General features: G+C 41.8%; 4 protein-coding genes across 10 annotated transcripts; all 4 read left to right on the top strand.

Moving 5' to 3' along the window:
* Window positions 1–6165: 6165 nt before the first annotated feature.
* Window positions 6166–86486, top strand: rasa4 (RAS p21 protein activator 4). Of its 2 annotated transcripts, XM_064982133.1 has the most exons (21): window positions 6166–6505; window positions 20513–20569; window positions 22958–23071; window positions 29587–29648; window positions 43378–43504; window positions 47246–47327; window positions 47467–47601; window positions 48236–48327; window positions 54292–54409; window positions 56268–56421; window positions 58051–58115; window positions 67856–67968; window positions 68371–68563; window positions 77656–77793; window positions 77983–78127; window positions 81777–81949; window positions 82500–82637; window positions 83204–83339; window positions 83978–84098; window positions 84406–84464; window positions 85109–86486. In XM_064982133.1, exons 1-21 carry the CDS (start codon window positions 6441–6443, stop codon window positions 85234–85236), a joined length of 2415 nt encoding a protein of 804 aa, XP_064838205.1. In that variant the 5' UTR covers window positions 6166–6440; the 3' UTR covers window positions 85237–86486. The 2 variants fall into 2 exon arrangements, with proteins under 2 accessions (XP_064838205.1, XP_064838206.1); XM_064982134.1 differs by lacking the exons at window positions 83978–84098; window positions 84406–84464; window positions 85109–86486 and having other exon boundaries at window positions 82500–82632; window positions 83204–83288.
* Window positions 86487–91947: 5461 nt separating this feature from the next.
* On the top strand, window positions 91948–157572 carry clip2 (CAP-GLY domain containing linker protein 2). Of its 5 annotated transcripts, XM_064982129.1 has the most exons (19): window positions 91949–92404; window positions 100928–101132; window positions 117603–118144; window positions 133371–133495; window positions 136947–137160; window positions 138677–138874; window positions 140850–140953; window positions 143294–143354; window positions 143781–143876; window positions 146505–146555; window positions 147342–147725; window positions 147892–148479; window positions 148826–148883; window positions 149101–149184; window positions 149776–149932; window positions 153000–153159; window positions 153706–153897; window positions 155066–155128; window positions 155945–157572. In XM_064982129.1, exons 2-19 carry the CDS (start codon window positions 101009–101011, stop codon window positions 155954–155956), a joined length of 3213 nt encoding a protein of 1070 aa, XP_064838201.1. In that variant the 5' UTR covers window positions 91949–92404; window positions 100928–101008; the 3' UTR covers window positions 155957–157572. The 5 variants fall into 5 exon arrangements, with proteins under 5 accessions (XP_064838200.1, XP_064838201.1, XP_064838203.1 ...); XM_064982128.1 differs by having other exon boundaries at window positions 91948–92404; window positions 155066–157572; XM_064982131.1 differs by lacking the exon at window positions 143781–143876 and having other exon boundaries at window positions 155066–157572.
* Window positions 157573–158443: 871 nt separating this feature from the next.
* Window positions 158444–205158, top strand: gtf2ird1 (GTF2I repeat domain containing 1). 2 transcript variants are annotated; one of them, XM_064982126.1, is made up of 27 exons: window positions 158444–158753; window positions 169058–169190; window positions 170209–170350; window positions 170687–170863; window positions 171106–171289; window positions 173276–173607; window positions 173938–174033; window positions 175208–175291; window positions 175639–175822; window positions 176872–176897; window positions 177360–177486; window positions 177829–177872; window positions 178284–178364; window positions 178967–179083; window positions 181188–181235; window positions 184584–184661; window positions 184935–185118; window positions 185708–185769; window positions 189445–189510; window positions 195703–195970; window positions 196129–196157; window positions 196313–196360; window positions 201948–202025; window positions 202279–202471; window positions 202687–202724; window positions 202841–202947; window positions 203702–205158. In XM_064982126.1, the coding sequence occupies exons 2-27, from the start codon at window positions 169065–169067 to the stop codon at window positions 203768–203770; spliced, it is 2988 nt and encodes a 995-aa protein (XP_064838198.1). In that variant the 5' UTR covers window positions 158444–158753; window positions 169058–169064; the 3' UTR covers window positions 203771–205158. The 2 variants fall into 2 exon arrangements, with proteins under 2 accessions (XP_064838198.1, XP_064838197.1); XM_064982125.1 differs by having other exon boundaries at window positions 202838–202947.
* Window positions 205159–205693: 535 nt separating this feature from the next.
* dtx2 (deltex 2, E3 ubiquitin ligase) lies at window positions 205694–225636 on the top strand. The gene is given in 10 exon segments (XM_064982124.1): window positions 205694–206569; window positions 207166–207751; window positions 214624–214682; window positions 216409–216479; window positions 216482–216581; window positions 218090–218151; window positions 219372–219533; window positions 220723–220884; window positions 222268–222357; window positions 223518–225636. Coding segments are annotated over 10 exon segments (1869 nt in total). The 5' UTR covers window positions 205694–206259; the 3' UTR covers window positions 223785–225636.
* The last annotated feature ends 60305 nt before the right edge of the window (window positions 225637–285941 follow it).

Here is a 285941-nt window from a genome sequence, read left to right as displayed (position 1 = left end):
TCACATAATTAGTTAAATACAAATTAATCTGTGTGCAATCTAAGTGTCACATGATCTGTCACATAATATCAGTATATATACACCTGTTCTGAAAGGCCCCAGAGTCTGCAACACCACCAAGCAAGTGGCACCATGAAGACAAAGGAGCACTACAAACAGGTCAGGGGCAAAGTTGTGGAGAAGTACAGATCAGGGTTGGGTTATTAAAAAATACCAGAAATTTTGAGCATCCCACGAAGCACCATTAAATCCATTATTAAAAAAGGGAAAGAATATGGCACCACAACAAACCTGTCAAGAGGGCGGCCACCAAAACTCACAGACCAGGCATGGAGGGCATTAATCAGAGAGGCAACTAAAAGACCCTGAAGGAGCTGCAAAGCTCCACAGCGGAGATTGGAGTATCTGTCCATAGGATCACTTTAAGCCATACACTCCACAGAGCTGGGCTTTACGGAAGAGTGGCCAGAAAAAAAGCCATTGCTTAAAGAAAAAAATAAGCAAGCATGTTTGGTGTTCGTCAAAAGGCATGTGGGAGACTCCCCAAACATATGGAAGAAAGTACTCTGGTCAGATGAGACTAAAATTGAGCTTTTTGGCATCAAGGAAAACGCTATGTCTAGCGCAAACCCGACACCTCTCATCACCCCGAGAACATGCTGTGGGGATGTTTTTCATCGGCAGGAACTGGGAAACTGGTCAGAATTGAAGGAATGATGGATGGCACTTAATAGAGGGAAATTATTGAGGGAAACCTGCTTCAGTCTTCCAGAGATTTGAGACTGGGATGGAGGTTCACCTTGCAGCAGGACAATGACACTAAGCATACTGCTAAAGCAACACTCAAATGGTTTAAGGGGAAACATTTAAATGTCTTGGAATGGCCTAGTCAAAGCCCAGACCTCAATCCAATTGAGAATCTGTGGTATGACTTAAAGATTGCTGTACACCAGCGAAACCCATCCAATTTGAATTGCTGTAATTGCTCCAAAAGGTGGCTCTACAAAGTATTGACTTTGGGGGGTGAATAGTTATGCACGCTCAAGTTGTCTGTTTTTTTTGTTGGTCTCATTTCTTGTTTGTTTCACAAAAACACACATTTTGCACTTCAAAGTGGTAGGCATTTTGTGTAAATCAAATGATACAAACCCCCCCAAAATCCATTTTAATTCCAGGTTGTAAGGCAACAAAATAGGAAAAATGTCAAGGGGGTGAATACTTTCGCAAGCCACTGTATAGAATGACATTAAAAGGGTGTCCCTGACACCACTTACAATATAAACTATAAAGGCATTACTATAAGTTTACTACACATAAAGGGCCTGATCTAAATGTAAATGATCTAAAGCACCACTAGGTGTCAGTGGTAACACATTAATGACTAGTGCATCACTTCATAACTGAATGGTGGAATCTCTCTGGTGTCTTGTGGGATTCAGTAAGAGTGGGGCATAATACTGAAGTAACATGCACTGGCGCCATTTTAGGCTTAACTAACTAATAACCAACTCTCATAACAGGACTAATATACTGAAAAGGCACACTTAAGTGCTATAACAACCTAAATAGTATACATAGGCATACACAAACATAATACATTGGGTGTATAATAACTCCTTTATGTAGCTAAATAAGTAAAATATCCTATGACTGCGACCCGTTGTCCACTAATAACAGACTATGACAGACGGGTCGCGGTTGTTGTTTTTTCAGTCACACTGTGGCAGGAAAATAGATCCATGAAGTGAACATGGATCACTCTCAGCTTGAGTTCTGGTTAAGTAAATGTGAGGATGGCTCACCTAGGGAGCTCTACACCCACAATTACACTTAGTTCAGGACCTCAATGGGCATTCTTATGGAGAACTGAAATGTCTTAGTCAACTAAATTGAGATCAAATTCATCTGAAACTCTTGACTTGCTCTGGCTACTCCCAGGGTTGGACGGGGCAGTGCATTTCCTCAAATGGTGTCCCTGACAATTGGAAGATGAGCGAGATTTGAGAATCATCCTGCAGGAGCGACGAGGAGGACACGGAAGGAAAGGAGAGTGTGGTGTTCTACCTCTTTGACTACCCCAGCAACATCTTGTCAGTCCCCGTGCCAGACCTGTCTCAGCTCACCCCCTCATGACACCTCTCAGGTAGGGTTAGCTGGTTTACTAATAGACAAACAACTACTATACTTCTACAAGCATGTTTGTTTATTTGTCTGGATGGAGTTGTAGTGATAGCAACTTGATACCAAATATTGATATCAAATATACTTTTGCAATATCTTACCTAAAGCCCAATCAGGCTCCATGAGTTCCATTTGAAGTCCTGGCCATGATGGTGCCTCCCCAAAAGCTAGACAGAGTACCCTCCAATATCACAACAACTCCACCAGTCACCACAAAAAGTCAGTCCAACAGTAAATATAGGTCTAACTTTGTTAATTCCCTGACTAGAAGATAACTAGACACCAGTTGACTTCACAAACCCTCAAAGCGTTAAAGGTAATTATTACTGTAATATTGTATGGTACAACCTTGTAGCTAACTGGTTGTGTTGTCATGTGTGGCTGTCTCAGGCAGAGACTGAGCCATCTACAGGATAACCCCGTTGCTGTAGACGGTCCAGACAGGCCTTCTGGCCCTGACAGGCCCATTCACCCATACCAGCCCATGGAGTGGTTTGTGAAAGAGATGGAGGGCAAGCTGAACGAGCTGGGCCATAGCATCTCAGCCATAGAGAAGGCCCAGCTGCAGAAAAAGAAGATGATCTTCAAGGAGAAGTTCATCAAAGAGTAAATGAAGGCCAAAGGCCTGAAGGATAACCTATGGCAGCCCCTGCAGACCAGCTTTGTACCTTGGCCACTCAGCAATCCAGAATTTAGTATGGCAGACTACCCTGACAGCTCCAGGCCTGACCTTCCGAGGCTGATGGTGGGCCAGCAGCAGATGTTGTGGCAGCAGTTGACAGGCTTGGGACCGGGCATTCTCACTCAGGCCCCCGACTGACTCATAGTGGCCTTCCCTGCTCAGGACGACATCATGACAGGTATGTGAGCATTTACAGTAGAAGCTGGTTCCTTAATTATTTTAATAACAAAACAATAGAGACAGTGTTCCATCCCCCATCCTTTTCGTAATAATGGTTTCAATACATTTTCAACATAATTCACAGCTGGTATTAAATTAAATCTCAAATTCTAGTGTAATATGATGTAGTTATAATTTGAAGGTAGACTCTTATTAACAGTTCTATCGCCCCTGTGACAGTAGTGGTGAGCAGTGTCTATGTTGAACATTACAACCTTGCCCATACCTACAGCACAGTAGCCCATTACCACAGTGGCCCCACCCTCCATATACATCACACAACGTAGCTACATTTTTATGTTTATATGTCCATCTTTCAGGGAACTTGATAATTTGTGTGTAGAAGTGGAAGTGTATGATGGTGTTAAAGAGTCATCTAACTGTCTGTCCCCAGGTTTCAATCCTCTAATCCTGGTTGCTACAGCGGGTCGTGTTGAGGTGATGATCCTGCTGGATAAAGGAGGGGACATCGAAGCCCAGTCTGCGAGAATCCAGTCTGAGACAACCAAAAACACAATATTGTTTATCTGGACAATATTGCAAAACATGTTGATACTCTCAGTATTACTGAATGTCTTACATGTGTTGACTTACACTGCTTTTTAAATTCCTTTGCATGGATGGGTGAGCTGGATGGATGCCACCCCATTAACTCTAGCTGAACTGCTGCAGGTGGCTGCAGCTATGGTCCATGTTATGTCTACAACCATCTCCACACTGACAGGAAAAGATACAAAGGGCTGTGAAGGGTCCTGCCCAACCCAAATGTTTCAAATGGCATAATTACATAAGAGGCTGTCTGTTTGAACCGGTGTTTATCAAACAGAAACCATCAGAACGCTATCACTCACAAGATAGACTAAAAACAGTGAATAAAGTGATTGTTTGATTGAAACTGTTTTATCATAAATTAATTATTAATTACATGTTGACTACATATTTTGTTACCCTTTCCTGATATGATTTTATAAATCCTGACTGCAGTCTCTAGGTTAGTCTTGTCTGGCACAAACACTTGTAGCTGAATGCATTGCTAAGACTGCCCCAAAAACATTGCCATTCCCATGCTGTTTCATTATGTGTATCTCAATAATTATTTACAGAAATGTCTGTATGCTGCATTGTGGTATTTGTTTCTGTGTTGACAGTGGCAATGGTCAAAATAACAAGCATTACAAATGTATTTATACATTTGATTTCTTTGATTTTGGAGTAGGTACCAGTTCCCACATCATACTGTAAGTTGTGTACTCTGCAGGGTTCTCTCTGTATAATATTACTTGTTGATGAAGAGGAAATCATATGATGTATAATATATATACAGTGGCAAGAAAAATTATGTGTACCCTTTGGAATTACCTGGATTTCTCCATAAATTGGTCATAACGTTTCATCTGATTTTCATCTAAATCACAACAATAGACAAACACATTCTGCTTAAACTAATAACAAACAAACAATTATATGTTTTCATGTCTTTATTGAACACACCGGGTAAACATTCACAGAGAACGGTGAAAAAAGAACGTGAACACTTGAATTTAATAACGGGCAGCGATAACCTCAACCAAACTTTTTCTGTAGTTTCATATCAGACCTGCACAACGGTCAGGAGGAATTTTGGACCATTCCTCTTTACAAACTGTTTCAGTTCAGCAATATTCTTGGGATGTCTGGTGTGAACCGCTCTCGGGGTCATGCCACAACATCTCAATCGGTTTGAGGTCAGGACTCTGACTGGGCCACTCCAGAAGGCGTATTTTCTTCTGTTGAAGCCATTCTGTTATTGATTTACTTCGGTGTTTTGGGTCGTTATCCTGTTGCATCACCTAACTTCTGTTGAGCTTCAATTAGCGGACAGATAGCCTTACATTCTCCTACAAAATGTCTTGATAAACATGGGAATTCATTTTCCCATCGCCTATAGCAAGCTGTCCAGGCCCTAAGGCATCCAAGCAGCCCCAAACCATGATGCTCCCTCCACCATATTTTACAGTTGGGGTGAGGTCTTGATGTTGGTGTGCTGTGCCTTTTTTCTCCACACATGGGGTTGTGTGTTCCTTGCAAACAACTCAACTATAGTTTCATCCGTCCACAGAATATTTAGCCAGGTGCTGTTTTGCGAACTTTTTTTGGACAACAGTGGCGTCCAATTTTGCACGCCCAATTTTTCAGTTTTTGATTTGTTAAAAAAGTTTGAAATATCCAATAACTGTTGTTCCACTTCATGATTGTGTCCCACTTGTTGTTGATTCTTCACAAAAAAATACAGTTTTATATCTTTATGTTTGAAGCCTGAAATGTGGCAAAAGGTCGCAAAGTTCAAGGGGGCCGAATACTTTCGCAAGGCACTGTATCTGATATTGGCAGAGAGCTTAAATTCTTGTTAATCTAACTGCACTGTCCAATTTACAGTAGCTATTACAATGAAAGAATACCATGCTATTGTTTGAAGAGAGTACACAGTTTTGAAAATGAAGTTATTAATCAACAAATTAGGCACATCTTGATACATTTGAACAGAAATGCAATGGTTCATTGGATCAGTCTAAAACTTTACACATACACTACTGCCATCTAGTGGCCAAAATCTAATTTGCAGCTGGAATAAGACACGGCCTTTCTCTTACATTTCAAATATGATTGTACAAAAAAATATTTGTTTTCTTTGTATTATCTTTAACCAGATCTAATGTGTTATATTCTCCTATGTTCCTTTCACATTTCCACAAACTTCAGTGTTTCCTTTCAAATGGTACCAAGAAAAATGCATATCCTTGCTTCACGGCCTGAGCAACAGGCAGTTAGATTTGAGTATGTCATTTTAGGCGAAAATGGGGGGAAAAAGGGTCTGATCCATAAGAGGTTATTAATTAACTGTGCCAGTTGCTGGATGCAACTCTGTATTGGATGTAACTCTGAGCTGGATGCTATACAGGATGTCGTATCCAGCTCAGGGTTTCAGCTACTACTGTATTTTTAGCCACATAATTGTCTTTCGGTTTCTTTAATTTTCATTCCGCACAGTAGGTGGCGGCATAAATAACTTTTGGATGTAGTCTTTCCGTACAACACCAACGAAGAAGACCGTAGTCTACTATCAAGTACTCACAATCGCTCTCTTTCCAACAACGAGCGAGTGGGTCACAAGTACCTTGATATATACAAACCGCCGAGTTGCAGACAGATATATGATACGCGGCAAAAATAATATTGACGACGTTTGTCTGTGTGTTCAATATACTGCTGTCAGGCGCGAAACCCCCAAATTCTGTTTGACAGCTGTTTTTGAGGAGGAACAATCTGCGCGTAATATCACAGCGGAGTCATCACGGTCTGGACGCTGGGACTTGGAGAAATGGCAAAACGAAACACTTTATTTATCAGAATTGTGGAGGGGAAAAATTTGCCAATTAAGGACATGTAAGTACTGTTACTGTACATGTTTTACTCTTCGTTTTTTGTTCACCGATTTACCAGACTTTGCTTGTCACTTTGCTTAGGATAGGACTTAATTGATAGGCTTTTGCTCCTCATTTGTATTTGATATTTAAATGTGAATTGAATCAACTACTTTAGGGTATTTCAATGATAGACCGAACCAACCTTTTGATGCTGTAAAGAAAACGCTGGTATATTTTCATTATTGGCAAATGGGTTCATTGTGTAGTTATTTCCTCAAACACGTATCATTGATTTTTGTAAACATATGATTATAATACAAAACACATCATCGTAAACATCCCTGGATAATGAATATGAGCTATGCGGTATGTCAATCAACAATCACATCAAACAGAGCCTACTCTACCATGAAAACATTACTTCAAAGGAAAGCCATTCTTAGAAAAATACATTTTATATAGATAATGGGCAATAATATGGAGTTGGTCCCCCCCTTTGCTGCTATGACAGCGTCCACTCTTCTGGGGAGGCTTTCCACTAGATGTTGGAACATTGCTGCAGGGACTTGCTTCCATTCAGCTACAAGAGCATTAGTGAGGTTGGGCACTGATGTTGGGCGATTAGGCATGGCTTGCAGTCGGTGTTCCAATTCATTCCAAAGGTGTTCGATGGGATTGAAACAGGAAAGGGCCTTCCACAAACTGTTGCCACAAAGTTGTAAGTACAGAATCGTCTAGAATGTCATTGTATGCTGTAGTGTAAATATTTCCCTTCACTGGAACTAAGGGGCCTAGCCCGACTCATGAAATCCGCTCCAGACCATTGTTCCTCCTCCACCAAACTTGACAGTTGGCACTATGCATTCGGGCAGGTAGCTTTCTCCTGGCATCCGCCAAACCCAGATTTGTCCATCTGACTGCGAGATGGTGAAGTGTGGTTCATCACTGCAGAGAACGTGTTTCCACTTCTCCAGAGTCCAATAGTGTAGTGTATCATCTCTCATCACTCTCCACATCTCTTATCTGTTTACAGAATTCCATGCTTTGGATAGAAACAAGCAGACTCTGAAGCTGAACTAAACATAGGTTGACAGTGCATTGGACAATTGAAAAAACAGAAGCATCTCCCACTCAGCTCACTGCTAATTGGCAAACGAAGCTGTTGCTCTGTGCTCCCCCGATTTACAATACTTTGCTCCACATCTTCCTTTACTCTTATATATATATATCTCAATGTGTATATGTATATTGAGCCAAGTTATCATCACTCATTATGTATTTATTATTACATGTTTTACTTTTCTATTATTTCTCTATTTACTTTTTCTCTCTGCATTGTTGGGATTTGATATCAACTCTGCTTTTCCATTGCAAGTATTCTAAACATTCTTGCCGCCTCTGAAAATCCTCCAAACTGTCATTAATTTATACTCCAATATGACCTGTTCCAAATGCTACCCTATTCCCTATGTTGTGCACTACTTTTGAATGGAGCTCTAGTAAAAAAGTGGTGCACTACATAGAGAATAGTGCCATTTGGGACAGAACCATGGTTGTGGTCTGACCCAATAATGGACTAAAGAAGCCTAACGTTGCTCCTTACATGTTCTGTTTAAAGGTAAATTGTCTTTGGAAGCCGAAACAGCCAAATAATCTAAACTTGAATCGATTATCAAATGCGGTATGATTCTAGAAACATGAATCCCTCTACTTTATCACATCAGAGAAATAATTAAAAAAAATACAAAATATACAGTCTCTGATTTAAAACACTTACAGCCGACAGTATTTTTCAGTGACAACACGTTTGTGGCGCCCGTCTTACGTTTACACACAGTTGTTCGGAGACGCAGATAGCTAATTAGCACAGGTAGTCGACTCTGTCTTCCGTCTATTTTACTTAAACGCGCAGTAACATGGAGATATGGCCGTGTGGGAACACTAACCCTATAAAGGTGTGTATCATATAAGGGATGCATGATATCAGTGAATCTATCAGAATCGGCCAATATTAGCTTAAAATGCCAACATCGGTATCAGCCCGATATCTGTCTAGTTTAACGCCGATGTGCAAAACCGATGTCAAAGCTGACGTGCATACTTATATGACGCCATGTAAAAGTTTGCGCTACACTGGCAACACCGCATTTCTAACCTAGCCCACAATGTCTGCTGTGTGGATCGAGCAGCCATCTGAAAGAGTAAGAGAATTTCAGCGAGACAACTCAGGCGAAATCGATTTAAAGCCAAGATAATGGAATTATTATTGCAAATAAATTCATTAAATCCTACAATGTGATTTTCTGGATTTTTTTTCCCTCATTTTGTCTGTCATAGTTTAAGTGTACCTATGATGAAAATTACAGGCCTCATCTTTTTCAGTGGGAGAACTTGCACAATTGGTGGCTGACTAAATACTTTTTTGCCCCACTGTATTTAGCTAGCTAACTAGCTAAATACAGAGGCTACTATAGCTACTGAAACAGATTGTCGTTCTATGTTTTTGAGGAAGAACATTGTTTGCATCCATGAGTTAGGTAGCTTTTTTTAATGACCAGCACTGCAGCTGCTCAAGACAACTTTACCAGCATCATAGCATGCATATCGTTGTAACATATGAAATACGAGTGATAATGTAATCAATGTGTAATAACTAGGTAAAAAAATGTATGAACGTGTAAAATTATTATGTGACGTGCAGTCATATTCAGGTCCTGATTGGTCAACAAGCTTATTTGACACGTCAAATAGTGTTATTTGTTTATTTTTTTACATGGAAGGACCCAAACGGCGTTCCATAGCAATCCTGGTTGAGAATGAAATGACGGAACCAATGAACAACGAAACAGCACAGCAAAATAACTTTTTGGTGTGTGTGTGTGACCTTTATTTAACTAGGCAAGTCAGTTGACAACAAATTCTTATTACAATGACGGCCAAACCTGGACAACGCTGGACCAATTGTGCGCCACCCTATGGGACTCTAATCATGGCTGGATGTGATACAGCCTGGATTCGAACCAGGGACTTTAGTTTCGCCTCTTACACGGAGATGCAGTGCCTTAGACCGCTGCGTCCATGTGTGTGTTAACTATTTAACTGTACTAGAATGCGTAAAAGGACGCTAAAATGTTAATTATTGGTATCATGTTTTTTTTTTTGCAAGGAAAATTTTGGATATCGGTATTGGCCAAAAATGTCATCGGTACATCACTATTATCAATTTGAACCTTTTTTGTTTAAAAAAAAAACACATTCTTGCTGATATGAAAGATAAGGTCCTTTTGCTTCCAAAACTGTACTGCAAGTGATGTGTGTTAAAGTTCAGACCTAGCGTTGGGGCACTTAACAAAACTCCCCCATACAAAGAGACCTTCGTCCAATGTCTCGTGTAATGTAACTGAACTGAGAGCCATGATAAAGGGCTAGGTTTATGATGGAAAGACTGGTAATCATGATGCAGGAATGTGAGAAAATATATGTGAGTGATTTATCCAGGTATTCCACAGGAGATTTTTTTGCTTTGTTATAGTGTGACCTTTCTGGTGCTGTGTTGATGGAAAGACTGGTATTTCATACTAATTAATTGTGAAATCGGCCAACCGGAATTCTTTCAGAATGACACTTTAATATGCTAATTATGTCCTTTTCTTCACTGGTGGTAAGCACCGGTTCACTAGCTGCTGTGTCTAGTATGTACACTAAATTAACTTTATTGTTAACACCTTCCCAGAGGATTGGAGACTTGCATTAGCTCTGCTTAGACAGCTGTGGTGTCAAGTATGTACACTGATGAACAACACTTGTGGAATGAGTAACATTCCCCTGAGACCTGGAGACATGCATTAGCTCCCTGAACTAATGCCCAGGCTTTAACTCTGAGGGCGAACAGTCTTGTGGTTTACAGGAGATCCGGGTAAAAAGTCGAACCCTGGTCTGTCACATACAGACTTGTGGGACAGTGAAAACCAAGAGCTGCGTCCACGTCCTGGATTTAATGTGTTTATTGACATATTCATTGGCTGGGCATTGTGTAAAGTGTTGACGGCTTGTTTGCACCCTTTTCACATGATTTGAGGTCAACTCCTTTTTAAGACGGTCAACCTGAATAACAAAATGACTGTCTTAAAGGTCTGTGTCTCAAATGCCCCAATTTGATTAGACTAAGTGTGTCATGAGAAATGTCATTCCAATTTTACTTAAACTTTTCAGTATTTGGCAGAGGGATCAGGCAGAATTTCTCTTTGGACATGCATGTTTTCCATTGGGTTTTAAGTGCTGCTACAGTAAAGTAGACGGAGGTAGAGAATATTCACTCCTTCACTCTACATAAACAGACGGGGAGTGGATTTACACTGCTTGTCTGTCAAATGATACATGAAATTACTTTGAACCTCATCTATTTCTCATCTAAACACACAGATCCTCTTCCTATCAATACCCACTATTTTTGTGTATGTGACTAATGTCGTCTGTGTGTGACCATGGTTAGCAACTATCTTGTCCACATTTACCCACGACACATCCCCTAAATACACAAGTGTCAACCTCACAATGGAAGAAGCTATTTGTAAGAGGCTCATGGGTAAAAAAACAACAACCAACAAACGTTTCCTTAGCACCAGTGACTATCACGGTACTGCAGGTGGTTCACACTAAACGTTGCCTATGTGGTTAAACTGACAAAAGTAGAGCCATGTTTTAATGCAACACCTGATTCTGACAGTCCCCAGTTTCCCCATCACTGTACGTAGCTCATGCTTCCTTTGAATTGTTCAATCAGAATTTTTTTTTATAGACAAAGGTGTGAAATAATTACATTTGCATACTAAATAAAACAAAGCAATCCACGTGGTGGTTCCTGAGCTCTATCTAGTTAATTATATTGATTAAATTGTTATTTTGGGTAGATATAACCTTTTTTTGTGTGTTTAACACACATTACTGTACAACTGTTTCCGCGCAAATGTTTGCATTTGCATGCGCTTTGGAGTAGCTGCGGTGAGAGAGCGCCGTAGTGGAAGCGTTTGAGCAAAAATGTCTCACTTGACGACACTGCTTCGCTCCATCAGAGAGATGAAGGCGTGCTGAAATAAATCACCCGCAGCAGTATTCAGCGCTCAACGATGCCGCAGCCCGATAATTGCAGTACTACAAGTCACTAATCCTGCATCTGACATATAATTAAATTCCCTCAACTAAACAATCTACTCTTTTAAAACAATTTTTATGTAAACTCTACCCTGACTAGGCTATATCGCCTCGTTGGCGCTTAGCGCCGATTGTCTCTTGTTCAAGGTGAGAAACTGTTCTGTCACGGTGTCTTAGATAAACCATTTTCCTCTGGATGGTGTGATACAAGAGCCAAATGGCACAAAACATAATGGAAAGATCAGGAGAATAAAATAGTTTATTTGATTAGCGTTGTTTACCTGAGCAGGAGAGTCCAATTTGTTTTGTTACACTTTTGGCCGCAAGCCAAAACTAATGTTTCCAAATGGCACACAGGAGACAATGGCAAGGGAAAAATTCCTTCAGTAGGAAGAAACCTTGAACACCAGTTGGACAAATAGATATGCAAAAATTTCAGCGATTTTATTTTTTACTTTTTGTATGTAAATATTTTTTTACTGCATTGCAGTTCATATAAAGAAATCAGTCAAATTAATAAATTAATAAGGACCTAATCTATGGATTTCAAATGACTGGGCAGGGGCACAGCCATGGGTGGGCCTGAGAGGGCATGTGCACACCCACTGGGGAGGAGGCCCAGCCAATCAGAATGAGTTTCCCCACAAAAGGGCTTTATTAGAGATAGAAATACTCCTCAGTTTCATCAGTTGTCCGGGTGGCTGGTCTCAGGTGAAGAAGCCAGATGTGGAGGTCCATGGCTGGTGTGGACGGCGGTTGTGAGGCCGGTTGGACGGTTGCCAAATTCTCTAAAACAATGTTGGAGGTGGCTTATGGTAGAGAAATTAACATTCAATTCTCTGGCAACATTCCAGCTGTCGGCATATTAATTGCACGCTCCCTCAACTTGAGACATCTGTGGCATTGTGTTGTGACAACTGCACATTTTAGAGTGCAGTTTTATTGCCCCCCAGCACAAGGTGCACCTGTGTAAGGATCATGCTGTTTAATCAACTTCTTGATAACCCATCCACCTGACAGGGGTGGCATATCTTGGCAAGGAGAAATGCTCACAAACAGGGATGCAAACATATTTGTGCACAACATTTGAGAAAAATAAACTTTTTGTGCTTATGGACATTTTCTGAGCTCTTATTTCTGCTCTTGAAACATGGGACCAGCACTTTCCATGTTGCGTTTTTATATTTTTGTTCAGTATAGCTTAAGAGTATAGCCTGTCCTCCAGTCATATAGCTGGCTTGGTAGAAATTTGCAGTACCTTTTTATATCATATCACCATTTTGGCCAAAGTGTTATCCGACCTAACATTCTTGATACCAAGATGGCGTAGCAGTGAAGACGTGTTTGTTTTGTCCTCTTGTGTACTTTTTTGTATATATATTTCAATTTATTTTCAATCTCTTTTCGATTTTTAATTCGATTATACCTTCCAGTAACCTGCCTCACCCAATGTGATACGGAATCGCTATTATTTTCAATTTTAGAACACATTCAAGAACTTCCAGAAGCTAACCAGGTAATTAAATACAAGCTATTTAGTCATTGTTAGCTACTGCTAGCGGATTTTACCTTCTGCACAGATACCAGCCCTGTTTTTGCCTGGATAATACTCGCTAGTCTACCAGTATCGGACTGTCTCTCCACAACAACGCCAGATTCCTGCTGTAATCCCTGGACCACTACTTCTGCTCTTCACAGCTAGCTCGCTAGCTAGCTCATAGCTAGCTTGCACTCACCGTGGCACCCAGTACCGACGCTATCCCTGAGGCCCGCCTACTCAGCTGTTCACCCGAACCCCACTCATACACGGCTAGAGCCCAAAACACCACCGGATCCTTGCTGTAAACTCTGGACCTTGGCACCGCTGCTACCGATTGGATATAGTGGCTAACTCCACTGCCACGAAGCTAGCACCAGTTAGCCGTGAGCCAGGCACATCTCCCGGCAAGCAAACTAAATTCCACAATACCTCGCTAGCGTAGTGGCGGCTCCCCTGTTCCATCTACTGCTGCCCCGTGGACACTATGATCACTTGGCTACATAGCTGATGCCTGCTGGACTGTCCATTAATCACGGTACTCCATTCTGTTTCTACATTTTTTTATCTGTCGGCCCCAGCCGCGAACTCAGGTTCTGTGTGTGGTTAATTCGACCCTCTCTGCCTAGTCATCGCCATTTTACCTGCTGTTGTTGTGTTAGCTGATTAGCTGTTGTTGTCTCACCTGTTGTTTTAGCTAGCTCTCCCAATCAACACCTGCGATTACTTTATGCCTCGCTGTATGTCTCTCTCAAATGTCAATATGCCTTGTATACTGTTCAGGTTAGTTATTGTTTTAGTTTACAATGGAGCCCCTAGTTCCACTCTTCATACCTCTGATACCTCCTTTGTCCCACCTCCCACACATACGGTGACCTCACCCATTACAACCAGCATGTCCAGTGCCTGGGCTTACCTCCGCTGTACCAGCACCCCACCATACCCCTGTCTGCGCATTATGCCCTGAATATATTCTACCATGCCCATAAATCTGCTCCTTTTATTCTTTGTCCCCAACGCTCTAGGTGACCAGTTTTGATAGCCTTTAGCCGCACCCTCATCCTACTCCTCCTCTGTTCCGCGGGTGATGTGGAGGTAAACCCAGGCCCTGCATGTCCCCAGGCACCCTCATTTGTTTACTTCTGGGATCCAAAAAGCCTTGGTTTCATGCATGTCAACATCAGAAGCCTCCTCCCTAAGTTTGTTTTACTCAATGCTTTAGCACACTCTGCCAACCCTGATGTCCTTGCTGTGTCTGAATCCTGGCTTAGGAAGGCCACAAAAAATTCTGAGATTTCCATACCCAACTATAACATTTTCTGTCAAGATAGAACTGCCAAAGGGGGAGGAGTTAGCCTGCAAAGTTCTGTCATACTTTCCAGGTCTATGCCCAAACAGTCCAAGCTTCTAATTTTAAAAATGAATCTCTCCAGAAATAAATCTCACTGTTGCCGCCTGCTACCAACCCCCCTCAGCTCCCAGCTGTGCCCTGGACACCATTTGTGAATTGATCGCCCCCCCCCCCCATCTAGCTTCAGAGTTTGTTCTGTTAGGTGACCTAAACTGGGACATGCTTAACATCCCGGCAGTCCTACAATCTAAGCTAGATGCCCTCAATCTCACACAAATCATCAAGGAACCCACCAGGTACAACCCTAAATCTGTAAACAAGGGCACCCTCATAGACGTTATCCTGACCAACTTGCCCTCCAAATACACCTCCGCCTCCCCAGCTTCTCCTTTACCCAAATCCAGTTCAACCTCTTTCATATCGTCTGAGATCCCCAAGGACTGGAAAGCTGCTGCAGTCATCCCCCTCTTCAAAGGGGGAGACTCCCTGGACCCAAACGGTTACAGACCTATATCCATCCTGCCCTGCCTATCTAAGGTCTTTGAAAGCCAAGTCAACAAACAGATCACTGACCATCTCGAATCACACCATACCATCTCCGCTGTTCAATCTGGTTTCCGAGCCGGTCACGGGTGCACCTCAGCCACTCTCAAGGTACTAAACGATATCATAACCGCCATCGATAAAAGACAGTAGTGTGCAGCCGTCTTCATTGTCCTGGCCAAGGCTTTCGACTCTGTCAATCACCATATTCTTATCGGCAGACTCAGTAGCTTCTGTTTTTCTAATGACTGCCTTGCCTGGTTCACCAACTACTATGCAGACAGAGTTCAGTGTATCAAATCGGAGGGCATGTTGTTCGGTCCTCTGGCAGTCTCTATGGGGGTGCCACAGGGTTCAATTCTCGGGCCGACTCTTTTCTCTGTATATATCAATGATGTTGCTCTTGCTGCGGGCGATTCCCTGATCCACCCCTACGCAAACGACATCATTCTGTATACTTCTGGCCCTTCCTTGGACACTGCTATCAAACCTCCAAACGAGCTTCAATGCCATACAACACGCCTTCCGTGGCCTCCAACTGCTCTTAAACGCTAGTAAAACAAAATGCATGCTTTTCAACCGTTCGCTGCCTGCACCCGCACGCCCGACTAGCATCACCACCCTGGATGGTTCCGACTTAGAATATGTGGACATCTATAAGTACCTAGGTGTCTGGCTAGACTGTAAACTCTCCTTCCAGACTCATATCAAACATCTCCAATCCAAAATCAAATCTAGAATCGGCTTTCTATTTCGCAACAAAGCCTCCTTCACTCACACCGCCAAACTTACCCTAGTAAAACTGACTATCCTACCGATCCTCGACTTCGGTGACGTCATCTACAAAATAGCTTCCAATACTCTACTCAGCAAACTGGATGCAGTTTATCACAGTGCCAGCCGCTTTGTTACTAAAGCACCTTATACCACCCACCACTGCGACCTGTATGCTCTAGTCGGCTGGCCCTCGCGACATATTCATCGCCAGACCCACTGGCTCCAGGTAATCTACAAGTCCATGCTAGGTAAAGCTCCACCTCATCTCAGTTCACTGGTCACGATGGCAACACCCACCCGTAGCACGCGCTCCAGCAGGTGTATCTCACTGATCATCCCTAAAGCCAACACCTCATTTGGCCGCCTTTCCTTCCAGTTCTCTGCTGCCTGTGACTGGAACAAATTGCAAAAATCGTTGAAGTTGGAGACCTTTTATCTCCCTCACCAACTTTAAACATCTGCTATCTGAACAGCTAACCGGTCGCTGCAGCTGTACATAGTCCATCTGTAAATAGCCCACCCAATTTACCTACCTCATCCCCATACTATTTTTATTTATTTACTTTTCTGCTCTTTTGCACACCAGTATCTCTACCTGCACATGACCATCTGATCATTTATCACTCCAGTGTTAATCTGCTAAATTGTAATTATTTGCCTACCTCCTCATGCCTTTTGCACACAATGTATAGACTCCTTTTTTTCTACTGAGTTATTGACTTGTTAATTGTTTACTCCATGTGTAACTCTGTTGTCTGTTCACACTGCTATGCTTTATCTTGGCCAGGTCGCAGTTGTAAATGAGAACTTGTTCTCAACTAGCCTACCTGGTTAAATAAAGGTGAAATAAAAAAAACATCTAAAACAATGCCCACCCTGGCTCCTACAGCCTCTTGTTGACACTGTTTGGCATGCGTACTAACTAGTCCAAACATTTTAATCAGATCATCTACCATATTAGAAATACACACACTGGTTTTTCAAAATGGCACCCTATTTTCTATACCGTGCATTACTTTTGACCAGAGTGCTCTATATTTGTGACTTGCACATTTTCCATCCAGCCACGACCCCTTAGATAACATAGGCTCTTAGAAGACTGACTGAATGTTCCTTCCTTGGCAAAATGAGAAGGATCTGATCTGACTCACAGAGAAACAAAGGCAGTGTCCAGAATATTGGAGGAAGGAGGGATATCTCTCCTTCCTCCAAGAATGTGTACTTGTTCATTTCCCTTCACTGATTGGAAGGGAAATTACTGATATTAGAAATATGATAAACTCTCACTAGAACATGCCTCTCCTTCCACCAATCCAATACTTTTATATTTGTGGGAAGTAGTAAACTACTTTTTCGGCATGTATAATACAGCTGTACACTTATGTTATTGGGAAGCACCCACTGATACCCACAAACTGGCATGGCCCGGCTGCTAGTGCTAAGGGGTGGTGAGCTGAGCTGTAGAGAGCCGATAACTTTGCAATTTTTTAAAATGTATTTTACCTTTATTTAACCAGGCAAGTCAGTTAAGAACAAATTCTTATTTTCAATGACGGCGTGGGAACAGTGGGTTAACTGCCCGTTCAGGGGCAGAACGACAGATTTGTACCTTGTCAGCTCGGGGGTTTGAACTCGCAACCTTCCGGTTACCAGTCCAACGCTCTAACGCTCTAACCACTAGGCTACACTGCCTTCTGGCTTCAGAAGATGCCTTCTCAAACCACACACTCTGAATCTAGATCTGAAAAGCAAGGAATGTGATTTCCCCCCCAAAATGTAGCATACAATATGGCTCAGTGTTTGTTATTTGTTTTGTGCAGTCATTTTTTTAATGCTTGGTCACAAATGGGTCTTCCAAATGGGTAATGACCCCAAGCATACTTCCAACATTGTGGCAAAATGGCTTAAGGACAGCAAAGACAAGGTATGAGTGGCCATCACAAAGCCCTGACCACAGTCACATAGAAAATGTGAGGGCAGAACTGAAAAAGCGTGTGCGAGCAAGGAGGCCTACAAACCTGACTCAGTTACACCAGCTCTGTCAGGAGGAATGGGCCAAAATTCACCCAACTTATTGTGGGAAGCCTGTGGAATGCTACCCAAAACATTTGGCCAAAGTTAAACAATTTAAAGGCAATGCTACCAAATACTAATTGAGTGTATGTAAACTTCTGACCCACTGGGAATGTGATGAAATAAATAAATGCTGAAATAAATAATTATTTCTACTATTATTCTGACATTTCACATTTCTTAAAATAAAGTGTTGATCCTAACTGACCTAAGACAGGGAATATTCACTAGGATTAAATGTCAGGAATTGTGAACCTGAGTTTCAACTGTACATAAGTATTGAGCCAATACATGTTAGTCATATTTGGCAGTGATTACAGCTGTGAGTCTTTCTGGGTAAGTCTCTTAAGCGCTTTGCACACATGGATTGTACAATATTTGCACATTATTCTATGAGTTAGTTGGTTGATCATTGCTAGACAGTCATTTGCAAGTCTTGCCATAGATTTTCAAGACGATTTTTAGGTCAAAACTGTAACTAGGCCACTCGGGAACATTCAATGTCATCTTGGTAAGCAACTCCAGTGTATATTTGGCCTTGTTTCAGGTAATTGTCCTGCTGAAAGGTGAATTTGTGTCTGTTAATTGGAAATCAGACTGAAACAGGTTTTCCTCTAGGATTTTGCCTGTGCTTGTCTCTATTCCGTTTCCTTTTATCCCCCCAAAAAACTCCCAAGTCCTTGCCGATGACAAGCATTCCCATAACGTGATGTATCCACCACCATGCTTGAGAATATGAAGTGGTACTCAGTGATGTTTGGGGCAAATCCAAAACACAACGCTTTGTATTCAGGACATAAAGTACATTTCTTTGCCACATTTTTTTGTGGGTTTACTTTAGTGCCTTAATTCAAACAGGATGCATGTTTTGAAACATTTATATTTTGTGCAGGCTTCCTTTTCACTTTCATTTGGTTAGTATTTTAGAGTAACTTCAATATTGTTGATCCTTCCTCAGTTTTCTCCTATCGCAGACATTAACTCTGTAACTGTTTTAAAGTCACCATTGGCCTCATGGTAAAATCTCTTAGCGGTTTCGTTCCTCTCTGGCAAATGAGTTAAGAAGGATGCCTGTATCTTTGTAGTGACTGCGTGTACTGATACACTTTGGATGGTGTAATTAATAACTTCACCATGCTCAAAGGCATATTCAATGTCTGTCTGCACCCCCAATCTACCAATAGGTGGCCTTCTTTGCGAGGTATTGGACAACCTCCCTGGTCTTTGTGGTTGAATCTGTTTGAAATTCAATGCTCAACTGAGGTACCTTAAAGATAATTGTGAGGTAGTCATTAAAAAATCATATCAAACACTTATTGTCCATTTAGTCAATTCAACTTATTATGTGACTTGTAGTTCTTTACTCCTGAACTTAGTTAGGCTTCCCATAACAAAGTAGTTGAATACTTATTGACTCAAATGTCACCTTTTCATTTTTTTTATTAATTCGTAACAATCTTCACTTTGTCTCATCAGCCCACACACACAATGTCAATCTCCAGTTTAATCCATTTTAAATTCATGCTGTAACCCAACAAAATGTGGAAAAAGTCAAGGGTTAAATGTCAGGAATTGTGAATTCTTTCTGAAGGCACTGTATATTCGCATAGATTGCATTTAGAATACTGATGGTGTTTATTTGGATTCTTGACTTCGTCCTAGCTTTTGATGTCTTGCTGCAATTATTTAATAATTATTTTGTTTGACATTTTTTACTACACTGTTAGGATCTAGTAACACAAACATTTCGTTGTAGCTACTATAACATCTGCTAAACTGTGTACGTGACCAATAAACTTTGATTAGATTTTTTTATTTGATTTGGGACGCAGCCTGAGGCTTTAAAGGCCAGCAGCAGACCCGGACCGGTTGTGATGTCTGCCGGTACCCGGGATGGCTCTTTTGAACTGGGAAGCTGCAAAGGCTAGACTAGAGAGGCTGTTTGCGCATCTGGTGCCCTTTCGCCGTAGGCTTTGACTCACACCAAAGGAAATGCACGTGAACACAGAAGCGCGCGTGCACACACACACACACACACACACACACACACACACACACACACACACACACACACACACACACAAAAAAAAGCATGCTAAATGTTTCTATACTGGCTCAATCCTTTGTTTTAATATTTCCTCACACCTTGTGGTTGTAGAGCTTAGCATCAGTACAATTAGGCTTATCCATCCATCCGCAATGTTTTTTTATTTTTGTTAGAATTAAACATTTATAAAATTTATAGGTAACCTCTGCCTCGGGTAGACCATTGAGTGTCTATGGACATTTGGGTAACACTTTTTATTTGAAGGGTACCTACATAAGGATGCCATTCTACATTCATTACTACTAACAAACATATCAGTACATAAGCATTAATATATTATGTCCGCATTATAAGTGACATTACTGACACAGGCGATGAAATTTCAACATGTGGTTGTTGGCATAAGCATTATTACTGCTTATAAATGCGTTTTGGTACAGTAATAATGTTTTATGAAGTCTTTATGTAGGTATGCCTTACCGTGTAACTGTCATCTTCTCCGAGTTTCATCAGTGAATGTGTTTATGCCCTCTGATTTCCATTGCAGAACTGGAAGCAGTGATCCATATTGCATCGTGAGGATTGACAATGAGGCCATCATTAGGTATGTGTTTGTGTCCTGTCTCTGGCAGACCTATTAAGCCGGCTGAAGATCCTCTCTGCCGCCCTGCTTTGTTTGCGCTAAGGCGATTATCATACATTTTTACCGCTTTTGATTAATTAGATCATTTCCATAGCGCACCGCTTACTTTCAATTAGTTTGACACATCTCAGCTGGCTAAAGCTTTGTATTTAGATCCACCTGGGTGTGTTTTGATGAAAGCCAAGAGTGTGTTTTAATCCACGTATTATATCTAGAATTACAATGTCTTGTTTGTCGATTGTGATGGAATAAAATCATTTGTAGCTGAGGTTTGTCTGCATAGAATAGAAATGCCTTTAATTTAGGACCGTGCTATCCAAAAGGATTAGGACAATATGGCCATTATCTTTAACCAAGCGTTTGCTGTTACGAGCAATCTGCTGTTTAAGTCAGTTGGTTGCCTCAGTCTGACAATCTGCTGTAGACTGAACAGTAAAGTAAGAAAAGGCCAGCTTTGCTTGTTAATGTTTAACTGTTTGACCTCTCGTCTGGCTCGCTGAATGGGGGCTGACTGCAAAAAGCTGAAGTCAATGGCTGTATGCTCTCTCGCTAGTAAATCCTTAATTGTGGAATTTGAGCCTGCCTGTCTCCATAGTGGGATTCAGTGGGAGGTGGAGGGGTAATGGGGAAATTACTTAGGAGAGTTAAGTAAATGTCTTGTCAAAATCACACTTTAAAAAAACATTTTTTTACTTTTTCGTTTACTCAAACCCAAATGTTGTTGACTTGTCCTATACTAGGATTTGCAGAATGAATTGCAGAAAAATCCTACCCATAGAGAATGATCGAGGCCTGTTTTATTTTTTACATTTTTTTAAGGGGTGGAACAGCTTAATATTGCGGAATGATTGTTGCTTCCATCAATGTAATTGTCTGCATCATTTCCAATCCCCGTATATTTTGGGGGGTAAATATATGTATCCATATACATGCACATACCTATATAGATATAGACACTCTTTTTTTAGAATATAACTTTTATTATTCCCCACAAACCCTACCTACCACCCTTCCGCCAATTGGAGTAAACTATTAAACATTAACACTAGGCTTCTACCTTCAGTTTATACATCTTATACACATTTTACAGACTGTCTTTTTTACAATAGTTATATTTTGTTTGTTTTTAGTCCTTCCTCTTTTTCTGATGTCCATCCATTTTGATTTCTATTTGTAACTGTGCTATTTCACAAAAGTTCTGAACCTATATACATTTTACAGACCCCGTATGTTTTACATTGGTTATCTTGTTGTTAGTCCCACCCTTCATCTCCATTCAACCCCTCCCATCTATCTGTCAACACCATACATATTGAATTTCTATTTGACGTATATTTTTCAACTGTGCTGGGATGCTTCACAAAGTACTGAACCTTTCTAATCTCATAGCTTCTACAGATTGTAATTTAAAAATACATTTTTTTTAGCAAAATAATTATTATATTATTAATTGATTGACTATGGATTTTCAAATCACCCAGAATTGCTATCTGCAGCATTAGTTCTTGGCAAATGTTGCAATTCTTCAGCCACTCCTGGACCTGTGACCAAAAATCAGCTACATATGGACAATACCAAAATAAATACTCTAATGACTCTGCATCCTCACAGCAAAAGCCTGTTTAAATATGGGCAGCACCATTGAGCACTTTCACCATTTTGGAGTAGTCAACTGGGTGGGACTTCCTATTGGTTAAGGAAGGATCATGTTAAGGAAGGATCATTAAAAAATGCTTTCTCTTTCCTCATAGAACATGTCAATGACCGGTGTATATACCCATACCATTCCAAAACAGAAAAGCTGATTTTAACATTCTTAATTCAATTTTTGGGGGATTTTGGAAGGAAAACTATTTCACTCAGTGTAATTCATTACTGGGTCATATGTTATAGATATCTGGAAATGCGGGACAGTTATTTTAAAGATTTATGTAATGCCTTTTCCTTTGGAAATAAATGAATACCTCAGCCATTCTTAATGTTGGATGGTCCTGTTGTTTTTTTTAAAGACATTGAGCAGGAATATAAATCCTTGGCTAGCCAGCAGAATGTATGACAGGCAAATTACTTGATGGATACCTATTAGCAACAAACAATCAAGGTTTATTGTGTTTGGTCAATGACGCAAACGAAGATAAATCTCTGTCATTGGAAAACACATCGTAACTCAAATTCAGGGCTCCTGAATGACTCAGATGTGCTACTAGATCAATACGGGGACTAGTATAGATTATTGTGTATTTATGCCTGCATCACGTTATTAATATGCCTTTATGGTGTTGTCTTATGACCTTATCTCAATATGCCTTTCAATGTTGATAATAGTATGACCTTATCTATCTCTCCCAGGACGGCTACGATATGGAAGACGCTCTCTCCCTTCTGGGGGGAGGAGTATAACGTTCACCTGCCTCCGTCCTTCCATACCATCTCCTTCCATGTGCTGGATGAGGACTCACTGAGGTAATGAGGAGGTTGTATCTTCTCAAAGTCAACTTTTATATCATTGCCACACAAGGTTTTTACTACAGCAATAGTAAACAATCCTTTCAAGTCCTATGCCGTACTGTATTTTGATATTATTTATATCCATTATGGACCCTATTCAAATATATTTAAGTCCTTTTTTAAATACTAAATTCAAAACACTACAGTACATTAACCCTTTACACTCATGGGAATTGGTCTATATGGATAGGACTCAATTTAAATGTTTCTTACAGAGGAAATATGAAAAGCATAAGCATGGTGGAAATTGAAAAACAGTTTTGAGATTATGGGAACATTATTAGACAGGTTGAGGACAACAGTTCACCTGACAAAATACTGGACATAAACATTACGCTGTTGATTTTTACTTTTATTTATTTTACCTTTATTTAACTAGGCAAGTCAGTTAAGAACAAATTCTTATTTTCAATGACTGCCTAGGAACAGTGGGGTTAACTGCCTGTTCAGGGGCAGAACGACAGATTTGTACCTTGTCAGCTCGGGGATTTGAACTTGCAACCTTCCGGTTACTAGTCCAATGCTCTAACCACTAGGCTACCCTGCTGCCCCTTATTGCCACATTTGTTAATCTAAAAGTATTGTGCTTGGTGTTTGGCTTGCTTGTATGACATTTGATCTTGCAAAATACATTGAGTCCTCTTAATTTACAGCATTTCCCTCACTCAGACAACAAAACATTTGCATAAGTTGCCCAATTAGCAGGAGAGATGGGGGCGGCAACTTGTCGTGTGCGGTGCTGAAGTTCAGAACGGCTGTCAATCAAAACCCATGCAGAACTGTGAAGCGCAGTGCTTGAACTTTGACTTTGTTTTATAAAATGTTATTGTAAAGCCACTCCGTTCCAATTTAGGCGCTTATCAGTGTCAAAATCTGCCAGTTTCAACCAGTATACAGGTATGAGTCCAAAAGGTCAAAGAATAAGTTACATGAAGAAGTTGTCTTCTTCTTTTTTCAAGGAGGTACAGTACCAGTCAAAAGGTTAGAAACACCTACTCATTCTAGGGTTTCTTTATTTTTTACTCTTTTCTACATTGTAGAATAATAGTGAAGACATCAAAACTATTAAATAACACATGGAATCATGTGGTAACCAAAACAGTGTTAAACAAATCTAAATATATTTGAGATTCTTCAAAGTAGCCACCCTTTGCCTTAATGACAGCTTTGCACACTCTTGGCATTCTCTCAACCAGCTTCATGAGGTAGTCACCTGGAATGCATTACGGTGAACAGGTGTGCATTGTTAGAAGTTAATTTGTGGAATTACTTTCCTTAATACGTTTGAGCCAATAAGTTGTTGTGACAAAGTAGAGGTGGTTTACAGAATATAGCCGTATTTGGTAAAAAAAACAAGTCCTTAATATGGAAAGAACAGCTCAAATAAACAAAGAGAAACAACAGTCCATTACTTTAGGACATGAGCGTCAGTCAGTCAATCCGAAAAATTTGAAGTTTCTTGAAGTGCAGTTACAAAAACCATCTAGCGCTATGAATCCAACTGGCTCCCATGAGGACCGCCACAGGAATGGATGATTGTGTTACCGCTGCTGCAGATGATAAGTTCATTAGTTACCAACCTCAGAAATGGTAGCCCAAATAAATGCTTCAGAGTTAAAGTAACAGACCCATCTCAGCATCAACTGTTAAGAGGAGACTTTGTGAGTCAAGCGTTCATGGTTGAAGTGCTGCAAAGAAACCACTACAAAAGGACACCAATAAGAAGAAGAGACTTGCTTTGGCCAAGAAACACGAGCAATGGACCGGTGGAAATCTGTCCTTTGGCCTGAGTACAAATTTGAGATGTTTTGTTCCAACCGCCATGTCTTTGTGAGACCCATAATAGGTGAATGATTATCTCCGCATGTATGGTTCCCACGTGACGCATGGAGGAGGAGGTGTTATGATGTGGGGGTGCTTTGCTGGTGACACTGTCAGTGATTTATTTAGAATTCAATGCACACTTAACCAACATGGCTACCATAACATTCTGCAGCAATACACAATCCCATCTGGTTTGGGATTAATGGGACTAAGACCCAATACACCTCAAGGCTGTGTAAGGGCTATATGACCAAGAAGAAGAGTGATGATGGAGTGCGGCATCAGATGACCTGGCCTCCACAATCATCCGACCTCAACCGAATTGAGATGGTTTGGGATGACTTGGACCGCAGAGTGAAGGAAAGCAGCCAACAAGTGCTCAGCATATGTGGGAACTCCTTGAAGACCGTTGGAAAAAACATTCCTCATTAAGCTGGTTGAGAGATGTCGTGGAAATTTCCTCTTATTTATTTATTTATTTAACCAAATCATGAGAGCAAACCACACACAAGTCAGAGTTAGTTATCAAAGTCCATCTTTAATTATATGAGCTCTATCACAACCCTGTGACTCAGATCAATTCAGTGAATTCTCTGAGAGTCCCTTCTACATTGCAACTGAGATCCTTTTAATAGTAAAAGACACACATGATGAGACAGCATAGGCATAATTTATCGTTCAGCTATGCTCTCTTCTCAAACTCAGAACCATAAACAAATCCTCCATATCAACAGGCATATATCAAATCCATCCTATCTTGACAAGATCACAGAGACACACTGACTGGCACACAGACATTGTGGAGCCAAGATATACACGCTTGACCTCTCCCCTCTCTCCGGCCCAAGCAAGTTAGTCTTGACATAGAACAGATACTGCAACCCCGCCACAGTATTATACAAAAAAACATTCTGATGAGAAGTAACTTACAAACATATGATGAATATAAAACATCTTACCTATGTTACCAACTAATTCTGATTATTCCCCAACAGAGAATGCCAAGAGTGCGCAAAGCTGTCAAGGCAAAGGGTGGCTACTTTGAAGTATCTAAAATAAGATGTTTTTTTTGGTTACTACGTGTTATTTCATAGTTTTGATGTCTTCACTATTATTCTACAATGTAGAAAAGAGTAAAAATTAAGGGAACCCCTTGAATGAGTAGGTGTATCCATGTCATATCTGCTACGTGGAAACATGCAGTGTATTCGGAAAGTATTCAGACCCCTTCCCTTTTTCCACATTTTGTTAAGTTACAGCCCGATTCTAAAATGGATTTAAAAAGAATGTACCCCTCATCAATCTACACACAATATCCCATAATGACAAAGTGAAATCAGGTTTTTAGAAATGTTTGCAAATTTATTATTTTAAAAAATGAAACCTTTCTTTCCATAAGTATTCAGACCCTTTGCTATGAGACTCTAAATGGAGCTCAGGTGCCATCTGTGGTATATTCAACTGATTTGGAAGGCACACACCTGTCTATATATAAGGTCCCACAGTTTACAGTGCATTTCAGAGCAAAAATCAAGCCACGAGGTTGAAGTATTTGTCTGTAGAGCCCTGAGACATGATTGTGTCAGCATAGATCTGAGTAAGGATACCAAAAAATTGTAGCGTTGAAGGTCCCCAAGAACAGTGGCCTCCATCATTCTTAAATGGAAAAAGTTTGGAATCACCAAGACTCTGGCCAGGCGTCCAGCTCTAGGAAATCTGTGCAATCGGGGGAGAAGGGCAATGGTCAAGGAGGTGACCAAGAACCCAATGGTCACTCTGACAGCGCTCCAGAGTTCCTCTGTGGAAATGTGAGAACCTTCCAGAAGACAACCATCTCTGTAGCACTCTACCAATCAGGCCTTTATGGTAGAGTGGCCAGACTGAAGCCACTCCTCATTAAAGACACATGACAGCTCGCTTGGATTTTGCCAAAAGACACCTAAAGGATTCTGACCATGAGAAACAAGGTTATCTGGTCTGATGAAACCAAGATCGAACTCTTTGGCCTGAGTGCCAAGCGTCATGTCTGGAGGAAACTGGCACCAGCTGCAGGGACTGGGAGCCAGGATCGAGACAAAGATGAACGGAGCCAAGTACAGAGATCCTAGATGAAAACCTGCTCAGGACCTCTGGGGCAAAAGCTGGGGTAAAAGTTCACCTTCCAACAAGAAATTGACCTTAAGCACACAGACAATGCAGGAGTGGCTTTGCGACAAGTCTCTGAATGTCCTTAAGTGGCCCAGCCAGAGCCCGAACCCGATTTGAACATCTCTGGAGAGACCTGAAAATACAGTGCCTTGCGAAAGTATTCGGCCCCCTTGAACTTTGCGACCTTTTGCCACATTTCAGGCTTCAAACATAAAGATATGAAACTGTATTTTTTTGTGAAGAATCAACAACAAGTGGGACACAATCATGAAGTGGAACGACATTTATCGGATATTTCAAACTTTTTTAACAAATCAAAAACTGAAAAATTGGGCATGCAAAATTATTCAGCCCCTTTACTTTCAGTGCAGCAAACTCTCTCCAGAAGTTCAGTGAGGATCTCTGAATGAACCAATGTTGACCTAAATGACTAATGATGATAAATACAATCCACCTGTGTGTAATCAAGTCTCCGTATAAATGCACCTGCACTGTGAAAGTCTCAGAGGTCCGTTAAAAGCGCAGAGAGCATCATGAAGAACAAGGAACACACCAGGCAGGTCCGAGATACTGTTGTGAAGAAGTTTAAAGCCGGATTTGGATACAAAAGATTTCCCAAGCTTTAAACATCCCAAGGAGCACTGTGCAAGCGATAATATTGAAATGGAAGGAGTATCAGACCACTGCAAATCTACCAAGACCTGGCCGTCCCTCTAAACTTTCAGCTCATACAAGGAGAAGACTGATCAAAGATGCAGCCAAGAGGCCCATGATCACTCTGGATGAACTGTAGAGATCTACAGCTGAGGTGGGAGACTCTGTCCATAGGACAACAATCAGTCGTATATTGCACAAATCTGGCCTTTATGGAAGAGTGGCAAGAAGAAAGCCATTTCTTAAAGATATCCATAAAAAGTGTTGTTTATTAAAGTTTGCCACAAGCCACCTGGGAGACGCACCAAACATGTGGAAGAAGGTACTCTGGTCAGATGAAACCAAAATTGAACTTTTTGGCAACAATGCAAAATGTTATGTTTGGCGTAAAAGCAACACAGCGCATCACCCTGAACACACCATACCCACTGTCAAACATGGTGGTGGCAGCATCATGGTTTGGGCCTGCTTTTCTTCAGCAGGGACAGGGAAGATGGTTAAAATTGATGGGAAGATGGATGGAGCCAAATACAGGACCATTCTGGAAGAAAACCTGATGGAGTCTGCAAAAGACCTGAGACTGGGACGGAGATTTGTCTTCCAACAAGACAATGATCCAAAACATAGAGCAAAATCTACAATGGAATGGTTCAAAAATAAACATATCCAGGTGTTAGAATGGCCAAGTCAAAGTCCAGACCTGAATCCAATCGAGAATCTGTGGAAAGAACTGAAAACTGCTGTTCACAAATGCTCTCCATCCAACCTCACTGAGCTCGAGCTGTTTTGCAAGGAGGAATGGGGAAAAAATGTCAGTCTCTCAATGTGCAACACTGATAGAGACATACCCCAAGCGACTTACAGCTGTAATCGCAGCAAAAGGTGGCGCTACAAAGTATTAACTTAAGGGGGCTGAATAATTTTGCACGCCCAATTGTTTAGTTTTTGATTTGTTAAAAAAGTTTGAAATATCCAATAAATGTCGTTCCACTTCATGATTGTGTCCCACTTGTTGTTGATTCTTCACAAAAAATACAGTTTTATATCTTTATGTTTGAAGCCTGAAATGTGGCAAAAGGTCGCAAAGTTCAAGGGGGCCGAATACTTTCGCAAGGCACTGTAGCTGTGCAGCAACGCTCCCCATCCAACCTGACAGAGCTTGAGGATCTGCAGAGAAGAAGGGAGAAACTCTCAAAATATAGGTGTGTCAAGCTTGTAGTGTCATACCCAAGAAGACGCAAGGCTTTAATTGCTGCCAATGATGCTTCAACAAATTACTGAGTAAAGGGTCTGCATGCTTATGTAAAAGTGATATTTCAGTTGTTGTTTTTTTATATATATTTGCAAAAATGTCTAAACATGTTTTTGCGTTGTCATTACCGGGTATTGTGTGTAGATTTGAGGGGAAAACAATTGAAAACATTTTAGAACAAGGATGTAACGTAACAAAATGTGATACGAGTCAAGCAGTCTGAATACTTTCCGGATGCACTGTAGACCTATTTTTTTTATTTATTATAATTTAGTTTTCTCAACAAATTTCAGGGGTATTTTAGCGTCCTCTTTTCCCTGGGCTTGCAATCAGCTGCGGTGTGCAAAAAACTGCTGCACCAGTAAGCTGATTGAGCTAGCATATACAAGTGACCCATTGACTTATCATAAGACCTTTGGACATGAGAAGTTGCTAAAACTACACTATTGTGCAAGAAAAACCTGTGACTGCTAGCCTGCATTGTGGTAAACATACACACTGCAGACTCATGAATTTATTATTGACAGTGGTACACACTTGAAGAGCAAGTTCAGTGGAATCTACCTAACCTGTAGCCCTTGTGTCGTTCCAGCCGTGATGACGTCATCGGGAAGGTATCGATCAATAAGGAAGCCTTGGCTGCCAAACCACAAGGTGAGACCTCGCTGTGGCTGTGTTTTCCTCAAATCATGGCCTGAGGCAATATAAAGCGATGTTTTGGCACAAAACATGTCCAATTATTTAGTCGTGCACTTTCCTTTATGCTAACACTGACCAATTTCTTTGGGTTTTAGCAACTTCCATGTTCTCAGAAATGACGACAGAGAGGAGACTGGAGTAAGCTAGTTGATCTTAGCATGTTGTCGGGTCAAATGAACCCATATTGTTGAACTACGGTACACTACCGGTCAAAAGTTTTAGCACACTCACTAAATTGTAGAATAATAGTGAAGACATCAAACTATGAAATAACACATGGAATCATGTAGAAACCCAAAAAGTGTTAAATCAAAATATATTTCAAATAGCCACCCTTTGCCTTGATGACAACTTTGCACACTCTTGGAATTCTTTACCTGAAATGCTTTTTCAACAGTATTGAAGGAGTTTCCACATATGCTGAGCACTTGTTGACTGCTTTTCCTTCACTCTGCGGTCTGACTCATCCCAAACCATCTCAATTTGTTTGGGGGATTGTGGAGGCCAGGTCATCTGATGCAGCACCCATCACTCTCCTTCTTGGTAAAATAGCCCTTCCACAGCCTGGTGGTGTGTTGGGTCATTGTCCTGTTGAAAAACAAATGATAGTCCCACTAAGCCCAAGCCAGATGTGATGGCGTATCGCTGCAGAATGCTGTGGTAGCCATGCTGGTTAAGTGTGCCTTGAATTCTAAATAAATCACTGACAGTGTCACCAGCCAAATCACCCCCACACAATAACACCACCTCCTCCATGCTTTACGGTGGGAAATACACATGTGGAGATCATCGTTCCCCCACACCACTTCTCACAAAGACATGGCGGTTGGAACCAATAATCTCCAATTTGGAATCCAGACCAAAGTACAAATTTCCACCAGACATTTCATCTTCACTCTACTGTTTTTCCACGGTAAGCTCTACACACTTTTGCAAAGTGATTCCATTTACCACATTTAGTACACTGTTTGACTCTTAAAACGCCCCAAAACATGTGTGGATACAAAGTGCATGGCGAACAAGGAAATTGCCCAGCTAAAGGCAAACAGTGTACTAAATGTGGAAAATGGAATCACTTTGCAAATGTGTGCAGAGCTTACCGTGGAAAAACAGTACACACAGTGAGTGAAGATGAAATGTCAATCGAAATGTCAAACGCTGATGAACTGTTTATTGATTAAGTGACACAGAAAAGTCAAATATCAGAGACAGAGCAAGCCTTCACTGATATTGAGATAGGAACACAAGGCAAAGAGCTAAAGTTCAAACTAGACACTGCTGCACAAGTAAACATTATTCCTCTGAATAAGTACCGCAGCTTGACATCTGAATGCGAGCTACAGCCCACCACATGCAGACTGACTGGTTATGGTGGTGAACAGCTCCCAGTAAAAGGCACATGCACTTTCAAATGCAAATACAAGGAAAGTGACATGATGTTGGACTTTTATGTTGTTGACACTGGAGCACCTGCAGTGCTAGGTCTTAAAGCATGTTTAGACATGGACCTCATCAGGATAGTTGTTTCAGTGACAGCACCAGTAGAGACAAAATGTACTGGAGGAGTTTGCTGATGTTTTTACAGGAATAGGATTATTCCCAGGAGAATATACCATTCATCTTGACCCAGATGCAACCCCTGTGGTCTACCCACTGAGAAATATTCCCCTTGCTCTCCGTGCCCGTCTGAAGAAAGAGTGCTCCATGCTCTCCAAATCTGACAGTCACCAAGGTTACAGAACCGACTGACTGGGTAAACACGTTAGTGGTGGTGGAGAAACCACGCACAGGGAAGCTCCGGGTATGCCTCGACCCAAGAGACTTGAACAAGGCTATCAAACGTCCCCATTATCCTTCACCGACGCTAGTTGGCATCGCACACAAGCTAGCGGGAGCACACTACTTCAGTGTCATGGACGCTAGATCAGGCTACTGGGCTATCAAGCTCACGGAAGAGTCATCTAAGCTCACAACATTCAACACACCGTTTGGACGCTACAGGTTCCGTCGCCTGCCTTTTGGGTTTTATCTCAGCCCAAGACGAGTTTCAGCAAAAGATCGATGAAGTGTATGAAGGCCTCGACTGAGTTGTGACAATTGTGGACGACATCCTTGTCTTTGGTCGAACTAAAGAGGAGTCCGGCTCAAACCCGAGAAGAGCACAGTCAGCGCTACAGAGGTCAGCTACTTCGGGCATCTTCTCAGAGCGACTGGAATCAAGCCAGATCCACAGAAGATCTTAGCTATAAAATAAATGGTGCCACCAAAGAACCGTGCAGAGCTGGAAACAGTGCTTGGCATGGTCAACTACTTAGCATTGGAGAGCCTGGGTGCGAACTTGGCTAATGCACCCCTGCGTCTACTGCTAAAGCAGTCCAGTGAGTTTCTCTGGGACAAGCAACACGACATTGCTTTCCAGAATGTGAAAGACTTGATCACGAGAGAACCAGGACCAATCCTTTCCTACTATGACCCCAACAAAGAGCTCAGACTCAAAAGTGGATGCATTGAAGTATGGACTAGGTGCAGTGCTACTGCCAGAAGGAAAGCCCATTGGTTACGCTTCCCAATCTCTCGGACTGTGAAATCAACTACGCTCAAATCGAACAGGAGCTCTACGCCATTCTGTTTGGATGTAAATGTTTCCATCAGTACGTATATGGACGACAAGTCATTGTGGAATCCGACCACAAGCCCCTTGAGTCAATTATGAGGAAACCACTAGCCGCAGCCCCGCCAAGGCTACAGAAATACGACTTCACAATTCCTCACCATCCAGGCAAAGACATCCCTGTCGCAGACACGCTCTCCAGGGAGTTTCTTACCTATAAGGACAGCAGCCTCAGTGAAGGCATGGACATGCAAGTGCACACTGTGTACAGCAACTTACCAGTTAGTGACACAAAACTGAAGGAGATCCAAGCAGAAACAGAAAAGGACTCACAACTCGCACAGCTGAGGAAAGTCATACAGGATGGATGGCCTGAGGAGAGGAGAAAATGCCCACGGAGCATCTCAGAATTCTGGAACCATAGTTCATCACAATCACAGATCAACGGAATAATTTTCTAAGGAGAGAAAATCATTATTCCTACAAGTCTCAGGGAAGAGATTTTGACAAAGATCCATGCTGGACACATGGGCATGGAAAACAGAGCACAGGACATTTTGTTTTGGCCCGGAATGTGCAAACAAATAGAGGACATTGTTGGTAAATGCGCCATATGTCTTGAATGACGCCCCTCAAACACCAAAGAGCCAATGTTACCTCACTGTATCCCAGACCGACCCTAGCAGGTCGTGACAACCGATCTGTTCACCTGGATCAACGAGGACTACATTGTAACAGTGGACTACTACAGCAGATACTTCTAACTCGACAAGCTTCACAGCACCACATCTGCAGCTGTGATACACAAGCTGAAAGCATCCTTTGCCAGGCATGGTATTGTAGAGACTTTAATATCTGACAATGGGCCCTGTTACAAATCAAATGAGTTTGAATCCTTCACAAAAGCATGGGAGTTCACACATGTCATCACAAGCCCACATTACCCTCAAAGTAATGGCCTTGCTGAAAAATCTGTGCAGATTGCTAAATCACTCATGGACAAAGCAAAAGCAGACAAGAGAGACCCCTAGCTCAGTCTCCTTGAATACCGCAACACTCCAGTTGACAACTTCTTATCACCAGCCCAGCTGTTGATGAGCCACAGACTTCGCTCCATCCTTCCCAGCACCAACCAGCAGCTGCAACCTGAGGTTGTCAGCTACAAGGAAATGCATGAATAACGTGCACAGAGACAACAACAAAAGTGATGCTACGACAGGTTAGCTAGACCACTGCCACCACTGATCGATGGAGAGTCAGTTAGAATGGCCCCTGGAAGCCAGCAGTTGCAATCGTCGTCACCTACTGAACACAAAAGAACAACACACTGATGAGATGAACTGTTCCCCTGAAAGAGAGTGTGATGAACTACACACACACACAGCACAACATACTTACCTGCACACCACAAGAGCTGTTGACTGACACACAAGCATGCTCAGCATCATATCGGTTAAGGTCAGGGAGAGAGGTCAAGCCCAGAGCTGTCCTAGACCTGTGAAATGTCAAAGGGTGTAGGTGGATCGCTGCCCTAGAAGAGTTTCAGACTGTAAACTTGTTATTGAAAGTTCACTTTAAATGCTTTGGTATTGTATTTGTTTGAAATGTTAAGATGGCATTTCTACTGTGAGAGCTGAGTTGCTGAGAATCCCTTGTTCGAAAAGTAACAGTATGTTGGATTATTGTTCAGAGTCTATGTTGATTCAGTTGGTCTAGTATGCAATATAAATGGTTACTTACCTTGAGTTCAAACTGCAGAGCATGTTTTCAAAAGAAACGCTTAGAATATAATATGTAAACATGTTTTTGTTTGTTTTAAAAGAAGGGGGATGTAATATTCATGTTGTTGATGTTGAGATGTGTCCGTTACTTGAACTCTAATTTAGGCTGGTATATCTGAGGCTGGTAACTCTAGTGAACTTATCCTCTGCAGCGGAGGTAACTCTGGGTCTTCCATTCCTGTGGCAGTCCCCTTGAGAGCCAGTTTCATCATAGCGCTTGATTGTTTTTGCAACTGCACTTGAAGAAACGTTCAAAGTTCTTGAAATTTTCCGTATTGATTGACCATGTCTTAAAGTAATGGACTGTCATTTCTTTTGCTTATTTGTGCTGTTCTTGCCATAATATGGACTTGGTCTTTAACCAAATAGGGCTATCTTCTGTATACCACCCCTGCCATGTCACAACACAACTTATTGGCTCAAACGCATTACGAAGGAAAGAAATTCCGCAAATGACCTTTTTAACAAGGCACACCTGTTAATTGAAATGTAATCCAGGTGACTACCTCGTGAAGCTGGTTGAGAGAATGCCAAGAGTGTGCAAAGCTGTCAAGGCAAAGGGTGGCTATTTAAAAAAAAAAAAGAAAAGAGATTCCTCAAATATGTGTTGATTTGTTTAACCCTTTTTTTAGTTACTACATGATTCTATATGTGTTATTTCATAGTTTTGATGTCTTCACTATTCTTCTACAATGTAGATCTTTTGACCAGTAGTGTATGTCTCAACTCGTCCTTCCAGTAAAGGAATTCCCTCTACCCTGTAAGAGTAAAAGGGATCAGATGAGTTCAGGAGTAAAGTCATCTTGTGTGCTTAGTCACTATCTGGACTATTGATTCAAGGATCCCCGCATTCCACTGTTGCCATGACGCTGGTGTGGTGAGTCATCACATAGCCCTAGAGCATACTTTTGTTTTCTAAATAACGGACACGACAATCGCATGATCACATAGGTTCACAAGTGGACACTCCTTGAATGAGCGCTTTAAACAAAGTCTTACTCACTTGTTTCATAAGTCTGGTTTTTCACTGAGAAAAGGCCCACTGGATTTGAATGGGTCATATGGTTAGAATAACACTTATCCCAGCAACGCTGCTTTGAGTCATTGTCTGATCGTCTCTACCTGCTGGCTTACCTTAGTGTTGGCAGGCTGACTCACTGGGCAAAACACAGGGGTCACTACTGAGCTTCGTGAAGAGAGTGACATGTGGGTGAGGGGCCTGAGTCACACTTCACAGTAGGGTTGTGACACCGATGCTGGTTGTGGGGGAGTAGTCTTACTCCGTTTTATCCCACGCAGGGATGATGGTGACTTTCTGCCACTCATGAAGACGAGGGCGGGATCACTCATTAGTCTTGGTGGCTGGAACTTGCCAAAGGTGTAGCTAATAACTCCAATGAGCATTGTGTATTTGTAAGATGTGGCAGCATGTTTAAATTCCCAAGATACTAGATAATTACGAGCTGATTGATCAACTCTGATATTCACATGGTAGCAAGCCAACTGGTATAATGGTTTATTACTTCCTATAATATGAATGATATGTTGTTTATACAGGATTTTTGTAGGGCATCATGAATGCTTAAGACAGGCCAATGATATACAGTGGGGAGAACAAGTATTTGATACACTGCCGATTTTGCAGGTTTTCCTACTTACAAAGCATGTAGAGGTCTGTAATTTATCAAAGGTACACTTCAACTGTGAGAGATGGAATCTAAAACAAAAATCCAGAAAATCACATGATTTTTAAGTAATTCATTTGCATTTTATTGCATTACAAGTATTTGATACATCAGAACAGCATAACTTATTATTTGGTACAGAAACCTTTGTTTGCAATTACAGAGATCATATGTTTCCTGTAGTTCTTGACCAGGTTTGCACACACTGCAGCAGGGATTTTGGCCCACTCCTCCATACAGACTTTCTCCAGATCCTTCAGGTTTCGGGGCTGTCACTGGGCAATACGGACTTTAAGCTCCCTCCAAAGATTTTCTATTGGGTTCAGGTCTGGAGACTGGCTAGGCCACTCCAGGACCTTGAGATGCTTCTTACGGAGCCACTCCTTAGTTGCCCTGGCTGTGTGTTTCGGGACGTTGTAATGTTGGAAGACCTAGCCACGACCCATCTTCAATGCTCTTACTGAGGGAAGGAGGTTGTTGGCCAAGATCTCGAGATACATGGCCACATCCATCCTCCCCTCAATACGGTGCAGTCATCCTGTCCCCTTTGCAGAAAAGTATCCCCAAAGAATGATGTTTCCACCTCCATGCTTCACAGTTGGGATGGTGTTCTTACTTCTTCCTCCAAACATGGCGAGTGGAGTTTAGACCAAATATATATATTTTTGTCTCATCAGACCACATGACCTTCTACCATTCCTCCTCTGGATCATCCAGATGGTCATTGGCAAACTTCAGACGGGCCTGGAGCAGGGAGACCTTGCGTGCGCTGAAGGATTTTTATCCATGACGGCATAGTGTGTTATTAATGTTTTTCTTTGAGACTGTGGTCCCAGCTCTCTTCAGGTCATTGACCAGGTCCTGCCGTGTAGTTCTGGGCTGATCCCTCACCTTCCTCATGATCATTGATTCCCCACGAGGTGAGATCTTGCATGAAGCCCCAGACCGATTATTCCATTTTCTAATAATTGCGCCAACAGTTGTTGCCTTCTCACCAAGCTGCTTGCCTATTGTCCTGTAGCCCATCCCAGCCTTGTGCAGGTCTACAATTCAATCCCTGATGTCCTTACACAGCTCCCTGGAATGGGCCATTGTGGAGAGGTTGGAGTCTGTTTGAGTGTGTGGATAGGTCTTTTATACAGGTAACGAGTTCAAAGGGGGGAGGAGTTGCAGTCTACTGCAGAGAGAGCCTGCAACGTAATGTCATACTTTCCAGGTCCATACCCAAACAGTTCGAACTACTAATCTTAAAAATTACTCTCTCCAGAAATAAGTCTCTCACTGTTGCCGCCTGCTACCGACCCCCCCTCAGCTCCCAGCTGTGCCCTGGACACCATTTGTGAATTGATCGCCCCCCATCTAGCTTCAGAGTTTGTTCTGTTAGGTGACCTAAACTGGGATATGCTTAACACCCCGGCAGTCCTACAATCTATGCTAGATGCCCTCAATCTCACACAAAGCATCAAGGAACCCACCAGATACAACCCTAAATCTGTAAACAAGGGCACCCTCATAGACGTCATCCTGACCAACTGGCCCTCCAAATACACCTCCGCCGTCTTCAACCAGAATCTCAGTGATCACTGCCTCATTGCCTGTATCCGCTACGGAGCCGCAGTCAAACAACCACCCCTCATCACTGTCAAACGCTCCCTAAAACACTTCTGTGAGCAGGCCTTTCTAATCGACCTGGCCCGGGTATCCTGGAAGGACATTGACCTCAACCCGTCAGTTGAGGATGCCTGGTCATTCTTTAAAAGTAACTACCTCACCATTTTAGATAAGCATGCTCCGTTCAAAAAATGCAGAACTAAGAACAGATATAGCCCTTGGTTCACTCCAGACTTGACTGCCCTCGACCAGCACAAAAACATCCTGTGGCGGACTGCAATAGCATCGAATAGTCCCCGCGATATGCAACTGTTCAGGGAAGTCAGGAACCAATACACTCAGTCAGTCAGGAAAGCTAAGGCCAGCTTCTTCAGGCAGAAATTTGCATCCTGTAGCTCCAACTCCAAAAGGTTCTGGGACACTGTGAAGTCCCTGGAGAACAAGAGCACCTCCTCCCAGCTGCCCACTGCACTGAGGCTAGGTAACACAGTCACCACCGATAAATCCATGATTATCGAAAACTTCAACAAGCATTTCTCAAAGGCTGGCCATGCCTTCCGACTGGCTACTCCAACCTCGGCCAACAGCTCCGCCCGCCCCCCGCAGCTACTCGCCCAAGCCTCTCCAGGTTCTCCTTTACCCAAATCCAGATAGCAGATGTTCTGAAAGAGCTGCAAAACCTGGACCCGTACAAATCAGCTAGGCTTGACAATCTGGACCCTCTATTTCTGAAACTATCCGCCGCCATTGTCGCAACCCCTATTACCAGCCTGTTCAACCTCTCTTTCATATTGTCTGAGATCCCAAAGGATTGGAAAGCTGCCGGAGTCATCCCCCTCTTCAAAGGGGGAGACACCCTGGACCCAAACTGTTACAGACCTATATCCATCCTGCCCTGCCTATCTAAGGTCTTCGAAAGCCAAGTCAACAAACAGGTCACTGACCATCTCGAATCACACCGTACCTTCTCCGCTGTGCAATCTGGTTTCCGAGCCGGTCACGGGTGCACCTCAGCCACGCTCAAGGTACTAAATGATATCATAACGGCCATCGATAAAAGACAGTACTGTGCAGCCGTCTTCATCGACCTTGCCAAGGCTTTCGACTCTGTCAATCACCATATTCTTATCGGCAGACTCAGTAGCCTTGGTTTTCCTGATGACTGCCTTGCCTGGTTCACCAACTACTTTGCAGACAGAGTGCAGTGTGTCAAATCGGAGGGCATGCTGTCCGGTCCTCTGGCAGTCTCTATGGGGGTGCCACAGGGTTCAATTCTCGGGCCGACTCTTTTCTCTGTATATATCAATGATGTTGCTCTTGCTGCAGGCGATTCCCTGATCCACCTCTACGCAGACTACACCATTCTATATACTTCCGGCCCGTCCTTGGACACTGTGCTATCTAACCTCCAAACGAGCTTCAATGCCATACAACACTCCTTCCGTGGCCTCCAACTGCTCTTAAACGCCAGTAAAACCAAATGTATGCTTTTCAACCGTTCGCTGCCTGCACCTGCACGCCTGACTAGTATCACCACCCTGGATGGTTCCGACCTTGAATATGTGGACATCTATAAGTACCTAGGTGTCTGGCTAGACTGTAAACTCTCCTTCCAGACTCATATCAAACATCTCCAATCGAAAATCAAATCTAGAGTCGGCTTTCTATTTCGCAACAAAGCCTCCTTCACTCACGCCGCCAAACTTACCCTAGTAAAACTGACTATCCTACCAATCCTCGACTTCGGCGACGTCATCTACAAAATAGCTTCCAACACTCTACTCAGCAAACTGGATGCAGTTTATCACAGTGCCATCCGTTTTGTCACTAAAGCACCTTATACCACCCACCACTGCGACTTGTATGCTCTAGTCGGCTGGCCCTCGCTACATATTCGTCGCCAGACCCCCTGGTTCCAGGTTATCTACAAGTCCATGCTTGGTAAAGCTCCGCCTTATCTCAGTTCACTGGTCACGATGGCAACACCCACCCGTAGCACGCGCTCCAGCAGGTGTATCTCACTGATCATCCCTAAAGCCAACACCTCATTTGGCCGCCTTTCGTTCCAGTTCTCTGCTGCCTGTGACTGGAACGAATTGCAGAAATCGTTGAAGTTGGAGACCTTTTATCTCCCTCACCAACTTCAAACATCTGCTATCTGAGCAGCTAACCGATCACTGCAGCTGTACATAGTCTTATTGGTAATAGCCCACCCAATTTTACCTACCTCATCTCCATACTGTTTTTATTTATTTACTTTTCTGCTCTTTTGCACATCTATATTTCTACCTGTACATGACCATCTGATCATTTATCACTCCAGTGTTAATCTGCAAAATTGTAATTATTTGCCTACCTCCTCATGCCTTTTGCACACAATGTATATAGACTCCCCTTTTTTTCTACTGTTTTATTGACTTGTTTATTGTTTACTCCATGTGTAACTCTGTGTTGTCTGTTCACACTGCTATGCTTTATCTTGGCCAGGTCGCAGTTGCAAATGAGAACTTGTTCTCAACTAGCCTACCTGGTTAAATAAAAATAAAATAAAAAAACAGGTGCAGTTAATACAGGTAATGAGTGGAGAACAGGTGGGCTTCTTAAAGAAAAACTAACAGGTCTGTGAGAGCCGGAATTCTTACTGGTTGGTAGGTGATCAAATACTTATGTCATGCAATAAAATGCAAATTAATTACTTAAATCATACAATGTGATTTTCTGGATTTTTGTTTTAGATTCTGTCTCTCACTGTTGAAGTGTACCTATGATAAAAAATTACAGACCTCTACATGCTTTGTAAGTAGGAAAACCTGCAAAATCAGCAGTGTATCAAATACTTCTTCTCCCCACTGTACCAGTTTGGGGTAGTCTGCGTTACGATCAAACATTTTTACCAAACACCGTACACTACAAGACAACAAAAAACGTTAGCTTCTTTATATTGCATCTCCTGTATACAGTGTCATTGGATCTCAGTTTTGTGGACTGGTAATCATTTACAAACAGCGAAAGAACATCTCTTACTCATAATCACAAAGGCTAGATGGAGCACTTGTCCAGGGGTCTATTGCTTTCTCATTGTTTTGATTAAGGGAAGTCCTTATACATAATGGGTCGGGCAAGCATATTCCTACCCTCTTGTCTCCGCATTGTAATCCATTGCAGATGCGTTGCTTTGGAAACAAAGGCTTCGCCTGGTTGGTCAGAGAAGTTTTAAAGGAGAGACCAAGGCTTAAATTAAAGGGGATGAACAGTGAAAAAAAGTGATCACGCCTCACCCTTTTATCTGCTACACCATCAGAGCCTTCAACATGTTACTTTTTTTTTCTGAAGACATAATTAAATGAGAATCATTCCAGTTTAAAAACCGTCACAAAAATAGATCCCTTTTGTGTGATGTCAGACCATGTTCTACTGCTTGACAGTGGGAATGTGCTTCTCTGCTAGGGGCCTCACACTTGAGGTGTCTGGGGGATTACTGTGGAAGTAACCTTGAGAGAAGCAGGCTGTATGGAGAGGGACCTCTGAGGAAGGGGGTGGGAAAGAGGACTGAGCGCAATGAATCACCTTTTGAAGCAGGCAGGTCAAGGCTTGAAAGGTTAGAGACCCCTAGTGTGTGTGTGTGTGTGTGTGTATTTGCCAGTCACGGTTTGAACACTTTCATGAATGAGACCTTTCACTGATGCCGACTGGCCTCTACCAAGGTTTAGTCAAGTGTATACTAATCCTAAACAGAATGCTGTGGAGAACATTTGTGCGTTTGAACGTCTTGGAAAAACTATCTGGCCTTTATGGCCACTGATATTCTTAAATCTCAACCAGGTACAGACCAAAGAGGACTAGCCACCCCTCAGAGCCTGATTCCTCTGGGTTTCTTCGTAGGTTTCTGCCTTCTGGGGATTTTTTTTCTAGCCACTGCTTCTGCATTGCTTGCTCTTTGGTGTGTTAGGCTGGGTATCTGTAAAGCACTGCTGACGTAAAAAGGGCTTTATAAAATGTGATTTGATTTTAAAATGTTTTAAGTCAACTCGTACTCATCCATATTTGATATAAAAATAAAAAAAACATTTTTTTTTTTTTAGTTCAGTTTCCCCGCAATGTACATGTTTGTGGAGATAGCATATACCACAGACAGGACGGCGACATTTCCTCAGAATGGTCTTCACATGGTTTCTGTCCCAAATGGCACCCTAATCCCTTTATAGTGCACTGCTTTTGACCAGGGTCCATATGGCTCTGGTAAAACGTAGTGCCCTATAAAGGGACGAGTGAGCCAGAGACTGTAGATGAACTATTCAGTGTTACTGGTGTATTTTTTTACTCTAAAACTACTGACATTACTTTTCATGCTGTGCTCTAAATGGAAACTGACCGACTCTCGTTTCAGTTCACTTTTTCTGAAATGACTTCATCAATGTTGTGCCCATTGTAGACAGGAGTCTCGCTTCCTCCAGTTTCTGTTCCCTGGCTGAATGCCAGCCAACATTTCACAATGTTCAGAGAAAAGCCTTTGTCATCAACACAACTTACTCCTCTCACTGTTTCTTCTGGAATAGATAGTTAATTGTACATTTTCAGGGCAACGGGAATTTGACTTCTAAGATGGAGACTGAAAAATAAATGATAATCAAGACAGCCCTCAAAATAAAGGTGATGAAACTACTGCTTTCAGTCTTAAATTTAAGGCCTCCATGGTTGTCCCAAATCGTACCCTTTCCCCTATATTGTGCACCTCTTAACAAAAATAGTGTAATATGTAGGGCATAGGGTCCCATATCGCCTCCATGGCCACAAGTAGCTATCAGCATAGACCATTGACCAATGTTCCATCTGTTTTGTAACCCATGCACAGTCCGCTGAACCAATGATCAGGCTGTTTGTAACCCACGCACAGTCCGCTGAACCAATGATCTGTGTCTGCATTAGAAACAAGACAGCCTAATAAAAAAAAAGCCTCATCTTTTTTTTCCGTCCTGCTTTGTGGAAACGTCTGTGGTTGTAGCCAGATTTATTTTTGTCCCACACTCAGCCGGCAATAAAGAATAATGTTGCTTGACTAGAGACATACTCTGGAATATCAATCAGGAGAAAAAGCACTTCTTTCAAGGGTAAACGCAGAACGATTCTGGGAAATCTTGCCGACTTGATAGGACACTTCATAAATCATTGGGAAGCTGGAAGAAATAGGCCTACTGGTTGAATGTAGTTGGAAATTATCTGGAGGGTTGAAGAGTCAATTCACTGGTTGTTTCATTCAGCTTCTGTATTCTATGCATTGACTTTATGATTAGCTGAATTCTGTCCAAATACATGAGTCGTATGTAAGAAATAAATGTGAAATAGCTACTGTACTCTGAAATGTCAGACCTGGAAAACCTCTGGATAATACCAATGACTGTAAGGATAATAACAGATTTAGTGAGACTGGCTGTCCTAATGTTTTCCTTTTAATCAAGGAACTTATTGCCTGTGGTTTATTTCCCGATAAGTCGTCAATTTATTGCTTGTGCTTGGTTGACTAAATCTGTTATTATCCTTCGTCATTGGTATTATCCAGAGGTTTTCCAGGTCTGATATTAATTCAGAGTACAAGTATATTGGAGTCCAAATTGCAGTGCATGTAGATCTGTTCCAGTTCGGAGGCTGTGGAATGCAGGTTTAAACTGGGTAGACGATCTACTCGCGCAGAAACGAATGCATCACAGGCATTAGGTCTTTTACATTAAGCCTCCAAAAGCCTGAGACACAGAGAAAGGATGTTATTGGTGGGATTTATTCACAGCATGTGTGTGTACGACATACTGTATTCCCCTCCATGAATTACCTTATCTCATCAGAGCAATGCACAAGCCATCCCAAACAGGAAAGTGTTTTTATGAGCATGTTTTCTTCTCTATATATTTTTATTTAACCTTTGGTTATGCGCGTGTAAAGTGCATTTGCTATAGGACCATATATCTCATGTGTCCCCACACTAATTTTCCTGTGTGTTGAAGGGCTGGACGGCTGGGTGAACCTAACTGAGATTGACCCAGATGAGGAGGTGCAAGGGGAGATTCACCTCCAGATATCAGTGTTAGGGGACATCCCCAGAATACTGCGCTGCCAAGTACTGGAGGCCAGGTAAGACATGGATGTTGGGCTCGTCCTGTATGGCTCATTTGTTGGGGCATAGCGCTTACAACGCCAGGATTGTGGGTTTAATTCTCGCGGTGGCCATCCATACCATAATGTATGCATCCACTACAGGAAGTTGGATAAAATTGCCTACTAAATGTCTTAGTACATACACATTCATTACCTAGGTGACAAATTACCTGTGGGATCTAGGGTGGACCTACTTCTCAGGTTTTACTCTATATACGCTGACGGCATCGCTTTGTACAGCAACTACATCACACAAGGCCAGTGCTGCTCATTGGTAGTGAATGAGGTGGGGTCTACCATCACTGTATACATTAAAAAAATGTTTTTAACACTTCTCTATGTATAACCAATTTTGGCAGCAACTACAGCTATGAGTCTTTGTAAGTCAAAGAGCTTTCCACACCTGGATTGTGCAACATTTGCTCACTTTTAAAAAAAACAATATTTTCAAAATTCAAATTGGTTGTTGATCATTGCTAGACAACCATTTTCCGTTATTGCCATAGATTTTCAATTAGATTTAAGTCAAAACTGTAACTCGGCCACTCAGGAATAGTCACTGTCTTCTTGGTTAGTAACTCCAGTGTAGATTTGCCCATGTGTTTTAGGTTATTGCCCTGCTGAAAGGTGAATTAATCTCCCAGTGTCTGGTGGAAAGCAGACTGAACCAGGTTTCCTCTCGGATTTTTCCTGTGCTTAACTCCGTTTTGTTTCTTTTTTATTCTGAGAAACTTCCCAGTCATTAACGATTACAGACATACCCATAACATGATACAGCCGCCACTATGCTTGAAATTATGCAGCGTGGTACTCAGTAACATATTGGATTTACCCCAAACAAAACACTTTCTATTCAGGACAGAAAGTGAATTGCTTTGCCAATTTTTTTGTTTATTGCTGTATTGTAAACAGGATGCATGTTTTGGAATATTTTCCTTCTGTGCAGGCTCCCTTCTCACTCTGTCAATAAGGTCATTATTGTGGAGTCACTACAATATTGCTCCATCCTTGTTTTTTTCTCTCCATCTCAGCCATTGATCTCTGAAGGTGTCTTAAAATCACCAGTGGCCTCATGTTGACATCCCTAAGCGGTTTCATTCCTGTCCTGCAGCTCAGTTCAGAAGGACGACTGCATCATCCACAACATAATTATGAACTTGGCCATGCTTAAAGATGTATGCAATGTCTGATTTGTTATTGTTACCCATCCACCAACCACTGCCCTTCTTTGAGGCTTTTGAAAAGCTCCCTGGTCTTTAGTTGAATCTGTGCTTGAAATTCAATACTTGACTGAGGGACCTTACAGATGTCATGTGTATGGTGGACAAAGAAAGGGGTAGTAATTTAAAAAATCATGTCAACCCCTATTATTTCACACAGTGATGTTACTTTTTAGACTATTTTAGTTATATATATATTAAATCTATTTAAATCCAACTTTAACACAACAACATGTGAAAAAAGTTCAAGGGGGTGTAAACTTTCTATATGCACTGTATAGTACACTGCTCAAAAAATAAAGGGAACACTAAAATAACACATCCTAGATTGAATGAATGAAATATTCTTAAATACTTTTTTCTTTACATAGTTGAATGTGCTGACAACAAAATCACACAAATTATCAATGGAAATCAAATTTATCAACCCATGGAGGTCTGGATTTGGAGTCACACTCAAAATTAAAGTTGAAAACCACACTACAGGCTGATCCACCTTTGATGTAATGTCCTTAAAACAAGTCAAAATGAGGCTCAGTAGTGTGTGTGGCCTCCACGTGCCTGTATGACCTCCCTACAACGCCTGGGCATGCTCCTGATGAGGTGGCGGATGGTCTCCTGAGGGATCTCCTCCCAGACCTGGACTAAAGCATCCGCCAACTCCTGCACAGTCTGTGGTGCAAAGTGGCGTTGGTGGATGGAGCGAGACATGATGTCCCAGATGTGCTCAATTGGATTCAGGTCTGGGGAACGGGCGGGCCAGTCCATAACATCAATGCCTTCCTCTTGCAGGAACTGCTGACACACTCCAGCCACATGAGGTCTAGCATTGTCTTGCATTAGGAGGAACCCAGTGCCAACCGCACCAGCATATGGTCTCACAAGGGGTCTGAGGATCTCATCTCTGTACCTAATGGCAGTCAGGCTACCTCTGGCGAGCACATGGAGGGCTGTGCGGGCCCCCCCCCCCCCAAAGAAATGCCACCCCACACCATGACTGACCCACCGCCAAACCGGTCATGCTGGAGGATGTTGCAGGCAGCAGAACGTTCTCCACGGCGTCTCCAGACTGTCACGTCTGTCACGTGCTCAGTGTGAACCTGCTTTCATCTGTGAAGAGCACAGGGCGCCAGTGGCGAATTTGCCAATCTTGGTGTTCTCTGGCAAATGCCAAACGTCCTGCACTCTGTTGGGCTGTAAGCACAACCCACACCTGTGGACGTCAGACGCTCATACCACCCTCATGGAGTCTGTTTCTGACCGTTTGTGCAGACACATGCACATTTGTGGCCTGCTGGAGGTCATTTTGCAGGGCTCTGGCAGTGCTCCTCCTGCTCCTCCTTGCACAAAGGCGGAGGTAGCGGTCCTGCTGCTGGGCCCTCCTACGGCCTCCTCCACGTCTCCTGATGTACTGGCCTGTCTCCTGGTAGCGCCTCCATGCTCTGGACACTACGCTGACAGACGCAGCAAACCTTCTTGCCACAGCTCGCATTGATGTGCCATCCTGGATGAGCTGCACTACCTGAGCCACTTGTGTGGGTTGTAGACTCCGTCTCATGCTACCACTAGAGTGAAAGCACCGCCAGCATTCAAAAGTGACCAAAACATCAGCCAGGAAGCATAGGAACTGAGAAGTGGTCTGTGGTCACCATCTGCAGAACCACTCCTTTATTGGGGGTGTCTTGGTAATTGCCTATAATTTCCACCTTTTGTCTATTCCATTTGCACAACAGCATGTGAAATGTATTGTCTATCACTGTTGTTTCCTAAGTGGACAGTTTGATTTCACAGAAGTGTGATTGACTTGGAGTTACATTGTGTTTAAGTGTTCCCTTTCACATTTTTGACTGCACTGGGCCTTTTTTTAAATGTTTTATTTTGAGTTTGCGCTGTAAACATAGCTTGATATATCAGTCTGGTTTAGGCTACTACAAACTTACAGTTCCATCTATGTATTGTTCACAGGTTTGAGCATTACGTGCACTGGGCACACTGCTTCCAAACTCTGTGAACTCATTCTTCATAAATACCTGGGGCATCGTCTGTGCTGTGGGTATTTCAGCCCATCTGCCAGAGCAGCTGGATTCACACAGACAGACATACGCCCGGCTGACTCTCCTCTACGATGCGTGTTGATTACTTTCTCTGAGCTCACCCCAATGATCTCATACTGACCTCATCTCAAATGGTGCGTGGGAGGGCATTTGTTTGTGATTGAGACTAGACTTGTGGTTATGGGTTAAAATATAACATTGGTTTTCTTATTACTTTAGGTGCGCTTGATTTTGCTTGCCTGGTGCGCAGGTTTGCACTTTTGGGACTATTCCTTTGATCCCATTGCACCGGAGAGAACTTAATCAAACTCCTTCTGTGTTTGAAAGAAGACATACTGTTTTAAGTGACCCAGATCTGATGGAGAGTGGAGATACAATGTGCTTCAATGTCAACTAATTTGTAAAATGCTCAACTTTCCTTTTTGTGTGGGTTTGTGCTTCAGAGACCTTGCAAAAAAGGATCGCAATGGAGCGTCGGACCCTTTTGTCAGAGTACGATACAACTGCAAAACCCACGAAAGTGCGGTAAGCCAAAGACCTGCCCACACCCATGGTCCTTACATTAAGATATTTAATACATTCATTGGAAAAAGGTTTTGAAACAGCCCTTTTGACTTGTGAATTGAATATAGGAATCTGCGAATGGATGTTTCTGTGGTTTCAGGTGATCAAGAAGTCCTGTTATCCGCGCTGGAACGAGAGCTTTGAGTTTGAGCTGGACGATGCACCCCTGGACACCCCTCTGAGTGTTGAGGTGTGGGATTGGGACTTGGTCAGCAAGAATGACTTCCTGGGAAAGGTGAGAAGTCCTGTTGAGGTAACTTTCCCAGGTTTCCCAGAAATCCCGTTTGGAAGATTCCCGGAATCAGAAAGGAATAAGCAGGATAACATTTGGAATGTTACTGGAATTTTGTAGCCCTAGTACCAAGTCTGAATAACAGTGGTGTGAAGCACTTACTTTTTAATGTAGGTGGTTTGGTCGTGTAACCTTAACGCAAGTCGTCAGCTCTTAGTCATCTCCCTAAGCTAATACCTAGGCTTTAACTCAGTTGCCATATTTTGTAAGGAATGGTATTATGTTGTGCAGGACACCTGGGGTTTGAAGTCCGGTCATTCACAGCTGAAAAGTGAAAAATATGTGGGCACCCCCCACAAGTGTTTTAAATATGAATGTTGAATGGATAATTGGAACCCTGGTTATGTCCATATTCAAAAAAAGAGTCTCAGAGTAGCAGTGCTGAGTTTACCCTGTTAGACAGGGGGGGGGGGGGGGACCTGACCTTAGATCAGCACTCTGGACCATGTTCTGTAGACGTCAGATTTAGACACACAGGATCACAACATGATAAACATTACTCTCCATATACATTGAATACAATTAGTTTACAATGTATTATAATCAAATGTGTTGATGTTTATTCTCCTCTGTTCAGGTTTTGTTCAACATCCACAGATTGCAGTCAGCCCACCAGGAGGAGGGCTGGTTTCGCCTCGTCCCTGATAAGCCCAAACATAGTCAGCATGAGTGAGTCAATGGGTTGCCACCATTATCATAAATGCAAACAAGTTTTTTGCACCAAGGAAACAACTGTTAGCTGACAATATAGAAACATGCAAACTCCTCTATCCAAGTTTTTTTGTTTTATTTTATACCCACATGGCCGTCATAGACATTGAAATCTAATAATAATAATAATTATTATTATTATTATTGGCATTGGCCAATGTAAATAAATATGTAATGAAACACACAGTGTAAAGAAGAGTGATATGTGCGTTGTATCCTCATAGAGTAGTGTTGTAAATTAGGTGGAGGAAGCAGGCTCCGGTCATTTTTGTATCTCACAGTCCAAAGGGGTATATTAAGATTGAAGCTAGATCTATTCAGGGTTTTCTGAAGCGAGCCAGCTTCAGCTTTTTATGCGCATGGGAGTGTGACTGCGCGTGCATATGTATGCATGTGTGTATGTGCATGCATGTGTGGGCGGGTGCGTCTGTTCCGGTCCATGTGCCGACAGGAAGTGCTAATCCTTTTCCCGGGCTAAATCCCTGGTTTATTTCTCCTCCATAAAGGATCATTTGGCCATGTGGACTCTGGGCAGGGATTAGAGAGAGAGAGATAGAGGGAGGGAAATTGTGAGGAGAGGAGGAGTGGGGCTTATGTAAAAGGAAGAGGGCTGTAGCAGGATATGCATCCTTTTTGGACAGGAGGGGACAAAAGCAGTATGCCCCCGCGGGAACCCAGATTAGTGCCAGAAACAAGGGCAATGTAGGGCGATTGGGCCGGCTACATGGCTCGCTGGCACTAGCGGCCATTGGATGTTGTTCTTTCAGCTGGTGGCTGGTATTGAGAGACAAGGAATCTCCGTTAACCTCTGAATGTGATCATGGTTGGGGAGGATTTGAGAGGGCATGCTCTTCCTGGTGCAGTACATAGCCATATAATTAGAACTGCTTTAGGTCATTTTGTGCAGCCATTCATCAAATATTTTTCGTGAACACCATATAGAATCACATTATGTATAACTAATGTCATGTCATCATGCTTCTCCATAAGCGTCTTTAATCATGATTACCAGCTTACAAGCATGCAGCTTATGATCTGGCCCTAATGTGTTTGTAAGCAAATGCTAATTGTTATGCATGTAAGTACTTCATAAGTGGTTGTATTATAGACCAGTGCATGACTGGTTGTGGATTGTGTGTGCTGCTTTCAATTCTCACCGTTTACTTGATGTTTCCCATTAATAAAGGGAAATCCAAAATATTGGTCTCTCTACCCTAACCCCTAACCAATAAGTGGCTTTCACTAGGAGAAGATTGGTCGACACTGTATAAACCTGTGGAAATAACTACCAAATAAGGACCTGAGGTGACCAGATGCGCTATTAGTCACAGGGACCATAGGTCAGTGTATTATATATTTAGTGCTGCATACTTCAGGAAGTGGTTGTAATTGTAAGATTAAAAAGCCAAACCTTTTACTGTATGAACATAGTGTATGCATCCCAAATGGTACCCAATTCCCTTTATAGTGCAGTACTTTTATGGGAACAGGGTGGCATTTAGAATGCAGACAGTGATTTCACCACCATCCCTTCCCCCCAATTAATCAGTATAACTCCACCAACTTAACGTTTCCCCAATGGCCTCATTCTAATGTCTTCTGTCTTCCTTTTATTTTTATGCTCATTCTATTTTGGATTCTATTTATCAAATTGGTTCTCGAAAGTAGTATAGTTGAATCTGTAGCGATGATGTAATGGCAAGTTGTTCAAAAGGAAAATAAAGGATTTAAATACATTCTGGGGATATTGAATTAGGTTTTCATATGAAAATATCCTACATTTCGTAACATTGTTGTGGCCGGTCACGATTATTGTTGGACATCTGTCTGTCACTGCTCTGTCTCACTTTCCATTTTCATAACCGGGAAAGAAGGGAGGGCTGTTAAAATGTCATGCCAATCCCAAACAAAGGATTATTCAGAGGTGTCTATGCTGCTCTCCAAGCAATAACAAGATTTACCTCCATATTCATGATGTCACCCTTAGTTATGAAATCACAACAATTGAAATCAAATGCCGTGATGAGTACTGGTGCTGTTGAGATGTCAAACCGTGGTTACACTATATAATAATGTTCATGAATAAGCCATTACATTCTTATACATGTTATAAAAGCTTTATCATTTTTTACCGATAATACTCTATTCCTAAATAGTTTATTAACGCTTATGAAAGTTATAAAAACATTTTTTTAACATTTTGGGCAGTGTCGGCATTGCAACCCAATGAAAGTCGGTTTTCACCAGAGGACTTTGATCAACTCTGTGGTAAAATTCTCAGATTAAGCCCACGTAATCCTTGTCTTCTCAAATTATCTTCTTTCTTCCCACTCTTTTCAGCCAGTCAAGCTGTTTATATTGTCTCTTTAAAAAAAACACCTCTGGACTTCTTCTTGATTAGATTTCTGACAGGCGGTTGCCATCTGGGGCCTGCAGTCTTGTTGACTAGTCGTGTGTGTTTTGTGCCAGGAAATGATGAGTGTCAAGTCTGGATCACTCCTCAGCTCCTCAGTAGAGGGTTGTGAATCCTCCAACCAGGATTTCTGGATAGTTACTGGAATTTTGAAACCCTAATGCAGTGCTGTGTGTGGGCTTGTGGATGTCTATAAAAAAATAAAAAAAAAATTTCCCCTGAACTTTACAAGCCATTATGTTCTTGATATTTTACCACTTTGTACGATTCCCTCAGCTTCACCAAACACCCTAGCTTTTATACAATTAAGCTGGTTTTGCTCACAGTGCTAGTAAGACTGTCAATTTTGTTCCATATGGCTTGATGAGTAAATTTCCCTAATTTAAATGATAAAGCCCGAGAAGCCGGTGTTTGGAGGATATATTAGCATGGGTCGTGTCCGTAGATACAGAACAAAAAGACTAAACGACTGGGTCGCGTCTCTGGCAACCGAAACAATAGAACGAACGACCGACCAGCCAGTTTGGGAGCAACCGTAGATTTGTTTCGGGACTATATCTTGTGAAAGGATGAAATAGTATGAGGGCTGACAAACCGTGCCAATATTTCCTCCAAACTCCAGCTTTGAGGGCATTATCACTTTTATACAACAGGTAACCAACATATTCAAATAATGATTTACATATTTATTTGAAAAAAAGTTATTTTGATGTAATTTATTCATGCTATTTCATCCTTCCACAAGCTATAGTCCCGAAAAAAATCTAAGGTTGCTCCCAAACCGGCTGTTCTTTCGTTCGTTCTATTGGTTCAGTTGCCAGAGACGCGACCCAGACGTTCAGTCTTTTTGTCCTGTATCTACGGACACGACCCGGTCGTTAGCATGGCAATGGAACATTTAGAACAGTCTGTCAACGTTCTTATCCCTTGCTTGCTAGCTAGCCAACTACAGCTAACTTAGTCACGTAAAACAGTGCAGACAGAATAACAACAGTATCTGCATTTGTTAAAGCTGCTTTCTAGAGACATTTATTTGGATACATCCATAACAATGAGCTAATGAGGCACGATTTCACCTGGCATAGAAAATGTGCTCTCTATTTAGGACACTGTTCAGAGGAGTAAGCCAACAACACAGCCAACACATCTTCAAACTGAAGCTGAAAAGACAGCACACTAGCTGCACTTCGTTTTTCAATTCACATTTCTTTGTAAATATCCATAAATTATGCCAGCTGATTTATGATTTTGACTGGCTGAGAAACACTGCCTGCCTCTCTCGCCCCAACACCCAACACGTTCCTTACTATGGGACAGTTGGAGATCGAATTTGAATATTGAAACAATGTTGCAAATGTCGGAAGGACAGACAGCAAGGCTTATACAAATCTCCGCTGTTGAAAAATAAAAGTTAGTTTAAAAGAAATGTGAGATAATGTCTCGATGCTTTTTATAGTGTTGATCAAGTTTATAACTTCCCTGCCTGGGCTGATGGGACAGTGGATTGTGCAGTCATATGGAACAGAGTAAATTGGAATTTTAACATCAAAGATTTAGCTGGTGGTAACTTGTGTAATATACACAGTCTGGAATGCGGTTTTAACCAATCCACATTCAGGATTAGACCCACCCATTGTATAAATAACCACATTCCACAGTCTGGGCCATTCTTACCACTATTGGAAAAGTGTTTTTCAGATCTTTTTTCCACTTCGTCTTTTGGACAGACATAAAGGTTGACTGTGTTGTAGTGCTGTATGTAGTCTGTAAAGTACCTGTATAGTAGGGTGTGTTCAAAACATTGTCTGACTGTCTTTTTAAAACACCCTGAAATTACAGCCCATACATTGTTTATATACAGTACCAGTGAAACTTTTGGACACCTACTCATTCAATTTTCTTTATTTTTACTATTTTCTACATTCTACAAGAGAGAAACTATGAAATAACACACATGGAATCATGTAGTAACCAGAAAAGTGTTAAACAAATCAAGATATAAATTATATTTGAGATTCTTCAAAGTAGCCACCCTTTGCCTTGATGACAGCTTTGCACACACTTGGCATTCTCTCAACCAGCTTTACCTGGAATGTTTTTCCACCCGTCTTGAAGGAGTTCCCACTTATGCTGAGCACTTGTTGGCTGCTTTTCCTGCACTCTGCGGTCCAACTCATCCCAAACCATCTCAATTGGGTTGAGGTTGGGTGATTGTGGAGGCCAGGTCATCTGATCCAGCACTCAATCATTCCATCACTCTCCTTCTTGGTCAAATAACCCTTACGCAGCCTGGAGGTGTGTGTTGGGTCATTGTCCTGTTGAAAAAAAAAACGATAGTCCCACTAAGCACCAACCAGCTGGGATGGCATATTGCTGCAGAATGCTGTGGTAGCCATGCTGGTTAAGTGTGCCTTGAATTTTGAATAAATCAGACAGTGTCACCAGCAAAGCACCCCCATACCATCACACCACCTCCTCCAAGCATTACAATAGGAACCACACTTGTGGAGATCATCTGTTCACTTACTCTGCGTCTCACAAAGACACGGTGGTTGGAACCAAAAATCTCCAATTTGGACTCCCACCGGTATATTTCTCATGTTTCTTGGCCCAAGCAAGTCTCTTCTTATTATTGGTGTCCATTAGTAGCGGTTTCTTTGCATCAACTTGACCATGAAGGCCTGACTCACGACATCTCCTCTGAACAGTTGATGCTGAGATGGGTCTGTTACTTGAACTCTGTGAAGCATTTTCTGAGGTTGATAACTCTAACTTATACTCTGCAGCAGAGGTAACTCTGGATCTTCCATTCCTGTGGTGGTCCTCATGAGACCGTTTTATCATAGCGCTTGATGGTTTCTGCGATTGCTCTTGAAGAAACTTTCAAGGTTCTTGAATTTTTCCGAATTGACTGTCCTTCATGTCTTTAAGTAATGATGGACTGTTTGCTTATTTGAGCTGTTCTTGCCATAATATGGACTTGGTCTTTTCTTCCAAAAAGGGTTATCTTCTGTATACCAACCCTACCTTGTCACAACACAACTTATTGTCTCAAATGCATTAAGAAAGAAAGAAATTCCACAAATGAACTTTGGCACACCTGTTAATTAGAATGCATTTCAGGTGACGACTTCATGAAGCTGGTTGAGAGAATCCCAAGAGGGTGCAAAGCTGTCATCAAGGCAAAGGGTGGCTATTTGAAGAATCTCAAATATAAAATATATTTTGATTTAACACTTTATTTGGTTACTAAATGATTCCATATGTGTTATTTCACAGTTTATGTCTTCCCTATTATTCTACAATGTAGAAAATAAAAAAACTAAAAAAAAACTTGAATGAGTAGGTCCAAACGTTTGACTGATACTGTATATATTTTTCAAGATATTTATTTTTGAAGATTTTTTTTTCTTCTTTTTTTTTGTATTTTCTGTAAGGGTTTGCTCCCAAAATATTTTTCATTTGTTTTGATATGACTTCCCGTTAAGTTCTTTTCTACTCTGCTCCAGGGGCACTCTAGGATCTCTGCGCCTGCAGCTGCGCCTGCGAGATGAGACGGTCCTGCCCTCCGGCCACTACCAACCACTTACGGAGCTGCTGTGCCAATCCGTGGGCCCCCATCTTAATGTGAGCACCAAGTCAATGCCACTCCTCAGTCTCTCAAGTGTCGCCTGGGTTGCATAAGATCAGGGGTATACAGCTCCGGTCCTCGAGAGCCACGGGCCATGTATGCTGGTTTTTATCCTTTGCATTTTAACCAGAGACTGAATTAAGTTTTTTTATATGCTATTTTAAGTACATTAAATAAACTCAGCAAAAAAAGAAACATCCTCTCACTGTCAACTGTTTATTTTCAGCAAACTTAACATTTGTAAATATTTGTATGAACATAACAAGATTCAACAACCGAGACAAACTGAACAAGTTCCACAGATGTGTGACTAACATAAATGGAATAATGTGTCCCTGAACAAAGGGGGGGTCTAAATCAAAAGTAGCAGTCAGTATCTGGTGTGGCCATCATCTGCTTTAAGTACTGCAGTGCATCTCCTCCTCATGGACTGCACCAGATTTGCCAGTTCTTGCTGTAAGATGTTCTTGCTGTTACCCCATTCTTCCACCAAGGCACCTGCAAGTTCCCAGACATTTCTGGGAGGGGTATGGCCCTAGCCCTCAACCTCCGATCCAACAGGTCCCAGACGTGCTCAATGGGATTGAGATCTGGGTTCTTCGTTGGCCATGGCAGAGCACTGACATACCTGTCTTGCAGGAAATCACACACAGAATGAGCAGTATGGCTGGTGGCATTGTCATGCTGGAGGGTCATGTCAGGATGAGCCTGCAGGAAGTGTACCACATGAGGGAGGAGGATGTCTTCCCTGTAACGAACAGTGTTGAGATTGCCTGCAATGACAACAAGCTCAGTCCGATGATGCTGTATCCACTTCCAAATCGATCCCGTTCCAGAGTACAGGCCTCGGTGTAATGCTCATTCCTTCGACGATAAACGCAAATCCGACAATCACCCCTGATGAGACAAAACCGCGACTCGTCAGTGAAGAGCACTTCTTGCCAGTCCTGTCTGGTCCAGCGACGGTGGGTTTGTGCCCATAGGTGATGTTTTTGCCGGTAAGGTCTGGTGAAGACCTGCCTTGCAACAGGATTATAAGCCCGCAGTCCAGCCTCTCTCAGCCTAATGCGGACAGTCTGAGCACTGATGGAGGGATTGTGCGTTCCTGGTGTAACTCGGGCAGTTGTTGTTCCCATCCTGTACCTGTCCCGCAGGTGCGATGTTCGGGTGTCCCGATCTTGTGCAGGTGTTACACATGGTCTGCCACTGCGAGGACGATCAGCTGTCCGTCCGGTCTCCCTGTGCTCTGTCTTAGGCATCTTACATTAGAAATTGCAATTTATTGCCCTGACCACATCTGCAGTTCTTATGCCTCTTTGCAGCATGCCTAAGGCACGTTCACGCAGATGAGCAAGGACCATGGGCATCTTTCTTTTTGTGTTTTTCATTGTCAGTAGAAAGGCCTCTTTAGTGTCCTGAGATTTTATAACTGTGACCTTAATTACCTACCGTCTATAAGCTGTTAATGTCTTAGCGACGGTTCCACAGGTGCATGTTAATTATTTGTTCATTGAACAGGCATGGGAAACGGTGTTTAACGAATTATCTTTGAAAGACAGGGTCTTGAAAAAGGGAAATTTCTTCTTTGCTGAGTTTAATATGCTTGGTGTTAATCATGATTCATTAAATCCAATATTGTGTTGATTTACTGCATGGTATGTGGCACAATAAATTTTGCCTCTTCGCAGACTGTTTAATCCATAGCAATTTACAGTACAGAATTCATTTTTAGTTGATGTACCTCTGTAGGAAATGAAAACCACAACCTTGGTGTTGCCAATGCCGTGCTCTTACCACCTGAGTCACTCAGGACCACAAGCGCTTGTGATGATAAATCTTTGCTTGGTATCATAGGGCAACTGGCCAGATTTGATCATGCTCGTCGATGAGACCACTACAGCTGAGAGTCGACAGGAAGTGGCCTCCAACCTAGTGAAGCTCTTCCTGGGTCAGGGATTGGCCAAGGAGTTCCTTGATGTTCTCTTCAAGCTGGAGTTGGACAAGACTAGTAAGTCAGACTTCACACACCTAAATTGGAGTTGGACAACTTGTGTTCAGCACAGCCCAATAATGTGGAATGTTTAGATTTAAATATATTGTGTCAAATGAGTCTTTCACTGTGGTATATTGGCCATATACCACACCCCCTCTGGCCTTATTGCTTAATAATACCACAGTGTTGGTGAATACTCTTTTCTGATTGCCTAGAAGGGCATTATAGAATTAACATTAAAACCAGATAACAGGACAGAAAAGGTAAACCAACAGCCACACAAACTGAAATTGGATACATTGTAAAAGCATGTTCAAAAAGGGAAAAAATGCTAGCTAGCATTACAAAACAAATCAGACACATTTTTTGGGAGCATTATCACTTTTATACAACGCGTTATGAACATATTCAAATAATGATTGACATTTTCATTTTAAAAACATTATTTTTATGGATTTATTCACACTATTTCATCCTTCCACGAGATATAGTCCCAAAAACACATCTAGGGTTGAGATCCAAGCCAGCTCATGCTATTGGTTCTATCTATTTTTTGTTCTAAACTGTGCCCATACATTTTTCTTTCTTAATGATCCGTTGCCATGATGGCTGGCAACGTTCCAACTTTGGCTAACAGTCACGTCAAACAGTGAAGCCATAATAACTGCAAAATAGCTGCATTTGCATTTGTTTAAGCTTTTTTCTAATTATTTTGTTTGGGATACATCATAACAATGAGCAAATGAGCGATTTCGCCTGGCATAGAACATTTTCTATCGCCAGACCACTGTTCAGAAGCGATCGCTAACTACACAACTAACACATTCACTTCAAACTGAAGCTGTAATGACGGCAAACTAGCTGCATTTCGTGATTTTTTAATTGACATCTTTGTATACATTATATCCATAAAAATTATGCTGATTAATGATTTCGACTGGCTGAGAAAAGCTGCCATCCTGTCTGTCTCAGAAAGCTGGAGATCAATTTTAAATATTGAAACAATGCTGCAAATGTAGGAGAGACAGACAGCAACGTTATTACAAATCTCCCCTGTTGAAAACCAATTGCTAGTCTTAAAGATACTCTCAAGATGCTTTTTACAGTGTAGATCTAGTATATAAATTGCCTGGCTGAGCTGATGAGACAGTAGATTGCTCAGTCAGATGGAACAGAGTAAATGGGCCTTTCAACGTCATAGATTTAGCTGGTGGTTATTTGTGGAATACACACGGGCTGGAATGTGGTTTTAACCAATCAGCATACAGGATTAGACCCATCTGTTGTATAATTCCCTATAATGCCCAGTATAATTCAATGACTATGAAGTTAATTATTTTGAGCTGCTTTTGATAGCAAAAGTCGAATTGAAAACATTGGCATTTTTGAATTAGATTTTCAAAATAGCAAGCAAGGAGGATGCTTTGGTTTACTGAACTAGCAATGTAGATTTATATCCATGGTATAAAGGGGATAATAAACTCAGGGCTCTATGCGTTGTCTGTAAGATAATGCAACTCCGTTGATGGTAAGTCCCACTCAGCATCCACGTCGTGCTATATTTTCCAGAGTACACCATAGCACCTCGTTGATTTTCCCTTACATATTTCATTGCTGGCTGTTCTCTTTGACTTCTTTCCTCAGGTGAACCCAACACCTTGTTTCGCAGCAACTCCTTGGCATCGAAGTCCATGGAGTCATTTTTAAAGGTAAACCCTCTTTCCGGCAACATCGCTACAGTGCCTTCAAAGTATTCAGACCCCTTTACTTTTTTTGTTGTTGTTAGGTTACATCCTTAGTCTAAAATGTATTCAATAGTTTTTTCCCCTCATCAATCTGCACACAATACACCATAATGACAAAGCAAAAACAGGTTTTTAGAAATTCTTGCTAATTTATTCAAAATAAAAAACGGAAATATTACATTTACATAAGTATTCAGAAACTTTACTCAGTACTTTGTTGGAGCACCTTTGGCAGTGATCACAGCCTCGTCTTCTTGGGTATGACGCTACAAGCTTGGCACACCTGTATTTCTCCCATTCCTCTCTGCAGATCCTCTCAAGCTCTGTTAGGTTTGATGGGGAGCATTGCTGCACAGCTATTTTCAGGTCTCTCCGGAGATGTTCGATCGGGTTCAAGTACGTGCTCTGGCTGGGCCACTTAACTTCTTGCGTCGAGCAATCCCGGATCCGGGATTCTATTTATAGCCTCAAGCTCATTAGCATAACGCAACGTTAACTATTCATGAAAATCGCAAATGAAATGAAATAAATATATTTGCTCTCAAGCTTAGACTTTTGTTAACAACACTGTAATCTCAGATTTTCAAAATATGCTTTTCAACCATAGCTAAACAAGCATTTGTGTAAGAGTGTTGATAGCTAGCATAGCTATAAGCCTAGAATTCAGCCAGCAACATTTTCACAAAAACAAGAAAATCATTCAAATAAAATCATTTACCTTTGAAGAACTTCAGATGTTTTCAATGAGACTCTCAGTTAGATAGCAAATGTTCAGTTTTTCAAAAAAATATAATTTGTGTAAGACAAATCGCTCCGTTTTGTTCACGTTTGGCTATGAAAAAAACCTGTATCCAGTTATAGCCTCAAGCTCATTAGCATAACGTAACGTTAAGTATTTATGAAAATCGCAAATGAAATAAAATGAATGTGCTAGCTCTCAAGCTTAGCCTTTTCTTAACAACACTGTCATCTCAGATTTTCAAAATATGCTTTTGAACCATAGCAAAACAAGCATTTGTGATAGCTAGCGTAGCATTTAGCGTAGCATTTAGCGGGCAACATTTGCACAAAAACCAGAAAAGGATTCAAATAAAATCATTTACCTTTGAAGAACTTCTGATGTTTTCAATGAGGAGACTCTCAGTTACATAGCAAATGTTCAGTTTTTCCTGAAAGATTCTTTGTGTAGGAGAAATCGCTCCGTTTTGTACATCACGTTTGGGTACCAAAAAAACCCGAAAATTCAGTCATCAAAACGGCGAACTGTTTTCCAAATTAACTCCATAATATCGACTGAAACACGGCAAACGCGGTTTAGAATCAATCCTCAATGTGTTTTTCACATATATCTTCATTGATATATCGTTCGTGGTAGTCTCCTTTCTCCGGTGAATCGCTTGGAAAAAGACGTGCAGTTGAAGATGACGCACCAATTTCGACGGGGGACACCGGGCGGACACCTGGCAAATGTAGTCTCTTATGGTCAATCTTCCAATGATATGCCTACAAATACGTCACAATGCTGCAGACACCTTGGGGAAACGATAGATCGGGCAGGCTCATTCCTTGCGCATTCACAGCCATATAAGGAGACAATGAAAAACAGAGCCTCAAAAATCCTACTCATTTCCGGGTTGAAGTTTCATCTTGGTTTTGCCTGTAGCATCTGTTCTGGGGCACTCACAGACAATATCTTTGCAGTTCTGGAAACGTCAAGAGCGTTTTCTTTCCAAAGCTATCAATTATATGCATAGTCAAGCATCTTTTTGTGACAAAATATTGCGCTTAAAACGGGCACGTCTTTTTATCCAAAATGAAATGGCGCCCCCATAGATGTAACAGGTTAAGAACATTCAGAGACTTGTCCCATAAACCTTGGCTGTGTGCTTAGGGTCGTTGTCCTGTTGGAAGGTGAACCTTTGCCCCAGTCTGAGGTCCCTAAGCAGGTTTTCATCAAGGAGCTCTCTGTACTTTGCTCTGTTCGTCTTTGCCTCGATCCTGACTAGTCTCCCAGTCCCTGCCACTGAAAAACATCCCCACAGCATGATGCTACTACCACCACCATGCTTCACCGTAGGGATGGTGCCAGGTGTCCTCTAGATGTGATGCTTGGCATTCAGGCCAAATAGTTCAATCTTGGTTTCATCAGACCAGAGGGTCTGAGGGTCTCTAGGTGCCTAGCGAACTCCAAGGCCTGATTGGTGGAGTGCTGCACAGAGGGTTGTCCTTCTGGAAGCTTCTCCCATCTCCAAAGAGGAACTCTAGAGCTCTGTCAGAGTGACCGTCAAGTTCTTGGTCCCCTCCCTGACCATTGTCCTTATCCCCCGATTGCTCCGTTTGATCGGGCGGCCAGCTCTAGGAAGAGCCTTGGCGGTCACAAACTTCTTCCATTTAAGAATTATGGCCACTGATCTTGGGACCTTCAATGCTGACAATTCCTTTGACCTCATGGCCTAGTTTTTGCACCTGAGCTCAATTTCAAGTCTCATAGCAAAGGGTTTGAATACTTATGTAAGGTATTTTTGTTTTTCACTTGGTCATTATTGGGTATTTTGTGTAAATTGCTGAGGCTTTAAAATGTAATCCATTTTACAATAATGCTCTAATGTAACAAAATGTGGAAGAAGTCTAGGGGTCTGAATACTTTCTGAAGGGGGGCGGTGTGCGTGCGTGTGGTACCAGTCAAAAGTTTGGACACCTACTCATTCCAGGGTTTATTTATTTTTACAATTTTCTACATTGTAGAATAATAGTGAATACATCAAACTATGAAATAACATGCATGGAATCATGTAGTAACCAAAAAAGTGTTAAACAAATCAAAATATATTTTATATTGGAGATGATTCAAAATAGCTACACTTTGCCTTGACAGCTTTGCACATTCTTGGCATTCTCTCAACCAGCTTCATGAGGTAACCTGAAATGCATTTCAATTAACAGGTGTGCACTGTTAAGTTAATTTGTGGAATTTCTTTCCTTCTTAATGCCTTTGAGCCAATCAGTTGTGTTGTGACAAGGTATGGGTGGTTTACAGAAGATATCCCTATCTGGTAAAAGACCAAGTCCATATTATGGCAAGAACAGCTCAAATCTAATTTTATTTCTTACATGTGCCGAATACAACAGGTGTAGACCGTACAGTGAAATGCTTACTTACAAGCCCTTAACCAACAATGCATTTTAAAGAAAAATAAATGTTAAAGTATGAAGTAAAAAAATAAAGAAAATACTAAGTTAAGGAACAACAATAAAATAGCAGTAGTGGGGCTTTATACAGGGGGTATTGGTACAGAGTCAATGAGCGGGGCAACAGGTTAGTCAAGGTAAGATGTACTTGTAGGTAGGGGTAAAGTGACTGTGTGGATAATAAACAGTGTAGCTGCAGTGTAAAAATGCGGGGGGGCAATGCAAATAGTCCGGGTAGCCTTTTGATTAGCTGTTCCGGAGTCTCACGGCTTGGGAGTAAAAGATGTTAAGAAGGCTTTTTGACCTATATTTGTCGTTCCGGTACTGCTTGCCGTGCGGTAGCAGAGAGAACAGTCTGTGACAAGGATGGCTGGAGTCTTTGGCAATTTTTAGGGCCTTCCCCTGACACAGCCTGGTATTTAGATCCTTGATGGCAGGTAGCTTGGACCCAGTGATGTACTGGGCCGTACGCACTACCCTCTGTCATGCCTTGCAGTCGGAGGCTGAGCAGTTGCCATACCAGGCGGTGATGTAACCAGTCATGATGCTCTCGATGGTGCAGCTGTAGAACGTTTTGAGGATCTTGGACTCATGACAAATCTTTCCAGTTTCCTGAGGGGGAATAGACATTGTTACGCCCTCTTCATGACTGTCGTGGTGTGCTTGGACCATGTGAGTTTGTTGGTGATGTGGACACCAAGGAACTTGAAGCTCTTAACCTGCTCCACTATAGCCTCGTCGATGAGAATGGGGGCGTGCTCAGTCCTCCTCATCCTGTAGTCCACAATCATCTCTTTTGTCTTGATCATGTTGAGGAAGAGGTTGTTATCCTGGCACCACACGTCCAGGTCTATGACCTTCTTCTAGGCTGTCTCATCATTGTCGTGATCAGGCATACCACTTGTGTCGTCGGCAAAACTTATGTTGGTGTTGGAGTCATGTGCGGCCACGCAGGCAAGGGTGAACAGGGAGTGCAGGATGGGACTGAGCATGCACCCCTGAGGTGGCCCTGTGTTGAGGATCAGCGTGGCAGATGTGTTGTTACCTACCCTTAACACCTGGGGGCAGCCCGTCGGGAAGTCCAGGATCCAGTTGCGGAGGGAGGTGTTTAGTCCTAGGGTCCTTAGCTTTGTGATGTGCTTTGAGGGCGCTATGGTGTTGAACGCTGAGCTGTAGTCAATGAATAGCATGGTAGGCTTGTCACTGGGCAGCTCGCGGCTGTGCTTCTCTTTGTAGTCCGTAATAGTTTGCAAAGCCTGCTACATCTGACGAGCATCGGATCCGGTGTAGTACAATTCGATCTTATTCCTGTATTGATGCTTTGCCTGTTTGATGGTTCGTCATAGGGCATAGAGGGATTTCTTGTAAGCGTCCGGGTTAGTCCCGCTCCTTGACCCAGCAGCTCTACCTTTTAGCTCAGGGTGGATGTTGTCTTTAATCCATGGCTTGTGGTTGGGGTATGTACATACAGTCACTGTGGGGACAACGTCATCAATGCACTTATTGATGAAGCCAGTGACTGATGTGGTGTACTCCTCAATGCCATCGGAAGAATCTCGGAACGTATTCCATTTTGTGCTAGCAAAACCATCCTGTAGCTTAGCATCTGACCACTTCCTTACTGAGCGTGTCACTGGTACTTTTAGTTCTTGCTTGTAAGCAGCAATCAGGATAGAGTTATGGTCAGATTTGCCAAACGGAGGGTGAGGGAGAGCTTTTTACGCATCTCTGTGTGTGGAGTAAAGGTGGTCGAGTTTTTTTTTTTTTACATGAGAAATTAGGTAAAACGGATTTAAGTTTGTCTGCATTAACGTCCCCGGCCTCTAGGAGCGGCGCCTCTGGATGAGCATTTTGTTGTTTGCTTAGGGCCGTATACAACACGTTGAGTGCGGTATTAGTGCCAGCATCGGTCTGTGGTGGTAAATAGTGTGGTCTACAGCTTATCAAGAGATGCTCTACCTCAGACGAGCAAAATCTGAATAGTTCCTTAAGGATTGGACCCATTTTGTTTTATATTTCCGCCTATAATGACATTGACACCCAAATCACCTTTTAAGTTTGTGGAAATGTGAAATTAATGTAGGAGAATATAACACAATAGATCTGGTAAAAGATAATGCAAAACAAAAACACGTGTTTTGTGTGTGTGTGTGTGTGTGTGTGTGTGTGTGGTTGAAGTCGGAAGTTTACATACTTAGGTTGGCGTCATTAAACTAGTTTTTCAACCACTCCACAAAATTCTTCTTAACCAACTATATTTTTGACAAGTTAAGTTAGGACATCTACTTTGTGCATAATAATACTGTGAAATTATGATTATGCCCTTTTAGTGTAAGAGCCTGTTTTGCTGGGATGGTGTTTTGGCCTGCTTGGTGACATCACCAGGTGGTAAATTAGTTGATAGACCAATAAGAAAACTTTCCAAACCTCTCTGATTTCAGTTTTCACCTCACCACTCAGATCACTGACTGTCCTTGCAAAATTCTTGCTTGAGAAATTGCTTTTAGCTAAGAAGCTGTTTGTTTTATGTTTGACCATTAAACAATCACAGTATCTAGTTTCCATCCAATTGGCAACAGATTTTCAGGCAAATTTTCAAAAATGTGCACATTTTTCCATCAGTGGTGTTTCCACTAAATTGACTAGTTACAAAAAATGTTAATTTTTCGCTGAAGTTTTCATGTACCGAATAAAAATATAAAGTTCAATGTGTTCCCATTGCATTTAACTGTACCGATAGTTGTCACAAACTTGTGTTAAATAGCAAATGTGCCTTCGCTGGTCTTGGCACGTGCACTCTAGCCAACTGCTCGCAGATAGTGTGGGTAGGCTGGGTAGGTTAGTCTACGCGTGAGATTATTACGGATAATAGCGAGAATATTTTTATTTGTCAAACGGCAGTCAAGCGTCGATCATCATGCCACCAGAATAAGAACCTCAATATTTATTGGAAAGGAGCATCAAGATCACTGTGCACTTTCACCACCCTGTGAAGTTCATCATCATTTATTTAATCTGTAGCCTAATAAACTGCATGGTTTTCCGTGTCATCGTGGAAGGACCAATTCAATATGATGGTTGTTATATCAATATTTGAGCTTAAAGGTGTTTACACCACAATTTCTCACATAATACATTTTACAGACAAACGATCCCACCATGTCCATGTCGGAATTTATAAAGTTGCACCAAAACTTTGTTTCCATCACAGATGTCGTGACTTTGTTCACATAACTGTGGATGGAAAGTGTACTTAATTGTTACCCGGAAATGATTTGCTAATGAGATAAAATGGCTGTATTTGACATTTAATGCAAGAAATATACTATATACAGTTGGAGTAATTGAAAATTGTTTTTCAACTCCTCCACAAATTTCTTGTTAACAAACTATAGTTTTTGGAAAGTAGGTTAGGACATCTACTTTGTGCATGACACACATCATTTTTCCAACAATTGTTTAGACAGATTATTTCACTTATAATTCACTGTATCACAATTCCAGTGGGTCATAAGTTTGCATACACTAAATTGACTGTGCCTTTAAACAGCCTAGAAAATTCCAGAAAATGATGTCATGGCTTTAGAAGCTTCTGATAGGCTAATTGACATAATTTGAGTCAATTCGAGGTGTACCTGTGGATGCATTTCAAGGCCTACCTTCAAACTCCGTGTCTCTGCTTGACATCATGGGAAAATCAAAAGAAATCAGCCAAGACATCAGAAAAGAAATTGTAGACCTCCACAAGTCTGGTTCGTCCTTGGGAGCAATTTCCAAACGCCTGAAGGTACCACGTTCATCTATACAGACAATAGTATGCAAGTATAAACACCATGGGACCACGCAGCTGTCATACCACTCAGGAAGGAGACGCATGCTGTCTCCTAGAGATGAATGTACTTTGGTGCGGAAAGTGCAAATCAATCCCAGAACAACGGCAAAGGACCTTGTGAAGATGCTCGAGGATACAGGTGCAAAAGTATCTATATCCACAGTAAAACGAGTCCTGTATCGACCTGAAAGGCCGCTCAGCAAGGGAGAAGCCACTGCTCCAAAACCACCATTAAAAAAGCCAGACTACGGTTTGCAACTGCACATGGGGACAAAAATCATACTTTTTGGAGAAGTGCCCTCTGGTCTGATGGAACAAAAATAGAACTGTTTGGCCATAATGACCATCGTTATTTTTGGAGGAAAAATGGTGAGGCTTGCAAGCCTAAGAACACCATCCCAACCGTGAAGCACGGGGGTGTCAGCATTATTTTGTGGGGGTGCTTTGCTGCAGGAGGGACTGGTGCACTTCACAAAATACGTGGCACCGTGAGGATGGAAAATGATGTTGCTTCAATATAAGCCACATCTCAAGACATCAGTCAGGAAGTTAAAGCTTGGTCGCAAATGGGTCTTCCAAATTGACAATGACCCCAAGCATACTTCCAAAGTTGTTGCAAAATGGCATAAGGACAACAAAGTCCAGGTATTGGAGTGGCCATCACAAAGCCCTGACCTCGATCCTATAGACAATTTGTGGGCAGAAGTGAAAAAGCATGTGCGAGCAAGGAGGCCTACCAGTTACACCAGCTCTGTCATGTGGATTGGGCCAAAATTCACCCAACTTATTGTGGGAAGCTTTTGGAAGGCTACTCGACACATTTGACCCAAGTTAAACCATTTAAAGGCAATGCTACCAAATACAAATTGAGTGTAAGTAATCTTCTGACCCACTGGGAATGTGATGAAATAAATAAAAGCTGAAATAAATAATTCTCTCTTCTATTATTCTGACATTTCACATTCTTAAAATCAAAGTGGTGATCCTAATGGACCTAAAACAGAGAATTTTTACTAGGATTAACTGTCAGGAATTGTGAAAAACTGAGTTTAATTGTGTGTGTGTGTGTACACTCAAAAAAAATGATTTGTCATCTTTGTATGATCTTTCTATTGCATGTCAATCAGATAGGTTTAGGTGTAATTTTTATTTCGACCACCAGGTGACAGCAGTGTGTGCAAACTGTAGAACCCAGTTCCTACATTTTGAATATAATTAAGAAACTATGCTACATTTTAACTCTGGGACCCGCAGGGGGACAAATCAGATCAAGATTACTGAAAATAAGTACATTATTTACCTTCAGAGGTGAACGTATCACACCAGTTGCTGTGATAAGTAGCATAGTGTTTTTTCACTGTAATAGCTACTGTAAATTAGACACTGCATTTGGTGAATGCTTTACGCTTTCTGCCCATATAAGACATGTCTATGTCCTGGAAAGTTGGCTGTTTATTTACAACGACATTCTAGTCACATTAGCGCACGTTAGCAACAACTATCCCAGTTTAGGGACACCGATCCCGTGGAGGTTTTAATATTAGATTTTGTTCACCAGCTGTTATTCACAAATAGACACAGACCTTTACCACTTGTCTTACCGGAGGCAGCTGTTCAATCTCAACATCAATTGTTCAGAGGAGATTGCATGAACCAGGCCTTCCTGGTTGCTGCAAAGAAACAACTACTAAAGGACACCAATAAGAAGAGACTTGCTTGGGCCAAGAAACACAAGTATTTATTTACATTAGACCAGTGGAAATGTGTACTTTGGTCTGGAGTCCAAATTGGAGATATTTGGTTTCAACCGCCGTGTCTTTGTGAGATGCGGTGTGGGTGAACTGATAATTTCCGCATGTGTATTTCCCACCGTAAAGCATGGAGGAGTAGGTGTTATGGTGTGGGGGTGCTTTGCTGGTGTCACTGTCTGTGATATATTTAAAATTAAAGGCACACTTAACCAGCATGACTTTCACAGCATTCTGCAGCGATACGCCATTCCATCTGGTTTGGGCTTAGTGGGACTACCATTTTGTTTTTCAACAGGACAATGACCTAACACACCTCCAGGCTGTGTAAGGGCTATTTTACCAAGAAGGAGAGTGATGGAGTGCGGCATCAGATGACCTGGCCTCCACAATCCCCAACCTCAATCAAATTGAGATGGTTTGGGATGAGTCAGACCGCAGAGTGAAGGAAAAGCAGCCAACTAGTGCTCAGCATATGTGGGTACTCCTTCAAGACTGTTGGAAAAACATTCCAGGTTAAGCTGGTTGAGAGAATGCCAAGAGTGTGCAAAGCTGTAGAAAACGTAATAGAATTCAAGGCAAAGGGTGGCTATTTGAATAATCTCAAATATAACATATATTTTGATTTGTTTGATACTTTGTTTTTTGGGGGGGGGTTAACACTTACTGAATCATGTCGTATTTCATTGTTTTGATGTCTTCTATTTTTCTACAATGTATAAAATAGTAAATAAATAAATAAAAAACCTTTGAATAAGTAGGTGTTCTAAAACTTTTGACCGGTGGTGTACATGTGTATTGAAGGATATCCATTTTACTATGATTTTAATTCATAAGCTATGTTTTCATTGAAAGTGGAGCATTGGACAGATGCTTAAAATGTTTTCCCACAAATACTGTAGCATGGTTGCCATTTTGCTATCTGACTACCACAGGTGGCAGGCATGCAGTATCTGCACAGGCTTCTGGGCCCCTTGATCAACAGGATCTTTGAGGAGAAGAAGTATGTAGAGCTGGACCCTAACAAAGTGGAGTTGAAGGAGGCTGGGTAAGATTTGAAGATGATGTAGGCAGAATCTACCTCACACCCAGTGTGGATTTAGTGAAGGTGCTGGAGGCAAAAGGCAACTGGAGAAATAGGAAATAGTCTTTGTATACTTCCCGTCAAATACAGATTGTTTAATTGTAGCTGAGCTTTCAGTCAGTCGATGCTCCGATGAAGGTCGACTGACCGAAAAGTTCAGGTAAAATTAAGAAATGTTCATCTGACTGGAAGTGTGCAGAGACTTTTTCCTAGTTGTCACAAGAAAAGATGCATCTTAATTTTTATACTTAGCCACACATGCTCCATCTCATTATTCAGTCTCTGACTACTGTAAATGGTGTGTGTGTGTATGCTTGTGTGTGTGTGTGTGCGTGCATGCCTGCGTGTGTGCCTGCCTGCGTGTAGGTGTACGGGCCTCCACCGGGTGCACACTGAGGCTGAGGTGATCCAGCAGAGCACCAGCCTCCTGAAGTCCTACCTTTCTGAGTTACTCCATGCGATCGTCCAGTCAGCCTCCTACTGCCCTGTTGCACTCTGCCAGGCCTTCCAACAGCTCTACCAGTGTGTCAACAAGCGCTTTCCTGAGCCTGAGTATAGGGTTAGTACAACAGCAGTGTTTCTCCTAGCATTGTATAGGTGGGGTCCTATATGAATCCCATCTAGGGCTATTATTGTCACCATATTACCGCCACACCGGAGGTCATGTGTCATGACCGCAGTCAGTCAAATTCAACGGTCACGGTAACTAGGCTCCAAAACGGCTTTGATGCCGCTGACGGTCATTAGTAGCCTACCAAACTTGCTAACTGCCAGTCGCTAATGGCCTGGTACTCAGCACTCTATTGTCCCTCTAATCACTCTGTCATCAATGCAAACTAAATCCAAAATCAAATGAAACACTTCATGAGAGCCCATGAGCTCCTTTTGCTCAGCATGTCTATAGTCTATGCAATTGTGACTCACCACCTGGATTCAGTCTTATGTAGCAACATTTTGAAATTGTTTTTTACATTGGATAAACGTAGAGACTCAGAGCTACAAAATGGTATATCATACACTGCATTTCAGGAACAATGTGAAAGTAATTCTGCTTTGAAAGTTGATCAACTTGTAAACTCACTTTTGAGAAAATGGCCTTTGAATGTTTTGGTATCTAGTGAAGAGCTATTCTTTGTCTACACCCATTCAGCATCGTTCACACCCTCTTAAGCTTTAGTTCCACACATCTCATTTCGCACTCGGAGTGCACACTTGACTCTGGCCGATGATTTGTTTATGTCAGCTAAGGAAGCTAGCTAGCTAACAGTACACTTTAGATAAAGACATATAGCTAGCTAGCTAGGTGAACAATGGTTGCAGTCCAAACACTTAAAAGACACACCCTATCCCCTCAGACCTCAAATTAAGTGGACACTACTGATGGTGTATGATGATGTCTGTTGAGTATACTTATGCAGGGCACTCGTTAATCCCGCGATGATTTGTTTTCAGCCGTGCATGTTCACACACGTCACGTTAGCTAACGAACCAGCCAGCTAACATTAGCTAGTTAAACATCAATGAATAGTGCCAACAATGCCACAGTGCTGTGAGCTAACCAACCAGGTAACATTAGACTCGAACATTAGGCTCTAACTAGAAAAGCAAATGGCTCTGGGATACAAATAATAACGTCAGCTAGGGAGCCAGCCAGCTTACGTTAGCTAGCTAACAGTATACTTTAGCTTAATAACCTCTTGAAGCTAGGGGCACTATTTTTATGTTTGGAAAAATAACGTTCCCAAAGTAAACAGCCTTTTTCTCAGGACCAGATGCTAGAATGTGCATATGATTGGGATAGGTAACACTCTCTAAAGTTTCCAAAACTAAAAATATTGTCTGTGAGTATAACACAACTGATATTGCAGGTGAAACCCTGAGAAAAATCAAACCAGGAAGTGGCTTCTATTTTGAATACTCCATGTTCCATAGCCTCCCATTTTATTGTACCTTTATTTAACCAGGCAAGTCAATTAAGAACAAATTCTTATTTTCAATGACGGCCTAGGAACAGTGGGTTAACTGCCTGTTCAGGGGCAGAACGACAGATTTGTACCTTGTCAGCTCGGGGGTTTGAACTTGCAACCTTCCGGTTACTAGTCCAACGCTCTAACCACTAGGCTACCCTGCCGCCCCATTGCTCCATTTAAAGGGATATCAACCAGATTCCTTTTCCTATCGCTTCCTCAACGTGTCAACAGTTTTCAGTCATAGTTTCAGGCTTTTATTTTGAAGAATGAGCGTGAACGGCCACATTGCGTAAGTAGATAGGTGGGGGCTCTGAGTGAATTGTGCACAAAAGAGAAAGGCGGTCATTGTTACTCCCGGTCCTAGTGAAAAGCCAACTGTCCCGGTTGATATGATCGAATAGATGTTTGAAAAACACCCTGAGGATTGATTATTAAAACACATCTGATATATTTCTGTGGACATTGGATATAATTTGGAATTTTTGTCTGCGTTGTCGTGACCACTCTTTCCGGTGGATTCCTGGGCATAACGCACCAAACTAACTGATGTATTTGGATATAAAAAATATCTTTATGGAACAAAAGGAACATTTGTTGTCTAACTGGGAGTCTTGTGAGTGAAAACATCCGAAGATCATCAAAGGTAAACGATTAATTTGATTGCTTTTCTGATTTTCGTGACCAAGTTACCTGATACTAATTGTACTTATTGTTTTGTCGAGCGATCAGTAAATTTACCCATACGCTTGTACTGCTTTCGCTGTAAAGCATAATTTCAAAATTTGAGACGACAGGTGGATTAACAAAAGGCTAAGCTGTGTTTTGCAATATTGCACTTGTGATTTCATGAATATTAATATTTTCTAGTAATACACTGCTCAAAAAATAAAGGGAACACTTAAACAACACAATGTAACTCCAAGTCAATCACACTTCTGTGAAATCAAACTGTCCACTTAGGAAGCAACACTGATTGACAATAAATTTCACATGCTGTTGTGCAAATGGAATAGACAACAGGTGGAAATTATAGGCAATTAGCAAGACACCCCCAATAAAGGAGTGGTTCTGCAGGTGGTGACCACAGACCACTTCTCAGTTTCTATGCTTCCTGGCTGATGTTTTGGTCACTTTTGAATGCTGGCGGTGCTTTCACTCTAGTGGTAGCATGAGATGGAGTCTTACAACCCACACAAGTTGCTCAGGTAGTGCAGCTCATCCAGGATGGCACATCAAAACCAAGAAGGTTTGCTGTGTCTGTCAGCATAGTGTCCAGAGCATGGAGGCGCTACCAGGAGACAGGCCAGTACATCAGGAGACGTGGAGGAAACCCTATTTTCTGTTACAATTGTAATCGACCAGGACATATTGCAGCCTACTGCCCTATTAAAGAAGAGTCAATGCAAAATAACCTCTGTGAAAAAGATGATATATGGTATGCATGTCCTGTGGTAGCCGCTTTACTTGAAAGATCAAGAAACAAACATATGTGCAGGTTGAAGGGAAAGAGTTTGAAGCACTGCTGGATTCCAGCAGTATGCTAACCCTGGTCGTTGCAAACCTAGTGCCGACTCATAAACTGGATACAAGTCAGGATATCAGTGTTACTTGCATTCATGGGGATACCCATCTGTACCCCACAGCCTTAGTGAGCATACAGAGGACGGTCTGCTGGATTATGAGGTCGGCGTGGACCCAAAGATGCCATATGATGTAATATTGGGTAGATACTTTCCTATGTTTGCGAAGTTAGGCCAAAAGAATGGCATATTTGAGAAGCCAACTACCCTGACCAACCAGGAAGAAGCATGGGGCCTTCAACCAAAGCCCAAATCCGCCAGAGGGCACCAATACATTCTGATCATTCTAGATTATGCCACTCGCTACCCAGAAGCCATTCCCCTTCGGAAGATGGCTTCCAAAAATATTGCCAAGGAATTTGTGCTCTTGTTCACCAGGGTAGGGGTTCCAAAGGAGATTCTTACTGACCAGGGGACCCCCTTTATATCCCGCATTATGGCAGACCTTGGGGCGGCAGGGTAGCCTAGTGGTTAGAGTGTTGGAGTAGTAATCGGAAGGTTGCAAGCTCAAATCCCCGAGCTGACAAGGTACAAATCTGTCGTTCTGTCCCTGAACAGGCAGTTAACCCGCTGTTCCTAGGCCGTCATTGAAAACTGACTTGCCTAGTTAAATAAAGGTAAAATAAAAAAAAGTTAAAACAATTGTGGCAGGTGAAACAGTTGAGGACATCGGTTTACCATCCTCAGACGGATGGGCTGGTTGAGAGATTCAACCGGACCCTGAAGTCAATGCTCAGGAAGATAATCGATAAGGATGGGAAAAACTGGGATTGCATGTTGCCGTATCTGATGTTTGACATTAGAGAGGTTCTTCAAGCCTTGCTGGGGTTTTCTCCCTTTTGAGCTGGTATATGGGAGGCACCCCTGGGGAATCTTAGACATCACCCGGGAAACCTGGGACCACCAATCCACCCCGTATACTAGTGTCATAGAGCACGTCACAGCAATGTAAGACAGGATAGCCACAGTCATGCCCATCATCAGAGAGCACATGAGACAAGCACAAGAGCACCAGCGGCACACTTATAACCGGCAGGCTACCCTGAGGGAATTTCAACCGGGAGATAAGGTGTTAGTGCTGATCCCCACAGTATAGTGCAAACTACTAGCAACATGGAAAGGACCATATGAAGTACTGGAGAGAATAGGAGAAGTTAATTATCGTATACGACAGCCAGGTCGACGGCCCCAGGAACAGATCTATCACATAAACCTGTTAAAAGCATGGAGAGGGAGAGAAACACTAATGGTCACGTACCCCACACACACTCAGGAGACAGCCAAAGTAAATATTTCACCTACTCTGTCCCCAGCACAAGTACAGGAAGTAAAGACCCTGACCCAGAAAACAGATGTGTTTTCAGAGGTACCCGGCCGAACTGAGGTTACGACTCATGATATCGTTTCCCTACCAGGGAGAAGTGAGCATGAGGCCATATCGGGAACCCGAAGCTCGACAGGCCGTGATTAGAGCAGAGACCGAGAAAATGTTGACAGCTGGAGTGATCGAAGAGTCACATAGTGAGTGGTCTAGCCCAATTGTGATGGTCTCCAAGCCCGATGGGAGGTTTTGCGGTTCTGTAATGACTTTTGGAAGGTAAATGAAATCTCCAAGTTTGATGCCTACCTCATGCCCCGAGTATTCGAACTACTGGAGAAAATTGGTAAAGCTTGGTACATTACGACCCTGGACCTAACAAAAGGGTACTGGCAAATTCCTCTGACCCCCAGGCCCAAAGAAAAGACAGCGTTTGCAACCCCTGACGGTTTGTTTTCAATTCACTGTCATGCCATTCGGCTTACACGGGGCCCCAGCCACCTTTCAACGGCTCATGGACAAGGTCCTAAAACCGCACCAAGCATACGCCACAGCTTATTTAGATGATGTGGGGATCTACAGCCCAGATTGGGAATCCCACTTACTCTGGGTACAGGCAGTGTTCGACGCCCTTAGAAAGGCAGGGCTGGGGGCCTCCCGGGTGGCACAGTGGCTAAGGGCGCTGTACTGCAGCGCCGGCTGTGCCACCAGAGACTCTGGGTTTGCGCCCAGTCTGTCGTAACCGGCCGCGACCGGGAGGTCCGTGGGGCGACGCACAATTGTCATTGCGTCGTCCGGGTTAGGGAGGGCTTGGCCGGGAGGGATATCCCTGTCTCATCGAGCACCAGCGATTTCTGTTGCGGGCTGGGCGCAGTGCACGCTAACCAAGGTTATCAGGTCCACGGTGTTTCCTCCGGCACATTGGTGCGGCTTGCTTCCTGGTTGGATGCGTGCTCTGTCAACCTCTTGATACTACCCATCCCGGGTCCGGGAGAGTAATCATCAACTGACACTAATTAGCATAACGCAACGGACCTAAATATTACTAGAAAATATTCCTATTTACGCTCTCCTGTGAAGTTGTGACTTGCGACATATGTCTAGTTTCCCGAATTGGGTCACAATTGTGTGGGAGAACAACGTTTTGATGGCCTCCATTGAAAGGAAGTGCATCCCATCAGCTTCCTCTATTTCTCAACTTTTCTAATATTAAGCACATTGCGTCGCTTGTACATTTTAACATATGCATGTTTTCCAGAGCGACTTAAAGTAGTGAGTGCATACATTTTTCATATTTTTTTCGTACTGGTCCCCCGTAGGAACTGTATCCGCAACCCTGGCATTGCAAGCACCATGCTCTACCAACTGAGCCACACAGGACCACCACAGGCTTTACAACATATCTACTCTACCTTGTTGGCATGAAAATTATGTATTTCTTTCTCCTGCCCCTGTTACGACATATTCATGATTATGGTCCATTCTAAATCAAAAACTAATTTCACACATACTGTATATATTATTTAGTATATGTAAAGACGATATTAAATTGAGAATAGTCTGATGGGTGACAGTATTATCACTTGTGAATGATGTATTATAATTTGTGCTCAGTGTGTGCAGTCTTAGGCAAGAAACAGCGCATGCCTTTTTTTATGACTTTTTCAAATCATAGTCGCACACATCATGTAGCCTAGCCCATAGCCCTATATGTTTTGATAAGGTTTGTATCACAACTAAAGTGACCCAATGACAAAAAACGTAGCCTATAGGCCTAGGCCTCCTGTAATACAAGTGGAGAGGTTTCACCAGGCTCTGCAGGCTACATCGTGTTCTTATAATCCATCATTGCACAATCGCGTGTGAGTTTTGACTGGACACTTAAAAAAATAAAATTAAAAAAAGGATCCCAGCTTGGTCGTGCTGCTATATTTATTGCTAAATTCTTAAAATTAAGCACATTAATCCACTTTACAACAGTGTAGCCTACCTGGGATACATAGGTAGTGCATAAATTAAGTTTGGGGAAGGTAATTTTCACCATTAAAAAAGCACCTTTTGTAATAAAGCATTCCATGAATCATTGCATTTTGCAGACTAATGTAAGAGAGCCTACTATTCTTAATGTGATGATTGGATAGTCATAATTTTAGGCTAATAATCTACTGAACAAAAATATAAGCTTAAAGTGTTGATCCGGACGTTGCTTCCAGATGCGGTTTGGAACTCCAGTAGTGAGTGTTGCAACCGAGGACAGACATGTTTAATGTGCAACGCGCTTCAGAACTCGGCGGTCCCATTCTGTGAGCTTGTGCGGCCACCACTTCACGGCTGAGCTGTTGTTGCTCCTAGACATATCCACTTCACAATAACAGCACTTTCAGTTGATTGGGGCAGCTATAGTAGGGCAGAAATTTGACGAACTGACTTCTTGTGTCATGTAAAAAGTCACTGAGCTCTTCAGTAAGGTCATTCTACTGCCAGTGTTTGTCTATGGAGATTGCATGGCGGTGTGCTCTATTTTATACACCTGTCAGCAACGGGTGTGGCTGAAATAGCCAAATCCACTAATATGAAGGGGTGTCCACATACTTTTGTGTGTGTATATATAGTGTAAGCTATATGTAGAGCACAGATTAAATTAAGAATGGTCTGATGGATGAGAGTATTATCAAGTGTTGGTCAAATTGTGAATGAGAGACTGAAGTGTGTAGCCTGAGCAAGAAATGGAGAAGAGCTTTTGCCTTTCATTCAACTTAAAAATCATCATTAGTTGCGTCATGTTTTGAATATTGATACATTCTAAGGTTTGTATCACATCTTAAATTGCATGAATACCTCTAAATGGAGCAAATAGGAGGACCTGTTCTTTTGTTAACCTGTTGCGTCGCGCAATCCCGGATCCGGGATTCTATTTATAGCCTCAAGCTCATTAGCATAACGCAACGTTAACTATTCATGAAAATCGCAAATGAAATGAAATAAATATATTTGCTCTCAAGCTTAGACTTTTGTTAACAACACTGTCATCTCAGATTTTCAAAATATGCTTTTCAACCATAGCTAAACAAGCATTTGTGTAAGAGTATTGATTGCTAACATAGCTATAAGCCTAGAATTCAGCCAGCAACATTTTCACAAAAACAAGAAAATCATTCAAATAAAATCATTTACCTTTGAAGAACTTCAGATGTTTTCAATGAGGAGACTCTGTTAGATGTTCAGTTTTTCAAAAAAATATTATTTGTGTAGGACAAATCGCTCCGTTTTGTTCACGTTTGGCTATGAAAAAAACCTGTATACAGTTATAGCCTCAAGCACATTAGCATAATGTAACGTTAACGATTTCTGAAAATCGCAAATAAAATGAATATAATGCGCCTGCTCTCAAGCTTAGCCTTTTCTTAACAACACTGTCATCTCAGATTTTCAAAATATGCTTTTGAACCATAGCAATTCACTAATTTGTGTAAGAGTATGCTAAGCTAGCTTAGCATTTTGAGTAGCATTTAGCACGCAACATTTTCACAAAAACCAGATAACCAAATAAATAAAATCATTTACCTTTGAAGAGCTTCGGATGTTTTCAATGAGGAGACTCTCAGTTACATAGCAAATGTTCAGTTTTTCCTGAAAGAATCTTTGTGTAGGAGAAATCGCTCCGTTTTGTACATCACATTTGGCTACCAAAAAACCGAAAATTCAGTCACCAACAACGTCAAACTTTTTCCGAATTAACTCCATAATATCGACCAAAACATGGCAAACGTTGTTTGGAATCAATCCTCAAGGTGTTTTTTCACATATCTCTTCATTGATATATCGTTCGTGGAAGCCTGCTTTCTTCTTTGAATTCCATAGAAAAATACTTGCAGCTGACTTTTGCGCACCAATTTCGGCGCAGGACACCGGGCGGACACCTGGTAAATGTGGTCTCTTATGGTCAATCTTCCAATGATATGCCTACAAATACGTCACAATGCTGCAGACACCTTGGGGAAACGACAGAAAGGGCAGGCTCATTCCTCTCGCATTCACAGCCATATAAGGAGACAATGGAAAACGGAGCCTCAAAAATCCTGCTGATTTCCTGGGTGCCGTTTCATCTTGGTTTTGCCTGTAGCTCACGTTCTAGGGCACGCACAGAGAATATCTTTGCAGTTCTGGAAACGTCAGAGTGTTTTCTTTCCAAAGCTATCAATTATATGCATAGTCGAGCATCTTTTTGTGACAAAATATTGCGCTTAAAATGGGCACGTCTTTTTATCCAAAAATGATATAGCGCCCCTAGAGTTTCAAGAGGTTAACTGCTCAACACAAAATAACCGCATGTGCGCAGTCCTCAGAAATAATTTGGGGAAAATGAGGACTATTATGCTGTAATGTTCTTCTGAAACAGACTACATTTCATGTTTCTTTAGACCTATCTAAAATATATAATGGATTTATTGTGATGGTGTAGGCTATATTAAATGGATTTGACTTATGAAAATGTAGATGTGCTGAAGGTTCAAATCAGTAGTTTGTAGGCAATGCGTGGAATCCAGGAGATGCTAAATGTGTTTGTTAATTACCTGCAAATTACAGTAAAACAGCCAGTTATTTGCATGACAATCACTGGTTGATTGCCACAGCCCTAATCCCATCCTTGAAGGGATTACTCATTTTTTTTAAATGTTGGTTTATTTTCGATACCTTGGATGTTGAAATCAAAATTAAGCTTAAATGATAATGATAACTCCCCCACTCAGTGTAATCTCTGTTGTGTGGCCTGTGTTTGCAGAAGGTCAAATTTATAGCCGTGACCAGTTTCCTGTGTCTGCGCTTCATCTCTCCGGCTATCATGTCCCCCAAGCTTTTCCACCTCCGGGAGAAACATGCGGACGCCCGCACCAGTCGCACACTGCTGCTACTGGCTAAGGTAGGCACAAAATGGTGGTGCGGCATACTGCTGCTACTCGCTAAGGTAGGCACAAAATGGTGGTGCTATGCACTGCTGCTACTGGCTACTGTAGGCACAAAATTGTGGATTTAGTTCCCGGTTGCCCTCTGTGTTAGAAATATACTTTGTGGTACAACTCTTCTTCTCCCATCGGCCATACCCCTACAGGCCATTCAGACCATTGGTAACCTGGACACTCTGACCTGCTGCTCCAAAGAGCCCTGGATGGTGCCACTGCAGCCAGCCATCCAGCTGGGTATCACCCAGCTCAAAGACTTCATCAGTAGACTGGTCAGCTGTGACAACTCTGAAGGTAAACACTATAACATACACTATATGACCAAAAGTATGTGGACACCTGCTCGTTGAACATCTCATTCCAAAATCATGGGCATTCATATGGAGTTGGTCCCCACTTTGCTGCAATAACAAGCATTTCACTACACACGCAATAACATCTGCTAAATATGTGTATGTGACCAATAACATTTTTTTATTTGATAAAAGACTCCACTCTTCTGGGAAGGTTTCCACTAGACATGGAACATTGCTGCAGGGACTTGCTTTCATTCAGCCACGAGCATTAGTGTGGTCGGGAACTGATGTTGGGCGATTAGGCCTGGCTTGCACTCCAATTCATCCCAAAGGTGTTCGTAGGGGTTGAGGTCAGGGCTCTGTGCAGGCCAGTCAAGTTCTTCCACACCAATCTCGACAAACAACTTCTGTATGTACCTCACTTTGTGCATGGGGGCATTGTCATGCTGAAACAGGAAATGGCATTCCCCAAACTGTTGCCACGAAGTTGGAAACATAGAATCATCTAGAATGTAATTGTATGCTGTAGCGATAAGTTTTCCCTTCACTGGAACTAAGGGGCCTAGCCCGAACCATAAAAACAGCCCCAGACCATTATTCCTCCTCCACCAAACTTTACAGTGGACACTATGCATTTGAGCACATAGCGCTCTCCTGGTCTGGCATCCGCCAAACCCAGAATTATGCCTGCCAGATGGTGAAGTGTGATTCATTACTCCAGAGAAGGCATTTCCACTGCTCCAGAGTCCAATGGCGGCGAGCGTTACACCACTCCAGCCAACGTTTGGCATTGCGCATGATGATCTTAGGCTTGTGTGCTGCTGCTCGGCCATGGAAACCCATTTCATGCAGCTCCTGACAAAACATTATTGCACTAATGTTGCTTCCAGAGGCAGTTTGGAACTCGGTAGTTAGTGTTGCAACCGAGGACAGACGATTTGTACGAGCTTCAGCACTCTGCTGTCCTGTTCTGTGAGCTTGTGTGGCCTACCACTTTGTGGCTGAGCCATTGTTGCTCCTAGACGTTTCCACTTCACAATAACAGCACTTAAGTTGACCGGGGCAACTCAAGCAGGGCAGAAATTTGACGAACTGACTTGTTGGAAAGGTGGCATTCTTTGATGGTGCCACGTTAAGTCACTGAGCTCTTCAGTAAGGCTGTTGTATTGCAAATGTTTGTCTATGGAGATTGCATGGCTGTGTGCTTGATTTTATACAGGTGTGGCTGAAATGGTCGAATCCACTAATTTGAAGGGATGTACATATGCAGGACCAGTCAAAAGTTTGAACACACCTACTCCTTCCAGGGTTTTTCTTTATTTGTAAGATTTTCTACATTGTAGAATAATAGTGAAGACATCAAAATTATAAAATAACGCCAAAAAAGTGTGAAACAAATCAAAATATATTTGAGATTCTTCAAGGTAGCCACCCCTTGCCTTGATGACAGCTTTGCGCACTCTTGGCATTCTCTCAACCAGCATCATGAGGTAGTCACCTGAAATGCATTTAAATTAACAGGTGTGCCTTGTTAAAAGTTAGTTTGTGGAATCAGTTGTTGTTACAAGGTAGGGGTGTTATACAGAAGATAGCCCTATTTGCTTAAAGACCAAGTCCAAATTATGGCAAGAACAGCTCAAATAAGCAAAAAGAAATGACAGTCCATCATTACTTTACTTTAAGACATGAAGGGCAGTCAATCCGGGAAAATTTCAAGAATTTTGAAAGTTTCTTCAAGTGCAGTCGCAAAAACCATCAAGCGCTATGATGAAACTGACTTTCATGAGGACTGCCTCAGGAAAGGAAGACCCAGAGTTACCTCTGCTGCAGAGGATAAGTTCATTAATTACCAGCCTCAAATTGCAGCCCAAATAAATGCTTCACAGAGTTCAAGTAACAGACACATCTCAACATCAACTGTTCAGAGGAGACTGCATGAATTAGGCCTTCATGGTCGTATTGCTGCAAAGAAACCACTAGTAAATGACACAAATAAGAAGAGACTTACTTGGGCCAAGAAACATGGGCAATGGGCATGAGACCGGTGGAAATCTGTCCTTTGGTCTGATTAGTCCAAATTTGAGATTTTTGGTTCCAACCACCGTATCTTTGTGCGATGCAGAGTCGGTGAATGGATGATCTCCACATATGTGGTTCCCACCATGAAGCATGGAGGAGGAGGTGCTATGGTGTGGGGGTGCTTTTCTGCAGCGATATGCCATTCCATCTGGTTTGGGCTGAGTGGGACTATCATTTTGTTTTTCAACAGGACAATGAACCAAAACACTTCCAGGGTGTGTAAGGGCTATTTGGCCAAGAAGGAGAGTGATGGATAAGATGACCTGGTCTCCACAATCACCTGACCTCAACCGAATTGAGATGGTTTGGGATGACTTGGACCGCAGAGTGAAGGAAAAGCAGCCAACATAAGCTCAGAATAAGTGGGAACTCCTTCAAGACTGTTGGAAAAGCATTCCAGGTGAAGCTGGTTGAAAGAAAGCCAAGTGTGCAAAGCTGTCAAGGCAAAGGGTGGCTTTTGAAGAATTTCAAATCTAAAATATATTTTGATTTAACACTTTTGTTTACTACATGATTTACTACTCCCTCAAAACTGACATCTGTGGCATTCTGTTGTGACAAAACTGCACATTTTAGAGTGCCCTTTTGTTGTCCCCAGCAGAAGGTGCACCTGTGTAATGATCATGTTGTTTAATCAGCTTGTTGATATACCACACCTGTCAGGTGGATGGATTACCTTGACAAATGAGAAATGCTCACTAACAGGGATGTAAATAAATTGGTTCAACATTTTAGAGAAATTAGCTTTTTGTGCATATGGAAAATATCTGGAATCTTTTATTTCAGGTCATGAAACATGTGACCAACACTACATGGTGTGTTTTTTTTTAAATATTTTTGTTCAGTATAATTCAGCTATCTTTTTAGATAGTAGAGATCAAATCAAACCGTATGTTACCTTTTAGGGTTGCTAAGATGTTAGCAATGCTAGCTGTGTGTGATTTCCTATGGACTGGCACTGCTGTGTGTTTAGGGATGCTAAATCAATCATTCAAATGTATTTATAAAGCCCTTCTTACATCAGTTGATGTCACAAAGTGCTGTACGGAAACCCAGCCTAAAACCCCAAACAGCAAGCAATGCAGGTGTAGAAGCACGGTGGCTAGGAAAAACTCCCTAGAAAGGCCAGAACCTAGGAAGTAGCTTAGAGAGGAACCAGGCTATGAGGGGTGGCTTTCCTCTACTGGCTGTGCTGGGTGGAGATTATAACAGAACACAAGTTCTGCTTACAAAGTAGTTTGCCTTATATGCTAGCTGTGATTCCCTATGAGCCACCCATGTGGGTGGGGCTTGGTCTACATAAATTTTAAAAAATTCACAAAATCTCTGACTGAGGCCGATACGTAAGCTTATTAAAGATCAGTGATACTATCAAGAGCAATGTGCTGTTTCCTTTTTAATTCATCTGATTCCCTATGGGCTGACATGACTCTGCTGTGTGTTCCAGACCTAGAGCTATAGTAGCGGTTATGTCAAACGCTACTGTTATGTTTAGGGATGCTAAGATTTTAGCCATGCTAGCTAGTTGTGAGTGTTTCCCTATGGCTTGACACTACTGTGTATTCCAGACCTGGGCCTGCAGCAGAGGATGAGTCTCCAGTGTGGCTCCATGGAGAAGGAGGGCTTCATTCTCCTACACAGGACCAAGGACAAGAGCATGCTGATGACATCACCTTTTAAGAAGTACTACGTCACCCTCAACAAAGACACCCTGTCCTACGCCCGGACCCAGCACTCCAAGGTGAGTGCCTTCTCAGCTTGAGAAGATCACCTGTTGTAGTTAAAGTCAATCATTGACATTTATTGATATTGTAGACTTTTTTTATTGGAGAATTTCTGTTTCAGCCTGTTATCGTCCTTTTGCTTTATAATGAACATTACCCAGGAATTTGTTTCCAGGCGTCCAATGGCAGCTAGTACAAGGCTCTTAAGTGAAAAACGCTACATGAAACACAATCTCTCCCACATCCCCTGTTGTCTTCCCACTATCATGGAGGAATTTATTTCATTACTGTATTCTTGTCTTATTGTCTATTTCTGTGCCTGTGTTGTATGTCTGAAACACCACTGTCGTATAGTCATTCTAGCCTTGTCCGAGATCTGTTTGTGCTCTTGCCAACTCCGTTGCTGTCTTTGTCCAGCCATACATGATATTTGTCATGGTTTGCATGAACATGAGTGACGAGGGGTTGGCATGATAGCACAAACAGACTGGAATTCGGGCAGTAGTAATTCTAAGGTAAGGTGACAGATGGTTAAATTGAATTAAATTGTTTTCCCTGCTATCCCAGAAGAGGTCCTTCATCTCCCTTCCCAGAATCCGAGCAGTGGAGAAGGTGGAGGAGAAGAGCTTTGGCAGTGCCAACGTCATGCAGATCATCTCCAGCCGAGACAACGGCCTGGTGGAGAAATTGTACCTGGACTGTAAGGTCAGCTTCTTCACAAGACCCCCAAAGCAGATAACACCCTATTCCCTATATTGAACACTACATTTGACCCAGGCCAGCATTGGGCTATGGTCAAAAGTAGTGCACTATATAGGGAATAGGGTAGCCATGCAGAGTTAAGAAACATCAATACAGTATACATAATGTAACACATGCAAGATGAACACTTAACTATCACACAACCCATACCACATAGCACTGGTGCCGGTCACTGTTAGTACAGTACCTGTATTCAACAAGAGTCTCAGAGTAGGAGTCCTGATCGAGGCTCAGGTCTGACCTATCCATGTAGTCTTATTCATTATGATTTAAAAGGCAGAAATTATCCTACTCTGAGGCACTTTATGAATACGGGCCGAGATTTGAGTTATGGGATTAATAAAAATTAATTGATGATGATGATGATAATAATTAGAAATGATTGGACTTTTTTTAGACACCCAAAGCACTTTACATATTGTAGTAAGCGGGATGCTCACCTCATCCACCACCAATGTGTAGCACCCAGTTGGGTCTCTACCCCCTCTCTTTATCTCTTTGCCCTGTAGAGTGTGAATGAGCTGAATCAGTGGCTCTCGGCCCTGAGAAAAGCTTGCAGCCACAACACAGACACTATGAGCTCCTACCACCCAGGGATATACAAAGGAGATCGATGGAGCTGCTGCCACCAGAAGGACAAAGCAGGTACCACAGGTTGGCGTGTCTGCCATGCAATGCTATACAATGCTATAATAGATCAGATAAGAGTGGGCTATAGATCCAGAATCTCCTCATTTGCAGCGCATCAAAATTAGCCTAAATATAGGCTACTATTCATGTGTATTTCACACTGTTTTGGTAAAATGCTTGGATGGGATGTCAACCCCAATATATGTTCATGTCACATTTGCATTTTACATTAAGTCATTTAGCAGATGCTGTTATTCAGAGTGAATTACAGGAGCAATTAGGGTTAAGTGCCTTGGTAAAGGGCATATTGACAGGGATTCAAACCAGCAACCTTTTGGTTACTGGCCAAACGCTCTTAACCACTAGGCTATCACCTCTTACCACCCACAGTGCAATCACCCATGGTCTGCGTTCCATTGATCTCTTACTGTATGAATACAGTACAAGGTTTTAGCCCTATTCTAACACACCTGGTTCAGAAAATCGAACTCCAGATGATAAGTTAAATCAGGTGTGTTGGAGTAGGTCTGGAACAAAATTCTGTGCACATAGTAGTGCTCACAGAGGTGGTTTGGCCACTCCAGTGGCAAGTGCTGGACAGGAGGTTAATAATGTTTATGGGGTTGAGTCAATAGCTGCTCTTGTCTGTCCAGACCCAGGATGTGACAAGACCAAACACGGGGTGACGTTACAGGAGTGGTACGATCCCCTCGACCCAGATCTGGAATCCCAGCTCATCTATCGACACCTTATTGGAGTCCGACAAGCTATGAGGTACAGTTCAAAACCTATTGGAGAAACCTATATCCCCCTTGTTTGTTCTCACAGACAGAACTGAGTTCAAATTGTATGTTTTCTTCCAAATACTTAGCTGCGCTTGATCAAGCTTGTCTCGCGCAATGGATCCAATGGAATAGTCCCAAAATTGCAATCCCCACCCATCTGGCTCAATCAATTGCTCAAAGTATTTGAAAGAAAGCAAATACTATTTGAACCCAAGTCTGTTCAGATGCATTGCAAGTTCCTGTGTTTTGGTACTGTAGGCTGATGCACATTTTACGTTTGATTGTTTTTCTTTCAGGAAAAAATACCAAGAGATGATCAAGCCAGAAGAAGAGGATGACAGGGAGACTTTGGAAGGTAGGGTTCTTGAAGCTTTTTTCTTTTCATAAAGATACTGTAACAATATACAATATATAATCAAGATAATGGTTATTATTCTTTTGAATGAATGTCATTTAAAAAAAAATATTGTAAAGAAAGACAAAAGCCTCTTCTATGGCTCGTCTTTCTTTACAATCAAAAAAATGTAATGATATGGCCTCTTATACCCTTGTATGCCTTCCTAGAAGAGGGCACACGATTGTCATGGTTAACTAGAATGTTTTATATACTGCACTGTTTTAACTTAGTAAAAAAAAAAGCCAAATTTATAACCTTGTCGCCGCGGGTATTTGAACCTAGCTAGGCTACCTACCACCCTATAGTTTAAAGGTAGAGTCAGCAATCGACAAAGTGAACAACAATATCGGGTTGATTTCTGCAACAACTAAGAGCATTGAAGTGTGAGGCTAAACATCTCTGCTGTTTCTGGTCCTGCAGATTTCAGGTAATAGCTTTTGAAGCTTACCCGTGCACATGTGTGTATACGAGTGCATCGTGTTCATTTGCGGTGATGCTCGTGCAACGTCATATCGCTGAGTCTAAAGTGTGTTTTGAAAGATGTGTGTCTGTATTTCTGTGCTGGTTGGTCCCATTCTGTTATCTGACCTCTCATGTCCCAGGTGAGAAGAAGCTGGACGGGGTCACAAGGTTGTTCAGTGTCCTACAGGACCTGCAGAACTCCCACACTGCAGTGGAGGAGGAGGAGAGGTTAAAGAATAGGAACTTTCTCCTGGAGCTGCAAACGTAACATAATGTCAATGCAACAGGCAGTTCTCAGGCCTAGTGTCCAAAATGGCACCCTAATTCCCTCTATAGTGCACTACTTGTGACAAGGGCACATAGGGTAATTGCGCTATAAAGGGACAAAGCCCTAGTCTCAATGTTATTATTTTTACTCAGCTCTTGACATTTAATTAATTTTGACTTCTTCTTGTCAAGAAAACTTGTATGGAACATCAGTGAAGACATTTTGGTCATTACACCATGTTCATCATAAACTTCTTCTTGTAGATGAGTTGTGTTGGGCGATGTTCTGCTCTTCATATTGACTTCATAGGTCTACTAGCAACATCCCTTTAAGAAGCACTGATGGGGACTGGATTTGATTATGTGTTTGAGGTTCAACCCCCCCATACATAGTGCAGATGTAAAGATTATGAATGTATGGTCAATATTACCATTGGAAATTTTAACATGATATGTTATCAAAGGGGTTTATACTGTACATGCATAATGCAGCGACACTAAAGAGTCGATTGAGACCAAGAGCAGTATCGCTGAAGTATTTGTAAAAGGATCAGCCTATTGAAAGCATATCAACTGATGGCAACAGTGACATTCTGAATATCAATAGAGGAGCTCTCTCTCCATGAGGGTGCATCTTCTTTTTCTGGGGTTGTTTATTAATTTCTTTGTTAAGAGTGATTGAATTGATCATACACCATTGTCACAGGAGTTTAATTTATTGTCAGAAAATTGAACGTTTTTTTTGTCTTTCTTGTGAAACTGTTCCCAAATCTTTCTTACAGGCTTTTAATGCCATGGGCTACATCTGTGTTTTGTTGTTGTGTGTTCTATGTGCCATTTCAAAGTGGCTATGTGCTTGAAATACTGTAAAGAACAAACTGGCGCAACAGTGTTAACGTTGTCAAGATCTAATGTAAACAGACTTTTGACATGCACAAATAATTTACAGACGAGGAGAGAAATGCATACCAAAATACATTGTTTATGTATAAAATATAATAATGCATGTGTTAAGTGAGAATGAATGGACAGACCCCTGAAAGATTAGTCTCATACGTTCTCAGAAATGTGTTGTGGAATATATTGTAAATCCTTTGTTGCCATTCAGTGTAAATTCTAACCTTTTTATGTGTGTGTGTTATTTTAAATATTGTAAATTTTTATATATTGAGCATTTGAGTTTGCATTTTCTGTCTGTTTTGCCATGTAAAATGTTCAACCATTAAAATAGGTTATTGTTATTAACCACTAGGTGGCTCAGTTTCATTTGTTTACTTGTGAAGTGCTATACAGCCATGTTAAACTGTAGGCTGACGTTGCCTCTAGACACTGATCGTGGGTCAGCTTAGCATTTTAACCAATAATGGTTAATGTTATGATTGGGGGAAGAGAAGCTGATCCTTGGTGAAACTTTAACCCGGAGCTGGACGGTACAGGGTACTTAATAATATATACCATTTAGCAGACACTTGATCCAACCAGCTTATTTATGAGTGCATACATCTTTTACGTATGGGTGGTCCAGGGAATCAAACCCACTATACTTGTGTTGCAAGCGCCATGCTCTACCAACTGTGCTACAGAGGACCGGAGGACTTTCTGCAGTATCTACCTCCCATGTGGCATATGAGTACATTTGTTTTCATATAGCACCTGCAAGTACAGTTTGAAATTGATAAATGTAATTCAAACCAGCTAGAAAAGTAGACCTAAACATTGAACACCAATATGGTGCTGGCTTGGATAGTGACTGTGTGGATATACTGTAGATAACCATATAGAATATTGTCTATTTACAAACCAAATGCATTAATTTAAGATTTAATCAAGTGCAATGTATATTAGATTCTAACAATTTCAAATGTTTTGCATGTGACCAGAGCACATGCTTAATTGTATTATTAACAGCAAGTGTATTATTTTTAGCCTTACTGCTATTAGCACATACAAATGCATAGGATCACTGATTCATTATGGAACTACATATGGTCCCCCCCAAAGAAAATCTAAAGGAAGTTTGTTCTGAAGTGTCTGTTCTATATATTCTTTTTGTACATAATTTAACCCCTTATTTTTCGCACTAAGTCTAAACCCTGTCAGTTAAGTATGTATGAGTATGTGAGAAGTCATAGAGTGTGCATAGAGTCAGTGCAACAAAACAGGAGTCGATGCAAATAGTTTGGGTAGCCTTTTGATTAGCCTTTTGATCAGCAGTCTTTTGGCTTGGAGATAAGCTGTTCAGGATATTTGTGTTGTCACAGACTTGGTGTACTGGTAATGATTGCCGTGCTCAAGCACAGTCTGACATTTTTTTAGGGCCTTCCTCTGACACCGCCTGGTATAGAGGTTCTGGATGGCAGGGAGTTCTTGAAGCTCTCGACCCGCTCCACTACAGCCCCGTTGATGTGAATGGAGGTGTGCCCAGCCAGTCCTTTTACCTGTACTCCATGATCAGATCATTTGTCTTGCTGACGTCGAGGGAGATGTTGTTGTCCTGGCACCACACTGCCATGTCTCTGACGACCTCCCTATAAGCTGTTTCATCGTCGTCAGTGATCAGGCCTGTTTCATCAGAAATCAAAACGATGGTGTTGGAGTCGTGCATGGCCACGCAGTCAAGGGTGAACAGGGAGTACGTGAGGGGACTAATTATGCACCCCTGATGGGCCCCCGTGTTGAGGGTCAGCGTGGTAGAAAATGTTGTTGCCTACCCTCACCACCTGGGGGTGGCCCATCAGGAAATCCAGGATCCGGTTGCAGAGGGAGGTGTGCAATCGCAGGGTCCTTGGCTTAGTGAAGAGCTTGGAGGGCACTATGCTGTTGAACGCTGAGCTATAATCAATGAACAGTATTCTCACTGTGTTCCTTTTGTCCAGGTGGGGAATTTCAATGTGGAGTGCAATAGAGTTTGCATCATCTGTGGATCTGTTGGGGTGGTATGCGAATCGGAGCGGGTTCAGGGTGTCTGAGATAATGGTGTTGATGTGAGCCATGACCAGCCTTTCAAAGGATTTCATGGCTAAAGATGTGAGTGCTATAGTCATTTAGACAGCTTACTTTGGCATTCTTGGACACAGGGACGATAGTGGTCTGCTTGAAACATGTAGGTATTAAAAACTGTGTCAGGGAGAGGTTGAAAATGTCAGTGAAGACACTTGCCAGTTGGTCAGTGCATGCTTTGTGTACACGTCTTGGTAATCCGTCTGGCCCTGCGGCCTTGTGAATGTTAACCTGTTTAAAAGTTTTACTCATATCGGCTATGGAGAGCATGGTAACACAGTCATCAGTAACAGCTGGTTCTTTCATGAATGGTTCAGAATTGCTTGCCTCGTAGAGAGCATAGAAGGAATTTAGATCCTCTGGTTGGCTCACGTCACTGGGCGGCTCGCGGCTGGGTTTCCCTTTATGATCCATGGTAGCTTGCAAGCCCTGCCACATCCAATGAGCGTCAGAGCCGGCACAGTAGGGCATAATCTTAGTCCTGTTTCGAAGCTTTGCCTGTTTGATGGCTCATCAGCGGGCATAGGGAATTTCTTATAAGAGTCCGGATTTGTGTCCCGCTCCTTGAAAGCAGCAGCTTTAGGTCAGTGTGGATGTTGCATGTATGCCATGGCTTCTGGTTGGGAAATAAGTACGGTCACTGTAGGGACGACGTCGTCAATGCACTATAGTCAAAGGCTTAAAAAAGCCATTGACTATTGTGGTAATGCCAACGGATGAATCCCGGGAACATATTCCAGTCTCTGCTAACGAAACAATCCTGTAGCTCAGCATCCACTTCATCAGACCACTTCCCTATTGAGCGCATCACTGGTACATCCTTTTTGAGTTTTTGCTTGTAAGCAGGAATCAGGAGGATAGAGTTATGGTCAGATTTTCCAAATTAATGGCAAGTGTGAGCTTTGTGTGAGTCTGTGTGTTGTATTTTTTTTGCATCTAGTGGAACAGGTGATATTCTGGTAGAGGATTTCAGTTTTCCTGCATTAAAATCACTGGACACCAGAAAAGCCACCTGCGTGAGCATTTTCTTGCTTGTTTATGGCCCTATACAGCTCATTGAGTGCGGTCTTAGTGCCAGCATGGGTTTGTGGTGGTAAATAGACAGCTACGAAAAATATAGATGAAAACCTTTGGTAAATAATATGTCCTACAGCTTATCCTGAGGTATTTTAACTCAGGCGAGCAGAACCTTGAGACTTTCTTAATATTAGAGATTGAGCACAAGCTGTTGTTAACAAAAGGACACACCACCCCTTGAGTTTACTCAACGCTGTTGTTCTGTCCTGCCGATGTATAGAAAATTCAGCTAGATTTATATTTTCCATGTCCTTGTTCAGCCACAACTTGGAGAAACATAGGATATTACAGTTCTTCAGATCACGTTGATGGGATAGTCTTGAACGGAGCCTGTCCAGTTCATTCTCCAGTGATTGCACTTTAGCCAATAGAATGGAGGACAGAGGTGGCCTATCCACTCGCCAACATTGTCTCATCCCGCACACCGGCCTCTATAAAGCTGACGCTTCATTTTTCGAGATCCGGGGATTTGGGCCTGGTCCGGGATGAACAGTATGTCCTTCGCCACCGACTCAATGAATTAGAAATCCTTATCCATATTGAGGTTAGTGATCGGTGTTCTGATGTCCAGAAGCTCTTTCCAGTCATAGGAAACGATGGCGGAAACATTATGTACAAAAAAAAGTTCAGATCCGTGAAAATAAATAAATAATAGCACAATTGGTCAGGAGACCACTGCAACTTCCTCCAGTGCTATTCTCATGATATGCAATGTGTAAACACAGTACCGAGCAGCCAACCTGCTTGCACCAACTCCATACAAACCCCATCTCCCCTCAATGAATTTCATTAATCAATTCATTACAAGTACAGTAGCAATACAATACAGTCAATTAAGGTATTTTACTAAATGTTATTTTACTGTGTCATTACACAGTACTTATTTTGATGTTGTGTACTGCAATATGAAATACAGTAACTTACCACTAGCTGCCTGTAAATTACTGTCAAATTCACAGAAACCCCTTCATATTGGAAGTCTTCAGCTCATACAGAAAGAATTCACTTCCTGTTGTGGCCTCAAACCTCTCAAGCAGAGGGAGGGTCTTGCCGGTGCTGACGCACCCTCAAGAATAGACCTAGCACACCCATGAAATAATGTATTAGTACATTCATATGTACACCATAGACGGCAAGCACCCCTACGCAACTACCAAGCAAAACTATTCCTGGTGACGTCACTGATTTTACAAAATATCACAATCGTTTATGCCACAACCAAACTTTGGATAGGTTATCCACTTTCTACTTTTGTAAATTTGTAGTGCATGTTCTATTCATTACAAAAAATATTTTCTATCAATAATGTAGCTTTATCAATGGGAAAATGTATTTGGATATTTTTATCCATAAGCTTTATTCATAATTTTGGTTATCAGCTATAAGTCAATTTGTTTTCACTCAGAACAGGGGTTTAAATTAGTCAGACATTTTCATATGCAAGAGTAATCTAGGTTGCAATTATTTCAATGTTTCCCAATTCTCATTAATTTGGAACTAAGACCTTTAGATTTTTCCACAGACAAGTATAGGGGAGTCTACACAATCAATGATATGGATTGGAATATGGATTTAGCTCAATTTACATCTGATAAACTTTGAATTTGAGGAGAACTACCCGTTTGACCTGCTACATTCATCATTCACCACCGCTAAGCCAAGGTTAATTTGTAGACCAAACATTACTAACCATGAGGCATCACTTCAACAAGATCTTTGGCCCATAATTGCACTACCAGCTTTGTCAATTGCATTTGTTATAAGCATGCAATAGGGCTAACCTCATCCTTGACATTCAGGGCAACTGTGAAGATTTGACGCTGACAAATTGCCTCAGTCTATCCAAAGTTGTGCCACAGGCAGCCATTGAGATGCCTGAGGGAATGATTGTTGTGTGCTTTAAGGGGTATTGTTGAAATTTGATGGACCAGTGCACATTACATTTATGACACAAAATCACGTTACATTAGTAACTTATTGAGAGTTGTTGAAATGTCTCTGAATATTATTTTTTTCTTTTACCATGAATATGACAAAATATAGGCAAGGGCAAGGTTTTCCTAATACAAATATGTGTATATACAGTCATTGGGTTTTAGCCTGCATGGTAGTATACCATTAGTTAGTGTTGTTACAATGTTATTACATCGTCAGTTTATTATCTCTGTTTATTTGAAAATCCTTTAACGTGTGCATTGCAAAAAAGTGAGAACTGTATGTAAGTCGTATTAGGGGCACTAAGCTATTGCAAAGTGGGAACTAATTTATGATGCGAGGGCATTCCATGGATTTCCAGGAATGATAACTCATTCGCAGTGATTCAGCACCGGATGCACATTAATTCCTGTGAGCAAATTGGAGATCTGGACCAGTGAATAATCTGGATAAATTCCTATAGTATACTACTTTCTCTTGCACCTTACATTTTTATACAACATATTTAACTATTTATGAATGCCTTTCAAACCAGAAAACACAATTGTATCTTCATAGCTTGGTTGGGTTAAATTTAGGCTTTGTAGCCTTCTCTCACAGCATTACCGTCCACTTCCTAAACTCTTTGTTTGGCTGAAGCCAGCGAAGGGGGAGGATCCTCTACAGAGGCGAAAAAAGAGACCGAACATCCATTGCGCCCCAAGCGAAACATTGAAAACCTCATCCCTCTGTGTTCAATACGCCACATGTGTGTACTGGTTAACGTTTTAAAGCGTACTGAACGGCGGATTGAAGCTGGTTGAAGTTGCTGATGCTGCTTTGCACCCCCAAACCGCTAACAAAAAGAGAGACCTAGGGATTTGCATATAGTTACATTGAATATTCACAGCAAACTGAAGCAACAATCTAATTTTATTTCTGAAAGTCGCATTCTCAAAATAAACCGATATCTTCGCCTGATTTAGCCTACTGCGGCTCGCATCCTGCCACACTCTCCCTTCCAGCTCTATCTAAGCATCCATATTTTTTGTTCATCCCTGTGTGGGGGTATAGGGAGTGGCAACCTGATAAATCAACCGATCCGCGGACCCCTCTCTAGGAAAAAAGCAAGTTCGCCGCTTTTTGGACACGTTTATGCGTAAATTGGATATAAAAAGGTAAGCGTTTCGTTCTTGCATTTTTATCGTTTAAGGGATTTGTTGAGCTCAAGTAGAAATACACACCGCGCTGCAGTGGGTATAACAATAGAAAAACATTTGCGTTGTATGTTATCGGGTGCACCTCATGTCACGGAAATATATAAATTCGCAATATAATTGTGTAAACAGCAACAATGTATTCAACAAGCTTAGCAGACAGCCATGTGTCATTTAACAGCCCAATGGTCCTATGTTTAGAGCATCAAATTGTAACATTGTAGCCTAGCTCTACTGCACTGTCATATAGCAGGCTACATGTAGCAACTTCGCATTGTCAAGTATATAGCCCCCTCGCAGAGCTGTCATAAAACTGCCCCGAGAAAATATTCTAAAAGGATTTAAGCCTTGCCCTATTGCGAAAAACCACATACAAATTGATGTCGATACATGAGTAAACTGAATGGTGCTGATACTGTGAAAGCACTATTGCATTTTTCAGACATCTCATCTCGATAACCAGCATAAATGCGAGATGTGGTGCTAGAATAGTGATGTAACGTTGTCATGAATTACATATTATAGTTGGAGAGATGTAAAATATTTGTCTTGAAGGCCATGCATGCAACTGAGAATACAGCTGATCAGGTCTCAGTGTTTCGGCAAGCAGCCTGGCCTCAACGACTAGATGTAACATAGTAAATGTAAATCTGTGAGTAGTATAATTTGTTATGTTTGGTATGGTTACATAAAACAGGTTACTTAAAAAGGATGCTTTAGGATTTTGGCGATGAGGCCTTTCCTCATAGTCATATTAACTCATGGATACCATTTTTATATCTCTGTGTCCAGTATGAAGGAAGTTAGTAGTTTCTTGAGCCGATGTTAACTACTGTTAGCGCAATGACTGGTAGCGCAGATACCCGTAGACTTCCAGTCATTGTGCTAACTGTGCTGAGCAATTGTGCTTGCACTTGTTAGGAACATCCTTTAAACGGCACACAGAGACATAAAAATGGTATCCACACGTTCATCTGACTCTGGGAAAGTAGGTAAAGGGCCTCATCGCCAAAATCTTGAAGTATCCCTTTAAGCCAGTATGAGAGGATGGATGGGCGTATAACATTTACATTACATTTAAGTCATTTAGCAGATGCTCTTATCCAGAGCGACTTACAAGTATAACCTGAACGTCTAGCAACCCAAAGGTTTTTATATTTTATTATTAACTTTTATTTATTCAGGGTAGCCCAAGTGAGACCAATGGTGCCCTGAATAACAAATTGTTCACACAAACAGGAAAATAAATTAAGTTTAAAATAAAACAACCTCAACACCACAATTTCAACAAATAAACCACTACAATCAATCAAAACACCTGCAATGCATAGTGAAGTCCTTCAATATCATAGTCCTAAACTGCCCTAGCGGTACCAGGGAATCGAGATGCAAGGAATTTTGTAGGTTACTCCAACAATGGGGGCATTAAAACTAAAGGAGTATTTACCAAAATTGGTCAAGACCACATGACCTCAAGAGTTCCTGCGAGCCAGTTTGGTAGCACATTCTTTTATGTTATCAACGAAGTTAGGTAAGTTAGAAGCTTGTGTAGTAGAGCTTTGTAAACAAAAAGGGAATAATGAAGTGATCTACAGGAATTTAATGAGGACAACCAACCTTTTGATACAGCATTCAGTATTGAGTATTAAAACTGTCACCTTTGATAAATCGAAAGGCGCTATAGTAGACAGCATCCAATGATTTAAGAGTAGTGGCTGCTGCAATCTGGTAAATGGTGTCACCATAATCAATAACTGTCAGGAAAGTTGACTGTACAATCTGCTTCCTGCTATTTAGAAAGAGGCCAGATCTATTTGTAAAAAAGAAGCCCACTTTAAATCATATCTTTTTAACTAGCTCATCCATACATTTTTTTAAACATCAAGTCTTTGTCAATCTAAATGCTCAGATATTTATAGGCGGGCCCCCAATCGATGAGGGAACCATCCAATTAGTAAATATGTAGTTCATCTGATTTTTAAAAATTTAATTGCGAGTATTAGAGAACAACATATACTGAGTCTTGCTTGCATTAAGTACACGTTTTAAACCAACCAGGGCTTTCCGTTTGCTATGTCTACCCTTGAGTCCAGGTTGCAGCAAGGCCTAGCTACTAGCCACCCTAATCCTTACAGTAGTCTAATAACCAACCAACACTATTTAATACATAAGCCTAGGTTATTCATTTAGAATGTATGCATAACCAAAGACAATACCAATGTTTCTTTCTGTCAGTGAATATTCTTGAAATACATATTTTAGCCTTGTGACACATTTAACTCCATGTGTATTTATTCACCATCAACACACTTGAAACAATAAACTGGACTTACTAAGTCCAGTAGACTCAGCAACATAGATGATTAACCCAAATCACAAATATTGTTTTCTGATCTATAGATAGGCTATTTGTTTGAACAGGGACCACTCAACTATTTCAATTTGTATACAGTAGTATAGTATAGGCTACACTAGGTACACCTTGACATGGCTTGACTTGTACACCGAAAGGGCATAGACCCTCTGCTTTTTAAAAGGGCTGGAGTGTTCAACAAGAAAACTCAGCTAGCACAGAATGTTCTGGGAACCAACATTTGTTAGCTGCGAAGCCTTTGCGATATCATAACCACCATCGATAAGAGACAATACTGTGCAGCTGTATTCATCGACCTGGCCAAGGCTTTCAACGATATCAATCACCACCATTCTTATCGGCAGACTCAACAGCCTTGGTTTCTCAAATGACTGCCTCGCCTGGTTCACCAACTACTTCTCAGACAGAGTTCAATGTGTCAAATCGGAAGGCCTGTTGTCCGGACCTCTGGCAGTCTATGGGGGTGCCACAGGGTTTAATTCTCGGGCCGACTCTTATCTCTGTATACATCAATGTCGCTCTTGCTGCTGGTGATTCTCTGATCCACCTCTACGCAGACCACACCATTCTGTATACTTCTGGCCCTTCTTTGGACACTGTGTTAACTAACCTCCAGACGAGCTTCAATGCCATACAACTCTCCTTCCGCAGCCTCCAACTGCTCTTAAATGCAAGTAAAACTAAATGCATGCCTAGGTGTCTGGTTAGACTGTAAACTCTCCTTCCCGACTCACATTAAGCATCTCCAATCCAAAATTAAATCTAGAACCTGCTTCCTATTTCACAACAAAGCATCCTTCACTCATGCTGCCAAACATACCCTCGTAAAACTGACCATCCTTAACTTCGGCGATGTCATTTACAAAATAGCCTCCCAACACTCTACTCAGCTAATTGGATGCAGTCTATCACAGTGCCATTCGTTTTGTCACCAAAGCCCCATATACTACCCACCACTGCGACCTGTATGCTCTCGTTGGCAGGCCCTCGATTCATATTCGTCGCCAAACCCACTGGCTCCGGGTCATTTACATTTACATTTACATTTAAGTCATTTAGCAGACGCTCTTATCCAGAGCGACTTACAAATTGGTGAATTCACCTTCTGACATCCAGTGGAACAGCCACTTTACAATAGTGCATCTAAATCATTAAGGGGGGGTGGTGAGAAGGATTACTTATCCTATCCTAGGTATTCCTTGAAGAGGTGGGGTTTCAGGTGTCTCCGGAAGGTGGTGATTGACTCCGCTGTCCTGGCGTCGTGAGGGAGTTTGTTCCACCATTGGGGGGCCAGAGCAGCGAACAGTTTTGACTGGGCTGAGCGGGAACTGTACTTCCTCAATGGTAGGGAGGCGAGCAGGCCAGAGGTGGATGAACGCAGTGCCCTTGCTTGGGTGTAGGGCCTGATCAGAGCCTGGAGGTACTGCGGTGCCGTTCCCCTCACAGCTCCGTAGGCAAGCACCATGGTCTTGTAGCGGATGCGAGCTTCAACTGGAAGCCAGTGGAGAGAGCGGAGGAGCGGGGTGACGTGAGAGACTTGGGAAGGTTGAACACCAGACGGGCTGCGGCGTTCTGGATGAGTTGTAGGGGTTTAATGGCACAGGCAGGGAGCCCAGCCAACAGCGAGTTGCAGTAATCCAGACGGGAGATGACAAGTGCCTGGATTAGGACCTGCGCCGCTTCCTGTGTGAGGCAGGGTCGTACTCTGCGGATGTTGTAGAGCATGAACCTACAGGAACGGGCCACCGCCATGATGTTGGTTGAGAACGACAGGGTGTTGTCCAGGATCACGCCAAGGTTCTTAGCGCTCTGGGAGGAGGACACAATGGAGTTGTCAACCGTGATGGCGAGATCATGGAACGGGCAGTCCTTCCCCGGGAGGAAGAGCAGCTCCGTCTTGCCGAGGTTCAGCTTGAGGTGGTGATCCGTCATCCACACTGATATGTCTGCCAGACATGCAGAGATGCGATCGCCACCTGGTCATCAGAAGGGGAAAGGAGAAGATTAATTGTGTGTCGTCTGCATAGCAATGATAGGAGAGACCATGTGAGGTTATGACAGAGCCAAGTGACTTGGTGTATAGCGAGAATAGGAGAGGGCCTAGAACAGAGCCCTGGGGGACACCAGTGGTGAGAGCGCGTGGCGAGGAGACAGATTCTCGCCACGCCACCTGGTAGGAGCGACCTGTCAGGTAGGACGCAATCCAAGCGTGGGCCGCGCCGGAGATGCCCAACTCGGAGAGGGTGGAGAGGAGGATCTGATGGTTCACAGTATCGAAGGCAGCCGATAGGTCTAGAAGGATGAGAGCAGAGGAGAGAGAGTTAGCTTTAGCAGTGCGGAGCGCCTCCGTGATGCAGAGAAGAGCAGTCTCAGTTGAATGACTAGTCTTGAAACCTGACTGATTTGGATCAAGAAGGTCATTCTGAGAGAGATAGCGGGAGAGCTGGCCAAGGACGGCACGTTCAAGAGTTTTGGAGAGAAAAGAAAGAAGGGATACTGGTCTGTAGTTGTTGACATCGGAGGGATCGAGTGTAGGTTTTTTCAGAAGGGGTGCAACTCTCGCTCTCTTGAAGACGGAAGGGACGTAGCCAGCGGTCAGGGATGAGTTGATGAGCGAGGTGAGGTAAGGGAGAAGGTCCCCGGAAATGGTCTGGAGAAGAGAGGAGGGGATAGGGTCGAGCGGGCAGGTTGTTGGGCGGCCGGCCGTCACAAGAAGCGAGATTTCATCTGGAGAGAGAGGGGAGAAAGAGGTCAGAGCACAGGGTAGGGCAGTGTGAGCAGAACCAGCGGTGTCGTTTGACTTAGCAAACGAGGATCGGATGTCGTCGACCTTCTTTTCAAAATGGTTGACGAAGTCATCTGCAGAGAGGGAGGAGGGGGAGGGGGAGGAGGATTCAGGAGGGAGGAGAAGGTGGCAAAGAGCTTCCTAGGGTTAGAGGCAGATGCTTGGAATTTAGAGTGGTAGAAAGTGGCTTTAGCAGCAGAGACAGAGGAGGAAAATGTAGAGAGGAGGGAGTGAAAGGATGCCAGGTCCGCAGGGAGGCGAGTTTTCCTCCATTTCCGCTCGGCTGCCCGGAGCTCTGTTCTGTGAGCTCGCAATGAGTCATCGAGCCACGGAGCGGGAGGGGAGGACCGAGCCGGCCTGGAGGATAGGGGACATAGAGAGTCAAAGGATGCAGAAAGGGAAGTGAGGAGGGTTGAGGAGGCAGAATCAGGAGAAAGGTTGGAGAAGGTATGAGCAGAGGGAAGAGATGATAGGATGGAAGAGGAAAGAGTAGCGGGGGAGAGAGAGCGAAGGTTGGGACGGCGCGATACCATCCGAGTAGGGGCAGTGTGGGAAGTGTTGGATGAGAGCGAGAGGGAAAAGGATACAAGGTAGTGGTCGGAGACTTGGAGGGGAGTTGCAGTGAGGTTAGTGGAAGAACAGCATCTAGTAAAGATGAGGTCGAGCGTATTGCCTGCCTTGTGAGTAGGGGGAAGGTGAGAGGGTGAGGTCAAAGAGGAGAGGAGTGGAAAGAAGGAGGCAGAGAGGAATGAGTCAAAGGTAGACGTGGGGAGGTTAAAGTCGCCCAGGACTGTGAGAGGTGAGCCGTCCTCAGGAAAGGAGCTTATCAAGGCATCAAGCTCATTGATGAACTCTCCGAGGGAACCTGGAGGGCGATAAATGATAAGGATGTTAAGCTTGAAAGGGCTGGTAACTGTGACAGCATGGAATTCAAAGGAGGCGATAGATAGATGGGTAAGGGGAGAGAGAGAGAATGACCACTTGGGAGAGATGAGGATCCCGGTGCCACCACCCCGCTGACCAGAAGCTCTCGGGGTGTGCGAGAACACGTGGGCGGACGAAGAGAGCAGTAGGAGTAGCAGTGTTATCTGTGGTGATCCATGTTTCCGTCAGTGCCAGGAAGTCGAGGGACTGGAGGGAGGCATAGGCTGAGATGAACTCTGCCTTGTTGGCCGCAGATCGGCAGTTCCAGAGGCTACCGGAGACCAGGAACTCCACGTGGGTCGTGCGCGCTGGGACCACCAGATTAGGGTGGCCGCGGCCACGCGGTGTGGAGCGTTTGTATGGTCTGTGCAGAGAGGAGAGAACAGGGATAGATAGACACATAGTTAACAGGGTACAGAAGAGGCTACGCTAATGCAAAGGAGATTGGAATGACAAGTGGACTACACGTCTCGAATGTTCAGAAAGTTAAGCTTACGTAGCAAGAATCTTATTGACTAAAATGATTGAAATGATACAGTACTGCTGGAGTAGGCTAGCTGGTAGTGGCTGCGATGTTGACACTACACTAATCAAGTCGTTCCGTCGAGTGTAATAGTTTCTACAGTGCTGCTATTCGGGGCTAGCTGGCTAGCTAGCAGGTTAATTGCGTTACGTTACTTTAAAAGAACGACAATAGCTGGCTAGCTAACCTAGAAAATCGCTCTAGGCTACACAATTGTCTTAGATACAAAGACGGCTATGTAGCTAGCTAGCTACGATCAAACAAAACAAACCGTTGTACTGTAATAGTTACTACAGTGCTGCTATTCGGGGGCTAGCTGGCTAGCTACGTTACAAGAACGACAATAGCTGGCCAGCTAACCTAGAAAATCGCTCTAGGCTACACAATTGTCTTAGATACAAAGACGGCTATGTAGCTAGCTAGCTACGATCAAACAAAACAAACCGTTGTACTGTAATAGTTACTACAGTGCTGCTATTCGGGGGCTAGCTGGCTAGCTACGTTAGAAGAACGACAATAGCTGGCCAGCTAACCTAGAAAATCGCTCTAGACTACACAATTGTCTTAGATACAAAGACGGCTATGTAGCTGGCTAGCTACGATCAAACAAATCAAACCGTTGTACTGTAATGAAGTGAAATGAAAATGTGATACTACCTGTGGAGTGACGCGGAATGTTGACCGGGTAGTTGGAGTTCAATTCGGTAGAGGTTGGCTAGCTGTTGGCTAGCTAGCTAGCAGCATTTCCTACGTTAAGGACGACAAATAGCTGGCTAGCTAACCTCGGTAAATTAAGATAATCACTCTAAGTCTACACACTCTAAACTGCACAATTATCTTGGATACGAAGACAGCGAAGACAACTATGTAGCTAGCTGACACTACGCTAATCGAGTCGTTCAGTTGAGTGTAATAGTTTCTACAGTGCTAGTGGACAGTGGATGTTAGCTAGCTGCTTAGCTAGCTGCTGGGCAGATACGTTAGGACGACGAAATACGATAATTATGCAATTGTCGTTGATACAAAGACGGCTATGTAGCTGGCTAAGAAGAAATTGCTAAGATTAGACAAATCAAACCGTTGTACTATAACGAAATGTAATGAAAAGTTATACTACCTGCGGACCGAAGTGTAGATGCGACCGCTCGCTCCAACCGGAACCGGATTACCGGATCTATAAGTCTTTGCTAGGTAAAGCCCCGCCTTATCCCAGCTCACTGGTCACCATAGCAGCACCCACCCATAGCACGCACTCCAGCAGGTATATTTCACTGGTCACCCCCAAAGCCAATTTCTCCTTTGGCCGCCTTTCCTTCCAGTTCTCTGCTGCCAATGATTGGAACGAATTGCAAAAATCACTGAAGCTGGAGACCCATATCTCCCTCACTAACATTAAGCACCAGCTGTCAGAGCAGCTCACAGATCACTGCACCTGTACATAGCCCATCTGTAAATAGCCCATCCAACTACCTCATCCCCATACTGTTCTTTTTTTTGCTCCTTTGCACACCAGTATCTCTACTTGCACATTCATCTTCTGCACATCTATCACTCCAGTGTTTAATTTCTAAATTGTAATTATTTCGCCACTATGGCCTATTTATTGCCTTACCTCCCTTATCTTACCTCATTTTTACACACTGAATATATACTTTTTTCCTCTATTGTTGTTATTGACTGTATGTTTGTTTATTCCATGTGTAACTCTGTTGTTGTTGTTTGTGTTGCACTGCTTTACTTTATCTTGGCCAGGTCACAGTTGCAAATGAGAACTTGTTCTCAACTAGCCTACCTGGTTAAATAAAGGTGAAAAATATATACAGACAGATGAAGCTATCATCATCACTAAGACATTGATTCCTCCACTCATCTCCACAGCTAAAATGGAGAGGTATTGCCACCATTCCGACTTCTAGTGCCTCAAACCGAAAGCCTTAATCCCTGCACTTCTCCCTGTACATGATGAACATGCTGAAGTCCAGTGGACTGAAGATCCCTGGCAGGGGCCCAAAGCACTCCCCTGGCCCTGTGGGACGAACCTCTGCTGGGGGGTCCGCTTCCGGCACTGTGGGCCAGAAAGACAGTAAGTCACTTCTTCATTCCTCAAGACTTCCTCTAGACTCTCAGGAAGAGATCTGATTTCCTATCGCTTAGCCTATCAATCTTTGTGGAATTTCATCATTGGAAATGACAAGAAATTCCTTGATTATTGTAATTGATTGTTTGTTAGTTTTCAGGGCCCTGAGTTGTTTCTGGTCAGCTGTGGTCAGTAAAAACTCAGGGCCCTAGGTACATTATTATGCTTTAGGTCAACAGTTTTCAAACTTCTTTGGTTAATGTAGCCCCAATCACATTTTGCTCTGCCCAAAGTACCCCCTAATGTGCAATTGATCTTTAGGCCTATATTCTTATGAGTCTTTCGAAGAACCCCTTGTGGATAGGCCCGGTACCAGTCAGAGTTTAAAAAAATATATATTTATTTTATCTTTTTTTTAGCAGGGAGTCACCATTGAGACCAATGTTTCTTTTTCAAGGGAGTCCTGCATATACAATTTCATAGAAATAAAACACAGACAAACATAAATGTACACAAAACACTATCACCTAAAACAAACAAATTCTTAATTATAAAATTCCTCTGTCCACTCTCTAAACTGCCACAGGGACACTAAGGCTTCTATGTGTACTGTTTTTTGGTGATTATTCCAAACATACGGAGCATAAAAACTAAAGGGCGATTTAGCTCACTTTGAAGACACCAAAGGAGTCTCCAGAGTTAACCAACCATTGTGACCAGGTTTGATAACTTCACTATTAAGATTTAAAATTACAAGTTAAGTCGGAAGCTTGTGGAGTAGGGCTTTGTAAAAAAAGAAGAAGAAGAGTGTAATGATGTGACTTCAAAGAGGTCCAGCCAAAGAATATAGTGACGAGTAATAAAACTACTGTGATAAAAACGAAAAGCGCTATTGAAGAAACGGGATCCAGCAGTTTAAGAGTAGAGGCAGTTGCACTTTGATAAATAGTATCACCAAAATCAAGAACAGGTAGACAGGTTTACTGCAAAATCTGCTTCCTGCTGACTAGAGAGAGACAAGATCTATTTCTGTAAAACAAATCCCACTTTAAATCTTAGTTTCTTAACAAGCTCATTTGTATGTTGTTTTAAACGATAAATCATTGTCAATCCAAATACCAAGGTATTTGTATGCAGAGACTCATTAGATTATAGAACCATCCAATGCATGAAGATGTAATCCATCTGAGACAATCTTAATGAGAACTTGAAAGCAACATTTATTTAGTTTTACCCGTATTAAGCATGAGTTTTAAATCAGTTAGGGTTTTCTGCACAGCTGCAACAATTGTACTGTAACCTTGTCACAGCAAGGTCAGTAGTCGGGACAATTGCGTGCACAATAGTATAATCTTTAAATAGATTAAATGTACAACTTGTGTTAAACATTTGTTCCCCCCTTTTTCTCCTCAATTTCGTGGTATTCTATTGGTAGTTAGTCTTGTCTCATCGCTGCAACTCCCATACGGACTCGGGAGAGGCGAAGGTCGAGAGCCGTGCGCCCTCCGAAACACAACCCAACCAAGCGGCACTGCTTCTTGACACAAAGCCAACTTAACCCGGAAACCAGCCCCACCAATGTGTCGGAGAAAACACGGTACACCTGGTGACCGTGTCAGCATGCAATGCGCCCAGCCCGCAACAGGAGTCGCTAGTGCGCGATGGGACAAGGACATCCCTGCCGGCCAAACCCTCCCCTAACCCGGACGATGATGGGCCAATTGTGAACCGCCCCAAGGGTCTTCCGGTCGCGGCAAGAAGCAGTGCCGCTTGGTTGGGTTGTGTTTCGGAGGACGCACGCCTCTCAACCTTCGCCTCTCCCTAGTCCGTACGGGAGTTGCAGCAATGAGACAAGAAAAAGGGGAAAAAATGTAGAGCAGGCGTCAGAGCCCAGGCCAAATGAGGACAACTTGTTCAGTAAAATAGCATGATCAACAGTATCAAACACTTTTGACAGGTCCACAAACAAGGCAGCGCAATTTATTTTAGCATCCAACTCATTGACAATATCATTAACAACTGATGTGGTTGCTGTGATAGCGCTGTGCCCTGACCTAAACCCAGATTGATTTATATTAAAAATACCATGCTCAGAAGAATAAGAGCGAAGTTGATTATTTACCAAAGATTCTAAATTCTTAGCTAGACATGGCAACCTGGAGATGGGACGATAATGATTAAGATCACTACTATCTCAGCTAGAGGTCGACCGATTAATCGTAATGGCCGATTAATTAGGGCCGATTTCAAGTTTTGATAACAATTGGAAATCTGTATTTTTGGACACCGATTTGGCCTATTTATTTATTTTTACACACCTTTATTTAACTAGGCAAGTCAGTTAGGAACACATTCTTATTTTCAATGACGGCCTAGGAACGGTGGGTTAACTGCCTCGTTCAGGGGCAGAACGACAGATTTTCACCTTGTCAGCTCGGGGGATTCAATCTTGCAACCTTACAGTTAACTAGTCCAACGCTCTAACCACCTGATTATATTGCACTCCACGAGGAGCTTGCCTGTTACGCAAATGCAGTAAGGTAAGTTGCTAGCTAGCATTAAACATATCTTATAAAAAACAATCAATCAATCATAATCACTAGTTAACTACACATGGTTGTTGATATTACTAGATTATCTAGCGTGTCCTGCATTGCAGATAATCGATGTGGTGCATATCGTTGCTCCAATGTGTATCTAACCATGAACATCAATGCCTTTCTTAAAATCAATACACAGAAGTATATACACCGCTCAAAAAAATAAAGAGAACACTAAAATAAAACAAATACTTTTTTAAAAATACTTTTTTCTTCACATAGTTGAATGTGCTGACAACAAAATCACATGAAAAATGATCAATGGAAATCAAATTTATCAATCCATGGAGGTCAGGATTTGGAGTCACACTCAAAATTAAAGTGGAAAACCACACTACAGGCGGATCCAATTTTGATGTAATGTCCTTAAAACAAGTCAAAATTAGGCTCAGTAGTGTGTGTGGCCTCCACGTGCCTGTATGACCTCCCTACAACGCCTGGGCATGCTCCTGGTGAGGTGGCGGATGGTCTCCTGAGGGATCTCCTCCCAGACCTGGACTAAAGCATCCGCCAACTCCTGGACAGTCTGTGGTGCAACGTGGAGTTGGTGGATGGAGCGAGACATGATGTCCCAGATGTGCTTAATTGGATTCAGGTCTGGGGAACGGGCGGGCCTGTCCATAGCATCAATGCCTTCCTCTTGCAGGAACTGCTGACACACTCCAGCCACATGAGGTCTAGCATTGTCTTGCATTAGGAGGAACCCAGGGCCAACCGCACCAGCATATGGTCTCACAAGGGGTCTGAGGATCTCATCTCGGTACCTAATGGCAGTCAGGCTACCTCTGGCGAGCACATGGAGGGCTGTGCGGCCCCCCAAAGAAATGCCATCCCTCACCATGACCCACCGCCAAACCGGTCATGCTGGAGGATGTTGCAGGCAGCAGGACTGCTGCGTCTCCAGACTCTGTCACGTCTGTCACGTCTGCTCAGTGTGAACCTGCTTTCATCTGTGAAGAGCACAGGGCGCTAGTTGCGAATTTGCCAATCTTGGTGTTCTCAGGCAAATGCCAAACGTCCTGCACGGTGTTGGGCTGTAAGCACAACACCCACCTGTGGACGTCGGGCCCTCATACCACCCTCATGGAGTCTGTTTCTGACCGTTTGAGCAGACACATGCACATTTGTGGCCAGCTGGAGGTCATTTTGCAGGGCTCTGGCAGTGCTCTTCCTGCTCCTCCATACACAAAGGCGGAGGTAGCGGTCCTGCTGCTGGGTTGTTGCCCTCCTACGGCCTCCTCCACGTCTCCTGATGTACTGGCCTGTCTCCTGGTAGCGCCTCCATGCTCTGGACACTATGCTGACAGACACAGCAAACCTTCTTGCCACAGCTCGCATTGATGTTCCATCCTGGATGAGCTGCACTACCTGAGCCACTTGTGTGGGTTGTAGACTCCTTCTCATGCTACCACTAGAGTGAAAGCACCGCCAGCATTCAAAAGTGTCCAAAACATCAGCCAGGAAGCATAGGAACTGAGAAGTGGTCTGTGGTCACCACCTGCAGAACCACTCCTTTATTGGGGGTGTCTTGCTAATTGCCTATAATTTCCACCTATTGCCTATTCCATTTGCACAACAGCATGTGAAATTTATTGTCAATCAGTGTTGCTTCCTAAGTGGACAGTTTGATTTTACAGAAGTGTGATTTACTTGGAGTTACATTGTGTTGTTTAAGTGTTCCCTTTATTTTTTTGAGCAGTGTATTTTTAAACCTGCATATTTAGCTAAAAGAAATCCAGGTTAGCAGGCAATGTTAACTAGGTGAAATTGTGTCACTTCTCTTGCGTTCATTGCACGCAGAGTCAGTGTATATTCAACAGTTTGGGCCGCCTAATTTGTCAGAATTTTACGTAATTATGACGTAAGGTTGTGCAATGTAACAGGAATAGTTAGACTAATGGATGCCACCCCTTAGATACAATATTAGATAAAATATTGAACGGTTCCGTATGTCACTGAAAGAATAAACGTCTTGTTTTCGAGATGATAGTTTCTGGATATGACCATATTAATGACCTAAGGCTCGTATTTCTGTGTGTTATTATGTTATAACTAAGTCTATGATTTGATAGAGCAGTCTGACTGAGCGGTGGTAGGCAGCGGCAGGCTCGTTAGCATTAATTCAAACAGCACTTTCGTGCGGTTTGCCAGCAGCTCTTCGTTGTGCGTCAAGCATTGTGCTGTTTATGACTTCAAGCCTATCAACTCCCGAGATTAGGCTGGTGTAATTGATGTGAAATGGCTAGCTGGTTAGCGGGTTGAGCGCTAATAGCGTTTCAAACGTCACTCGCTCTGAGACTTGGAGTAGTTGTTCCACTTGCTCTGCATGGGTAATGCTGCTTCGAGGGTGGCTGTTGTCGTTGTGTTCCTGGTTCGAGCCCAGGGAGGAGCGAGGAGAGGGACGGAAGCTATACTGTTACACTGGCAATACTAAAGTGCCTTATAAGAACATCCAATAGTCAAAGGTTAATGAAATACAAATGGTATAGAGAGAGAGTCCTATAATTCCTATAATAACGACAACCTAAAACTTCTTACCTGGGAATATTGGAAGACTCATGTTAAAAGGAACCACCAGCTTTCATATGTTCTCATGTTCTGAGCAAGAAACATTAGCTTTCTTACATAGCACATATTGCACTTTTACTTTCTTCTCCAACACTTTGTTTTTGCATTATTTAAACCAAATTGAACATGTTTAATTATTTATATGAGGTTAAATTGATTGTATTGATGTAATATATTAAGTTAAAATAAGTGTTAATTCAGTATTGTTGTAATTGTCATTATTACAAATAAATGTAAAAAAATTGGCCGATTTAATCGGTATCGGCTTTTTTTTGGCCCTCCTCCAATAATTGGTATCGGCGTTGAAAAATCATAATCGGTCGACCTCTAATCTCTGCCCTTATGGAGTGGCAGCACATAAACTGTTTTCCATACTTTTGAAATATTTCCTGATAACATTGTTTGATTTAAGATAAGGGTTACTGAGCCAGCAATGATGGGGGCAGCACACTTGAGCAAACCCTGCTCAAATTGGTCAGCCCCTAACCTATCTTTTTTTCTGTGAAATGTTAAAACTCGACTAACATATTCAGAGTCAATCTGTAACATTTCAGAATCAGAGATGAGCCCATTCTTAGCAATAGAAGGGTCAGACACTCTTCAAAAATATAGCTTGCTGAAATAAAATTACAATTAAATGCATCAATGATGTTTTTTTTGTCCGTAATGGGGCCAGAGTTTGAATTAATTTGTTGGGGCAGAGAGGAGGGAAACCCTTTAGAGATTTTACAGAATTTAGCCGGGTTCCCCTTACAATCAGAAAGAGTGGTTACATAATAATCAGATTTAGATTTTTTTTAATCAGTTTTACACATTCAGTTGCCTAAAAGATTGTCAATCTGGGCCTAAGCCTGTGTTCCTGGCCTTGACCCAGGCTACATTTCTCTCAATTAATGAGGAAACGATTATCAATGATAGTATTGAAGATATTTAGCAAAAAAAGCTTCACCAAGATCGTCTTAGTACTAAACCATATTCATGTACCATCATATATGCGGTAGAGAGGCCAATGGAACTCGACCAAAACAATAGCAATGCAAATGGAATGCGTGGGGGAAAGATGCCATGAGGGAAATATCTTGAATCTCTTCATTGCCCCCCAGCAAAATAAGCCAACATTTAGGTTATTGTTTATGTACAGTACTTCACACTATGTTGAGGTAAAAATCGGAGTATAATGCTTGTATGGATGTCAAACCCAACACATGTTCATGTCATCGTCACCAATCACTGCATTACTTAAAAAAGACTTTGACTACCACCACCGATTTATCTGTTAGCTATGCTACCAGCTAATAAGAATGGGAGTTACAATTTAGCAGTCACCTCTTCTAAACCTGAAAAGGGACTTCAAAATGTTATGCAGCGATAACAGACAAATATATCCGACTTTATGGGCCTCTTACAGTTCATCAATCATTACGGATTTTACGAAAAGCCAGTTTGGTGCACATTCAACAAATCTGATCTTACAATCTGGTGTCCATCTTCTGTGCCCCACTGTCTGCCTTCCATTGACCTGTATATCCCCCCTCAAGCCGATACCATGATGGCCCTCAAGGAACTACACTGGACTTTGTGCAACCTGGAAACCACATACAGTGGGGCAAAAAAGTATTTAGTCAGCCACCAATTGTGCAAGTTCTCCCACTTAAAAAGATGAGAGAGGCCTGTAATTTTCATCATAGGTACACTTCAACTATGACAGACAAAATGAGAAAAAAAATCCAGAAAATCACATTGTAGGATTTTTAATGAATTTATTTGCAAATTATGGTGGAAAATAAGTATTTGGTCAATAACAAAAGTTTATATCAATACTTTGTTATATACCCTTTGTTGGCAATGACAGAGGTCAAACTATTTCTGTAAGTCTTCACATGGTTTTCACACACTGTTGCTGGTATTTTGGCCCATTCCTCCATGCATATCTCCTCGAGAGCAGTGATGTTTTTGGGCTGTTGCTGGGCACCACGGACTTTCAACTCCCTCCAAAAATTTTCTATGGGGTTGAGATCTGGAAACTGGCTAGGCCACTCCAGGATCTTGAAATGCTTCTTACGAAGCCACTCCTTCGTTGCCCGGGCGGTGTGTTTGGGATCATTGTCATGCTGAAAGACCCAGCCACGTTTCATCTTCAATGCCCTTACTGATGGAAGGAGGTTTTCACTCAAAATCTCACGATACATGGTCCCATTCATTCTTTCCTTTACACGGATCAGTCATCCTGGTCCCTTTGCGCAGAAAAACAGCCCCAAAGCATGATGTTTCCACCCCCATGCTTAACAGTAGGTATGGTGTTCTTTGGATGCAACTCAGAGTTTTTACCAAAAAGTTCTATTTTGGTTTCATCTGACCATATGACATTCTCCTAATCTTCTTCTGGATCATCCAAATGCTCTCTAGCAAACTTCAGTCAGGCCTGGACATGTACTGGCTTAAGCAGGGGGACACGTCTGGCACTGCAGGATTTGAGTCCCTGGCGGCGTAGTGTGTTACTGATGGTAGGCTTTGTTACTTTGGTCCCAGCCCTCTGCAGGTCATTCACTAGGTCCCCCCGTGTGGTTCTGGGATTTTTGCTCACCGTTCTTGTGTTCATTTTGACCCCACGGGGTGAGATCTTGCGTGGAGCCCCAGATCGAGGGAGATTATCAGTGGTCTTGTATGTCTTCCATTCCCTAATAATTGCTCCCACAGTTGATTTCTTCAAACCAAGCTGCTTACCTATTGCAGATTCAGTCTTCCCAGCCTGGTGCAGGTCTACAATTTTGTTTCTGGTGTCCTTTGATAGTTCTTTGGTCTTGGTCATAGTGGAGTTTGGAGTGTGACTGTTTGAGGTTGTGGACAGGTGTCTTTTATACTGATAACAAGTTCAAACAGGTGCCATTAATACAGGTAACGAGTGGAGGACAGAGGAGCCTCTTAAAGTTACAGGTCTGTGAGAGCCAGAAATCTTGCTTGTTTGCAAATAAATTCATTCAAAATCCTACAATGTGATTTTCTGGATTTTTTTTCTTCTAATTTTTACTGTCATTGTTGAAGTGTACCTATGATGAAAATTACAGGCCTCATCTTTTTAAGTGGGAGAACTTGCACAATTGGTGGCTGACGAAATACTTTTTTGCCCCACTGTATGTACATATCTACCTCAATTACCTGGTACCCCGGCACATTAACTCAGTACTGGTACCCCGTGTATCTAGCCAAGTTATCAATACTCATCGTGTATTTATTATTTACTTTTATTATTATGTTTTTATACTTTTGTAATATTTCTATATTTGATTTCTCTCTACATTGTTGGGAAGTACCTATATGTTAGCATTTCACTGTTAGTCTATACCTGTTGTTTACGAAGCATGTGACAAATAAAATTAGATTTGAAATAATCTTAGTTATTTAATGTCAAGGCAGCACTTTTCTAGGAGGTAAGACATAAGACATTATAACATCAAAAACAGCTACATTAGACATAACATCTACAACAGCTACACAATACATTGTCTTTCAAATTATCTTTAAGAATGTTTTGAACATCTGGAACTATGGCCCTACTGCAAAAATTGCCAAACTTAACCTATATATACATTCATATACCTTTTATAACTGCTACATTCCATTATAACATGCGTCATAGGCAGCAATGTCATTGAATGATCTTTAAAACTGTTTTGAACATCTGGAACCATGCCCCCCCCCCCCCCCCTGCAAAAAAATCCAAACATAGCCTTTATAATTATTTTCTAGATTAGTGTCATTTCAGGAACAGCTGGTAGTCATAGTCATTTAGCTAATCCTACTAATTGACTGTCAGCATTTCCCACAGTGTTCATCAACCGCCTGCCTGTAGTGCACACCCACTGAATCAGGTTAGGGCTATAGTCCCATTGAGTGAATAGCTGTTTGGTCAGCACATTTCCACTTGTGTACTAAAAGCCCTGCTCTTTTTTTCCTTTTGGTTCAAGACCATTGCTGGGTTTTCTGTCGTTGATTGGTGGTATAATACAGTACATGGTCTTCCATTTATTGAGTTCCAATAGATTTTACAATAAGAAAGTAGGCCTAGATAATGTCCTGTTGTCCCTATGTTCATCCTCCTTGGAGTTCAATACCGATTTCAATTTAGAAATCCGTTGTGATTGTATATGATGGCGTACCAACATATTACGGACAACAAAATCAGGGGTGTGGTAAATTCAATTTATTTCAGTCAATTCAGGAAATAGACTGAAATTCAAATTATATTTTTTTCTCGTAAAGAAAAATTGGGGAAAATTGGCTTGAGAATTAAATTGACTAATTTAAATTGGTATGACCCCAACCCTGCTAAAATGTTTTTGTCAATCTCAGAAAAAAAATGATGTTATATTACCTCTGCTCCCAAAAGCTGCTCCCAAAATTTCTGACTTTAGAGGTCACGTCCCCGTGGACTGTCGAGAAACAAAGCATCGTTGCAGAGACAAAACTGTTCAGGAATGAGTCGCCCCTAAAGGCCTAGTTCTAGTATCTTCTTCTGTTGCCGTTTGGACTGTCCCTGAAATCTGAAGTGACAGCCCCAAAACAGTGAATGGATACCATGTTTCTTATTTTTATTTTCTTATTTTTATTTTTTCCCTTTTTTTCTCCCCGATTTCGTGGTATCTCTGGGGGCACAGAGCCACTGCGCCACCCGGGAGGCCCCCCACATGTCTTATTTTAATTAGGAAATAACATCAGTATATTATTAGGGAATCCAAAGTTATTTTCAACTTATTTGACATTATTGGACTTAAGTCTGAAAGAGTTTGGTTCTCAGAGAGATAGAAAGAGGAAAAGAGAGAGGCGGAGAGAGGGAGAAGAGAGAGGGAGTGTGAGGGGGTGTTCTAAGGAGTTGTGGTGGGGTCATTGTGTGAGGCTGGTGAATAGTGGGATTCAGATGGTTGTGGGAGGTAGCCAGGCACAATAGTGAAAGTGAGGCCTCTGTTCTTGCTCTTCCTGCTGCCTGCCTCATTTCCCCATCGATCTTCTGTTGCCACGGCAACCCAACCACTTGGACTTGCACTGCATCAGTCTTTTGGGTGCACGCTTGTTTGACTGGCTGGGACCTGGGTAGGGGGTGGGTAGGGGTCTTCTCTGTGTTGGACCAGGGCCATGCTGTTGACAAAGCTCACACATGTTACACACACATGCATGCACAAGCAGGAGTGTGCACACACACACATACAAACAACACGCACACACACTGCTACTGTAGATACTGCATTACCTCACAAATAACACCAGCACAAAAATACTGCATAGTACACATACATTACCTACACAAGCACACATTCCTGACATTGTACACATACACACATGACCTCACAGGGACATTGCCATCATAGGGAGATGTGTAAAGCTTTGTTTGGTTAAAAAAAGGTTTTGAAGGTATAATATATTTTTGTATCTATAGATTATACACTCCCTATGCCTAGTGGTTAGAGCGTTGGACTAGTAACCGGAAGGTTGCAAGTTCAAACCCCTGAGCTGACGAGGTACAAACCTGTCGTTCTGCCCCTGAACAGGCAGTTAACCCACTGTTCCTAGGCCGTCATTGAAAATAAGAATTTGTTCTTAACTGACTTGCCCAGTAAAATAAAGGTAAAATTAAAAAAAAAATGCAACATGCAACAATTTCAAAGATTTTACTGAGTTACAGTTCATATAAGGAAATCAGTCAATTGAAATAAATAAATTTGGCCATAATCTATGGATTTCACCTGACTGGGAATGCAGATATGCATCTGTTGGTCACCTTTAAAAAAAAAAAGTCTCAGAAAACCAGTCACTATCTGGTGTGACCACCATTTGCCTCATGCAGTGTGACACATCTCCTTAACATAGAGTTGATTGTGGCCTGTGGAATGTTGTCCCCCTCCTCTTCAATGGCTGTGCGAAGTTGCTGGATATTGGTGGGAACTGGAACACGCTGTCATACATGTAGATCCAGAGCATCCCAAACATGCTCAATGGGTGACATGTCTGAGTATGCAGGCCATGGAATAGCTGGGACATTTTCAGCTTCCAGGAATTCTATACAGATCTTTGTGACATTGGGCTGTGCATTATCGTGCTGAAACATGACATACTTCCGCGTTCCTAGGAAACTATGCAGTTTTTTGTTTTTTTCACGTGTTATTTCTTTCATTAGTACCCCAGGTCATCTTAGGTTTCATTACATACAGTCGAGAAGAACTACTGAATATAAGATCAGCGTCAACTCACTATCAGTACGACCAAGAATATGACTTTCGCGAAGCGGATCCTGTGTTCTGCCTTTCAACCAGGACAACGGAATGGATCCCAGCCGGCGATCCAAAAAAACGACTTCGTAAAAGAGGGAAACGAGGTGGTCTTCTGGTCAGACTACGGAGACGGGCACATCGTGCCCCACTTCCGAGCATTCTTCTCGCCAATGTCCAGTCTCTTGACAACAAGGTTGATGAAATCCAAGCAATGGTAGCATTCCAGAGGGACATCAGAGACTGTAACGTTCTTTGCGTCACGGAAACATGGCTCACTGGAGAGACGCTCTCGGATGCGGTGCAGCCAGCGGGTTTCTCCACACATCGCGCCGACAGAAACAAACACCTTTCTGGTAAGAAGAGGGGCGGGGGCGTATGCCTTATGGCTAACGAGACGTGGTGTGATCACAGAAACATACAGGAACTCAAATCCTTCTGTTCACCTGATTTAGAATTCCTCACAATCAAATGTAGACCGCATTATCTACCAAGATAATTCTCTTCGATTATAATCACAGCCGTATATATTTCCCCCCAAGCAGACACATCGATGGCTCTGAACAAACTTTATTTGGCTCTTTGCAAACTGGAATCCATACATCCTGAGGCTGCATTCATTGTTGCTGGGGATTTTAACAAGGCTAATCTGAAAACAAGACTCCCTAAAATGTATCAGCATATCGATTGCGCCACCAGGGCTGGCAAAACCTTGGATCACTGTTATTCTAACTTCCGCGACGCATACAAGGCACTGCCCCGCCCCCCTTTCGGAAAAGCTGACCACGACTCCATTTTGCTGATCCCTGTCTACAGACAGAAACTAAAACAAGAAGCTCCCACGCTGAGGTCTGTCCAACGTTGGTCCGACCAAGCTGATTCCACACTCCAAGACTGCTTCCATCACGTGGACTGGGACATGTTTCGTATTGCGTCAGGCAACAACATTGACGAATACGCTGATTCGGTGTGCGAGTTCATTAGAACGTGCGTTGAAGATATCGTTCCCATAGCAACGATTAAAACATTCCCTAACCAGAAACCGTGGACTGATGGCAGCATTCGCGTGAAACTGAAAGCGCGAACCACTGCTTTTAATCAGAGCAAGGTGACTGGTAACATGACCGACTACAAACAGTGTAGCTATTCCCTCCGTAAGGCTATCAAACAAGCTAAGCGTCAGTATAGAGACAAAGTAGAATCTCAATTCAACGGCTCAGACACAAGAGGTATGTGGCAGGGTCTACAGTCAATCACGGACTACAAGATGAAATCCAGCTCAGTCACGGACCAGGATGTCTTGCTCCCAGGCAGACTAAATAACTTTTTTGCCCGCTTTGAGGACAATACAGTGCCACTGACATGGCCTGCAACGGAAACATGCGGTCTCTCCTTCACTGCAGCCGAGGTGAGTAAAACATTTAAACGTGTTAACCCTCGCAAGGCTGCAGGCCCAGACGGCATCCCCAGCCGCGCCCTCAGAGCATGCGCAGACCAGCTGGCTGGTGTGTTTACGGACATATTCAATCAATCCCTATACCAGTCTGCTGTTCCCACATGCTTCAAGAGGGCCACCATTGTTCCTGTTCCCAAGAAAGCTAAGGTAACTGAGCTAAACGACTACCGCCCCGTAGCACTCACTTCGTCATCATGAAGTGCTTTGAGAGACTAGTCAAGGACCATATCACCTCCACCCTACCTGACACCCTAGACCCACTCCAATTTGCTTACCGCCCAAGTAGGTCCACAGACGACGCAATCTCAACCACACTGCACACTGCCCTAACCCATCTGGACAAGAGGAATACCTATGTGAGAATGCTGTTCATCGACTACAGCTCGGCATTTAACACCATAGTACCCTCCAAGCTCGTCATCAAGCTCGAGACCCTGGGTCTCGACCCCGCCCTGTGCAACTGGTTACTGGACTTCCTGACGGGCCACCCCCAGGTGGTGAGGGTAGGCAACAACATCTCCACCCCGCTGATCCTCAACACTGGGGCCCCACAAGGGTGCGTTCTGAGCCCTCTCCTGTACTCCCTGTTCACCCACGACTGCGCGGCAACACACGCCTCCAACTCAATCATCAAGTTTGCGGACGACACAACAGTGGTAGGCTTGATTACCAACAACGACGAGACGGCCTACAGGGAGAATATGTACATATTCTTTATCCCCTTACACTGTGTATAAGATATTAGTTTTGGAATTGTTAGTTAGATTACTTGTTGGTTATTACTGCATTGTCGGAACTGGAAGCACAAGCATTTCGCTACACTCGCATTAACATCTGCTAACCATGTGTATGTGACAAATAAAATTTGATTTTGATTTGATTTGATGGCGGTGGATGAATGGCACGACAATGGACCTCAGAATGTCATCGCGTTATCTGTGTGGATTCAAATTGCCATTGAAAAAATACAATTGTGTTTCTTGTCTATAGCTTATGCCTGCCCATACCATAACCCCACTGCCACCATGAGGCGCACTGTTCAAAACGTCGTGTGGCTGAGCAAACCGCTCACTCACACAACGCCATACATGTCTGATATCTGCCCAGGACGGTTGAAATCGGAATTCGTCTGTGAAGAACGCGCTTTTACAGCGTGCTCGTGGCCAACGAAGGTGAGCATTTGCCCACTGAAGTCGGTGATGTTGCCAAACGTTAGTCAGATCAAGACCCTGGTGAGGACGACGAGCATGCAGATAAGCTTCCCTGAGACGGTTTCTGACAGTGTGCAGAAATGATTTGGTTGTGCAAACCCACAGTTTCATTTGCAGTCCGAATGAATGGTATTAGACTATCCCGCAGATGAAGAAATGTGATGTGGAGGTCCTGGGATGGCGTGGTTACACGTGGTCTGCGGTTGTGAGGCCAGTTGGACTGAGAAATGATCTAAAACGATGTTGGAGGTGGCTTATGGTAGAGAAATTCACATAACATTATCTGGCAACAGCTCTGGTGGACATTACTGCAGTCATCAAAACTTGAGACATCTGTGGCATAGTGCCGTGTGACAAAACTGCACATTTTAGAGTGGCCTTTTATTGTCCCTAGCACAAGGTGCACCTGTGTAATGATCCTGCTTTTTATTCAGCTTCTTGATATACCACACCTGTCAGGTGGATGGATTATCTTGGCAAAGGAGAAATGCTCACTAACAAGGACATGAACAAATTTGTTCTGAGAATTTGAGAGACAAAAGCTTTTTGTGAGTATGGAACATTTCTGGGATCTTTTATTTCAGCTCATGAAACATTGGAACAACACTTTACATGTTGCCTTTATATTTTTGTTCAGTATAGTTATTTTAAATAAGAAGGGTACAAGTGCCGTTCGTCGTCTCATAAATCACAGTATTTGGGGTTAAAATATTATTTCAATGACATTAGCAACTGAAAATTGTATGCTATGCCCTTTTCTATAACAGGACCAAATATAGTGGAAGTTGAGATTTAATAAGCCTGTACAAATACACATTATTCATGGCCAGAGAGAGTAGCTGTTACAGGGATTGCGTCCCAAATGGCACCCTATTCCCTAAATAGTACCAGAGCCTTATGGGTCCTGGCAAAAATGATGTAGGCAGGGTTTCAGTCCAGTAATCACAATATTGACATGTGCAATATCCATATCACAAGAGATCCATATAACATGAAATATTTTCAAACGCCACTAAGCCGTGTGTAATGTCAATTTTTATAGTTTACTCTGTTTGTCGTCGCTCTCCCTCTTCTCTTGTGGCTGCTTCCCACACACCCGAGCCCCGCCCCCTATCAATCAAGCAGCACAGTTCCTCCTCGCTGTTAGATTCACGATAACTTTGCATGCTGTTCTGTTAGGTCAAATGCAGCCAACCGATTGTTTCAAACAAGAATGATGCTCCTTTCCACTTTGCTTATTAACATAAATCATTCTATTTCAATCATTCCAACAGTTCACCCAAGTGTTTTGATCTATAATACAGGTCAAATTGCAATATTTGGTCAAATAAATCACAATGAGATTTTTTGCCCATATCGTAGAACCCGATGTTACATTCCTGCAGGAAAACATACCTCCATAAATGGCATTGTAAGACCCCATCACGTTTAAAAACTAAATTATCATGCCTATTGGTAAAACTAAAAACACATTATTTTGTTCACTGTCGTACCCATTTTGCAACCATGTCTATCAGTCTCACAACATATGGGAGCAAGTGGGGCATAAAAGCACTCCTGGTGTGTCAGAGAGACAGTCCTGGCACCAACTGTACTCATACACACACACACATATTACAGTGCAGCCAGCGCAGCAGATCACATGCTCTCTGTGTCCTGCTACAGTTAACAGCTCCAGTGTCTCTCACCAGAATGGATAGTGCTCATCTAAACAGCATGTGCCAAACAGCAAAGCACCGCATCTGTGGTGCAGCATCACAACGTTAATCATCAGTGCATTAGAGTAAATCTCACTGACCCAGTTTTCAATAGGAAGTAGAGCAATGCCTAACCTCGCATAAACTCCACTGTTGTGTTGGATGCAGCACAGCCGATTCTTCGCCGATCCGTTTTGTGATGTGATCAAATTGGATAAATAAATACTGGAAAAGTGACTATTTCAGACTGAGAATGGTTTCAACTTCAGGTTTGGCTTGAACAAATATATTTGACATTAACAAAATGTGTAGAAGTATGTTGAGGATTAAGGTGAATAATGACAAGATGTATTTATGTTCCATTGTGTTTATAATGCCTGAATTTCTTATTTCAGCAGTTTACATTGCATGCATGAGAATACTGGACTGTAACCTGCATACAACACAAATATTGATCCTCTAGATGAGCTACATTGTTTTGTTTATTATTTTTCACATTATTTGTTTGTAGACCTGTATGTAATCGCCTTTTCTCTCCCCACTTCTGCACTGCTCTAGAGCATTGTAATCAAAGACCATACTGTAGATCCATGGCCATTTTGAATGAATATAGGAATTCTGTGATCTCTACCATAGAAATGGATGTAGATAGGAATTCCATAATCTCTCTTTCTACCTCCACAGACTCCCCACACAAGCAGACCTCCCCACTCCCCAGCAGCAATGCCTCAGACAAGTCAAGCTCTAAGACATCCGAGGTGGGAGACGACGTCCTTGGGGACTACGTGGTTGGCGAACGTGTCTGGGTCAACGGGGTCAAACCAGGCGTCATTGCCTACCTGGGTGAGACCCAGTTCGCCCCAGGACAGTGGGCTGGGGTGGTCCTCAATGACCTGTTGGGGAAAAATGACGGCTCTGTGGGCGGCGTGCGCTACTTTGAGTGCCAGCCCCACCAGGGCATCTTCACGCGCCCTTCCAAGCTCACCCGGCAACCGGTGGGCGACGGAAGCGAAGTCCACTCCACTGATTCGCTGACAGCTCAGAACCTGACACTCCATGGCGGCAATGGCACTTCGCCTGCTGGTCAGCGTGTGGCTATGCCACTCAGGGAGGGCATGCTCAACAGCTCTGTGAAGACAGGTAACGAGTCAGGTTCCAACATGTCCGACAGTGGCTCGGTCAAGAAAGGCGGGGATAAGGACCTTCGAGTGGGAGACCGTGTGCTGGTGAGTCCATGTCCCCACACATGCACACGTGCACACACACACACGCACACACACATAAAGAGCCTGTTTGCTTTGACCCTCACTCCCACAAAAGGTCAAGGACTGCCATTTACACAACGTTCTTTCAACCCAACCACAATCTCCAAACAACAATTGGGTCGAATTCCATTTACCGTTGGACTTAAAGCTTTCCCACTGGTCAATATTGCAAATCACATTGGATTACTGTCAGGAGATCCCACCGCTGACACCATTTTACCGTGCTTCTCCGCTCTGCTCTAACTCACAGCTATTCTGTGAGTGTGTTGGTCAATATGGATACTGGATAGGGAGCTGTGAAACTCGTCTCAAAACCGCCAGCCTCTCTTGCAATGTGAAATATGTATTTTGGTGCACTGCTTTGAATCTTGAAGCTTTGTGCTAAGCTCTGACTTGTTTTCCGATTTAGTACACATTACACATTGCACAATGGTAATCTAAAGACCTTGTTTTAGAGAAATCCTTAAAGGTTTATCAAAAGCATTCCATTTGCATGCATAAATGCAGGTCTAATTGATGTCTGACCACCTCATGTCTGACCACAGTTTTTAACCACTTGCCATGGCCTCCACCTTCAATGATCTCTATGTATATACACTGAACAAAAATATAAATGCAACACGTAAAGTGTTGGTACCATATTTCATGAGCTGAAATAAAAGATCCCAGAAATTGTCCATACACACAAAAAGCTTATTTCTCTCAAATTTTGTGCACATCCCTGTTAATGAGCATTTCTCCTTTGCCAAGATAATCCATCCACCTGACAGGTGTGGTATATCAAGAAGCAGTATGATCATCACACAGGTGCACCTTGTGCTGGGGACAATAAAAGGCCACTCTAAAATGTGCAGTTGTATTACACAACACGGTGCCACAGATGTCTCGAGTTTTGAGGGAACGTGCAATTGGCATGCTGACTGCAGGATTGTCCACCAGAGCTATTGGCAGATAATTGAATGTACATTTCTCTAGCATAAGCCGCCTCCAATGTCTTTTTAGAGAATTTTGGCAGTACATCCAACCGGCCTCACAACTGCAAGCTACGGACAACGAACACAGTTGCATTTTGTCAATGGCAATTTGAATGCACAGAGAGACCGTGATGATATCCTGAGGCCCTTTGTCATGCCACTCATCCTCTGCCATCACCTCATGTTTCAGCATGATAATGCACGGACCCATGTCGCATGGATCTGTATACAATTCCTGGAAGCTGAAAATGTCCCAGTTCTTCCATCACCAGACATGTCACCCATTGAGCGTGTTTGGAATTCTCTGGATCGACATGTTCCATTTCCCGCCAATATCCAGCAATTTCGGACAGCCATTGAAGAGGAGTGGGACAACATTCCACAGGCCACAATTAATAGCCTGAACAACTCTACAAAGGAGATGAGTCTCACTGCATGAGGAAAATGGTGGTCACACCAAATACTGACTGGTTTTATGATCCATGCCCCGACCTTTTTTTGGGGTATCTGTGACCAACAGATGCATATCTGATTTCCCAGTCATGTGAAATGCATAAATTAAAAAATCAAATCAAATCAAATTTTATTTGTCACATACACATGGTTAGCAGATGTTAATGTGAGTGTAGCGAAATGCTTGTGCTTCTAGTTCCGACAATGCAGTAATAACCAACAAGTAATCTAACTAACAATTCCTAATCTACTGTCTTATACACAGTGTAAGGGGATAAAGAATATGTACATAAGGATATATGAATGAGTGATGGTACAGAGCAGCATAGGCAAGATACAGTAGATGGTATCGAGTACAGTATATACATGTGAGATGAGTATGTAAACAAAGTGGCATAGTTAAAGTGGCTAGTGATACATGTATTACATAAGGGTGCAGTCGATGATATAGAGTACAGTATATACGTATGCATATGAGATGAATAATGTAGGGTAAGTAACATTATATAAGGTAGCATTGTTTAGTGGCTAGTGATATATTTACATCATTTCCCATCAATTCCCATTGTTAAAGTGGCTGGAGTTGAGTCAGTGTCAGTGTGTTGGCAGCAGCCACTCAATGCTAGTGGTGGCTGTTTAACAGTCTGATGGCCTTGAGATAGAAGCTGTTTTTCAGTCTCTCGGTCCCAGCTTTGATGCACCTGTACTGACCTCGCCTTCTGGATGATAGCGGGGTGAACAGGCAGTGGCTCGGGTGGTAGATGTCCTTGATGATCTTTATGGCCTTCCTGTAACATCGGGTGGTGTAGGTGTCCTGGAGGGCAGGTAGTTTTCCCCCGATGATGCGTTGTGCAGACCTCACTACCCTCTGGAGAGCCTTGCGGTTGAGGGCGGAGCAGTTGCCGTACCAGGCGGTGATATAGCCCGCCAGGATGCTCTCGATTGTGCATCTGTAGAAGTTTGTGAGTGCTTTTGGTGACAAGCCGAATTTCTTCAGCCTCCTGAGGTTGAAGAGGCGCTGCTGCGCCTTCTTCACGATGCTGTCTGTGTGAGTGGACCAATTCAGTTTGTCTGTGATGTGTATGCCGAGGAACTTAAAACTTGCTACTCTCTCCACTACTGTTCCATCGATGTGGATAGGGGGGTGTTCCCTCTGCTGTTTCCTGAAGTTCACAATCATCTCCTTAGTTTTGTTGACGTTGAGTGTGAGGTTATTTTCCTGACACCACACTCCGAGGGCCCTCACCTCCTCCCTGTAGGCCGTCTCGTCGTTGTTGGTAATCAAGCCTACCACTGTTGTGTCGTCCGCAAACTTGATGATTGAATTAAGTTTCAATTGACTGATTTCTTTATATGAACTGTAACTCAGTAAAATCTTTGAAATTGTTTCATGTTGTGTTTATTTTTTTGTTCCCAACATTCTCAACAGCCTTCACCCACTAAAACTACTCATCAACCATTAACAGCTTTCATGGACGTAAGCTGTGAGGTTGCACACAATGCTTAAACTCCATAGCATTCATAACTCGTCCTTGACACCCGGAGTAATCCGTCGTTACCGCTGGATGATGTCCCCTCAGCATTGACATTCAGCAGTACCTTAATGACAAGGTAGCACAAAATGAAAGCACACCAGGGCCTATTCCCTCAGGTTGTAGAGGGGATCTGAAGGCCTAATGGACACTCAGTCACTAACAATGGGCATTACCATCCCCTGGCTTGTTAGAAGGATCCCGTTATCAAGTGTTTTGGTCATAACAATGACTGCATCTCAAATGGCTCCCTAGGGCCACCCAGAGCCTGTATGGGATCGTTTTCTTGTAGTCGCCATGTTATGTTCAATTCACTGGAGCAAACTTCTGCAGATGTAGAATCATTTTTGATTAACTTCGTCCTGACAAGAGTTGTGTTTAACTTGTACTTCATACATATTTCAGCTCCATTCGCAACACAGTTGCAGGATTAGCGGGGTTGTACAATTTTTTTCTGACTGCTGTTTAAGACTAACCCCACTTCTAGAGGCATATGTCTATAGTCTCTTACTGTAATGAATGGCAGCTAATTTTATTTTATCAACATTCAGTCAAAAAGCTAGAGAAGCTGTCAATGTGAAGGGGACGTTTGAGGATCAATTGGCCAGGATGGAGCCCTCTTGAAACCCCATTAGAAAGAGATCTGTGGGGATGGCCTGCTGGTCACTGGGATGACAACCCAACTTGGGATGGAGAGGGGCTTTAGCGGGTGGAAGAGTGGAGAACAATTGGAGGGTTGCTTAGTAGCAATGCAAATATCATGGTACAGCTTAATGGACACTCAATCACTATGGTACACAAAGCCTATTGAATGATAAATTCCTGTCCTAGTTAAAAAAAAGTTATAACTGAATTTTTCCAACATAACGTACGTACGTCAGATCCCATTGTATGGGACACATTTAAATGTGCCTTTAGAGGCCATGCAATTCAGTACTCAGCTCTAAAACAAAAGCAATTTAGGTCAAAAGAGTCCATATTCACAAAGGAAACAGAAGGTCTAACAGAGGCTCAGAATAAGTTAGTGGGGGGTGAAAAAATGGAGGAACTTATTCAAGAAAGATCAAGTGTAATATATTATTTAAAAAATAAAGCAAACACTTCAGTGTTGTGATGCAAAAATTCTAGCAGAATGTATAGCACATAGAATTAAAAAGGTATTATAGGATATTATTAATTCTAATCAGAGAGGTTTTTTACATGGACAATACATTGGAGATAATATAAGACAAGTACTGGAAACAATAGAATACTATGAAATATCGGGGAAACCACACCTGCTATTCATAGCTGACTTTGAAACGGCTTTTGATAAAGTACGACTGGAGTTTATATATAAATGCCTGGAATATGTCAATTTTGGAGAATCCCTTATAAAATGGGTTAAAGTCATGTATATTAACCCTAGGTGTAAAATAGTAAATAATGGCTACTTCGCAAAGTTTTAAACTGTCAAGAGGAGTAAAACAAGATAAACAAAGATGTTATGGTACGCTGATGATTCATGTTTTCTTTTAAGTCCACTATGTGGATCCCTCCACAGCCTCGTAGAGGATCTAGATACTTTTTCTAACCTCTCTGGATTAAAACCAAATTATGTATTGGAACACTGAAAAATACAACTTTTACATTACTGTGTAGTTTACCAATAAAATGGTCTGATGGTGATGTGGACATACTCTGTATACAGATCCTGAAATAAATAAATGATCTCACTCCAATGCATTTTTATAGAAAGTTAACAAAAATGGATACAATATTGCTACCATGGAAAGGAAAATACCTGTCTATTTGTGGAAAAATCACCCTGATTAACTCTTTATTCCAGTTTACCTATTTGCTTACATTCTTGCCTACACCGAGCGAACAGTTATTTCAAAATATTCCCTTTTATTTGGAACGACAAACCAGACAAAATTAAACAGGCCTATTTATATAATCAATATTAATTTGGAGGGCAGACATGATTAATTATTAAAGCATTAGACCTCTCACTAAAGGCTTCAGTCATACAAAAGTTATACTTAAATTCAAACTGGTTCTCTAACAAATTAATAAGAATGTCTCACCCTATGTCCAAGAATGGCCCTTTTCTCTTTATTCAGATTACAACCTCACACTTTCAGTTATTTGAAAAGGAAATTATCTCAAATATTGCTATTTTTAAAACAAGCCATAGAAAGTTGGTTGCAATTTAAATTTAATCGACCAGAAAAAACAGAATAAATAATACAACAAATATTGTGGTTAAACTCAAATAAACTAATAGTGACTAATATAGTATACTAATAAACATTATTTTTAAACTAAAAAAAAATATATAATCTTTGTAAATTATATCATAAATAGGACTGGTGGAGTTATATCACACAACAAAAATATATGGAAATGTCTGCTCTACTCAAAATTACTACCAATTAATTGCAGCATTACAGCAAAAATGGAAGTGGAAGGGGGAAAAATAGGGAACTTGTCTGTCAGCCCTGCATTAAAGATCATAATTGGTTAAAGAAAATTGTGATAAATAAAGTATACCAGTTTCATTTAAGGACCAAAAAATTGACAACTGTGCCATGAAGATTGCAAAATAGTTGAGCAGAGATTTTCGAAGTACCGATTCCATGGTACATGAACTGATATGCAAAACGACACCGGATGCAAAACAATAAATGTTTAAATTAAAATTATTATACAAAATTTTTGCAACAAATAGACTGTTAGAAATATGGGGGATACAACCTTCCCAGCTCTGCAGATTTGCTGTGAAGAGACAGAATCATTTCATCATTTGTTTTAGTACTGTCCATATGTAGCTTGTTTTTTGTCACAGGTCCAGGACTGGCTGAAGAATTGCAACATTTACCTGGAGTTGACACTGCAGATAGCACTACTGGGTGATCTGAAAAGTCATAGTCAATCGATCAATAATATAATACTTTTACCAACAACTTTTTTTTTTTTTTTTTTAACAATCTGTAGAAATGATAGGAATAGAAAGGTTCAGAACTTTTGTGGAACAGCACGGCACAGTGGAAACATATATGTCAAATAGAAATCGAATATGGATGGTGTCAAGAGATAGATGGGAGGGGTTGAATGGAGCTGAAGGTTGGGAAAAATAACAACTAATAACAAGGTAACTAATGTAAAACATACTGTCTCTGTAAAATGTATATAGCTTCAGAACTTTTGTGAAAGAAATCAATGGGAGAGGTTGACGTTAGAGGAAGGACATGAGTAAAAACAAACAAAATATAACTATTGTAAAATAGACTGTGCCCGTAAAATGTATATAGTATGTATTAGCTGGAAGTAGAAGCCTAAGTGTTGTTCTTCACTAGTTTACTCCAATTAGGGGAGGGGTGGTAGTGTTAGAAAGTAATAAAGGAAAATATATTTTATAGGTATGCACTACACTACCTTTCAAAAGTTTGGGGTCACTTAGGAATATCCTTGTTTTTGAAAGAAAAGCACATTTTTTTATCCATTAAAATAACATCAAATCAATCAGAAATAGAGTGTATACATTGTTAATATTGTAAATGACTATTGTAGCCGGAAACAGCTGATTTTTAATGGAATATCTACACAGGTGTACAGAGGCCCATTATCAGCAACCATCACTCCTGTGTTCCAATGGCACGTTGTGTTAGCTAATCCAAGTTTATAATTTTAAAAGGCTAATTGATCATAGAAAACTATTTTGCAATTATGTTAGCACAGCTGAAAACTGTTGTTCTGATTAACGAAGGAATAAAACTGGCCTTTAGACTAGTTGAGTATCTGGAGCATCAGCATTTGTGGGTTCAATTACAGGCTCAAAATGGCCAGAAACGAATAACTTTCTTCAGAAACAAGTCAGTCTATCCTTATTCTGAGAAATTAAAGATACTCCATGCGAGAAATTGCCAAGAAACTGAAGATTTCGTACAATGCTGTGTACTTCTCCCTTCACAGAACAGCGCAAACTGGCTCTAACCAGACTAGACAGAGGAGTGGGAGGCCCCAGTGCACAACTGAGCAGTTATGTATGTATGTATGTATGTATGTATGTATGTATGTATGTATGTATGTATGTATGTATGTATGTATGTATGTATGTATGTATGTATGTATGTATTTACAGTATGTATGTATAAATATACAGTATATATATTTGCAAAAATATATATGGGGGATTGGAAGTGATGCAGACAATTACATTGATGGAAGCTACAATCTATCTGCAATATTAAAGCCGATCTACCCCCTTTTTGTTAAATAATATTTTTCCTGTAGAATTTCCAGGACTGCTCCCGGGTATCCTATTTCCATGACTGACTGTGCTGCTCTACACCAAGGACAACTCAATGTCATTTAAACTGGATGCAATCTAATTCCTCATATTGCTTTTTCCATCTGGACTCCAAACAATACATCCTTAAGGGCCTGCACTTCACTAGGATCCAAAAATGTCAAATTGACGTGGGGCGAAAATCTCACAGCCATACCCCACACATACAGTGCCTTCAAAAAGTATTCACATTCCTGACCTTTTCCATGTTTTGTGTTACAGCCTGATTTTAAAATTGATTACATTGAGATTTTGTAAACACAATATGTCAAAAAAAGAAAGTAATAATGTCAACGTTAAAAACCCTGAGCGGCTTCCTTCCTCTCCGGCAACTGAGTTAGGAAGGACGCCTATGTCTTTGTCACGACTGGGTGTATTGCTACACCATCCAAAGCTTGATTAATAACTTCACCATGCTCAAAGGGATATTCAATGTCTGCTTTAAAAAAAAACCTGTCTCCCAAATAGGTGCTCTTCTTTGCGAGGCGTTAGAACAACTCCGTGGTCTTTGTGGTTGAATTTATGTTAGAAACTTACTGCTCTACTGAGGGACCTTACAGATCATTGTACGTGTGGGGTACAGATCCATTTTTTTTATAAAGCCCTTCTTACATCAACTGATGTCACAAAGTGCTGTACAGAAACCCAGCCTAAAACCCCAAACAGCAAGCAATGCAGGTGTAGAAGCACGGTGGCTAGGAAAAACTCCCTAGAAAGGCCAGAACCTAGGAAGAAACCTAGAAAGGAACCAGTCTATGAGGGGTGGCCAGTCCTCTTCTGGCTGTGCCGGGTGGAGATTATAACAGAACATGGCCAAGATGTTCAAATGTTCACAGCAAGGCCAAATAATAATAATCAGTGGTTGTCGAGGATGCAACAGGTCAGCATCTCAGGAGTAAATGTCAGTTGGCTTTTCATAGCTGATCATTCAGAGTATCTTTACCACTCCTGCTGTCTCGAGAGAGAGTTGAAAAAAGCAGGTCTGGGTCAGGCAGCATGTCCGGTGAACAGATTAGGGTCCCATAGCCGCAGGCAGTACAGTTGAAACTGGAGCAGCAGCACGACCAGGTGGACTGGGGACAGCAAGGAGTCATCAGGCCAGGTAGTCCTGAGGCATCGTCCTAGGGTTCAGGTCCTCCGAGACAGAGCATACTTAAATTCACACAGGGCACCGGATAAGACAGGAGAAGTAGTCCAGATATAACAGACTGACCCTAGCCCCCCGACACATAAACTACTGCAGCATAAATACTGGAGGCTGAGACAGGAGGGGTCGGGAGACACTGTGGCCCCATCTGACGATACCCCCGGACAGTGCCAAACATGCAGGATATAACCCCACCCACTTTGCCAAAGCACAGCCCCCACACCACTAGAGGGATATCTTCAACCATCAACTTACCATCCTGAGACAAGGTCAAGTATAGCCCACAAAGATTTCCGCCACTGCACTACCCAAGGGGGGGCGCCAACCCGGACAGGAAGATCACGTCAGTGACTCAACCCACTCAAATGGCACACCCCTCCTAGGGACAGCATGGAAGAGCACCAGTAAGCCAGTGACTGTAATAGGGTGTGAGGCAGAGAATCCCAGTGGAGAGAGGGGAACCGGCCAGGCAGAGACAGCAAGGGTGGTTTGTTGCTCCAGTGCCTTTCTGTTCACCTTCACACTCCTGGGCCAGACTACACTCAATCATAGGACCTACTGAAGAGATGAGTTTTCAGTAAAGACTTAAAGGTTGAGACCGAGTCTGCGTCTCACATGGATAGGTAGACCATTCAATAAAAATTGAGCTCTATAGGAGAAAGCCCTGCCTCCAGCTGTTTGCTTAGAAATTCTAAGGACAGTAAGGAGGCCTGCGTCTTGTGACCGTAGAGTACGTCTAGGTATGTACGGCAGTACCAAATTGGTAATGCTTTGCAGGTTAGCAGTAAAACCTTGAAATCAGCCCTTGCCTTAACAGGAAGACAGTTTAGAGAGGTTAACACTGGAGTAATATTATCAATATTTTTGGTTCTTGTCAAGATTCTAGCCTCCGGTTTTAGCACTAACTGAAGTTTATTCAGGGCTTTATCCTGGTAGCCGGAAAGTAGAGCATTGCAGTAGTCTAACCTAGAAGTGACAAAAGCATGGATACATTTTTCTGCATCATTTTTGGACAGAACGTTTCTGATTTATGCAATGTTACGTAGATTACGTAGATCCTTGAATCAGTCTTGATATGTTTGTCAAAAGAGAAATCAGGGTACAGAGTAATGCTGAGGTCCTTCACAGTTTTATTTGAGACAACTGTACAACCATCAAGATTAATTGTCAGATTCAACAGAAGATCTCTTTGTTTCTTGGGACCTAGAACAAGCATTTTTGTTTTGTCTGAGTTTAAAAGGAGAACATCTTCCGCCATCCACTTCCTTATGTCTGAAACACAGGCTTCTAGCGAGGGCAATTTTGGGGCTTCACCATGTTTCATCCGCATAGCAGTAAAAGTTAACATTATGTTTCCGAATGACATCACCAAGAGGTAAAATATATAGTGAAAACAATAATAGTGGTCCTAAAACAGAGTCTTGAGGAACACTGACATTTACAGTTGATTTGTCAGAGGACAAACCATCCACAGAGACAAACTGATATCTTTCCGACAGATAAGATATAAACCAGGCCAGAACTTGTCCATGTAGACCAATTTGGGTTTCCAATCTCTCCAAAAGAATGTGGTGATCGATGGTATCAAATGCAGCACTAAGGTCTAGGAGCACAAGGACAGATGCAGAGCCTCGGTCTGACGCCATTAAAAGGTAATTTACCACCTTCACAAGTGCAGTCTCAGTGCTATGATGGGGTCTAAAACCAGACTGAAGCATTTCGTATAAATTGTTTGTCTTCAGGAAGGCAGTGAGCTGCTGCGCAATAACTTTTTCTATATTCTTTGAGAGGAATGGGAGATTTGATATAGGCCAATTTTTATTTTTTTATTTTTTATTCTGGGTCAAGGTTTGGCTTTTTCAAGAGAGGCTTTATTACTGCCACTTTTAGTGAGTTTGGTACACATCCGGTGGATAGAGAGCATTTATTATGGTCAACATAGGAGGGCCAAGCACAGGAAACAACTCTTTCAGCAGTTTAGATGGAATAGAGTCCCGTATGCAGCTTGAAGGTTTAGAGGCCATGATTATTTTCATTAATGTGTCAGGATGTATAGTACTAAAACACTTGAGTGAGGTAGTCATTCAAAAATCATGTTAAACACTCACTATTATTGCATACAGAGTGAATCCATGCAACTTATTATGTATCTTGTTAAGCAAATGTTTTATTCCTGAATGTATTTAGGCTTGCCATGCCAAAGGGTACTTATTGACTCAAGACATTCTAAAAACATAATTCCACTTTGACATTATGGGGTATTTTGGGTAGTCCATTTTAAATTCAGGCTGTAACACAACGAAATGTGGAAAACGTCAAGGGGTGTGAATAATTTCTGATAGTTAACTTCCTTTATCTTCATTTGACCTGTGAGGCAAACTAACTGTTTCATAGGACTTGTCTTACAGTTCCTCAATATGTCTTAAGAGAGACTAGCATAAGGGCTAAGATATCTGTCTAACCTGCATTTGAAATCATAGATAAAAAATATCAGAGCCTAATGCTCTGGTGAAGCTCTCTGTGTCTTGGCATTAAAGCGGAGTTGCTCTGAGTCATGTCTCAGGCCAACTTCCAGATAAACAGGAAGTTCGAGAAAGCAGTAGCCAAGTGGAAGCATATGTTGCCGAGTCTATGTCTGGGCACTGCTGGCAGGCACACTCAGGCTGTAATATGTGAATCCATCCATCCATCCAACCTGCACCACAAGCCGCCCACTACTGTGTTTTACCTTTCTGCTTTCAGACTGCCTCACTGTTTTCCATCATGGTTTTCTCATCCAAGTCCATGGAAATGGACGGGTTAGGGATGGAAGTTCTGGAACGCCAGGGAACACTCATAACCGCGAACCAGCAAGGTCTACTATTTTGAAACTGAGGTCTTCTCCTTGTGTTTTGACAAGCTAGGTTGTGGTCTGTTTCATGCAGTATATTTTCCTTGGCGTGAAGGGTGTTTTGGACACAGTGCGTACAGGTTTACGTAAACAACCTGAGTGAGGAGGAAAGGACTGGACATTCTTTGGGAGTGTTTTTGTTATCTCTGTGTAGATTCATGGGTGATGAATGTGTCCGTCTGCCTTGTCAAGTTGGAGCTTCTCTTCGGAGGCAGGAAGCAAGGAAGTGAGGATGTTCCAGTGACAGTACTCGTATTTCACATACAAATGCGCACCATATGTGATATATATGTGCGTCACTGTTTTCAGTGATTTACTGTGGATGTGATAGAGTGGCATTCATCACACATTCAACCTGTTTTGACTCACATGGGCACTGTTGATGACTATCACTCTATCTTTAAAAATGTATTATTATTATTATTAACATTTATCGATCACTTCACAATCCTCAACATTAATTGTGCAGTTTTCATCCTCAAACATCTGCAGTTAGCTCTTGAAACAGTGCGACTGATTTCAATGCATTTGATTACAAACTTGTAATCCAGTGGAAAAAACTGCCCTGTGCTGACAATGACATGTTATCCATAAGGGCAGTGTGCTGTAAATAAGTTTTGCTCTTTCCATTAAGGCAATTACAGTAGGTTCTTCTCTAACCCACTCACAAAAAGGCCTCTGTGTTTCGGGATCAGTCTGGAGAAGATGTGATTCCAAACACTGGGGCAGTAGTCATGAGTCAGATGTTGTGAATTGAACAAAGAGCTGTTCTCCCCAACTCGTTTCAGTGACAGACATTTTCCCTCTCTAGGCTACTACATTCACACAAAAAAACTAGTATTATTTATATGATTGTAAGTGTCATTCCCTGTGAATTCCCTCTTCCTCTTTATATTGCGTTACAACGTGATGAGAACAGCGTGAGGGCATTGTAACATTTTGCTTCATAAGGCATTATACAGCCTTATAATGCATTATGCATAGCTCAATTATTTTAATACATATGAAGATGGTATCAATAGGAAGTGTTACCAAATTGTGATTTGGAGCTCATTTTTCCCAGCATATACAGTGCTTTCAGAAAGTATTCATACCCCTTGACTTGTTAAACATGTTGAGTTAAAGCCTGAATTCAAAATGGATTAAAACATTTTTTTTAAAGATCAACACGCAATACCCCATAACGACAAAGTGAAAACATGTTTTTAGAAATCTTTACAAATTTATTGAAAATTAAATACCGAAAAATCTAATTTACATAGCTATTTACAGCCCTGAGTCAATACTTTGTAGAAGTATCTTTGGTGGCGATTACAGCTGAGTCTTTTTGGGTAAGTCTCTAAGAGCTTTGCACTCCGGGATAAAATATTTCAAACTCTGTCAAGTTGATTGTTGATCATTGCTAGACAGCCATTTTCAAGTCTTGCCATACATTTTCAAGACGATTTAAGTCAAAACTGTAACTAGGCCACTCGGGAACATTCAATGTCATCTTGGTAAGCAACTCCAGTGTAGATTTGTCCATGCGGTTTAGGTTATTGTCCTGCTGAAAGGTGAATTCGACTCCCAGTGTCTGTTGGAAATCAGACTGAAACTGTTTTAAAATCACCTTTGGCCTTATGGTGAAATCCCTGAGCAGTTCCCTTCCTCTCCGGGAACTGAGTTTGTAGTGACTGGGTGTATTGATACACCATCCAAAGCCTAATTAATAACTTCACCATGCTTTTTTTTCTTTTTTTTCTTCAAATCAACCAATCGGTGCCCTTCTTTAGTAGGCGTTGGAAAATCTCCCTGGTCTTTGTGGTTGAACCTTTCCTTGAAATTCACAGCTCGATTGAGGGACGTTACAGATAATTGTATGTGGGGTATAGAGATGAGGTAGTCATTAAATAAATCATGTTAACAACTGTTATTGAACAAAGAATGAGTCCTTGCCACTTATAATGCGATTTGTTAAGAGTATTTTGGCTTGCCATAAGAAAGGGGTTGAATACTTATTGACTCAAGGCTTTTCATTTCTACTTTGTCATTCTGGGTCTATTGTGTGTTAATCAATGACACAACATTTAATTTTAAAACATTTACAATTCAGGCTGTAACACAACAAAAAGTTGAAAAAGTAAAGGGGTGTGAATACTTTCACAAGGTACTGTAAGCCTTGTGAAGCAATATCTCAGTATCTCTTTTGTTATTTGCCTTTTTGTGTTATCTCATACTGTTTGGAAAAATATATCCTCACAGTCAGAAGCGAAACAATATGGCTGTGAAAGAACAGGAAAGTCCTTTGGGGGATTGAAACGAGAGTGAAAGCTTTACCAGCTTTTGCCATGAGATTAAAACCACACACACGTGAATTTAGACTCAATTTCATTGTCCTGCTCCTTGCAGGGCTTTGAGTAAGAGATACACGCTGGCATAGATGTCATTGTTTGGCCTCTAGGACAATGATTGTTGGTTGTTTGTTAGGTTATTGTTTTGGGTAATCAGGGTTGGGCGGTTTACTTGAGAAATGTGATCCTAGGGAATACGGGAATACGTTTCTTTATCATCTTTCCTGTTCTTCTATCCATTCTTGCTCCTGACCCTCCTGGGGCAGAGATGGGGAAGAGATGACTCAGTCTGAAGGCACGTTGAGGTTGTCTAATTACAAATTTATTGAAAATTTAATTGAAAGAAATGATAAAGCAGTAGGGTTTATGTATTCAGATTATCATGTCTAAACACTTGAACTGGCCATTTCCATTCTCAGCTGCAATATTTTGTAACTGTTACTGAATTTGCATCCCTTGGCGGTGGTGCGTTCAATGCATAATTTAGAGGTGAAGTCATTTGTGTTACGGCATGGGAGAGACTCAGCACTAAGCCGAGACTGATCACCCCCAAAGTAGCATGGTGGTCTTTGTGTTTCTCAAACCCCCTGAACCTGCTCTCTGTCTATCCCTCAGTCTGTCTGAACGCACTAGCGTAACTGGCTGTGACCTCTTTTCAGGCACCCGAATGTAGGCCATGTCAGCTTTTCCAGTCATGCGCTCCATTGTCACCTCCGAGTTGTCAACACCGAAGTCTCCCCTCGCGACACTAAGATGCCTGTCTGATTTCACCCTTAAGTGTTGACGTCCTTTAGTGTCACTATGGGATACAGTATTAATGCATAACACTCCGCTTCCACCTAAAATGGCAAGACTCCATTGTCACTGAAAGTAGCCTATTGGTTATTGTTACCTTTTTTGTGGTATACATACCTTATTTTTAAACCTGTAATCTTTACCACAGTTGCTTATGAGAAGAAGGAAAAGTATGTTGCACACTATAATACTTTTTTAAAACTATACATTTGGGGGCCACATATGCCAAAAACAAACAAGCAAAAAGAAAAAGAAAGAGAACCTCACGTACACCGCTGTCAAATGTCAATGTGCAGCGGGTAGGACGGAATCAGGCGCAGGACATAGAACTGAGTAAAAGACGAACTTTACTCGAAAAGAAACAAATAATATATCCGCGCAGGGCAAACACACCAGCTCACAGAAGTCTTGAAGACTACAAAAAGAATAGACACGCACAAAACCATGTGGGAATTAGAGGGTTAAATCGGGAATAAATTATAACGTAATGGGAACCAGGTGTGTACAATCAAGACAAAACAAATGGGAAAAGAAACGTAGATCGGTGGCAGCTAGAAAGCCGGTGACGACGACCGCTGAACGCCGCCTGAACAAGAAGAGGCACCAAATTCAGCGGAAGTTGTGACAACCGCATTTGCAGTTTTTCTATATTTTCTCTTACTATGCAGTGTATTTTGGACATGATCATTACCAAGATGTTGCACTTGTTCAACATGCTCCTTTGTCTTGTCAGGTGGGGGGCACTAAGACAGGAGTGGTGCGCTACGTGGGGGAGACTGACTTTGCCAAAGGTGAGTGGTGCGGCGTGGAGTTGGACGAGCCCCTGGGGAAGAACGACGGTGCAGTCGCTGGAACCAGGTATACAGCGTCTGTCACCCATCTCTCTCTCTCTCTCTGCCTCGCTCTCTCTCTCCCTCTTTTTCTCTATGTCTGTCTCTCTTTATCTCCCTCTCCTGCTTGATTTAACTCCCTTGCATGTGTGCACTCTCTCATTCTCTTGCTGGATCTCTGCTGTAAGCCCTCTCTGTATTCCTCCTCTATTCCCCCTTTATCATTCTCTTTCATTCTGTATTTCTATTTTTCTGTCTCTCACTCTCTCCTTTTCTGTCCTACACACACACACACACACTCTCACATGCACACACACAAACCCCCCCACACACATACGCCTGTCTGGCAGATCTAGCTGTAGGCTTAGTAGTGTCTTCAAAAATCAATTATGTGTGGTTTAGTGTCAGACAAGACGGCATCGTTCTAATTTTAACTGCAATTCCTCTGTATGGTAGACGATTAGAGCTAGGCGCTCCCCTCTGTAACACAATATTAAACTTAATTATTTTCAAAATGGTGAAAACATGAATCGCCGTGCAAACAGAATATGGCTTCACTCTTCTTCTAATTACAAAATGAATGTCACATTCTGTTTTGAGATGGAACAGTAGCTGTGCAGGCATAAACTAGCGGAACCATGCTCCAGTTCCCGCCACTTTCATATTTGATTTATTGAAAGATTTTACCACTGCAAATATTGCAACTCACTTAACCAGAAGCATGGTTTCCGCCCTCAAAGTGACTGATTTCTAATAAAATACCTGTTGATGTAAGGGAATACTCGACAATGACTAGACATGACTTGTCACATCACATTGCAACACATTTTACAGTAGTATATTATAAATGCCACAATACGGTATAAGTGAATTCACCACAACAAGCTGTTTTATATGGAAACCCATACCCGCTGCAAAAACATTTAAAAATTTAAGCCTCATGATTTGTCAACATGCACAGTTAGTCTTGTGCTTCAGTCTGATCAACGGTAGCCTACTGATAACAACCACAGCTGCAGGTAGCCTAGAGAAGCCTACAGTATGCGCTTTACTCACATCTCAGCCAGGGAAAATGTAACGTCATGTTTTTATAGCCTAAGCTATATATTTATAGCGTAAAATAGGCCACATTTATTTGTGTTCTGAGAAAATTAGAATTTGATCAAATTTGGTTTATATTCGTACTTCGGGTGGCTCGGCTACCTAGGCCTTTTTAATCCAAAATGATTGACCGGAATGAATCAATCAACACAAACATGATGTCATACTGTATGAGAATATTTGTAATTACAAATGGAAAGGCCTACACGATGCAAGCCTGCATACAGCAAGCTGAAACCTGTTTGTTTTTGTCCAATTGCAGTTTTTGTCTCTTTGTCTGTGTAAAGAATTCTGATTTTTCATCCTCCCTAGGGGCAGGAGTTTTTCCAGGACTTATTATTATTTTTTTTACCATATGACCTGATTAGAAAAATAATCTGTTCCCATCATAGCCCGTATATATATATTTTTTTTTTACAGCTGATTTATTACAATGTCATACGCTACCATTAGGATCCAGAGTTGGTCAGGTTAGCCTACTACCAGATCAGGAAAAACTCTGGGCCCCAGGAAAATAATTTCCCCCCCACTTCTCTGGGACCTGTCGTGCCACCTCTCTGGGACCTGTCGTGCCACCTCTCTGGGACCTGTCGTGCCACCTCTCTGGGACCTGTCATGCCACCTCTCTGGGACCTGTCGTGCCACCTCTCTGGGACCTGTCGTGCCACCTCTCTGGGACCTGTCGTGCCACCTCTCTGGGATCTGTCGTGCCACCTCTCTGGGACCTGTCATGCCACCTCTGAAATCACCACATAATATTACTATTTGTATGATCATTTGACATGTTTTTGGTGATGGGGATGGGATTCCATAGTTTTATGTGGCTCAGTGCAGCCGGCAGTTACTGCAACAATTTCAGAATATATCAGCCTGTTACTGCAATTTCAGGTAAAAACGTAATAAAACAAGTCTCAAATATTAGGAAAATGTCTATACATTTCAAATGTTTCAAAAACATTGCTCTGCTATTACCATTTTTACTGTAGGACTGTTGGTTCAACTAGACAATTGTGTTTACACTACCCTGCTTCAAGTGGGGCAACTGTCGGGCAAGTGTCGTGCGCTACCTCCGGAGGTAGTGGTCGAAACGTAGCAAGTACACAAGTTTACATTTTAGTGATACACTACCGGTCAAAAGCTTTAGATCACCTACTCATTCAAGGGTTTTTCTTTTTTTCTTAATTTTTTACTATTTTCTACATTGTAATATAATAGTGACTACATCAAAACTGTGAAATAACACATATGGAGTCATGTCGTAACCAAAAAAGTGTTAAACAAATCAAAATATATTTTATATTTGAGATTCTTCAAATAGCCACCCTTTGCCTTGATGACAGCTTTGCACACTCTTGGCATTCTCCCAACCAGCTTCGGTAGTCACCTGGAATGTATTTCAATTAACTGGTGTGTGCCTTCTTAAACGTTCATTTGTGGAATTTCTTTCCTTCTTAATGCCTTGATGACAGCAATTCGACCATAAAGGTCTGATTCACACAGTCTCATCTGAACAGTTGATGTTGAGATGTGTCTGTTACTTGAACTCTGTGAAGCATTTATTTGGGCTGCAATTTCTCAGGCTGGTAGCTCTAATGAACTTTTCTTCTGCAGCAGAGGCAACTCTGGGTCTTCCATTCCTGTGGTGGTCCTCATGAGAGCCAGTTTCATCATAGCGCTTTGTTTTTTGTGACTGCACTTGAAGAAACTTTCAAAGTTCTTGAAATGTTCCGTATTGACTGACCTTCATGTCTTAAAGTAATAATGGACTGTAATTTCTCTTTGCTTATTTGAAGTGTTCTGTCCATAATAAGGACTTGGTCTTTTACCAAATAGGGCTATCTTCTGTATACCCTCTACCTTGTCACAATACAACTGATTGGCTCAAACGCATTAAGAAGGAAAGAAATTCCACAAATTAACCTTTAAGAAGGCACGCCTGTTATTCATTGAAATACATTCCAGGTGACTACCTCATGAAGTTGGTTGATAAAATGCCAAGAGTGTGCAAAGCTGTCATCAAGGCAAAGGGTGGCTATTTGAAGAATCTCAAATATTTTGATTTGTTTAACACTTTTTTGGTTACTACATGATTCCATATGTGTTATTTCATAGTTTTGGTGTCTTCACTATTATTCTACAATTTAGATAACAGTAAAAAAATAAGAAAAACCCTTGAATGAGTAGGCGTTCTAAAACTTTTGACTGGTAGTGTATGTGTTGCCAATGGTATTTTTCCAAAAAGTGTACTACCTACCTACAGTTAGAGCTAGGTTTAGAATAATGGTTAAACTAAGGGTTAAGGTTAGGTTTAGTAGATAGTCTACAGATGGACTATCCAAATGAATTGGTACCGAGATTTCTCCTCTCCTCTAACCCAGGTACTTCCAGTGTCCGCCCAGGTTTGGCCTGTTCGCACCCATCCACAAGGTGATCCGCATCGGCTTCCCCTCCACCAGCCCAGCCAAGACCAAGAAGAGCAAGCGGATGGCCATGGGGGTGTCGTCGCTAGCCCACAGCCCCAGCAGTTCATCCATCAGCTCTGTTAGCTCTGTGGCTTCCTCGGTGGGCGGACGGCCAAGCCGCACTGGCCTGGTGAGGGATACACATGCATACATACACACACACACCAATGTATTTTCATGACTATAACTGCACGTCTAATGGGCTTGTATGTGCACATTCATTAAACACTTCTCCCAGGTTCTTGATCAGAGAGGACAACGATCCCAAAGTGTTTTATAGGACAAGTGTTTAACTGCATTCTCCACATTTTTGCAGACCCTCAGAAATCTGACACACACAAACAGACTGAAAGGAAGAGACAGACAGAGAGAAAAAGATTTAGAGAGATTTAGAGAGGACAAAGAGGGATGTTTGCATGAAAGACAAAGCAGACATGCAATACATGAAACAAGATACATACAGTATTTGGCCAAAGAGAAAGATGTTAAAAGAAAAAAAATCACAGATGAACGCAGTAGAGACACATTACATAGAATACTAAAAACACGTTGGCTATTGAGGAACAGCACATACATACACAAGAGAAACAAAGAGATAGTATTGGTATCTTATGAGTATTTATGAGAATGTCTCTGTGTACTCTAAATCCCCTCCCCATCCTGTCAGTCAGGTGACATATTTGGAAGAGTAGGCATAGGATATGCATGTAGCACATTGGGTTAATTAACCGTTTCCCATCAGCCAGAATTAGGACGCTCTAATTATAACTGTCTGGCATGCTCTCACTCAGGCGGTCATCTTAGTGCTTGCCCTAGGGCTGATGTACAATACAGACCTACCTTCTCTATTGTCATTAAACAGAGTCTGCTGTAGTCACACTGTCACTATACCTTTCGTTGCCTCAGGTGTGTGAACATGCCACTGGGGGACCCAGTTTGGCCCTCCATCTGTCCCCTTCTTCACTTACTCCCTAAATACTATTTTGATGACAATGCAGATCTGTTCAAATCACGTGTCTAGGCCGGGGGTAGGCAATTCTGGTTCGAGGACCATATCGGGACTTGGTTCATCACAGTAATTTTCGGGTGGGAAAAATATATGTATTATCATGTCTACATAATTTCTATTTCGCTTTAGACCTTCAAGTGTCAACTTCAAGTAATTTTTTTATCCAAAATAATGTAATTTAAAAAAATATATATATTATAAAAAAAGGAATCCACAGACATCTACCATTTTATTGGCTTGTGGGCCAGATCCGGCATGGTGCCCACCTATGGTCCAGATCTGTATTTATGTTTAGGTTTCTCCTAATTTGTTTTTCTATTGCTCCAAGACTTAATTAAAGCTCTCAACCTAAATGAAATAATAATCCAACCATATCATGAAAGCACTGATCCATGCAGAATAAAAATAACTTATGTGATTTGGTAATGTAAGCACTCCTTTTCCTTGTATTTTTAATTGAGTATGTATCTATTTGTTCATGTGTAATGATACAAGACACATTTCCTCTAATCCTAACGCCTTCTCTGCCTCCCTTCCACTATGTTTTTTTCCTCACTTCTTCCTTCTCTCACTCCATTATTCTCTCATTCTGCCACCTCCTTCCCCCACCACCTCCCTCCCCACTCCCCCTCCATAGCTCACGGAGACGTCGTCGCGCTATGCCCGCAAGATCTCTGGCACCACTGCGCTGCAGGAGGCACTGAAGGAGAAACAGCAGCACATCGAGCAGCTGCTGGCCGAGCGGGACCTGGAGCGGGCCGAGGTGGCCAAGGCCACCAGCCACATCTGTGAAGTAGAGAAGGAGCTCAACGCCCTCAAGGCCCAGCACCTGCAGGTAGGCAGTAGCCTGAGTGCCAGTCTGTTTTGGATTTATTTGGACTGAAAATAGTTTGGTGTTGTGGAGCAGGTGTGTAATGCTGTACATCCCTGGAACTGACTGACACACGAATGTCTGCATGCACATGTACACATTTACACATGTACAGTACACACACATACAAACATGTACACACTCATGCAAGCAAATAAATCAACAAACACACATGCACATTTACTTAGTCTATACTGTACTTAGCCTTGTTTACTAGACTCATAGATGTACTAGCCTGTGAATAATGGTTCGCCTGGAGATCTGCATCGTTCATAAACAAGCCCGAGCCTCAAATTCATGAAGCAATTCAAAGTGGAATGTTATCTTCCATGATGTCTCTTTGCTAGACAAGGTGCACACTCGTTTTGCATTGCCCGTCGTGGTTGGCGAGTTCACTAATGGAACGGGTTAAAATGTGCAAACTCCACCCACCCGCGATGCAAAACGAATGTGGCCAAGGGAAGTAAGTCCAGTGCTCTCAACCAATCAGGTGACAGTGTTTATAGCTGAAAGAAAGAGGAGCTTGGCCTTGGGCTAGCCATACCAAAGTTTATGTCTCTCACCATGCTGTCAAAGGCACACGGCTAGGAAATAAAAGTTTAGAGAACTTCATATTTTTCCCTAGAAAGACCATAGCAAGACAGTGGCAATGGCAAAGCATTAAATAGCATGCCACACAAACCTTTCTTGTACGTGATTCACAAAAACAATAAAACTGTGATGACTGTGTGAAACAGAACGCTGGAGAGAATGTTTTTTTGCCGTACAAGGAAAATATTTGGTCTATTGGTTTATTCAGATCCCCATTAGATGTTACATTAGCAACAACAGCTACTCTTCCCAGGGGCCACTGCATGTTGAGTCTGATTCCAGATCTGTTTGAGCTGCTATTGCACATTGGCCATAGGAATTGGCAGCACACCACAAAGAGATCTGGGACCAGCATGTTGTTATATAATGTAGGTTGGCCTGACAAAGATTGTTTTGTTCAGAATGTGGGATAACGATGGTACAGTGATGACAGTGTGGCTGCTTCCAAAAGGCCCCATATCCCCTATATAGTGCATTACCTTACACCAGAGCCCTATGGGTGCGAGTATGTTGTGTGCAGTGACGGGTATTTGAAATGGCATCATTTCCCCTACATAGTGCACTACAAAGGGAATAGGGTACCATTTCAGATGCATGCTGTAACTGTCACTGCATGCTGTCACACACTCTGTGGCTCAGCCAGGGAAATGTTCTAAATTAGTCTGCCATTAGTCTGCCCATATTGATGAGTCAATGGCTGGGCTCTTGACTGCAATAAGAGAAAAGCAAGTGCATATTTAAATTTAAATCCAGAATGACTTACAGCAGCAATTAGGGTTAAGTGCCTCGCTCAAGGCCACAGACAGATTTTTCACATATCAGTCAGACACACAGTATGAATGTGTACTGTACATTAAGCTGTGCATTAAACATAGTCCAGGACTAAAAAGCATTCTCAATGGTGATGTTCCAATGAAAGAATGCTATTGTAGTAGTGTGTGCTGTAAATCCTTGGCACACACACACACTTAGCCATTACTGTACTTAGTGTTGCTTCCCAGACTCACAGCGCTACTTACCTGTCAAGAAAGCATCTCCAATGTGCTCTTGTTCGCCCAAGGATTTGCATCAAGTAATTCTCCATTGAAAGGGCTTTTTCGGTCCAGGACTAAACTTGTCCCGGAAAACCGACCCTTATTGTATAATCTACAGACTTGACAAAGAAATCTACTCAATTTGACAATGAAAACATGATTCATTTAATCAATGTTTCTGTCACTGTACATGTGAACCAGGCCTAAATTAGTAGGGGTAAGTGTTTGTCTACTTACTGAGAACTTGTCAAATCACTCTCGGTGATAGCATGGTACACTTCATCACTGATATTGTTTGTTTTCTCTGATTACAGTATGTCACAGAGACAGAGAGCAACCTCCATCAAGTCAAAACTCTGATGGCCAGCACTCAGAAGGACAAAGTAGAGCTAGCCAATCAGCTTGAAGAAGAGAAAAGGTACAATGTTGGGGATTTCTATGGAGTAATCTGGCTGGTTTGACCTTGTTAGGGCAATCATTTGTGAACAAGATGTGACACACAAATATATAACTACATTTCACAGAGCAATTTAATATCCTATTTTAATATAGGTATCCATATTCAATATCCTGTTGTCATAAAATAAAAATATGACAACAGGATATTATTATTGCCTTAGACCTTATTCACATCTTGGCCATTGAAACTAATGCAAAAACCTTCCTGTGACCTGTAGATTAAAAACTTCTGCACACCTACACCCTAAAACAGAATCCATTTTGGGTACTAAGAAGAACATTTCTAGCTCCTTGTCATTGTCATATTTACATTTACATTTAAGTCATTTGGCAGACGCTCTTATCCAGAGCGACTTACAAATTGGTGAATTCACCTTATGACATCATATGCCCTGTTTTTTGAAAGACATAACCGTTTATTAGCTAGCCACTAGCGTTGGGCGGTATCCAGATGTTCATACCGTTTCTGTACCACACCGTGGTAAACGGTATTACCGAATGTGCACAAAACTGTTTAGTCAACAGGGATCTTGCTCCAGGAGGGGATTGAATGTCTTTGCTGTAACCAAGAAGCTTGATCTTGACATCTAGCCACTTATCTAGCAAGTTAGCAAACCAAATGCATAGCATCTTAGATTTCTTATACACTGAACAAAAATATAAACGCAACATGTAAAGTCTAGCTCCCATGTTTTATGAGCTGAAATAAAAGATCCCAGAAATGTTCCATATACACAAAAAGCTTATTTCTCTAAAATGTTGTGCACACATTTGTTTATATCCCTGCTAGTGAGCATTTCTCTTTTGCCAAGATAATCCATCCACCTGACAGGTGTGGCATATCAAGAAGCTGATTAAATAGCATGACCATTACACAGTGCCCCTTGTGCTGGGGACAATAAAAGGCCATTCTAAAATGTGCAGTTTTGTCACACAGCACAATGCCACAGATGTCTCAAGTTTTGAGGGAGCGTGCAATTAGCATACTGACTGCAGGAATGCCCACCAGAGCTGTTGCCAGAGAATTTAATGTTAATTTCTCTACCATAAGCCGCCTCCAACGTCGTTTTTAGAAAATTTGGCGAACTTGGCAGTATGTCCAACTGGCCTCCCAACTGCAAACCACGTGCATGGCATCATGTGGGTGAGCGGTTTGCTGATGTCAACATTGTGAACAGAGTGCCCTGTGGTGGCGGTGGGGTTATGGTATGGGCAGACATAAGCTACAGACAATGAACACAATTGCATTTTATCGATGGCAATTTGAATGCACAGAAATACCGTGACGAGATCCTGAGGCCCATCGTGAGGCCCATTTTTTAAGGTATCTGTGACCAACAGATGCATATCTGCATTCCCAGTCATATGAAATCCATAGGTTAGGGCCTAATAAATGTATTTAAATTGACTGATTTCTTCATATGAACCTTAACTCAGTCAAATGGGGGGCGACAGGGTAGCCTAGTGGTTAGAGGGTTGGACTAGAAACAGGAAGGTTGCAAGTTCATATCCCCAAGCTGACAAGGTACATATCTGTCACTCTGCCCCTGAACAGGCAGTTAACCCACTGTTCCTAGGCCGTCATTGAAAATAAGAATTTGTTCTTAACTGACTTGCCTAGTTAAATAAAGGTAAAATAAAAATACAAGAAATAGTTGCCTTTTAAATTTTTGTTCAGTATAGTTATATTTAACTCATAGTTATAAGCTGTGGCGTAGCACGTGCCCCCCCCCCCCAAAAAAAAAAAAAAAAACAACAGTATTGAAAAAATCTTTCATATACTTGAAGTGAGCTTGATTTAGCATGTCAAGTTTTCAAGGTGGGAGGATTTTTTTACTTTGGGGACTATTCCATTGGTTCCATTGCACTGGTCATGCTCAATCAAGTGTACTTCAAGAGATTGAATTTACATACTGTATGCAGTTTTTGAAGTGGGCCAATGCTTTCCTGTACAGAGTACTGAATCCGACTCAAATGTTCTACTGCTGGAGTATTGGCACCGTTTAAAGAGCATTCGCTCTAATATGAGTGCTGTCACCCAAAATGGTGTCACCCTATTTTGTTCCACTTCAAGCACTGACCATATATATTTGACCCAGGTGTGTTCCTGTGGCACAGTTGATAAGAGTGGTGCTAGCAAAGCCAAGGTCATTGGATTCAATTTCCACAGGACTCAAATATGAATGCCAAAAATGTATGCAGTCACTACTGTAAATTGCTTTGAATGAAAGCATTTGGCGGGTTGTGATGCTCTTCTGTGACACTTCCCTGACACCTAGTGGCCGACGTGTTATTACAGGAAAGTGGAAGACCTTCAGTTCAGAGTGGAGGAGGAGTCCATCACCAAAGGAGACCTTGAGGTATTTGTCTACCGTTTGGTAAAAAGCTAGATAAACAGTTTGATTAACATGTTTTGAAGGGATGAGAATGTGTGTTTATAAGATTACATTAGCAAAAGTGATCAAATTTGGCTCTTCCTATAGTGCAATGTGAAAGCTGTTAATTAGTCTAGTAGGCTAATAACAACAGTTGTGTTAGAGTGACCAAAAGGCTGTGCCAAACATATAGTGAGTCAAACAGTAAGTGAGCAAAGACAGACAGAGGGACGTTTCACATTTTCAGTGTTTCTGTCTGTAAAATGTCTCATCCTTCAATTTGTTGACTGTTGTTACAGAGAACCCATGTGATGTGTATTTCACACGTCTCTTCAACCTGTACAGGTTTCTGTCCTTCTATGTCTTTTTTTCCACCTCCTGTCTCTCTCCTTTCTCTCTCCCTCTCTGTAGACTCAGACGAAATTGGAGCATGCCCGTATTCGGCAACTTGAGCAGAATCTGTTCCTCGAAAAGTCGAGAGCAGAAAAGCTTCAGAAAGAATTAGAGGTGAAGCGGATAAATGGAAAAGCTAGCCCAGCCTAGAGCTCCTGCCTGTATCCATTTTACTTTGCGCTTTTCGATTGTATCTTTTGTTTTGGTTGCAGTGGGACTTGAACACAAGTCCTTGTCATTCCTGTCCAGCATCTGTCTCCAAAGGTCCCCAAACTCAGTCACTCATACAGAAAATACTATGTCAGTTACGTCATCAAACGGCATAGACTACAATCAGAATGTGGTGCCATTGCCCTGATTTATGTATCAAGGATGCTCTGTACAGATGCCTAGAACATGACATTAGGTTTCATGTTGAGAGAAACAAATTGCAAAAGTGTTACCTGAACCGATTATTTAATTAATGAATGAATGTACATTCTGGTATAAGAATTGAGAAAACAACATGATGATACATGTATATAAGTTGTGGAATAGTAGATCTATATTAGTCAACTCTGGTAAATCCCCCTCATTGAATTGTCCTCATGGTCTCTATTGCACAAATCATGTTCCGATTTTTCTGCTATCAGAGTGTGAGTCATCGTAATGGAAAAACCACTCCCTCTCTCTCTGGCTGCGTCTCTCATGACACCCTATTTCCTATTGTGCACTACTTTTGACCAGAGCCGTATGAGCCCTGTTCAAAAGTAGTGCACTCTATAATGAAATAGGGTGCCTGAGACACCGCCTCTATCTAATCTCGCTTGGCTCTCAGCCCCACTCCTACTCGGTCTCCCATCAGCTGTAGAGTGTCGGAGTGTTGGAGACCACTCACTCTGCCCTGCAGCGATCACTTTTCCCTTGTTCCTTTTGCTGCTCACTCATAAAATCTTGTTAGATTTCTCAGGGTGCACTGCTGGAGCGGTTGTCAGCTGTAGTCAGCTTCGTTTCCACTGTTGAGGTCATAATTTTGCGTTAGAATTAGCACAAATGTCACACTTCCATTGAGTTCTGCTGAGGACCAAAATGTTATCTTATACAGTTATATAGTAATATACACACGGTGGCCAGTTTATTAGGTACACAACCCTGTTCATGAAAATGGTTCGCTCCTACAGTGAGTCACATGGCCGTGGCTTGCTATATAAAGCAAGCAGACAAGCATCGAGGCATTCAGTTACTGTTCGTTGAACGTTAGAATGAGCAAAAGGAGTAACCTAAGTGACTTTGGGCGTGGTATGATCGTCGATGCCAGGCACGCCGGTTCCAACATCTCAGCAACGGCCGGCGCACAGCACTGTCTAGGGTTTACCCAGAATGGTACAACAAACAAAAAAACATCCTGTCAATGGCACTCCTGTGGGTGAAAACAGATTGTTGATGAGAGGTCGAAGGAGTATGGCAAGAATCATGTAAGCTAACAGGTGGGCCACAACAGGCAAATAACGTCAGAGTACAACAGTGGTGTTGGCATCTCGGTTTGCACAACTTGTAGATGCTTGTCACAAATGGGCTATTGCAGCAGATGACCACACCGGGTTCCACTCCTATCAGCCTAAAATAAAAAGAAGTGGCTCCAGTGGGCACGTGATCACTAACACTGGACAATTGAGGAGTGGATAAACATTGCCTGGTCCAACGAATCCCGGTTCGTCATGCTGATGGCAGAGTCAAAATTTTGCGTAAGCAGCATTAGTCCATGGCCCCATCATGCCTGATTTCAACAGTACAGACTGGTGGCAGTGGTGCAATGGTGTGGGGAATGTTTTCCTGGCACACGTAAGGTCCCTAGATACCAATTGAGCAACGTTTCCATGCCCCAAAGGATTCTGGCTGTTCTGGAGGCAAAGGGGGGTCCGACTCAGTACTATACTGAACAAAAATATAAATGCAACATGCAACAACTTCAACTATTTAATTTAAGGAAATCAGTACATTTATTGGGAGCCAGGCCCAGCCAATCAGAATTTGTTTTTCCCAAAGGGGATTTATTACAGGCAGAAATACTGCTCTGTTTCATCAACTGTCCGGGTGGCTAGTCTCAGATGATCCCGCAGGTGAAGAAGCCGGATGTGGAGGTACTGGGCTTGCGTGGTTACACATGGTCTGCGGTTATGAAGCCTGCCAAAATTGATTTACTGACAATTTCTCTAAATTGATGGTAAAGAAATTAACATTAAATTCTCTGGCAACAGCTCTGGTGGATATTCCTGCAGTCAGAATGCCAATTACATCCTCCTGTAAAACGTGAGACATCTATGGCATTGTGTTGGGTGACAAAATTGCACATTTTAGAGTGGCCTTTTATTGTCCCAAGCACAAGGTGCACCTGTGTAATGATCATGCTGTTTAATAATCTTGTTGATATGCCACACCTGTGAATGGATTAACTTGGCAAAGGAGAAATGCTCAATAACAGGGATGTATACAAATTTGTACACAACACTTGAGAGAAATAAGCTTTTTGTGATTATGGAACATTTCTGGGCTATTTTATTTCAGCTCATGAAACATGGGACCAACACTTTACATGTTGCATTTATATTTTTGTTCAGTGTAAATGGGTGTACCTAATAAACTGGCTACTGAGTGTATAACTATACAATCGTTTTGTGTTGAGACACAAGGCTAGGTACTTAGACAGCACAGTTGTGTCATGAATGTTAAATAGAGCTACAAATATACTGCTTATACCTACAGGGAAGACGCAGACTTGATGCGGCACCCTTGAGGTTGGATAAAAGAACCAAGGTGAAACAAAATGGACTCGTCGTTTCGTTCGGCTCTGCTCATCTGCTAAGCTATCTAAACTGTTTGATTCTCAATTGTCTATTGTTGACGACGTGGATCTTGCACAGTCAATCTTGCATTTTTCTTGGACTTAATTATTGTCTGAATGCTATTAGGGAACTTTCTGTTAACTTCTTTTCCTAGAAACCGATCAACTGTAGAGTTGCGTTTCTCTCAATGGCCACATTAACATACTATGCACTGCGTGCCATCAGATCTGCTCGATCAAACATGGAGTTCAGTCATTTTAATTGGATGTTTGTAAATGTCACACTTGAATTACTATGTGTGCTCCTAGTGATTTCCTATCTATGTGTAGTGTTATGTCTGGGGTTTGCTATTGGCTTTGTGCTTCTGCCTGGCTTGTAGAGTGAGAAACCTGCAGAGAATGGCTTGCTTTCCCTTTCATTTTCCTTACAAAACTTCATCTCATATGTTGCATTGCACTTGCTGATTTAAAAGCTCTACTTGTTTTTTTTTTACATCTGCAAACAAAGGATTTCCTGAAACCAAGGAATTTCATCTGTATTCTACAGGCCCAGCTTGTACACTCATATGATTCTCAATATGCCTCTTTTCCTTTGGCATGCATGCTCTAGTCAAGCATTTTTATCGAAACGATTTATGCTTGAATGATGTCATCCTGAAATGACATCACCACGCTACGGGAAAGACACCCATGTCGGTTTCGTTAATGACAAATCATGTTACGGCAACGAAGTGCTCTTTCTCTCTCTCCCTCCACAGCAAAGCACAGTTGAGGAGAAGAGCCATGTAATGCAGCTGGAGGAGGAGCTGGCCCTGAGGCAGGCCGAGATCGAGGAGCTCCAGGTCCAGCTTAGGGACCCCGACTCTCACCCCAACACGGCCGAGGACGGGTACCCCACCCAGGGGCCAGTGGCCCAGTCGGAGACCTTCCTGCTCCGGGAGCAGCTCCTGACAGCGGGTCGGGAGCACCACAAGGAGAGCAGCCAGCTGAGGGAGAAGTACGAGGTGGCAGTGGTGGCAGGCCAGGAGGAGACAAACAGACTAAAAGCCATGGTGGACAAACAGAGCCAGGAGATCATCGATTTGAAGCAGAGAGTCCAGCAGGCCACTACAGAGAACATGGAGATGATGGACAACTGGAAGGTGAGAGGCACTGTTCTCTTTTATTTTATATTAAAATGTAATCTTTCATCTTTCTCACATCAACAATTTGGCCTCTCTCACTCTCCTTTTCTCTCTTTTACTCTGTGTGTGTGCGCATGGGTGTCTTTTTAGTACTAATAATCGTGTATCCCCTCCTCTCCTCAAGGTCAGGCTGGACACACTGGTCAACGACCACCAGCGCTCTCTGGAGGACCTGAAGACCTCGCTATCTAGCCAGAACGGCTCGGCCGAGGGCCAAGAGCAGGACCCTCAGGAGCTGAGGACCACCCTGGAAAGTCTGCGCATGGAGCACCAGTTGGAGCTGGAGAACCTCAAGGCCAGACACGAGATCGAGGCAGCTGTGCTGGCCAAAGAGCGTGAGGATCTGCGCTCCCGCCTGCAGGACGCCAAGGACCAGCTGGGCGAGAGCAGCCAGAATGGGAAAAACCAGGCCCAGACGGAGGCCAGAAGCAACCAGCTGACCCTGGAGCTGAGAGATGCCCGGGAGGAGCTTCAGAAGGCCCAGCTGAGGGTGGGCGAGGTGGAGAGGCAGAAGGGAGAGAAGGACGGGGCCCAGGATGAGCTCCGGGAGCGCCTTGAGCTGGCTGAGAAGAAGATGGTGGATTATGAGGCCCTGCAGAAAGCTGAGGCCCAGAGTCGGGCCGAGCTCCACAGCCTGGAGGAAAAGCTGAGGGTGACTGAGAACCGACTGCAGGCGGTGCAGGATGACCATCACATGCCACAAGATGCCAACGTGAGTCCTCCAGGGGATAGCTGTGGTAGAAATTAGTTGTAGATGCTATGCTGTGGTCCATATGAGATTAGAGTCATTTGACCCAACTATAAAATTAACTAAGGTTGTGTTTAGAGTGGAACTAAAGCCCCTATTCATGTGATCTAATGCTAGCTACTTTTCACAGTCATTATTAGAGAGCACTTTCTAGAAACACTCTTTACACAAGTAAATAATATCACTTCCACATGATATCCATGCATTTCTACTTCATTGTGTGTTTCGACATCTTTGCCCTCAATAAACAAATGAAGCACGGAGTTGTCATGGATTTGCTTTTTAACTCTTCATTCTGTCTCCCACTCAGGTTATAGAAAATAATGACATCTCAGAGGAGAAGATTAAGCTAAAACAGAATGTTGAAGGTATCGTAAATGTTAACCTAGTTAATTAAGTTGTGTTGTTACTGTACACATATTTTTATGTCAATGTGAATGGTTTTAAAGACCCTTTAAAACAAACCTGTGTTATAGTAAAGTATTTCAAATGTCAGACCTCTGTAGGCTTTTGATTGTACTTTGAGGACATTGCATAGTTAGATTCCAAGGTTTTTGACCAATGGTAGTTTCACGTTTCTTTCAGAAACTATGGAGAACCTGACCAAAAGAGAAAAAGAGGTCTCCACTCTCACGTCACAGTTTGATGCCCTCAAATCACAGATAACTGGTAAATTATTCTGCTACACCTGATGAAGATGTGAGTGGTCCAAACATTGTCAAATAAACTCCCATGGGAGCATTGAATGCAGTTTTAGTTAAAGGAATTCCGTAGGATTTTGGCAATGCACAAGATACTGAGACTTCCAGTAATTGTGCTAACGCTAGTTAGCATTGGCTCGCGAAACTACCTCCAACTTCCTTCATACTGGACACAGAGACATGAAAATGTTATCTACAAGTTCATCCCTTTAACATGATTTGATATCCAGAACCTGCTCTGTGCGTATGTAATCTCTTCTATTTATGATATTTTGCACTCTATGAATGTCTTGACAAATACGACACATTCACTCTTTATCAACTACATGTATAGTAAGTATTTGGTTGCCTGAGATTAAATGTTCACCCAAACATATTGCATGTAAAAAAATTAAATCCCTGAATTATGAAACTTTTATAAAAAATGTCACTGACTGGCAACTGAATATACATATCTTTTTTTGAATATACATATTTGAAGCTCCAACACTGCAGCACTGTTTGGTCCAAACTAAACATTTAACTCTAAATCCTTCTCCAACCTGTCTTGGTCCACCAGCCTTGGAGGGCAAAGTTCGCTCAGGTGAGAAGAAGGCTGACACCCTGGTCAAGGAGAAGATGCGCCTGGAGGCCGACCTTGAGTCCATGACCAAGAAGTCCCATGATGCATCGGGACAGCTGGTCGTCATTAGCCAGGAGTTACTGAAGAAGGAGAGGTAATTTGACAGAGAGAGAGAGAAAGAGAGAGAACACTTGATTTTCTACCACAGCGCAGAATTTTCACAGCAGCCCACCCACTGCTACAAGAGAACTTAAATTCCTCTTCAGGAGATGAGATGTTTGATAAAGCATGTGAAACTGCCCCCACTCTTTAGATATACAGAATTTCCTTCTAGAATCTTGCATTTTCAAAGACTGACGAAACGGTTGCAACTCTTTGTGATATGCAGTCACTAGATGTACACTAGACATCTGTTTTATGAGGATCAACCAACTTAGGTTAAAAGCTGTTAATAAGGTAATGGAGATAATTAGCCTGATTAAAAGTAGGCCTTTTTAGCCTTCAAATCAATGCATTGTCATGGCTGAGAATTCTATGTTACTCTAAGGTGTTTAGTGAGATTACGCACAGCACTTAGTAAATTTAGGGCTGGAAATATAAGCTAAAATTAATTAAAAAGACAATAACGCAACCTCAGTGACTCTTCGGTCACCTAAATTTGCAGTATTTGACCGTGTCACCTGCCTTTCATGGATAAAAAAATCTATTTGCTGTAGTGTTAAGATTTCCCTTCAATGGACTAAGGGGCCTAGCCCGAACCATGAAAAACAGCGCCATACCATTATTCCTCCTCCACCCAACTTTACAGTTGACACTATGCATTGGGACAGGTAGTGTTCTCCTGGCATCCGCCAAACCCAGATTTGTCCATCAGACTGCCGGATGGTGAAGCGTGATTCCACTGCTCCAGAGCCCAATGGCGGCGAGCTTTACACCACTCCAGCCGACGCTTGGCAATGGCTTGTGTGCGGCTGTTCTACCATGGAAACCCATTTCATGATGCTCCCGACGAACAGTTATTGTGCTGACATTGCTTCCAGAGGTAGTTTGGAACCGAGGACAGACTATTTTTATGTGCTACACACTTCAGCACTCGGCAGTCCCGTTCTATGAACTTGTGTGGCCTACCACTTTGCGGTTGAGCCGTTGTTGCTCCTAGACGTTTACACTTCACAATAACAGCAATTATTGTAGACTGGGGCAGCTCGAGCAGGGCAGAAATTTTAGCAAACTGAAATGCTGGAAAGGTGGCATTCTATAACGGTGCAACATTGATAGTCACTGAGCTCTTCAGTGAGACTATTCTACAATATTTGTCTATGGAGATTGCATGGCTGTGTGCTCGATTTTATACACCTGTCAGCAAAATGTGTGGCTGAAATAGCCAAATCCACTCATTTGAAGGGGTGTCCACATACTTTTGTTTGTATATACAGTACCAGTCAAAAGTTTGGATGCACCTATTAATTCAAGGGTTTTTCATAATTGTTGCTATTTTCTACATTGTAGAATAGTAGTGAAGACATCCAAACTATGAAATAACACATGGAATCATGTAGTAACCAAAAACGTGTGAAACAAATTAGGTTATTCAAAGTAGCCACCCTTTTCCTTGACAGCTTTACACACTCTTGGCATTCTCTCAACCAGCTTCATGAGGAATGCTTTTTCAACCGTCTTCAAGGAGTTCCCACATATGCTGAGCACTTGTTGGCTGCTTTTCGTTCACTCTGCGGTCCAACTCATCCAAAACCATCTCAATTGGGTTGAGGTCAGGTGATTGTGGAGGCCAGATCATCTGATGCAGCACTCCCATCACTCTCCTTCTTGGTAAAATTGCCCTTACACAGCCTGGAGGTGTGTTTTGGGTTATTGTTCTGTTGAAAAACCAGATAGGATGGCGTATCGCTGCAGAATGCTGTGGTAGCCATGCTGGTTAAGTGTGCCTTTTGAATTCTAAATAAATCACTGACTGTGTCACCAGCAAAACAACATCACACCTCCTCTTCCATGCTTCCATGCTTCATGGCGGGAACCACACATGCGGAAATCATCCATTCACCTACTCTGTATCTTACAAAGACATGGCGGTTGGAACCAACAATCTCAAATTTGGACTCACCAGACCAAAGGACAGATTTCCACCGATCTAATGTCCATTGCTTGTGTTTCTTGGCCCAAGCAAGTCTCTTCCCATTATTGGTGTCCTTTAGTAGTGGTTTCTTTACAGCAATTCTACCATGAAGGCCTGATTCATGCAGTCTCCTCCGAACAGTTGATGTTGAGATGTGTCTGTTACTTGAACTCTGTGAAGCATTTATTTGGGGTGTAACCTGAGGCTGGTAACTCTAATGAACTTATCCTCTGCAGCAGAGGTAACTCTGGGTCTTCCTTGAGAGCCAGTGTCATCATAGCGCTTGATGGTTTTTGTGATTGCACTCAAAGTTCTTGAAATTATCGGCATTGACTGACCATCATGTCTTAAAGTAATGATGGACTGTTGTTTCTCTTTGCTTATTTCAGCTGTTCTTGCACAATATGGACTTGGTCTTTTACTAAATAGGGCTATCTTCTGTATACCAACCCTAGCTTGTCACAACACAACTGATTGTCTCAAATGCAAAAGCACCCAACAAGTGCTCAGCATATGTGAGAACTCCTTCAAGACTTTTGGAAAACTATTCTAGGTGAAGCTGGTTGAGAGAATGTCAAGAGTGTGAGGGGTGTCATCAAGGCAAAGGGTAGCTAATTCGAAGAATGTAAAATATACTTTCATTTGTTTAACACTTTTTTGGTTACTACATGATTCCATATGTTATTTCATAGTTTATATGTCTTCACTTTTATTCTACAATGTAGAAAATAGTCAAAATAAAGAAAAACCCTTGAATGAGTATGTTTGTCCAAACGTTTGACTGGTTCTGTGTATATATATACGTTTGACTGGTACTGTGTATATATATATACGCTTTTATTAGCACAGTTCAATAAAGCATGTTCCCTGTATCGTCGATAGGTTTGGGTCATTGATGATGAAACAACTTTAATCTAGCCTGGGTGCCAGTCTCTTTCTGCTCTCTTGCCAACTCCTTATGGAATTGTCATACCATAGCATTGGTGTTGGCAAGAGCACTATCAGGTCTGGGACCAGGCTAACCTGAATCAGGAAGGCAAGGGTAAATCTTAATGGTTTTCTTTACTGTATCGTCCTCTTGTTTCAGGAGTCTGAACGAGCTGAGGGTGTTACTTCTGGACTCCCCTCGCCACTCGCTTGGCCTGGACCGAGACCTGAGCCGAGAGGTGCACAAGGCGGAATGGAGGGTGAAGGAGCAGAAACTCCAGGATGACATCAAGACCCTGAGAGACAAACTGCTCCTGCTGGTGAGAGGCAGGGGGTTCTGGGAGATGTCAATCACATTGTTTCCACCTGTCTTGAAGCACATCATGTGTCCATCAACCCAGGGTTATTCACTTGCAACCAAATGAAAGTAAACAGACCGAAACCGTGAGGAACGTTTGTTTTAGCTGCAAAACGTTTTGCTCCGGTGTGCACTAATAAAGTTTTGTGTTTTCTGTTCACACACAGATGAAAGCTGGTCTAGCAGTAGAAAAGTCTACTTGATTAAGATTATAATAGTTTCATATTCAAAGTGGATACACTACATGGCTATTGTTTCATTTTGGTCTGTATTCTATATGATTAAAAAAACAATGTGCTCCCTGTATTTGTACTAAAGGGAGATCTCGCAATGATAGATATAACCCTCCACATTTTTCCAGGAAGGGCTTTAATAACTAAACAGTGTTGTTCATTAGGGCACACTATAAAAGACAAGGTAGACCCTTCCTGTTTCAATCCATTTTCTTTATTTTGGTGCCTAATAAAAACCCAGTTGATTCCTACACGTGATATGTGTGTGTTCTCAGGGCAGGGAGAGGGGCTCGTCCCCAGACCACCGGCGCTACTCTATGCTGGACCCGTCGGCTCTGGACTCGGAGGTGAGCCGTCTGCGCCAGCGGCTCCTGAGCACCGAGGAGGCCCTGAGGGGAGCTCTGGAGCACAACCAGGAAGTGGACCAGCTGGTGCAAGCCATGCGCACGCACCCAGACAAGACCCAGGTAAACAAGCCCAGGATCAACTCTAGCTAGTATTTGTTTTGTCTTTTCCAGGACTGATTTTGTTGATAGTGGCCATTTAGAAAGAGTCGACTTCAGGGGTCTTCAACCTTTTCTTGCACAGAGATCCCTGCCCAGGCAAATCGGTGACACATGGACCCCATCATATATTACCAAAAAATAGATGTTTTACATGTCTTGTCTTATCAATTGAATGGCAAGGAGAAGTAATCAACATTTTTAAATTAATAGATTTGGTAGATAGTTCTTTTGAAAATTGGATGAGGAAGTGTAAACTATAACATAGCCTATTCGATAGAATGGTAACTCCAAACACATTTTTGCTAATACCATCTGTTTAGCTGGTTAAACAAAGGTTAGCCATGTTATGGCAAAAATCAATGAAGTCAAGAAGTCTTACCAGCAGTTAGGTCGCATTCTGTTTGTTTTTTTTGCAATTGCTGCAATGTGTGTGCAGGCCCCGCAACTGCGTTTGATTAGCAAATGAAAAACATTACGTCAAACAGGTATCAGTCTATTTACCATGTAATAAAGTACTAACTAACAACACTGTAATTACACTGTACCTGCCTTTTGTAACTAAAACGTAAAATCCGTAAATACATGGTTTTAGTAATATATTAAGATACTTCGGGACTTTGACAAGGAAGTTGCTAACTAGCACTAGCGCAATGACTGGAAATCGCTAGCAGATGCTGTTACTTTTTATTATTACTTTTTATTTTAGCCTACTTGGTAAATATTTTCTTCTTCTTGAACTGCACTGTTGGTTAATGGCTTGAAAGTAAACATTTCACAGTAAAGTCTACACATGTTGTATTCGGCACATGTGGCAAATAAAGTTTGATTACGTTTTTTTTTAAGTTGATTTGAAATACTCAGACTTCCAGTCATCGTTCTGACGCTAGTTAGCATTGGCTCGTGAAACTAACTTTTTTCTTACTGGACACAGACATAATAATGGTATTCACAAGTTCATCTGATTTTGGGGAAGTAGATAAAAGGTGTCATTGCCAAAATCCTGAAGTATCCCTTTAATATAAAGTGGTACCGTAGGTTGGTCGATACAAAAGTCAGGATATACGAGTTTGAGTAATGTAAAATGCACCAGTAGCTTGACAAGCTGTTTTCTTTAATGATTCTCTTTCAGGTGCATGGTGGTGCAAATTCAGCCAATGGGATTTATCAACAGGATTCTTCCTTTACTCAAGATGTAGGTATTAATTCATCATTATAAACTGGATAGGCTGGATTCTGGATGCTGATTAGCTGAAAGCTGTGGTATATCAGAAGATATACCACGGGTATGATGCAGAATGACTTGTTTACTGTTCTAATTATGCTAATAATAGTTTATAATAGCAATAAGGCACCTCAGGGGTTTGTGTTATATGGCCAATATACCACGGCTAAGGGCTGTATCCAGCAGGTATCTTGCATGTTGCGTCGTGCATAAGAAAAGCCCTTAGCCGTGGTATATTGGCCATATACCACACCTCCTATATCAATCACACATGTTCTATGTCACATCAATTAAATGTATCTTAGCTCCATAGATCAGTTAAATATAAACTCACTGTCTAGAGATTCACTGAATGCATGTTGCACTTTTTTATTATTTATTGCCATTCCCACAATGAGTTACATAAATACAACATTAATGGCTTGCTTACCGAACACAGATAAAGCCTAGTTCTAGACCAGGGGCAGGCAGCCCTGGTCCTGGAGTGCCGCAAGCACTTCATGTTTTGGATTTAAGAAGACCAGGTGTGTTGAATTTAGAAGACCAGGTGCGTTGAATTTAGACCATCACTGAACTGATCAATTAGCTCAGTTGGTCAGGTGTGGTGCCTAATTGGAACAAAATCCTGCGGCACTCCAGGAACAGGGTTGCCTACCCGTTCTAGACTTAAAAGCATGCTCAATAGAGAATCTCCATTTAATCTGTGCCATAAATTAATATTCTGAAGTATGTATTTGATAGATTATTTGAACTTTTTCTTCTTCAACTTCATGGCTTCCTCCCCAGGAACAACACTAATATAGGAGAAGAAGAGCCCATCTTGAATTGGGGAAATGCATAGCTACATTTGAAAAGAAAAATAAGTCACTACGACGTTAAGACTTGGGACTAGCACTCCATTGGACTCCAGACGCCATTTTCTGTTTACAGTTACTACCAAAACAATGACTACCAAAACAATGACTCTCAATATGTACATTTAATCTGTTGCAAAAAATAAAATCACCTATTAGACAATTTTAAGACAGATCAAAGATACTGTAAAATGGACATGGAGGTGAATAATAAATCGGTACGACCTTTGTAAACTGATACCTACCCTGCAGACTACCTCCAAGGATGGTATTGGACATGGGAGAACCTTTTATGGTAGTTTATTAGAGATCATGACCCTACAACTCATGAGAAACTATTTTGTGAATTACTAATTGTGACTCCAGAGAATGGATTGACTCTGGTGTCTGATTGAAAGCAAAGAAGAAGAATTTGGCCTCAATCCACCACTTTTTGTTATTTATTTGCCACACTACTTTTGAACCTTCTTAGAGTACTGTAGCTGATTTGATTTGGCCAGTTACGTTCAGAACAATTTTCTCAAGCTCCTCCTCTTGCTCTGTAGCGAACGTGATTGAAACGATTATGCTGCTGGATTTTGGCTGATGTTGTGAAATAGCTGCATTATCAGAATTGTGCATACTGTAAACGTGTATTTAGCCAACTGAACCAATCCAACTCAGCGCCGTATTTGCATCAAATAGCTATCCGTTTAATGGTTTACTAATTTGAACTGAGTTATCCATTCATTTCACTATGGCTTCACTAGATAGTGGGAAACCGTACCACTTTGTAGTGTTTCCATAAACAGGGGTTTTAAAAAATACCAGTATTAACTTCTTATTGTTGATCATTTATCTAAAGACATTTGACCATGCCATGGGATAACTTTGTCCTTTGATTAGAGTAGGCCACTCAAGGGCTATTTGGAGCACAATCCAAACAATGGAATGTTCTATGATGTATCCCAAATGGCACCCTGTTCCCAATATAGTGCACAACTTCTGACTAGAGCCCTATGGACCCTGGTCAAAAGTAGTGAAATATAGTGCTATTTATGACACAACCCTACTGTAACTGCTCCCTCCCTTGGTTGAAGAACACACATCTGGATGACGTTTAAACAAATCCTAATCATAACGTACAGAATTGATACATTATGGTCTTCCAAATGATATCATCTCCATTTAACAAGCCAACAGGGAAATACTAAGTGTAGTCCATTACTGTATTTACGGGATATTGGTTGACATTCTGGTCTGTCTCAAATGGCACCCTATTCCCTATATAGTGCACTACTTTTTGGCACTGGTCAAAAGTAGTGCACAGTATAGGGAATAGCATGCGATTTGAAATGCACTGTCTTTGGGAGAACATTATCTTGATGTGAGTAATGTGGAATGTAAGACTTGGGATTGACATTGCTTGGACAAAGTGTTGGGCTGGCCCTCGCTCAGCGAAACTGAAGCTACAAACTGTCATTGGAAAATGTATATTGCCTTTTTTCAGATGGGAAACACTTCATACCCTTTATTGCTGTAATGATTTCTGAGATTGAGTCATTAAATATTAACAATGTGGGGAAAGGATTGTGGTGTTTTATTTCAAGTGGACATTTGATGGTCTTTTCTGAAGTTTTGTTATGCCTTTATTGAACACTTATTAACCTTTAAGTACAATCACTCACAAATAAATACTGTTGCACATGCACATTAGCCCACACCAAACACTAAGCTCCCACTGCTGACTGTGTAAACAATTTGGCTCACTTGTGGAAGTGATGGATATCATTCATGGAACATTTTCCAAAGTAGAGGCTGTGAAGTGAGGGGGTGAAAAAAGTGTAGCAACAAATGGTTTGAAGGTTTCCAGAAATGTATTTCTACAAGTGGGACCTGAGAGTAAAATACTGCTCTCGAACACTAGGGGCAAAGTAAACTGCTATTCATGATTTATGTACTTGGCCAATGTAACCAATAAAGCGAGCAGGATCACATGCATAGGGACAGTTATGGCACTGCTCAGGTGGCTGACCAAAATAGTTCACAATTAAACTCTTGATATCATACAAAGGTATTGTATTGCTATCCTAATGCATTATTTAGGTGTTCCCCTTTTCACTATTGTAGAGTCAATACCAATAATTCACCGACATTATTAACCTGTCAATTAATACATTGTCCGCAATAATAAATATGATTATATTAGTCAATTCGTGTTAATAGTAATTTCGGTGCAGTCTAGTCTAAATGTTTTGTAAGGCTATTTAGTAAAATGTTTAATGCTGACTGGTATATTTGTTTTCACCAGAGGTTTAAATCTGAAAAGTGAAATATCCTGTTTGTTTTTGTCGCATCACGTCCTTCTCCGGACGAGTTTCCCCCATTGAGGTAGTTCCCCCCCATGGTTTCCCAGAGGTTGCTTAATCCTATATGTAAATTACAGCCAATAGATGCTGTTGTTGAGTTGGGCTGGGATTAGCGGAGGCGAATGACTTTCAATTTTACTGGATTACAGAACAAAGGGGAAAGGGGACATACTCCACTGTTAAAGAAAAGAGAGAGAAACGGGGAAAATGGACAAATAATTTCGGCGATAACGTTTTGCAAGCGATTTTGTGCCATAATGCTTCAGATCACAAGGTTTCGAAAACACGATAATGCTACATTTTAGATGGGAATTCTACAGTTGCGGTTGGATTAAACGGGGAATAACCCTATTACGGGATTGACAGCATAACGACATTTAAACGTTGTTTTTGGTAAAGTATGCCTCATGCTATTGTAATATTTATTAACTTCGAACATAAAACCGTGTTTTGTGAGCACGTGACTTTATGACTGTACAAATTGTGAAATTACAGATTATAATTCTGGGGGAGGAGATGGGCCAGATAGCTAACCCGTTATTGTGGCTAGCTAGCTAATTCGTCGCTATATTTAGCTATATATCTAGCTAGATGCAAATAAATGGTATGAGCTCATTTACATTTATGTAGCTAGCTAAACGGTGTAACGTTACAGCGTTATATTCGCAGCGAGCCAACTGCAACTAAATTCTGCACACTGATACGATAAGTCTTGTTTTGGCGTGCGCATCGATTGATAAATGTAGCTATCTTGATAGCCAACATTATCAAGAAAGAAAGCTAGCTAGATAATATAGCTAGCCAGCCCTCCGGTCGTGTTTTTGTTGCCTGCAGATGGCACATTACAGTTTGAGGATACATTAAGACTTTATTCAAGAGCACGTCAACCATTTTACTTTGGTGGTAGCTTGCTAGTTTAGTTAGCTACAGTAACTAGTTAATTAAATTATTCAGCAGCAAGCGTTTTGTTCAATCATGTCAATATTACCTAGCTAGCTAACGGTAGTTAGCCAGACCACATTCATTGTTGGTTGAAAAACGCTTTCACAACTGTCTTGCTCAATTTTGTCAAATAGATTTATTTCATCTGTGGTTTGGTCTTCCCGATCTCATTTAGCTAGCTAACGTGACTCTTGCGTTCTACTTTTCTGTAACATTGGCTAGTTAGCGACACAGTCAGGATCCAAACCTCCCCAATGAATGTAGCTAGCTAATCTAGAGTTGGGCGTGTAGCTGATTCTCATGTCATGAACACATCACTGAAGCTCACCTGAAACAAGCTTCACATGCAGTTTACCTAAGAGCCACATCCTAATGCATGCAAGGTCTTCTGACATTACCTGAGACGTGTGTAAAGGCAGCTAGCTACAGTAGCCAATCCCCATGCTGTCTCAGTGAAGGTTTCAAGCGGTAACTCCATATAGCCTACTCATTCTCCAGTAACGTAGCTAGCTAGGAGCTTGAACAAATACAATTAAAATTGCTCGCTAAAATAAAAAAATAGCATTTTTGTGGATCTTGTGCCTTTTATTTATTTTCTTTTTTCCCCCCATGGGAGCTGGCCACTCACTGATTTAACGAGATACAGACTTCAACATTTAATAGTTGTTTTTTTTTAAATGCAGTACATTTTCACTGATTTTCACTAGTAAAAACACTGACGAGAGAGTATACTCTTCTAGTAGAAAACAACCATATGCCCATATGTGAACCTCTGAACTTCAAGTGGAATGGTATGAAAATGGACTGCAATCCAGGGATGGAAGGTGTTGCTGAACTCTTATGCCACAACAATTAACAGCAAATCGAGAATTTTAATAATTTTATTAAACTGCTTTTTTTCCCCATCTTCATTCTTGGTAGTTAATGCCAAATCAGCCCATTTAATTCCACAACACTTCTGACAGCTACTCACCCCAAGTATAGTGACACATTTTCATGGAATCTAATGAGCTGCTTTAACATTAGCTATAGCCTAGCATGCTGACAGAAAAGTTTAATAAAAACTACCCCTATTTCAATCTTCTCCGTTTGCCGTAAATTGTTGTGGGATTATTAGGAGTACAACATCACCTTCTATTCCTGGATTGAAGCACGTTTTTAAACCATTTCAATACAGTTGAAGTACCCTAAGGTGCAATTGCAAATATGGGTATAAGGACATTTCAACCCAGAATATCTTCTGGACAAACTGTTTTGGATAGATCTTCTCCCCGCGACAGGTTGTCACTTCCAATAATTAGCCTAAACTCTGCCACAAAGTAACTGATTTTAAACGTATTTTGTGAAAGCCACAGGTCCATTTCAATTATTAGGACTTTATCTTTCCTATTTTTGAATGATCCCAATATTTTATTTCACCTGATGTTTTCCCTAGCTAGCTGAATTGCAGGCGTACGTGCTGTCATGTATCTAGAATGACACGTGGTTGTGGGTTTTCATTCCACCCTTGTACTTGATTGATTAATTAAGGTCACTAATTAGGAAGGAACTCCCCTCACCTAGTTGTTTAGGTCTTAATTGAAAGGAAAAACCCAAATCCCGCAGACACTCAGCCGTCCGTGGAATGAGTTTGACACCCCTGGCTATGTCTAGGCTCTAGGTCAGCCTTTAAAAAAAACTATCCTCAGGTACTGCTGCAATAGTTAAACTACATTGAACGGCTTCAAGCCTTTCCACGGGGACCTCCAGTCGTTCCATGTAGTTGAACTATTCCAGAACTGGTTGGATCTCCTAACCAGAGGAGATGTTCTCATGGCTCTGCCTATCCCACAACGCAGGCATAATAGCCTAGTTGATGTATGTATACAGCTAAGTAGGCCTACAACCTCTGGGATCATGCCTGGTATGCCCAGAGGTCAATACAATTAAAAGTCAATGATCAGCACCGAGCCCAACGATTTAGATGGAGTTGTGGTCTTCAAAAGGTCTGTGACCGGAATGGCTTTTTAAGGGATATTAGCAAAGTATTGTGTATCAGTGGCAGCAAGCACCACAAGCCTCTTAATGCAAAATCAGCTCAGAAAACCATGATACCCCTTCTTCTGAGAACATTGTAGCCTATTATCTCTGGCTAAATACTGCTTTGGCAATTATTCAACAAGTAAAGGATAAGCTCTGTAGCCTGGAGAGGTTTGCTTAGCATGAAGAAAATAACAGTGCTGGCTTCGTCAGGGGAGACTCAAGTATTTAAGGGCTTGATGATTAGGCTAGTTGATAAATTTAATCAAGTGTGCTAGTTCTGGAATAGTTCAACTACATGGAACGACTGGGGGTTCCAGAGAAGAGGTTTGAAGCCGTTCCATGTAGTTGAACTATTTCAGAACTAGCTGGATCTCCCAACCAGAGGACATGTTCTCATAACTCGGCCTATCCCACAACGCAGGCATAATAGCCTAGTTGATGCATGTATAAAACTTAGTAGGCATACAGCCTCAGGGATTATTCCTGGCATGCCCAGAGTTCAGTACAATTAAAAGTCAATGATCAACACTGAGTCTAACGATTTACAGTTGAAGTCGGAAGTTTACGTACACTTAGGTTGGAGTCATTAAAACTTGTTTTTCAACCACTTCACAAATTTCTTGTTAACAAACTACAGATTTGGCAAGTCGGTTAGTACATCTACTTTGTGCATGACACAAGTCATTTTTCCAACAATTGTTTACAGACAGATTGTTTTACTTCATTCATTCTATCACAATTCCAGTGGGTCAGAAACTTACATACACTAAGTTGACTGTGCTTTTAAACAGCTTGGAAAATACCAGAAAATTATGTCATGGCTTTAGAAGCTTCTGATAGGCTAATTTACATCATTTGAGTCAATTGGAGGTGTACCTGTGGATGCAATTCAAGGCCTACCTTCAAACTCTGCCTCTTTGCTTGACCTCATGGGAAAATGAAAATAAATCAGCCAAGACCTCAGAAAAAAAATTGTAGACCTCCACAAGTTTGGTTCATCCTTGGGAGCAATTTACAAACGCCTGAAGGTACCACGTTCATCTTTACAAACAGTAGTACGCAAGTATAAACAACATGGGACCATGCAGCCGTCATACCACTCAGGAAGGAGACGCATTCTGTCTCCTAGAGATGAATGTACTTTGGTGCGAAAAGTGCAAATCAATCCCAGAATATCAGCAAAGGACCTTGTGAAGATGCTGGCGGAAACAGGTACAAAAGTTTCTATATTCACAGTAAAGCGAGTCCTATATCGGCATAACCTGAAAGGCCACTCAGCAAGGAAGAAGCCTCTGCTCCAAAACTGCCAAACAAAAGCCAGACTACGGTTTGCAACTGCGCATGGGGACAAAGATTGTACTTTTTGGAGAAATATCCTCTGGTCTGATGAAACAAAAATAGAACCGGTTGGCCATAACGACCATCGTTATGTTTGGAGGAAAAAGGGTGAGGCTTGCGAGCTGAAGAACACCGTCCAAACCGTGAAGCACGGGGGTGGAAGCATCATGTTGTGGAGGTGCTTTGCTGCAGGAGGGACTGGTGAATTTCACAAAATCGATGGCATCATGAGGTAGGAAAATTATGTGGATATATTGAAGCACATCTCAAGATATCAGTTAGGAAGTTAAAGCTTGGTCGCAAATGGGTCTTCCAAATGAACAATGACTCCAAGCATACTTCAAAAGTTGTGGCAAAATGGCTTAAGGACAACAAAGTCAAGGTATTGGAGTGGTCATCACAAAGCCTCGACCTCAATCCTATAGAACATTTGGGAGCAGAACTGAAAAAGCATGTGCAAGCAAGGAGGCCTACAAACCTGACTCAGTTACACCAGCTCTGTGAGGAGGAATGGGCCAAAATTCACCCAACTTATTGTGGGAAGCTTGTGGAAGGCTGCCTGAAACGTTTGACCAAAGTTCAACAATTTAAAGGCAATGCTACCAAATACTAATTGAGTGTATGTACATTTCTGACCCATTGGGAATGTGATGGAAGAAATAAAGCTGAAATAAATCATTCTCTCTATTATTATTCTGACATTTCACATTCTTAAAATAAAGTGGTGATCCTAACTCACCTAAAACAGGGACTTTTGCTAAATGTCAGGAATTGTAAAAAGAAAACTAAGTTTAAATGTATTTGGCTAAGGTGTATGTAAACTTCCGACTTCAACTGTATAGTTGTGGCCAAAAGTTTTGTGAATGTCACAAATATTAATTTTCACAAAGTCTGCTGACTCAGCTTGTATAATGGCGATTTGCATATACTCCAGAATGTTATGAAGAGTTACCCGATGAATTGCAATTAATTGAAAAGTCCCTCTTTGCCATGCAAATTAACTGAATCCCCCAAAAACATTTCCACTGCATTTCAGCCCGGCCACAAAAGGACCAGCTGACATCTTGTCAGTGATTATCTCGTTAACACAGGCGCGAGTGTTGACGAGGACAAGGTTGGAGATCACTCTGTCATGCTGATTGAGTTTGAATAACAGACTGGAAGCTTCAAAAGGCGGGTGGTGCTTGTTCTTCCTCTGTCAACCATGGTTACCTGGAAGGAAACACATGCCATCATCAATGCTTTGCACAAAAAGGGCTTCACAGGCAAGGATATTGCTGCCAGTAAGATTGCACCTAATTCAACAGCGGTTCAATTGTTGTGAAGAAGGCTTCAGGGCGCCCAAGAAAGTCCAGCAAGCGCCAGGACCGTCTCCTAAAGTTGATTCAGCTGCGGGATCAGGGGGACAACCAGTACAGAGCTTGCTCAGGAATGGCAGCAGGCAGGTGTGAGTGCATGTGCACGCACAGTGAGGCGAAGACTTTTGGAGGATGGCCTGGTGTCAAGAAGGGCAGCAAAGTAGCCACTTCTCTCCAGGAAAAACATCAGGGACAGACTGATATTATGCAAAAGGTACAGGGATTGGACTGCTGAGGACTGGGGTAAAGTCATTTTCTCTGATGAATCCCCTTTCTGATTGTTTGGGGCATCCTGGAAAAAAGCTTGTCTGGAGAAGACAAGGTGAGCACTAGCATCAGTCCTGTGTCGTGCCAACAGTAAAGCATCCTGAGACCATTCATGTGTGGGGTTGCTTCTCAGCCAAGGGAGTGGGCTCACTCACAATTTTGCCTAAGAACACAGTCATGAATAAAGAATGGTACCAACACATCGTCCGAGAGCAAATTCTCCCAACCATCAAGAAACAGTTTGTTGACTAACAATGCTTTTTCCAGCATGATGGAGCACCTTGCCATAAGGCAAAAGTGATAACGAAGTGGCTTGGGGAACAAAACATCGATATTTTGGGTCCATGGCCAGGAAACTCCCCAGACCTTAATCCCATTGAGAACTTGTGATCAATCCTCAAGAGGCGGGTGGACAAACAAAAACCCACAAATTCTGACAAACCAAGCATTGATCATGCAAGAATGGGCTGCCATCAGTCAATATGTGGCCCAGAAGTTAATTGACAGCATGCCAGGGCAGATTGCTGAGGTCTTGAAAAAGAAGAGTCAACACTGCAAATATTGACTCTTTGCATCAACCTCATGTAATTGTCAATAAAAGCCTTTGACACTTATGAAATGCTTGTAATTATACTTCACCATAGTAACATCTGACAAAAATATCTAAAGATACTGAAGCAGCAAACTTTGTGGAAATTAGTATTTGTGTCATTCTCAAAACTTTTGGCCACGACTTTAGATGCAGTTGTGGTCTTCAAAATATCTGTGACCGTTTTTAAGGGGAATTTGCAATGTATTGTGCATCAATGGCAGCGAATACCACAAGTCTCTTGGTGCAAAATTAGCTCAGAAAACCACAATACCCCTTCTTCTGAGAACATTGTAGCCTAATATCTCTGGCTAAATACTGCTCTGGCAATTATTCAACAAGTAAAGGATAAGCTCTGCCCCCTGCAGCCTGGAGAGGTTTGCATGGCATGAAGAAAATAACATTGCCGGCTTCCTCAGGGGAGACTCAAATGGGTTAGGATTTAGGATGTCATTAGCTGGAGCATTTAAGGATGGCAGCCAGAGCAGAGTTGTATCATTTTAAGATCAGGGTGTTCTCACATACCAGGGAAGTGTTCTGAAGTGTAGCTATACTGTTCCTTTTGTTTCTTAGGTCTAGGCTAGTTAATTTTACAATTAAGGATCAGGCAACACATTTTAAGTACTGTAGCCTGTTGGTATCATTGCATTTTAGGTCTATGTTTAGCCTACAGTCTGAAATTACTGGCCGTAAGTAGAGAAATAAGCTAATATTGCAACCAGTTTAATATATTTATTTTAACCTTGCCAGTAGTCAAAGTTTGCAATGTTTTGTGTGTGTGTGTATATAAAATAAACTCAGCAAAAAAAGAAATGTCCCTTTCTCAGGACCCTGTCTTTCAAAGATAATTAGTAAAAATCCAAATTGCTTCACAGATCTTCATTGTAAAGGGTTTAAACACTGTTTCCCATGCTTATTCAATGAACCATAAACAATTAATGAACATGCACCTGTGGAATGCTCGTTAAGACACTAACAGCTTACAGACGGTAAGCAATTAAGGTCACAGTTATGAAAACTTAGGACACAAAAGAGGCTTTTCTACTGAATCTGAAAAACACTAAAAGAAAGATGCCCAGGGTCCCTGCTCATCTGCATGAACGTGCCTTAGGCATGCTGCAAGGAGGCATGCGGAATGCAGATGTGGCCAGGGCAATAAATTGCAATGTCCGTACTGTGAGATACCTAAGACAGTGCTACAGGGAGACAGGACGGACAGCTGATTGTCCTCGCAGTGGCAGACCACGTGTAACATCACCTGCACAGGATCGGTACATCCGGACATCACACCTGTGGGACAGGTACAGGATGGCAACAACTGCCCGAGTTACACCAGGTACGCACAATCTCTCCATCAGTGCTCAGACTGTCTGCAATAGGCTGAGATAGGCTGGACTGAGGGCTTGTAGGCCTGTTGTAATGCAGGTCCTCACCAGACATCACCGGCAACAACGTTGCCTATGGGCACAACCCAACCGTCGCTGGACCAGACACGACTAGCAAAAAGTGCTCTTCACTGACAAGTCGCGGTTTTGTCTCACCAGACGTGATGGTCGGATTCGCGTTTTTCGTCGGAGGAATAAGCGTTACACCAAGGCCTGTACTCTGGAGCGGGATCAATTTGGAGATGGACGGTCTGTCATGGTCTGAGGCGGTGTGTCACAGCATCATCGGACTGAGCTTGTTGTCATTGCAGGCAATCTCAATGCTGTGCGTTACAGGGAAGTCATCCTCCTCCCTCATGTGGTACCCTTCCTACTGGCTCATCCTGACATGACCCTCCAGCATGACAATGCCACCAGCCATACTGCTCGTTCCGTGCGTGAATTCCTGCAAGACAGGAATGTCAGTGTTCTGCCATGGCCAGCGAAGAGCCCAGATCTCAATCCCATTGAGCACGTCTGGGACCTGTTGGATCGGAGATTGAGGGCTAGGGCCATTCCCCCCCAGAAATGTCTGGGAACTTGCAGGTGCCTTAGTGGAAGAGTGTGGTTACATCTCACAGCAAGAACTGGCAAATCTGGTGCAGTCCATGAGGAGGAGATGCACTTCCGTACTTAATGCAGCTGGTGGCCACACCAGATACTGAATGTTGCTTTTGTTTTTGACCCCCCCGTTGTTCAGAGACATATTATTCCATTTCTGTTAGTCACATGTCTGTGGAACTTGCTCAGTTTATGTCTCAGTTGTTGAATCTTATGGTCATACAAATATTTGCACATGTTAAGTTTGCTTCAAATAAACACAGTTGACATTGAGAGGATGTTTCTTTTTTGCTGAGTTCATATATATATACACACTCACACACGCTACCATTCAAAAGTTTGTCGTACTTAGAAATGACCTTGTTTTTTAAAGAAAAGCTTAAAAAAAGACCATTAAAATAACATCAAATTGATCAGAAATACAGTGTAGACATTGTTAATGTCCAGCACCCCGGAGTCACCTCTTCACTGTTGACGTTGAGTCTGGTGTTTTGCTGGTACTATTTAATGAAGCTGCCATTTGAGGACTTGTGAGGCATCTTTTTCTCAAACTAGACACTCCAATGTATTTGTCCTCTTGCTCAGTTGTGCACCGGGGTCTCCCACTCTTCCTGGTCAGAGCCAGTTTGTGCTGTTCTGTGAAAGGAGTAGTACACAAATAGGTTATTTGTGTTGACTTCCAGTAGCTAAATTGGAACTGGAACCATATTCGTTCATTTGCATTTTTCAATCTCAACATCAGTGGCTTTTGTCATTGTCTATGCTCTTTGTTTTGACATTTGTGCTTGTGACTGAGTGACATTGCATTTGAAGTATCCTAAACTCTGCCAGCCACAAAAGTCATTCTTTAAGTTCACTAGCGGTGGCTTTCTCTGTCTGCGAACAAAATGACGGTGCCCCCTTCTCTCATTTTTCGTGCCTTTTTTGCCTTAAAGATAACGAGTGGAAGAGACAAACGATTACGCCACCGAAATAGATGGAGGGGGTTCATGTTTGCTGTGGGCTCAGGGGATGCCGATTTCAGACAGGCATATTGGTGCAGCTGAGGCTATCTCTCTCTCTCTATGTCCTCCCCCAGTGTTGAGTCTGTGGTTTGGGGCTGCCCGGAGGCTAGGATAATAGCTCCCAGTGTCTGAAGAGATTAAAGGCCAGAGCTGCATTGTTCAAATGCCTCGAGATTAGTTTCCAAGGAGACGGATTGCAGTTGCCATGAGAACGCAGGGCCTGGAATTAGGATTGCGATTTTATTATTTTTATGCCCCACTCTTTCCAGCCCTCTTCTATTTACCCTATCTTTCCTTGACTTTGTCTTGACACGGAGTGTGTAGTGGCCAGCTGACATGTTTGTGATGAAAATGTTAGGTTACTCCCCTGCAAATAGGCTAATTACGAGTTTGCTCCTACTCGGCCATCCATTTCAAAATTACATTGAAATTAGGCCCAATGGGGGGGGCAAACATAATTTCTTTGCCAAGAGTACCGTCTAAGGAGAGCAAGTTAAGGATGAAGGGATTCAAATAAATAATCTGAGCTAGCTTTAATTGGCTGACAAAGGCTTATCGTAATTAGGTACTTTCACGTGTGTGACGGATTTGGGCATTAGCATAACATGCAGGGTATTACCGTCACTTTTAAAGCCTCTTAATGAGAAGAAACCTCCCCCCTCCAACCCAACGACATCCCTTCCCCCCTCCAACTGCCATGTTTCATCACAATTCAAAATGCAGCCTGACCATGTTGTCAGAATCAAACAAAATTGGTTACTTGTTGTTTTATTGAAGCAATGAATGGCAGAGTGACACCTTATTCCCTCCAGATCAATGTCATGTGCATTTGGTTACAGCTCATTCATTTGTAGGCTTTAGCTATCTTAAATGGCAGGACATGCCTTTGTCTATCAAGCATAACCAATTTACTTTGACCACGTATACACATCCTCCTTGTTGTCATACTCAGACCAAGCTCCAGGGTGAAGTTTCCCCTCCCCAATCTTTACCTTAACCATCAGTGTGGAAAATGCAAAACTGACCCAAGATCAATGTCAGGGGACAACTTCACCCTACTCCCAGAAGTGACTGGTGGAATGCAGATGAGACACCATACACATTTATTGAATTTACACAGACACACTCAAATTACCGTTTCGGTTCATCTTCTTGATTACTCAACTTTGCTCTCTGTTTTGTGTCCCCTAAGTGGAGGAATGGCGCAGATGAGGAAGTCAGGATGTGATGGGATAAGAACTAACTCCCGGGCTGAGCTGCGGGTCCCACAGGTGTCAGCCAGACAGGAGATCCTCACCAGCCTAGTGTCTGCGTTGGACTCAGTGGTATGACCAGTCTCGCACACACACACACACATTATTAATCTGGCCATGGAAAACCATATGAAAGACTGATTAGTCAGTCTTATTTTGATGACGTCTTATTTCGATGACTCTTTACAAAAACAAATTGACCTTAGAAAACATTGTGAAGTGAAACACTGATGAAGCCGGAAGAAGAGTAATTGAATAGATGGGTTAGCTGACAACGTCATGAAAACGATTTGCATGCTTCAATGGGCAGAAGTCTTTGTGTTGTTGTGATTCTGAATGGCCAGATAGCTAGCAACAATGACAATAAGCTGCAATGTGGGGAATCGTAGATGGCTAATTTCAGCTAGTTTTATCTTGTTTTTCAAAAACACATATTTTGACCAATAGGTAAAACTGGAGTGTTTACCCTTGAAGGATGACCAGAATTAGGGTGACTTAAATGAATGGAGGCCAGAGAAAAAAAAGTGGTAAAAAGATTCTGTGTAAGAATTAAGGCTACTGTCTACCTACCTGTTGAACTCGTCATCTTTCTTCTCGAATCCGCAGGACATAAAACAATATCGATAAGATGGCTATCAATTTTAAGATATTTTAGTATGAGCTTTTCATATTCATTTGAAATTCCTGTTATTTTTTGGGGAGATTTCTCACCAAAACAAAGCGTATCTCTGAAATGTCAACGGAGCGCTGAGTGTGTACCGGGCTTTTTATTTTCACAGCCTTTTCCAATTAATTCAGCTTGTATCATGCTAATTTAGCTTTTTTCGACTCGCACATTTATGTTTTCAATAAACATTGGAGAATATAGTGTACATATTGTCAACAATCTAAGCCAGACCAGTCTGTTTGCCCTATAATTGCACACTCGACGGTTTTGTTGCTAAACAACCAACCTGTGTATAGGATGATAGGCTAAATGTTTAATGGATAAGTGTACCCTGAGCTTCACAGTAGCCATAGCAAATCTTTGTTTTTATTAACTGACCATTAGGTGGATTACCTATGACCTTGTCTTTAACCTGTGTTCCAGTGCACAGCCATGTCAAAGCTCAATGCCGAGGTAGCTTGCGTCACCGTGCACGAGGACAGCGTGATCACCGTGGGAACAGAGAAGGGAAGAGTCTTCCTCAACTCGCGGAGGGAAATACAAACAGACTTCCACAAGTTTTGCAGTGAGTGTTCCCTGTGTAGTGGGCAAAAAAAGGTGAATCAGGTTAACGATTAGGTTAGATTTTTCACTTGGATCAAAATTGCAACTACATTTTGCTCACAGATCCTACTGTTGTCTTGGAGCTGAACAGTTTTTTCTGAGTATATTAAGATTTTGAATTAAATAAGTAAGATGATCTTTAGTTTCAATTTTTTTGTCATTTAGTAGATGCTCTTATCCAGAGCATTACTTCTTCTAAAGCAAGTGAGATCCAGAATAGACCTTCCGTGTGTGAAACTTACAGGGTGAAAAGTAGAAATATAATCCCTTCAGTTTCTCATGCTTGACTCTTTTTCAGAGATGCCCTGTCTACAAGGGCTGACCACAGTGAATGCCCATGTCAATGTCCAGGAAAATGAATCATGCAAGCTTGGCAAAGAGGGCGGGCATGGCAAACAGAGGGCCTCAACAGACGCCCACTCTAACATCTTTGTCTTGAGAAAAATGGTGGAAGAAGTATTCAGTGTGCTTTACAGTAAGGGCTTCAAAATACAGCACAGAACAAATATAATTTGTATAGGTCTGCACCATTTGAATTCTTTCTAATTTCTCATTTAACATTCTAATTTCAACCTTCTCATAACTGAAATCAAATTTCAGATGTGATTGAATGTTGATTTTTTACTGTCGACGTGTCAAACAATCATTTGACATGTCCTTTTCTCATTTCTACCTTCATTAGTCATTTGATGCTGTATGTATGTGATGATTTGCCAGGCGAGGCCGTTGGGAAGAGTAGCCTGGTCCCTGTGCCTTATGAGTGGATCCTGAAGGACCCCAGCTCTGTGGTGGCCCACGGCCTGCCTGAGGGGATCGCCCTGAGGAAACCTGCCGAGTACGACACCAAGACCTTAATGAAGATCCTTGAGCAGAGCAACCGCATCCACTTCACTGTCAAAAGGTGACCTGACTCCATACAGTACACCATAACGTACATACAGTTGAAGTCGGAAGTTTACGTACACTTAGGTTGGAGTCATTAAAACTTGTTTTTCAACCACTCCACAAACTTCTTGTTAACAAACTATAGTTTGGCAAGTCGGTCAGGACATCTACTTCATGCATGACACAAGTAATTTTTCCAACAATTGTTTACAGACAGATTGTTTCACTTATCATCCACTGTATCACAATTCCAGTGGGTCAGAAACTTACATACACCAAGTTGACTATGCCTTTAAACAGCTTGGAAAATACCAGAAAATTATGTCATGGCTTTAGAAGTTTCTGATAGGCTAATTTACATCATTTGAGTCAATTGGAGGTATACCTGTGGATGTATTTCAAGGCCTACCTTCAAACTCAGTGCCTCTTTGCTTGACCTCATGGGAAAATGAAAAGAAATCAGCCAAGACCTTAGGAAAAAAATTGTCGGCCTCCACAAGTCTGGTTCATCCTTGGGAGCCATTTCCAAATGCCTGAAGGTACCACGTTCATCTGTACAAACAATAGTACGCAAGTATAAACACCATGGGACCACGTAGCCGTCATACCACTCAGGAATGAGACGCATTCTGTCTCCTAGAGATGAACGTACTTTGGTGCAAAATCAATCCCAGAACAGCAAAGGACCTTGTGAAGATGCTGGAGGATACAGGTACAAAAGTATCTATATCCACAGTAAAACGAGTCCTTTTTCGACATAATCTGAAAGGCCGCTCAGCAAGGAAGAAGCCACTGCTCCAAAACCGGCATACAGAAGCCAGACTACGGTTTGCAACTGCACATGGGGTCAAAGATCATACTTTTTGGAGAAATGTCCTCTGGTCTGATGAAACAAAAATAGAACTGTTTAGACATAATGACCATCGTTATGTTTGGAGGAAAAAGGGTGAGGCTTGTGAGCTGAAGAACACCATCCCAACCATGAAGCATGGGGGTGGAAGCATCATGTTGCGGGCGTGCTTTGCTGCAGGATGGAACTGTGCACTTCACAAAATACATAGCATCATGAGGGAGGAAAATGATGTGGATCCTGTTGAACATTTGTGGGGAGAAACAAAAAAGTGATGGCGAGCAAGGAGGCCTACAAACCTGACTCAGTTACACAAGCTCTGTCACGAGGAATAGGCTGAAATCACACAACTTATTGTGGGAAGCTTGTGGAAGACTACCCAAAACGTTTGACCCAAGTCCAAAAATTTGAAGGCAGTGCTACCAAATTCTAATTGAGTGTATGTAATCTTCTGACCCACTGGGAATGTGATAAAAGAAATGAAAGCTGAAATAAATAATTCTCTCTGCTATTATTCTGACATTTCACATTCTTAAAATAAAGTGGAGATCCTAACTGACCCTAACACAGGGAATTTTTACTGGGATTAAATGTCAGAAATTGTGAAAAGCTGAGTTTAAATGTTTTTGGCTACGGTGTGGGTTAACTTCCGACTTCAACTGAATAATCCCTTACGTTACTTGATCCTGTGCATAAATGGCTGAAGTGTAGCAGCATAATTAGGATTGATACAGGGCTGGTCTTGTTGTTGACTTCATGGTTAGGTGATAGGAGGAGACCTGATTCTAGATTACTTTTGAACAACAGAAAGTAACTGGAGGATTTCTCTGCCAAGAACAAGGCACATTGTGACAAGTTGCTATTGGTGTGTCATAATTTTGTTTTAATTATTTATTTTTTTACTTTTATTTTACTAGGCAAGTCAGTTAAGAACAAATTCTTATTTTCAATGACGGCCTAGGAACTGTGGGTTAACTGCCTGTTCAGGGGCAGAACGACAGATTTGTACCTTGTCAGCTCGGGGATTTGAACTTGCAACCTTCCGGTTACTAGTCCAACGCTCTAACTACTAGGCTACCCTGCCGCCCCATTAGGTTTCACATGGACACACAGCTTTATCTTCTCCTGTTTCCTTCTTCGTCTGTTTTATAGAACAACAGCAGAGCCCTCGCGGGAGGCTAAGTCAAGCGCCGGCGACGTCAGAAACCACAACTCCACCTCGGGCGCCACCAAGAGCCTAGCTATCCATGGCCCGGCCTCCAAGCCTGCAGCCGCCGCCCAGGAAGTGTCCAACGCTTCAGTCTCAGCCAGCAACTCCATGCTCTCCAGCTTCCTGTATGGCATGCCCATGTCCTCCCAGCCACACCCCGATGGCAAGCTGGACCTCAAGCCCACATCCCTCTTCAACCTGGGTAAAGACCGCCTGGGGGCCTGGGCGGCGGGGGCGGAGAAAGGGACGGCCGCCAAGGACAGTTCCGACAATGGTAAGAGATATGTGACCCCACAGGAACAAGCTGTTACTGAGGTAGCAGTTGATGGATATCCAGGTTACTTCTGAAAAGCCCCTCACCTTTTTGAGTCACTTGTTTATGCACTAATTATTGTCTGTGATTTTATTCATTTGGCAAGAGAGTGGTTACTATTCTCCCCGTCATTTTTGTGAGTGGTTGTACTACTGGCTGTCATTTCACATAACTTATTTGATAGAGAATCTGTTTTGATTATGGGATTTAGATTTTTCAAGATTTGCTCGACTCTGAAAGCATCAGTATGATGTTTATCAATGTTTAATTTCTGCCATTTTGTCTGTTCAGGTGAGTGGATAGGACTCCAAGGGGAGTTGGGCCAGAGTCCTCCCAGCATCCACGTCTCCAAGCGCCTCCTGTTTTCCATAGTTCATGAGAAGTCAGGTAGGCTTGAACTGGAACTAGACACAGATAGACGCACACCTGTAGGCCACATCGTTAAATGATAGTCCCACACAGCCCAAACCAGATAGGATGGCGTATCGCTGCAGAATGCTGTGGTAGCCATGCTGGTTAAGTGTGCCTTTGAATTCTAAATAAATCACTGACAGTGTCACCAGCAAAGCACCCCCAAACCATAACACCTCCTCCTCCTTGCTTTACGGTGGGAAATACACATGCGGAGATCATCTGTTCACCCACACCACGTCTCACAAAGACACAGCGGTTGGAACCAAAAATCTCCAATTTGGACTCCAGACCGAAGGGCGACAGTCACCTTGTCCTAGAGAGATTTACACAGCCCTTATTTCAAGTGTTTCTAAAAATCCCTTTGGGAAAAATGAATGGTGTAAAAAGTGATTGGAACCATTTCCCTGTTTGAGCGTTAGGTTTTATGGGTAATATGACTCTTGCTGTCATACTGTATACCTAATTTTGAATAGGGTATTCAGCCTTGCGCCACACCCACAGGCATATTGCACCCTGACATGGCCACCAGGGTTGGGGTTAATTCCACAAATGCAATTCTAATTCAATTCTCTTTCCCTGTAAATTCCATTCCAATGTTAGGTCAATTCCAAAAATGAAAATCACAATTTAATATTATCCCCAACAATTCCACAAATTCAAATGCAATTTCCTTAGGTGGCTGATCATGTCACTGTTTAGACAGCCTAGCTATACTTGAAATATAGGAATACAGGTTGAATTGACCTAAAACAAATCATGCAGACAGTTTGTGATACTAAGTGCATTAATTCCATTAACTTGGAAATATGCAAATATTGAATTCCAATTAAATTCCAAAGAATACATTTTTTACAATTCAAATTGAATTCCAATACAAAAAGTCTAATTCCTTTAAGATTGTTGAAATTCGAATGGAATTCAACATAAATCCTCCACTTCATGAGTGAATTAAATCATTTATTTGTAAATTAAGATTGGATTTCACCCCAACCCTGATGCCCACCAGCGAAGCCCTATTTTGAGCCAGGAAAAAACCCTGTTAGTATACATGTGGAAAGTAGACATACAGATAGAAGAACTTTCTTTTTTTTCTCACATTTATTACCCACATTTTTATGTTTACGTTATTCTCTTTTGCGCTCAACAGAAAAATGGGACTCGTTCATTCGAGAGACTGAGGACATAAACACACTGAGAGAATGTGTGCAGATCCTGTTCAACAGTCGCTATGGTGAGATGGTCAACCACTCTTTCTCAGCATGGTTTCCTATTGTAGGGCATTAGCTGATAAAAATGTTTAGGGTTTTAAAACGTTCCTGTTTCCCAGACCCATATTAAAGTTAGTCCTAGTCTCTGGGAAAATGTCCCTTATACAGTTGGTCATTTTCTCAAGTAATTTCTTTACTATAGAATGATTGTCTTTAGTCCGTTTTCAGCTGTCATGACTGCTTATTAATCTATCCACACCCACCCATCCATCCATTAATTGATCCATTCATTACATACTTATTACGACAGTATTGTAGGGTCTCATCATTGATGTCCGTCACTGATTTCTGACAACTCTTGTATTTTCAGCGGAGGCCCTGGGCTTGGACCACATGGTTCCAGTGCCGTACCGGAAGATAGCCTGTGACCCAGAGGCTGTGGAGATCATCGGCATCCCAGACAACATCCCCTTCAAAAGGCCCTGCACCTACGGAGTGCCTAAACTCAAACGCATCCTGGAGGAACGCCATGGGGTCCGCTTTGTAGTCAAAAGGTAAACGATCTGAGATCCATCTGAGATTATACTGGTAAAGTCTCTCATTCTTTCCTCCAGAGATGACACTGTATGTATAGGGCACCCATATCAGGGCTGCATAACGTATCATACCAGGGTTTCGTGAATAGGCACTAAATGAAAAAAACGGAGTGAAACAGGGAAGAACTACTACTACTGCAGCTGTCCAGTAAGAAACATGTCCTAATGAAAACAACCCTGTTTGAGGAGAACCACTGTTTTATGAGCTACAAGAGCTAGCACAGCATCTGTCATTTATCTAAAATGTCCTATTTGGCAAACTGATTCAACGAAGGGAGAAGTGTCAACCCAGGCCATCTGTTGGTTAAATTCCCTGCCCTCCAATAGACAATGCCCCACTTACTGGTAACCACTGCATGAACCACACAGTATGGTGCCCCCTGCTCTCTGGCATATTGAGCCAACGTTTCGCTGTTGTTGAACCCATTTTTATTTTTTTTATTTTTACCTTTATTTTACTAGGCAAGTCAGTTAAGAACAAATTCTTATTTTCAATGACGGCCTAGGAACAGTGGGTTAACTGCCTGTTCAGGGGCAGAACGACAGATTTTGTACCTTGTCAGCTCGGGGATTTGAACTTGCAACCTTTCGGTTACTAGTCCAATGCTCTAACCACTAGGCTACACTGCCGCCCCACATGTTGAACCCATGTGATGAAATACATTTAGATTGGAGCGACACCGCCATCAGCGCATCTCTCATGCATAAGGCAACATGGTCATTAATGTTAATAAAATTCCAGCAGATTGAATATTCGATTTTTATCTAAGAGTCATACACTCCTGGTGTTGTTGTTGATATGCGTTGTTGTCATTGTTGTTTATTCAAGACGGCCCAGACATGAACCCTGCAGACCGTGTAGAGATGTCTGTTTGATCTTGTTCCCCTGTTGACATGTCCACTGTTGTTCACCAACATTTTACTACAGGGGCCCTTTCTACTTGACTGTGACCAATGTCAATAATCACATTGGTTAACAATAACGACCATCTCTGTTCTCATTCCAGAATGTTTGACGAAAGGATTTTCACAGGTAAGACTTCAGCAATTCGGCACGAGGGGGTGTGGTATATGGCCAATATACCACCGCTAAGGGCTGTTCTTATGCACGACGCAAAGCGGAGTGCCTGGATACAGCCGTTAGCCGCGGTATATTGGCCATATACCACAAACCCCATAGGTGCCGTATCGTTATTATAAACTGGTTACCAACATAATTAGAACAGTAAAAAGTCATTTTTGGTCATACCTGTGGTATACAATCTGATATACCACGGCTTTCAGCCAATAAGCAATACCGGCTCGAACCACCCAGATTACAATGAGTATTTTCATCTTGCATTGTTGATATCTATCCAAAGAAGCCATTAGTATGCCATTTAGCAATGCTTGTTTTTCTTTTGATATTGTGTATGTTTAGTTGTAATAGCTTGCTGTGCATCATGGATAATCTGATTGATTGATCTGATTGATTCTGTTATGTTGTGTCACAAAGCTGCTGGTAAGGTGGCCAAGGAAGAGGGCAAGCATGACATAGGCTCCACGTCCGAGGACGGTTTCCCTGACAACCTCCGGGTCCCGTTGGCTGCACTGGAGCTGGTCACCAATCCTCACAGCAGCAGGTATGTATGCAACGGCTAGGCCTCAGTCAGTAATGTAGAGGGTGTAGTGACACAAGATGTTATTTGAAGTCATCAGAGAAATCTGTTCCGCACCTGTCTTACCCAATCTGCATCCAGAAATATAAAAGACAATTAGATCAATCAAGACAATACAAACAACCCTTTCAACCCATTTTGATATATTGATAGATCCTTTCAGTAAATGCTGCGTGTCCATCACTTGTGATGGAAGGCCATAGCCTGATGTACCACAATAAGTGACACACCACAATTTATCTATGCCAGTTCATTTCAATGTCATAATTCGAAGTTGTGCATTCAAATGATTTGTTTTTCTTTTAGATCTACAAGCTCTTGTGTGAGTCCATTGGCTGACTTCGAAGCAGGTAAGTGACAAGGCAATGCTATGGCCTACTATAGTACTACTGTAATGCGAACCCAAGACGTGAACTCTGAGGTTGGCACTCCTATTTATGGTAGTCTAACATCAAGAAATATGTTCCATATCCACTCTGTAACCCCTTGGGAATTACTTATGAAAAACTTAAACCGTCTGGAACTGAACAGATCTTCCTCCCAGAATGTGTAACATTGGATTTTATAGATGCATTTCAAATGTCACTTTATGGGAGGAAGATCTGGTTATGTCCCAAATGACACCCTAATACCTATATAGTACACTACCTTTGACCAGAGCGCAATGAGCCCTGATCAAAAGTAGTGCACTATATAGCGAATAGGGTTCCATATGGGATGCCGCCTTGCCATATTAACTGTTTTTACTCTTACTCCTTTAGGGCCTTCGGGAGATTGTATTCCCTTGAAAAAGATTAAAACGGAGCCCCCAGATGGGGAAATCATCCAGGTGACTGTACCAGGTAAGTGGTGCACCTCTGTCATTATATTACATTTGAAATGGCTTTAGCTGTTAAACCAGATAAGATCTGGGGAGTCGTGAATCTTGGAAATATTTAAACGTGTTTTGAGAGGTAGTAGATGCGACATGCTAGCAGGAATCCAACACCGCTGGATTTGACTGTGTGGGCTAGGACGTGTGTGCATGCATGCACCTGCTGTTATCCTGACACATGTTATTTCCTCTTTACAATGACCTCTAATAATTCCCCTTGCATTGTGAGGCTGTTCCCCTCTCCCCTTACTTGCTATGTACCTAAGGTCTACTCTGTAGTCTGCCTGACCCTATACTCTCACCATTCCCCGAATTTGTCTCTACAGTTGCTTTCTGTTACCCAGCCTCTGTGCCCAATACTCTAGCATTTTACCATAACTCAGTCTTAAACATGTTTGGCATGACAATGACAGCCGTGGAGTTGGCAAGAGCACAAATAGATCTGGGACCAGGCTGGTACTTTCTCTCCTCCTTCAAGTGACTCTGTCTTGATACCTAGTAGCCTAACAACGTGCTGTCTGTCCCTAAGATACCCAGTACCCTAACAATGTGTTGTTTCTCCTCCCCCAGATGCCAGTGTTTCAGTGGAGGAGCCGAATGAGTCTCATGCTGACCCGGCTGCAGCAGCAGTGGTGGTGGAAACCCCAGCCCAGGCTGCTTCTTGCCGCTCTCTGGAGACCCACGCAGGTAACTGCAGCCCCGCCTTCCGTCCCAGTCCCCTCCACCTCATGGTTGCATCAGGACAGCCCAGGCCCGCCGCCACCCTGGGTCCACCACCGCCAACAAGCTCTCTCCCTCTGTTAGGGAGCTAGGTTACCAGTACACGTATGAAACCACTTTTCACAGATACTCCCCTCTCCCTGTCTCCTTGTCCCTCTTTCACACTTCGTACTCCACCCAGTCACTAGTACCCAGTATCACCCCTTACGCCCCACCTCCCACCCACAAGAGTCTGCCAAACCTGTAGCACACTAAGTAAGTAATAGGCTGCCTGCTCTAGACACTTTCCATCAGTTTGATTTATGATTTTGAATCCTATTTTTGATGGTATATATTAATTGGCTTTCATCATTGGATGTGTCATTTTTGTCTCATTAGAATCTGATGGATTGTGTATATTTGAGCTGGTGTCCATAAGCAATACCTCAGATTAAACACAGATTTCACAGTCAAGCCTGTTTTCCCACAAAACATACTTAAAGATTGGTCACCATCGAATCTGTTTACTGGGATTGGAACATATGACACCATTTTGCAAGACATCCAGAGCAGTTTCAGTTTTCAAGTCTAAAGGTTATTTGTAGAAACACTGCAATAGCAACTCTCAATATATTTTTTAAATTGGAGCATTTACCAAACCTGGGTTTATTTTGTCCAGTTTGTGAGTATGTTTTAAATCTGGACTCTCTGTCTCAGGTTTGGTTGTATAGTATATTCACCATACACACCTTCTCGTCTCAACCCCAGCCCTTGCAGCCCAACCCTGTATAGAATTAGCCTGTTTCTCATGCTCCCTATCGCTACCAGTCCTGTGATTTGTCTACAGTCCCTTTAAGACAGCTGATCACCCAGTTTAGTACTCTTGAGATAATTATGTCCCTTAGTCACCCTTCCCCAAGCCCTTATTGTAGTTTAGTAGCACGAGGTAACTAAGAACACTTGAGTACACTACATGCGATAATAATAATAAAATATGCCTTTTATCCAAAGCAACTTAGGGTCATGCATGCATACATTTTACATATGGGTGGTCCCGGGAATTGAACCCACTACCCTGGCGTTACAAGCGCCATGCTCTACCACCAATTGAGCTACAAAGGACCACTCTCTTTCTTAACCTCAATTCTAAGTTGTGCTATAGCTGTAGAGATATACTAGCCTGAGTGCCAGTCTGTTTGTGCTATCATGTCAATTCCTTGTCACTTATTGTCAAAAACAAACAGATCTGGGACCAGGCTAGATTTAATATTTGAAGATTTGTAGAGAAGAGGAAAGAAAAAGAATGGTACTCAAGTGTCCACATTAACCTCTAGTCTAGATCCTTAGACATTTTGTTTGTTTTATTTTGGTTGCTTTCATGTTTTGTTAAAGTTCTCTTTTCCATCATTGATCATGAAGGAAGAATTTGCAGGTAAGTGCAGAAAATAGACACTAGATTTCAGTGTTTATTTAAATATCATGCAATTTTTTCTGCAGTATTTTGAAAGATATGTAAATTATCTTTGAGCTATTATCAATGGAGAGACACAATTAATGTGCACATTTGTAATGTAGACAGAGATACAGATATCATCCTATCACCATGGCACATGTAAAGTCATACTTTGGCTGTTGGTATTACTCTTTTGTTTTTACTCAAATAAGCTACCATATGACCTCAGAGACATGAACAGCTTCGAAATAGTGGTCATTCAGAAAAACTGAAATGTTTGGAACTTTGAAATTCACTTAAAGCCATTGAGCAAATATTGATTGCGTATTTACATGTGTTTTCTAATATTTAGCCAGATACTGTAGATATGTTTTAGCACATAAGCAACATTTACGTTTGTCTGTAGCCTAAAGAAGTGTGCTTCTTCTAATACATGTCCTCCCAGTTTGATATTGCCGGTTTGGTTGATCGGTCAGTCCGTAATTCTTTGAGGTTCTACTGTAGTTTGGGCTTTGTCTCATTCAAAACAGTATTTCTTGGCTCAACATACAGTAGTAGCCTGAACCGAAAGTAGTTATGTGAAACCTTTGAAACTTGTCAACCCTACTCACCTCTTTGCCCTCTTCCTTTAAACTGAAGCACTGTCACCTAAACCAGCTTCGCAAGGCCTCAGAAGATCATCTGAAGGTACAGTAGGATTGGCAACCTCTCCCTAAGATCTATCTGTTGGATTCACTGTAGGCTTACAATAGACAAAGCCTAACCTCCATTTCAAATTATTGATTTTTAAAAGGTGTTATCTGTGATTGTTACATAAATTCTTGATTAATATAATTTATATACTGAACAAAGATAAAAACACAACATGTAAAGTGTTGGTCCCATGTTTCAAAAGCTGAAATTAGAAGTCCACCGATTAATCGGAATGGCCGATTAATTCGGGCAAATTTCAAGTTTTCATAACGATCGGTAATCGGCATTTTTGGACACCGATTGTGCCCGATTACATTACACTCCACGAGGAGACTGTGTGGCAGGCTGACTACCTGTTACGCGAGTGCAGCAAGAAGCCAAGGTAAGTTGCTAGCTAGCATTAAACTTATCTTATAAAAAACAATTAATCTTAACTAGTTAATGACACATGGTTGATGATATTACTAGTTTATCTAGCTTGTCCTGCGTTGCATATAATCGATGCGGGGCCTGTTAATTTCTCATCAAATCACAGCCTACTTCGCCAAACGGGTGATGATTTAACAAGCGCATTCGCGAAAAAAACACTGTCGTTGCACCAATGTGTACCTAACCATAAACATCAATGCCTTTCTTTAAAATCAGTACACAAGTATATATTTTTAAACCTGCATATTTAGTTAATATTGCCCGCTAACATGAATTTCTTATAACTAGGGAAATTGTGTCACTTCTCTTGCATTCTGTGCAAGCAGAGTCAGGGTATATGCAGCAGTTTGGGCCGCCTGTTTGTTGCGAACTGTGTGAAGACCATTTCTTCCTGACAAAGACCGTAATTAATTTGCCAGAATTGTACATAATTATGACATAACATTGTAGGTTGTGCAATGTAACAGCAATATTTAGACTTAGGGATGCCTCCCGTTAGATAAAATACGAAACGGTTCCGTATTTCACTGAAAGAATAAACGTTTTGTTTTCAAAATGAAAGTTTCCGGATTTGACCATATTAATGACCTAACGCTCGTATTTCTGTGTGTTATTATGTTAAGTCTATGATTTGATATTTGATAGAGCAGTCTGACTGAGTGGTGGTAGGCAGCAGCAGGCTCGTAAGCATTCATTCCAACAGCACTTTTGTGCATTTGCCAGCAGCTCTTCGCTGTGCTTCAAGCATTGAGCTGTTTATGACTTCACAAGCCTATCAACTCCCGAGATTAGGCTGGTGTAACCTATGTGAAATGGCTAGCTAGTTAGCGGGCTCCGCGCTAATAGCGTTTCGATCGGTGACGTCACTCACTCTGAGGCCTTGAAGTAGTTGTTCCCCTTGCTCTGCTCTGCTTTTGTGGAGTGATGGGTAACGATGCTTCGAGGGTGGCTATTGTCGATGTGTCCCTGGTTTGAGCCCAGGTAGGGGCGAGGAGAGGGACGGAAGCTATGCTGTTACAATGGCAATACTAAAGTGCCTATAAGAACATCCAATAGTCAATGGTATAGAGAGAAATAGTCCTATAATTCCTATGATAACTACAACCTAAAACTTCTTACCTGGGAATATTGAAGACATATTGTTGAAAGGAACCACCAGCTTTCATATGTTCTGAGCAAGGAACTTAAACGTTAGCTTTTTTACATGGCACATATTGCACTTTTACTTTCTTCTCCAACACTTTGTTTTTGCATTATTTAAACCAAATTGAACATGTTTCATTATTTATTTGAGACTAAATAGATTTTATTGATGTATTATATTAAATTAAAATAAGTGTTCATTCAGTATTGTTGTAATTGTCATTATTACAAATATATTTATATAAAAATCAGCCGATTAATCGGTATCGGCTTTTTTTGGTCCTCCAATAATTGGAATCGGTATCGGCGTTGAAAAATCATAATCGATCGACCTCTAGCTGAAATAAAAGATCCCAGAAATGTTCCATGCACACCAAAAGTTTATTTCTCTAAAATGTTGTGCACAAATTAGTTTACATCCCTGTTAGTGAGCATTTCTCCTTTGTAAAGATAGTTAATCTACCTGACAGGTGTGGCATTACAATAAGCTGATTAAACAGCATAATCCTTACACAGGTGCACCTTGTGCTGGAGACAATTAAAGGCCACTCTAAAATGTGCAGTTTTGTCACGCAACACAATGCCACAGATATCTCAAGTTTTGAAGGAGCGTGCAATTGGCATGCTAACTGCAGGAATGTCCACCAGAGCTGTCGCCAGAGAATTGAATGTTCATTTTTCTACCCTAAGCCGCCTCCAACCTTGTTTTAGAGAATTTGGCAGTACGTCCAACCGGCCTCACAACCGCAGACCAAGTGTAACCACGCCAAACCAGGATCTCCACATCCGGCTTCTTCACCTGTGGGATCATCTGAGACCAGCCAATACGGAAGAATTTCTGCACAAACTGTCAGAAACCGTCTCAGGGAAGCTCATATGCGTGCTTGTCGTACTCACCAGGGTCTTAACCAACTTAATTGGGCAAATGCTCACATTCAATGGCGCTGGCACACTGGTTAAGTGTGCTCTTCACACTGAATCCTGGTTTCAACTATACCGGGCAGATGGCAGACAGCGTGTAGGGTGTTGTGTGGCCGAGTTGTTTGCTGATGTCAACATTGTGAACAGAGTGCCCCATGGTGGCAGTTGGGTTATGGTATGGGCAAACATAAGCTATGGACAACGAACACAATTGCATTTTGTCAATGGCAATTTGAATGCACCGATATACCGTTACGAGATCCTGAGGCCCATTGTTCCACTGCCATCACCTCATGTTTCAGCATGATAATGCACGGCCCCATGTCACCAGTATCTGTACACAATTCCTGAAAGCAGAAAATGTCCCTGTTCTTCCATGGCCTGCATACTTACCAGACATGTCATCCATTGAGCATGTTTGGGATGCTTTGTACCGACGTGTATGATAGCATGTTCCACAAGCCACAATCAACAGCCTGAACAACTCTATGCGAAGGAAATGTGTCACGCTGCATGAGGAAAATGGTGGTCACACCAAATAATGATTGGTTTTCTGATCCACGCCCCTACTTAAAAACAAAGGTATCTGTGACCAACAGATGCATATCTGTATTCTCAGTCATGTGTAATCCATAGATTAGGGCCTAATGAATTTTCCAATTGACTGATTTCCTTAAATTAATTGTAGTAAATTGAAATTGTTGCATGTTGTGTTTATATTTTTGTTCAGAGTAAATGCCTCATTAGCTTAGTTCAACTGTTTATTCAGACTGATTCAGACACATTCACTAATCGTGTTCTTTCTTTTAGCTCTGAATAAAACCCACTCATTTTCATTTTTCCTGACAGGAAATATCGCTGAGGACATAGGTGAAATGATCCTCCAGCTTCGGAGGCAGGTGGAAAGCATATTCAGCACTAAGTATGGTAAGTTACCCAATGCACTTACTTGCATGCTCAATGTTCAGACTGGCCAAGCAAGAGAAACTGACTCGAGCACTAAATCATAAATTACACCGACTTAGTCAACTGTTTCTACACAGCCACGTTATTTTCTAGCCTTTTTAAGGTGTCACAGAGAAAGCAATGATTCTTCTAAAAATCTATTTGACTGTCCTGGGAATAGTTAAGTACTGAGCAACATCTTTTGCATAAAATAATTCACCTGTATTCCTCTCTCCATTTTCCATCCCACTGTAGCCGAGGCGCTTGGACTACTTGAACCTGCGAAGGTGCCCTACTCCAAGTTTCAGATGTACCCAGAGGAGCTGTGTGTCACAGGGCTACCGGAGGGTGTGGCTTTCCGCAGACCCAACTGTTTCGGAGCGGCCAAGCTGCGCAAGATCCTGGCCGTTGGCAGTCAGATTCAGTTTGTCATCAAAAGGTCAGAGATCATACATTGTCACATAGGGGAAAGAACCTTCGCAAGTCATTCAAGGAGTGCATCCCAATAATCTCTCCTTTCTCCGAAAGCTTGCACTTGTCCACGTCCCTTCATTGATTTGAAGGGAATGGACGGGTATATGGAAACCCTTAAGCCAATGCCTACACCAATCCAATGCTTTTACATTTGTGGGGAGTAGTGAATGAGTGTACACTTTAGGGGGAATAGGGATCATTGTGACTCGCCCATGGTCTTGGTCACGTTCCAGGCTGACTACGTTCCAGGCTGACTACATTGCTGACGTTGTATTACATCAACCAGCGGTTGCATCATCAACTACGCAGTCGGCATCAGACTGGTATATAATATGATGTGGTTAACTGATATGTTCAACACCTGTCCAGGCGTTGTGAGATATGGAAGGCATCTAACGTGTAGTCAGCCTGGAACATGGCTCTAGTCTGTGAATTGTTGTTGTATGAAGAGGATATAGGTGAAATGTTGTATATGTTGGTGCAGGAATAAAGGACAACAGGTTACACTTTTTTTATGATGTTCGAACCATGTTTTGTTGTGGTTTCCTATCCAGGCCAGAACTTTTAACGGATCAAGTCAAACTAGAGACGCCTCCTTTCCCGGCCTGTGATTCAGGTGAATACATCTTCATTCTAAATGCCAGCTGATTTAATAATTATATCACAGTTGATATAATTATTTACTATTAAAAATAGTACGTTTACAAACTAAATGAGTTTGACTGAGAGTAAATGAGCCAAGCCCTCCAATTCGATTTGATTTGATAAGGATATATTTTAGTCCTAATTTGGACTAATCTTCCAAGAGTCGTTAAAATACAATTTATAATACGATTACATTTTCACATGTAACACACTGTTACAAACAAACATAATACACTGACATATTGACCCGATAAATACTCTTAACAGTCTGAAATTATAGGTTGATTCCTTCATCTACCATAGTTCTGCACAACCTTTCAATTTATTATATTTAAATGGTTCTAAAGTATTGTTTGAATGTATATATTGAAAGGTGTCTGGTTTGCTCAGATAAAAAATTATACAATTTCTTTATTGCTCTGAATCTCAATGTATTTTGCCTATTTCTCTTTTCTGTCTGTATAACACAGGTGGACAATTCCTTGTATTTACTGAATGTCTGTCTCTTACCAACGGAATACTGTTTTAAATGGTGTACATTGTGAAATAAAATAAGCATGTTTTTTCTATGATCTTGTTGATAGATGACCAACCAAGAGCATTGTGCATGACTACAACAGAATAACCATATCTCCAATTTAAAACAGTCCTTGCTGCTTTGTTCTGTGCAATCTGCAGCCTCCTAATTTCACTTGCTGATACATTCCCCTAGACCACAGAACAGTAGTTCACCTGACTCCCAATTAATGCTTGGGTTGTTTGCTTAAGAATCTTTCCCGGTAAATATTTAGCTATCCTTCTGATCATGCATGCATGCATTTGTTTTTTTACATAGATGAGTTATGTGAGACGAACATGATAAACAGTTGTCTAGCTGAACCCCTAGTTGTTTGGTTTCTGACACTTCCCCAATTTTACTCCCCCCATACTTAATTCTATCCCATGCTGTGTTAGCCTTTTCCTGGTGGAACAGACCAACATAACCTTGGTTTTCAAAACAAGTTTGTTCTGGCAAACCCACTCCCTGATATTTCCCAGATCTACTTGTAAAGCTTGCTGTACCCGTTGAACCAATTGTCTTGTTGTATAAATTGTAGCATCAAATATAGTAGCTTGAGTTTCAGATAAGGCATAAGGAAGTAAAGAAGGGGCCCAAGGCAGCTGCCCTGCGGTATTCCACAGTTTAAAGCATGAGTGGAAGAAAACGACCCATTTATATAGGTGGACTGTTTCCTGTCAGTTAGATATGACTGTACCCAATTCAATGCTGCCTCCTTAAACCCATAATTTTTTCTCAATTATTTCATTAGCCACTGAATCAAATGCTGCACAAAATCTAATTGTTAGTAGCTAGTATGTTGTCTCATCGCTACAACTCAGCTCGGGAAAGACAAAGGTTGAAAGTCATGCATCCTCCAATACACACAACCAAGCCGCACTGCTTCTTAACACAGTGCGCATCCAACCAGGAAGCCAGCCACACCATTGTGTCGGAGGAAACACCGTGCACGTGGCAACCTTGGTTAGCGTGCACTGTGCCCGGCCCGCCACAGGAGTCGCTGGTGCGTAATGAGACACGTATATCCCGGCCAAGCCCTCCCTAACCCAGACGACACTATGGCAATTGTGCGTCGCCCCACGGACCTCCCGTTCGTGGCCGGTTACGACAGAGCCTGGGCGCGAACCCAGAGTCTCTGGTGGCACAGCTGGCGCTGCTGTACAGCGCCCTTAACCACTGCGCCACCCGGGAGGCCAAATGTCCCCTTTTCCAGTGACCAATTAAATATGTAGCATGGTAAGAAAAGGTATGTGAACCTTTTGGAAATACCTGGATTTCTGCATAAATTGGTCATGAAATTTGATCAGAACTTCATCTGGGTCACAACAATAGACACACAGTCTGCTTAAACTAATAACATACAAACAATGATACGTTTTCATGTCTTTATTGAACACACTGTGTAAACATTCACAGTGCAGGGTGGAAAAAGTATGTGAACACTTGGATTTAATAACTGGTTGTCCCTACTTTGGCAGCAATAACCTCAACCAAACGTTTTCTGTAGTTGCGGATCAGACCTGCACAACAGCCAGGAAGAATTTTGGACCATTCCTTTTTACAGAACTGTTTCAGTTCAGCAATATTGTTGGGATGTCTGGTGTGAATGGTTTGAGGTCAGGACTCTGACTGGGCCACTCCAGAAGGAAAAATGAATTGTGTTGAAGCCATTCTGTTGTTGATTTATTTCTGTGTTTTGGGTCGTTGTCCTGTTGCATCACCCAATTTCTGTTGAGCTTAAATTGGCGTACATTCTCCAACAAAAGGTCTTCATAAACATTGGAATTAATTTTTCCGTCAACGATTGCAAGCTGTCCAGGCCCTGAGGCATCAAATCAGCCCCAAACCACGATGCTCCCTCCACCATACTTTACAGTTGGGATGAAATATTGATGTTGGTGTGCTGTACCTTTTTTCTCCACACAGTGTTGTCTTCCTTCCAAACAACTCAACTGTAGTTTCATTTGTCCACAGAATATTTTGCCAGTAGCTGTGGAACATCCAGGTGCACTTTTGCAAACTTCAGATGTGCAGCAATGTTTTTTGTAGACAACAGTGGCTTCAGCAGTGGCAGCAGTGGCTTCATCCGTGGTGTCCTCCCATGAACACCACCAAAAATACAATAATTTGTTTTATTAGTTTAAGCACACTATTTTCGTTTTTGTTGTGACTGAGATGAAGATCAGATCATGTATTGATGTATTGTATTTGATAACTAATTTAAGCAGATATCCAGGTAATTTCAAAGGGTTCACATACCTTTTCTTGCCACTGTATTTCAGTGGAGCTGCAATCTGGGGAGCAGCATAGCGAAGTAAAACATTGATTTTCCATTGGGTAATGGCTTCAATAGGTTTAACACCTTTACTTACAGCATTTGTAGATTAAAATAGCATTTATTTTGCTCAAAATATGATCATCAATCTATTGGACAATAGCTTGTTCAGAAGAATGGGTGTTTACATTATCTCTCAGTAAATACATTTGTAAAAGAATTTTTAAAAATCTTCTAAATGATTGGCAATATCAGCTGGTGTTGTTAATGTTCTCCCGTAAATCTCCACACTAGATGGGTATGATGAGATAGATGTACCAAGTAAGCCCTTAACTGTATTCTATACCTTTTTTTAAATACCTTTTACAATCAATAAAACCATTTTTGTAAAATAAAGTGTTTTTCTTACTGTTTAATTTAGCTGCCTAATTACATAGTGTTCTATAATTCTGTTAATCGATTTCTAGTTTAGATTTGGCTGCTAAGACGTTTGCCATATTTCTTTGAGAAAATGCGTCACCCAGTTCATCATCAATCCATGGAGATGGATTTCTTACTGGGGCATGATGGTCCATTACCCCAGTGAGCAAATCTTCAAGAAACCCTTAGCCTACACATGTTGAGCGCATAGAATTACAATTTACTCAGTAATTCAATGTTATTAATGCTGTAATTAATTCGAATTAACTGGTAATTCCACAGTTGAACCAGTGGTTAGGATCCATATTTTTCAATGTGGCTTTTATATAGGTCTGGTGAACTGGATGTATTCACTGCAAGTTTAGACAACTCTGCTAATATTTTTTCCACAGACCTCGACTCCAAAGATGCTTTGACAGAAGATGCAGGGGCCGATTCGAAGAGACCAGGCTTCTCAGGTAATAGGGAGACCAAATACTTCAGCCAATAACAGTAGATTACTTTGCCCTCCAATACTTTGAGCAATACATAGTCGAGTACTTATGGAGTCCTGGTTAGGATTTGTTTTCCCCCTTGCTTGTTCACTTATAGAGAAGAGAAGTGCTATTTATATGCTGCAATTCAGCTTCAAGCTATCTATAGAAGATGCAGAAATGTTTATGGGGGATGTGTTGCTGTATATATTCAGAGCCATATACCTGTAATGCTTAAAATATCTTATTTCAAGTGTTAATGAAGTGTTGTCGTTGCAGGTTTACTTAGCACATCTAAAGCCTTTTCTTTTGGGGTGTTGCTATAGGCCACCAAGTGCTAACAGTCAGTATCTAAATATATGTGTCAAATGCTTAATAGCGTATGTGATGTAAACTGGGAGGTCTACTGTCTTGGGGACCTGAATATTGACTGGTTTTCATCAATCTGTCCGCTCAAGAGGAAGCTTCTCACTGTAATGAGTGCCTGTAATCTGGTTCAGGTTATTAATCAACCAGGGTGTTTACAAACACTACAGGAACAAGATCATCCACATGTATTGATCACATTTTTACTAATAATGTAGAACTTTGTTCTAAAGCTCAGTGGTGGAAAAAGTACTAAATTGTCATACTTGCGTAAAAGTAAAAATACCTTAATAGAAAATGACGAAAGTAAAAGTGAAAGTCACCCAGTAAAATACTACTTGAGTAAAAGTCTAAAAGTATTTGGTTTAAAATATACTGAAGCATCAAAAGTAAATGTAGTTGCTAAAATATACTTAAGTATCAAAAGTAAAAGTATGGATAATTTAAAATTAGCAAAACCAGATGGCACAATGTTAAATACTACTTGAGTAAAAGTCTAAAAGTATTTAGTTTAAAATATACTAAAGCATCAAAAGTAAATGTAGTTGCTAAAATATACTTAAGTATCAAAAGTAAAAGTATGGATAATTTAAAATTAGCAAAACCAGACGGCACAATGTTTTATTTATTTTTATTTACTGATAGCCAGGGTCACACTCCAACACTCAGACATCATGTAAAAACAAATAATTTGTGTTTAGTAAATCCGCCAGATCAGAGGAAGTAGGGATGACCAGGGATGTTCTCTTGATAAGTGTGCGAATTCGACCATTTTCTGTCCTGCCAAGCATTCAAAATGTAACAACTACTTTTGGGTGTCAGGGAGAATGTATGGAGTAAAAAGTACTTCATTTTCTTTAGGAATATAGTGAAGTAAAAGTAAAAGTTGTCAAAAATATAAATAGTAAAGTAAAGTACAGATACCTGAAAAAACTACTTAAGTAGAACGTTCAAGTATTTTTACTTAAGTACTTTACACCACTGCTAAAGCTGTATCTGTACCCATTGGCTCGAGTGATCACAATATTGTGGCTATATCCAGGAAAGCGAAAGTTCCAAAAGCTGGGCCTAAAATAGTGTAAAAGATTTTGCAGTCACTCTTATGTGGATGATGTAAAGAATATTTGTTGGTCTGATGTGATTAATAAGGAGCAGCCAGATGCTGCACTTCATGAATTTATGAAATTGCTTCTTCCAATTATTGATAAACATGCACCTGTTAAGAAACTGACTGTTAGAACTGTGAAGGCTCCGTGGATTGATGAGTGGCTAAAAAGTCTGGCTGCAGATCTGACTGACTGACTTACTACAAATTGAGAAATGATATGTCTAAACTCAACAAAAAGAAGAAGAAATTGTATTATGAAGCCAAGATCAATGATATAAACAATGATGGGAAAAAACTTGAGTACTTGAAATAAAATTATGGTCAGAAAGACATTCAACTCCATCTTTTATCAAATCAGATGGCTTTTTTAAAATTTCAAAACCATTTGATGTTAACATTGGCAAAGTGGGCAAACTTAGGCAGGAAATGCCAACAACGAACAGTGAGTCATTGTGTTCGTGCATAAAAAACTAATATTGAAAGAAAAGCATTGCAAGTTTGAATTTTGTAAAATTATTGTTAGTGACAAACCTCCTTGCATTGACAACTTAGATGGAAAGCTACTGAGGATGGTAGCTGACTCTATAGCCACTCCTATCTGTCTTATTTTTCATCTGAGCCAAGAGGAAAGTATTTGTCCTCAGGCATGGAGGGAAGCCAAAGTAACTACCCAAGAGTGGTAAAACGGCCTTTACTGGTTCTAACAGCAGACCTACAGTGCCTTGCGAAAGTATTCGGCCCCCTTGAACTTTGCGACCTTTTGCCACATTTCAGGCTTCAAACATAAAGATATAAAACTGTATTTTTTTGTGAAGAATCAACAACAAGTGGGACACAATCATGAAGTGGAACGACATTTATTGGACATTTCAAACTTTTTTAACAAATCAAAAACTGAAAAATTGGGCGTGCAAAATTATTGCCACACTCAAGGTCCTAAACGATATCTTAACCGCCATCGATAAGAAACATTACTGTGCAGCAGTGTTCATTGATCTGGCCAAGGCTTTCGACTCTGTCAATCACCACATCCTCATCGGCAGACTCGACAGCCTTGGTTTCTCAAATGATTGCCTCGCCTGGTTTACCAACTACTTCTCTGATAGAGTTCAGTGTGTCAAATCTGAGGGCCTGCTGTCCGGACCTCTGGCAGTCTCTATGGGGGTGCCACAGGGTTCAATTCTTGGACCGACTCTCTTCTCTGTATACATCAATGAGGTCGCTCTTGCTGCTGGTGAGTCTCTGATCCACCTCTATGCAGACGACACCATTCTGTATACTTCTGGCCCTTCTTTGGACACTCTGTTAACAACCCTCCAGGCATGCTTCAATGCCATACAACTCTCCTTCCGTGGCCTCCAATTGCTCTTAAATACAAGTAAAACTAAATGCATGCTCTTCAACCGATCGCTACCTGCACCTACCCGCCTGTCCAACATCACTACTCTGGATGGCTCTGATTTAGAATACGTGGACAACTATAAATACTTAGGTGTCTGGTTAGACTGTAAACTTTCCTTCCAGACCCATATCAAATATCTCCAATCCAAAGTTAAATCTAGAATTGGCTTCCGATTTCGCAACAAAGCATCCTTCACTCATGCTGCCAAACATACCCCTGTAAAACTGACCATCCTACCAATCCTCGACTTTGGCGATGTCATTTACAAAATAGCCTCCAATACCCTACTCAACAAATTGGTTGCAGTCTATCACAGTGCAATCCGTTTTGTCACCAAAGCCCCATATACTACCCACCATTGCGACCTGTACACTCTCGTTGGCTGGCCCTCATACTCGTCGCCAAACCCACTGGCTCCGGGTCATCTACAAGACACTGCTAGGTAAAGTCCCCCTTATCTCAGCTCGCTGGTCACCATAGCATCTCCCACCTGTAGCACACGCTCCAGCAGGTATATCTCTCTAGTCACCCCCAAAACCAATTCTTTCTTTGGCCGCCTCTCCTTCCAGTTCTCTGCTGCCAATGACTGGAACGAACTACAAAAAGCACTGAAACTGGAAACTTATCTCCCTCACTAGCTTTAAGCACCAACTGTCAGAGCAGCTCACAGATTACTGCACCTGTACATAGCCCACCTATATTTTAGCCCAAACAACTACCTCTTTCCCTACTGTATTTAATTTATTTATTTTGCTCCTTTGCACCCCATTATTTTTATTTCTACTTTGCACATTCTTTCATTGCAAATCTACCATTCCAGTGTTTTACTTGCTATATTGTATTTACTTTGCCACCATGGCCTTTTTTGCCTTTACCTCCCTTATCTCACCTCATTTGCTCACATCATATATAGACTTGTTTATACTGTATTATTGACTGTATGTTTGTTTTGCTCCATGTGTAACTCTGTGTCGTTGTATGTGTCGAACTGCTTTGCTTTATCTTGTCCAGGTCGCAATTGTAAATGAGAACTTGTTCTCAACTTGCCTACCTGGTTAAATAAAGGTGAAATAAATAAATAAAATAACAATTGTTAGCAAAAGTTAATGCGAGTGTAGCGAAATGCTTGTACTTCTAGTTCCGACAATGCAGTAATAACCAACGAGTAATCTAACTAACAATTCCAAAACTACTACCTTATACACACAAGTGTAAGGGGATAAAGAATATGTACATAAAGATATATGAATGAGTGATGGTACAGAGCGGCATAGGCAAGATGCAGTAGATGGTATCGAGTACAGTATATAAATATGAGATGAGTATGTAAATAAAGTGGCATAGTTTAAAGTGGCTAGTGATACATGTATTACATAAAGATGCAGTAGATGATATAGAGTGCAGTATATACGTATACATATGAGATAAATAATGTAGGGTATGTAAACATTATATTAAGTAGCATTGTTTAAAGTGGCTAGGGATATATTTTACATCAATTCCCATTATTAAAGTGGCTGGAGTTGGGTCCAACCAAAGCTCACGGTGAGTTCTGGCTTAGTGCAGTAGTTGACATGTTAGTCCTTTTAATGCAGAGGCTGCAGACCTCACGTACTTGGAACAGGAGGTAACATTTTCGTCAAGGCTTTATATAGTGGCGCGAGAAGGGTGTGTTTGAAAAGTTTTATAACCCATGTCTCTTCACAGGGGCGGGCCACTGATTGAGCAGAGCCCTAACCTTATGAAAACCCAAATCTCTCAGATGTGTAGACATTCCACTGTAGAGTCTATGTCATCCTATCGTTGATTAGAATTTCTCTGATGACAACCGAACTGACATCATATTCATTAAGTACCACCGCATATGTTCAGTTGGTCAGATTACCAGAATATAGTTAATTTCCCCCCACCTTCTGATGTTCCCAGAGTCTCTATGTTAACCAAGGGGTTTTCAAATGTCACATCAGTAGGGTAGAGAGAGGAAACAGGGGGAAAGAGGTATTTATGACTGTCATAAACCTACCCCCCAGGCCATCGTCATGACACCAATACAATGACATTTCTCTGTAAACAAATGAATGCATGCTTATAGAGAAGGGCACTCAACATGTACTGCACTGACTGATGATTGGTTGAAATAAATTGATAATAAGAAGATTGTGGGAGCTGTACTGTCAGATTTCAGTGCAGACTTTGATATTATTGGCCATAACCTGTTGTTGAAAAAATGTATGTGTTATGGCTTTTCAACCTCTGCCATATCGTGGATTCAGAGCTATCTATCTAATAGAACTCAAAGGATTTTATTTAATGGACGCTTCTATAATGTCAAACATGTCAAATGTGGTGTACCGCAGAGCAGCTCTCTCGGCCCTCTACTATTTTCTATTTCTAGCAATGACCTGCCACTGGCATTAAACACAGCATGTGTGTCCATGTATGCTGATGATTAAACATATACGCATTAGCAACCACAGCTAATGAAGTCACTGAAACCCTTAACAAAGAGTTGCAGTCTTTTTTTGGAATGAGTGGCCAGTAATAAACTGGTCCTGAACTCTAAAACTAAGAGCATTGTATTTGATACAAATCATTCTCTAAGTTCTAGATCTCAGCTGAATCTGGCAATGAATGGTGTGGCTGTTGAACAATTTTAGGAGACTAAATTACTTGGTTTTACCTTAGATTGTAAACTGTCATGGCCAAAACATATAGAAAAAAATATATAAATAACATATAAAAAGCAAGTTCTGCAGGCTCCAGTTTTGTCTTATCTTGATTATTGTCCAGTCTTATGGTCGATTGCAGCAGGGAAATACCTAATTAAGCTGCAGCTGGCCCAGAACAGAGCGGCATGAATCTTGCTGTTCATTGTAATCAGATGGGTGATAATAATACTATGCATGCCAGTCTTTCTTGCCTGCGAGTTGACGAGAGACTGACTGCATCACTTCTTATTTTTATAAGAAACATTAATGTGTTGCTCAAATGAACAGCAAACCTGCTTTAAAAAAACAGATAAAGCAACACCTCATGGCACAACGCCTCTCTCCTATTTGACCTAGAGAGTTTGTGTGTATGTATTGATATGTAGGCAATGTATGCCTTTAAAAAAAAAATGTTTTAATTGATGTAGTTCTGTTCTTGTCTATTAATGTTCTATATTGTTTCATGTTTTGTGTGGACCCCAGGAAGAGTAGCTGCTGCTATTGCATGGGGATCCTAATAAAATACCAAAAGCTGAAAATGTGTAATTAAACTTATCCATTCATCTGATATCGTCATGTGGTTCTGTTAACAGATAGCTTAGAGGCCAAGCTGTCCAGGATCGACCTTGCCAACACCCTGAGAGAGCAGGTTCAGGACCTGTTCAACAGGAAGTATGGGGAGGCACTTGGCATAAAATACCCAGTCCAGGTGCCTTACAAGAGGATCAAGAGCAACCCGGGCTCGGTGCTCATCGAGGGCCTGCCCCCTGGCATCCCTTTCAGGAAACCATGTACCTTTGGCTCGCAAAACCTGGAGAGGATCTTGGCGGTGGCTGACAAGATCTGCTTCACCATCACCAGGTGGGTAGTTCTCCTTCACCTTTTCATGGTATTGTGTAAATAAGGCATACGGCAGGGCTACTCAACTACCAACCCTCAGTGGACAAAATACTGCTACTTTTCTTTTCTCCCTGGTAGTTGGTTTACTGATGTTAAGATTCCATTTTTGTCTCTTGCAGACCTTTCCAAGGACTCATCCCTAAACCAGGTAACACTATATTAATGGCATATTCAATTCATATTTATGAATTTCCGATTAAAGAGCATGATTGGATAGGAAATATCCTGTGTCAGGCCCAACTGTTTGTTTTATATTACTAGTGTAGTAATATAAAAATGACATTACATTTGTCTCCCTCTTAGCACCTCGTCGGATCACTTTATTGAAGAAGGCCTACGCCTCAATAAGTGGTGAGCATTCTAATTGTGTTGCCTGTTTATTTTGATGCTGTGTTACGTTCCCCAGCAAGAAAAACAAAAATGTCACTCAAACAGAAGGATCTGACCAACAACCACAACTAAACAGGTGGGGTTTTAGGAGGGGTTCTGAAAGACACTCATGGGGATGTCCACTAAATGTTGACGAGCATCAGCAACTAGAACTTAAGACAGTCACCATGAGCACCCACTAAATTTGCCCAAGAAGAGGCAAACAAAATAAAATCCACTCCAAACTTAAACACAGGAAGCACATCAAAAAGATGGTGCAAAACAAAATCAGGGAAATCAGATAAAGGATTGTTTGTCTAGAAATCAAAAAACAAAGGCACCCTAAAGGTGATAACCCTCCGCATCGACCAAGACAACTAGAGCTCTGGGGCAGCCACTCTTAAATAGCACTTGGGCCAGCACAGGTGAAACACCTTCCCACTAACCAGATGGCAACCTGCAGAGGTGTAACACATACTGACCAATGATGTGACACCAATCGGTGCGCCCTACGTGCTAACGAGCTGTACGTGCTAAAGTCCAACCCCAAAACATAAATGAAAAAACAAAGCCTGTAACAGCTGTAAGAATACCTGGTTTGAAACTGTCATGATTGCATCCATTAAATAGGAGCATGCAGATGCCCAGAGCAAGAAAAAATAAAGTATACTTATCACCACATATATGTATTTATTTTATAAACATGTATATACGCATATATTGCATTTGGATTACAGATTCAGTGTTATTTGGGTTGCGCATTTGATTAGATCTGACATTCTTGTTTCTAGTTTTTGATTATTTATTATTTGTGTAGTTGTTTGACATTTGCTGCACTGTTAGGTGCTAGTTGCATAAGTATTCACACCCTTGAGTCAATACTTTTTAGAATCACCTTTGGCTGCAATTACAGCTGTGAGTCTTTTTGAATAAGTCTCTAAGACCTTTCCACAACTGGATTGTGCAACATTTGCCAATTTATTATTTAAAAAATTCTTCAAGCTCTGTCAAATTGGTTGTTGATCATTGCTAGACAACCATGTTCAGGTCTTGCCATAGATTTTCAAGTAGATTTACAGTACCAGTCAAAAGTTTGGACACACCTACTCATTCATGGGTGTTTCTTTTTACTATTTTCTACATCGTAGAATAGTAGTGAAGACATCAAAACTATGAAATAACACATATGGAATCATGTAGTAACCAAAAAAGTGTGGGGTGGCAGTGTAGCCTAGTGGTTAGAGCATTGGACTGGTAACCGGAAGGTTGCAAGTTCAAACCCCCGAGCTGACAAGGTACAAATCTGTCGTTCTGCCCCTGAACAGGCAGTTAACCCACTGTTCCTAGGCCGTCATTGAAAATAAGAATTTATTCTTAACTGACTTTCCTAGTTAAATAAAGGTAAAATAAAAAAATAACCTGTTATGGCTGTAATCCCCCTATCGAGATAAGTGTCATCAACAAACGCTGAATAGCATAGCGCTCGCTACATACAATAAATATTACTATAAATATTTATATTCATGAAATCACAAGTGCAATATAGGAAACACAGTTTAGCCTTTTGTTAATCCACCTGTCGTGTCAGATTTTGAAATTATGCTTTGCAGCGAAAGCAATCCAAGCGTTTGTGTAAGTTTATCGATCTCACGATAAAACCATAAGTACACTTAGCATCAGGTAGCTCAGTCACGAATATCAGAAAAGCAAAAATCTAATTAATCGTTTACCTTTGATGATCTTCGGATGTTTTCACTCACGAGACTCCCAGTTACACAACAAATGTTCCGTTTGTTCCATAAAGATGATTTTATATCCAAAATACCTCCGTTTGTTTGTCACGTTATGTTCAGAAATCCACAGGAAAGAGCGGTCACGACAACGCAGACGAAAATTCCAAATAGTTTCCATTATGTCCACAGAAACATGTCAAACATTTTTTATAATCAATCCTCAGGTTGTTTTTAAAATATATAATCGATAATATATCAACCGCAAATGTCTTTCACAGTAGGAGAGGGGAAAACAGTAGCTGTCCAAATTCTGTTGCGCAAGGAAAACTCATGTGACCACTTGACGCGATGTTATCGTTCTGGCTCATTTTTCTAAATAAAAGCCTGAAACTATGTCTGAAGACTGTTGACACCTTGAGGAAGCGATAGGAAAAGGAATCTGGTTCATATCCCTTTAAATGGAGCAAAGGGGGGCTATGGAACATGGAGTTTTCAAAATAGAAGCCACTTCCTGCTTTGATTTCCCTCAGGGTTTCGCCTGCAATATCAGTTCTGTTATACTCACAGACAATATTTTGACCATTTTGGAAACTTTAGAGTGTTTTCTATCCAATACTAATAATAATATGCATATATTAGCAACTGAAACTGAGGAGCTGGCCGTTTACAATGGGCACCTTTTCATCCAAGCTACTCAATACTGCCCCTGCATCAAAATGGAGTTAAATAAATCAAAATATATTTTATATTTGAGATTCTTCAAAGTAGCCACCCTTTGCCTTGATGACAGCTTTGCCCACTCTTGGCATTCTCTCAACCAGCTTCATGGGGAATGCTTTTCCTACAGTCTTGAAGAAGTTCCTACATATGCTGAGCACTTGTTGGCTGCTTTTCCTTCACTCTGTGGTCCAACTCATCCCGAACCATCTAAATTGGGTTGAGTTTGGGTGATTGTGGAGGTCGGGTCATTTGATGCAGCACTCCATCACTTTCCTAATAGCCCTTACACAGCCTGGAGGTGTGTTTAGGGTCATTGTCCTGTTGAAAAACAAATGATAGTCCCACTAAGTGCAAACCAGATGGGATGCTGTATCGCTGCAGAGTGCTGTGTTAGGCATGCTGGTTATGTGTACCTTGAATTCAAAATAAATCACAATCAGTGTCACCAGCAACGTATCCCCACACCATCACACCTCCTCCATGCTTCATGGTGGGAACCACATATGCAGAGATCATCCGTTCACCTACTATGTGTCTCACAAAGACACAGCGGTTGGAACCAAAAATCTCAAATTTGGACTCAACAGTCCAAAGGACAGATTTCCACCAGTCTAATGTCCATTGCTCATGTTTCTTGGCCCGAGCAAATCTCTTCTTATTATTGGTGTCCTCTAGTAGTGGTTTCTTTGCAGCAATTCTACCATTAAGATCTGATTCACGCAGTCTCCTCTGAACAGTTGATGTTGAGATGTGTCTGTTACTTGAACTCTGTGAAGCGTTTATTTGGGCTGCAATCTGAGGTGCAGTTAACTCAAATGAACTTATCCTCTGAAGCAGTGGAAACTCTGGGTCTTCCTTTCCTGTGGCAGTCCTCATGAGAGACAGTTTCATCATTGATGGTTTTTGCAAACGCGCTTGAAGAAACTTTCAAAGTTCTTGAAATGTTTCGCATTGACTGACCCTCATGTCTTCTTGCCATAAATGGTCTTGGTCTTTTACCAAATAGAGCTATCTTCTGTATACCACCCCTACCTTGTCACAACACAACTGATTAGATCAAACGCATTAAGGAGGAAAGAAATTCCACAAATTAACGTTTAACAAGGCACACCTGTTAATTGAAATGCATTCACCTCATGAAGCTGGTTGAGAGAATGCCAAGAGTGTACAAAGCTGTCATCAAAGCAAAGGGTGGCTACTTTGAAGAATCTCAAATATAAAATATATTTTAATTTGTTGAACACTTATTTGGTTACTACATTATTCCATATGTGTTATTTCATGGTTTTGATGTCTTTGCTATTATTCTACAATGTAGAAAATAGTAAAAATAATGAAAAACCCTTGAATGAGTAGGTGTGTCCAAACTTTTGACTGGTACTGTAAGTCAAAACTGTAAGTTGGCCACTCAGGAACATTCACTGTCTTCTTCGTAAGCCTCTCCAGTGTAGATTTGGACTTGTGTTTTAGGTTATTGTCCTGCTGAAAGGTCAATTAATCTCCCAGTGTTTGGTGGAAAGTAGACTGAACCTGGTTTTCCCCTAGGATTTTGCCTGTGCTTATCTTCGTTCTGTTTCTTTTTTTGTCCCGAAAAAACTCCCTAGTCCTTTACGATTACAAGCATACCCATAACATGATGCAGCCACCACTATGCTTGAAAATATGGAGAGTGGTACTCAGTAATGTGTTGTATTGGATTTGTCACGAATGTAACACTTTGGATTCAGGAAAAATTGTACTGCTTTGCAACATTATTTGCAGTATTACTTTAGTGCATTGTTGCAAACAAGATGCATGTTTTGGAATATTTGTATTCTGTACAGGCTTTCTTCTTTTTACTCTGTCAATTAGGTTAGTATTGTGGAGTAACTACAATGTTGTTGATCCATCCTCAGTTTTATCTTATCATCGCCATTACTGTTTTAACATAGCTGTTTTAAAGTCCCCATTGGCCTCATGGTGAATGCATGCTTTTTACATTTTTACCCATCTAGCAATAGCTGCCCTTCTTAGCACGGCATTGGAAAACCTCCCTGGACTTTGTGGTTGAATCTGTGTTTGAAATTCACTGCTCGACTCAGGGACCTTACAGATAAATGTATGTGTGGGGTACAAGAATCATGTTAAACACTATTTTTGCACACAGAGTGAGTCCATGCAACTTATTGTGTGACTTGTTAAGCAAATGTTTATTCCTGAACTTATTTAGGCTTGCCATAACAAGGGGGTTGAATACTTATTGACTCAAGACATTTCAGTGGTGGAAAAAGTACCCAATTGTTATACTTGAGTAAAAGTAAAGGTACCTTAATGGAAAATGACTCGAGTAAAAGTGAAAATCATACAGTAAAATACTAGCTCAGTAAAAGTCTAAAAGTATTTGGTTTTAAATATACCTAAGTATCAAAAGTAATTGGAATTGCTCAAATATACTTACGTATCAAAAGTAAAAGTACAAGTATAAATCATTTCACATTCCTTATATTAAGCAAACCAGACGGCATGATTTTCTTGTTATTTTCATTTACGGATAGCCAGGGGCACAGTCCAACACTCAGACATCAATCGTTTGTGTTTAGTGAGTCCGCCAGATCAAATCAAATCAAATGGGGAGTAAAAGTTGAGATGAGAGGGTTGACCAGGGATGTTCTCTTGATAAGTGTGTGAATTGGACCATTTTCTTGTCCTGATAAGCATTCTAAATTAAACAACTACTTTTGGATGTAAGGGAAAATGTATGGAGTTAAAAGTACATTATTTTCTTTAGGAATGATGGGGAGTAAAAGTTATCAAAAGTATAAAAAGTAAATTTAAGATACCCAAACAAACTACTTAAGTAGTACTTTAAAGTATTTTTTACTTAAGTATTTTAAATCACTGTCAGCTATTAATTTCTAATGAATTAGTACAAAAATTGAAAACATCATTTCACTTTGACATTATGGGGTATTCATGGCCAATGCCCATGAATCTCAATTTATTCCATTGTAACCTAGGCTGTAACACCACCAAATGTGGAAGAAGTCAAGGAGTGTAAATAATTTCTGAAGGCACTGTAACATCTGCTAAACTGTCCCCACCAATTCTGTTTGACTCCTCTCCTCCTGAACCGACAGATGACGAGGAGGTCAACCGCATGGGGGAGAAAGTGATCCTCCGTGAGCAAGTGAAAGAACTCTTCAACCAGAAATATGGTCAGTGTATATCCTCCATTTGTACAATTTGCTTTAACAATTTGCCTTATCTATATAAGCCTTACTAAAATTGAGTTAAAGTATAAAATACTAGTGATTTATTCCTAAAGGGGTAAATCCCAATTTACACATGAATTAAATATTCACTTTATCTCCCATTGACATCAATGCAATGCAATGCAAACTTAGTTAAAATTCAAATTTATTGGGAGTTAAAATCTGGCCCAAACTGACTGAATAGCTTAATGTTCAGGTGACGCTCTGGGCCTGGACCGCTCCGTCATAGTCCCATACAAGCTGATCCGTGCCAGTCCCGACTCTGTTGAAGTTATTGGCCTTCCGGATGATATTCCCTTCCGAAATCCCAACACTTACGACATAGTCCGCCTGGAAAAGATCCTTCAAGCCCGAGATGATATCACCATCAACATCAAGAGCCAGCTACAGTGAGTGTCTTTGTCAGTGTAATAATTGTATGAATCTGGAGTTTGTAGAAATATCCTAGATTTTGGATTAAAAGCCTAAAATGTGAAAGAAGGACATGAAAGAACTACAAGTTGAAATTTTAGTAGAAAGACTCACTCTTGGGCAAAAGCCAGGCTCCCTTCTCTGTCCATCTACAGAATTGAAATTCATATTTATTACATTTTCTTTTCTACAGACCTTTTGCGGAAATATGCACCCAAACATGTAACACAGGTAAGGATTGTTATACAGTAGCCAATACATTTTTTGTTTTAAGTAATGCAGTCCATAAGGACACGTGTTTTAGAAGTACTTCCAAAACGGTTATGATGTTTTTGTGGTTTAAGAAGGGAAAGAGGTTTCTACCAATCGACGCAAGCGCAAAAGAGTCCTGGAGAGCAGCCGAGTGTCCTTACCCTCTGAGTCAGGGGTATCAACCAATCAGATTCCAGTGATGGTATGTGGTACTAATAAAGCTATTATATAACAGTTTGTTGTACAGTATTTAGTGGTTATTGTAGCCTGGCGGGTAGGAGCGTTGGGCCAGTAACCGAAAGGTTGCTGGATCAAATCTCCAAGCTGATAAAGGTAAAAATCTGTTGTTCTGCCCCTGAGCAAGGCAGTTAACCCACTGTTCCCCGGGCCCCGAAGACGTGGATGTCGGTTAAGGCAGCCCTCCAAACCTCTCTGATTCAGAGGGGCGGCAGGGTAGCCCATTTGTAAGTCGCTCTGGATAAGAGCGTCTGCCAAATGACTTAAATGTAAATGTAAATGGTTAGAGCGTTGGACTAGTAACCGAAAGATTGCAAGTTCAAACCCCCGAGCTGACAAGGTACAAATCTGTCGTTCTGCCCCTGAACAGGCAGTTAACCCACTGTTCCTAGGCCGTCATTGAAAATAAGAATTTGTTCTTAACAGACTTGCCTGGTAAAATAAAAAAAAGTGATGAAAGTGGACACATTTCAGTTGTACAACTGACTAGGTCTTTCCCTTTCATTATCAAAAATACATAACGGAAATGCTCTGATTTGATACAGTTGACTTTATTTATACATTCATATTATATTTGTAGGTTTTAAAGGCATTTGTAAAAGGCTGTATAAGGTTGTGTAATTGATGGGCCATCATTTGCTTCTGCAATGGCATAACTGATCTCCCTCATGCTCTCTCTTAATTTATCCTCCTTTTGCTTTGTCTCCATCTACATTTAGCAATGGCCCATGTACATGGTGGACTACAGTGGAGTGAATGGGCAAGTCCCTGGGAAGGTGAAATACTAGAAGAGAAGAAAACAGATACTCTGCTACAGGAAGAGGATATAATGAGAGGACTTTATCAAACCAATACTTATAATCGTATTGCCAAGTTTCAGCTTTGCCCGAGTGCTATTGCTTAAAAACTTTACTGACTGAAAATATAGGTTTGGATATGTTTTTAAATGGTGGCTTGGGTGGAAATGTGAGGAGGAACAATTGAATCTGTGCATAATTTGTTACAAGATAAGTGCTTTCTTTCATTTTGTTTCCTTCAATGATTTATATACACTAGATGACAGGCAGGGAGTGCTGCTTTGAAGCCACTGCGCCTCCATTTTATTACTCCTCCACCATTGTAAAAAAAATATTTTGGAAGCTATATAAATGCATTTATTAATGTCTGCATTCATTCTAGCCATGTTTATTATATTATAGACAACTTAATGCATACTTTTAAATTATATTATGTGCGCTAAACAAAATACAGAAATACATTGTTACTGTCCCCACTACAACAACAAAATAAATACTTAAATATATGTAATTTTGTCCTTGAAACATTTTAATTTAAATACTGAATACCAATGAAGGACTGCTTCTTCTGAGGAGTGCCAATATGGCCGATTTGTGGCTTCAAAGCCTCTCATTGGCCAATACATAGCATCAGAAATCTAGTGTTTATATACAGTTGTTCATCCCCACAAGCACTGATGGTATTTCCTTGGTACACCTTTTTCAAAATGCTCTACAAAAGAAAAGTGATTCCAACCGACTGGGGTTATGTTATGGCACTAAGCTTATGGAATTTACAATCATTGAAGTATTCACCATTTTAGGTTATTTTTGTCTGATCTATCATAAACTTTTGTTATGGGGTGTAACTACAGCACAAATGTATTGGATCAATCTGGCTTTACAACATTCAGATATTTGTTTGTATGATTTATTTATTTATTTATTTTGAAGATTAAAAACAAACATCATGTGCAGGGATGTAAATTACAATGTTCAGTAATCTAAGTACTGAATCAAATGTCTCTACAACACTAACTACTACTGTATGTAACTCAAAGTATATCAACTGAAATATGTTCACCTTCAGGTGTGCGTACCGGTATACTCCGTGGTAGGAATAACCCAAGGTGATAGCACTAAATTTTCATATTTTGTAAAACTCCCCATGGCTTTTCTTTTGCTGAGTACTTGTACGTGGAGTTGAAATTTTCTCAGCTAGGCTTTTATGTTTGTAGCACATCTGTGCTAAGTAAATCTTAAAGTCAACATGAATGTAATGTGTGTTAAAGAAAGAATGGTCTGTGTTATCCTGTAACAGCTATCTCTGGATTCACCAGTATTTATATGCTGTACCTTAATGCCATTTAGGCCTTTGAAATAAAATGTGTTGCCTTGCACTTTTATAGGACTGCAGTGACTTTGTGTGTGATGAATACAAGTGGAAAAAAAAAATCAATAGGAAGTTTAAACCTACTACTTTTGTATTATTGTTTCCTTCAGAATGTCATGGTATCATGGAGAAATGAAAAGTATATAATCATTGAGGTTTGAAAGGACAACAGAGTTATTAAGACTACTCCAGTGCCATCAAAAACATAATTTGTTTTATATATATTTCAACACTGAGGTTGAAATAATACTGTGAAATTATGATAATGCACTTTTAGTGTTAAGTGCTGTTTGAAAAGGCCACATGTTATGTCTGTCTGTTTTGGTGGGATGGAATTTTGGCCTGTGTAGTGACATCACCAGGCAGTAAATTAGTTAATAGACCAATAAGAAAGAGAGTTCCAAAGCTTTCTGCCAATGACAGCTAGTTGTCAGTTTTCCCCTCACCACTCTCAGCAGTCCTATCTAAATTTTTGCTTGAGAAATTGATATTTTTGTTTGTTTTTGACCATTTTAATTGAAAACAATCACAGTAAGGTACTTAATTGTTACCCAGAAATGATTTGATATTGAGGTAAAAACGGCTGCATTGGAGCTTTAAAAATACAATGATGTGCGCATGTCGTCATTTGCCAAGCAACGATTGTTCCGACTGTTTGGTTTATCTGTGGTTTGCGTAGCTAGCCAGTTTGAGTTTGTTGGAATGCAATGATTAGTAAGCTAGCATAGCTCAATATATTTCCGCATCTAAAGATTTATTGCTTCGCAAGGTTTGCCAAAATGCTTTTAAACAATTTGCTTGAGTGTTTGCCGCCTGACCTCGAATCAGTCCTTGTAAAAATGGGTCATTTTAATAATCCAAGCAAGCTAACTTTAGCTACATCTTGCAAATTGAAGATGTTTTGCTAGCTAGCTAATTTAGTTAGGTTTGATCGCTACAATTTATTGATAGTGTAGCTGCAGGGTGTCCTGTAGTTTGGCAAAGTGTTAACGTGTTTTTGTCCATCTGATTTAGCTTCTTAGCCTAGCTTGCTACGTTAGCTGAATTAGCTAGCATCAGCTTTTTCTATCGTTTACTGAATTTGACGTATCGCTACTATCTGTAAAATATGGCTACTGCCTCTAGCTCATGTGTGGGGATAAATGGGTCGAGAAATGGACCCTCTCTCTCTACACCGACATTGGTAGCACCTGGACAATCTCAGCCTATGGTCGTTGTATGGGAATGGCAGGATGATCTTGGCTTCTGGCGACCATATAGCGGCCAGGTGAGCGGCTATATCGAACAATACTTCTCTCCGCGGGGACACAGAGGTGGGGGTCCTGGCTCCACCAGCATCAGCCTAGGACAATCCGATCCCAGCTTGTCGCCTTATCTCATAGACATACCAAGCTTGAACCAGTTCCGCCAAGATACAGGTAAGGGAATTAAGCCAGTGTGTGTGTGATGTAGCTAGCTAACAGTAGCTAGTTATTACACTTACAAATTAACTGAAGCTTTCGAGCTTTGTTGTGCCCTAGCTAGCGCATCGTTAGTTAATTTACGTTAGCTAGCTGTTGTAGTTAGCCTCCATAAACCAAAGACAATAGCATTGCTTATCTTGCTAACATCGATAGCGAACAGTCGTGGTGTTTTCCAGCGATGTCAATGTTTTCTTTGGGTAACTAGTTGGGTAGCTGGCTAACTCGAAAACGAACGTGACAGACATGATAGTAGGCAGTGATACAGCCAAGTCTCTTTGTTGGAAGGTGGGGCGGTTTGGACAAGTCCAAATGTCCTTTGACACCTGCAGCCTGTGATACAAACTTGTCCAGGAAAAGGGAGAAAAACAGCAGGAAGTCTTCTCAATAGCACAGGATGTGTAGTGTAATGCTTAGCTGACATGAAGGCACACCACTAGGTACTAGACTATAATACACAGTAAGACATTCACTGACGTGTGACGTCTACTGCAAAATTGTCTGTGCGAGGCACCTTTACCTCTAAGTATGAATTCACTGTGTTATCTTTCCAGGGAAAACGCGGTCTGTACGCCGTCAATTGTTTGCCCAGGCCTCAGGCTTGGGTAGCGGAGTATATTGGGAGTGGGCAAATGACGAAGGAGGATGGACTCCGTATGAGACTCGCACTTCTATTCTACTAGAACACAGCTACCTGGCACGGCAGGCCACTGCGGATATGGCCTCACATGGCTATAACTACATAGTGGACCTCACAGCGCTGGCCCAGGTCAACAAGGCCACAGGCTTCAGGCGGCAGGTCCGACGGCAGGGTAACTTCCCCTACCCGCTGGCGTCTGGCGCCTCCGTCATCCACTCGGGCCCGGCTTGCTCCTGCCACCAGTGTCTGAGCCACAGCTGCACTGGCCCCATGCCCAGCCGTTCACGCCACTCCTTCTCCTCTGGGCAGCTGAGCCGACCCAGCTTCCAGGGCCCCAGCAGGGCGGCTGGAGCTCACCCCACCTCGGTGTACTCGCCCTACCCCAGGAGGCCGCTTTCTGTGGGGGGCATGGCGTGGGGTGGTCCCTGGCCCCCGACACCCTCCGCTAGTCAGTTCCCTGGACCTCCACTGTCTTACCCTACCAGTGGCAATGGCTTAAGGTAGGTTGGCTTTGTTTGAATAGTCATTGTTGTCTAATTTAGCAGCTTATCTATTTATACTACCCACTTGAGTAACTCTATGCGCTGATTTTTTTTTTACATTTAATTTGTATTTTATTTAACCTGGTATGCCAGTTGAGAACAAGTTCTCATTTACAACTGCGACCTGGCCAAGATAAAGCAAAGCAGTGCGACTAAACAACAGAGTTACACATGGAATAAACAAACATACAGTCAATAACACAATAGAAAAGTCTATATACAGTGTGTGCAAATGAGATAAGATTAGAGGTAAGGCAATAAATATTTATTTATTTCACCTTTATTTAACCAGGTAGGCAAGTTGAGAACAAGTTCTCATTTACAATTGCGACCTGGCCAAGATAAAGCAAAGCAGTTCGACACATACAACAACAGAGTTACACATGGAGCAAAACAAACATACAGTCAATAATACAGTATAAACAAGTCTATATACGATGTTTATTTTTATTTTTTTACCTTTATTTAACCAGGCAAGTCAGTTAAGAACAAATTCTTATTTTCAATGACTGCCTAGGAACAGTGGGTTAACTGCCTGTTCAGGGGCAGAACGACGGATGTGTACCTTGTCAGCTCGGGGATCTGAACTTGCAACCTTTCAATTACTAGTCCAACGCTCTAACCACTAGGCTACCCTGCCGCACCGATGTGAGCAAATGAGGTAAAGGCAAAAAAAAAGGCCATGGTGGCAAAGTAAATACAATATAGCAAGTCAAACATAGGCCATAGTGGTGAAATAATTACAATTTAGCAATTAAACACTGGATTGATGTGTAGAAGCTCAATGTCCAAGTAGAGATACGGTGCAAAGGAGCAAAAAAAAAGAACAGTATGGGGATGAGGTAGTTGGATGGGCTGTTTACAGATGGGGTATGTTCTGGTGCAGTGATCTGTGAGCTGTTCTGACAGCTGGTGCTTAAAGTTAGAGAGGGAGATATGGGTCTCCAGCTTCAGTGATTTTTGCAATTCGTTCATTGGTCATTGGCAGCAGAGAACTGGAAGGAAAGGCAGCCAAAGGAAGAATTGGCTTTGGGGATGACCAGTAAAATATACTTTCTGGAGCGTGTGCTATGGGTGGGTGCTGCTATGGTGACCAGTGAGCTGAGAGTAGGCAGGGTTTTACCTAGCAAAAATTTATAGATGACCTGGAGCCATTGGGTTTGGCGGTGAATATGAAGCAAGGGCCAGTCAACGATAGCATGCAGGTCGCAGTGGTGGGTAGTATATGGGGCTTTGGTGACAAAACGAATGGCACTGTAATAGACTACATCCAATTTGCTGAGTAGAGTGTTGGAGGCTATTTTGTAAATTACATTGCCGAAGTCAAGGATCGGTAGGATAGTCTGTTTTACGATGGTAGGTTTGGCAGCATGAGTGAAGGATGCTTTGTTGTGAAATAGGAAGGCAATTCTAGATTTAATTTTGGATTGTGAATGTGAGTCTGGAAGGAGAGTTTACAATCTAACCAGACAGAATATGTGGACAACTTCAAATAAAATTGTCCACTTATTCTAAGTCAGAACCGTCCAGAGTAGTGATGCTGGGCGGGCGGGCAGGTGCGGGCAGCTATCGGTTGACGAGCACTAATTAAACAGCCTACTGTTAGGGGCTCTGACATTGAGGATGCGTCTCCACAGGCAGTCCAATTGTAAAATTTTGCCCAATTAGTGGCAAAGATCAGAATTGGACTGTTTACGTAAATGCATACTTAAAACAAATTGTTGTTTTGAATAGATTTATTTATGTTTTAAAATTATGTTGAGCTATTTGACACATTGGTCTGGGGTTACAATATGTCACAGTGATTGATGTCCTCTAAAGAGGAAGTGGTGATACGCAGAATTTTTTTGCAGTGGATAGAAAACCAGATTTGGGACCCAAAGCTCTGCTCGTAATGTAAGGGTCACATTACATTAACTGGTGCATCTCACACACTTCCTCCCATTGTTGTTACCATGCGGTCCCTGATAGTAGTAGGCCTAAGCTTTGTCACTCCTTGTGACAAACAAAGCACAGGGAAGAAAGTCTGCATACCAGTATGTTATTCTTGTGACAGTTATTGCTTCTTTTTTTGTTTTTTCAAGAATACCTTCCTGGCACTTTTTCTTGAAAGCTTTGAGGCAGCCGTGATGCTACAGAGCGTTAAAATACATTTTGTGGAGAAAAGATGGCAGCATGGCGCAATGTTTAACATAAAAATGAACATACTGTGACATTCACATTGTACTCCAAAGCCTTATCAGCTTGGAGAAAAAGCACACAGAAAAGCGTCTGACACTGGATGTGCTCAACTTCGGTAGGCCCCCTGCGTGTGTAATGTTTCACTATGTGTATGTATGTTAGACCCCATGGCTGCGACACACATTCTCTTTCATTTTCTCGGTGGACGTCCTTATGGTTTGAGGTACAAACTTTCTGAAAATCGCTTGGTAAGTTACTGGTAAGTGTAATATCTTGCGTGGAAGTATACTCACTGGCTGTTTGTAGCCTGGAGCAGCTGCCCATGTGGCCACCCCCTCTTGAGTGCTCCACTTGCTGTGCACGGTTGATCTGTATCTTCCGCCCGTGGTTTGTCATGCTTGTATTTTGTTAGCGTTACACTAGAACTCCTTGTGCATCTATTAATATATTGGTGGCTCTTGCTGCCACAAACTGTTTTCCTTACACAGAACAAGCCGGACGGCAAGCTATGTATGTTGTGAATTGCTTTAACATGCCCGGGCTCTCTGCTAATTCCCCTACAGTGTTTTTTTTTTCTTGTTCTTCCCCTGCAGAATGTAAGAATATCGTGGTGGACTGCCACTACGTTGAGACATTAACTTTGGAGTTCCTTAACGGAGTTACTCCATCATATGGTTTTGTTTTCTGCTTGGATATTAAACCGGCTAGGTAATATTGTAGTTGGCATAATAAAAATTAAAGTAAATAAAACGCATATCAAATCCATTACCTGGTTGCTGTTTTTTATTTTATTTTGTCTGCCTGTTTTTCCCACTTTTTCTTCACTGTTTTTTGCAGAGGTACTGGGTAATTTATCCCTCACCAGGTTCCTATTCCTCCAAGTGGAGGATTCCCCCTCCTGCCTCATGCTGAGGAACGAAAGCGGGGAGGGGCATAGCGTGTGATGGAGAAACAGCCTGTCAATCGTCACCGCCATAGGGACGTGGCGCCAGAGGTCGGCACACCCTTCCTCTGCCACTTCCTCTGCCACTACACTTATTTTGTGGTGTCGTACGATTCTGGCCCTCCGCAACCTCAATGGGTACTTGAAGGTACTGAGGTTTCCACATGCTGTCCCCGGCCTGTGTTTTGCAGGCCGTGTCCAGGGACCAGTGGTTTATGAAGCTGGACCTGAGGGATGCGTACTTCCATGTTCCTGTTCACCCAGCTCATTGGCAGTATCTCCGATTTGCTTTCAAAGGGACGGCTTACGAATTCATGGTTCTTCCCTTCGGCCTCTCTTTGGCACCCCACACTTTCACAAAGTGCATGGATGCTGTCCTTTCGACAGGTGCGGGTGGTATCCGCCCTAACCTGCCAACTCCTGTTGGGCTTGCTGATGGCGGGCCTCATTGCTGATTCCCCTGGGCCTGCTCCATCTCCGGCCTCTTCAATGGTGGTTCAACTCCCATTGGCTGCATCCGAAGCGCCACCGCCAGCTGTGAGTGACCACGCAATGCCTCAGGGCATTGAGGTGGCGATGTCATTCCTTACTCTGAGGTGGAGTGGAGATTGTGCCGCCGGTCAGCACAGACGTCTCCCAGATTGGCTGGGGGGGTGTGACCAAGGGCAGGTCGGCTGTCGACTACCCCCTTGGAGCGGCAGGCACATCTATACACTAGAGCTCTGAGCTGTACTGCTGGCCCTTCAGTCTTTCCTTGTACATCTCAAGTGAAGACATGTCCGTTCTCACCAGGACAACACCCATAGTGGTGGCTTACACGGGAGCTCCTTCTCTGGGCTCAGGAACATCTAGCATCTCAACGTCCACATACCTGGCATCCTGAATGTGGCAGCGGATATGCTCTCGAGTGCAGGCCAGCCACCATGGGGCTGGATCCTACATCCCCAGGTGGCGCAGCACTACTGAGAGGAGTGCCCCTCGCTGAAATCTGCTGCGGCCAGCTGGGCTTCATCTTGCACCTTTGCTATGTACCATCTGGTAAATGTGGCACCTCCCTCTGCGGTTGATTCGGCGGTCCTGGGTGTCGCTTCCCCTTCCGGGGACATCTTCCCGGGACACCCCTTCCACATTGACGCCCCCTGTGTCTCATCCCGGGCAAGGACTTTGCCACTGGCTGGCCATGTCCCTCTTGCACCAACTATATCTGTTACGGGTATACAGTGGAGCAAAAAAGTATTTAGTCAGCCACCAATTGTGCAAGTTCTCCCACTTAAAAAGATGAGGCCTGTAATTTTCATCATAGGTACACTTCAACTATGACAGACAAAATGGGAAAGAAAATCCAGAGAATCACATTGAAGGATTTTTTTTATTAATTTATTTGCAAATTATGGTGGAAAATAAACTTTTGTTATTGACCAAATACTTCTCAATACTTTGTTATATACCCTTTGTTGGCAATGAGAGGTCAAATGTTTTCTGTAAGTCTTCACAAGGTTTTCACACTGTTGCTGGTATTTTGGCCCATTCCTCCATGCATATCTCCTCTAGAGCAGTGATGTTTTGGGGCTGTTGCTGGGCAACACTGACTTTCAACTCCCACCAAAGATTTTCTATGGGGTTGAGATCTGGAGACTGGCTAGGCCACTCCAGGACCTTGAAATGCTTCTTACGAAGCCATTCCTTCGTTGCCCGGGCGGTGTGTTTGGGATCATTGTCATGCTGAAAGACCCAGCCACGTTTCATCTTCAATGCCCTTGCTGATGGAAGGAGTTTTTCACTCAATCTCACGATACATGGTCCCATTCTTTCCTTTACACAGATCAGTCGTCCTGGTCCCTTTGCAGAAACACATCCCCAAAGCATGATTTTCCACCCCATGCTTCACAGTACGTATGGTGTTCTTTGGATGCAACTCAGGATTCTTTGTCCTCCAAACACGATGAGTTGAGTTTTTACCAACAAGTTATATTTTGGTTTCATCTGACCATATGACATTCTCCCAATCTTCTTCTGGATCATCCAAATGCTCTCTAGCAAACTTCAGACGGGCCTGGACATGTACTGGCTTAAGCAGGGGGACACGTCTGGCACTGCAGGATTTGAGTCCCTGGCGGCTTAATGTGTTACTGATGGTAGGCTTTGTTACTTTGGTCCCAGCTCTCTGCAGGTCATTCACTAGGTCCACCTGTGTGGTTCTGGGATTTTTTTCTCACTGTTCTTGTGATCATTTTGACCCCACGGGGTGAGATCTTGCGTGGAGCCCCAGATCAAGGGAGATTATCAGTGGTCTTCTATGTCTTCCATTTCATAATAATTGCTCCCACAGTTGATTTCTTCAAACCAAGCTGTTTACCTATTGCAGATTCAGTCTTCCCAGCCTGGGCAGGTCTACAATTTTGTTTCTGGTGCTCTTTGATCTTGGCCATAGTGGAATTTGGAGTGTGACTATTTGAGGTTGTGGACAGGTGTCTTTTATACTGATAACAAGTTCAAACAGGTGCCATTAATATAGGTAGTGGTGGACAGAGGAGCCTCTTAAAGAAGAAGTTACAGGTCTGTGAGAGCCAGAAATCTTGCTTGTTTGTAGGTGACCAAATACTTATTTTCCACCATAATTTGCAAGTAAATTCATTAAAAATCCTACAATGTTTCACTATATCCAGAAAATCACAATCTTAATTATGTATGTAACCACGGTTATGTGAGGAAGATCACTCCAATTCTCCACGGTGCTAGAGGTGCCTCAAAGATGTAGAGGGCGTGTTTCGCGGCAATGGGGTGTACATATAGGGGCAGACCCCAGCCGTGACAGGTGTACACGTGAGTAAATCTGTAGATCCTCACCTCGGATGTACACTACTGTTCAAAAGTTTGGGGTCCCTTAATTCTTGTTTTTGAAATAAAAGCAAACATTTTTTGTCCATTTTAAAATAACATCAAATTGATCAGAAATACAGTGTAGATAGACATTGATACTTTTGTAAATGACTAGCTGGAAACGGCTACTTTTTAATGGAATATCTACATGGGCGTATAGAGGCCAATTATCAGCAACCATCACTCCTGTGTTCCAATGGCGTGTTGTGTTAGCTAATTCAAGTTTATAATTTTAAGTAGTACACAGCATTGTACGAGATCTTCAGCTCCCTGGCAATTTCTCGCATGGAATAGCTTTCGTTTCTCAGAACAAAAATAGACTGACGATTTTCAGATACTCAACTAGTCTAAAGAAGGCCAGTTTTATTGCTTTTTTAATCGGAACAGTTTTCAGCTGTGCTGACATTAATTGCAAAATGGTCATGAAATTATCAATTTGCCTTTAAATGATAAACATGGATTAGCTAACACAACGTACCATTGGAACACAGGAGTGATGGTTGCTGATAATGGGCCTCTGTAGATATTCCATAAAAATGTCAGTTTCCTCCAACAGTAACAATGTCTACACTGTATTTCTGATCAATTTGATATTTTAATGGTCCAATGTGCTTTGCTTTCAAAAACAAGGACATTTCTAAGTGACCCTGAACTTTTGAATGGTAGTGTATATATTTTAAGTAGCTCTCATGTAGAAAAGGTTGGAGACCCCTGATCTAGTGTGTTCAAACTTTCAGAGAACCGACCACATCAGTTTCTCACTTGTTTGCAAAAGCAATGGTGTATGGATTCATTAATGTCTGTTTTCCCGTTTCCTCTGCTGCAGTGTCCCCGCCATCCCTCTGCAACGGAATGGATCCACCAGTGTGAGCTCAGCCCTTGCAGGTAAAGCAGTCCCAAGCAATTAATCCAAACGTCCACCATGTGGTACTACCTGTATTTTCAGTTACTATCAATGTGAATTGTAGTGGTTTGGATCAAGCTTTGTTTTTCTTGGTGGTGATGGCAGAACTGTCTGCTCCATGAATTTTATACCTTGGTTTGAAAGTAACAGTAACTTGTCAGTGTAGACACGCAACTCTATCTTCTGAGTGTCAGTCTGTTCGGGAGCAAAACTTGACAAAAATAGCACAACTCTAAAATCAATATTAGTAAGCATACATTGTTTCAGCCAAATGTGTGGCCTATAGCAAGCTAAAGTCTTAACAAAGACTGCTGATACACCAGAAGTGGTCTACACATTCGACTGCACTGTTCAGCAACCGTGGTTTAGTAAGCTTATCTCATAGACCTGACAGATTTTAGAGGCACACCTTTTTGTTTATCAGTTATTAAAGCAGCGATACATATTTTTTTTGTGATTTCATGGCAGTGACCATAGCTCCTGTCGGTGGTGGGAAAGTAATTTGTGTCTCTCTGGACAGCTGGCCTATCACTGTACAGACCTGTTTTGCTCTGGTCGTTTGCCCACCCACGATGGCGTTTGTTTTCCAATGTAGTCTTGTGTTTGGGGTTTAGTGAAAAGGGGTTACTTTATTTTGTATTTTACCCCCTTCTCCCCAATTTTGATATTGTCTTATCGCAGCAACTCCCCTATGGGCTTGGGAGGTGAAATTTGAGTCATGCGTCCTCCGAAACATGACCTGCTAAACTGCTTAACACCTGCTCGCCTAACCCGGAAGCCAGCCGCAGCGATGTGTCGGAGGAAACACTGTTCACCTGACGACCTAGGTCAGCCTGCAGGCGCCCGGACTGCCAGGAGTCGCTAGAGCGCAATGAGTCATGTAAAGCTCCCCCCCGCCTATGGGACTCCCGATCACTGCCAATTGTGATTCTGCCCGGGATCAAACCCGGGTCTGTAGTGACGCCTCAGTGCCTTAGACCGCTGCACCACTCAGGAGGCCCAGATCACTATTTTTATTTTCGTTACTCCTAGGGTGGTGGTGTTTCATCCAAACGTTTTTTTTTTTGCAGGTTATTTAGGAATGTCCAGAATCTCTTAGCTAGCAGTTTAGCTTTTTACGCTAAAACCTTCTTTTTTTTGAGAGGACTATGCCGTTGACCCAGCAGATAGTATCCATTGCTAGCCTAACAGCAATTCAGCTTCTTTTGTTAGTGACTGTTCAAAAGGTTGAGCCATGATCTGTGAGGAACACATTTGTGCTGAAATGTTTTGTGGAGGGCTTCTGAAGATTTTCCTTTGGCATATTTTTTTTTTTTTTTTTTTACATTTCATGAAATTACTCCAATATCAAAATTACACAATACCATGTAGTATTGAGGCAGAACCGAACAATAGCACTTTTTGAAAGGAAATCAATTACAGCACTGCAATAAACGCACTTTATCATATCAGCCCACATTTATTAGGCCAACATGTTACTTACTGTATAAATCCTGATGACTTATTAATCCTGAATCTGACGTTATCTAGCCGTACCAAGCTGGAAGCGCCTACCAAACTTCCCAATATAATGCCCTCCTGTCCATGAGTAAGTCACCCCCCCCTTAGTCACTCGCTGCTTTATCCACCATGTCTCATCTGTTTGGTTTCTCCTCCCCTGACTGACCCCACCCCCTCTGCATGTCTCCCCGGGGCCTCTTACTCCAGGCATGGCCTCCATTTTGATGTCAGCAGTGGGACTCGGCGTGCGCTTCACGAGTGCCCCCTCCCGCACCCCTCCTCCTCCGTTCCTCCTCCCCCCAGCAGCACCAGCAGGCCCGCAGGCTCCAAAACTCACAGCAGCAGCTCGGTTAGGAGGGCAAAGAGGCAGCACAGGACAGGTAGCTACGCCACCTTCCCCCACCAACTCCCCATTGGCTTGCATCCAGCTCTGTGCTTCGTCACATCCAATGCTTTCCATCGTTGCTATCCCAAATCCCTAAGTTAGAATATTTGGCTTGTTATGCATGTTGATATTTTTTTATGTGCCTTGTGGTTAAAAACGAATGCCTGCCTTGTGAAACCTTGGAGATGTCCGAGCCAGTAATTCCTATTCTCACTCAGTTTTAGGAGCTCACTATTCAATACACAATTCTTAGAATCAATGGGAGTGGTGGGGGGAAACTGAAATCTGAGTTTGACTTTACTTAAAGGTGATTTGCCAAAAAACATAGACATTGCACGGTGTCCCTATCACTCCCATTGACTTTCAGCTTTTTGTCGTGGCTGTTTAAAGAAACCTGAACCATCGATTTACATTTTCTCCTGGTACACACTAATTTCAGGGTAAGGAACCTTCTATCAATAAATTGTAAAAAAATATCTTATCTTTTTAAAATCAAATATTGTGTTCTTAACCTGAATCAAAGGCACTGTTTAGATTTTCTGCAGGCTTGTATAGCTTTTTATTTTTCCTTTTACGTGTGCTCTCTTCTATCGCATTCCAATGCTCACTTTCACTGTAAGAATCATTTGCTAATCTGTGACTCAATCATCATTCCTATCCATAAATCAGTGAGTTGTAATTGTTGCTTGGCAGTCGACAGTGTTCATTAGCTAACAGTGGTGTGAACTAGGCCCTAATCTTGCTGTTTGGTTACAAGGTTGCAGCTCAAAACAGAACCCCTAAACTCAACGCTGAGTTGCTTACTTACCTTGTAGCTGTTCCAGAACAGACTGATACTCACAAATCATCTAACAATGAAGCTTCATCCCAAATGGCATCCTATTCCTTATAGTGCACTGATTTTGAACAGAGCCCTATGTTGTGAATAGGGTGGCATTTGGGACACCAGCCCCTAACTAAGGAAGAGTGTGCTTTTGGTACATTGGTGGATAAGTGTCAATCTCTAACCCTCTTCTTTCCCATTCATCCACAACTGTCATGCATTAATACTGTGTGCCTAAATCTGTCGACTCATGTTACATCTTTGAGCAGTGCTTTTGTATGGTACAGATTTGCCAACGAAGCCGGCCAAAAGTTTGAGCTGCAGTGAAGTGTGTAGGCTACATCTGCAGGATGAGTCTTATTTCTGCAGAAATATAAAATACAACAAAGTGAATTGTCAGTTAAAACACTAACTATATGCTATAAAATTGAAAAAAAAAAATTGGGGGGGTGAACATAATGTGTTCAATAGCAAACTGCAAAACAACTAGGCTACCACTAGTTTCCACTGAAATGGTTTAAAAAAGCAACACTAAAGACCATGTTTTTTATTTGATTTCTTATTATAATCCCTCCTGTGTTGTCGAATGTCCTGTCTGTAAATTGAGGGACTGAGTGTGGTTTTGTCTGTCGTCTGGTGGGCGTCTCTCCAACCCTGTTCATTGTCCGCTGTCCCCCCAGCCCAGAAACCAGAGGATGTCATTCACCGCTACATGGAGGAAGTGGCCTCTGCTCAAGACGAGGTACGCATTTCAATGTCAAAGATCCCCTCCTCCCTCTTTCTATTGGTGTGGGGTGAAGTTGCCCCTAGATGCTTATCTTTGGTCATTTTAGCATGTTCCCCACTAATGGTTAAGGTTAGGTTTCCACTAGATCTGTACCTAGGAAAACTCCTCCCCGCCCTCTTTACTCAACACTCACGGAAGAAGGGTTCTTGCAGGAGAATCAGTCATGTTTCCTCGTTCTGGTACACTGAATCACGGTAGGCATGAAATAAACTATATGTAAACAAAAGCAGGTATAGTTCATCTCAGATCTTTTGAAACCATTTTGTGAAGATGATTCATTCATATGACACAGGTGATTTGAAAAAATATATATATTTTTTTTTATACTAAACCACTTTGTATTGAAGAAACATTTTATTTTGCAGAGGAAGTGCAATATGCAAGTTGAGAGAAATATGATTGCTCTAAAATGAACACAGGTTATTTCTAAAGTAGTTTGAACAAGCCAACTGCGGTTTTGCATAGAAATAAACAATACTCCATCCATATCACCAAGTCATCCCAACCTCAATTTATAGACTCATGATATAATATCATATACAGATCCTGTCATTCTTGTTATCATGTAATTACATGTACAGCATAACCTGGGGTGAAAGTAGGTATGGTCTGGTACAGATTCTCAACAAATGAAATGGTGGAAAGTGAGCTAAGATGCTATTACACCCTCATGTATTACTACCACGTGAAAAATGTGCGAATGGACTCTAAAATGCGGTGTGGTTTGTTGAGCACAGAATTTTTTGCCAAGGCAGCGATGACTGACTGAGGCGAGCAGGGACAGCAGTGGAGGCATCAATCATTTAAGGCTTCAAGTGAAGACCTAATGACAATCGCTGAATGTCATTAGGCCTACACTTTTTGATATTTTATAACCATGTCTCTTTCCATTTATCAAATGGCGGTTGCACAGTACAATGTTTGGATGCTTGAGTTATTCGAGTGGATGAACGTGCATAGGTAGCCTACATGAGTCTTTTGAAGTGCTTTGTTTGACAAACTGATGACAACATGACTGGTTTATGCCACATTTAAATTAACTCTTTAAATGGCAAATCTTTTACTTTTAGGACCATAAATGTATTGCCCGTGCAAATGTGTGTATAGACCTCCGTGTAACGGGAAGAAATTAAATATATTTTCACACCTTTAATATATTGTCCCTGTGGTTTTAGGACTGCATCATCTGTATGGACCGGCTGTCGTGTCCGTCGGATTACGCCGTGGCGTCCGAGGGAGCACAATCCATCCCACCCGGCGCTGTGGGAAAGTTCACCAAGTGTGGACACACCTTGCACATGCTCTGCATGCTTGCCATGTACAACAATGGAACCAAGGTGGGCGCCACAGAGATCCTAATAATGACTTTCAAATGTAATTCAATGGCTTGATGTCTTGAGCCCACATATTGTCCTAAAAATACATTAATGTAAAATAAGACTTAAGGAACTATAAAGGCATGTACTTGCATTTTATTTATTTTACCAGTTAAGTTAACTGAACACATTCTCATTTATAGCAACGACTATTTTTTTTTTTGTAAAAATTAAGAAAAAAGACTGAATAGTTACAGTAATGAAGCATTATAACTGCAGGCTAAAAGTTAAGTGTTACCCACAACATATCATAAACATTATCCTATATGGTGAAATCAGGCTAACATTTTAGTTTATGGTGATATTCTTATACACTCGGTGGCCAGTTGAATAGGTACACCACCACGTTCAAGAAAATTGTGAACTCCAACAAACAGTGAGTCACATGGCTGTGGCTTGCTATATAAAGCAGACATCGAGGCATTCAGTTACTGTTCGGTTGAACTTTAGAATGGACAAAACAAGTGACTTAAGCAACTTTGATCATGGTATGATCGTTGGTGTCAGGCGTGCTGGTTCCAGTATCTCAAACGACCAGCCTCCTTGACTTTTCACGCACGACAGTGTCTCGGGTTGAGGAGAGGGGTTGAAGGAGAATGGCAAGAATCGTGCGAACTAACAGGCAGTCCACAAACTGGCAACTAAGTGGTGTGCAGAACGGCATCCCGGAACGCACAACTCGTTGGTCCTTGTCACGGATGGGCTATTGCAGTAGATGACCACAACGGTTTGCACTCCTATTAGCTAAAAACAAGAATCAGCTCCAGTGGACATGTGATCACCAACACTGGACTACTGAGCAGTGGAAAAACATTGCCTGTACCGATGAATCCCGGTTCCTGTTCCGTCATGCTGATGGCAGTCAGGATTTGGCATAAGCAGCAAGAGTTCATGGACCCCATCCTGCCTAGTGTCAACGGTACAGGTTTGTGGTGTGATGCTATGAGTAATGTTTTCCTGGCACATGTTAGGGCCCTTGATACAAATTGTGAAACATTTGAATGCCATATCTAGTTGAGTCCATGCCCCGATGAATTCAAGCTGTTCTGGAGGAAATGGTTGTTCAGACCTGGTACTAGATTGGTGTACCTTATCAGTTGAGTAACCATTTTTAAAGAAAATCTGCGATTCTGACTCTGTCCCCTTCCAGGATGGCAGCCTCCAGTGCCCGTCATGCAAGACAATCTACGGGGAGAAGACTGGGACCCAGCCCAAGGGCAAGATGGAGATCTATAGTATTGCACAGTCCCTCCCCGGCCACCCAGACTGTGGAACTATCCAGATAATTTACAGCATTCCCCCTGGGATACAGGTAGACACACACACACACACACACACACACACACCACTCACTCATTAACACACTGAGTCTGGGGTGGGCATATCTTAGTCCGGGCAGGTGTGCAAGCATGCTTTTGCTCCACCGACGCTGTAACAAAAACGAGGCTTGCCACTATCCTAAGGTTCTTTCTGACTGAAACCATACCATTCAGATGGGCCAAGAGATACAGATGCGTGATTGGACCTGCGCCTTCCCCTCATGTCAGTATTCTCATCTATCTTCCCCGTCAACAAGCCTACTGGTTAAGATCATTGGGCCAGTAACCGAAAGGCCGCTGGTTGGAATACCCCCAGCAGACGAGGTGAAAAATGGCACTGTGCCCTTGAGCAAGGCACTTAACTCTAATTGCTCCTGTAAGCAATGTTCCCTCTATTTTTTTTTCTGGCACTGAGAATTTCAGGTCTGCTGAAGAAAAAAAAAAGCGAAAAAAAAACACTGGAGGAAATGCATCCCATAACATGAAAATAGCTGCTCTATCCTTGAGCCTACAGTAGCAGTGAATGTATGGTGTTCAATGTTGTCCTATATTCCATAGTACTTTAGAAAAAAAATATGCAAGCATTGACATTAACCTGTTTAGCCGCTTGTCTTTCAGACAAGGTGACTGAAAAAGTTATGGTGTTTGACGCAAGAAACCACTTTACAAAATAAAATGCATCATTATTCCCATACCACTTATTACAGCGAATGACACAAATTATGCTACCCCCTGCCTATTGGTTACTTAGCTTATTCAAGCTGGTCTCAAAATACAACACTACCCCTTTATGACAAAAAAAAGCTCTTTACCGGACTCCCTTTTCCAATATGTCCAGAAATGTACATGCTTTGTACTCTTGTTGGAAGCAATCACTCCCCTATTGCTGACTACAAATTTAGCTATAACTGGGCTAATAACTAACTAGCAAAGGATATGAACAAAATATGCATACGTACCTACATGCGGCTCTTGCTTTGATCTCAAAACAAGTGCATATATTCACGACCACAGCTGTATAAACAGTCCAGTTCAAAGTAAATGGCACAGATCCATATATGCCAATGGTCTTTCTGTATATAGGCCCACTGCAGCTCTTATTGTTTATGCCGCACTGGTTGTAGATTATGGGCTGAGTTGTGGGCAATAGAATCCTACTCCAATGCGTTCTGCCTGTTTCGGTATGTTGCATTTAAAGTGGTTATTGCGTTGATTCTATCACAATTGCCACGGTAAAGGGAAACGTTGATGGTGTTAATAGGGACAACTCTAGAACATCACTCAATGTTCTAATCTCGTGTTTCTCTCTGTTCTCCCCGGGGCTACTGCATATAAATCGCTCTGGATAAATGACTAAATATTATTTCTCTCTCCAGGGTCCAGAGCACCCTAACCCGGGGCAGCCATACACCTGTAGAGGCTTCCCTCGCTTCTGCTTCCTCCCAGACAACGACAAGGGCCGAAAGGTAAGCAGCTAACACCTCTAAAGCCTCTATAGCAGAACGGACAGACTCTCTGCAAACAGAATCAAATACAAAAATAAGCGTTTCTTAAGACCACCTAGTTCCTCTGTTTCAGGCCGCTTTCTTTAATTTGGTCTCTAATGAACATAGCCCCTGACTCTGCTCTGCTTACGCAATCCTTGTATGTGATAAAAATAGTCTGTGAAGTCTGATTATGCAGCTTCAGTAAAAATGCTGAGTGAGAGATTTAATAATGACATGTCTTCCTTGATGTAGTGTGCCAATTCCTCATTACCATATTAATTTGATTTGCTACTCATTGCAACCAAATTTGCTACTCCAAATTGTTTTGTTGACTTAATTTATTGAATGCTTATTTACTGTACAGTGAGGTAAATGTTATGCTGGGTATATTGATAATGCATCCCAATACATTTGCAAAGTAAATCAATTTCCATATCTGATCTCTCACTGTCAATGTGAAATCAAATGCACATACCTCTACTGTAACAGATAAAAAATACAGATTAATTTAAAGGAAAGTTCTTTATTTTATAACTGAATGTCTTAGTAATATGTTGACAATTTGAGGGGTATAATATATCCTCACTTTGTATAAATTCCTCTGTCTGTATTCTGTTGTCTATTGCTAGTAGCACCATTTCACCAAGTCATATTCTTGGATGTCTAAAATGTACATGGGCCTAATCACCTTCATTCGCTAACTCGCACTTTCGCCAAATAGCTTCAGCCGGTTGTGTGACCTTGGCAAAGTTTGCTGTTGGATATCTATGGAGATCGTCAAATTACAACATTTTCTAGTTCATCTTTTCGTTCTCATTAAATTTGTAGAAATGTACAATCCATAGGGTTACTTTTGACATTTATTTTTAATGATCTAAACACTACCCATATTTCAGAGCACATGTTAAGGTTTCAAATGACACGAAGACTTGCTTTGTAGCATCTATGTAATTGTAGTGCCTTCAATAAGACAAAGGTAATGACCCAGTTCAATTTCTTAATTGTTTTGCATACAGACTTCAAAGGTATGCCAAATATCCTTTCCCCAAAGGACCTTTCCATGGATTTGATTTCAGGAAGATCCAAAACATAAATGTGTGTAGCATGTCATCTCTAATTTCATTTTTATTTCACATCAGGTGCTTGAGCTGCTGAAGGTAGCGTGGACGCGGCGCCTCATCTTCACAGTGGGCACGTCTAGCACCACGGGCGAGCCCGACACGGTGGTGTGGAATGAGATCCACCACAAGACTGAGATGATGTCCAACGTTTCAGGCCACGGCTACCCGGACCCCAACTATCTGGAAAATGTGCTGTCCGAACTGTCCTCCCAGGGGGTGACCGACGACTGCCTGGTCAAACCGGAGGGCCCCAGCCAGGGAGGAGCGTCAAACTCTGGACTGTGAAACTGACCCTGAATCAGTTTCCTCATAATGTCACTACTTCAACATAGAGAACATATTCACATTCCCACTTGGATGTTGTTGTTTTTTTTATCTTATTAAATATTCAATGCGAAGCAGATGTTATGTTAAAGTGCAGTGTGCAGAATACTGCACATACTGATAATGTGGGGTTTGTCGTGGACTTTATTTGCTGTAGTAGCGCTCCACCAGCTCTTGGTTTAGTCACCTGTTCCCTATATAGTAAACTACTTTTGACCAGGGCCCCATAGGGTTCTGGTCAAAAGTACTGCACTACATGGGGAATAGGGTGCCATTTTAGACAACCCTTTTCTTGAAAAAAGTATAGTGCTTTTTTTTTTTTTTTTTTTTGGAGCAGCCTGATGTGTCGCACCTCTTGGCATGCTCCATGAAAGGTGGCAGCTCTTGCGTGGGAACACAGACGTCGGTAGCACTTTAGTTTTGACAGTGCATTTAATTAACACTTATAGTAATTACCAGGTTAATATCTGTGATTGTTTTTCAAATTGGTATATTATGCAAATACTTTAGTGATATTTCTCTTGAAAAGCAATGTAGGCCTACTTAGGCAAATCACTGTATACACAAACACATTAAATACTATACAAAATGGTAGCAAAGTGAGTACCTGATTGATTGTGTTATAATGGGAGGGGGGAGAGAACTGTTTAATTGGTCATTTTCATATTTGTCAGTAATGAAAGCACTGTAAAGGAACAGATGTCTGTAAATGCCAGTTCATTAAGAAGCATAACATGGAAGAGAAACTTCTCACTTTGCCTTTGGTTCAGCATAATATAAATATTTAAATGCATTAACCATTTGTAATATTTTTAGTTTTACCTAATTTGATGGGAAACACGTGGATTTGTCATGCTTAATGCAGACTAAACTGGGCCTGTATTCACAAAGTAGCAGTGCTGATATTGATCAGGTCCTCCCTGGCCTATGTAATCTTATTCATTATCTAAGGCAAAACTCATCCTAGATCACCCCTCCTACTCTGAGATGCTTTATGCATACGGACCCTGATGCTTTGCTACACCCACTTAGAGCTACAGAGCAGTATGGAGACCTCCTTAAAGTTTAACTTTGGAAGCGTTTGTGCATATTGGAAAGCTTACAGGGACTCTTGACCTGAGCCCTATACTACGTACATTGTTTTGAGGAGTTGGCAAGGTAACTTTGGTCAACTCTTGAGTTAACAGGTACCACGAAAGTGGCTCATCTTTGAGCCAGTTACATTTTTAAATGGCAACGAGTCCTTTTAGAACTAACCAGCTCCAGGGCAGGCTGTGTTCACATTGCCCTAAAAAAGTGAACTGGGCTGTGGAATTCAAGCGAACTGAACTTTGACCAGCTCTTGATGGTCTGTCTGATTCTCTTCAGGGGCTCTTGGGAGTTTTCACAATGCACAAATTAAGCAAACTGCATGCGTTCACAAAAATTGCCTGGAAAAGGGGGGGACCAAGTGTGAAAACACCCTTAGAAAACCTTGAGTAGATCTCACTTAAAAAGAGGAAGGGAAGTGCTACTAAGATTTCACTTCAATTGTAGTATAGGCCTACCCCCTCAGCTTTGCACTAGAAGATATAAAAACAGAAAAACGATTACCACAGGTCAATTCACTTTCTCTGACAATCTGGACGAAATAGCATAGCCATCAAGAGCAGTCTGGATTTTTCTTTTTCGGCATGTTTAGGGTATATTAACCTGGATCGTTCAATTCCACAGCACTGCTGTCCAACATCCAGTTAGGTTACATTTTACTCAGTATTCAGGTGTATGCAAGCATTTTGAAAATGTTCTCCGCAATAAAGAACTGATAAATGAATTCCATGTTACTCGTAGTGTTGATTAGCATAATTTAATTACATTTAAGTATCTTTGGTTCTTATTCTTTAGCAATCGATTGAAAATAATTTATTTTAATTTTTGAGTTGTTGGGAAAGGAGTTCGTGCCAAGGCTACATTCTAAATCCCATCCCTAGAGAACTAGCAGCAACTGGGTCAGGTTCTGGTAAGTGATGATTGAGCAGAGGTGTGAGTGATAGGCAAGCAATCAGTGAGAGAGGTGGACTCGTTGCCTCTGCCTGGGGGGCTGTCTTATGTTTGTTTTTGGGCATGCTTTTGCATTTTACGTTTTGTATATATTATTTAGTTCACCATCAACTGAACTTTAATTAACTGCTTAATCTGTCCCTATTCAAAATTCAGGATAGAGGACACCCTGGACCCTGCTAAAGCCAAGCTGTCTTCCTAGACACTAGTTCGGGTGCGCAGATGCTGTCACTCCTGGACACCATCGGCGTGTAAACAACAGCCTCGCTAATAGCGATACTCTGCACTTGCATCCAACATCTGGTCCGCTTACTTTTCATGTTAAATTCAGACAGGTTATGGAACAGTTAATTAATCAGACATAGCGAGTATACATATTCGTAGGATGACTAGTATGTTTATGCCGCGTTCAAAACAACTGGGAACTCGGGAAAAAAACGAGCTCCGACTGGGAAAAATGTATTTGATCGGTATTCCAACTCGGGAACTCCTGCCTCTTTCTAGAGCTCCGACCTGAAGATCACGGACATCATGATTTGAACTCATATTTTTTCGCGAGTTCTTAGTTATTTTGAACGCGGCATTAGTAACAGAGGGCACACATGATCACCATGACATATCTCTAGGTATTGTGATCCCGAATAACCTCATATGTCACTATTGCGGCAGGTATTGTGTTTCGAACATGCAAACTCGAACATGCAAACTATGTGAATCTGGTTTTCTCTGAAATGAAACTGTAGTATTTGGTGCTACTTCTTCTGTAGAGGGCAGCATTGTATCAAAGACATAAATATACCAGCAATGAGAGCATTCATGAATTCCCTCCCTTACATCAAAGATACCACATGCTGCTCGAGCAGATAATCGTGGATACCTTTCCATGTATCGTCGTTGCCGCTACACGTTTGCAAAAATACATAGACCGTTGCTGAATACCGGTATCACCAGAATTTCTTCCCGTTTGGCTGAAGACGGTAACAGAGAAACTGAGTCATTTAAAAAAAAAATCATTAGATAATCTGTATGTGCTTCTACTCACTTCAAATGAATCATGAAATAGGCTGTTTCTGTGGTGTTTTTTCAATCTGTCAGTGTTTTTCTGTCACCTCCATTCTTGTTGTGCTAATTAATTGACACACCCTCCTTGCTGCCACCCTATCATCATAGCCCCAAACTTTCGAGATAAACATTTATACTAGGGTTGCAAAATTCCTTGAAATTTCAATCAATTTCCTGGTTTTACAGAAATCCTGGTTGGAGGCTTCAGGGAATCCTCCAACCGGATTTCGGGAAAACCAGGGAATTTATTGAAAATTCCAGGAATTTTTAATCCCTAATTAATACGAATCGGTTTTCTTTCCACGGCCGTGTTATGCATGAGGAGTAAGTGGTTATAAAGAGACACAGCAGCACAAATCACGCTGGCAGCGGCCATGCGGTTATCTACTTCAGCATGAGCAATTCAAATCCTTGCTTGGGCTGGGGGAAGGAGACTTCATTACAACTGTAGTACTGACCGGACTGCAAATTACTATATTTAGACTATTTCACTGGCTGGGTTGCCATGGGCGAACCACCTCATTGATGATTGGATAGTGGAAGTTCTATTTGAAAGAAAGTCGTTTCTATTTGAAATAGTTGCAGTGAATATTGGAAGTTGTAAAGGAACGTACCATCACTAAATGTTGCTAGTTATATAAAAGATGGCCTCAATCTTCGTTAAGATGTCAGCAACTCCAGTTATGTTTAAGGACAATTATTTTCACCTGGGGTTCTAAATGTGTGAGTGAATAGTAATTAAATACAATATCACAATGAAGTAACATAATAAACTGTTATAACATTAAATAAATCACATTGCTACTGACAGATATAAATGCACTAATGCTTTATAAGGAAACAGTAACTGGAAAGCTCCACAGGGTGGCAGGGCAGAGCTATACAATGAACAGGCCAGATGGCTCCACTGGCCAAAGGGCCATCATGGCAACTTCAGAAGAGGCAGTTTTAGCAGTACAAGCTAGCAATTCTCCATCGTCACCAGCTTATAGATTATAGCTAATGAACTGGGGAATGGTGGGGAATGTACATAAGCACAGGAAGGCCAAAAAGATCATCAAGGACAACAACCACCCGAACCACTGTCTGTTCACCCCGATACCATCCAGAAGGCGAGGTCAGTACAGGTGCATCAAAGCTGGGACTGAGAGACTGAAAAATAGATTCTATCTCAAGGCTATCATACTTTTAAACAGCCGTCACTAACACAGAGAGGCTGCTGCCTACATACAGACTTGAAATCATTGGACACTTTAATAAATAGATCACCAGTCACTTTAATAATGTCACTTTAATAATCTTTACATACTCATCCCATATGTTTATACTGTATTTTTATACCATCTATTGCATCTTGCCTATACCGCTCGTTCATCGCACATCCATATTTTTATATGTATATATTCTTATTCCATCCCTTTACTTAGATTTGTGTGTATTTAGGTAGTTAAATTACTTGTTAGATATTACTGCACTGTCGGAACTAGAAGCACAAGCATTTCGCTACACTCGCAATAACATCTGCTAACATTGTGTATGTGACCAATAACATTTCATCTGATTTAAAGGCTATGAAATTGGTACCTTGGGTGTCCACAGTTATAATTAAGCAGTAAGGCCTGAGGGGGTGTGGTATATGGCCAATATACCAAGCCTAAGGGTTGTTCTTGGGCACATTGCAATGCGGCGTGCCTAGATACAGCCCTTAGCCATGGTATATTGGCCATATACCACAAACCTCAGAGGTGACTTATTACTATTATATAAACAGGTTACCAATGTAATTAGAACAGTAAAACATGTATTTTGTGTCATACCTGTGGTATACTGTCTGATATACCATGACTTTTCTGTCTAGCCATCAGCATTCAGGACTCGAATGATCAGGTTTATAATAAAGAACATGGTCTACACTTTCTCTATACTGTATTATAAACCAGTTGCTTGGCATGATGCCACCACGTGGGAATCAAATAGCTAGCAAAACTACCACAATGTATTGCTAAAGTAGAAACAACATAACACAAAATACAACAAGGAAATATGCGTTATGATAAGGTACTTACTATTAGATGAACACTCGTGTACAAAGTTATCATAAGGAAACAACAAAAGCAATGTGGGCACCAGGGGGAAATGCACTGCTGCACTGAACAAGTTCAGGCAGGTTCTGACTAGAGAATATGCATATGTCCGCCAGAAACAGGTGAGTAAAGTAGAAATCAGAATGGCAGGGAATATTGTATAGCTGACTCAAATACGTATTTGTAGTTAAACTTAGTCGCTGCAGAATTCTGAGGGGCTGTATATGGTTAACTCAACCAATGCAAGAGCTGGTCAGGTATAGGTAAGGGCTAGGATAAACAATTCCTCTGTGTGGGGAGGACTTGTTCCGAAACACGGCTGCCCCATCAGTAACAGTGTTAGGAAGTCTGGGATTGAGTGGGAGGAGTCCACACTGCATGGGCTTCGCAGTCTCCTGCCTGCCTTAGGCAAAAGCTGGGGAGGAACAGAGGATGAAGGTGCCCGATGACGGCACTGCTGGCTGGTATTGAAGCTGGGCTCTGGTACCGCTACTATGACGTTGCAGAAAGTGGGCCCACCTACTGCAGCACTGGAGTCCTCAAGACATGGAGGAACCCGGAGGTAGTGCAGTGATACATCTTGGAGGAACCCGGAGGTAGTGCAGTGATGCATCTTGGAGGAACCCGGAGGTAGAGCAGTGATGCATCTTGGAGGAACCCGGAGGTAGTGCAGTGATGCATCTTGGAGGAACCCGGAGGTAGTGCAGTGTTGCATCTTGGAGGAACCCGGAGGTAGTGCAGTGATGCATCTTGGAGGAGGCTGGCGCTCAGGGCTTGAGTCAGGGAGGTGGTCGGTAGGACCCTGGACAGCCTATGCCAGTGCAGTGCACACTGCACCAGGACTCTGGTGAGTAGGAGTGATTTAATTGGGTTGTTTGAGCCTATCAGAAGGCCAAGACTGGCCCTTTCAAAGGTTTGGAGCCGGAGTCCTCTCAGGTGCATATATCGATGCTTCAGAGCAGCAGCTGGACAAGACTGCTCAGCTAGATATGGTTTGTCTGCTGTAAAAGCCTTAGATATGGTGTGTCGAAGGCTGCTGCTATTTGGAAAGTCACAGTTGAGTCCTTGAGCTGGACGATGTCCTGCTGTGTTTGTAGGACCAACTTCTCTTGTGATCCATATAGACATAGTTGGTGGGCCACTTCCAGTAAAATGACATTTCTCTCTGAACCACCATCTAGTAGGGCTAAGGTGTTAACTGACTTTGTGTTGTTCCAGAGTCGGACTGGGATGACCTTAAGCAGGACCTTAAGGACCTTAAGCTGGACAGTCAGGATCACCACAGGCTAGACAGGATTTCTTAAGCGTGCAATACTCTGTCTTGTGGTCTCATCCACACCACCAACCGTAGTTTTTTGTCCTAGACCCATGTAGCCCGTTGAGCAGGGTTCAACTCAATGAAGTCTGCACAGGAGTTTAGGAAGTGCTCTTCAGAACCACAGTAAGGGCAGAAAGGCTTGTACTTACTCCTCCTGGGTGTGAAAGTAGAACCGGAGTCATGAAATGAAGAACTGCATGTTGGAGGAGGAACACTCTGTGTCTCCTGTTCGCTGTTGAGGTAGATGGTAGCCATCTTGGGTTTCTGTGGCTTACTTGATCTCTGCTCTCTGAAGTCCACTCGTGGGGAGTCTGGCTGGCTAGCCTCTGTAGCTCACTGGGAGACTTGAGATCCGGTAGTGTGTGTAGATTTGGTCTGTGCCACTGCAGATGATTCCCCGGGATATACAGTGATCAGTGAAACTGTCTCTGTAGCTGGAGGGCAGCTTGGTGAGCGGTGTGTCAACGTGGGAACCACACCTTAGTTCAGCCCTGGAAGCCCCACTAATGTGTTATCGTAACGGCTGAGGCAAAATCTTCAAACCCCTGGGCGTTGCTGAGCTTGACAGCAGGAGAGTTCAGGATAGCCTTTAGTTGTCCCTGGACCAGTTGTCTGAGTTGACCGTACCTCTGCTTAATACAGGATCTTTGTCCCGTCATCGGGATGGTTGAGCTAACGTAGGCTAATATGATTAGCATGAGGTTGTAAGAAACCACCAAAATTCCCAGGAGATAGACATATCTGATATAGGCAGAAAGTTTACATTCTTGTTAATCTAACTGCACTGTTCAATTTACAGTGGCTATTACAGTGAAAGAATAACATGCTATTGTTTGAGGTAAGTGCACAATTATGAACTTGAACATGTATGAATAAACCAATTAGGCACATTTGGGCAGGTTTGTTATAACATTTTGAATAGATATGCAATAGTTCATTGGATCAGTCAAAAACTTTGCACATACACTGCTGCCATCTAGTGGCCAATGTCTTAATTGTGCCTGGACTAGATTAATTCATTTTGGCCTTTCTCTTGCATTTCAAAGATGATGATACAAAGAAAAAATATTTGTTTCTTTGTATTATCTTTTACCAGATCTAATGTGTTATATTCTCATACATTAGTTTCACATTTCCACAAACTTCAAAGTGTTTTATGTTCCAATGGTGTCAATAATATGCATATCCTTGCTTCAGGATCATGAGCTACAGGCAGTTAGATTTGGGTATGTCATTTTAGGCAAAAATTGAAAAAAAGGGGTGGATTCTTAAGAGGTTGTGAACCTGCATGGATTTGGTATATTGTGTTGGGCCATTCCCATACCGTTTAGCCATCTGGTAGGCACTGTGCAGCTGAAGGTGATCTAGCAGCACCTGGTATTTGTATTCCTCTGTTAGGTGCCTATGTGGGTCAAGTACACTGTTCAGTCCCTTCTTTAACATGTCAGTCACTCTCCTTGCCGGAGCTAAAGATGGTGAGTTTAGGCTTGGGTATACTGAGTATGACGCAATGGCCATCTCCATCATGCTGGGTGCAGCAGGAGGCAATGGATAGGGAGACAGTGGCACAGGCTATGGTGCAGGAGTCTGTGGCTTTGGAGCTAGTTGTGGCCCAGGTAGAGGGACCGGTTGTGGAGCTGGTTGTTGTCTGAGTTGTGGAGCTGGCTGTGGCCCGTACTGAGGTGACTGGGCAGGCTTCGCTGGGTGTAGGTGCTGTGGTCCAGGACATGGAGGTGTCTGGGAAGGCTGAGCTGGACCTAGTCCTAGACCTGGTGGTGGCCTAATCAGTGATGCTGGCCGGATGGGCTGGATTGGCTGGGGTTCTGGCTGAGGAGCTGGAACTAGTTGTCAACTCAACTTGTGCAGCAGTAAGATTTCTCACTGGGGAGTGAATTGGGCTGACTCCCGGTATTAGTGTTTGGGCTTGGATGGGGATAGGCTACAGGTGAGGCTGCTGTATTGAGGGGTATTGACATGGGCTGCTGAGATATGTGTAGTGGGGGTAGGGCACTCATGCTGTATTTGCCCATAACAACAGAGTTCCTTCATCTGCTTGCTCATGTCCATAATGCATGTCTCCATGCATCACCATTTCTTGTCCTTGTGTTCTGTCTTCTGGACCTGGGGAGTTGAATAGTTGATGCAGGTCCCCTGACTGGGGAGTGATGCATCTGTTGTAGTCATGTAGGATGGCTCCATCACTGCTGGTGGAACATGGTGCTGTGGACTGAAGCTCAACACATAGTCCTCCAGATGTGTCGGGCCCTGCTGGGACGGGAACACTGTGTTGGCTGTTGTTGTCCATCATAATAACTGGAGGATGCAGCTGATGTACTAATTCAGCTACTCGAAGGACCACTTGTAAAGGAGTGTACATTATTTACATTTTGCTAGTCATACAAAATCTGGCCTCATTCTTCGGGAAAAAAGATGTCAGTAACTGCAGTTCCAGTTATGATGTTTGCTGACAATTACAGTATATTCATTGGGGGTTCTAAATGTGTGTGTGTGTGGTTTTCTGAAATTACATAATAAAGAGGAATGATTAGTAATTAAAATATAATATCTGGATATAGCAGTTAACAATATTACAATGAAGTAACATAATAAACTGTAATACAATGAACAGGCCAATTGGCTACAAAGGCCTCCTTTGGTTCCATTGTCACACTGACACAAAAAGTCACACACACATACACACACACAACCAGTAGCTGGTAGCACAGTTCTCCCACGTAGCTCACAGGCAGGCAACACCATCCATTAGGGCATCCAGCCGGTTGGAGAGCAGAATCCTCCTGCGTGAGTGTGCCGCCATGCAGCCAATTTTCTTACTTTTTAACTTTGCATTGTTGGGAAAGTAAGCATTTTAAGGTGAAGTCTACACCTGTTGTATTCGGCATATGTGACAAATACAATTCAATTTGGTTTGTAATACTGTATATGCAACATAAATACATTCAGAGTATATTGCCTCTCTGATCAGGCTTCATAAGCCTTGTTCACACTGGCAGTTTGAAGTGATATCCAATTATTTTTCCTGCAGTCTGAAGAGAAAGAGAGCACATGGAATCGGATACCTTCAAGTCAGATTCAAACCATATTCAAAGGTGGTTTGAAATCAGATACAAATCTGATTCCTGGCCATGTGACTTGTGTCTCAATGGTCAAATCAGATTTATTTCGCCTCAAGTGTTTTTTAGACTTATCTGGCATATCTTGTCTATCTACTCACTCAACAATTTACAGTACAATATTTACACGTGTCGGGGGAAGGGGGATTTGGAGCGCAAAGTGTTTTAAATTGTGCAGTATAAATCAATAATAAATAAAAGTCTAGTAGCAGCAGTCGATGTGTGTGTATATCATGAATTTACAGTATGTATGTATTTGTGTGTGTGTGCATGTGTTTGTGTGTGTGCATGTGTGCTAAGGTGCAGAGAGTCAGTGCAGATGGTGAGTCCTGTTAAAGTGTTCAGCATTCTGATGGCTTGTGGGTAGAGACTGTCTCTGAGCCTGGTGGTCCATGTAGGGTCCTTGATAATGTTGCGGGTTTTCCTCAGGCACCGCTTTGAGTAGATGTTCTGTATGGGTGGGGGCATGGCCCCAGTGATGGACTGGGCAGTCTTTATGGGCCTTGTGGTCATGCTCAATTAAATTCTATATGACAGTAGTTCTCAAAACCTCTCCTCGGGGACCCCCAGACGTTTCACAACTGTGTTATAGCCCTGAACTAACTCACCTGATTCTCAGAGTCAAGGGTTTTATTATTAGTTGACTATTTGAATCAGGTGCGCTAGCTGTGGAATAGTTCAAATACATGCAATGGCTGGGGGTCCCTGAGGAGAGGTTTGAGAACCCCTGCCCTATGAGTCTCCAGCTCCTCCAATATATATAGAGATACATATAGAGACAGGATCCTCTCAGGTTCTGCATTCCCATTAAAATGTTCACAAGTCTGAGATGAGAACCTTGCTGACTCTATCTTATTAGGAAACATCTATGCTGTTTGTTGTCTGTAGTTAAAATGAAAAGCTGGGATGATGGTAACTTCACTGGGCCCTGAGGCACATACAGTATCTGCCTAAGATAGGACCTCAGCGCTGACTCAAGGTTTTCCCCTCCCCTAATTAAAGAATCCTATAATGTCCTCTGTCTCTCTATATTTCAATTTGTTATTATTATTATTTTAATAGATATGAAAGAGGAATGGTTTGTTGTTATCCCGTTTCATATACTGTAAGAGGACATTACTGAAACGTAATGTCAAAAACACGTCAGAGGATAAATTGTGCTCTCCATTCATGGGAAATTGTTATACATTTTTAAAATAATTGTATAATATACAATAATTAATTCAATAGCAGAAATATTTACTGCATTTACAACACTGATGTCTTAAAGCTACAGTCTTTGATTTGAAAAACAGCTATTCAGCTGCCCGCCACTTATTTAGATATGCAGCTGAGGGATGGGGCTAGATACATGTAACCCTTCTCAACTGTCATAGACAGTCCACGACCTCCACATGATAGTTGTTACCACGTTTTGAAGCTAATGTACCAGTTGTAATCATGTTATGAAGCAGATGTACAAATCCTAGACTTTAGCTTTAATGTCAATACCATCCATTTCAAGCAGTTGTGATGAGTAGTCTGCACTGTATACAAAGACAGTGAGAGCTCTGGCATAGAGATCCTAGCTGGAGACCACAAAATCACACACTAATGTCCCAGTCTCTCTTTCTATATTTTATGAGTGTCACGCCCTGACCATAGAGAGCTGTTTATTCTCTGTTGGTTGGGGTGTGATAGTGACTAGGGCGGTCATCTAGAGGATTAATGGTTTATGTTGGCCTGGTATGGTTCCCAATCAGAGACTGCTGTTTATTGTTGTCTCTGATTGGGGATCATATTTAGGCAGCCATTTCCTCATTGTTCTTTGTGGGATCTTGTCTACAGATAGTTGCCTGTGTGCACACCAGTAGGTTCACGGTTAGTTTGTGCTTGTTTGTTTTGTTTGTTGAGTTTCTATTCATTAAAATATGTGGAACTCTACGCACGCGGCACCTTGGTCCAATCATTATATCGAGCGTGACAATGAGCCTATTAATGTAGAGCTTTTGCTTGTCTTTTTCTGTCTTAAATGTTCATATCTAAATCAATTTGCCTCTTGAAAATCTAAAAAATCGATGGTAAAAAGACTAGAAGGGCCTAGAAGGCATCCAGGGTCATAAATAAGGCCAACGAATGACTCCCATAAATATATGAGGACTGCCATTGTTAAGAAGCCTCAGCATTCTGTCGAGTCATATTTTTATGTCAAGTCAACAAACCCAAGGACCTTCCCACATGACTAAGCATTCTCGCTGGCTGGGCCACTTAGGCATTATCCATCAGTGTCATGTTTCATCTGTATAAGTGTTGACTCACTACTCAACCAAATAGGCAAGCAGTGTTCACAACTCTCTCAGGCTAGCTACAACAGCCTGTCTCGAACACAAAATGGAATCAATGTTTGCCACCACTATCAGCTCATTACTACAGTCAGATGCATTTGGTCTTGGCTGCTCATTTGAGTGCGGCTGAGCAGAATTCATTCAATTTGCACAGTAGAGAGTGTGACATTTACACATAATGTGAAAGCCTTGTGTATAGTTTACGGTTTACCTGAGTTTCTGTAATATGTCTCAGATTTCCCCAAATACTACATTTGGTGCCCTATATGAAGATAATATTTACACCTTTAAAAAATTGGTAGTTTGAATCCTGGATGCTGATTGGTTGATAGGTGTTGGTTATTCACGATAATCCATGGTTAATGTCTGGAATGCCTACCTGACCAGGGATCATATACTATAATTTCAAATACTTTATCTGGGCTTGTTTGAGCTTTTCTGGGCAATGGACCAACACAATAGTCACAAAAGTGCAAACCTCACCCATCTGGAAACTGGCCCCTTGAGTTTCCTTAAGTTTTCTGTTTCTTACTATAGTATACTGTAAATGCTTTGTCCTTCTTTTTTGTCTGTCTTTCTGATCCACCATAGTGGTAATAAGTAGGTCGATCCCAAATACAAAGCCTCATCTCCAATGAGTGGCCCCTAAAGAGTAATAAGCTAGACCTTCCTCTGTTTTGAGCCATCCATCAAAAGACCCTTGGCATCTTCAAATTGTACAGAAACCTTCCTTTCTCAGACATCCTTGGCAGGGGCATTAACTTGTCTTTCTGCTTTAATGGGTAAAATAGGGAGCCAGAGCAGGACCTTTGGAGGGGCGAGCAGGGAGGTGAAATATTGTGATAAATGTCCGTTTGCTGTGATGATAGCCGGTGCCCCAATGATGGTTTAATAAAAATAGAACTTCTGTAACTACAGAATGAAAACCACTACTGGTCATATGTTTGCGATTGGCTTTAAGCTTTTGAGAATATGTGCGAATCAAACGTGAGTTCAAATGGCATTTGAATGTTTCATTTTTTATAGGTCTAATTTAGCTGCGATTGATTGAGCTTGATTGAGGTCTGATGCTCATCCACTAATAAATTAGCATCGGACCTATGCTTTGCATTTCAAATAACTGTTTCAAGTTGATTTTACTCTTCTCTTTTATTTTTCTGGTGAAGTTGAATGTAGAATAACTAGACAGAATCTGAATGCATTAGGTGCTCATAATAGAAATAGTCAATCTGTTTTATGTTTTCCCCTTATTTCCAAATGATCAAACAAAATGGATGAATGGACAGATGGCTGGTGGATAGAAACATTATTTAGATAGCTGCACTGCACTGATGAATAGCACATTAGAGTGTCTAGCTGGTGGCTGCGGAGTGAGATTTGATTGCCTCAGAAGACATACATTAAAAACATGATTAAAACCATCATCAAACATGATGGAGTAACCCACATCAGACTCACAAGCAATATGACTCGGACTGCATCAAAACATGGTAGTTAAAAATTCTCATTAATGATGGCAGAAATTCCTGTCTGCAGTTTGTAGCATTATGGTTTCTCAGTCATAGTGTGTGTCCAAAATGGGACCATATTCCCAATATATTACATATTCCCGTTATAGTGCACTACTTTTGACCAGGGCCCATAGGGTAGTTGTGGAATACATATTGAATAATAATAATAACAATAATAATTTATAACATTTCTATTGTGCTTTTCATAGAATCTCAAAATGCATGAATAGTGTGCAATTTGAGAGTTAGTCATATTGCTGATGGCAGAAGTTCCCGTCTGAGGCTTTCAGCGTTATGTAATGGCAATCTCTTGCGAAAAAGTGCAACAATCTGTATGCAAATATAGCAAATATGCAAATACAGGAAGCTTTAGGGTTTCCACTCATTAAAAATAGGCATGGTGCATCAGTGAGTCAAACACAAGTCAAATCGACTGCCATCCACATAGACTAGGGCAGGGTAGGAAACTAGATTATGCCGCAGCCTGATTTTTGTTGGAGTGGATGGTCCGGGGGCCGGAACATAATTATAATAATATGTACACTGCAAATTGACCACAACTAAGCCCAAAAAGAGATTGTATTTGAAAATAACAATTATTTCATACCTTGAGACACGATCACATGGGTATTGTTTTTTTTGTGGGTATACTTGAACAGAGTTCCTAAAAATAAATTATATCCCAAACTTAAATCTTTGTGGGGCAAAAGAAATCACTCGCAAGGCGGTTTTGGCATGCTGGCAGCCTTTTGCCAACCCCTGAAGTAGGGACTGTCTTCCCTGAAAGTTGTTGTTGGCAATCACAAATGCTGTTGTATCAATACATCTCAGCAAATAATGTAGCAGACAGGGCCATTTCTAGCGTTTTGGCAAAACGGGCAAAACATTTTAATGGTACTCCTCTTGGTGGTAGAGGGAAATGTCCTTTTGTAATAAATCCTTATTAGTTATTTTATGGTTCGGGATAAGGCATCGTGGTTAGGTTACTAACGGGCTTGAGTCAATGATCCACTTCTGTCTTGATGTCTGCCCAACTCTGAATAACCCTGCCTGATCAGTCACTTAACCCTTTGCACCTTTTACTTTTTGCTCATAATAGCAAAGATAATAACTCTGGCTCTATACTACTATATAGCTAGGTCATCTCTTCAGTGAGATGTGTGCCTGCCATTTTGAAGCCCCAGTTGTCTAACATCCATAAATATAATGATACAACCATACAAAACAGCATATTTTGGACAAAATGTGGTATATAGCCTGGTATTACACCCTTGGTTTCTCCTGCTCTGATGTGGTCATGACCTTTCCTGCAGATGCCGTCTTGGTTCTCTATCCACACAGCAAAGGAGAAGAGACATATTTAGACTCCCTGCCAATAGTCAGTGCTGCTGCCAAGAGACAGCAAATCAACAGTGGACACTGAGCCGGGACCGTCTCCAGGCAAAGGGACTGTGAGTCTCTTCAGCTCAACCACACACAGGGTCACAGCGGGACAGAGACGACATGGCCGACAAGCTTCAACCGGGGACCCGAAAATATACTGCTCCTCAGGGCCCGTTTGGCTTTTTTTATTTTACCACGCAAAGACAAGATTTGTCCTCCTATTTCCATTAGAGGAAGGAAAATATTATTAATAAAAGATCAGTCATTAATCAAACATGCTGCACTCTTTGCGTTCCCACATGGTTATTGAGTTGACAGAGCAGAGTGCTGGTGTGTCTATTCGCGTTTTCACTTTGTTCTTTTCCGAATTAACAAGCTTTCCGAATTTAAACAGAGTAATTGACTTCTGGTCCCCTGGTAAAACCGGTCCATAATTGATGACGTGGTTGGTTGTGGACATCCCCCATGTACTGTATCTGAGTGAAAATCTATTCAGTTGAAGTTCTATATCGTAGAGTGGGTTGCTGGTTGAATTGTGTGATTTATTCCACACAGTCGACTGGAACAGGTACAGGTGGCCGGGGGGGGGATCCAATCAGTCCTGGTGAGGAGGAACTCTGACTCTCCTCATTTCTCATCAGGCTCCTTTATTTACCCGCATTTTACTCACGGGTGGAACACTACTTGTATTTGAGCGGTTCATTAAGGGGAAGCCCACAGTGACAAACGAGTTGCCCAACATTTTTGCTCATTTGGTTGTTAGGAGAGTATTGATTTCAGAACCTCATCTCTCTGTACCGGGACACGCAGCATTGAATCAGCGGTGAATGATATCGTTAGGCCATTTATCATCACAAACACCTTGGTTGCACGTGCGTTAACCTAACCGTACACAAATACATAGCTTTCCCACTCATAATGCAGAGTACTTGGATTCTCAAGGATGTTAATGTATTTTTGTGTTTCTTTTTCCCCTAATGGAATTTTACATGGCTCTTTCCCTAAACGTCAGTTGCTTGTCATGTTTAATTTTTTTGTATGGACCCCAGAAAGAAAAGCTGCTGCTTTCACAACAGCTAATTGGGATCCTAATAAAATACCACTATCCCCTTTAACATGAAAAAAAAAATACAGAAGCCATTCATCATGATGGGAAGTAGTGGTAGAATATGACCTCCTATGGATGAACTGACTTCTATCTCTTATTAGAGATCTCATATTCTATCTATTCTATTCTATCTCTTATTCTATCTCTTATTATTTCTATGGAGATCAAGAGGAAGTATACAGTGGCTTCCATGACAACAAAAAAACATGAAAGTGTTTTCGGATAAGTGAAAATCTCACTTTCACGTGGAATTGCAAGTTCAAATGTCAAAGTTTTAACATATGAAACTGCAAATTAGATTTTTATATGTGACCGGTTTTCACATGTGAACTTGCAATTCCACATATGAAAGGGAGATTTTCATGTGGAGTTTTCTTAGATGTGAACCTACAAATTTGTTTTTTTCACGTGACTGATTTTCACATGTGAACTTGCAATTCCACATTTAATATGTGAAACTGCAATTCACAAGTGAGGTGAAAAAATTATTTTCCTCACATGTGAACTCTAAATTGAATACATGTGAAAACATGTTTTCACATGTGAAACTGTAAATTTGTCCCAAAAGGCACCCTATTCCCCATATTGTGCTCTACGTTTGACCAGCGCCCTATGGTGGGAGATACAGTAATTATGATTCCTATTTAGACTGGAAGTAACTTCCTGTGCACGCTCTCTCCAAACAATTATGATGACTCAAGCCCAATAAAGAAGTAAACTTATTTTGTGAAACCATGAACCATTCCAATACGTCTGCACTCTATTTAATTATCTGAATTCAAAGAATTAGGTGAGCGATGTCTACGGCAACTCCAATGTCTCCACATTGAGAAACTAATGTCACCATGGTTACAGAGACCAGAGCTCTTAAACAGGCACTCAATATTTTCCCTCTAGAGAAGCTCACAATCCTCCCTAACAACTGGTAAGCCTATCCCATAACATTCGCTGCAATGCTCATTACCTCAATTTGATTCAGGGTGAGAACAGTCTCTGACAAGTGACAACTGTAGGCGTGTGTGTCAAAACAAAAGAAGTTAGGAAAAATGCAATTTGTATGCAATGGAAGCTTCAAAGCGATTGTTCCAATATTCAGTATGTGCAATTTCATCTCAAGGATGAGATAATGTGATATGATTCCACCTAATAAGGTATTGTATATTGCATTGAAACTGATATACATATTATGTGCATCCCATATGGCATTGGCCGTTTCAGATTTAAATGTTCTGCAGAGGCATTGTTGGAGTCAAGTTAATTTCAATTGGAGAGTGCTATACTTGTCAGTCTGAAATGAAAATTACATGTTGGGAGGATTAAAAAAAAAACATGTAATTTCAAATCAAATGTTCTTGGTCACATACACATATTTAGCAGATGTTATTTGGGGTGTAGCGAAATGCTTGTAAAATAATTTTTCACCCAGTTAGCTCGTAACTTCAAACCAGTAACCTTTGGATTACTGGTCCAACCCTCTCAACCCCTGGGAATTGTCTTGAGACTGTCTTTGTCTACAGATGATGGGTACGTACACACTAGGATAGCACCACAGAAATCTCAAGTGCAAAGACTATCTCCCATGCCTGACAAGTGCCATTGTTCGTCTAATGTGATTGGGGCTGTTTGCATTGCATATGACCTGTAACATTAGCTATGTATGGTCAATTGAGACTCCTTCAGTCTTTTCTCCTCAGTCTTTGCTTTCCAGATTGATACGAGGGACTTTTCTGTGTCTGAAGGGAACTTTATACATGGTTTTCCATATGCAATTACCTGTACTTCAGTGTCAGAATCATTCTTCCTCTGCACTTGGGTTGAGTACCCTCTAAATGTAGATTCAGATAATGAAACTCAATCTCTGAAGCTCTACAGCATTAGAGAGCTGTCTGTTGTTGTGGGACGCGAGATACTTGAAATACTTGGTGCAAACCTCATTTTGTGCACCGCAATGCTCTCTGAGACATGTTTATGTGAACGCAGGTAAGTTAAGGTTAAGAAGTCACAAATCCAACATAATTGGCTACATAGGCAGCAATGAAAGGTAAATGCTTTAAGGACTTGTGACTCATGAAATAAAATTGAATTAGAGAGGAGCAGCACTTATGGAAGCATTTTTATGCAAATTAAAATTATCATGAAATATTTTTTTATGCCTACTCGTTCCAAGGTTGAGGTTTAAATGCTTATTACAATCCATTTAAACTAAATATTGAGGAAGTCCCACTTGATTAAGGGCATAACTTTGGTTGTCATTCACTGGATTTTGCTTTGATCATTTGATGTTCATTTTTCCCCACCAAAGATGGAGTTCTATGATTGCTGTAAACTACAGCTCAGAGGGCCACGGGTTTAATCCCAGTGCTAAGCACTTGTTTTATCATTTTAGTTTTTCTGTTTTAATACTATCCTTGCCCTTAAAAAATGCACTGGGTGATTTATGGAAGGTTTTAACCATTTTTTGAAAAACGGATTAGTCTAGACATTTGTGCAACTGGCGATTGAAAATCAGCACCTGGTAACCCAAAATGTAAAAACCGGTTCTAAATGCATTTACCTGGCTTCCTAATATTCATGCCCGCTATGGGAGCACCCTACTACGGCCCTTTATCAATGGAGACGACCTGGTGTGATATCAAATGGCTCTTTAAGTCAAAAATAAGTGTTTGTATTCACCCCTTGTCTTTACCACATGGCGCCATTTAACCCCCCACTAAAAAGCATACCATCCTCCCATACCACACTTCCTACCTCAACAAACACAAATGCATTGGTGAGAGAACATGTCTTGTGCTATATTCTATTCTATATTCTATTTTATGTTATGTTACTACTTTAGATAACATGGTGCAAAGTGCCCGGGTCATGTTGTTAAGGAAAGGATATACAATATTAATATATGCGTGCATTACCACAACTTTACAACCTTACAATAACTAAAAGCAGACATGAGAGCAAACATTGGTGAATCATTTTAACAACCAATATTTGCAGATGCATATAGACATCATAAAGTGACCATGTGCCATGTGACACGATGGGCATGTCCCCCTTTTCTAGTCTCCCGTGGGTAAAATAGAAAAATCTACGTTTTGGGACATCACTTACCCTACAGGGAAACTGCACTGGTAGAAAATCATACAAGCAGGCATTTGATGTGGCTTTCCTTTTTATTTATGATGCATGTCATACTTTTCATATGTTCGTAAAGGCTTCCGGTTATAAAATAGGAAGCTTTTCTTCCTCCGATATTTGCATAGCCTCAACGTACATGCATCACGGCATGACATTTGATATGCATAGCCAGCCCCCATGGAGCATGTATTTCATGTCACCTATGTGACAAAATGTGTCAAACTCAAAGAACTTACAAGTTAGAAATATTATAATTTATATTTCTATATAGGCTTATACCTCTTGTTTGATGAAATGCCAATTATATTTAACCCTTGGTGAATTTGAGGGTAGAAGACTTGGTATTGCTGGTATTTGTCTCTTGTGGTTTCGAATAATAAGTTGTCATGTTCCCAGCATTAAATGGAATGCTGCATTCACAGCTAGCAACACTAATGTTAGTACCATCAAGTATACTCCACTGCCTCAGTGGCTTCAATCTAGGCACTTTAGTTTGGAGTGTTCCGCTATGGAGGTGTCGTCAGACCAGAAATTGTGCCCTCTTTGAACTTGCGCTCTTGACATGGTTCACAGACCTTTGCAATTGTGGCATGAACCTCAGAATACTTCAAATATATATTTTTCCTGAAGTACACACATATGAATGTCAATGGTAAGAAAGCTGTTAAAGTTGGAGAGTAGGTTAGGCAAGGTAGGGAATTCATTGATTCATAACAAGGTCAAATACACTGCTTTAGTGAGGTTAATGCAACTCTGTGGAGCAAGCGAAGACAGTTAGGATATTCAAGCTCTTGAATATCATATTTGCTATCAATTCCTCTGCTGTCAAACATTTCACTTTGCCTAAATTATTCTAGATTCTCGCTACACGGCCGATGTGTTTGGTATTATGAGTCTAGGGGAGTAAGTATTTTCCACAAGACATAACTGGTCATTACTCACCCTGCTGTGCATGGAAATCCCAATGCATATATCCTATAATTCATTCTTTAACCTGAGTTATCATTATTAGCTTCCTAGTTGAAGTATGAGTTTTAGGACTGGAGGATCTAAATAGTGTAGACTTTATTTTGCTACCACAGGGCAAGAAAAGCTACTGAATGTGCCTTTTAAAATCTCAAAGGACCAAGACCAATAGGTGCACTGGTAACGCTAATAACTTTTATGAATCTGCATGAACAAAATATTGGTTAATGGTATACATAAAAAAATACATTATTTGTATAAACATTCATAAACATAAGCATTACAATTTATAAGCATTAATAACTTATAATCATTTCTAAAGCATTTCTAAGCTTTTAAAATGATTTATTCATGTAAGTTCTGATCAAGTGTAAGTGGTCGCACATAGAAGCCCAATTCAAGTGAGTTGTTTTGGAGTTTGTGACCCCATCACCAGCTAGAAACTAGAGATTACTATACTAGGAATGCTCTCCAATGAGCCAATGCGCACCACAAACAACTAAAGTCACTGAATCTCTGGAGACGTCACATCTGTCCCTGTCTAAACACATTATGCTGCAACAGCAGAGTTTCATCTCCTTTGAGCCTTGTCGCGCCTCACTCTGACAGCTCCAAGACCTTGACTCAGATCCTGTCATCATATCCTGTCTTGAGGCCCCCGGCTCCTTCAGCACAATTTCAAGTCCACCTACATCTTGAGGGTCAAAGAAACCATATCTCCATTTTTCCCCCCTCGGTCTGTCATTCTTTCTCTCCTGTAGCCTCCGAGAAGTATGGACAGCGCAGACTTCCCCTTTCTCCCTCAGTATGTCTGTTTGTCTGTGTCTGTCTGTCTGTCAGTCTCAGTCTCTCTTACTCACTTACTCTTTCCCTCTCCCTGTCCCTCTAGGCTGGTGGGAGAAGACTGGGCAACGGAGATTTTACCCATTCCCCTTAGCACGACACTTCAACAGAGCACTGCCCGCTTCAGCTTTGATATCGAATCCCTCAGTCCTTGGAACCCCATGTCCCCAGAGAGTGGCTAATAAGGCACAACACTGGGTAAGCAAAGAGGGGTAGAAAGAACGCTAAAAGCTTACATAAATTAGACCTAGATCAGCTTTAACCGACACACAACCAATGCTTCAGAAAGAAGAGCAAGGCCTGTAATTCATATGTGAGTTTTGGGAAGAGAAGGAAGTTTGAATAGCTGTTGGATTGGATTTCAAACATCTCTGCAAACAGATTAGGCCTGGGAGCCTAGACAATTGGTCTCCCTCCAAATATAGGCGCATTGAACTTATTATTACACATATTTACCTTGGCGATGTTGGAATGAATTACAATACAGGGCTGGGACCAGCGGTAACAACCATTTAGATATGTTTGCAATCGCTCATCATATCATTTGCTGCTCTTCTCCAGACAAAGATGGAATTTCTACTTAGCCTGTTTGAATGGTGGTAGTTAGATTAAAAATATAAAAAAATCAGTTGGTAGAGCATGGTTCAGTTGGTAGAATAATAGTGATGACACCAATACTATGAAATAACACAAATGGAATGATATAGCAACCAAAAAAAGGTTAAACAAATCAAAATATATTTATACTTGATTATACTCATTCAAAATAGCCACCCTTTGCCTTGATGACAGCTTTGCACACTCTTGGCATTCTCTCAACCAGCTTCACCTGGAATGCTTTTCCTACAGTCTTGAAGGAGTTACCACAAATCCTCTTGAATCTATGGGGGCGCTATTTCATTATTGGATAAAAAAAACGTGCCCGTTTTAAGCGCAATATTTTGTCAAAAAAAGATGCTCGACGTTGCATATAATTGACAGCTTTGGAAAGAAAACACTCTGACGTTTCCAAAACTGCAAAGATATTATCTGTGAGTGCCCCAGAACTGATGCTACAGGCGAAACCAAGATGAAACTTCAAACAGGAAATGAGCAACATTTTTGAAGCTCTGTTTTCCAATGTCTCCTTATATGGCTGTGAATGCGACAGGAATTAGCCCACAATTTCTGCCGTTTCCCCAAGGTGTCTGCAGCATTGTGACGTATTTGTAGGCATATCATTGGAAGATTGACCATAAGAGACCACATTTGCCAGGTGTCCGCCCGGTGTCCTCCGTCGAAATTGGTGCGTCATCTTCAGCTGCAAGTATTTTTACATGGGATTCAGAGGAGAAAGTAGACTTCCACGAACGATATATCAATGAAGAGATATGTGAAAAACACCTTGAGGATTGATTCTAAACAGCGTTTGCTGTGTTTCAGTCGATATTATGGAGTTAATTTTGAAAAAAGTTCGCCGTTTTGATGACTGAATCTTCGGGTTTTTTTGGTACCCAAACGTGATGTACAAAACGGAGCGATTTCTCCTACACAAAGAATCTTTCAGGAAAAACTGAACATTTGCTATGTAACTGAGAGTCTCCTCATTGAAAACATCTGAAGTTCTTCAAAGGTAAATGATTTTATTTGAATGCTTTTCTGGTTTTTGTGAAAATGTTGCCCGCTAAATGCTACGCTAAATGCTACGCTAGCTATCAATACTCTTACACAAATGCTTGTTTTGCTATGGTTCAAAAGCATATTTTGAAACTCTGAGATGACTGTGTTGTTAAGAAAAGGCTAAGCTTGAGAGATAGCATATTTATTTCATTTCCTTTGCAATTTTCATAAATAGTTAACGTTACGTTATGCTAATGAGCTTGAGGCTATAACTGGATGCAGGTTTTTTTCATAGCCAAACGTGAACAAAACGGAGCGATTTGTCCTACACAAATAATATTTTTTGAAAAACTGAACATTTGCTATCTAACTGAGTGTCTCCTCATTGAAAAGATCTGAAGTTCTTCAAAGGTAAATGGTTTTATTTGAATGCTTTTCTTGTTTTTGTGAAAATGTTGCTGGCTGAATTCTAGGCTTATAGCTATGCTAGCTATCAATACTCTTACACAAATGCTTGTTTAGCTATGGTTGAAAAGCATATTTTGAAAATCTGAGATGACAGTGTTGTTAACAAAAGTCTAAGCTTGAGAGCAAATATATTTATTTCATTTCATTTGCGATTTTCATGAATAGTTAACGTTGCGTTATGCTAATGAGCTTGAGGCTATAAATAGGATCCCGGATCCGGGATTGCTCGACGCAAGAAGATATGCTGATTTATTTAACACTTTTTTTGATTACCATATAATTCCTTGTGTGTTTTGATGTCTTGTAGATAATAGATAATAGTACAAATAAAGCAAATCCCTTGAATGAGTAGGTGTGTCCAAACTTTTGACTGGTACTGTATATAAACAAAATATTTGATATAATTTTACTTTTGGCCTTACTGCTATTAACCCATAAAAACGAATTGAGTAATAGATTCACCACACGGAACAACAGATAGTCCCCAAAAATTATCAAAAGTAAGTTTGTTCTGAAGTGTCTCCCCTATATCTGAGAAATATAAGAAAGATTAGGAAACATTATATATATATATATATATATATATATATATATATATATATATTGTACATTAATTTAAACCCATATTTGTGGCATTAAACAATTTGTATATACTTACATAAATGTTTTTAACTGGTACCGGGGGACCTTCAAACAAGTCTTGTGAGACAAGACAACATACATGTTCGTGAGTCTCACTTTTGCACAGACAGGTCATGTTAGTGTGTAGCCCGAACGGTTCGGATGTTACAGACAGAAAATGGATGAACCATTCACAGACAGTTGCTTTAAGGGTTCTGAACTGATTTGAGTAACAGGTTGACTACCACGCTTGCTTTGCAAAATACATTTAGAAATCTATGTTTTTCAATTATTGCACCCATACTGTTCGTGCGTCAATGAGAGTCTGCGTTGCCAAGGGCTAAAATAGAAATCAGTTCTATTTCTGACGCAGATCATGCTGCACGTCCTGCCTCTCCCATCTCCTCATTGGTTTATAGAAGCAGGTACCCACGTGCCATCTCCTCATGGGTGACTGAAAGACGAATGAGGTCAGTGGCGGAAAAGCACCTCATTTATGAAAGTTGCCAATTGGAATATAAAGTCAAGAGAAGAAAAAGCCTGGAAGGAAGAGAGATGACTAGAAACGATTCGGTTGACCGTTTTATGTATGGATTAATTGTTGGAGTAGAGGACCTGGGTCATTTCAGGTAAAATAACAACTCAATATGTATATCCCAGGACAAATTAGCTAGCAACAGCAACCTGTCCCCAAATTAATGTATTTGGTTCAGAGTTTGTTTGTAATTTTAATCTGCGTGTCGTGATCGCGTTTGGTGTGTGGGGACAAAATACATTTACAGTGCCTTGCGAAAGTATTCGGCCCCCTTGAACTTTGCGACCTTTTGCCACATTTCAGGTTTCAAACATAAAGATATAAAACTGTATTTTTTGTGAAGAATCAACAACTGGGACACAATCATGAAGTGGAACGACATTTATTGGATATTTCAAACTTTTTTAACAAATCAAAAACTGAAAAGTTGGGCGTGCAAAATTATTCAGCCCCCTTAAGTTAATACTTTGTAGCGCCACCTTTTGCTGCGATTACAGCTGTAAGTCGCTTGGGGTATGTCTCTATCAGTTTTGCACATCGAGAGACTGAATTTGTTTCCCATTCCTCCTTGCAAAACAGCTCGAGCTCAGTGAGGTTGGATGGAGAGCATTTGTGAACAGCAGTTTTCAGTTCTTTCCACAGATTCTCGATTGGATTCAGGTCTGGACTTTGACTTGGCCATTCTAACACCTCGATATGTTTATTTTTGAACCATTCCATTGTAGATTTTGCTTTATGTTTTGGATCATTGTCTTGTTGGAAGACAAATCTCCGTCCCAGTCTCAGGTCTTTTGCAGACTCCATCAGGTTTTCTTCCAGAATGGTCCTGTATTTGGCTCCATCCAACTTCCCATCAATTTTAACCATCTTCCCTGTCCCTGCTGAAGAAAAGCAGGCCAAAACCATGATGCTGCCACCACCATGTTTGACAGTGGGGATGGTGTGGTCAGGGTGATGAGCTGTGTTGCTTTTACGCCAAACATAACGTTTTGCATTGTTGCCAAAAAGTTCAATTTTGGTTTCATCTGACCAGAGCACCTTCTTCCACATGTTTGGTGTGTCTCCCAGGTGGCTTGTGGCAAACTTTAAACAACACTTTTTATGGATATCTTTAAGAAATGGCTTTCTTCTTGCCACTCTTCCATAAAGGCCAGATTTGTGCAATATTGTTGTCCTATGGACAGAGTCTCCCACCTCAGCTGTAGATCTCTGCAGTTCATCCAGAGTGATCATGGGCCTCTTGGCTGCATCTCTGATCAGTCTTCTCCTTGCAGTTACAGTTTTATATCTTTATGTTTGAAGCATGAAATGTGGCAAAAGGTCGCAAAGTTCAAGGGGGCCGAAAACTTTCGCAAGGCACTGTATACGCGATGGCGCACGATGGCGCACGCGCGCAGCCGGTTTGGCTTCTGTGTTAGAATGATTGAAAAAACTAAGTTAGAAATGTTAAGGCTGTGTACTCTACTAAGGACATGGACCAAATTAAAGGGATACTCAGCGAAATGACATAGATACAGAAAGTAAACAGCCTAGTGGGTCAATTTCCGCTGTTTTGGTGCGCAGCCTACCACGCTCTAACAGCGTGAAGCGAACCAGTGTACATACACAGATACTGTGTGTGACTGTGTGAGAGAAAAGTCTTGCGTCTCGCTCATCTCAATATCTGCGGTGCTGCTCGTGGCAAAGTTATTTCACTGAGTCTACCTTTAATCATGGAATTAGAATGAGTTGGAGAGGGGTCACCTTGAGATTGTCTCTATATTCAAGCAATTAATATTAGAACTTTATGACTGCATTCATTATTCCACATGCATAATTCTATTTTATATCCTCATTGTCTGCTGTTTCCACTGGGTTTGATATGTCATCTCTGAAATCGTCTGGCTCAACCGACAGTTTGCTCAGTCCTGTACTTGCTATCTATCCTGGATGAAAGTACTTTTTTATGGACAGACATGGGGGACCATGAATCAGTGCCTTGAGAAAGTATTAACACCCCTTGACTTTTTCCACGTTGCTGTGTTACAGCCTGAATTTAAAATGGTTTCAATTGAGATTTTTTTGTCACTGGCCTTTTCCCTGACCTTTTTATCTTTTTATGAAGAGTAGAAAACATACACATACAAACATCAACTACATCACACCTGCCCAGACCAACTAGCACACACCCCAATCTCCAGGGCCCGCATCATTTCTGCCACATGGCCTGAAACTGCACCATTTTGTTTCTCTACATAGCCCATGCACTTTCAATATTTAAATAATAAAGCAGTAGATTTTTCCATTGTGTTAATGGTGGCAGATTGATTGATTTCCAACTTTTTAGTATACGTTTATACAAATCAAATCCAATTTGATTTGTCACATACACATGGTTAGCAGATGTTAATGCGAGTGTAGCGAAATGTTTGTGCTTCTAGTTCCGACAATGCAGTAATAACCAACGAGTAATCTAACCTAACAATTCCACAACTACCTTATACACACAAGTGTAAAGGGATAAGGAATATGTACATAAAGTTATATGAATGAGTGATGGTACAGAACGGCATAGGCAAGATGTAGGAGATGGTATCGAGTACAGTATATACATATGAGATGAGTAATGTAGGGTATGTAAACATTATATTAAGTGGCATTGTTTAAAGTGGCAAGTGATACATTTTTTTATGTCAATTTCCATCCATTTCCATTATTGAAGTGAGCTGGAGTTGAGTCAGTATGTTGGCAGCAGCCACTCAATGCTCGTGGTGGCTGTTTAACAGTCTGATGGCCTTGAGATAGAAGCTGTTTTTCAGTCTCTTGGTCCCTGCTTTGATGCACCTGTACTGACCTCGCCTTCTGGATGAATGCGGGGTGAACAGGCAGTGGCTCGGGTGGTTGTTGTCCTTGATGATCTTTATGGCCTTCCTGTGACATCGGGTGGTGTAGGTGTCCTGGAGGGCAGGTAGTTTGCCCCCTGGTGATGCGTTGTGCAGACCTCACTACCCGCCTTACGGTTGTGGGCGGAGCAGATGCCGTGCCAGGCGGTGATACAGCCCGACGGGATGCTCTCGATTGTGCATCTGTAAAAGTTTATGAGTGCTTTTGGTGACAAGCTGAATTTCTTCAGCCTCCTGAGGCTGCTGCGCCTTCTTCACAATGCTGTCTGTGTGGACCAATTCAGTTTGTCCGTGATGTGTACACCGAGGAACTTAAAACTTTACTACCGTCTCCACTACTGTCCCGTCGATGTGGATAGGGGGGGGGGGGTGCTCTCTCTGCTGTTTCCTGAAGTCCACAATCATCTCCTTTGTTTTGTTGACGTTGAGTGTGAGGTTATTTTCCTGACACCACACTCCGAGGGCCCTCACTTCCTCCCTGTAGGCCGTCTCGTCGTTGTTGGTAATCAAGCCTACCACTGTTGTGTCGTCCGCAAACTTGATGATTGAGTTGGAGGCGTGCGTGGCCACGCAGTCGTGGGTGAACAGGGAGTACAGGAGAGGGCTCAGAACGCACCCCTGTGGGGCCCCAGTGTTGAGGATCAGCGGCGTGGAGATGTTGTTACCTTCCCTCACCACCTGGGGGGAGCCCGTCAGTACGTCCAGTACCCAGTTGACAGAGCGGGGTCGAGACCCAGGGTCTCGAGCTTGATGACGAGTTTGGAGGGTATTATGTTGTTAAATGCTGAGCTGTAGTCGATGAACAGCATTCTCACATAGGTATTCTTCTTGTGCAGAAGGGTTAGGGCAGTGTGAAGTGTGGTTGCGATTGCGTCGTCTGTGGACCTATTGGGGCGGTAAGCAAATTGGAGTGTGTCTAGGGTGTCAGGAAGGGTGGAGGTGATATGGTCCTTGACTATTCTCTCAAAGCACTTCATGATGACGGAAGTGAGTGCTACGGGGCGGTAGTCGTTTAGCTCAGTTACCTTAGCTTTCTTTGGAACAGGAACAATGGTGGCCCTCTTGAAGCATGTGGGAACAGCAGATTGGGATAAGGAATGATTGAATATGTGCGTAAACACACCAGCCAGCTGGTCTGCACATGCTCTGAGGACGCGGCTGGGGATGCCGTCTGGGCCTGCAGCCTTGCGAGGGTTAACACGTTTAAATGTTTTACTCACGTCGGCTGCAGTGAAGGAGAGTTCGCAGGTTTTGGTATCGGGCCGTGTCAGTGGCACTGTATTGTCCTCAAAGCGATCAAAGAAGTTATTTAGTCTGTCTGGGAGCAAGACATCCTGGTCAGCGACGGGGCTGGTTTTCTTTTTGTAATCTGTGATTTACTGTAGACCCTGCCACATACCTCCTGTGTCTGAGCCATTGACTTGCGACTCTACTTTGTCTCTATAGTGACGATTAGCTTGTTTGATTGCCTTGCGAAAGGGAATAGCTACACTGTTTGTATTCGGTCATGTTTCCGGTCACCTTACCCTGGTTAAAAGCAGTGGTTCGCGCTTTCAGTTTAGCACAAAGGCTGCCATCAATCAACGGTTTCTGGTTTGAGAATGTTTTAATAGACGCTGTGGGTACGACATCGCCGATGCACTTTCTAATGCACTCGCTCACCGAATCAGTGTATTCGTCAATGTTGTTGTTGGACGCAATGCGGAACATATCCCAATCCACGTGATAGAAGCAGTCTTGAAGCGTGGAATCAGATTGGTCGGACCAGCGTTGAACAGACCTGAGCGCGGGAGCTTCTTGTTTTAGTTTCTGTCTGTATGTTGGAAGCAACAAAATAGAGTCGTGGTCAGCTTTTCCAAGATGAGGGATGAGAAGAGAATCATTCAACCCATTGGGTATCTCACTACACCCCCATATGCCATGTCTTGAAATATGCAGACAGATGATTAAAAGTAATTTTACATTGTAATACTTCTGACAGCAAACTGTCTAGTACCGCCCACAACTTCCATTCTCAGAAAGCATGGATTATTGAGTCATTATTCGTTTTACATTTAAGACATGACTCTGCCGTTGTGCTATAGAATATGTGAATTCTGTCTTGTATATAATGCATTCTATATGTTAGTTTAAACGGGATTAAGCATACAATACTGATGCCTGTTAAGTTTTGGTCCTGTCTAATTTTTTCTGCAAGCGGTTCAATTGCCAGTGCAAACATGACGGGGGAGAGGGGACATCCATGTCTTGTGCCCCTATCTAAAGCAATTTCATCAGATAATGTGTTATTTGTGTATATTTTTGCTTTAGGGCATTTATACAACACTTTTATTAAATATATTATTTCAGCTGGAAAGTTGTAAGATTCCAACTTTTTGAATAGCAAAGGCCATTCAATATGGTCTAAATCCTTTTTGGCATCAGCAACCATTATTGATAAATCTATATCTAGTTTTTTTGCATATTGTATTAAACTTAAACTGAATGTTCTTGTATTTGTTTCTAAGTGTCTATTTTTAATAAAATCCTGTTTCATTGATATGCGTCAAGTCTAGTAAGATTGTTTCCATTCTATTGCTTATAAACTTCATTATTATTTTATTTTCACAATTTATTAAACTTCACAGCAGTGTGAATACCTTCTGAAGACACTGTAAATTGCTTGCAAGCAGTGTGGGGGAAAACTCGGAATCTGCGGCTTTTGCCCCGAGTCGCTAGAATATTTCAACTGTATGGTAGCTGTAGTTGGTATTGCGTCTTTTAGAAGGTTGGTTGATCTTGTCAAGATAATATAACTCCACTGTCTTACCCCCTATATTTGACCAAGCTATACATCCAAAGCTGACAGGAAAACATGCACGTTCCTTCATTTATTCTTGAAGCCAAAATTGTGGTTGTTTTTATAATCAGTGTGAGCCCCCTTTCATCCAATGTCCAGTACTTTTTCAGGGACCCCTAGAGACAGAATAAACCCAGACTGCTTCGTCTGCTACTGGGTTATCACACAGTTGCAATTCATAAGAGGCCAAGAGCAAATGCAATATTCTACCCTCACTCACCCCCTAAATTACAACATAGCGGTGTTGGATTTTGCATAATTGCGGGAAACTGAGCCCCATTGTGGGGGAAGGAGTGCTACCCTTTAACCAGAGTTTAGCAGACGGGTTAGACTTACTAAAACAGCTGCTCCCGTCATAGCCCAGACTAAGCCATTAACACTCCGAGATGTGTGCAGTGAATGAAATTAACTTATTGATCCCCGCTTTGATGAAGCTATTAAGCACAAAACCAAGGAGTGAAGAAAATGAGCGAGAAAGAGAAAGGAGGGAGGGAGATGAAGAGCAAATAGGAGGTCTACACACTATAAGTGGCCGGGCATTTACAAATGCGTCATGGGCTTTTAGAAATGGAACTTTGCTTCTTGGCAAAGTAGTGGGCTGCTGCAGTTGGAGTTGGCAGCCACTCTCTTTAAGAGGTCAGTCTCCCCTGAGCAAGGCCTCTTCCTGAGAGCTTCTCCTGGATTTCTAAGCTCTTATTAAACTGTTACTGGCCCTCCTTCTTGAGTGCATCCATCATTTACTCTCACTCCTCAGGTAATGGAACCCTCTGTAGACATTGCGAGCCAAGTGACTGGCGCTCTGCGTCGTCCTTCTGAATAAGTAGATTTGCTGTGAAGGCGGTAGTTTGTTTTTCTACCCACTTTCCTTGTGCCAGTGGAATTGAATGCTCTGTAAAAATGTTACCTCCGGGCCTTGATTTGATCTGTTTGCTGATGTGCAATATGACATGAAAATTGAATCCGGATGAAGATACTTGAAATTAGACCTCAGCACGCACGCACGCACGCACGCACACACGCACGCACACACACACACACACACACACACACACACACACACACACACACACACACACACACACACACACACACACACACACACACACACACACACACACACACACACACACCCACGCACACGCACGCACGCACGCACGCACGCACGCACGCACACACGCACACACGCACACACACACACACACACACTTAACATACCTCAAGCCAGTAGCTTACAGGTAATTGAGTGGATAAGAGGATTGATGTTATTTTAATGTTGCCATCTGGCGAATCCAAATACTTCAGGAGAGCGTTTGGAAATGCCACCAGACAGCCTGGTGGACTCAACATTATGTGCAGGTGTCAAGAGTAATCTCTGTGTATATGTAACTAATCTGGATTCAAGTGGTGCCATGCTTCAGCATAGCAACCAATTTACCTTTTATTTTTGCCTTATCCAGGAAGACAAATTGTGCCTTTTGATTTACAAGAAGTGCCTACAGATTGACTATAAAGAGTGAACAAAAAAAACAAATTACTGGTACTATAAACACAACTGGAATGGCAGTGCAGCTCGAGCAATACATTACATGTTCAGGAGCCAATAGAAATACCTCTCAAATGTTTGCCTATCTCACAATGACGTTCACCAGAGTAATGAACTGCATACCCCAATGATTTTATTCATTAATCTAGATATAATCACCAGAGAGCAAACATACTGATGTGCCGCTAAACGTATTGAGATTGACGAGTTGTATTTATGGTTACACATAAAGTGAGTCCCAAATGGCTCCTAATATAGTTCACTACTTTTGACGAGAGCCCTATGGGCCCTTGTCAAATGTAGTGCACTTTAAAGGGAATAGGGTGCCATTTGGGACACATTTTTAATGAAGAGACCTCTGTTCCCTCTAGACTAATGCCAAACAATGCTCAGCTTTACCTCTGCCATTAATAATGCTTCCACTCCAGTATAGCTGGGTCCATGGGACTTGGTCAACCTTTCATAAAGCCCAACCTTTCATAAAGCCAATCAAATTAATTTTGTCCTTAGAGTAGATCTGGCCTGGGAACACTTTTGAGTAAGTAGAATGGCAATGAGCCATTTGAAGACTGCCACAAGCATTTACACACAGTATTCATTGTTTTTCCTCTGACAGGTATCTTCACAGCACCAGTGATAGGCCGCTACTACACTTCAGATTCAATGCTTGCAAGTTCTGTGGTAGATATGCAATTGTTGTGAAATTGTACAAGAATGACCAGAGTGTAATGTTCTCAAATGCAGTGTATGCCCCTGGCAATTCATGAAAAAAAAAAGAAAACACACTCAGACATCATTTACAAACAAAGCATTTGTGTTCAGTGAGTCCGCCAGATCAGAGAAAGTAGAGAAGACCATGGATGTTCTCTTGATAAGTGCGTGAATTGGAATATTTTCCTGTCTTGCTAAGCATTCAAAATGTAATGAGTACCTTTGAGTGTTAAGGAAAATATATGGAGTAAAGAGTACATTATTTTCTTTAGGAATGTAGTGAAATAAACATAAAAGTTGTCCAAAATATAAATATTAAAGTAAAGTACAGATACACAAAAAAATGACTTAAGTAGTACTTCATAGTATTTTAATTTGTATTTAAGTATTTTACACCACTGCTCATAAGATTATGATTTTGCTGGTGGTTATCAGTATAAATCTAATGCAGTTGTCCTTGAGCTGGAGATGGGAGGTGTGGTCTACATGCGTCAAACTGCATGATGCACATAATTGTAACTACTTCAGTGGCTTCCTGCTCTTCACCATGTACTTCACCATTGGTGCAAAAAAACATGGGGAAAAAACTAAAACAAACAAAATTTACTTTTTTATTAGACAATGGCAAGTCCCTGTAGTCCCTTAATGTTCCAGAATGAATGTGAACAGTGTCAAACTCTAACTTACCCGTGTTTTAGATTGAAATGACAATGTTTTCAAACAACATTCCGGTAAATAAATGGATAGCAAATCATTTAATTAGGTTTCCATCCAATTGTTTACAGATTTTCATGCAAATATTGTCATCTGCAGTGGTATGTTTTCACCAAATGGACTTGTTGCGGATAAAAATCAGTGCTAGTTGACATAGTGCAGACAAAATGTAGTGTTCTGCTTAAGTTTTCATGTACCAAATAAAAGTCTAAAGTTTTTCCATTGGCATTTTTAACACTAGTTTGGTCACAAAAAGTGTTCTGTTAAATAGCAAATATGACTACTCTGGTCTTGGCACCTGCGCTCGTGCCAAAAGTTTGCATATACAGTGAGGGTAGGCTATGCTTGTTGGCTATTTACATGATGAGATTATTGGATAAGAGCAAGAATATTTTTATTTGTCAAACGGCAGTCAAGCATCGATCATCATGTCCCCATGACCCACCCATGGCTGCGCCCCTGCCCAGTCATGTGAAAAACATAGATTGCGGCCAAATTAATTTATTTAAATGGTCTGATTTCCTTATATGAACTGTAACTCCGTAAAATCGTTAAAATTGTTGCATGTTACGTTTTATATTTTTGTTCAGTATATATCTGATCTAATGTAAAAATGTAGCCTATCATAATTGCAGGAAGAGAGACAAAGCCAATGAACAGTTTACCACAACAGTATGACTTAAAATAATTTGAAGCTACAGGAAGTACTCTGGAGGTCATAAGCAACACAGAGACAATCCCTCCCCTGAGTGAATGTATTAGCACTCCTTTACTTTCAACCTTCCATGGGATCATATGGCCTCAATCAATTTGTCATCTCCAACGATCATACATAGGTCACTTCGTTTAAAGAAATGTCAACGTTTATGTAGGCTCCCACAGAATCCGATGCGGCCTCCGACCACCCTATAATTTAGTCTTGGGCTGAACCTCCCTGAACTCTAGCGTGGTTGAGCGATAGTACCATGAGACCTGGCAAATATAGCCTACTCAAGTAATGAGATGCATGGTTCGATGTCAGGATGATAAATTCAAATGTCAAGACTCCTCATGATCCTGAAATGTCATACTACTTATTGCCCACATTCCCAGTTCAACTCAAGAGGCCGTAATTCCACCCTGCATACCATTGCTGGCTTGCTTCTGAAGCTAAGCAGGGTTGGTCCTGGTCAGTTCCTGGATGGGAGACCAGATACTGCTGGAAGTGGTGTTGGATGGCCAGTAGGAGGCACTTTTTCCTCTGGTCTAAAAAAAATATCCCAGTCCCCCAGGGCAGTGATTGGGGACATTGCCCTATGTAGGGTGCCATCTTTCGGATGGGACGTTAAATGGGTGTCCTGACTCTCTGAGGTCACTAAAGATCCCATGGCACTTATCGTAAGAGTAGGGGTGTTAACCCCGTTATCCTGGCTAAATTCCCAATCTCACCCTCAAACCATCACAGTCACCTAATAATCCCCAGTTTAAAATTGGCTCATTCATCCCCCTCCTCTCCCCTGTAACTATTCCCCAGATCGTTGCTGCAAATGAGAACGTGTTCTCAGTCAAATAACAGATAAATTAAAAAATTTAAATTTAAATCTATCTTTGGAATAGTTCTGGAACGGTTCCGGAGCCTATCCAATGGATTACACAAAGCGAAATGGAAGGTATATTTGTCTTATTACGAGGAAAACAAAAGTAAAAGTCATCATTACAAAGAAGCAACTTGTTCACAGACGGTGATGAAAACCATACACTTCAAAGATCTGAGCACATCACAAGAAAATATTCCTCTCAGATAATCCATCTTTCTTCCTTTTATGCCCCTGTGGACATTGGGGAGGCGTTACTGTATTTGTATCAGCTTAATCAATGATAACGGCTAGGAGTTATTTCTCTTAATGATAAGCCAAGCCTGTTATAAATACTGCCAGATGAAATATGAAGTTCCTAGAAGAGCTAAACAAACTTGTGCTGAAATCTACAGTGATGAATGTTCACCAAGGAACATTACCCGCTCAAAACAAATTGCATTTAGATCAGGACCCTACAGCATGATGAATTCATTCAGGCTAACTGTGAATCGTGCTGTTTTAATGGAGAGGGGCCATATATTATCCGCCTCTCTGCCTTTTGGGTCGGAAAGAACTTGTATAATGCTTACCGCCTCACACAACAATTTTTCCCCTGTTTCTTTCAGGATATTTGGGGTTTTGCTTTAAGGGTTTCTGAGTGGGACTGCAGACTGAAGGTAGAATTACAAATAGAGGGAACGTATACAATATTGCACAGGACCTACATCAAGTCCTTTGTGCTGTTTGCAATGATCCAACAATACATTGGAATGTTTAAGCTTTGTTTAATACATTAGGCCACAAAGTGACAAATAAAATATCAGGGTGTCTTCCATGATTTCAATATAAAACACTTCCATCCTTGATGTTCTGAAACCTGAAAATTATCCTTTATATTTTTTTCAGGCTACGGTTTCCCTCATCTGAGAAATCACTTCTGGTGAGATATATTCAGATCAGCTCTAGACAAGGTTGAGTGATGGAAGCAATCCCTGTGATGTGTACTGTTGATAGAGCGGATGCCAGACTGCAGGCAGCAAAGATAAACAAATAGAGCAGTCGCAGGGGAGAAGGGAAAGCTTGGCTTCCCACCACTACTCGACAGTGAGACGGTAGTACCCATCATTTGGAATTAAATAACATCAGTCAAGAGCCGCTCGCATGGACAAACCTGCACCTCGGCATGCACGGCATCATGCTACGTTCTACACAGTTACATGCCTCGTTTCATGAAATATTCCTCATTTCAAACTGACAGGTAATCATTCAGACCGAACTGGATGTTCTGGGGTATTCATATTGCCAGCTTTCTTGCTTCCATCACAATATATTGCATTTTCAATCTCACAAGCTAGATTTTAAAAAATGACGTTGCCAAAAGAAACTTAGTCCCTGTTCCATCAGAAGATACCTTTGTCTCGGGGCCTCGCTGACAACAGATTGTTGTCAACAAGTTCATTAAACTTGGCACAGTGCATAATTTGCTTAAATATTTTCCATAAATAGGTCTGAGGCGGTTCTTGATTTGGGCCCGCCAAAGTCCCCCTCATCTTTCCTTGATCCTGTCAACTGTCGACAAGATTGCGTTCATGTCCTGTCAACACTCGCGGACAAGTGCCACCAGGCCATACGTTAGTTCCTAATTAACACATGGCGACGAGGCAAATGAGAATCGGAGAGGACAGGAGGGAAGGTCTTTAGCGAATAATTAGACGTGTTATTAATATGCAAACAAGGTGACAGGACGAGGTAATCAGCAGTATGTTTAATGATGTGTAATGATGCTGCGAACCTGTCAGCCAATGTGACAAATACTTGTTAGCAGACAATGGCATTGTTTGAATCAACTTGAAGGGTCTTATTTGGTGACTAATGGTTTCCAAATGAATAACCATGATGGTAAATTGAGCATTATTAAAGCTCCCATACTGAGCTCAATGACGACAAGACTTATTTTCAGACATCATTGCTGTGAACTAGCTTCATGATTTCCAGACAAACATCCATTTAATTGGGTATTAATTTGCTCAGAGGCTGTTGTTGTAGATTGTGTCTGAGCTGTATGTCTAGTCATTTATTTGTGTTGGATTACATGCAGGAATGTTCAATTCATGTGCTGCTGCTTGGAGCCTGCTGCCCTACTCAGGGCCGTAGCTACATATGAGGACACCGGTAATAAAAAAAATATATATACAGTATATTATTTTTGGTGGAACTCAGTAGGGGTCTCAATTTACTTTACCATTGAGACTAGAATACACAAGGTGCAATTTCGAAACTTGGTTGTGCATCACTGACATTCAATCTATTAGCCCATTAGCCCACATTTTTTAGATAGTTAAATTTGTCTTGTTAATCTAGCCATCTATCTAAACTTGTATGGCTGAATTACCGACCGGGCACGCAGGGTACGTGCCCAGGGGGCCCCCATTGATTTCGTTAGTCACTCTCACTCAGATATCATATTAACATGACATAAGTAATGGCAAAATGAGAAGAATTGCAGGAAATGTTCTTCTAAAACTGCAGCCACTTCTCCCCACTCCATGGCAAAATGACTAGAATTGGAGGAAATTAGCTGTAAAACGGCAACATAAACAAAGTTCTGTAAACTAAATGTATTTGTTTACCTGTTGTTAAAGTCCAAGTGCAGTCAAAAACGTGATTTGTCTGTATTTTATATATATATTTACACATTATGAGGTTGAAATAATACAGGGAAATTGTGAAAAGGATGATAATGCCCTTTTAGTGTAAAAGCTATTTGAAATGACTGCCTGACATTTCAGCCTGTTTTGGTGTGATGGAGTTTTGGTCTGCCTGGTGAGATCACTTGGCAGTAAATTAGTTAATAGACCAATAACAGAGTTCCAAAACTCTCTGCCAATAACAGTTAGTTAGACCCCTCCCAGATAGTTGCTCTTTGATAAGAAGCTATTTTTTAATTTTTTTGACCATTTTAACAGTAAGGTACTTAATTGTTACCCAGGAAATGATTTGATATTAAGATAAAAATGGCTGCATAAAAAAAAAAATTCTGGCCTACCGGGTGGCGCAGTGGTCTAGGGCGCCAGAGTCTCTGGGTTCGAGCCCAGGTCCATGGGGCGATGCACAATTGGCCGAGCATTGTCCGGGTTTGGGAGGGTTTGGCCTGTAGGGATATCCTTGTCTCATCGCGCACTTGCGACTCCTGTGGTGGACCGGGCGCAGTGCACGCTAGCCAGGTGCACGGTGTTTCCTCCGACACATTGGTGCGGCTGGCTTCCGGGTTGGATGCGCGCTGTGTTAAGAAGCAGTTTCGGCTTGGTTGGGTTGTGTTTCGGGGGACGCATGGCTTTCAATCTTCGTCTCTCCCGAGCCTGTACGGGAGTTGTAGCGATGAGACAAGATAGTAACTACTAACAATTGGATACCACGAAAAGGGGGTAAAATTCAAAAAATGTATATATATATATATATATATATATATATATATATAAAAAACTTTTTCTCCAAACAGATCCCTCTGTACGTATTAGATGATAGTTTTTAATCCCGGTGCTGAGTTACTGTGTAGCTGCTAATTGTATAGCTAATAGACTATGAGTTTGTAGATCAACTGAGGTGAATGAAGCTACAGTAGCCAATGTGATAATGGCTGAGGTCATTTTTGCTTGTTTTTGCTGTTCTCCAAATAGCATTTTAGAGTTTTTAAATTGTATAGAAATGAAGTAAATGAGCATTAACTTTCTTAATATTTCTTGGCTGGGCAAAATATAAACACAAATACAAAAATGGATCATCACTGGACACTTAGAGTGGCCAATAATGAATTTGGCAAAAGATCTGGATCCTTTGGCACTACCGCTTATAGGCATTGATTTGTGCATTGGTGATTTAATTCCTATCAAAGGTGATTCATTTTTGGCAGCCCCAGTGCCCCCTGAAGTTACTACTCTGCTATCGTGCCATTGACTACTGTGAGCCATCATCAGAGCATTATGACAAATTAAGGTGGATGGAAATATGAAAAGCGGGGAGACAATGCTAAGACTGGATCCTTTTGGCATCAGATTTTTTTTAAAGGTCTATCCAGGGTGAGTTTCTGCGGTTTTCTGTGCTGTCATCACTTTTGCCTATTCAAAACATGGCAATTTGGACTTATTTGCAACAATCCTCTACCATTACAGTATGTATTCCCCCAGCATTTGCATAATTTAAAAGCCACCTCTTCATCTAAGCAAATCCATGTCTGAATACCCATACTAGCGTACTACATACTTAAACTGCATACTATGTACTCATAGTCACATATTATTTAGCACATACTGTTTATTAAAAAAGTATGCCACATCCGCAACGCAGAAGTGGCTACTGACTGGCTGAGTAGGTGGGGAGGGGCTGAATGCAACTGGATTTTTCCAAATTCAACAGACATGCATCACATTAACCAGCCTGATAATAGCTCCTTTCCAATTTGATTCATTTCTCTAAACTCTGAATAGAATATAAATGGAGTTATAGTCCTACGCAAGCCGGTTGTAGACAGACTATCACATTTGACCTAAACCATAGCCCATATAGCACATTTATCCTATTTAAAAAGGACTGAAGACAGAAACTGATAATTTGGTTCCATTTCAACATATTTACAGTATTAGTGAAACCAAAGTGCTGTAACATATATACATTAAATCAAATAGCTATTGTACAGAGAATCATGGACAGTCAGGTGCATCGGAAATTCAGAACTGCTAGACAGCAACATAATAAACTAAAGCACTGATCATTGGGAACGAGATCAAGCTAAGGCTGGATCCATAAATTAAAAAAATAAATCAAATCAAATCAAATTTTATTTGTCACATACACATGGTTAGCAGATGTTAATGCGAGTGTAGCGTAATGCTTGTGCTTCTAGTTCCGACAATGCAGTAATAACCAACAAGTAATCTAACTAACAATTCCTAAACTACTGTCTTATACACAGTGTAAGGGGATAAAGAATATGTACATAAGGATATATGAATGAGTGATGGTACAGAGCAGCATAGGCAAGATACAGTAGATGGTATCGAGTACAGCATATACATATGAGATGAGTATGTAAACAAAGTGGCATAGTTAAAGTGGCTAGTGATACATGTATTACATAAGGATGCAGTCGATGATATAGAGTACAGTATATACGTATGCATATGAGATGAATAATGTAGGGTAGATGAATGAGATGAGATGAATAATGTAAGTAACATTATATAAGGTAGCATTGTTTAAAGTGGCTAGTGATATATTTACATAATTTCCCATCAATTCCCATTATTAAAGTGGCTGGAGTTGAGTCAGTGTCAGTGTGTTGGCAGCAGCCACTCAATGTTAGTGGTGGCTGTTTAACAGTCTGATGGCCTTGAGATAGAAGCTGTTTTTCAGTCTCTCGGTCCCAGCTTTGATGCACCTGTACTGACCTCGCCTTCTGGATGATAGCGGGGTGAACATGCAGTGGCTCGGGTGGTTGATGTCCTTGATGATCTTTATGGCCTTCCTGTAACATCGGGTGGTGTAGGTGTCCTGGAGGGCAGGTAGTTTGCCCCCGGTGGTGCGTTGTGCAGACCTCACTACCCTCTGGAGAGCCTTACGGTTGAGGGCGGAGCAGTTGCCGTATCAGGCGGTGATACAGCCCACCAGGATGCTCTCGATTGTGCATCTGTAGAAGTTTGTGAGTGCTTTTGGTGACAAGCCGAATTTCTTCAGCCTCCTGAGGTTGAAGAGGCGCTGCTGCGCCTTCTTCACAATGCTGTCTGTGTGAGTGGACCAATTCAGTTTGTCTGTGATGTGTATGCCGAGGAACTTAAAACTTGCTAGTCTCTCCACTACTGTTCCATCGATGTGGATAGGGGGGTGTTCCCTCTGCTGTTTCCTGAAGTCCACCTCCTTAGTTTTGTTGACGTTGAGGTTATTTTCCTGACACCACACTCGGAGGGCCCTCACCTCCTCCCTGTAGGCCGTCTCGTCGTTGTTGGTGATCAAGCCTACCACTGTTGTGTCGTCTGCAAACTTGATGATTGAGTTGGAGGCGTGCGTGGCCACGCAGTCGTGGGTGAACAGGGAGTACAGGAGAGGGCTCAGAACGCACCCTTGTGGGGCCCCAGTGTTGAGGATCAGCGGGGAGGAGATGTTGTTACCTACCCTCACCACCTGGGGGCGGCCCGTCAGGAAGTCCAGTACCCAGTTGCACAGGGCGGGGTCGAGACCCAGGGTCTCGAGCTTGATGACGAGCTTGGAGGGTACTATGGTGTTGAATACCGAGCTGTAGTCGATGAACAGCATTCTCACATAGGTATTCCTCTTGTCCAGATGGGTTAGGGCAGTGTGCAGTGTGGTTGAGATTGCATCGTCTGTGGACCTATTTGAGCGGTAAGCAAATTGGAGTGGGTCTAGGGTGTCAGGTAGGGTGGAGGTGATATGGTCCTTCACTAGTCTCTCAAAGCACTTCATGATGATGGAAGTGAGTGCTACGGGGCAGTAGTCGTTTAGCTCAGTTACCTTAGCTTTCTTGGGAACAGGAATGATGGTGGCCCTCTTGAAGCATGTGGGAACAGTAGACTGGGATAGGGATTGATTGAATATGTCCGTAAACACACCAGCCAGCTGGTCTGCGCATGCTCTGAGGGCGCGGCTGGGGATGCCGTCTGGGCCTGCAGCCTTGCGAGGGTTAACACGTTTAAATGTTTTACTCACCTCGGCTGCAGTGAAGGAGAGACCGCATTTTTCCGTTGCAGGCAGTGTCAGTGGCACTGTATTGTCCTCAAAGCGGGCAAAAAAGTTATTTAGTCTGCCTGGGAGCAAGACATCCTGGTCCGTGACTGGGCTGGATTTCTTCCTGTAGTCCGTGATTGACTGTAGACCCTGCCACATGCCTCTTGTGTCTGAGCCGTTGAATTGGGATTCTACTTTGTCTCTATACTGACGCTTAGCTTGTTTGATAGCCTTACGGAGGGAATAGCTGCATTGTTTGTATTCAGTCATGTTACCAGACACCTTGCCCTGATTGAAAGCAGTGGTTCGCGCTTTCAGTTTCACGCGAATGCTGCCATCAATCCAAGGTTTCTGGTTAGGGAATGTTTTAATCGTTGCTATGGGAACGACATCTTCAACGCACGTTCAATCAACGGTTTCTGGTTTGAGAATGTTTTAATAGACGCTGTGGGTATGACATCGCCGATGCACTTTCTAATGAACTCGCACACCGAATCAGCGTATTCGTCAATGTTGTTATTTGACGCAATACAAAACATGTCTCAGTCCACGTGATGGAAGCAGTCTTGGAGTGTGGAGTCAGCTTGGTCGTACCAGCGTTGGACAGACCTCAGCGTGGGAGCTTCTTTTTTTAGCTTTTGTCTGTAGGCAGGTATCAGCAAAATGGAGTTGTGGTCAGCTTTTGCGAAAGGGGGGCGGGGCAGGGCCTTATATGCGTCGCGGAAGTTAGAGTAACAGTGATCCAAGGTTTTTCCGCCCCTGGTTGCGCAATCGATATGCTGATAAAATTTAGGGAGTCTTGTTTTCAGATTAGCCTTGTTAAATAGGTAGCTTAGCCAACAAAACGTAAACAATCTATGTTAAAATCAAAAGGTCTGTTAAACATGACATCAATAACGCAGCCACATCCCGAGTCCCTGGTGCCACCTCAGAAGCTTTGCTATTCGGCATCTTCCCAATTAAGGAGCCTAGTTTTGTTGTTTGGCTACTTGAAGAGATCTAGGGCCTATCACTTTCAGCCCACCTCTTCCAGTTCATTGTGGAAATGTGTGCATTGAATTCTACTAAATGAAAAGCAGCAATTAGTGTAACATCCTGGCACAATAATCGAATTTAGAAAAATTCCAATACTATGAAATATGATATTTTCGCATACTGAGAATGCGTCATGGGCTATTGCGTTGTTCCCCACTATTTGTGGATTGTGGTTGCCCATGACCCATATCTAATTGATCAGCTGTGGTCAAAGCCAAATTGAGTATGACATCAGGGAATTTAAAGTACCTCTACGGGATCTGTGTCCCTCCACCGAGACGGTTGAGCTAACGTGCGCTAATGTAATTAGCATGATGTTTGTACTTAACAGCAAACTTTCCAGGACATAGACATGTCTTATATGAATAGAAAGCTTAAATTCTTGTTAATCTAATCTGAAGTGTCCAATTTACAGTAGAAAAATACCATGCCATACCAGGATGATTTGTCATCCTAAGGTTCAAAGGGATAAAATGTAGCATAGTTTTTTTTGATAAAATCCATTTTTACATTCAAATGTAGGGACTGGGTTCTACAGTTTGAACCCCTGCTGTGTCTGTAATAGTAATTATAGTATTGTTGTAGTGTCTATGTACAGTAAATAGGGCAGCAGCATCGAAGGTGCATGGTTGAGTGACCGGGTGGTTGCCGGCTAGTGACAGTGACGAAGTTCAGGGCAGGGTACTGGGTGGTGGCCAGCATGGGTGCACTCCGAATCAAGTCAGGCCGTCTTGACCCCGCAACAGTGTTTGATCTTGGTCAGAATAGCTGTCTCTTACCGCCTTTCAACAAAAAGGAGGTGGAAGTGTATTTTACTCTGAGTAGATTGCCACGCGAGAGCTGGTCACTGCTCCTCCAAAGTAGTCTTGTGGGAAAAGTGTACGCCACTTTATCTCTTGGTCAGAGTTCAGTTTATGACACTGTTCAATATGATATCCTTCCAGCTTACGAGTTGGTACCAGAGCCATATCGACAACAGTTTGATAGATTGAAAAAAATAAAGTTATGTTAAATTTGCAAGGGAAGCATTTATTTTGATCAGGGGAGTGCTTCTCAAATCAAATCAAATTTATTTATATAGCCCTTTGTACATCAGCTGATATCTCAAAGTGCTGTACAGAAACCCAGCCTAAAACACCAAACAGCAAGCAATGCAGGTGTAGAAGCACAGTGGCTAGGAAAAACTCCCTAGAAAGGCAAAAACCAAGGAAGAAACCTAGAGAGGAACCAGGCTATGTGGGGTGGCCAGTCCTCTTCTGGCTGTGCCGGGTGGAGATTATAACAGAACATGGCCAAGATGTTCAAATGTTCATAAATGACCAGCATGGTCAAATAATAATAATCACAGGCAGAACAGTTGAAACTGGAGCAGCAGCACGGCCAGGTGGACTGGGGACAGCAAGGAGTCATCATGTCAGGTAGTCCTGAGGCATGGTCCTAGTGCTCAGGTCCTCCGAGAGAGAGAAAGAAAGAAAGAAAGAGAGAATTAGAGAGAGCATACTTAAATTCACACAGGACACCGGATAGGACAGGAGAAGTACTCCAGATATAACAAACTGACCCTAGCTCCCCGACACATAAACTAATGCAGCATAAATACCGGAGGCTGAGACAGAAGGGGTCAGGTGACACAGTGGCTCCATCCGAGGACACACCCGGACAGGGCCAAACAGGAAGGATATAACCCCACCCACTTTGCCAAAGCACAGCCACACAACACAAGATGCTTCTCAAGAGGTCATGGATATTGAGGGTTTAAAGACACTCCTACTATACGAGCAGTTAAATTACCTTCACGAAAGGGTTGCTACCTACATTAATGAACACAAGGATCTCACTTTTGAGAAAGCTGCATTTCTTGCAGTTGAGTTTGTTCACACATAACTACCTTCAAAAGAAAGGCACCTTATCCCAATAAAAACAATAATAATCCAGAGAAGCAACCTCCCTCTACAAGGTTTCAGTCTTTTTGTTACGACTTCTAGGAGTAGTGGGTGCGGAGTCAGGCGCAGAGAGCAGAGGCTAAAGGACAACCGTATTTATTCCGGAGTCAGGCGCAGAGAGCAGAGGCTAAAGGACAACCGTAATTATTCCGGAGTCAGGCGCAGAGAGCAGAGGCTAAAGGACAACCGTATTTATTCCGGAGTCAGGCGCAGAGAGCAGAGGCTAAAGGACAACTGTAATTATTCCGAGGTCAGGCGCAGAGAGCAGAGGCTAAAGGACAACCGTATTTACATTTACATTTACATTTAAGTCATTTGGCAGACGCTCTTATCCAGAGCGACTTACAAGTTGGGATTTATTCCGGAGTCAGGCGCAGAGAGCAGAGGCTAAAGGACAACCGTAATTATTCCGGAGTCAGGCGCAGAGAGCAGAGGCTAAAGGACAACCGTATTTATTCCGGAGTCAGGCGCAGAGAGCAGAGGCTAAAGGACAACCGTAATTATTCCGGAGTCAGGCGCAGAGAGCAGAGGCTAAAGGACAACCGTATTTATTCCGGAGTCAGGCGCAGAGAGCAGAGGCTAAAGGACAACCGTAATTATTCCGGAGTCAGGCGCAGAGAGCAGAGGCTAAAGGACAACCGTAATTATTCCGGAGTCAGGCGCAGAGAGCAGAGGCTAAAGGACAACCGTATTTATTCCGGAGTCAGGCGCAGAGAGCAGAGGCTAAAGGACAACCGTATTTATTCCGGAGTCAGGCGCAGAGAGCAGAGGCTAAAGGACAACCGTAATTATTCCAGAGTCAGGCGCAGAGAGCAGAGGCTAAAGGACAACCGTATTTATTCCGGAGTCAGGCGCAGAGAGCAGAGGCTAAAGGACAACTGTAATTATTCCGGAGTCAGGCGCAGAGAGCAGAGGCTAAAGGACAACCGTATTTATTCCGGAGTCAGGCGCAGAAGGCAAAGGCTAAAGGACAACCGTATTTATTCCGGAGTCAGGCGCAGAGAGCAGAGGCTAAAGGACAACCGTAATTATTCCGGAGTAAGGCGCAGAGAGCAGAGGCTAAAGGACAACCGTATTTATTCCGGAGTCAGGCGCAGAGAGCAGAGGCTAAAGGACAACCGTAATTATTCCGGAGTCAGGCGCAGAGAGCAGAGGCTAAAGGACAACCGTATTTATTCCGGTGACAGAAAGGTCACGCCAAAACACCAGCCCAAAAACAGGACACAAATAGTCCGGAGACAATACAAAAACAACACATCCACAAAACGAACAGAGAAACAAGCAGGCGGGCATAACCGGCTTAAATAGCCCTAACCAAAACCCAGACAAGAAACAGGTGTAACCAATAAGACAAAACCAACAGAAAAGGAAAAGGGTATCGGTGGCAGCTATTAAACTGGTGATGACGACCGCCGAGCCCCGCCCGAACAGGAAGAGGAACCACCTTCGGTGGAAGTCGTAACACTTTTTCCCCAGTTTGTCATTACTGCCATAAGAAAGGCCATATTTGTCTCTGTGTCCTAAGTTGAAACCCAAAAAAATGAGTGAGGAAAAAGTGGTTTCTTCTTGTGGGAGCCCATTATGTCTGTGGTTGGGAGTGGTTTATCTCCTAAACAAGATTTTGGATCAGATTTGTGTTAACCTTTTTCCTAATGGTTTCGTGTCTCTGCAGAGGTTATGATGCTGTTAAGCAGCCTGTGAAGATACTCCGGGACACTGGGGCAGCCCAGTCCCTCATTAAGGAGGGTGTTTTCCCTTTGTCTGACACTTCTGCAACTGATTACAGTGTGGTAGTCCGAGGTGTGGAGATGGGCTACATGGAAGTTCCTTTGTATAAAGTGGAACTCAAGTGTGATCTTGTTACTGGTACCGTGGTCTTGTCAATCATTTTGAATTTACTGATGGGAAGGTTGGGGCCTAGAATAGATGAAACTGATGGGTTATCAGAGAAATACCAGATTGTTCCCAGCGTGTGCTGTTACATGTCTAAGGTGATTGCAGAGAGCAAGTCTAGTGTTGAGGAGGATCTCAGCGATCCCACCGTGTTTGATCTGTCTGGGCCGTTTACATGGGGTCTACTTCAGTAAACCTCCTGAGTTGACCTCTCCTTTGAAAACTCCAAAGGTGAGCGAGTTGGTAGGACCTCTGAAAGAAGAGAGGGTCCCCACAGTTGACACTTTGATGTCTAGGTAGCAGATGATTGCTAAACATGCTTCCCTCTCCTCTGTTTTTGTTGAGAGGAGGAATTTGATTAAGTTTATGACAGAGATGGTGTTCTGATGAGGAAATGGCATTCCCACGCCACTTCTGGCCCAGTGTATCTAAAATTGTCATTCCAGTTACACTCCGATGACATTTAATGAAGTTGACACACGATGGTAGTATGGCAGGCCATCTTGGGGTCAAGAAGATGTATGACCGTATCTTGAGAACTTCTTCTGGCCTCGTCTGAAACAGGATGTTGCAGCATACTGTAAATCCTGATGTGTTTTCCAGCTGACAGTTAAACCGAACAAACTGTGTCGGTTTCACCTATGCAGCTTATACCTGCGTTTGGCGATCCTTTCAGCAGGGTTCTGGTGGACTGTGTGGGTCCTTTGCCCAAAGCAGAGTGGTACCAAATTTCTCTTAACCATCATTTGTGCTGCCACTCATTTCCCTGAGGACATTCCACTGATGGCCATCATGGCTCCCAGTATTGTTACGGCTCTTGTGAAATTATTTTCAATGGTTGGGGTTCTGCGTAGAGTGCAATCAAACCAAAATAAAATGTAATTTCATGTTACCCATTTCCCTTCTAGTGCCTACCACTACAATTCTCAAGGCGCTCTTGAGACTTTGAAGTCTTTGTTGAGAGCTTACTGCTTTGAGTTACAGAAAGATTGTGATGAAGGTGTTACTATAGTGCTATTTGCAGCACGGGAGGTTGTTCAGGAGTTCCAGTTTCAGTCCAAAAAAGCTTGTGTTTGGACATTATGTCAGAGGTCCATGGAGATTGTGTTACGGCTTTCTAGGTGGGAAGGAGAGTCGGACCAAAATGCGGCGTGTAGATTGCGATCCATGTTTAATAAACAAACGTAAAAACACAAATCAATTACAAACACTACAAACCAAAGAACGTAACGAAAACCGAAACAGCCTACACTGGTGTAAATAAACACAGAACAAGGACATCAGGACACTAAGGACAATCACCCACAAAACACTCAAAGAATATGGCTGCCGAAATATGGTTCCCAATCAGAGACAACGATAAACACCTGCCTCTGATTGAGAACCACTTCAGACAGCCATAGACTTAACTAGAACACCCCACTAAGCTACAATCCCAATACAAACACACCACATACAAAAAACCCATGCCACACCCTGGCCTGACCAAATAAATGAAGACTAACACAAAATACTTCGACCAGGGCGTGACAGATTGCTTAGAGAGAGGTTGTTACAGGGCAACACCTCAAACTTTAAAACAAATCTGTTGAAGCACGTAAGCCTGTCTCAATACAGATTTCACCGCACCTGTGAGTTTGCCTGTGAGAATATGGAGAAGGCGCAAACTAAAATAAAAGCCTTGTATGATCGAAGGGCCAAAGTTTCACTTTTTATATGGATGAACACGTTCTGGTTTTGTTGCCCGCTCTGGGGTCACTTTTAAGGCCCTTACCCGGTAGAGAAAGAAAATGTAATTTGGATTACCTCATCGCAACACCGGAGCGCAGAAAGAAAACCAGGCTGTGTCATGTCAACATGTTCACCCATTGAGATCAGTCGGAGAAGCCTGTCGGAGCTAGTAGCCCGTGACCACTGCCGTGACTCTAGTCTTCCTTGAGGAAAACCAAATGTGCCTGTGGTGCCGTTGAGTAACTCAAAGATTCTGGAAAACCTTGATGGCTATTTTGCACACTTGTCTCCAGAGGAAAAAAGCAACATAGCTGCACTGCTTTAAGAATATCTGGGTGTATTTTCAGATGTGCCAACTCAGACAAATGTACTAGAGCATGACATTGACGTTGTGGAATCTGCCCCATTGAAATAGCAAGCCTGTCGAGTAAATCCTGAAAAGAGAGAGAAACTCTGTAATGGGGTGGATTTCATGCTTATACCTTTTAACATTTTTTAAAATGTATTTTACCTTTATTTATACAGGTTTTTTCTCATTGAGACCAAGAGAGACCTGGTCCAATAGCATCAGAGCGAACAACGTTTCAGACAAAACAACTTACATACACTAACACAACATTAAACACAACTATAAACACACATACAGTACAACAAAAACATTGTACATTAAAAAGACAAATGTCTTGACTAAAAACAGCTGGCCTAAAAATAATTGCACTCTTCTATGATATATACATCAATCAAGTGTTTAAACTCCACCAACGAAACTAGATCATCACATTTTAAAATGTTCAGGAGAGAGTTCCAGGACCACGGAGCTAAGTAACTAAAACTATTTCTACCATGTCCTGTTCTAATTTTTGGTACTGTTAGAAGCAAATCAAAATGGGACTGTAATTGATATTTATTTACTGACCTGACTAAAAAAGAACAGAGATAAATTGGCATTTTACCCAATATGGCCTTATAAATCAGTATATACCAGTGTTTAAGCCTACGCAAGGTGAATGACGACCAGCCAAAAACACTGTAAAGATCAAAATGATGTGTTAGACGTTTCTGATTTGAAATGAACCTGAGGGCTGCATGATACACTGAATCAAGTGCTCTCAGGGTAGTGGCTGAGTCCTGTATATATATAACATCACTAAAATCTAAAACCGACAGTAATGTAACATGCCTGAAATTTGAAAATACCATGCATTTTGTTTTACCCGAATTTAGAATCATCTTTAAATCATACAGATTCTGTTGTATGATATTAAATGCTTTTTGGGCATTTTCAAAAGCTAAAGATAAACTACTACCACTTGAATAAAGAACAGTATCATCTGCATAAAAATGAACATCCGCTGTTTCAATAAGATCCCCAATGTTGTTGATATACAAAATGAACAACAGTGGGCCCAAAATAGAACCTTGCGGAACACCTGAGCAAACCTCTATGGACTACCCACCATTACACATTGTGTACAATTTGATAGGTAATTTATAAACCAATCTAGAGCAGGACCAGTAATTCCACAACATTTTAACCTTTGCACTAACACAGCATAGTCCACGGTGTCAAAGGCCTTCGGCAAATCAATAAAAACAGACACACAATGTAACTTCTTATCAAGAGCACAGTAGATGTCATTTAAAACCTTCAATGTTTCTGAAACAGTGCTGTGGCCAAACCTAAAAACTGATTGCATTCCATTTAAGTTGGACAACCCATGTTGTTTTCTTGGAAGTAGACCTTTAGCTGCCTACTAACTAAGTACTCCAGTACCTTTGACAGTACAGACAATTTTGATATGGATCGATAGTTGTCAAGTAGCGAAGGATCTCCACCTTTTAGGAGAGGCAGTACAAAAGCAGATTTCCATAATTTGGGCGTGAGGTTAAAAATACATGTTAAGGGGGAGCAATGATGTCTGCAGCTAGGTGTAGGAGGTGGGGGTCTAGTTCATCAGGGCTCAATTATACCTTTGACCTTTTCAAATAAACTGCCTGCATCTAAAAAAATGTGTATTCAAGGCTTTCAGAGTGGAGATTCTTTCAGTTACAATCTGTGTATCGATCAACAATTGTTTGTGAAGCTGTGTATCTTTTTTGCACTACAAACCCTCCACTACTTGCCAAAATTTGGATGCATTATTTAAATTTTGTGAAGTAGATTTCAGGTAGTGGTCTGCTTTCAATTTACGGGTCATAGCCACACCCATACTTCAAAGATGTTTAAAAGCCTTCCAATCATCTGCCAAACCAGTCCCTCTTGCTTTAGGCCACATAGCATTTCCTTCCCTTATGATTTTTGTAAGTTTCTTAGTAAACCAAGGGTTCTATCTGCCTTTAATCCTGATTTTTTTAAAGGCGCATGCCCATGCGTTGTGGAAGTAAGAAAAGGCTAGTTCAACATCAGGGATTCATTCCATTCTATTCCGTTCAATGCTAGATACATCATGTAAAAAACCTTGAATATCAAACCGCTTCCAGTTTCTTTTCGTAATGACACGTGGAGATATCTTAGGAATTTTACCATCTCTCACACAGTGATCACTTATGTCATTTGCAAAAATACCAGAAGCATTAAAACGATGGGGAGTATTGGTTAAGATCAAATCAATCAAAGAGGATGTCAGAGGATATTTTATATTCAACCTAGTTACACTGTTGACAATCTGAGTGAGATTGTAGGTATTGCACAGAATTCTGAGTTGATCAGAGCTAGATGTTAGCCAGTCCTGATTCAGATCACCCATAAGGACAAACTCAGAATTGACATTCTGTGATAACAATTTAAAAATACAATCCAGAGAGCCAACAGCAGCAGATTGAGGTCTATAACCACAAGATACAACAATATTTAAAGATAAGCCAAGGTTTAGGTTCAGAGACAGATATTCAAATTGCTTAGGTTTAGTAACAAGTCACAATGACCACCTAGAACTTGTCTTTTACATATACAGCAACACGACCACCACCCTTAGATTTACGATCTGTACTAAACACATTGTAATCATTTATGCCACTATTTTTGTCAGTAATATATTTTTTAAGCCAGGTTTCAGAAAGCATAAATACATCAGGGTCGGCAGTTTTTATCCATATATTCACAAAATCAAGCTTCGGCAGAATACTTTTTACATTTATATGCAAAAACACTATACCTAACACTGTATCCAAACTGGTCGCACGCGCACACCATCGTAAGCAAAATAATTTTGTCCCCCACACCAAACACGATCACGACACGCAGGTTGAAATATCAAAATAAACTCTGAACCAATTATATTAATTTGGGTACAGGTCAAAAAGCATTAAACATTTATGGCAATTTAGCTAGCTCTGAGTTTGCAGTTGCTAGCTAATTTGTCCAAATTAGCTAGCTTGTTGTTGCTAACTAATTTGTCCTGGGCTATAAATGTTGAGTTGTTATTTTACCTGAAATGCACATGGTCCTCTACTCTACAATTAATCCACACATAAAATGGTCATCAGCATTGTTTCTAGTCATCTCTCCGCCTTCCATGCTTTTCTTCTTTGGACCTTATATGGTGATTGGTATCTAATAGTATTACCATGACGCAGCCTGACCTCAGTTCGTCTTTCAATCACCCACGTGGGCATAACCAATGAGGAGATGGCACATGGGTATCTGCTTCTATAAACCTATGAGGAGATGGGAGATGCAGGACTTGCAGCACGTTCAGAGCCACCAATAGAAGCAACTTCTATTTTAGCGCCTGGCAACGCAGATGTTCATTGGCACGCCAGAGCAGTGTGGGTGCAAAGATTGAATAACATGTATGTGTACATTTATTCTGCAACGCTCTCGCACGAGACTCGAGCGTTGTGTTCAGCATGTGAGGCGAATGTCTCTGCGTTTTTGTTCAGATTTCGCAAACTCAATGCTGTTACTAAGCCAAGCTCATACCCTTTGCCCAGGGTCGACGATTGTGTGGACTGTGTCAGTGCTGCTAAGTATGTTAGCAAATTCAATCTGATTAAGTGATATTGGCAGGTACCTTTATCTGAACACCCCAAAGAGCTGTCTGCTTTTATTACTTCTGATGGGGTGTTGGCCTACCTTCATCTTCCGTTCGGTTTGTGAAATGCTGGGACCACATTCCAAATGCTTATGCACATTGTTCTACATGGACTGGAAATGCTGAGGTATATTTACCATGTCACTGATGCATCGTGAAACAGTGTTGTTTAATGAAGGCATTGTCTGTATTGTTTTCTGGGCCTTTTCCACCAGCATTGTCCCAGCCATATCTGCGGCAGCAAGAAGAATTAAGTCCTCCACAATAGTATGGGGCTTTCCTGTCCTATCCACTCCGTAGCTCACCATATAAGCTCCTTCTTATTAATGCTATCTGTTGCTTTTATACATTTCTTACTACTTTAAAGTCACCTTTATTCTCTTTCAAATTATCAATTTTAATTTCTAAATGTCTGCGTAAGAGTGAAGGTTTCCCGCGTGAGAGTAATGGTTAATGTGGTTGGATGTTAATTATTTGCCTAGGCTACCTGTATTTGACATTGTGTTGTTATTTCTGCTGAACACTAGATGGTTTCATTTTATTTTTGGCAGTGAAACGAGACTACTCAGGTGAGAAAAAAACCTCACTCAAATGTTGATTTGCCCTGTTGATTTGCCCTGTCGAAATGCCCTGTTGGAAAATATAAATGTACTGTTTGAAAATGCGAACAGAACATTTAAAAAATATATATGTGAATCAGATTTTTACTTGGCTTACCCCCAGTTTGGGAATACCTGCTCTCTGTAAATCACAGATAAGGTCTACACATTTGAAAATTCTGCTTGCTTTTAAAATACTTCTTATGCAAAATGGAATCCGTATTCCATTTCCAACATCTGCAATTATTTTGATGTGGGGTTCAGATTAATTCAAATGAAATAATATTCAAAAGAGTATTTGGAAACCACTAATTCTGTATCGACTTCATAAAGGAAATGTGCTGGACAAGGTCAGGGATGACTACCCACAGAGCACAGATGTCAGTTCAACATCTAGTTTCGATATCCATTTGATTTAGAGGTCAACTAATGTCAATTCAAAGTGAAATCAACGAAACAAATGACATTCTAATTAGATTTATGGTAAAGGTTTAGTGAAAAACAGTATTTGATTGACATTCTGTCATGTCTAGGTTTCCTTACATGGGCTCTGATTAAATAACAAATCTGTGAAAGACCCAGAATTAGTACTCGTGTTGTAACATTCGTTACAATGAAAACATTAAGTGAAACATTGCCACCTAAAGAAATATGAAACACTTATGAAATTATTAAATTATGAAAAAAATGTGTTGATGTACATAAGCATCAAAAAATAATTAAATTAACTGAGCCAACAGTCCAGAAAGCAAATCCTAAAATCAGAACCTATTGTTGAGTCTTTCAATGGAAGACCAAGTCCAAGTTTAGCCCTACTGCCACCAGATGGCGCTATTTTCCCTATGTTGTTTGTCATCTGACGTCTTGCAGTAATTTGGCCAGCAGGTGATACACTCGTGTCCTCAGACTGGTTCGTACATAAAACATCCTCCAGTCAGGATATAAAAGTGTTGGTTTCCACTTTAACTCGATTTAATGGGGCGCCAACCTAAAAAAACAGGGAAATCATGTGTACTTTCTTAATAAACACCATTTTTCACCACCATGCTAGAGTGGCTAATGCTACTTTTGGATGTTGTGCACCACATTCAACCAGGGTAAACAACCGACTGCTGCAACCTAATTGGCTGAATGAAGTGCGCAACATCCGGAATTAGAATTAACCATTCAAAAATGGTGGTGGACAAGTGTGTTTTATTAGGACATTATGGCATATTTACCCCAAGTGTATCACGGGCTTGGCAGATGTCAGATGACAAACAACGTAAGGAACAATAGCTCCATCTGTCGGCAGTAGGGCTAAATTTGGACATTGTCTTCCATTCAAAGACTCAACAATAGGTTCTGGTAGGACTAAGGTTTTTACATTTTATGATTTTCTTTCTGGACTGTTCGCTCAGCTGATTTAATATTTTTTTGTAGCTTATGTTGAAACGCTATGTTTTTGCTATCAAGACACTGTTATTGCAAGTTATTTCTGACAAGTTTGTGGTTTATGAAAGTGTGTTAGTGTTCCCCTCCAGTTTATTGTCCTGCATATTGTCATTAGGACACATTTAGCAGGGTTATATTCTGCATTCTATTTTGAAGAAGAGTTTGGTTAAGCATTGCTTCTCTGTCAGATCAGTTGCAATTGTTGGTACTGTACAGTACATTATCCTTGCATCTTCATAGAAATACTAACTATTCTCTGTGTTCATTGTCGAGTTGTGGAAGCAATGAACACCGATAAATGACTATTTCTCGGGACGATTTGGGGAAAATTCTCTCTTCAAGGACAACTCATTGTCAGGATTGTTAGGTTGTGTAAAGAAAGCTCAAAGGTTTGAAATGTACTATTTTGGATAGAATAATACATCACAGAGGCAGGTTCAGAGAGGACTCTGTTCTCGTACAGAAGTGATTACTCTTTCCCTCGACTGACAAACCACCTTCACCAGACTCTGAATCAGGAGCGGACACCATCAGTCAAAGACTCTTGAGGGAGATTATCAGAAAGCTTATGGGTGGGCCTCTACAGTCGAACTCTACCTCAGTATTCATAGTCCATATTGTGATGGAGTGCAAATGAGAATGCAAAAGCGCCCGTTATTGGAGTCATGAAGTCAAATAGTTTTGGAGCACATTTTATTTAAAAAAAAACATTGCTGAGAAATGTCCTGTCGCCATGCTTTGCATCTGAGTTTTGTCTAATGCAACTAAAGAACATTTCGTCAACTTTCAAGATAATAATGATTAATGATGTATCTATCAAAAGTCTCTAGCTCAGGGCTCCCAACCCTGTTCCTGGAGAGCTACCGTCCTATAGGGTTTTAGTAAAACAACATGCAATATGAAGCTTTACCACTTTCTCTGTAATGTAAGTAGTATTTTGATTCCTATAACAATGTTCTTACATGTTTTATGACTATTGAAAAATAGAAACATGAATATAGAAAATAGAAAATGTTTGATTTGCCTGCTTTGTCAATATATTGTCATACACAATGTCTTTGTTTTGTTCCAGTTACGTGAGGTTTCGTCCCTCATGCTCAAAAGCTTACTTCCATCATGATTCATTGTATGAGGAACAGTGTATGGAATATTCAAGGTTTGACCAGGGAGCTGTTTCAGAAAGCAGGTTTACAAACTGAGTATAAACCTGAACTCTGGGTTGACTAACTCTGAGCTGTCAAACTCAGAGTTTTCAGTTTCAAAACAGGTGATAACAATTAGTTCAATCAACTCTGAGTTAAGTTAACCCTGAGTAAAGCACATGGATGAGGAGATAAAAAGCCCTCATCAATGGAACACAGATAACATGATTCATCATGGCAACAGGAGAAAAAAATGGCTGGAACCTCCTACTTCTCCCCAGTGGAATTACAAATATTAATTAATGAGACTGCAGAATATGAGTATATATTTAAGAAAAAAAACAATACAGTAGCAGCAGCAAAAGATCGTGAGCTGGTGTGGCAGAAAATTGCTGACCGAGTCAATGCGTGAGTATTAATTGAAAAACGTTTTATATCGAGTGTTCCACTTATTCAACATTTATATAATATATACACTGCTCCAAAAAATAAAGGGAACACTAAAATATCACATCCTAGATCTGAATGAATGAAATGTTCTTATTGAATACTTTTTTCATTACATAGTTGAATGTGCTGACAACAAAATCACACAAATTATCAATGGAAATCAAATTTATCAACCCATGGATGTCTGGATTTGGAGTCACACTCAAAATTAAAGTGGAAAACCACACTACAGGCTGATCCAACTTTGATGTAATGTCCTTAAAACAAGTCCAAATGAGGCTCAGTAGTGTGTGTGGCCTCCACGTGCCTGTATGACCTCCCTACAACGCCTGGGCATGCTCCTGATGAGGTGGAGGATGGTCTCCTGAGGGATCTCCTCCCAGACCTGGACTAAAGCATCCGCCAACTCCTGGACAGTCTGTGGTGCAACGTGCCGTTGGTGGATGGAGCGAGACATGATGTCCCAGATGTGCTCAATTGGATTCAGGTCTGGGGAATGGGCGAACCAGTCCATAGCATCAATGCCTTCCTCTTGCAGGAACTGCTGACACACTCCAGCCACATGAGGTCTAGCATTGTCTTGCATTAGGAGGAACCCAGGGCCAACCGCACCAGCATATGGTCTCACAAGGGGTCTGAGGATCTCATCTCGGTACCTAATGGCAGTCAGGCTACCTCTGGCGAGCACATCGAGGGCTGTGTGGCCCCCAAAGAAATGCCACCCCACACCATGACTGACCCACCGCCAAACCGGTCATGCTGGAGGATGTTGCAGGCAGCAGAACGTTCTCCACGGCGTCTCCCGACTCTGTGACATCTGTCAAATGTGCTCAGTGTGAACCTGCTTCCATCTGTGAAGAGCACAGGGCACCAGTGGCGAATTTGCCAATCTTGGTGTTCTCAGGCAAACGACAAACGTTCTGCACGGTGTTGGGCTGTAAGCGCTACCACCACCTGTGGACGTCAGGCCCTCATACCACCCTCATGGAGTCTGTTTCTGACTGTTTGAGCAGACACATGCACATTTGTGGCCTGCTGGAGGTCATTTTGCAGGGCTCTGGCAGTGCTCCTCCTTGCACAAAGGCGGAGGTAGCGGTCCTGCTGCTGGGTTGTTGCCCTCCTACGTCCTCCTCCACGTCTCCTGATGTACTGGCCTGTTTCCTGGTAGCGCCTCCATGCTCTGGACACGACGCTGACAGACACAGCAAACCTTCTTGCCACAGCTTGCATTGAGGTGCCATCCTGGATGAGCTGCACTACCTGAGCCACTTGTGTGGGTTGTAGACTCCGTCTCATGCTACCACTAGAGTGAAAGCACCGCCAGCATTCAAAAGTGACCAAAACATCAGCCAGGAAGCACAGGAACTGAGAAGTGGTCTGTGGTCCCCACCTGCAGAACCACTCCTTTATTGGGGGTGTCTTGCTAATTGCCTATAATTTCCACCTGTTGTCTATTCCAATTGCACAACAGCATGTGAAATTTATTGTCAATCAGTGTTGCTTCCTAAGTGGACAGTTTGATTTCACAGAGTTACATTGTGTTGTTTAAGTGAGCAGTATATATATATATTTATATATATACAAATTGGTCGTTTCTTTTTTTGCTATATATAAACTCAGCAAAAAAAGACAGTCTTTCAAAGATAATTCGTAAAAATTCAAATAACTTCACAGATCTTCATTGTAAAGGGTTTAAACACTGTTTCCCATGCTTGTTCAATGAACCATAAAAATTAAGGAACATGCACCTGTGGAACGGTTGTTAAGACACTAACAGCTTACAGACGGTAGGCGATTAAGGTCACAGTTATGAAACATTAGGACACTAGAGGCCTTTCTACTGACTCAAAAAACACCAAAAGAAAGATGCACAGGGTCCCTGCTCATTTGCATGAACGTGCCTTAGGCATGCTGCAAGGAGGCATGAGGACTACAGATGTGGCCAGGGCAATAAATTGCAATATCCGTACTGTGAGACGCCTAAGACAGCGCTATAGGGAGACAGGACGGATAGCTGATCCTCCTCACAGTGGCAGACCACGTGTAACAACACCTGCACAGGATTGGTACAGGATCGGTACATCCGAACATCACACCTGTGGGACAAGTACAGGATAGCAACAACAACTGCCCGAGTTACACCAGGAACGCACAATCCCTCCATCAGTGCTCAGACTGTCCGCAATAGGCTGAGAGAGGCTGGACTGTGGGCTTCTAGGCCTGTTGTAAGGCAGGTCCTCACTAGACATCACCGACAACAACGTCGCCTATGGGCACAAGCCCACCTTCGCTCGACCAGACAGGACTGGCAAAAAGTGCTCTTCACTGACAAGTTGAGGTTTCGTCTCACATCAGACTGAGCCTGTCATTGCAGGCAATCTCAACCCTGTGCGTTACAGGGAAGACATCCTCCTCCCTCATGTGGTACCCTTCCTGCAGGCTCATCCTGACATGACCCTCCAGCATGACAATGCCACCAGCAATACTGCTTGTCCTGTGCGTGATTTCCTGCAAGACAGGAATGTCAGTGTTCTGCCATGCCCCCCCCTTTTTGTTCAGGGACACATTATTCCATTTCTGGAACTTGTTCAGTTTATGTCCCAGATGTTGAATCTTATGATCATACAAATATTTACATGTTAAGTTTGCTGAAAATAAACACAGTTGACAGTGAGAGGACATTTCTTTATTTGCTGGGTTTATATATATATATATATATATATATATATATATATATATATATATATATATATATATATATATGGTGTGTGTGTGCGTGCTTGTTTAATATTTATGCAGGTGCAACCCAACAGGCACAAAACATACTTAACAGCAACTGAAGATGAAATATAAAAATATACTTCAAACTGGTAAGGTATAATTTCATTACAAGCAATTGTGATGTTGTTTAGCCTACCCTACCTAATTAAACAGCATTCAGTGGCTACATTCAACATGTGATATATTTAAGTAGTTATTGAAATTGTCTAAGTAAAAAATGTTTACTCTTTCAGCCATCCCAACACAGCCAGTATTTAATATTGTATAAGTTGCCTGAAGAGATGGCCCTCAGTCAAAACAGTGGCTGACCTATTGCTGAAGGCATCTCTGGAGGAAGCTCATCTGACCCAACCATCCCCAGGACACAAGGGCCTACATAAGAGGTTAGTTATTCAAATGAATGATATATGTACATTCATCCTTTTGCCAGTGTTACCTCAGTGATGCCTGCACATCCATCTTAGACACGATGATTTTCTTGTAGTGGTATAATTCTTTGTAACTGCTGTTACTTTATCAGATACTTAGTTGTCCTTCAGTCATCATAATCTATTTTAAGGTGACTCATATATATATTTATATGATCATTATATATTTGAAAAATTGTGATGTGGCCTGCACACTTTGTTGTAAAATCAAATTAGGTGGGGCACTTTTCTGGGTAAAGTTTTAATTTAACTGTGTCACGGTCTTCCTCCTCTTCATCTGAAGAGGAGAGGCGAGAAGGATCAGAGGACCAATATGCGGCGTGGTATGTGTTCATAGTGTATTTTAATAAAGAGAACACTGAACACTATACAAAAAAGTAACAAAAACAATCAACCGTGACACTACAAATGAGACCTGTGCTGACACAAGCCACTAACATAGACAATCACCCACAATCAAACAGTGCAACCCAGGCTACCTAAGTATGATTCTCAATCAGAGACAACTAATGACACCTGCCTCTAATTGAGAACCATACTAGGCCGAATCATAGAAATCCCAAATCATAGAAAATCAAACAAAGACTGCCCACCCAACTCACGCCCTGACCATACTAAATAAATACAATACAAAGGAAATACAGGTCAGAACGTGACAAACTGTCTAATTTTCTTCATCTTCTACCAGTTACTGATGGTGTAATCTGTCTGATGGAGCCTTCTGCCATAATAGACCTCCATGCAGTTGTAAGTACTCTTAATATTCCACAGATGTTTCATAATGGGTTGGAGTAGAACACCAACATTTTTCATTTTTAATACAGGAGGATGATGAAGACACCTTGTCAGCTGCCACCGAGAGGGAACATACAGAGAGGCCTATTGAGGTTTACACCTTAAAAATCACATCTAAAAGTTGATGATAGTGTTGTACCATAATAAAACTTGCACCTTCTTTTTCTCTAACAGAGCAATACTGGAAATTACAATGAGGAAGAGGGTCCATCCACCTCCACAGCACAACTTGGTGATAAGATGTTGTTCAGGATTGGCCCATGACTTGAATGAAACTAAGTACACCTGGCACTGTGAAATTATATGTCATTTTTTGTTTGTTCCTATAGCTCCCTGTGAAACAGCTGTATAAGTTGTACTTACAGAAACAAATTGAAAAATGTAATTTAGAAATTGACCGCATAAGGATGCAGATGCAAAAGATAGAAATACAACTCCTGGGACATCAGTTAAAGGTGGGTGAGGTGCCCACAGGTAGAACATCAGTTAAAGTTGAGTGAGGTGCCCATAGGTAGAACATCAGTTAAAGTTGAGTGAGGTGCCCATAGGTAGAACATCAGTTAAAGGTGAGTGAGGTGCCCACAGGTAGAACATCAGTTAAAGGTGAGTGAGGTGCCCACAGGTAGAACATCAGTTAAAGGTGGATGAGGTGCCCATAGGTAGAACATCAGTTAAAGGTGAGTGAGGTGCCCACAGGTAGAACATCAGTTAAAGGTGAGTGAGGTGCCCACAGGTAGAACATCAGTTAAAGGTGGATGAGGTGCCCATAGGTAGAACATCAGTTAAAGGTGAGTGAGGTGCCCACAGGTAGAACATCAGTTAAAGGTGAGTGAGGTGCCCATAGGTAGAACATCAGTTAAAGGCGGGTGAGGTGCCCATAGGTAGAACATCAGTTAAAGGTGGGTGAGGTGCCCATAGGTAGAACATCAGTTAAAGGTGAGTGAGGTGCCTATAGGTAGAACATCAGTTAAAGGTGAGTGAGGTGCCCATAGGTAGAACATCAGTTAAAGGTGAGTGAGGTGTCCACAGGTAGAACATCAGTTAAAGGTGGGTGAGGTGCCAACAGGTAGAACATCAGTTAAAGGTGAGTGAGGTGCCCACAGGTGGATGATTTTACATGTTTGAACAACATAAAAAATATTAACTACTGTAGTACATTTGTACTTGCAGGAAATAAAGAAGACTTCATAAAAAGAAAGGCATATTCCCTTTATTTGACCTTGGGGAGGCGATGGGTCAATCATAAATGATGGTAGTATATTATGTCTCTCACTGCTCTTCCATCTCGTGCACCTGAGGAGTGATCAGGATCGTTCACTGATTGAGTAGGACATTATTCTCCTCTAATTGTGGCAATGTTATAGAGAATCAGACATGCCACAATAATGTCACAAGCCCTTTCTGGGGTGACCCCGAGCCTACGAAGGCACTGGATCCGGGCCTTGAGCATCCCAATGGCCATCTCTGCCCTGGCTCGTGTCTTGCAGTGAGCCAAGTTAAAACATTGCTGCCTGTCGGGATTAGGGTAAAGGGTCAGCAAATAGGGCTGGCGGGGTACCCTTTGTCACCGAGCAGGTAACCATCGAACTGTCCTATGATAAAACAAGGATACAGTTTACATTTTCAGTTGCCACGGGCAAATCTAGCGCTCAGTGTACATTGACAAAAAATGTGCGAGTCATGCACAGACCCAGGCCACTTTGCTTCCACGTTGCTGAAGATGTGGGCTGCGTCACATATTATTTTCACAGTGCAGAACAGCAATTAGCTGCAGTAACTGTAGTGAAGTATCTTAGGGAAGTAGTGAAGTATCTTTCATTTGGAATTATAAAGGCTACTATTTTGGCCTACCTGCACATTAATGCTGTGGAAAGACTTCCTATTAACATAATCTCCATCATTACTGAAGGAGCTGTGATAGGAATATGAGTGCCATCTATGCAGCCAATCACACCTGGAAACCTTAAACTATATCAAATTAACTGATTAGTGCTTCAAGTCTCAAAGCATCTTACTAAATTAATTAATTATTGCTTAGACTGATACCTGCAATTCTTCTTTGATGAGTCTTGTGGGTCTGTGACTTGGGACCACACAAACGTGTACAGTAAACGTTTCAGTGCAAGAGTTACATTTCTGACAGCCCGGCAGACAGTTAGTTGCCTTGGAAATATGCTCAGAGTCACCGATGTTATATAAACTCCTGTTGGCAAAAAAAACAAGTGCAACACATAAGAATTGAGAGCATGTCTACGATGTGTCATATGAATGATATGAGGGCTGAGAATATTGTTGTTCTGATGAAATGCTTAAACAGATAATCATCAGGGAATGATAAAACATCCAAGCAGGGTCTGATCACCCTCTCCCCGACTGAGATTTCTGTGGAGTATTTGTGCTTCAATATCAACTGGCTCTTTAAGAAAAGGACATGCCATGTCTGACAGTTCCTTCAGTCTGCAGGTGTCAGCTAAAGAGGAGGAGAAACTCAGGGATAGTTGAAGAAAACCTGCCAGCGAGCAGGTTAGCTTCACAGAGTATGTTTCCATAGTAACTGACTCAGAGTTAAACTGAACTGGCTTTGTGAAACCGAAAACCCAGTGTCCTTCAATTCTGAGTCAACTAACTGAGTTTTCACAAATCACTTTCTGAAACAGGGCCCAGGTTCCTTCTTGTTTTCCTACAAGGGTGTATTCACTACGAACCAAACAGAAGCAAATTTCCAAAAACGGGAGGTACTAACCC

This window comes from Oncorhynchus masou, chromosome 12 (assembly GCF_036934945.1).
Source record: "Oncorhynchus masou masou isolate Uvic2021 chromosome 12, UVic_Omas_1.1, whole genome shotgun sequence".
Classification (NCBI taxonomy): Eukaryota; Metazoa; Chordata; class Actinopteri; order Salmoniformes; family Salmonidae; genus Oncorhynchus; species Oncorhynchus masou.
Note: the sequence above shows the minus strand (reverse complement) of the source record. Positions and strands in the feature narration are given on the sequence as shown.

Coding starts and splice junctions, on each gene's coding strand:
- rasa4 (XM_064982133.1), top strand. CDS start 6,441: ATGGCAAAACGAAACACTTTATTTATCAGAATTGTGGAGGGGAAAAAT. Junction 47,602..48,235: donor AGAATGACTTCCTGGGAAAG/GTGAGAAGTCCT, acceptor TCCTCTGTTCAG/GTTTTGTTCAACATCCACAG. Junction 83,340..83,977: donor CCACCAGAAGGACAAAGCAG/GTACCACAGGTT, acceptor TTGTCTGTCCAG/ACCCAGGATGTGACAAGACC.
- gtf2ird1 (XM_064982125.1), top strand. CDS start 169,065: ATGGCGCAGATGAGGAAGTCAGGATGTGATGGGATAAGAACTAACTCC. Junction 177,873..178,283: donor ATTGGCTGACTTCGAAGCAG/GTAAGTGACAAG, acceptor TTACTCCTTTAG/GGCCTTCGGGAGATTGTATT. Junction 202,948..203,701: donor CCAATCAGATTCCAGTGATG/GTATGTGGTACT, acceptor ATCTACATTTAG/CAATGGCCCATGTACATGGT.
- clip2 (XM_064982128.1), top strand. CDS start 101,009: ATGATGAACATGCTGAAGTCCAGTGGACTGAAGATCCCTGGCAGGGGC. Junction 140,954..143,293: donor CAGCTTGAAGAAGAGAAAAG/GTACAATGTTGG, acceptor GTGTTATTACAG/GAAAGTGGAAGACCTTCAGT. Junction 147,726..147,891: donor AGATGATGGACAACTGGAAG/GTGAGAGGCACT, acceptor CCTCTCCTCAAG/GTCAGGCTGGACACACTGGT.